Below are 243,793 nucleotides of genomic sequence, written 5' to 3' on the forward strand. Positions count from 1 at the left end.
GGCGCAAACAGTTTGTGCTTGACTAGTAACCTAAATGTTGGTGGTTCGAACCCATCCAGTGGCACTAAAGAAGAAAGGCCTGGCAATCTGCTTCCATAAAGATTGCAGCCAAGAAAACTCTATGGAGCAGTTCTGCTCTGTAACACATGGGGGTCACCATGAGTCTGAATCAACTTGGCAATAGGTTGATCTTACCGAAGTAGCTCACCAGGCTTTTCTTCTGTGGTGCCACTAGGTGGGTTTGAACCACCAACCTTTTGGTTAGTAATTGAGTGCAAACCATTTGTACCACCCAGGGACCTTGGAAGCTACAGAAGGGGACAGTTAAAGGTTTCTCTTGAAGCCCATCAGCCTTGGGCTCCAATATCCACAGAGTTCTGGGCTTCTTGCCCAAATAGAACCAAGGTGGGCATGGGCTGTGGCCTAGTAGGAGGCTTGTCAACCCTTCTCCTTGGTTTGCTGCAGAAACACTCCTGCCTCAGAGGAATCCTCTGGAGCCTCCTGGAACCACCTGCTCTGGTACCCATTTGTAAGTGTAGACTCAGGAAATATGGGGTTTCCTGAAGTTACCTTGACACCTCCCCTGCTGTGACTGCTGAGGTCACTTCTGATAATTCCCAGCATTCCCACAGGACCTCCTAAATTCCCTCCTGTAAGAAAAGCAGCACACCTCCATGCTCTGGAGGAGATATGACCCAGCGTTTCTGGAACTTTCACAAGCACACTTAGTTTCAAATTCAGGTTCAGGATTCAGCTCATCCCCTCTGCCAGAGAAGGTCAAAGAGCCAAGATGGAGAGGAAATATCCATATGGGCTGTCATGGCTTTGCTTATCTTTATTTATTTTAGGAACAGTTATCTGGGATCCCAGAGCTTACATTTCTCTAGTTGGCTGCAGGGCTCTGGCATGGACCCTGGTGTGTAAATATACTCGGTGGGGAGGTCGCCTACAGAAGTGGGAAGTCGTCTTAAGAGATTTAAGGGAAAGGTAGACCAGAGGCCTTCTGAGACGTTAGTCATCATTTATAGCTGGGACGCTGCCACGTCTGAGAAACAGCAGGGCTACAGCTGCCAAACAAGACCAAATTTATAAGCAAATGGGGCCTTGCTGTGACAGCGTCAAACACCAGACAAATTAAGCATATTGTTAAATACTGAATATCACGTGCCTTAGCCAGGCTTCTTCCTCCTTCTGTCTGCTTCCGGGCCCTGTTCAGTCATTTACGCAATATGCATTCGTTTGAGGAGGAAGCACTCTTAATGCCCACAGGGTCTGAGTATCCATTTTAGCTTCTTGAATTTAGAGTTAACAATGTCATTTGTTTGCTCAGGAATCATCTTTGATGGGAGCGTTTACCTTGTCTGTGAAGTATTTGGAGGTGTAACGTGCCCTCAGAGGTCAACTGGTCCTGTCTCCCTTTCAGGAAAGGAATCCCTTCTGTATCAGTCTGTTCAAGGTCAAGAAAGAGAAAACCCATCTCAACCTGGCTCAAACAATAAAGGGATTTTTTTTATAACTGGAATACCAGAAGCAGGGAGGTGGGCTTCAGGGCTGGTTTCATCCAGTGGCTTAGTGAGAAAATTAAGAACTGGGTTTCTTGCTGTCTCTGTGCTCTGCCTTTATCCTCTGACAGCTTCATCCTAAAGCTGGTGTCTTAGTTTCCTAGTGCTGCTGTAACCAAATATACTACAAAGTGGATGGCTTTAAAGAACAGAAATGTATTTTTTTATAGTTCTGGAGGCCGAAAGTCCAAACCACAGACTTGGCCATAATTCCTTCTGTGGCTGTCTCTCCTAGTTTATGGTGTCTGGTAGTGATTGTTGTCATTCCTTCGGTGCTGATAGATGCAACTGCCTTTGTTGTCACCTGGCCTCTCCTTCTTGTGCGCTGTGTCCTGTTCTTTTTATAGGCTTAGGACCCAGCCTATTCTGGTATGACCCTATTAATAGAACAAAAGAAGGGGTTAGGACTTCAACATAATTGGGGGGAGGGGGGGACACAATTCAATCCATAGCAGCTGGTCTTCCTCAAGGTGACAAAATGGCTTCAGTAGTTCCTGGCTTCACATACGCACATCATGACCTCCAGAATATGGGAGAATATCCATTCCTAGAGTACTCTCAGAAAGGTGAGCAAACCTTTTTTTTCCCCCAGAAACCCCTTACCCTAAGGCTCAGAGATCTGAACCTGGTCACGTGTCCATTGGGGAATACCAAGGCCTGATTGCTTAGGCAACCATTGTGGCAAACGGTTTGGGATTGTCCTGGTTGCCTTAGACCAAAAAGAGCCTACCCTTGGAGCATTCAAATCACATAGCTCCTACACAGTGGGTATGGGTAAGGAGTGGGTGTCGAGGATGTTACCACAAGGTCTACCACACTCTCTCGTATCCTCAGAAGGTGAGTAGCCAGTTTTCAGTCCCAGGGATGGAAAGTGCATCTCCATGGAGGTAGCTCATGCCATTGTAGGTCAGCTGTGACTATGACACGGTCCCTTGTTGTGTGAAATATGGATCAGCTCAAGGATCTGCTCCCATCCCCACCATCTGACATCTCACAGAACAAGTCCAGTTCCTCCTTCAAGAGATGACCCTTACCTCTTCTAAGCAGAGGGAGCAGTGAGATACTGATTTTTTTTTAGGCGCCAGAAGGTAAATGAATTGACTGTTCTTCTCTCCATACGTTCCTCAGGGTTTTGCCTCAGGAAGGCACTCTTGAAGCCTTCTCTTAGACCAGCAACTGTGGCAAGGAGGGAATATTAATGTTACCCTAGAAGAGAGGCTGGGGAATTACAATGATCTTTGTGGCTCCTTGTTCCAGTACAGGGGGCATGCCTTGCTCACACCTAAATTTGGGAAGGAACTTTTCTCCAGAGCCAGTGTAGGGAGCATGGGATTGTGGTGTATTTGAAGATTATAAGTTATCCCTGAAGGTCAGGTCTCACCTAACCTTCCTTGAGAGTAGAAGTTCTTTGTTACATCATAAATACTAAAATTTCAGGGACAAAAGAAGCTACTTCTTGCCCCAAATATCAACCCACTGGCCTAAATGTATGCCTTACACCAAATTCTAATGCCAATCAGTGCAATTAAGACACCTAAACATAATGATATAGTTAAACTTTTATTCCAATTTTCATTCCTTATTTCTTTTTCATGTCTTATTGCATTAGGAGAGACTTTCCAAACTGAGAGCAGTGGTAACTGCTGAACAATAAACTCCTTGAGAGCAGAAATCATTTTCTCTTCCAGAAACTAGCATCTGGGACATAGTAGGTGTGCAATAATTGTTGATGGGAGGAAGAAAAGACTAAAAGAAGGAAATAGAGAGTCTGTTTTGATCTGGTACTTAGAAGGGCTGCTTCTAGCTTTTTGCCATTTAACATAATTTTGACTTTTGTTTTAAAATAGATACTCCTTGGGAATTTTTGCTTAGGGGACACTAAGTTTATGTTAAGGGTGGTGGAATGATTTGGCAAAGGCTGGTGAGGATGGTTGCACAACTTCAAGAATATAGTTAATATCACTGAATTGTACATGTCGAAATCGTTTAGATAAGGTATGTTTTGTTATGTATATTTTCACCATAAAAAACAAAACAAAAAAAAAAACACAAAATAAAGTAGTTATGCCTTAAAGTATTTAAAACTGTTTTTTATCAATGTTTCTTTATTTTTTCTTTATTTTTTTTTTAAAGGTAGTTCCTTGCATTTTGGAGAAATTGACAGAGTAAAGTAACAGTACCTGGTCTTCCTCTTCGTAACCAAAAAACCAAATCCGTTGCTGTCAAGGGGATTCCAACTCATAGAGACCCTATAGGACAGACTAGAACTGCCCATAGGGCTTCCCAGGTTGTAATCGTTATGGAAGCGGACTGCCACATCTTGTCTATTAAATATTTACAAAGAGATGCAAATAGAAAAAAATCTCCCCCAGCCTCAGGAGCTCAAGATAAGAAATAAGCATGTGTCAGAAACTGCGAAGAACTAATACTACATGCAACTCTGATGGGGGCTGTATTAATAGCTAATGCCCTCCAGTCTTTACAGAAATACAACATTGACTAAGTGAGAAACAGCCTTGGCTGATCGCCTACTGATGGCCCCTCATTGGTTGGCCAGCAGGACTAACCAGACTCTCCTAGGAGCATCTTGCCCTCTGGCTTTTCCAGAAGCATATAACTAGCCTCAGAGTTCATCTCTGATGGGGAGCATCACCTGGGACCAGAACTGGGAGGTGGGCAGTGAAGACTGTGTTCTTTTCAATAGAGGATGCCAGGGCTGTCTTAGTTTCCTAGTTGGCTGCTATAACAGAAGTAACACAAGTAGGTGGCTTTAATGAATAGAAATTTGTTTTCTCACAGTTTAGGAGGCTAGAAATTCGAATTCAGGGCATCACCTGTATGGGAAGGCTGTCTCTCTTAGCTTTGGGGGAAGGTCTTTGTCTCTTTTCACTTTCTGTTACTCGGTTCCTTGACAATCTTCATGGGGCATAGCGTCTGTCTTCCTCCATTTGTGCTTCCTTATCTCTGTGCCTAGTCTGCTCTTTTATATGTCAAAAGTAGCTGGTTACCTCCATGAATAACTACCTCCTTTGCCATGAGACCAGAAGAACGGGATGGTTCTGGCCACCATTACTGAACATTTTGATCAAAGATTCTATAGAAGAATCCTGATTGAAAGGGGGAAATGTAGAACAGAATTTCAAATTCTAGTGGAATCCATAACTTCTGAACCCATTGCGGCTGTATGAACCCTTCAAACTATTGCCCTGAGATAATCTTTAAACCCCAAACCAAAACTATCCTCTGATGTCTTCGTTAAACCAAACAGTAGTTTAGCTTAATTAGTAAAGAGTGACTGCCTTGAGCATTGTGCTGTTTTAAAGAACTGTCTATGTGGGATCAAACTGACAACAGCAACTCGAAATGTTAGATAGGAAGCTTAGGGGGCAGTGAGTTTATATTAATGGGGGAGGAACAATTCAGAAAAGGAGGGTGAGAATGGTTGCACAACTTGAAGAATGTAATCAATCTCAATGAATTTTATATGCAGAAATTGTCAAATTGGTGTATGTTCTGCTGTGTATATTTTCAACAGCCACCACAAAAGTAAATTATTTTTTAAAAAAGTAATTGGCTTAAGATATGCCCTACACTAATAAAAAACTTCATTAACATAACAAAGAAAATCTTATTCGCAAATAGGATTCCTTCTACAGGTATGTTGTTGTTAGGTGCCATCAAGTTGGTTATGACTCATAGCGACCCCCTGTACAACAGGATGAAACACTGCCTGGTCCTGCAGTATCCTCACAATCATTGCTATGTTTGAGCCCATCACTGCAGTCACTGCATCAATTCATCTTGTCGAGAGTTTTTCTCTTTTTTGCTGACCCTCTACCAGGCATGATGTCCTTTTCCAGGGACTGTTCCCTTCTGATAACATGTCCAAAGCATGTGAGACAAAGTCTCACCATCCTCGCTTCCGAGGAGCGCTCTGGCTATACTTCTTCAAGGTAGACTTATTCACTCCTCTGGCAGTCTATGGTATATTCAATATTCTTTGACAGCACCCTAATTTGAAGGCATCAATTCTTCTTTGGCCTTCCTTATTCATTTTCCAGCTTTCACATGCATATGAGGCTATTGAAAATACCATGGCTTGAATCAGTGCATCTTAGTCCTCAAAGTAACATCTTTGCTTTTTTAACACTTTAAAGAGATCTATGGCAGCAAATTTGCCCAATGCAGTGTGTTGTTTGATTTCTTGACTGCTGCTTCCATGGGTGTTGATTGTGGATCCAAATAAAATGAAATCCTTGACAACTTCAATCTTTCCTCCATTTATCATGATGTTGCTTATTGGTCCAGTTGTGAGGATTTTTGTTTTCTTTATGTTGAGGTGTAATCCACTGTGAGGGCTGTAGTCTTTGATCTTCATTAGTAAATGCTTCAAGTCCCCTTCACTTTCAGCAAGCAAGGTTGTGTCGTCTGCATATCACAAGTCATTAATGAGTCTTCCTCCAATCCTGATGCTGTGTTCTTCTTCATATAGTCCAGCTTCTCAGATTATTTGTTCAGCATACAGATTGAGTAAGTATGGCAAAAGGATACAACCCTGATGTACACCTTTCCTGACTTTAAACCACACGGTATTCCCTTGTTCTGTTCAAACTACTGCTTCTTGGTCTGTGTACAGGTTCCTCACGAACACAATTAAGTGTTCTGGAATTCCCATTCTTCACAGCTATAGGGGTTAGCATTTATAACACATATTTTTGGGAGACACAATTCAATACATAACCAGGACTACGGTAAAGGAGGCAGCTAAGGTACCTCCTGGAAGCTTCCTCCTGGCTTCATGCACAGACAGGACTTAAAATCCAGAACGGTGTTCTACTTTTCTGCCCTTCTCTGCATCTCTGTACTTGCCAGGGGCATTTCTCCCTGGCTGTGCTGGGCTAGGATTCTTTGAGTTGCCTGGAGAACAGGTGCCTACATAGAACTCGGAACAGCATCAGCTCGGTTTCTGCTAGATAGCAGGCAGGCCTGCGCTCGGCATACTGACCTGCCCTCAGGTGTGAGAGGGAGCCAGAACCAGCACCCACAGCGCATGCAGGAGCTCTTCCAAGGGGCCTGAGGACCATCTGCACACACTGACCGCTCTCCACCCCGTGATACTGTTTGCTAAAGGACAGTATAACAGAAAACAGAGTGGATGTGGGCTCTGGGAAAAAAATTCTCCAGTGCTAGAAAAAAGGAGCTTGACACTGAAGACTGAGCAAAAAGGCTTTCTCTGAAATACATCTGTTGTAGTAGAATTTAAGTTCCAAGGGGCAGGCCTTTTCTCACTCAACTGTTTTATCAGTTTCTAGTATTGGGTTTGATATATACTTGGGATTAGGGTGGTACAAACAGTTAATGCCCTCAGGTGCTAACTGAAAGGTTGGCAGTTCAGGTCCACCCAGAGGCACCTCAGAAGAAAGACCTGGCAATCTACTTCTGAAAAAAACAGCCATTGAAAACCCATGGAGCAAGTTTTATTCTGACACACATGGGGTTGCCATGAATCGGAACTGATTCGATGGCAACTGGTTTTCACCACTTAATAAATGTGTTTTGAGAAATGAGTAAAACACAAATCATCTTACAAAGTACCTGCTTTGTGTTTTCAATAAATTCCAAAATGTTATTCATTTCCTTTATTAAAAAAAGATCACGTCATGAAAAGAAAAGAATGTAATGTCTAAAAATGTCCAGCCTTTGCACCTACAAAGCCAACCCTCCTAAACCACGATGTGGGTTCTGATTCACCAGCTCTGAGGTGGGACCTGAGATTCTGCAATTCTGTGAGCTTCCAGGTGGAGCTGATGCCACAGGGCAACACCACTTTGAGTAGCGAGGACTTAGCAGCCTCAGAAGTGGCTCCATTCGGGGAGCTTTCTTTCCCATCTTGTAGCACCAAGATGGACAACCGACATCTGATAAGATACAGAAAACACAAGTGATGGGTGAGTGTGGAATATTCCAAAACCACTGGAGTTTAAGAGAAAAATACAGAAAACAACGTATATTTTGCTTCAAATACAAAGGAAATGCTGTTCCCTGGAAGCCTTGCTATTCAGAAACAAAAGCTTTTCATCATGCTTTGATTAAAGGTAAAGCACTTTCTTAATCTAGAGCCATCGTTGGAACAGCTGGACAAATCCCAGTTTGGAAAATTATTGCCAAATGTTGTGAAATCTCACTTGCCATGCATGCCATGGTTGGAATCCTGTGCTCAGGACAGATGGATGTTTGGGGAATTACTTTGCTTCCCTGAATGTTGCAGACCCAGGGACTTGTGCGTGATTATTACCAAAACCACCGCTAACGAACACTCTTCCAAATGATGACTCATTCCCCAGAGCTGACTCTTCGCAATGTCTGCTTAGCTATACCCGGCCTGATCACTCCCTTTGTCATCTGACTTGCAGACGGGTGCCTGATCTCCTTTGATATACTGTACATGACATCCTAACAAACCCTTCTCTTTAATCAAAGGAATCAGACATGTGCCATAGTCAGAAGTCGGGGTGGGGCCAGCGTGGAGCAGATGTGTTCCTGCAGGTCAGATGGAAGCGGTGGATTTGAAACATACACTTGGCATCATCTTTAAATTAACCGTACGATGTAATTTTCAAATAAAATCCCACATTTTTCACAGGGCAGAGACATAGTAGCAAACAGCTTTTCCAAGCGGTAAGAAAGCAAAAGTCCCGAAATAACTTTTCGTGGATCTATTTAGAAGTATAGGATTCCATGTGAAAATTCTTGGGCCAGAGGGTCTTACCTTTTTAAATATCTGAAGAAAAAACACGTCCATGTTCAAAACCCCAAAAGGGTACATATCTATGGATTTTAGAACAGCCTTGTGAAAAAACAAATATACTACCTGCCTATACATATTAGGAGCCATGGTGGTGCAGTGGTTAAGAGCCCAGCCGCTAACCAAAAGGCTGGCAGTTTAAATCCACCAGCCACTCCTTGGAAACCCTATGGGGCAGTTGTAATCTGTTCTATAGGATCCCTATGAGCTGGAATCGACTTGATGGCATTGGGTACACATATTAAAATTTAAAAATTATATTGCCAGATGCATGTCCACAGTAGAATGAAAACAAATTAGTGGTCTTTTTCTAATCATTCAGAAGGGCTGTTTTCTTTCGAAAAACAGAAAATGCACTTAAGGGGCTAGCTAGCATGGAATTCTCTGGCACAAGTGAGAGACGAATAAAGGGCCTGTAATGATGAAAAAAAAATTTTTTTTTTTTTTTTTTTTTAATGATGGACATGTTCAAGAAGTGCTGGGATGAGATGTGGCTGGAGAGCAAGAGATTGGATGGACTTATTATCTGGGAAGTGCCCTTTTAAGGCTGAGATGTCTGTGATTCTGTGTTTCACACATTCATTCACCCACTTCCTCCACTCCAGCTCCGGGCTGCTCCATGTGATGGAGGAAGGGCCATGCTGGATGTGGCACCTGAGTCCACTGCCCTCCCACATCTACCTGGTAGCCCTGGGTCCCTGCTATCACACCTGTCCACAGCAGACCCCATCCTACCCTGCAGTGGCTCATCCCCCAGCCCACCTTTCCTGGCAGATGACCACACTGCCTCCTCGGTCCTTCCCTTTTGGCCATCAATGTCTGGGAAGGAAGACAGCAATTGAGTTGCTCCCCTAAAATTTCTCTCCCTCACTCACAAATGGGTTCCTTATCATCATCATTTTCTCCTCTGGGAGGCAGGACGAGGAAATGGAAAGACCCTATTCTTTAGCTTATATAGATTTGAATCCCAATTCTGTCACTTAATATCTATTGACTTTGAGAAAATTGTTTCATCTCTCTGATCCTCTTTGATCCTTATTAACCAAAATCCATTGCTGTTGAGTCAGTTCTGACTCATAGTGACCCTATAGGACAGAGTAGAACTGCCCCGTAGGGTTTCCAAGGCTGTAACCTTTATGGAAACAGACTGCTATATCTTTCTCCCATGGAGCAGCTGGTGGGTTCAAATCGCCAACCTTTCAGTTAGTAGCCAAGTGCTTTAACCACTGCGCCACCAGGGTCCCTTTGGTAACCTTATTATGTATGCATTTATTCAATGTGTATTGAAATTTCACTGCATGTCAAACACTGTGCTAGGTTTGCGGAATGTGACAATGAATATGACACACCCCTGCCCTCAAGGAGCTTATAATCTAGAGGGAGAGATGGAAGTAAACAGGAAACAACAATGCAAGATGGTAGGTGACATAAGATACAATGAAAACACACAGGAGAAGCACCTACCCAGACTCATTTTCTCAGAGGAGGCAACTCAGACGTGATGAGAATGAAGCAGTAAGGTTAGTCAGGTGATGGATGGGGTGCAGCAGACAGAAAGAGTATGTTGAGTCCAGGGACCTGCACATTAGTCATTATGGCTACAGCTTGGAACTGAGCAGGGGGCGTAGAAGGGGAAATGGGAAGTGGTGAGAAATGAGGCTTGCGAGGCAGAGACCAGAGCACAAAGGCCCTGTAAGCTGGGGAATTTGGACTAAATGATCTTGAGGGAAATGAGAGGCTGTGATTTCCCCTTCCTGCCTCACCCGCTTCCTTAGCAAGTCCTAGTGCTCTGCTTCCAAAATATATCCCAGGTCCTCCTCTGCCTGTCCAAACCCACTGCCATCTTCCTTTAGTGGATTCAAATCTAAACAAGCCAGAGCCTGGTTTCTTTGGTTCAAGTGAGAAGCGAAGCTGGACTGCACCAAGGCAATGGCAGTGGGTATGGAGAAAAGTGGCTCTATCTGAGTGTTATTAAGAAAATAGAACCTTCCATACCTGAGGTAGGCACTGGGGATACAGAGGTGAGTAAAAGCAGACATAGTCTCTGCTCTCATGAAAGCTACCGTCTTCTAGAAAAACAAACCCATTGCCACGGAGTCAATTTCTACTCATAGCAACCCTATAGGACAAAGTAGAATTGCCCCATAATGTTTCCAAGGCTGTAACCTTTATGGAAACAGACTGCTATATCTTTTTCCCATGGAGCGGCTGGTGGGTTTGAACTGCTGACCTTTCGGTTAGCAGCCAAGCGCTTAACCACTGTGTCACCTGGGCTCCTTTACCGTTCTCTGGGGAAGACAGAAATCAATCAAAGAATCACACCAGTAAATGTAAAGTTGTAACAGTGACAAGTGCTGTGATGGACAGACATGTGGCATGGTATGTGGTACAATTAGAGCCTTTGATAGGAGGGTATGTCCTTGAGCTTTGCTTGAGCTGAAACCTAAGAATGAGAAGCAGTTAACTTAGCTTAAAGGTGAATAACAAACAAACAAAAACAAATTACATCAAGTCGATTCCAACTCGTGGCGACCCCATGTGCGTAGAGTAGACTGCTCCATAGGGTTTTCAAGGCTGTGACCTTTTGGAATCACATCACCGGACCTTTCTTCTTTCTGCCTCAAAAGGGGAAGGGGTGCAGATTCCAGGCTGAGGGAACAGGAGGTGAAAGCTTGGTGGGTACAAAGGACTTAAAGTTGATCAGGGAGAGAAAAGCAGAGAGTGAGGGGCTGCGTAGTGTGAGAGCTGGAGAGGAAGGTAGGGGCAAGATTATCAGGCTTCATGGGCTATGTGAAGAGGTTTCAAGTCCTGAAGGGTGCTGAAGTAGGCGATGTGGTAGAGGTGGGTTTGTATTTTAAAAGGCATGCTTTGCTTTTGCGTGGAGACTAAGTGAGGGTTGGGAGGTGGGGCAGAGGGGTTGCAGTGAGGAAGCTGTTGATGGAGTTCAGGGGGAAAATTATGGGGGCTTGGAACAGAGTTATAATGGTAGAGTTGTAGAAAGTGGATAGATTTGAGAGAAACTCAGGAGGTAAAATCAACAGGACTTGGTGTTAAAAAAAGAGGTGTCCAAGATGACTCCTGGAAATTGCACACATCAATTCTCAGACCCCACTGTCTGGAACTTAATCACACGTCTATACCCAGCCACAGGGCAAGCTGGGAAATGCTCTCTAGCTTGGTGGCCAAGTGCTCAGTTAAAACTCAGGAGTTCTATTACTAAAGGAAGAAGGAGAGAATGAATATTAGGGGACAATTAAAATTCTTTGTCATAGAGGTGAACCTGAAGCTGATCAGGAAAACAACTAACTAAACTAAAATAAGCTCCTCTAAAGACCTTCGTGGCCTTCCCTGAAGAGTAGAAGGACCGAAACTCCACTGGTCAGGGCCTGAAGACAGGCTGTTCTACTCATAGAGAAGGTGGCTGGCCTGGGTCTTGAGCATTCCCTCATACCTTCAGTATTCAAACTTACTAGTGGTGGATTTCTCTAATGAGGGTGGGGAGGAAAAGATACCACTGGAGAAGAGAACATTAAAAAGGGTAGGACCCCAGGGGGCATCTTTGATAGCATTCTTCTCGTTCTGTATCCTTCTGTGATGCAATAGCCGGCTGCTAACCCCACTGGTAAGGTGCCAGGAGGTGGAGATGCCCAAATCAGAGTGCGGTAAGGGAGGCAGCTTACCAAGGTTTCCCTTTCTTCTGGGCTTACAGAGTGACGAGCTTTTTACCATAGGAAATTATTCATTAAACAGCATTCAGTGTGACCCTCAACTAAGCAGTAACAGCAGAAGACATTAAATTGTGCCTTAACATTTTGAGGACAGACGATCATAACAACAAATACATCAAAAAAAAAAAAAAACCAAACCCAGTGCCGTCGAGTCAATTCTGACTCATAGCAACCCTATAGGACAGAGCAGAACTAACTGAACCATAGAGTTTCCAAGGAGCGCCTGGCGGATTCAAACTGCCGACCCTTTGGTTAGCAGCTGTAGTGCTTAACCACTATACCACCAGGGTTTCCACAAATACATCAGGACCCCACAAAAGAAAAACAATCCAGACTAAATAGACCATCATTGTATTTAAAGGATACCTTTCGCATGTCGCCCATACTGTTTCCTGCTTTGTGCTTTCGTTATTTGTGTACATACCTTGGTTTTCTTTTTTTCATTAAATGACCTGAATAAATGGCAGAGTAAATGACATATGAGTTGCAGAGTATGGCTGGTTGGTAAGATTAGAACATACATGCCACGGAGTTTTTGGAGAAGAGATGGAGAGAGAAGCAGCTGACTCAGATGACAGGCTTTGGCTAAATTCACTTATTGTCATAGGCAAATGAGCTGCTAAACATACATTCTTTTTTCCTCTCTAAGTAAAATTAAGAGGACCAACTTCTACCACATGGAAGCGTTTCCAGATTGTAAAATCATTCCAAGAAAATAAAAAATTGTTTGCTAATACAGCATGAGGCAATGTAGACTTCCAGATGCTGCTAGATCCACAAACTTTGTCTAAAATTAAGAAGTATCCCGAAGACTTTTTTTTTTTTTTAATTCAGAACGGAAGAGATGAGGCAGAGAAAGGACAATAATCTCCTTCTGTTATTCTCAATCCAGAAATCCACTTCCTGCTGCTGCTTCTGTTAGTGGTGCTGCACCAGGAGGGACTGTCTGGTCAGCATCTTCATGGGGCTAAAATTGCGAACAAGTGAATGCGAACTGTCTAGCTCAGTTATTGGTAGACAAGATGACATCTGAAGATTTGAACTGGAGTGGGGAACCTATGAGTCGGAGTCGACTCAATGGTAATGGGTTTTTTTCTGGGGGGACCCAAACCATGCTCATGCAAAAGCAACATACTTTTTCCAGAAGACCACGGTCAACAGTGGAAAATGTCAGCTGGCAGGAAGCTTTTAAACTACGAAGACCATTAGACAGAGCAGACGTGATTTGAGCAAACATCAGAGTCAAAATATGAATGGATGATGGAATCTATGAAAGGACAGATCAATGAGGCATTGTAATTTATAAATACAGAGAGATGGACAGATGCCTGGAGAGAGAGTTGAATGTTGGAATTACACCTCACCCAGGCTTTTTACAGAAGCCTTGAATTAAGAGCAAACAGACTCACTATAATGTGTCCAAACCACACCCCTTGCCATTGAGTTGATTCCAACTCATAGTGACCCTACAGGACAAAGTAGAACTGCCCCCATATTTTCTGAAGCAGACTGCCACATCTTTCTCCCACAGAGCTGCTGGTGGGCTCTAACTGCCAAACTTTTGGTTAGCAGCCAAGCACTTAACCTCTGTGCCACCAGGGCTCCTGACTATAATGTGTAGCAGTTATAAATTGTTTTAAATCTGTAAAAAATCTGTACGATTTCAGCGGGAGACAGTGATTGCTTCAACTGGGAGTGATTTTGTCCCTGATGGGACATCTGGCAATGTCTGGAGACATTTTTGATTGTCACAACTCTTGGGGACCAAAGGGTGCTACTGTCATCCAGTGGGTAGAAGCCAGGAATGTTGCTAAACATCCTGCAATGGAGAGAACCTGTCCCCTTGTCCCCATGACAAAGAACTACCCAGTCCAAACTGCAACAGTGCCAAGGTTGTGGAATCCTTTTGTAAAAGGAAAACTGCATGAAAAAAAGAAGCAAAAATCTACAACTCCTTGAAACAGGATGTGTGCGCTACAGGGTGACGTTGGATCCTACTAGGGAAGGGAAGAGGAAAGCTTTACTCATGCTATAAAACTTGCCTTCAAGACAAAGCAAGAAGAAGCACCAGAAATCTTAGGCAATCCCTGTGGCTGGGTTATGTAGCTCAACTCTGTCACACGTTTTGTTGCTACCTGGCTCTGATAAAGTCACTTGGTTTTGAGAATTCTGAGCGCATGGTAAAATAATAAGAGAAAAATTTGTTAATGAAACAAAAATGTTGTTGACTGTCCATGTGGGCTGTTACAAATCTCTTGGATCCAAGTTCAAAGGCAAATTCAAAAGTGACATTAGATGGGCTACTGCATTGCCCAGATTCCAAGATAAGTCACACTCTTTCCATATTTGGTACTACATGTGCCCAGCCTGGTCTCATGATAAGCCCACCCTTCCAACAACAGATGTCAGAGGGTCTGCACGGCACCACTTTCGGCTCTTCTTGCTTCTTCCCATGTCTTCTGAAGCATGTAAAAGAAACTCATCTATGTCGGCAAGTCATGCAATATACTAGGATTTGGAACAGCAGAAAATTTTTTCTCAATTCAAATATATTTTGTTTTTAGATGTTCATGAGTAAGCTGTTTGATTTCCTTGCCTGCTATTTAAAAGTGATTCATTTTCACTTTCTTGCTTAGCTCAGAAATGTATCTACATCTTTCTAAGACTATTCTCACTCTCCATTCTGAAATGGGTCTCTGAGGCCTTGTTCTAACAACTATCCTCCCTTCTGTGTCTTTTCTTGTTCCTTTTCTAATGGTTCTTTCCTTCCTGCCTATTTACAAACCTTAAAATCCACCCTAAAAAACAAACACAACAAACACTCCCTTCATCCCGATCAATGGTGTCCTCTGGAGGTATTGTACCTAACGTATGGATTTGATTATTAAGTGATTTAACACATGTAAAGCTCAAAACAGTTCTTGGCACATGATAAGTGGTCAATGAGTTTTAACGAGGTATTATTATTTAAACGACTTCAATACTCTCCATAAATTCTTTCAACTTAGTTTTCTATTCCTGAGTTGCTTATCTCCTGGGTGCTATAATTCCTAAGTTCTTGTTTGCATGCTTGAGAACGTTGCTTTGTTTTTGTATTTGGAAGACATCTTGACTGGTTACAAAACTATCAAGTTATATTATGTTTTCCCTACAATTCTCTAGACATTTCTCACAAAGGGTTGATTTGGAGGAAAAGTTGGAGGTCAGGCTGATTCCCTGCACCATCCATATTTCTGATGGGTTTTTCCAGTCTGGATTCCTATAGGATTCTTTCTTTATCTTCAAAGTTTGGAAGATATGTCTTTACCAGGATATGTCTTGGTGTCGGTTGTTCTGTATCATTTCCTCCCTTTGGGGATTTTGATTGCTTAGGGTCAAAAAAGTCTTCAAGTCTTTAATTCAGGCAAGATATTTTCTTTAATATATTGAGCTTTTTTTCTGTTCTTTTCTTTAGGAACACCAACTTAGTTATATGTTTGCTCTTTGTTTTCTGCATCTATATTTCCTCAATAATTTCAAATACCCTTATTTTTAAGTCTTAGGTTGAGCGATTTCTTTACACTTATCCACATGAATCTGACCATATTTTTAGCCGTGTTTTACATGGCTCTGTGATAGTTTTTTCTGCCATTCCTTTCATAAGGTCAGCCAACTAGATTTTCAACTCCTTCTGTTGTCTTTTCTGTTGTCTTATCTCATCCATGAACACTTCCATCTCTTGTATCTGTTCTTTTGAGTCTCTTTTAGGGTAAATTATGTTGTTTTATGATTTTATTGGGATGATGGAGGATTATTTGTCTAAACTATTCCTATTTGTCTTTGGATAATTTCTCTTGTGATTTACTTTACATTTCTCATGCAAAGATCCAGTTTATGTTTCACCTTTTTCTTTGAATAGGGTTGTCTAACTACAGGTACTCCTCGACTTGAGACAAGGTTCCATTTCATGGACTCTGTTGTAAGTTGGTTCTGACTTAATTTGAATACCTCATTTTTTTAAGTTTTCATTATTATTGCCTTTTGTTATCAGTATCTTTATAAATCTGATCTTTATTTGTCTTTGGGAGTTGAAAACATTACATATAAACTTACAGATACATTTTAACATTATATGTAGTACATATTACTAATGACTAATGATAAGATGTACAAAAAAAAAAAAAAAACCCGACTATCCTAAGTGTGGCGCATCGTAACTTGAATATGTCGTAAATTGGGGACTACCTCTACTAACCCTGGTGGTGTAGCGGTTAAGTGCTATGGCTGCTAACCAAAAGGTCAGCAGTTCAAATCCACCAGGCACTCCTTGGAAACTCTGTGGGGCAGCTCTACTCTGTCCTGTAGGGTCGCTCTGAGTTGGAATTGGACACGATGGCAATGGGTTTTGTTTTGTTTTTGTACTAACACTGAGTAGAAAGGATTAGAGCCTTCAACTTTCTCTCACTTAATGGTATTTTCTTTGCCCTGGGGGAAATTCTCCCCTCAGCTGTCAGAGTTCAGGAGTTTGGCATAGTTTACTCCAGAAACCCTTACAGACAGCCCTTTAAATCCCAGGTGCCCTCTGTTGTAATCTGACTATCATTGTCCCCCCTCCCCCCCATTCTCCATTCACCTTGTTTTCCTCTGGAATCTTCCCCTTGTAGTTGGCTAAGTTGTGGACTTAGGGCATAGGGATGATACATGGTATTGAACTATGCTCCTCTGGGCCTCCAAACAGATCTCAAAGGATCTTTTTACAACAATGATACTTACTTTTGGGGAAACATGTGCCCTGCTCTTTCAGAGGTTCTAAGAGTTACGTTGTAATAGATGTGCTGCCCAAATGCCATTTGACTCAAGGACTTATTTGACCAATTGCTGGGAGTGCTGCTAGCGGGCAACCTTGAGCTGTAAGCATTCTTTGGAATTGCCTAGTTTGAAAAGGTCATGGGCCCTTCCTAGGGGAGTCCGCATCCAGTGACTGAGGGGATAAAATGTCAACCCCCTCATCCCAACTTGGGGCATCTCTGAAGGGGCATCTCAGCTCCAGAGATCCCTGGGTAGGGACTGAGACCTTTGTTGAGATAACATTATAGTTCAATTTCTTTCCCTGCCAATCCTGCTTTCTTTCCCTCCCTTCCACAGGTGTTGATCTCAAGAGCACTCCCTAATAAAGGTCCTGCGTTTTCATCTCTGTCTCAGATTCTGCTTCCTGGGAAACCCAACTTGGAGCACATGTGTTGGCCGTCAGCATGCTCCCTTGTCTCTGTCCAGATCTAACAGATCTGGACAGCTTTGACTCACTGAAGATGACATATTTTCTCTATTTTTTCCATGAGTTTTCAGGTATGAAAGACTGCAGAGTCAAAATAACTAATTTCAAAAACTGTTTAATTTCATGCTTTCAGAAATATTACAGTAATAGTATAAAGAACTTCAATATACTCTTTATCTAGATTCACCAACCCCACGTGTCTGTCAGTTTGTTGTACTGTGGGGGCTTGCGTGTTGCTGTGATGCTGGAAGCTATGCCACCGGTATTCAGATACCAGCAGGGTCACCCATGGAGGACAGGTTTCAGCTGAGTTTCCAGACTAAGACAGACTAGGAAGAAGGACCCGGCAGTCTACTTCTGAAAAGCATTAGCCAGTGAAAACCTTATGAATAGCAGCGGAACATTGTCTGATATGGTGCTGGAAGATGAGCCCCCCAGGTTGGAAGGCACGCAAAAGATGACTGAAGAATAGCTGCCTCCTTAAAGTAGAGTCGACCTTAATGACGTGGATGGAGTCAAGCTTTCGAGACCTTCATGTGCTGATGTGGCACAACTCAAAATGAGAAGAAACAGCTGCAAACATCCATTAATATTAGGAATGTGGAATGTATAAAGTACGAATCTAGGAAAATTGGAAATCATCAAAACGGAAATGGAATGCACAAAGATCGATATCCTAGGTATTAATGACCTGAAATGCACTGGTATTGGCCATTTTGAATCTGTTTCTGTAAAGACTACAGCCTAAGAAACCCTGTGGGGCAGTTCTACTGTATCACATGTGATCACTAAAAGTCGGAATCGACTCAATGGCACCCAACACATTCAATATTGTCAACTGTCCCAATCAGGTCCTTTATGACTGTTATTTTCTGGTGCAGAATTCAATCCAGGATCATGTTTTGCATTTAGTTATGGATTTTTCATTTTTTAAATCTAGAATGATTTCTCGTTTTTTTTTGTTGTTGTTGTTGATTATTTATATATTTATTTTGCCTTTCATGACTTTGACGTTTTTTAAGAGGACAGGTCAATTATTCTGTAGATGGTCCTTTAATTTGGGCTTGTGTACTATTTCCTCATAATTATATAAGCTTTTGCACTTTTGGCAGAAATGCTATGGAAGTAATGTTGTGTTATTCTCTGTGTATCATCATGAGGGACATGATGCTGATTTGTTCCAATATTAACGATCTTAACTTTGGTCACTTGATTAAGAAGTTGTCCACCAAGCTTCTTCTCTGCAAAGTAACTATTTTTCCCTTTGTAACTAATAAGTAATTTGTGGGAGATATTTTGAGATTATGTAAATATTATGTTATCATCAAACTTTCACCCACTAGCTTTAGCATCCTTTGAAAATTCTTAAAATTCTATTATTTCTTCTATATGCAAGGAAGAACTGCTCCAAGGGAGAAAGACCTGGTGATCTACTTCTATAAAAATTACCACCTAGGAAACCCTATAAAACAAAAAACAGGGCAGTTCTATTCTGTCACATATGGTCATTAGATTTGGCCAGTGGGAGCCTCTTTAGGCAGTCTTTTGACATGTTCCCATAATTTTTTCTTTTAGCACATCTTTATTTTCTGGTACAACAAAATGTTCCAGGCTTATATTGTACTTTCCCTGACCAAACCCTAGAATTAGCCATTTCTCCAAGGAGCCATGGATCCCTTTAGTGAAGGATGATATTTAGAAACCAAAATCTGGGCACTAGGTATGTTTGTTGCTACAGGAGTCTTTGCTTCTAAGCACTCACAGCTGACAGGGCTAGGAAATTATACATGAACACACTATATATATATATATATATATATGTTTAGATCTATCAATCATTTATTTATAAATTAAAAATCTCACATTAAAACGGATTTATACTGATACTTCTATTCCAGTCCAACACTACAGGCTTTATTTTAGGCTTGCCCTTTCCATATTTGTAACTCCCTTTCCTAACAGCGAGAAATTTTGCTTCCATCATCTTCAATAAATCTACTCATTTCCTCCAACCTAGAATACCCAGAAGGTAATTTCTGAATTGCTAACTGTCATGGATTGAATTGTGCTCCCCAAAATTTGTCATCTTGGCTAGATCATGATTCCCAGTATTGTGTGATTGTCTAACATTTTGTCATCTGATATTTCCCTGTGTGTTGTAAATCCTATCACTATGATGTTAATGAGATGGATTAGTGGCAATTACTTTGATGAGATCTACAAGATTAGATAGTATCTTAAGCCAATCTCTTTTGAGACATAAAAGAGAGAAGTGAGCAGAGAGACTTGGGGGAATGCATACCACCAAGAAAGCACGGAGAGCAGAGCGCATCCTTTGGACCTGAGGTGCCTGCGCTGAGATGCTCCCAGACCAAGGGAAGATTGATGGCAAGGACCTTCCTCCAGAGACAACAGAGAGAGAAAGGCTTCTCCTTGAGCTGACACCCTGAATTTGGACTTGTAGTCAACTAGACTGTGAGAGAATAAATTTTTCTTTGTTAAAGCCATCCACTTGTGCTATTTCTGTTATAGCAGCAGTAGATAACTAACATACTAACATAGCCTACCATGAAAAAGCATAACTGGAGTTAAATATTTTTAAAGATCTTTTACATTTTAGGTAAAATGTATATACAGCAAAATGCATAGATCTCAAGTGTACAATTTGGTGAGGTTTGTGAAGACAAACTATTTCCATCAGTTCAGAAAGTTCTTTCATGCCCCTTTTTAACCAACCCCTGTGCCCCAAGGGCAACTAGTATTCTGAATTCTATCATCACAGATTAATTTTGTCTGTTCTTGAATATCATTAAAAAAAAAAAACCAAACCCAGTGCCATCGAGTCAATTCCGACTTATAGCGACCCTATAGGACAGAGTAGAACTGCCCCATAGAGTTTCCAAGGAGCACCTGGAAGATTTGAAATGCCGATCCTGTAGTTAGCAGCCGTGGCACTTAACCAGTACACCACCGGGGTTTCCTTGAATATCATATAAATGGAAAATACAGTATGTACTGTTTTGTATCTGGCTTCTTTTATGCAATAATATTATTGAGAGTCATCCACGTTGTTGCATGTATCAGTTGTTATACTCATTTTTATTACTGGGAAGTAGTCCATTGTGTGAATATGTTACAATCTGTTTATCTAGTCTCCTATTGATGTACATTTGGTTGGTTTTGGCTCTTATTAATAAAAGTTGCTATAAACATTCATATACAAGTCTCTTTATGGACAAATGTTTTCATTTTTCTTGGGTAAATACCTGTCATGTAATAGGGTGCTTGTACGTTTGACTCTGTAAGAAATAACCAAACTGTTTTTCAAATTAGTTGTTTGATCATACATTCCTATCAGTGGTATAGAAGAGTTCCAGTTGCTCCACATTCTTGCCAACAACTGGTATAAATCTTTTTAATTGTAGCCGTTCTAGTGGATGCGAGAAGGTATCTCATTATGGTTTTAACTTGCATTTTCCTGATGACAAATGATGCTAAGCATTTATTTATGTGCTTATTGGTCATTCGTATATCTTTTTTTATGAAGTGTCTGTTCCAGTCTTTTGCCAGTTTCTAATTGGACTATTCTTTCATTATAGATTTGTAGTTTCTTTGCATAATTTGAATACAAATCTTTTGCCAGATACATGTTTTGTGAATATTTACTCACAGCCTGTGGCTCTTTTTATTTTCTCTGTGGTGTCTTTTGATAAACAGAAGATTTTGATTTTGATGCCTCCCGGTTTATCAAGGTTTTCTTTTATGTTTGTTGCTTTATGTGTCCTTTCCAAGAAATCTTTGCCTATTCTGTTTTTTCCCTAGAATTTTTATAGTCTTAGCTTTTATGTTTAGATCTCTACTCCATCCCAAATTAATTTTGTGTGTGGTTTGCGATAGGGGTCATAGTTCATTTTTTCTACATGTTTATCCGCTTGTTCCAGCTCCATTTGTTGAAAGCCTTTCTTTATCCCGTTGAAGGACCTTGGTGCCTTGGTTGAAAATAAATTTTCTTTATATGTGTGGTCCTATTTATGGACTCTTTTTTTCTCTTCCATTAATCTATTCTTATACTAGTACCACATTCTGTTGATTATTGTAACTTTATAGTAAATTTTGAAATCAGATAGTATGTGTCTTTAAGTTTTGTTCTTCTTTTTCAAGATTGCTTTGACTATTTTAGGGCGTTTGCATTTCCACATACCTTACATTTTATGACTAATTCCTCTATTGGTATACACACACACAGAGAAAAGTCTTTTGGAAATTTGACTGGGATTATGCTGAATCTATAGTTTAATTTTGGGAAGAATTGAAATCTTAACAGTAATACCTTCTAATCTATGAATTTGGTATACATGAGTTAGGCTTTGACCCTTTGACTTTCTCTCAGAGAATGTATGTGTGCATGTATGTATACATATATGTTTGATAGCTCTAGTCAATAGAATGTTCTTTGCTCTTCTTCCATTGAGCTGAACACTGTAACCCCAATCTCTAGCACCTGCCTCCCTGGCTCATGTTATACATGATAACAGCGATATCATGTATATAAGCCCATTCTGGGAAGAGTTGGCACTAAGGTTGATTAAGAGAGTGGTATGACTCCCTCCCTACTTGTGGGCAGCACAGGTCGTGGCTTCCCAGTCTGATGGTCCAAGGTGGCTCACAGTACAGGTGGGAAGGGAATGGTTAGAAATGGGAACAAGCATCCAGGGCTAATATGGAATAGTAGGGGAGAGATAAATTGCATAAGCTCTGACTGAAATGGCTGGTTATTTGGCTAAGTGGATGGAAAAAATGGCCACCCTAGGCAGATACCTCACATGTAAAAATATCTTTCCCAAAGGAGCATATGTCCCATTCAAGGCTGAACTGAGTCTTTGGGACTGAAAGATAAATAGGCCAGCACTAGTCAACTGCATAGATAATTTACTGTAGCAGAAAATATCAACAAAAATAACATACTATAAATATAAATAGCCACCAATTATTGGTCACTCATTCTGTGCCAGGCCCAATACTGCCATTTTTACATTCATTTAATTTTAAGATAGGTCATATTAGCCATATTTTATAGATGAAAAAATTGAGGATTAGAACAGTGAAGTCACAACATGCCAGCAAATGGAGGAGCCGTTGCTGTAATCCCATATATCCTCATCTCTCTGTATGGCATTGATTTAGATTCAGTTTAAGTTTCACAGTCTTATTGCCCCTGAGACCTCATCATCCTGGGGGAAGCCTTGTTGATATCTAATTTACCTTCTTGGCAACTTTTCTACCCCATAAATCTAGACCAAGGCCGGGGTGAGCTTCTCTGTCAGATTCTGTCTCCACTGTGCCTTAAGTAGCCCAATGGAGATGGAACAACATGGCCATCAGGCCTAGAAATTAGACTTGGCAAATCCCTGGTGGTGTTTAGGCCATTAGTACTCAGCCTGGGCTTGCTTCTGGGCTTTTAAGTGCATTAGAGCACTCTGCATAGACTTGACTGGCTACTCCGGGCTAGCTGACTTGTCAAATTACTTCTCATTTGTGCAGCTCACCTGATGTGGTTGAGGCACTTTTCTGCCATTGGAAGCTGCTGGTCATCCTGAGTGATCTGGAGATGGGGCCTAGTTTTACAGATAGAGAAGCTGGACCTGGCTGTACTGAGTGTGTATTTGGTCTCCTTCAAACGCTTCATGTTTTAACTAGAGGGATTTTTTTTCATGTGGATTGATCTAAAGTTTCAATCGGACAGCTTATTGAGCCTTCGAGTGAGGTTACATTTGGGGTATTAAAGTGAAGTGAGAGGGGACCGATTCATTACTGAATATATTATTAAATTTGGGTCCTGCAGATGAGCCAAAGGAATATCTTTAGGGTTGACAGTCACTGTCTCAGTTATCTGGATTCATGGGCTACTGGTCTAAAGTTACACAGCTGTCCATGTTACTTTAATGGAGATGGTTTACTGGAGGCTTCCCAAGGGTGACAGCAGAACCAAGAGAGATCTGTGGTTTCGTGACTTCACCCTGATCAATGCCACTTCCCTACTTGGAGGGGCAAGAAATTAGATGAAAGACAAGGACAACACAATCATTCACTCACTAATCTACCTATCCATTCATTCATCCATTCCCACATTCATCCCTTCTACACATTTTGGTTGAGCACCTACTATGTGCTATGTTTGGCACTAGATATTCAGACAGGTGGTGGTTGGAGGCTGGCTGATGTAGAGTGTGAAAAGAATGTGTAGTTAGATACAGTCTCCGGAAAGGGCTTTGGCAAGAAGTATTCCAACCGGCAGCAATTAGGTCAGGGCTTCAGTCCCACAAGGCACTAGTGGAGACTTATACACTAAAAATGGGAGTCAAAAAAGCCCATTCTATGACCTGGATCTCAGGTGGGAGGAAGAACTCTAGTTGGCAGGAAAATGCCTTTTCCTGGGCCAATCTTCCAGGATGAGTGACCTTACTCTAAGTCTCTACCCAGTTGGGGGAGGGGAGCCTGAGAACTTCCTACCTCAAGTCTGCCATCCTGCGCTCTAGGAAATAGGCTGAGCCCCTGGGTAGGGACACCAGGAGACCAAAAATGGGTGCTTGGAAGGGCCAAGTTTTGGGCATGAAACAAGGGGTCATGGGCAAGGCTTTTCAGAGGTACTAACTTGGAAAAATATTGCTTTTGGCTGTTCTGATGCTAAGAATCCCCCTCCATCCAGGTGCACTGACTCACCTCTCTCCAAAAGTTCAAGACTTTAGCCCAGTAAAATTCTAAAAACGTACATAAGAATCATCATGGGGACTGTTAAAGTGCTTATTCTTGAGCCTGGCCCTACAGATTCAGACCACTGGGTCTAGTTGGATCGGAGGAGGGGTGGCATCCCAGGAATCTGTATTTTTAACAAGCCAACCAGGAGATCCAAAGGCAGACAGGTGATCCATACAGACATTTTTAGAAATACTACCAAATCCCATTGGAACTCAACTCTGGCCTTGGGCAGATGTAGAAAGGAGTCCCTGGCATAGAAGCCTTGATTCAGGATCTTCAGTCTTGCTGCTGTTGCCCCAGGCCTCTTGCTTAGATACTGACCCAGCCTTATGATCCAGATTCATAGTTTATGTTCCTGCCGTTTGTTCCTCAAATTCTTAGTCCTGATTCCTTTGACCCATCTCCTTGCCCTCTCCCCCAACCCTCCTGGACCATCACCTGCCCTAGTAGATCTCCTGGGATTTAACCAGTTCTTGTCCAGATCTGTTCTCAGTCTTCTTCCCACAACTTCATCCTAGAACATGACTAGGCCATCTGAAGGTTGGCTGCTTCCTGTTAAGAGTAAAACCTTGAAATCAAGAAACTTCTAAAAGCTCATGATCTGGGGAGACAGGGTTCTTGTTTTTTGTTTTAACCCAGTTTTAAATTGGTAGAACATGGAGGCCAAAAGATGTTTTACTGACTTTTTCTTTTGGAGTTAAATTATGATGCCAAGAAAGACAGTTACAAAAAACTTGTGAATTTTGTTTCAGAAACCTAGGAATACATTGGGGCTCCTAGTTTAGTCATTTAAATGAGAAGTCCACATATTTGATTCTATGATTCACAGGCAGAGTTCCTTTCCTGGAACTCAAAAGCAGAGGCAGCCTCAGTAAAAGTTTTAAGTTCAAGGAAGAAGACAAGGATGCCCTTTATCACCGCTCCTATTTAACATTGTGATGTAAGTCCTAGCTACAGCAATAAGGCAAAAAAAAAAAAAAAAGAAATAAGGGCATTCAAATTGGTAAGGAGGAAGTAAAGCTATCCTTATTTATGGATGATATGATATGATATATATAGGGAACCCAAAGGACTCCAGAAGAAAACTACTGGAACTAATAGAAAGATTCAGCAGAGTAGTAGGAGACAAGATAAACATAAAAATCCATTGGATTCCTATACACCAATAAAGAGATCTATGAAAAGGAAATCAAGAAAGCAATGCCATTTATAATAGTCTCTAAAAAAAATAAAATACTTAGGAATAAATCTAACCAGGGATGTAAAAGATCTATACAAAGAAAACTATAAAACACTACTGCAAGAAACCAAACAGAACATAAATGGAAAAACATACCATGCTCATGGATAGGAAGGCTCAACTTTGTGAAAATGTCAATTCTATCAAAAGCAATCTACAAATACAATGCAATCCCGGCCCAAATACCAACAACATTCTTTAATGGGGTGGAAAAACTAATCATTAAATTTATATGGAAAGGAAAGAAGTCCAGGATAAGTAAAGAACTATTGAAGAAAAGAATAAAATAGGAGGCCTCACACTACCTGACCTCAGAACCTACTATACAGCCATGGTAGTCAAAACAGCCTGGTACTGGTACGACAACAGACACGTTGACCAATGGAACAGAATCAGGAACCCAAACATAAATCCATCCACCTACAGACATTTGATCTTTGACAAAGGCTCAAAGTCCCTTAAATGTGGAAAAGACAGACTTTTTAACAAATGGTGCTGGCAGAGCTGTATGTCCATCTGTAAAAAAATGAAACAGGATCCATACCTCACACTATACACAAAAACTATTTCAAAATGGATCAAAGACCTAAATATAAAACCAAAAACTATAAAGATCATAGAAGAAAACATAGGGTCAATGCTAGAGGCCCTAATACACAGCATAAATAGCATACAAATCATAACTAGCAATACACAAACACCAGAAGATAAGCTAGATAACTGGGATCTTCTAAAAATTAAACACTTATTCTCATCAAAAGACTTCACCAAATGGGTAAAAAGAGAATCTACAGACTGGCAAAAAATTTTAGGCTATAACAAATCCAACTAAGTTCTAATCTCTAAAGTCTACAGGAAAATCTAACACCTCTACAACAAAGAGACAAATAATCCAATTTAAAAAATGGGCAAAGGATATGAACAGACACTTTACCAAAGAAGACATTCAGGCAGCTAACAGACATATAAGGAAATGCTTGAGATCACTATCCATTAGAGAAATACAAATCAAAACTACAATGAGATATGATCTCACCCTGACATTACTGGCACAAATTAAAAAAAAAATAACAGAAAATAACAAATGTTGGAAAGGCTGTGGGGAGACTGAAACTCTTATGCACTGTTGGTGGAAATGTAAAATAGTCCAACTATTTTAGAAAACAATGTGGTGCTTCCTAAAGAAGCTAGAAATAGAAATATCATATGATCCACCAATCCCACTCCTAGAAATATATCCTAGAGAAAAAAGAGTGGTCACACGAATAGATACATGCACACCCATGCTCATTGCAGCATTATTCACAATAGCAAAAAGATGGAAACAGCCTAAGTGCCCATCAACACATGAATGAATAAACAAACTATGGTACATACACACAATGGAATACTATACAACAATAAAGAACCATGATGAATCTATGAAACATCTCAAAACATGGATGAATCTGGACAGCATTATGCTGAGTGAAATAAGTCAATCACAAAAGGACAAATGAGACCACTATTATAAAAACTCATGAAAAGGTTCATACACAGAAAGAAACAATCTTCGATGGTTACAAGCAAGGGGAGGGGTGGGAAGGGAAAACACTAACTAGACAATTGATACGTAGTAACTTAGGTGAAGGGAAAGACAGTACAAAATACTGGAGAAGCCAGCACAACTTGTACAAGGCAAGGTCATGGAAGCTACAGATATACATCCAAACTCTCTGAGGAGCTGAATTACTGGGCTGAGGACTGAGGACCATGGTCCTGGGGACATTTAGCTCAATTGGCATAACATAGTTTATAAAGAAAATGTTCTACATCCTACTTTGGTGATTAGTGTCTGGGGTCTTAAAGCTTGTGAGTGGCCATCTAAGATACTCCACTGGTCCCACCCCATCTGGAACAAGGTGAAGAAAACCAAAGATACAAGAGAAAGATCAGTCCAAAGCATTAACGGACCACAACGACCACAGCCTCTACCTGACTGAGTCCAGCACAACTACTTGGTGCCTGGCTACCACCACCGACTGCTCTGACGGGGATCACAATAGAAGGTCCAGGACGGACCTGGAGAAAAATGGAGAACAAAATTCTAACTCACCAAAAAATATCAGACACTGGCCTAACAGAGACTGGAGAAACCTGAGAGTATGGTCCCTGGACACCCTTTTAACTCACTATTGAGGTCACTTCTGAAGTTCACCCTTTGACCAAAGATTAGACAGGCCCATAAAACAAAACGAGACTAAGTGGGCACACCAGCTAAGGGGAAGGACGAAAATGCAGGAGGGGACAGGAAAGCTGGTAACGAGGAACCCAGGGTCCAGAAGGGGAGTGTGTTGACCTGTCGTGGAGTTGGCAACCAATGTCACAAAACAATATGTTTATTAATTGTTTAATGAGAAACTAATTTGTTTTGTAAACATTCATCTAAATGTACAATAAAAAAAGTTTTCAGTTTGTGAAGCTCTTTTCTTGCCCCTCACTTCCCTCTCTCAGAACTATTACTTAGACATTTCCACAATCTCTAGTGCTCTTTGCTTGATTCTCCTATAAAGACAAAAAGGAAGCAACCGGGAAATTAATATCATAGCAACAATTGTTGTTTCTAGCTGCCAGCAAGCAGGCCCCTGATTCATGGCAACAGAAGGAAACGCTGCTTGTTCCTGCGCCATCCCCATGAACGACTGCACATTGGACTATTGTAATCCATAGGGTATTCATTGGCTGATTTTCAGAATACGATTACCAGGCCTTTCTTCCTAGTTCATCTTAGTCTGAAAGCTCCGCTGAAACCTGTTCAGCATCATAGCAACATTGGTGATGGGTGGTGGCAGTGAATGAGGTGCACTGGCCTGGAATCAAATCCAGGTCTCTCAAGTGGAAGGGGAAAATTCTACCACTGAACCACCACATAACAACAATTAGCTCCACGTGTAACCTCTACCAGGCGTGTGTATATGTGTGTGTGTTTAAAGGGCCAGTCATCTAAGGAGAAGCTCCAAAAAGCAATATGCCAAGGATTTAATTTGAGACATAGTGGCCTATGGTTGAGGAGGATATTTTGGGACCACGTATGGCCTCCTGAATTTTCAGAGTCTTCCCGTCAGGGACTGCCTCACCTGGCTATGCATGTGCCTCTGTTCATGGGGGCGCCTTGGGAAAATCAGGAAGCGGCTTCCTCCGTGTGACAACTCCAGCTTGCTTTAAGTTAGCAAGACTGGTGTTGGCCTCACGTGATTGGTCCAGTGACGGGAGTCGACCCATGTTGGACCAATCAGGACTGTCCCCTGGGGTCAGAGGAAAAAAAGTCTCTGGTAAAATGTTGTGCTAGGTGGCGGATGAAGGGAAGGCGAGCTGCCCACGGCCGTGTTTCCAGCCCTATGGGAAGCTGGGCTGAGAGAAGGAAGCTGATGGTTGGGAGAATCATGAAGAGAGAAGGTGAGAAAGAGTCCCAACAGTCATTTGTGAGTCTCGGAGCACAAGCAGAGCCGCTTCAGGATCTCGTAACAAAACACAGCACACAGATTTCCTCCACCTCTGCCTAGACCCCAACCTTTCTCTGGCACTGCAAGGGACTGGTGGCTGCTGCAAATGGTGGCACTTTTTGAAAAGCATGTTTCTACTTGAGTATTGTCAATATATAGGGTCCTGATGTATGTAGGATGGTGATACATTAGAGATAGAAACCCTTTGTGATATGTTACAAATATCCCAATTTGTTATTTGTTTTTACTTTGTATTGTTTTTTAACCATACAGTTATAAAATATTTTGTATAGTTGATTTTATCTGTTTTTTTTTCTTTTTGCTTCTGAATTTTGAGTGATGGTGGGTTCTGTCTTGTGATAGACATAAACGTAAATAAGATGGCAGAGAATGTAGGGAGATTGGGGTAGGTGGAGTCCTAGAATACTGGGTGGAGGGGAGAGACATGGCTCATTTCTAAGGCCTTATTTCTCAGTGGTAGCTGAGGAAACAGGGTTTCCCTTCTCAGTGATAGATGCTTTTCCCCCACCCACCTTCCTGTTTCCAAGCCCACACCAAGACCAACCTTTGAAAATAATAGCCCTAAACTTTCCAATGTCTGTTTGTGCTGTTTTTCTACCCAGGAACCTATAGGAAAGCTGGGGGAAGACAGGGGAAATTAACATATAGTTAACAATGTGTCAGACTTCTCTAGTTTTCCATCGAAGTGTGATCCAGAATATAGAGCCTTCAACTGGGAGAGGATGGAGACTGGAAAATCATCAGTTGTTCTCCGCATGCTGTCTGTAATTGTTAGATGTGAGCAAAACTGGCCAAGACACACTGTTCCCTCAAGTAGGTTCAGCTCAGGGAGAAATAGTGATTCTTACCACAGCTATCCCTGTTTCAAAAGTTATTTCATTATTGAAAGAAGCAATGTAGTTGATGAAAGAAGTTAAAAGTATCTCTACATGATGTGACTTAGTATTCATGAGATCTTGTCCTAACAAAATAGCAGGCCAGGGTTTCTGTGACTGCCCTTGCCTCTAAAATAGTCCCTTGGGAGGGGTCCAGACATTTACTCCAAAAAAAAAAAAAAAAAAAATCCCATTGCCATCAAGTCCATTCCAACTCATAGTGACCATGTAGGACAGAGTAGAACTGCCCCATAGGGCTTCCAAGGCTGTAAATCTTTATGGAAGCAGTCTGCCACATCTTTCTCCTGCAGAGCGGCAGGTGGGTTCATACTGCCAACCTTTTGGTTAGTAGCTGAGCTCTTAACCACTATGCTAGGGCTCCTCTAGCCCAATGAGGTTGCCTCATTTCTAAAACTTCTTAAGAGTCTTAAGAGTAGTGTCCTTTAAATAATTTCCTCACCTTTCAAAGTTCAAGCAGAATTTCAGAAGCTGTCAAAAGGCCTTGAGAGACAGGAAGTAAGTCAGCTTTGCTGTTCTCTAGTGACAAAGGAGCATGGGTGGTGAAACAGTTAGGTGCCCAACTGCTAACCGAAAGGTTGGTGGTTTGAACTCACCGAGCAGCTCCACAGGAGAAAGACCTGGTGATCTGCTCCTGTAAAGACTACAGCCTAGGAAACCCTATGAGGCAGTTCTGTTCTGTCACATGGGATCGCTATGAGTCAGCATGGATTTGATGGCACCCAGCAACAACAGTGGCATAGGTGGACTGATGGTCAAGTTAATGAAGCTTAAGCTTCAAAGCCTGTCACTTGCCAGGGCCCCTTCCTTGGATCAGCGCACTCTCCTGTAGGAATGAGGGGAGGAAGCAGTGCCCCAGGCCACCTAAGACTTAGTGCACTGCTTGAGCCTGGAGGTCTCTCCTCTACTTGTGTTGTGTCCCTAGTGACAACCTGCTTTCTTGCTTGGAAGCCACCCCCTTGTCCCTCACCTCACACCCAGCAACACCCCCAAGCCCTCACTCCAAGCTGTTGAGAAAACTGGGGATGAAGTTGCAAAGGTCACACCAACAAGAAGCTTTGAAACTGAAAGAAACTATTTCTAAACTATCAACACGAAAAACCCACGTTGCCATCAACCATACTAGAAGACTGAATTTTTTTAATTCTCTTTGTAGAAAATGATATCAAAAAATCATTGTCATATGAAGAGGTGGTCAAAGAGAAGCAAAAGTTGTTTTGGGAGTTAATGAAAAATGATGATGATATAATATTTAGTCTTTCTAGATATTATCAGTATTGTTGTTATTAATTGCCAAGGAGCTGGTGCCAACTCACAGCAACCTTACGTATAACAGAATGAAACTTTGTCAGATCCTGCCCCATCTTCATGATCATTGATTTGCTTGAGTTCCTTGTGTGGCTGTTGTGTCAATCCATCTCACGGAGGGTTTTCCTCATTTTCGTTGGCGGTCTACCAAACATGATGTCCTTTTCTAGTGATTGGTCTTTTCTGATGACATGTCCAAAGTGAGTCGAAAGCTCACCATTCTTGCTGCTAACAAACATTCTGGTTGTATTTCTTCTAAGACTGATTTGTTCATTCTTTTGACAGTCCATGGTGTATATTCAATGTTATTTTTTGATACCACAGTTCAAATGCATCAGTCCTTCTTTTGTCTTCCTTTTGCATTATCCAGCTTTCACATGCATATGAAGCTATCAAAAAGACCTGCATTGCCATCAGCCATGCTAGAAGAAAGACTGAATTATTTTTTAATTCTTTTTGTAGAAAATGATATCACAAAATCATTGTCATATGAAGAGGAAGTCAAAGTCAAAGAGAAGCAAAAGTTGTGTTGGAAGTTAATGAAAATGGCTTGGGTCAGATGCACCTTAGTCATCAAAGTGATGTTTTTGCTTTTTAACTCCTTAAAGAGGGCTTTTGCAGCACATTTGCCCAAGACATGTTTGATTTCTTGACTGCTGCTTCCATGGACTGCCTCCAGCCAGTTCTCAATTTATTGTCTCTCAGTTCCAACCCACCCTTCTTTGTTCTGCTTTATGATACCAGAGCTGGACCCTGTAAACACTGCTCCTTTGCCAGCTGGCATGATGTCAGGTTTTGTCAGAGGAGGATGCTGGAAGGACACTGGAAGAAAAAAGGGCTTGTAGTCTCTGTGCTTGCCTCTCTTCTTGCTTCTGGGCATTTGGCCACATCCAGTGGGGTTTACTCAAGCAACTTTCAGGGGGACCACAGTGGGTGGCTTTCTGGTGAATCATTACAGTACCCCATCTACTTCCAGGCAAGTTTTCCAGGTACCCACTGGAGGTCCCCCCGAGCAAGTCTTGCTGGTGCCTCAACGGGCAACTTCCCAGTGACTTTCAAAGTACCCCTGTTGGTAGCCTCCCAGCAAGTCTTGTCGATACCCCAACAGACCATCTTACTGCTTGCCAGATCTGGCTTGTGACACCTCAGCAAACTTCTCCACCTCTAGGAGTCAGGAGACCCAAGTTCTAGCCCAGGCTCTACCACTGACTTTCTCTATAAGCGTGGACATGTCCCTTCCCCACTCTGGGCCCCAGTTTTTTGAGCCAGGGTAGTTCTGGGAGGAGAGAGAAGTCAGTGGATTCCAGAGATATCCTCAGGTAAAAGTGATAGAATTGGGTGACAGATTGCATGAGGGAAAGATTGCATGAGGTGTCATCAATGATCCCCCAGCCCTTGAGGCTGCCAAGAGCTTAGCTCAGCTTCACTCCTTCTCAACTGCCTCTTCTGGAATTGGCAGATTCCCCAAGGGGAAAAGTAGCATGAAATGCCAGGCTCACATTTCAAGTTTTCCTTTGCCTCCCAGATCTTGGCACTGTCATTTTCCACTGCCTCTTTGGATCTCCAATGCCTTGAAGAAGACTATATTTCATGGGCCACAGCCACATCCTTGCAACTAGGTCTGGTTCTCAGCCTTGGGAGGGGGTGCTCTTCCAAATTTGTTCCTTCCTTGGTTACTCTCAGCCCTAGAGATAGTGGTAGGTTAGCAGCTGATTGCAAATTGCCTGTGCCACCCAGGGACCTTAGTAGTAAGTTTAAATATAAAACCAAATGTTAAACTCCTTTATCAAAATACTGGTGCAATGCATAAAATCCAACTTTGTGCTGTTGAGAAGAGAAAACTTAGGGGATAATGTGATTTGAAAAAAATAATAGGAGGACAAGATAATGTCTATCAGGCATTTAAAAGTAAGGATTTGGACTATGAGTATCAGAAAAGTAGAATTAATCAGAAAAAGCATTAAATGGAACCAAGAACATAATTTTATATAATGGTGGTATCGTAATAGAGACGTAAATCATGACACTCTATACATTAAATAATCGTTTGACAAAATATATAAATTTAAAAAACGGTTATAAATCCAAAATGGTAACTTCTGGTTTGAAACTATTATCTGGCCTGGCAATTTCCAGTGCATTCTTTCACAGTTTCTCATTAAAATATCCATAAAAACATTTTGAAGAAGGAAAAAGGAAAATTTACCACGTTATCAAGAAATAATAGTGCAGACCATTTAGTAAAGGATTCAAAGAAAAAAAATAACACTAGTTAGAGGGCAGACAGGGCTGGATTAAGAAGTGTATGAATCCTGTATAATTGGAGTTCCAGAGATGGGGAAGGCAATAAAAAATATCTGAAGAAGGAATAGCCAAAAATTTTCCAAATTTATTAAAAAGGAGTTTCTCTGGTCCGGCTTCTCTGGAAAATAAACCTTCTGTCTTCTGCAAAACATGTCCCTGGCCGGCACAATTAGTTTGCACTCAACTACTAAACTAAAAGTTGGTGGTTCAAACTGACCCAATAGCACCTCCGAAGAAAGGTGTGGCGATCTAATTCCATAAAGATTACAGCCAAGAAAACCCAATACTCTGTAACACGTGGGGCCGCCATGAGTCTAACTGACTAAATGGCAACAGGTTTGGTTTTTGGCTTCTGCAAAAAGAGGAGGAGTCATTTTCCTGGCTGTGTGTGTTGGGCATGAGAATCTGGGGGACCCAACAGCTCCTAATTCAGGCTTTAAAGCAATTCTGCTTTCAGCCCCACTCTACCTAACCCACCCCATCCTCCTCCTTTGGAGATAACTGTGCCTTCGATTCTGGAAACTTCCCAGACTTATGGGTTGGGACTTGTTTTTCTTTTTAACCAGTTTCTCTTCCCCTGCAGTCAACATTTCTGCCTTCACAGCTCAGCTGAATCAGTGCCACACATCCAACTGCTTTCTATTTTCCAAAAACCGGTTGCCATCTCTCTGTCCTTCTCTTTGCCGTCAAGAGTTGTACCTTATTCTTTTAGAGTCCTCTATGCAGTTTTGGGAAGAAGTAGAGATAAATGTGTGTGTTCTGTCTGCCTTGTTTAACTGAGAACCTCCTCGCTCAGTTCTTAACTTCATGTTCAAGTAATATAATCAAATCTGTTGTGAGTAAAAATGGCGAAGGGGGAGGATTCGTCTACCCAGTTCATCCCATGTACCGTTTATGAATACTAGGCTCATTCCTAGAGTTTTGAGGCACTCGGTATGGATGATCATGTTTGTTCGTCTTCTCAGTATCTTTTTCATGCCCGTCTTCTTTCCATAATAACCCTGCTCAGTGCATAGGCAGAAACAGCTCTCCTTGGAACTCTTCCATTCTTCCCTCCTGGTCCTTTTACTCCTCATCTTTTTCTTGAAACGGCTCCTCTCTGGCCATGGCCTTGGGTGTGCATTTTCCATCTGTAGATTAGGCCACTGGGGTGGACTTCTCTCTTCTGCCCAAACCCACTGCTGGAGCCACAGTTAGGGAAGCTTCAGACCCTGTGGGTGGAATGCAAAAAGGCCATTATGGTCATCTGGTCTCCAGGTGGACTATCTGAAATATATCAGATATCTTGTGATGTTGGCGTATCTCCTGTATTTTATTATCCTGAAGAGTATCTGTCTTCTTCCCAGACTTGGGTTATGTCATGAGCATCCCTTTCAATTATCTTAGCCTTGGAAGGTATGGGCTCCAAGAAGAGAATGGAGGAGAGAAAAACCTGTCTCGTTACAAAAATATTCTTAAAATTCAAGCAAATAAGGTTGGATGTATCAATTAGTATTTTGTGATCCTTAAGGTATTTATCCATCCATCCTTTTATATATTTTTAAAAGCAAAGGACCAGTGTACTAATATTATAGTTATTGTCTCTTTTCATTCTTAACATCTGGGCAGACCTTACCAATTGAGCATAAACACTCTGTATGCAATTATTTGCTTACCAAATCCCTATGGTGTACAAGTTCTATAAAATCCATTATTAAAGTACAACAAAGTGAAAGTAAGGGATTTCAAAGAGATAAATCTGATACCTTGGTTATACCAAACCCATACCAAACTCGTTGTCATCCAGTCCATTCAGACTCATGGCGGCCCTATAGGACAGAGTAAGAACTGTCCCATAAGGTTTCCAAAGAGCAGCTGGTGGGTTCGAACTGCCCATCTTTTGGCTAGCAGCTGAGCTTTTAACCACTGCACCACCAGGGCTCTTACTTTGGTTGTAAATTCTTGGAGTTTGTTGCATAAGTGCTAGAAACATGAAAATAAGGTATAAGTATCCTTAGAAGGATCGGCAGCAGAAAGACATCAAAAGTAGAGGAAGCAAAAGTTACACCAAAAGAATGAACAGGAGTGCTATGGATAGTTGTGTAGGTTGTGCCCCGAACAAAGTGCCCAGCCAAGGAAGCAAGATCACACCTAACATGGGTTATGTGTCCACGGGACTGTGTCCTCCCGAAGAGGGCACTTTCTCCTAATTTGCACAGATGCTGTAGGGGTTGGGGCAGCCATCTTCATATGTGAACTAGAGTAGATCATCCAACTATCTATGCATTTTAGGAAAATGTATCATTAAAGGAATTGATGCTTTGGCTTATAGGCAAATTGAGCTTCTCTAGGGCCCTCCAGCAGGTTGGGACCCAGACCAGGTAGTCCCTGGTGCTTCCCTGCCAGCCACTTTATCAGGGATCATGTAGGACAGAGAAACAAGGCCTGGGCCTCAGCCTCTCAGAGTGCACAGCCGAAGCACACAGTTCAGACAGCTAAGAAAGTTCTAGGTATGCACCAAACTCTAGTATTTCAGTCCATTCAATTAAATTATTTGCAAGAGCCTGGACATCTAAACTGTCAAAGTCAGTCAAAACTAGACCCCCATATAGGCCTGGAAAGGAGCCATGGTGGCATAGCAGTTAAGCTCTCAGCTAACTAACTGAAAGGTTAATGGTTCAAACCTGTCTAGCTGCTCTGAGGGAGAAAGACCTGGCTATCTGCTTCTGTAAAGATTACAGTCTAGAAAACCCTCTGGGGCAGTTCATCTCTGTCACATGGGGTCACTATGAGTTGAAATCGACTAGGCAGCACCTAGAAACAACATAGACCTGGAAATTAAGGAAATGTAAGACAAAAACCAAAGGGTCAAGTCTGTATAAAGGTGAACTCACAGATCTTAGGTGAGAACCCTTCCAGCCTCCCTGAGGGGTAGGGAAGAGGCTCGAGTTCGTTTCCTAAAATTGGGACCGGATCTGGAACATTCGGTACTTGCTGCCTGTGGGGAGGGGTGTCCCCACTCCTGGGGCAAATCTTAAGGCCAGGGGAGTTAGCTGCTGAGACAAGAAGAGATGGGATCCCTTTTCTCACAGTCAGAGGAAATATGGGAGGAAAACGTGGGTTCCCAGGATCATATTCAAGTGGAGATGAGGAGCTGGAGGGAGCTAATACCAGATGGACTCAATTTTCTGTATAAAAATCAGGTGAGTCATCCAACGGGTGGGGGGGTGGGGTGGGGTGGGGTGGGCAAGAGCAGAATGGAAAACAGAGGGCTAGGCTGTTTTTGAAGTTTTTAACCTAAAATGTATTGCATGGGGGTGGCCAGGATTAGGTAACTGGTGATTTGTTTTGTTTTTAAACAGAAGTGACGGACCTGCAAAGGAGAATCCTCAGGGTGTATGTTCATTGGCGCTGATTTCAGCATTAGAACTTAATTCCTGTTTTTAAAATTGCTGCTGTATGTAGTTAAAATCTTTGAAAGCTATGAACTTTCAAAAAAATTTTTTGTATATGTAGGAAAGTACACGTATTATAAGAGTCCAACTGGATGAATTTTCACCAAGTGAAAACCTGCACCCAAAGTGTAACCTGCACCCAGATAGGAGATAGAACATTACCAGCACCCAGAAGCCCCACTGACCCCTCCCAGTCACAACTACACCCGCCAAGGGTACTGGTGTCCTGATTTCCAACAGCTTAGATCAGTTTTGCCTAAAATGAAATGAACTTTAAAGTCCACTCCTGTGCCAAAAACCTACGAGTAAGATCTTAAGTCATTCATTTAATTCTCAAATTGTGTGGAATGACAGTGTCAGACCCAGTACTAGTCGGTGTGTGTGTGTGTGTGTGTGTGTGTGTGTGTGTGTGGGCATTCAGAGGAGGACAAGAGAAGCTCATAGACCATGAGGGGGGCAGGAGACAGAGCATGCATGTCAGCACCTGTCATGGATTGAATTGTGTCCCCCCAAAATCTGTGTCAACCTGGTTAGGCCATAATTCCTAGTATTGTGTGGTTGTCCTCCATTTTATGATTGTAATTTTATGTTAAAGAGGATCAGGGTGGGATTGTAGCACTCTTACTAAAGTCACACCCCTGATCCAATGTAAAGGGAGTTTTCCTAGCGTGTGGCCTGCACCACCTTTTATCTTACAAGAGATGAAAAGAAAGGGAAGCAAGCAGAGAGTGGGGACCTCATACCACCAGGAAGGCAGTGCCAGGAACAGAGCACATCCTTTGGACCCTGGGTTCCTGTGTGGAGAATCTCCTAGTCCAGGGGAAGATTGATGACGAGTACCTTCCTCCAGAACCAACAGAGAGAGAAAGCCTTCCCCTAGAGCTGATGCCCTAAATTTGGACTTTTAGCCAACTAGACTGTGAGAAAATAAATTTCTCTCTGTTAAAGCCATCAATTTGTGGTATTTCTGTTATAGCAGCACTAGATAACAAAGACAGCACCCCAGAACGTCCCCCACCACCTCAGCTGCACTGGGTTTGTTGTTTCCCTTTATGAATGGGCAGAGGATGCGAACATGCAGGAAGGGTCCAGGAGTCAGGCAAAGTCACAAAATGGGACTGTGTCAATAAATTCAACAGAGGCTTACTAAACCACTTCTTCCAGCTCACAGTTTAGTAGGGAGGAGAGTCAGAGCCACAGTTAATTCCGATGAAGTAACGGTCACATTAGGGAGCAAAGCAATCCAGTCTCCAAACATACACTCTGTCATCCCAAAGGAGTAGTCCTGCATTACCTGGTCAGGGTACGCCACCTCAAGGGCACTGTGGAAGGGACAGATACCTGCCCTCACGAGACTCCAGCTTTTTTTTAAGACCTCTATTTTTTTTTTTTAGGGGCACTCCACGGAAGTCTGTCTACATTTTTCATATGTCACCTCCAGGGGCAGAGTATGTATGGTATGTTCCAGTTTATAGTAAGCAAGGTACCCATGGGCTTAATTGGATTTACTTACTAATCTGCAGTGCACAATTTTACCTTGTGCACTACAGATGAGTAAGTAAACCCAATTAAGCCCGTGCATACCTTGCTTGTTGGGTAATCCACCCCTGGCTCAGCTCCTACAGGACAAACTCTGATTCAGCCCCCAACACAAGGTCAGGCACAGAGTAGGTGCTCACTAAATGCATGTTAAATGAATGAGTAAATCAGTGAACCCTGGTGTGCTTTAGAGCAAGAGATACTCAACTGCATCTAAGCCCCGATTCTCTCCAGGCAGATGCATGGGCTTCTGAGGCCAGAGGCCTGAGGGGTGGGTCTATGGATTCTTCTTTCTGAGCTTGGTTTCCTTGTCCCTGAAATGGAGGTCATACATGCCTCACAGGTGCTATGTAACTGCAGGTGCTGGTGGCATGCCCTGTGCACACTCTGAATTCTTTCCCTTTGCATACCCAGCGGCCTCCTCTGGCCTGGGCCCTGAGTCCATGCTTTAGGGGTGAGGGCACATTCTTCTCTTTAGCCAAAATCTCGCAAAATCAGGAACAGGATCTTATACTCACCTGGGCCAAAAAAAAAAAAAAAAAAAAACAACAAGGGGATGAAAAATAAGGTTTACCAGATCTACTAACTAGATAGTAGACAAGGGTCAACTTTGGTGAAGGGAAGGACAACACACAATACAGCGGAAGTTAGGACAACTGGACCAAAGCAGTTTCCTAGACACATCCAGACACTTTGAAGGACAGAGTAGCTGGGGCTGGGGCCTGGGAACCTTAGTTCTGGGGGACATCTAATTCAATTGGCATAACATAGTTTATTAAAAAAATGTTCTATATCCCACTTTAGTGAGTAGTGTCTGGGGTCTTAAAAGCTTGCGAGCGGACATCTAAGATACATCTATTGGTCCCATCCTACTTGGACAAAGGAGAATGAAGAAAACCAAAGATACAAGGAAAATACTAGCCCAAAGGACTAAAGGACCAAATGAAACAGAGACTTCACCAGCCTAAGACCAGAAGAACTAGATGGTGCCTAGCTACCACCAATGTCGGCCCTGACAGGGAGCACAACAGAGAGTCCCAAACAGTGCAGGAGAAAAATGTAGAACAGAATTCAAATTCGTGTAAAAAGATCAGACTCAATGGTCTGACAGAGACTGGAGGAACCCCCGAAACTATGGCCCCCGGTGCTGTGTTAACCCAGAACTGAAACTATTCCCGAAGCCCACTCCTCAGACAAAGATTAGACAGGACTATAAAACAAAAAACAATACATGTGAGAAATGTGCTTCTTTGTTCAATCAGATATACAAGACCAAATGGGCAGCTCCTGTCCAAAAGTAGGATGAGAGGGCAGAAAGGGACAGGAACTGGTTGAATGGACACAGGGAACCTGGGGTGGAAAGGGGGAGTGTGCTGTCACGTTGTGGGGATTGCAACCAATGTCACAAAACAATATGTGTACGAAGTTTTGCATGAGAAATTAAGCTGAGCTGTAAACTTTCACCTAAAGCACAATAAAAATGAAATAAAAAGTTTACCAGATCCCTGGTGGCACAGTGGTTAAACGCTCGGCTGCTAACAGAAAGGTCAGCAGTTGGAACCCACCAGCCACTCTGCGGGAGTAAGATGTGGCAGTCTGCTTCTGTAAAGCTTACAGCTTTGGAAACCCTATGGGGCAGCTCTACTCTGCTCTACAAGGTCGCTAGGAGTCGGAATCGGCTTGATGGCAGTGGTTTTAAAGTTGACCAGCAGAGTTGCTGAGCCACAAGAAGAGAAAATGACACTCCCACAGTCAAGGGAAAGACAGGCCTGAAATGCGGCTGTTTCCCCATCCAGCTGGTTCCTCCAAAATGCAGGAGCTGTTGGCTGTGCATGTTCACTATTTAGATCATTAGAAAGCGGCATCCTGGGTCTATGTGAAACCGCAGAGGAATTGTCATTTACAGCCTTACTCAAAGTCTGGTCCCCAGACTAGCAGAGTCAGCATCACCTGGGAGCTTGCTGGAAATACAACAGCTCAGCCCGACTGCAGACCCGCGGACTCAGAATCTGTATTCTAAGCAGGTCTTCAGGTATTCACGTGCACGTTACAGATTGAGCAGCACTAATTTAGAGAGCTATGCAACCACACATTCCACTGCACATTTTAAAGTTCTGCCGTTTCATTTTGAGATCCTCTGCTGCCCCCTATAGGCCGGAATTACAGCAGCTGTTGTTGTTACATGCCTGCAAGTGGATTCCTATAGGACAGAGTGGAACTGCCCCTTAAATTTCCTAGGCTGCAATCTTTACGGGAGAGCTGCTGCTGAGTCCCACCTGTCTACCTTTTGGTTATCAGCCGAGTGCTTAACCATTGTACCACCAGGGCTCCTTATAGCAGCTATTAACTAACTTTAAAACACAATTTAGGTATAAACACGTTGCTGACAAGATTTATAGCCCTTAATCCAACCTCTGGCTGTAGAGCTAACTCCCACCACTCCATGGAAGCATCTTTGTGAATCAGTCTGAACTAATAGGACCGTTGCTCACATCACCTTGAATATGCATCACAATGACGCCTCACATTTCCTTGGACCTTCAAATCTATCTATTTTTTCGTAATCCTCCTTATCGTCACCCCCAACTTCTTGCTAAATCTAACAGGTTAGCTTAGGTCTTCATCTGACCTCCTCACAGCCATTTATTTATTCATTAAATGGTTATGTTTATTGGGCAGTTACGGGATTCCAGCAGCTCTTCCAGGTATTGGGGAATGCTGCCGTAAACAAAACAGTAATCCCTTGCCCTCTAGAGCTGTGCTCTGCCAATACGGTAGCTGCGAGCCAGGTGTGGCCATTTACATTTTAATTAATTACCAAACCAAAACCAAACCCGCTGCCATCGAGTCGATTCCGACTCATTACAGTTAATACAATTAAACATTTAGGTGTTCAGTTGTTACATTTTAAGTGACCAATAGCCACAGCTGGTGTTGTGGATTAAGTTGTGTCCCCTCAGAATGTGTATCAACTTGGCTAGGCCATGACTCCCAGTATTGTGATTGTCCATCATTTTGTGATCTGATGTGATTTTCCGTGTGTTGTAAATCCTAACCTCTATGATGTTAATGAGGCAGGGTTAGAGGTAGTTATGTTAATGAGCCAGGACTCAATCTACTAGATTAGGTTGTATCTTGAGTCAATTTCTTTTGAGATATAAAAGAGAGAAGCCAGCAGAGAGGAGAGAGACCTCATACCATCAAGAAAGTAGTGCCAGGAGCAGAGCATGTCCTTTGGACCCAGGGTCCCTGTGCTGAGAAGCTCCCAGGCCAAAGGAAGGTTGATAACAAGACCTTCCCCCAGAGCAAATAAGAGAAAGCCTTCTCCTGGAACTGGTGCCCTGAATTCAGACTTCCAGCCTCCTAGACTGTGAGTGAATAGATTTCTCTTTGTTAAAGCCATCTGCTTGTGGTACTTCTGTTATAGCAGCACTAGATAACTAAGATAGTTGGCTAGTGGTTACCAGTATTGGACAGCACAGATACAGAACATTTTCTTCACTGTAGAAAGTTCTATTGGACAGCATTATCATAGAGCTCTTATTCATTCAGGTAGTTCAAGTTAGAGGATAAACACTATTAAAAATATATGTTTATAAAATTACATATAAAGCTATATATAATATTTATATATAAATATATTATTCAATTATATGGGTCCCTGGTGTCACAGTGGTTGAGAGCTATAGCTGCTAACCAAAAGGTCGACAGTTCAAATCCACCAGCCACGCCTTGGAAACCCTGTGGGGCAGTTCCACCTAGTCCTATAGGGTGGCTATGAGTTGGAATTGACTCGACGGCTACAGGTTTTGTTTGGTTATTCAATTATCTATATGTCTATATAATCTTGATACATAAAGTGCAGTGGAGGAAAATCTAATGAGTAAAAAGGATATAGACAGTAATGGAGTGGGGTGCTGGGGATTGCTGTTGTAACAATTGGCTCTAGTGGCCACTTCCTTTTTCTTGAAATTCCTCCCTTGGCACGGAGACACCATTCTATCTTTGTTCCTCTCTTATCTCCCTGGATAATGCCATAGTGGTGGAACAGCCCTTCTCAAGATTCTTGGAATAAGAACTGCAAGAGGACCTCTGATTAGCTAAAGTCCCAGATGTGGTCCAGGATCTCAATGTACGCACACTGTAGCAACATTTTGTCACACCATTTATATGAGCTTCTGTTTCAGGACTGAAAGTGCTGGCGTGCTCTTAAAAAAAAGACTGAAATATGTATAAGTAAATGAAATGACACGGAACGAAACACTGGCATGCTTATGGTTCAGAAAGGTTTACTACTGCCATTTCTCGGTCAAACCACAAGGTGGCAGCAGTAGCTTACAAAAGTCATTTCCACGTCACTAATTCCTCATCTCCAGCAAACATTGTACGTCTGTTCACTAAAAAAAAAAAAATTTTTTTTTGTTTGTTCATTAGCAGTGAAAAAATAAATCCTCTGGGGTAAAGTATGGAAATGTAAAATTGCACCTATGTAACTAACAAAGGCTAACTAGAATTACACTGTGACCAGATTTCTAACTGAATGTTTAGAGTTCAGAATAATGAAGTCTTGCACTACAGATAACTCTAACCCATAACTCTAAAAAAAAATAACTCTGACACCCATTAATTCACTAGTTAATTACATTTGCCTTCACTGTCGTTACCCTTCATCCAGTCTTCATTTTCAGATAAAAGGACATGCTTCAGTTTTTTTGTTCTTTGCATTTCAAAATAAAAAAATTTCTCTGGCCTTTTCTTGAGCTGATCAATTGATTTTCCATCAGCTTCATGCAAAACAATGAGTGAAGAAAATCCATACATTTGTTCCCCAGTTGTGATCTTGGAAGCTCAAGGCAAATTTCCATGTTCAACATCTGGGATTCATCATGTCTGCTCTGTTACCTCATCGATGGGCACACATCTTTCCCAGATGTGCAAACATGGGAACCCGAAAGGCCTATGAAGTTACAAGGAAAGCAAACCATAGCCACACTCCCAGCTTTCTGCTGCAGCCAGGTATGCAAGGATATTAAGTGGAGGGAAAGAATTCTTCCACGTCTGGTTTATCAGAATATTTGGCACAGTGCACACGTAGCTGTATAGGGGGCTGCTGCTCTGCTGTTTCCTGCACAAGCAACCCAGAAAAGGGTCTGGGTCAGAGCTTTTATTGGGGAAAAAAAGAGAAACAAAGCTGGAAATTGAGAGGTCATGGTTAAGTTACCATCTTAGGGTTCATGTCAGTTGTCAGTCTATGAACTCAATTCTCCAAGGAATGCCAGGAACTGCGATCTAGAGCTTGTGTCCGGCACAGGTTGATGAGCTTTTTAATGACGTGGAATTCAAAGCAAATAGAAGATGCAAATCTGTGTTTCTTTGCCCTTCTGTCCTTTTTTCTATAAGACACTTCTCTAATGACCATGTATTACGGGAGCAATTATAACTATGCTATTTGTATATCAATTTGCACATGGAATTGCTCAAATCCTTTGATGCACTAATATTGTATCTGGGAATTCACCTAAAGAGCAATTCCTAAATACAGGGGGAAAAAAAAAAAAAAAGACCCGAATATGGAAACTGATGAATAATGCAGTATTATTTAAATCATGAAAAATTTGGGGAAACCCCCCTTTAAATGTATAATAATGGAAAATGATCAAATATAATTTGTCAAGTCTACATGGTTGATTATTAAGTCGTCGTTAAAATGATGTGTGTGAAGATTAGACAATATAGAAAAATGCTCGTATCATGAAGAGAACAAAGAAAAAAATGAAACAATGCATAGTCATGCACGGCTGTGTTTAAATCTTGCGTACGAAAAGAACTATAGAAGAAAAAATATGCCAAGGTATTAAGAGCGATTGTTTGAATGGTGATCCCAAAGGTAATTTCCTGTTACTTTTTACTTTTCAGTAGTTTCCAAATTTTCTTTAAGTATTATTGTGTAATGGAAAACATCTATGTACTTAGGAAAGTCTCTATTTTGGATTTAAAACAACTTCACTATTCTTTCATGTCAAAATTTCTGTTTAAATTGTTATTACTCCATCGTGGCCTCCCTGCCTTCAAAACACTGTGCACCTGAGTCTCAAACTGATTCCTTTACAGTTTCAGAGAAAGGAAATTGGCTTACCCTGGGTTCTGCCGGAGACACCACAGATTGCTGGGGCCAGAACAGGAGGTGGTCTGAGCAGGAGAGTGTGGCCAGGCAGCCCTGCTCCATGCGTCCCTTCCCAGGACTCATTATATTTCTGCTGTGGCTTCAATTTTACAGTGTTTAATTAAATTTTTAAAAAATGGTCTGGGTTTTTAATTTATTTTACTTTTATTATTTTTGTTGAGAACATACGCAGCAGAGCGTACGCCAGTTTGACAATTTCTACACGTCCAATTCAGTGACATTGATTACATTCCTCAAGTCATGCAACCATTCTCACTCTCCTTTTCTGAGTTGTTCCTTCCCCATTAACATAAAGTCACTGCCCCCTAAATTTTCTATCTATTGTGTCAAGTTGCTGCTGTCAGTTTGATCCTGTTGCGATTGTTCTTTAAAAGAGCACAATGCTCAAGGCACAGTGTGTAGCTATTGATGTTGGTAGAGAATATAAGTTCGCATATTTCATAGACCAATAGTAACCACTGGTTGAATAAAAATGGCGCGTGTAGTTTTAAAAAACAAAAGGGAAGAAAAGCAATAAAAACCTTGACTAGTAAAATGGATAATTGTGGGGAAAGAAGGAATTATTTAAAGGAAAAGAAAACAGCATCTAATAAAATGACAAAACTAAACCAAAATATATCCTTTTTATAATAACTGTGAATGCTTTCAATCTTTCTAGACAAGACAGAGACACATTTTGGTCCATAAACAAAATTTATTTATTTTTTCCTGTTTATTTAAGAGCACACGTCTAAACCAAAATGAAAAGTCAAAAATAAAGAACCAATGAAGACTACAAAACATATACAAAAAGAAGAGATACAGTTATTGCTATGTGATTGTTATGGATTGAATTATGTCCTGCGAAAAATGTGTGTTGTAAATCCTAACCTCTCTGCCTATGATTGGGGCCCTGGTGGTGCAGTGGTTAAGAGGTCAGGCTGCTAACCAAAATGTCGGCAGTTTGAATCCACCGGCCTCTCCTTGGAAACCCAATGGGGCAGTTCTACACTGTTCTGTAGGGTCACTATGAGTTGGAATCCACTCAACTGGCAATAGAGCTTTTTTTTTCTGCCTGTGGTTATAATCCGATTTGGAATGGAATGTCTTTATTATATTAATTAGGTGGGATTGGTATAGGGTGTGTCTTGAGTCAATCTCTTTTGAGATGTAAAAAGCGATTAAACAAGCTTGAAGGAGGAAAGATGAGGGAAGAGAGATGCCAAGCCACATGAAGATTGCCCAGGAGCAGAAGCTCAAAGAGACAAGGACCTTCCTCCAGAGCCAGCAGAGAGAGAAAGCCTTTCCCTAGAGCTGGCACCCTTACTTCAGACTTCTAGCCTCCTACAACCATGAGAAAACAAATTTCTGTTTGTTAAAGCCATCCATTCACTTGTGTTATTTCTGTTTTAGCAGGACTATCTAGATAACTAAGACAGAATTTGGTACCAGAAGAATGGGGGCTGCTCAAACAGATAACCTAAATTATGGATGTGGTTTTGGAACTGGGTAATGGGTAGAGGCTGGAAGAGTTTTAAGGTGCCTTTTTTTTTTTGAACAGTAAAAGCCTAGATTGACTTGAAGGCACTGTTGGTAGAATTATAGACATCAAAGGCAATTCTGGTGAGGGCTCAGAAGGAAATGAGAAGAGCTATAGGGAAAATATTGTCTTAGAGAGTACATATGGCATCAGCAACAGAACGTTGCTAGAAATGTGGACATTAACTGTGCTTCTGTTTTTTTTTTTTTTTTTTTTCTGGTGAGGCTTTAAAAGAAAATGATACTTAGAAGATAACTAAGACGGTGATAAAGTAAAATAGGAGACAAAAAGCCATAAATACAACAAAATATGTCATTTCCTATGGATAAAAGGTCCAATCCACAGGAAATGACAGTCATATGCATCTATAGGCAGATAACCTAACACTGAAATATTTAAGCTACACTCCCAAATACAAGTTACAATTGACACAATCACGATTTTAACAAGAGGGTGTAAAACACCTCTCAGTCTTTGACAGGTGAAGTAGAAAAAACTTGGGACACAGTATTTGAATGATAAACTCCAAAGACTTGATTTATGAGCTAAATGATAATACTTTGAAACATTAACCAGTGTACTTCCCTCCCCCCCATGATCCAAGAAAATTTCTTCTACTCCCCATTCTCACAGGTGGATCTGAGTCGCTCACTATAGCAGCAGGTACATGGATTGCAGCTATTCACTAGATTCAAAAGCTGGCCCAAGCACAAGACAGAGAGATGTCAGTGCAGGCCAGCATAAAACTGTACCAGGGGAGGGGTAGGGGAGGTAACAGCCAAGGACCACAAGAAAAGGAACGTTGGAAATTGGCAACATTCAAGCCTTTGCCAGAATATGGACCATCTGTCTAGAGTGTCCAGGACAACCAAGGTGTCCCTCTTGTCACTGACATGCGAAGACCACCAAATGCCCAAAAACCGTTCAATTTGGAGTGATGCTTATCTACGCCTCTAGACTCTGCCTAGTCCCCAGTGGTTTCATCCCATGTGGACAACTCTTTGCCAAATAGCCCAGGACGTTTGTACGTCCTTTCCCTAAACCGGAGCCCTGGTGGCACAGTGGTTGAGAGATTGACTGCTAACCAAAGGTCGGCAGTTTGAATCCACCAGCCGCTCCTTGGAAACCCTGTTTGGCCATTCTAGTCTGTCATATGGGGTAGCTACAAGTTAGAATCAACTTGAAGGCAATGGGTTTGGTTTGGTTTCCCTAAACAGAGACACAAAAGCTATAGGCTCTTGGGTGGTTGGAGAGGTGATGGTATTATGAAGAGAAAGCCTTGAATTGGCAAAGGTGGCACCAGCTAGCATGAACTTGAAATCACCCTTGAGCTAGGAGCTGCAATAGAACACACGTCCCCTGTTACAGATAAATTAAAATTGTGCACTCTGGAAACTGAGAAAGCATATTATTTCAAATCTCCATGGTACATTTATGAAATTTAACACAATAGGTTATGCAGAAAAACGTCAAGACACTTAATTTGACAGTAGTACTATAAGTTTGGAATTTAATGTACAGTGAAGGAAAGAAATTAAGCCACCTAGAAAAAACTTTTTAAATTGTTCTGAATAACATTTGGATCAAAGAGGAAATAAAAAAAATGCAATTATGAGTTTAATTTAGAAAATAGTAATAAGGACAATATTACTTATGAAAATAAAATGTAAAACCAAAGGCATACTCAGAAGGAAAATTCATAGCTTTACATTATAAAACAAGAAAGAATAAACATAAACAAAACACATATCAAAGAGTACTCAAATAAACTTGAGTATAGTGGGCATTTGTTGTTGCCTTTTTTTGTTTGTTAAAATTTTTGGCTGCCTGGCATCTGAACCTTCTTCCTGTATTAAATCCACCATCGCAGACACAGGGCCTGAGCACATAACCTAAACTTGGCTACTCAAATGCTGCCCTTGGAACTTTGAACCTGGAGTGTGTGCCTGAAAGAAGCAGGGAACAGCTCAGCCCCCATTTCAGAGGAAGAACACCATCAACCTTTCCACACCTTCCCAGCAAAGGTGAAAAAACTGAGGCACAGGGAGGTGTAGTTACCAGCCCAGTCCTCGCTGGGATGAAGTCAGGGCTAAGGATGCAGACACAGCTGGGAGCTGGGAGCTAATGGGGGGGTGGCAGTGGGGGGAGAAGCTTTGTGACCTTTGCCAGAAACGAATGCCATACTGGAGTGGATGCCAGGTCACAGGTGTAGAACAGAACGGTCCCAGGCAAATGGGGGTTCTTGGTCACTCCAGATGGGGCCTGATGCGGGCCCAAGCAGCGGATCTTTTTTCTTTCAGGTGGAGAGGGAAGGATGAAGATGTTTGTTTCTTCCCGTATTAAGTATTGCAAAGAGTGGGTTCTAGTTCTTGGGACCCCTCAGGCCCTTTGGAAATCAGATTCAGGCAGACGCTGACCTGCTGGGGGCAGCTCTGACGCGAAGGTCAACAACTTCTAACTGGGCCTGGGCTGCAGGCGCCTTGACCTCTGTACCCTGTGCAAAATGACGCGTTGTAGCTAATACACCTGGTAGTGGTTACCGGCGGACCCTGGTCCCAGTCTTGGTGAATTCCCTGGGGTACTGAGTGTGGTGTTCCCAGCACTTTAGAGATAATTGCTCTTAATGCAGTTGACAGTATGCTCAGCGTTCCTGGGAGGTGAGCGTCGTATTTTTTTCTTAGTAAATTACCCCATCAGTTCTCGGGTTCCTAGAGGACCGAAATCATTTGGGCTGCTTCCACCCAGAGCACAAAGGGAAATAGCCCTGCCGCCCAGACCAATTTTCTATCTGCAGCTCCCCACTCCTGTTGCATTTCTCTCTCCCTAGGCATATTTCGGCAATGGCTAATGGCTATGCATATTTCAGAGCGACCCTTTCTCAAAATGTGCCAGAGGGAGGCGATGTTGCCTGTGAGCAAAAGGTTCCATACCAAGTTCTAAAAGCACAGAGAGGTGATCCCTCTCCCCTACAGGCGACAGTCGCAAAGTCAGATGCATCCCGTCCTGTGCCCAGCAAGAAACCCTGTGTAACCCTGCTCCCCTGCTCCCCACCCCCACCCCAAGACAACCCCACGCCTAGCTTGCGGGGCCCATCTTCCCCGCCCCGCAAGTCTTCCCGGTCTCCACGCAACAATGAAGCGTGGGCGGCCCCAGCAGCTTCATTTGCATACTGCCGCGGCGTGGCCAATGGGCTGCGCAGGGGCTTTGGAACGCAGTGTTGCCATCTGCGTGCGCGCGTGTGTGCTAGTGTGACAGCGGCTGTGGCTGTGGCCGTGGCGGTGGCCGTGGGAGGCGGGCCCGGCGGAGCCCAGGCGCGCGGGGACCGGCCCGGGCGCCCGCCCCCCAGAGCGTCGCGACCGCGTGGCCGGGCCGAGCCCAGAGACCATCTAGCCCCCGCGGGGCGCAATCGCGATGTCGATAACCGGGCTGAAGAAGCAGTTCCACAAAGCCAGCCAGGTAGGGAGGCAAAGCGGAGGGAAGGAGGGCAACAGGGCTGCGGTCCCCCGAGGCTCCCCGGCCTTTGGGGTCCGCCTTTCTGAGGGACCTCTCCCAGGGTTCGGTTTCTTCCCGCCCAAGAGGGCGCGCGGCTGGGGAGGGGGACCGCCTGCCCTCCTCTCAGCTCCTTGGCGCCTCCTGCTTTCCAGGCCCCCGCCTCCGGCTCTACCCCAGCTCCTGTAAATAGGAGAGGTTTGGCAGAGGTGGCTGCAGGGTCTGGGGCGCGGGAGAGATAGTAGGCGTCCCAAGGCCTGGAGGCTCCGCTCGGTGTCTCTCCCCGAGCCGCGCTGGGAGGTGCGCCGTCCCGGCTGGTCCTTCCTCGAATTCCCCCGCCTTCTGGCTGAGGCCAGGAGCGCGCGGGGCACGTCCTACCGTTTCGGGGCGGCCAGCGGGCACTGGCGGTTTCGGGGATGCACCGTACTTGGCGCCTGGCTGGGCCCCATGGCGCTCCCAGCGCGCGCCCCGAAATGGACCTCGCTAGACTGCGCCTGACTCCCGGGCTGGGGCGCTCCGCTGCCGTCCTTTCCCTCCTCGTCGCCTTTCCTGTGGTGACCCGGGGCTCTGCACCAGGCTCCTGCTCTCAAAGAACTGACAGTCTGGTGGGGAGACACGGAAGCAGACACGTAAAGAAACAGTGCTAGACACACCTCCGCGCACAGAGGATGGCAGATAACACAGTGGGGGCGTCAGAGAAAGCTTCCCGGAGGAGGAGATACGTCATTTGAGAATTAAATATGAGTAGGAATCTTGCTTGAGGGTCTGGGAGGAAAGGAGGGAGAGCCTTCTGAGCAGAGGGAAACAGGCAGAGAGGCATGAAATTGCCGTGTGTGTGTGTGTATTCACAGCAAGCAATTTAAAGATTGCAGGCTCTTCCAGCCACGGCAGAGTTCACATTGTAAAACCTGCGCCCACACTTACTTCTGGATCTGTTGCTGTACCCAACACCAGCTCCGCCCTCCTCCTCCAAATCGGCTGGAACCATGGTGGACAGATTTCATTCAGAATCCCCATTTATGATTCTGTGTCTCCCACAAATTGGCCCTAAAAGGCAGCTGAAATTAGAGGATTCTCTTCTAACCTCAGTACCATGCTGAAAGTCCCTGCTGTCCCTTCTCCCACGGCCTTCCAGAGGAAACTGGGTGGTGCCATTTCCAGCTGTGAACACTGGGTGGACCCTGGTGCTAGTCAGGCTGATAAGGAGTGTTGGAGGTGGGGCCAGTTGGACCAGGGGGGAGGTGTTGGTTTCACTGCTGGACCCCAGCACTTTGAGGGGTCTGTGGGACATTCAGATGTCAATGACCTGGGAAAGGTGCATATCCTAACCAGGAGGCAAGGCCAACACTGGAGCTAAAGATTGGGGGGGGGGGGGCTTCCAGCCCCCAAAGACTTAAAAATAAAAGTGTGGATGAAAGTGAGAAATACAGAGACCTGAGGGAGCGCTCATATTTAGGGACAGTGTTTACCCTGGTACTTGGTGAGCAGCGACCACTCAATATTTATTGAATGAATGATTTTTGGGGGAGGGGGAGGATGGAGGATCACAGGAAGGAAGGAACCCTGGGAGAGAGAAGAGTGTCACGAAACCCTGAGAGAGGGCACCTTTGAAGACAGGAGCAGTCAACAAGTGCTACTATGAGCCAAGAACTGAGAAGTGTACTCTCCGCTTGTGTAGCCAGGAGGCCTGGTGCCACTGTGGTCAGGGTAGTGCCCAGAGTAGTCCCTGGCTGAACTTGTCACACTGGCTTCCTTAGCATTGGCAGGGAACTAGCCTCCCCTTTGAAAAAATTCTGTGTTATTGGGTACCTGTTGCCGTCCATTCGATTCTGGCTCATAGAGACCCTAGGACGGAGTAGAACTGCCCCACAGGGTTTTCAAGGAGCGGCTAGTGGATTCAAAGCCACTTTATAGGGTGCAGACTTCCTAAATCTCTGAGATAAGCCAGATGTAAGCCCTTGGATGATTCAGGCTGGTTTCTGACTACTAACCAGAGTGAGTGGTTGAAATCCTAGGAAGATATTCGCACTGGAGAAAGACTGTGCAAGTGATGAGGTAAACTTAGTTTAACTACACATAATCAGATCATTAAAAACAAAATGAGCAGAGTCTAATTTAGCCTTTTTTTTTTTTTTTTTGCATGAGCTGAAATAGTTTGTGACTTTATCTGAAAAGAAAGACATCATGGATTTTTTTCTGAACTTGCAAACCACATTTTGTGGTTGAAATGCCCAATAGATACTTAAAAAAAAATCTGTTCTAGTAGTCTTTCTAAGAAATTTTGCAATGCAACAGACTTGGTGGGGGAATTGGACAGGATTAGTGTGATAAGACTGAGCACAGTAATGAAAAATGCCAGACCTTCCTCTCAGACAACATTTTAACAGAGGGTTTTAATTCATGTGGAATTTTTCCCAGAGGCAGGGGAGATTGAGTCCTGTATGATGTCAGTGGCTAAATTATTCCCTGGGATCTAGGCTGGGCTCTGCTACTGACCAGCTCTGTGACCTGGGGAACGTGACTTAACCCTTTTGGACCTTGACTTTCTGTCTGTGTAATGAATTACAGGGTTTAAAAGGTATGCCCCTATTCTAAAATTATGGTGATGGCTGCACAGCTCTTTGACTATATTAAATACCATTGAATTCTGTATTATCCCAGTTCTGAAATTCTTAAGTTAGTCACTTAAAGCATTTCAGAGAAAGACAAAGATGATAAAGTAGATCTTTTACAGATAAAGGTACTGGGGTCATGACAAATTGGAGATTTTTCTCAGCGATAAAAAAAAAAAATTTTTTTTAGCGATAGGCAAGGTAAAATTACTTATAACCTCCTGGTTAACTGGTCCTTCTTTCTTAATGCTTTAGCTATCTCTGAGAAAAACCCCTTTCTTTACAGAGAATGAAGGCCTGTAAACCCAGGGTGGGGGTGGGGGAATAGTGCATTATTTTGGCAGCACATGGAAACTAATAGGGAGAGGAAGAAATAAAATAATCTTTACTTCTTTGCTTCAGCAGTTGGGACTAGAACCCTAGTTTTCCAAGTTCATAATTAAATGCTTTTTTTCTCTTGCCAAGAATTTTTTAAATAGTGCTGTTTACTCTTCTCCTGGTAGGGATGCAGCCTGAGCTATTAGAAATAAATACAAAGAACTTCTTGATAGCGTTGTGGTTTCTTATTAACATGTGCCTGACCCATAGCAATATAACTTAGAGTAATTACATGCATGCTGCCTCTCATTGATTTGTACTCATGATGCTTATTTCATATTAATTATATGTGACAGCGGAGCCCTGGTAGTACAGTGGATAAGAGCTCAGCTGCTAACCAAAACGTCAGCAGTTGAAATCCACCAGCCACTCCTTGGAAACCCTATGGGACAATTCTGCTCTTCCCTGTAGGGTCGCTATGAGTTGAAAGTTGACTGGACGACAATGGGTTTGGTTTTTTGGTTTGGTGTACGTTATAGCAGTTATTGGTGGTGCAGGACACTCAGGCCACACTCGTGCTTGCTCTGACCTGGGCATTCACTGTGCCACATTCTTTCCCTTTGTGGACATGCTTGCCTTCCCGAGGCCTTGTTCCCCATCCCATAAAAGGCTAGGGAACAGTTTCATCTTTCCTCTTTTTTTTCTTCTCTCCTGAGATTAACCATTTAGTGATGAAACTCTTGTGAGTTACAGCTAGATGTTAAATTTACTTCTTTTTGCACTTATATAGCAGTGCCCTTTAACCTCCGTCACATGACTCAGCAACACAATAGGGAATGGGGAACTCCTAACACAGCCATTAAAAAAAAAAAAAAAAAAAGCCTTCCCCCCTTTCTCTTGTAATGCATTAACCAGAAAAATGATGCGAGCCCATCAGGGGCCCAGACATATTCCTCGTGATGACAGACTGCACAGCCTGGCCGTCTATGGGTAAACACCTCAGAGAAGGATGTTCTTGGTAAATGATGAGATTCTCCAGGGAGGCAGTGAATGTCTCTTGTTACACTTTCTCATTAGAGAGAAAGATAAAAAATGCATTTTACAGAATCCATAATGATTTATTTTCTGTCTTAGACACATCAGAAAATATATTTCAGCTAAAGCATTCTTGTTCCTTTCCACATAGATTGCTTGATTAATTCATCTATAAATCCCTGTGGCGGTTCTGTGAGCCAGGGTGCCAGGGTTGATGTTCAAACCAAATTGATTTTGATTTTTTAATATCCAAAGATATAATAGAACCCAAACATTTCTTACCACCAGTGACTTTTTGTTCTATAAAGTAGATGTAACTCAGGGTATCCTTTGGAATTTGATTAAATAATGCATTTGAAAGAAAGGATTTTTTTTTTTTTGCCATTGTTTCAGATCGATTTTTCAGCTTATTAACAAATTGAATCCAAATTATACTTCCTAACTTTAACGTCAACGGGGGTAAAGTCTTTGAGGGGTGAACCAGGTCCATCCTGCATACTTGGGGCAGATATTATTGTCATGAAGAGCCCTGGTAGCACAAATGGTTAAGTGCTCAGCTGCTAACTGAAAAATTGGCGGTTCAAACCTACCCAGGAGCTCCACGGGCGAAAGACCTGGAGAGGTGCTCCTGGAAAGATTACAGCCTCGAAAACCCTGGAGGCAGCTCTATTGTCTGTCACGTGGAGTTGCTGTGAGCCAGAATTGACTCGACAGCACCCAACAACGTTATTGGCATGCTTTACGTACAGAATGGAACCCTGGTGTGCAGTGTTTAAGAGCTCAGGCTGCTAACCAAAAGGTCAGCAGTCCAAATCCACCAGCAGCTTCTTGGAAACCCTATGGGGCAGTTCTGCTCTGTTCTGTAGGGTCGCTATGAGTCGGAATTGACTGGATGGCAGCTAGCAACAACCTAGAGAAAAAAACTGCCAGTAAACAAAACTGACACACATTACTTTCCTTGGCTATATGATAGGTGAATGTGTTCAGGAAAACTTAAATCAGCAAAATGTGTGTAGTTAGATTTTTGCATTTCAGTTTGGACCTGGGGGTGGGGGGTGGGGGATGGGGAAGCATCTGGGGGAAGCACTAGAGAAGGGGTCAAGGAGGCATTGTTGCAGTTTGAACTATTCTAATTCTCCTTTGAAATCCCTTCCTTCCCAGTGAGCCCTTCCTTTGCAATTTCCAGAATCATTCCCACTTGTTTTACTGCAGCAGCACCAGCAGCCAGTGACCTTCCTGAGCCCGGTGTTGTTTTTCTGACGATGGTGTGTTTCCCCTGGCATTGAACATGTTGTAGGACACTGAAGCCACCAAGTCCTTGGCCTGCTCATATCATCCATCAGTGGTGGAGGCTCCTGCTATGTCAGGCTGGATGACTTGGGTACTCCATAATGAAGCTGATATCTGAGTCATGTCTTGTCATTTGGGTCAGAGTTATTTCCTCCTTATGGGTCACAAATTCAAAAGTCTGGAGGGACTCGTCAGCTAATATACAGGTGCGCCTCTGCTTCTCCTACTGGAACAGCAGATGAAGCACACATGGTTGGTTCCTCTTGTGTTTCAAACTCCATCTTCTCTCATTTTTTCAGGGACTTTGGACCTGTGGTTGCACTTCTCTTCTGTACTACGTTTCCTTCTGGGCCATTTCCATGCCGTACAACAGATATGTTGTCTACTAGCTCCTATCTTGAAAAAAGAAATGAAGAAGCCCTCCCTTGACCTCAGATCCCCCTCCACTCTTGTCCTATTTCCCTTCTGTTTTTCCCAACAAAATGAATTAAGAAAGTTGTTTGCTGCCCCTTTCTTTGCTTTCTCATCATCCATTCTCTCCTCAACCCATTCCACCCCTCAACCTATTCCAGTTGGCTTTCTTCTCCACTGCTCTGAGACCATGCTTGTGTAGGTCTTGAGTGACCTTCAGGTTGTCAAATCAGATGATGACATACCCATCTGAACTCTCAGCAGCATTGGACCTGTGGACCATTCTCTTCTTAAAATACCTTCTACATATTTGCTCGGTTTTCCTCGGAACTCAGCGGCTGCTCCTGCAGATCTCCTTTATTGGCTCCTCCTGTCCCCTTGGTGTCTAAGTCCCGGGGTTCCCAGGGCTCTGGCCTGGGCCCTTCCTCTTTTCTAGCCTGACACTACCGCAAGGTGGCTTATCCAGCCCCACAAATTTCCATACAATCTATGCATTGATTACCGTCTTAGTCATCTAGTACTGCTATAAAGGAAATGCCGTTAATGGGGCTTTAAGAAACAGAAATTTATTCTCTCACAGTCTAGTAGCCTGCAAGTCCGAATTCAGGGTGTCAGCTCCAGTGGGAGGCTATTTCTCTCTGTTGGCTCTGGAGGAAGGTCCTTATCATCAATCCTCCTCCAGTCGAAGAGCTTCTCAGGTGCAGGGACACCGGGTCCAAAGGACACCTTCTGCTCCAGGTGCTGCTTTCTTGGTGGTATGAGGTCCCCATCTCTCTGCTTGCTTCTTTCTTATATTTCAAAAGAGGTTGGCTTAAGGCACAATCTAATCTTGTAGATCTCATTAACATAACTTCCACTAATCCATCCCATTAACATCACAGTGATAGGATTTATAATACATAGGAAAAAAATCAGGTGACAAAATAGTGGACAATCACACAATACTGGGAATCATGGACTAGCCAAATTGATCATGTATTTTTGGGGACACAACAATCCATGACAATTACTCTCTAAATTATATGTCTAACCCAGATGCTTCTCCTTAATAACCAAAATCAAACCAAACCCATTGCCGGCAAGTTGATTCTGACTCATAGTGACCCTATAGTGACCCTATAGGACAGAGTAGAGCTGCCCCGTGGGGTTTCCAAGGCCGTAATCTTTATGGAAGCAGACTGCCACATCTTTCTCCTGTGGAATGGCTGGTGGGTTCTGACTGCTGACCTTTTCATTAGTAGCCGAGCACTTCACCATTGTGCACCAGGACTTCTGTAATTTCTCATAAATCTAACTGCCTACATCACCCCTCCCTTAGATATTTAAGCGGTTTCTCAAACTTGAGATGTCTAGTCCTGAACTCTAAATTCTCTCCACCCCAACCTTGGTATTCCTCTGTTGGTCTCAGTCTGAGTAAACTGTACAGCCATCTGCTGAGCTGCTCAAGTAAACAAAACAAAATAAAAACCAATCCTCGTTCGTGATTCCTTTCTTTCCCTCATCCCCAATTCATCAGCAAATCTTTCTCTTGGTTCCGGTTTCAAAATGTTTTCTTAACCCTTTCACGTTTCTGCATCTCGGTACTACTGTCCTGGTCCTGGCCACCACCAACTCCGGCCTGCATGGCTGCAGTAGCCTCCTAACCAGTTTTTAGACCTTCCCTCCTACCCAGCTACAATCCATTTCCCCACAGGGGCCAGGGTGCTTGCTTTAAAAAGCATCTCAGAGCATGTCATTCTTCTGCTTGCAGGTCTTCAGTGGCTTCCAGTTGCATTTAGAACAAACCCAAACTCCCTCCTCTGGTGGTGGAACTCACATGACTTGGCCTCTCCCATTACTGTCCCGCTGATGTTCGGCCACACTGGCCTCTCTGTGTTGTTTAACGTGCTGAGGTCTTTCCATCTTGGGGCCTTTGTGGGTAGCTGTTCCTCAGCCTGGCACACCTTTCCTCTTGATCTTTGTAAAGTGGCTCTGTCTTGTCGTTTCCATCACAGCACAGATGAAAGTTCGCCTCTTTGGAGAAGTCTTCCCTGGCCACCTGATTAAAATAGATACATGGCCCCTCTATTGTGTTATTCAGTTGTTGTTGTTTTTTATTATAATCTCACAAAAATTTTTAATATTTTGATAACTGTATTTCAACATAATTAGTTTCCTTTACAATCTCATGTATTTTTAAATTTGATTTTTTATTTTGAGATGATTGTAGATTCACATGCCGTTGTAAAAAATTAGAGATCCCCTGTACCCTTTACCTAGTTTCCACCAATGATAAGATCTTGCAAAACTATAGTACAGTATCACAACCAGGATATTGGCATCGATACTGTCAAGTTACAGAATATTTGTTATCACAAGTATTCCTAATGTTGCCTGTATGTAGCCATACCTACTTCTCTTCCATCCCCTCCTTAATCGCTGGCAACCACTAATCTGTTCTCCATTTCTATAATTTTGTCATTATGAGAATGTTATATAAGTGAAATCATATAGTATGTGGCCTTTTGGGATTGCCTTTTTTCCCTCAGCATAATTCTCTGGTTGTTGGGTGTATCAGCTGTACATTCCTTTTTATTGCTGAGTGGTATTAATTGTATGGCTGTGTCACAGTTTGTTTAGCCATTCGTCCTTTGAAGGACATCTGGGTTGTTTCCAGTTTGGGGCTATTGTGAATAAAGTTGCTATAAACATTTGTGTAAAGGCTTTTTGTGTGAACATAAGTTTTAATTTCTCTGGGATAAATGCCCAGGAGTATAATTGCTGGGTCGTATGGTAGTTGCAAGGAGGCCTGGTGGTTCAGTGGTTAAAGTGCTCAGCTGCTAACTGAAAGGTCGGTGATTTGAACTCACAAGCTGCTCCATGGGGAAAGATGTGGCAGTCTGCTTCCATAAAGATTTACAGTCTTGGAAACTCTATGGGGCAGTTCTACTCTGTCCTGTAGGGTCACTATGAGTCAGAATCGACTTGATGACAATGGATATTTAAGGTGGTTAGTTTTTAAAGAAACTTCCAAACTGTTTTCTAGAGTGGCTGAACCACTCATTGTGCATTTGCACCAGCAATGTGTGAGTGACCCAGTTTTTCTGCATCCTCATCAGCATTTGGTTTTGTCACCTTTTTTTTTTTAGCCATTCTGATAGATGTGCTATGGTTTTAATTTGTATTTCCGTAATTGTTAATGGGAAGCCCTGGTGGCATAGTGGTTAAGTGCTACAGCTGCTAACCAAAGGGTCAGCAGTTCAAATCCACCAGGCACTCCTTGGAAACTCTATGCGGCAGTTCTACTCTGTCCTACAGGGTCGCTATGAGTCGGAATCGACTTGATGGCACTGGGTTTTAATTGTTAATGATGTTGAACAGCTTTTCATATGCTTCTTTGTTATCTGTATATCCTCTTAGATAAATTGTATTTTGTTTTAGTTATCTAGTGCTGCTATAACAGAAATACCACAAGTGGATGGCTTTAACAAACTGAAATTTATTTTCTCATAGTTTAAGAGGCTAGGAGTCCAAATTCAGAGCCCCAGCTCTAGGGGAAGGCATTCTGTCTCTGTGGGATCAGGAGGATAGTCCTTTCCTGGGAGATCTCCATGTGTCTTCGCATCTGTTTTATCCCCCCCTCCCACTTGTCTAATCTCTTTTATGTCTTAAAAAAAGATTGACTCAAGATACACCCTATACTAATCCTGCCTCATTAACATAGCAAAGAAAACCCATTCCCAAATGGAATTATAACCACAGGCATAGAGTTTAGAATTTACAACATATACTTTTGGGCACACAATTCAATCCATAGCATTCCACCTTTTGGCCCCCCAAAATTCATTTCCTTGTCGTATGTAAAACACATTCACCCCATCACATCATCCCAAAAGTCTTAAATCAATTCCATTTCCAAAATGCCATCTTCTGATTCACCTAAATCAAATATGGGTGAGATTTTAGGTGTATTCCATCATGGGGCAAAATTTCTTTTCCTCTGTGAACCTGTGAAATCTAGACTACAAGTTATGTTTCCAAAGTACAATGGTGGAATAGTCACAAGGTAGATATTTCTATTACAAATGAGAGAAATTGGAGGAAAAGAAGGGCTAACAGGCACCGAGCAAGTCCAAAACCCAGCAGAACACGTTACATTAGCTCTCAAGGCTTGAAAATAATCTTCTCTTCTCTGAGGCCATCTGGGCAATGGTCTGCCCTCCAGACTCTGGATCTTGGCCATGCCCTCTGGATTCTGGGTGGATACTCCTTATCCCTGGGCTTCAACTCCACCTTCCAGGCCCCCTGGTATGGCAGTCTCTGCTCCTTTGATGTTAGGTAGCCCCATTCTCTGCTAGCAACCCCACCCTCTCATCCCCAGCAGGCCCCATTCTTCTACCCCTTGGGCATGGAAGCCCCACCCGCTCGGCTTTGAGCGACAGCCCCATTCCCCTGGCACACTTTAATGGCAGCCCTACACTCTGGAACCAAGTTGGTTGGCAATGATCTCACTCTTTTGAAACCTAGGAAGCTGTGGGCCTACCCTTTGAGATCTAGGGTCCGTGGCCCCACGCTTTGAAACCGAAAAGGCCCTGCTTCCCGTGTTCCTTCCAACAATTCTGCTGATCTCTGACCTGCTCCAGGGAATGTCCTTTTCTTTTCTTGGAGGACAACAGATGTAGGTCCTTTGGCTTGTTTCCTGCCTGTAGAATTCCAAGAGGCAGATGGTGTTCTTTCCTTTTGTAATTTTTCTGTCCCCTTCAGTCTGAGCTGATGGGTTTCCTGCTGTGGTAATTGTTGGATCCATCAGTCACAGGCTTAATCTCTTTAACCAAAGATTGTTTAGTCGAGTCCTTGGTGAACATTCTAGGACATGTGTGCTTAGTTTCTATAACAGGATTTTCCAAATCTTTAAGTTCTGTTTTCATTTTGCACAGTTCATTTTTAAGTCTATCTCTTTCCTCTCACATTTTACTACAAGCAGCAAGGAGAAACCACACAGCACCTTTAAGATCTTGCTTAGAAATCTCCTCAGCCAGATATCCAAATTCATCACTTACAAGTTCTACCTTCCACTAAACATTTGAACATAATTCAGACAAGTTCTTTGTCACTGCATAAAAAGCATCACCCTCCCTCCATTGTCCAGTCACATGTTCCTCGTTTTCTTTTAAAACCTCACCAGAAGCACAGTTCATGGCCACATTTCTAGCAACATTCTGTTGCTGGCACCATATATGTATTCTCTAAGACAATAGAGACTTTCTCTATAGCTCGTCTCGCTTGCTCCTGAGTCCTCACCAGAATTGCCTTTGATGTCCATAATTCTACCAACAGTCTCTCCAGGACAAACTAGGCTTTCACTATTTAGGCATTTTAAAACTCTTCTTTCCTCTACCCATTACTCAATTCTAAAACCACTTCCACATTTTAGGTATCTGTTAGAACAGCACCTTACTCTTCTGGTACCAAATTCTGTCTTAGTTACCTAGTGATGCTATAACAGAAGTACCACAAGTGGATGACTTTAAAGAACAGAAATTTCTTTTCTCCCAGTTTAGGAGGCTAAAAGCCCTAATTCGGGGTGCTGGATCTAGGGGAAGGCTTTCTTTCTCTGTTGGGTCTGGAGAAAGGACCTTGTCTCTTCAGCCTCTGATTCCTGGTTTCTTGGAGATCTCTATATGTCTTGGCATCTATCTTACCCAATCTGTCCTTGGTAGCTTGAGTTTAATCAAGAGATTAAACTTATATCTTGAAAGAGATTGACTCAAGATACACCTGTCATAGATTACATTATGTCCCCTGAAAAAAATGTATCAATTGGGCTGGGCTATGACTCACATCTGTTGTAAATCCTGCCTCTGTGGTGTTAATAAGGAAGGATGGGTGGCAAATGTGTTAGTGAGGCAGGCCTTAGCCTGCAGAATCAGACTGTGTCTTGAGGCATTCTCTTGAGATATAAAAGATAGAAGCAAGCAAAGAGACAGGGGGACCTCATACCACCAAGAAAGCAGCACCAGGAATAGAACGTGTCCTTTGGACACGGGGTCCCTGCACCTGAGAAGCTCCTCAACCAGGGGCAGATTGAGGGCAAGGACTTTCCTCCAAAGCTGACAGAGAGAGAAAGCCTTTCCCTGGAGTCAACGCCCTGAATTTGGACTTGTAACCTACTAGACCGTGAGAAAATAAATTTTTCTTTGTTAAAGCCATCCACTTGTGGCATTTCTGTTATGGCAGCACTAGATGATTAAAACAACACCCTACACTAATCTTGCCTCATTAACATAACAAAGGCAACCCATTTCCAGGTGAGATTATAACCACAGGCATACCCAAAACCCATTGCCATCAGGTTGATTCCACTCATAGAGACCCCATGACCAAAAAACCAAACCCAGTGCCGTCAAGTTGATTCCGACTCATAGTGACCCTATTAGAGGTTAGGATTTACAACACCTATTTTTGGGGGAACTCAATGCAATCCATTTTTTTTTTTCCATTTTCTAATTGGATTGCATGTTTTTTTTTTTTTAACTGTTAATTTGTGTGTTTTTTTTTTTTTTAATATTCTAGATACAAATCCTTTGTTGAACCTGTGGTTTGCAAATATTTTCTTCCAGTTTGTAGCTAGCCTTTTCATCCTCTTAACCAGGGCTTTCACAGAGAAAATGTTTTTGATTTTGACTAAGCTCAGTTTATGAAATTTTCCTGTTATGGATTATGCTTTTGGTGTTTAGCCTAAGAGTTCTTCGCCTGGCTCTAGATCATGAAGATTTTCTTATTTTTTTTTCCAGAAGTTTTATAGTTTTATTTTTTACTTTAAGTCTGTGTGCTTTTGAGTTAGTTTTTGTCTGAGGTATGAGACTTGGGTTGAAGTTCATTTTTTGCCTGTGGATATCTACTTGCTCCAGCACCATTTATTGAAAAGACTACCTGTCCTCCACTGAATTGCTTTTGGGCATATTTGTGTCTGTTCCTAGGTTCTTTATTCTGTTCCATTCATCTGTGTGTCTGTCCCTCTGCCAATACCACCTATTCTTGATGGCTGTAACTATGTAGTAAGTTTTGAAATTAGGTAGACTGATTTCTTACTTTATTCTTCTTTTTAAAAGTGTTTTAGTGGTTAAGCGCTGTGGCTGCTAACCAAAAGGTTGGCAGTTTGAATCCACCAGGCACTCCTTGGAAACTCTACTCTGTCCTGTAGGGTTGCTATGAATAGGAATCGACTTGACGGCAGTGGGTTTTGGGTAGCACCCCCATCTTTTCATTTACATTTTAGAATGATCTTGCCATTCTCTCTTGCTGATGTCAAGATTTTTTTCTTTTTAGAAATTTAACTATAATGTATATTGCTATGGATTTCTTTTGCTTTATTCTGCTTAGGGTTTGCTCAGCTTCTTGAGTCTGTAAATTTACATCTTTTGCTAAATTTAGAAAGTTTTAAGCCATTACTTCGTTGAGTACTTTTTTACCCCTGTTGTCTTTCTCCTGTCCTTAGGTCTTCAATGACATGAGTGTCATATCTTTTGTTATAGTCCCTCATGTCCCTGTTAATTCTTTTTCTGTTCTGCTTTTTTTTTTTTTTAGTTTAGACAATTGTTGTGCAGATTGGGTAATTTCTATTATTCTATCTTCCAGTTCACTGCTTCTTTTCTCTGTCTTCTGCATTCTGCTGATGAACCCATCTATTGAGGTTTTTTTTTTTTTAATTTCAGTTTCTGTATTTATCATTTCTTTGGCTCTTCTTTATGCTTTCTGTTTCTTTGCTGAGACTTTCTATTTTTTTCATTTGTTTCACGCATGTTCATAATTGCTTCTTGAAGCATTTTTATGATGCCTTCTTTAAAATTTTTGTCAGATAATTTTAATGATTCATCTTGGCATCTATTGATTGTCTTTTCTCATTCAGTTTGAGATCTTCCTGGTTCTTGGTATGATGAGTAATTTTTTTATTGAAATTTGGACATTGTGAGTATTATGCTATGACATTCTGGATCTTATTTAAAGCTTTTGATTGTGCTGGCTTTTTGGACACTGCTTTGGTAGGGGGAGGGATAATGTTGCATTTTATTTCCTGGTGGGGGTAGAAGTCCTGGTTTCCCACTCAGACTCCATTGACACCCAAGTGGGGGAGGGGTGCCCTGTTACTGCTGATTGGGAGTGGGAGTTCTGACTCACCCCTGGGCCTCCACTGGTACCTCCCTGCCTGGGAGGGATAGGAGGACCCCATGTGGTATTAACTGACACCACATGAGGAGGTGGCCTTGTTGCCACCGAGTAGTTGTAAAAGTCCTAACTCTCCGCTAAACCTCCTCTAATACCACACTAGTGGGAAGGGGTAGGTATACTTTGGAACTTCTTGGTGGGGATGGAAGTCCAGGCTTACCTTATGGTCTCTACTGACACCAAAGGTGGGGATGGGGTGGGGGTTGTTACCACCTGGTGAGGATGAATTCCTGGTTCCCTACTCAGCCTTCTCTGACACCACTCTCTGGTGCTGGAATTGGGGTCCCTCATTACAGTCTGTGAGCTCATTCAATCTTTGCTATATAGGTGAAGGTGGGGCCACGGACTTTTTTCTGTGGTGTTTAACTGGAGTAGACTGCCTCTTTTCTGGTTTTTTGGCTAAAGAAAGCAAGCTTTTGTTGGGATTTCTTTGGTCTGTGCCCCGGGCATTTTCCAGGTTGCTGACTTCTTTAGCTTCAGATCTGAGATGTATGAGAGAGAAAGAAAACCCAGGGAACTCACCCTGAGTAATTTTTTGGGTCTGGAGGTACCTAGCTGGTCTGCCTTCTTCTCTCCACTTTGTTCTTTTTTGTTATGTATATAGGGTTTTTAGTAGTAGTTAGTGGAAGGAATAGGCAAATCTTCACAGAAGTGGAAGTCCTCTGTTTTACCCAATTTAAAATCACTTCTTAGCTGGTATTACCATCTGGTAATTTATTTGTTGATTTGCTTATTATTTTTCTTCCCCCATGAGATCAGGAACCTTGTCATATTTATTTTTTATGGTATCCAATCCCTTCAGACACTGCTTGGCACATACTAGGTGCTCAATAATATCTGCTAATGTTGAGCAAATGCTTAACAGGTAGTGATAATGGTGCATTTAATGGCCTGCTTCTGTTTATTGCCAGCCTATTGCTGCCTACATTTTCTTGAGTTTTGGGGGAAGGAGATGTTTGAAATCCAGGTTTTTTGGTGAAATATCCTGGTTTTGAAATATTATCAATTAATTTAAATTGCTTTAAAAAAAACTATGCAGGTCAAAAGAAACGTGTGATGAATGAATATGGTCCGCTGCCAAGTGGTTGGCAACTTTTTCCTTAAAAGCCTTTGATGAGCATATGTTGCTTGAATGGTTCATCTGCAAGTCGAATTTTTCTCAGGTTTGAATAATAGAAAGATGATTACTGGTCACCCATGATATTGCCCATAGTTGTTCAGGAGCTAAATGTGATCTCTGTAGAGACAGCTCCTGACTTTTTGCTGGATGTTCCTGGAAATATTGTTGGAAGGCAGATTGGATGAAACTGAATTGAGCATTTGTCCATGTGCTGTTCTGTTCATCTCTTTGAAGGAGCTTGGCTGACATAATGTGGGAGCTGTGACATGATCAGCTGTAAGGACAGAGAGCCGTCCAGTCATGATACAAATGTGACAGTGCCGAGTGGGCAGAGCAGCAGCAGCAGGCAGGCTTTGAAATGAGTGGACAGCTTGACACGATGTGGCAAATGCCGGCAAGAAATGAGGTAGAGCCATGCTTTGCTTACTGTGACCTATTTAGGAATATTTTGAGAAGAGGATGTAAGAACGAGTAGTTTCTAAAATGTCAAGTTGATTCTGACTCATAGCAACCCTATAGGACAGAATAGAACTGCCCCATAGGGTTTCCAATGAGAAGTTGGTGGATTCCAAAACTGCCGACCCTTTGGTTAGCAGCCGAGCTCTTAATTACTGCACTTCTTGGTGGTTCCACTGAGCTTTAGCATCTCTTAAATAAAGATTTGTATCTTAACAAAACAGATTTTAATAATTTTATAAAACTCTTAACGTTTGTTTAAAAAACATTAACCAACATCTTTGAATTTTATCCACCCTGGATCCCTACTAGAGTCGCTGGGTGATGCAAACAGTTAAATGCTCGACTACTAGCTTGCAGTGCAATGGGTATTTCTTATATACGGCATTTCTGGCCCTGGTTTTATAATTCTGCCAAAAATGATTGGCTGGACCACAATCTTACAAGGGATTGGTTAGTCTACTATATAAAAAAAAAAAAAAATGCAGATAGGGTGTGTAAAACCACCCAATAAGATTAAGTGACCTTTTGGAAATTGGTTAATTTCTACGCAAGTTAAGTGACTATGGCCCATACCAAGGAGATTGGTCAGTTCATGGTCTGGTGGGAGGGCCATAAGTTGAAATTGACAAGAAATAGGCTTACATAAGGGCCAGCTGCACACAGGTTGAGGGGGACCGCACTGCCATCAAGAAAAAGGGCCTGGAGCAGAGTACATCCTTTGGATTCAGGTTCCCTGCACTGAGAACTTCCTAGACACAGGAGAAAGTGAGCTGGAACACTGGAAGATTGCGCGAGATGGTGAGAAATAGTGTCAACCACAGCAGAGAAAGGGTGTCAGCAGTATGAGTGAGAGGAAGCAGACCAGCCTGAGGTGCCTGCAGTGGACTTGGCAAATCACAGAGAGAGAGAGAGCTGAGTGCCTTCAGCAGAACGCTTGCTGGCAGAGTAGGGTGCTTCCAGGGACTTGTCGGTGGAACTAAAGAGCTGTGACACAGCCTTGGGCATGGCTGAGGAAAGGGTTGCCTGTCTGAAGACACATTGTGAAGAGGCCGAGCACTTGTCTTGGTTGGAAGCTGCCCTAATTGAAGAACCATATGCTGTCTCCTGAGTTGAATCCTGTTATCTCCAAGTTGATCCTAATCCTGAGTTGTAGCCTGTTAACTTCCCTACCAAACCACATACTTGTGAGTATGGTCTATGAGTTCAGTGCAGCCATTGCAATGGATTATCAAACCCAGCAGAGAAGTAGAGAGTGTTGGGGATGGTAGAGGGGGCACTGGTGTCGGAAATGGTGAAAAATTTGGAGAGTGGCGGTATGTCTGACATTCACCTCACAGGAATCAGCTTTGGGCTGATCCTGATTCTCATCTCCCTTCCTGAGTGTAGACAGGCTCAGATGCTACTAGATTACATAGCTGACAGGTTCGCAGTTTGAACCCACCCAGCTGTATCTCAGAACAAAGGCCTGGCTTCTGAAAGTTCACAGGCTTGAAAACCCTATGGAGCTACAGTTCTACTGCACAACATATGGGGTCACCATGAGTCAGAATTGACTCAACAGCAGCTGGTTTGGTTTTGGTTTTTGGATCCCTGATATTCAAATTGGTACCTTGAGCCCAAGTGCTTTTTTCAAGGAGTGGAAGAGTCATTGTCTCAAACACACAATCACGTCTCTCTAAGGGCTGGTTTCTCACAATGATGTGGAGTGGTGTGTCTTGGCTTAGGAGTCGAGTTCTAAGGCCAGCATGTAATGCAGAAATTTCGTGGAGTGAAAATTACCCACATTGTTGGGTGCGGTCGAATTGATTCCAACTGGTAGCGACCCCATGTGACTGCCCCATGGGGTTTTCTAGGCTTAATGTTTATGGGAGCAGATTTCCAGATCTTTTGCGCATGGAGCTGCTGAGTGGATTCGGACTGTCAGTCTTTCATTTAGCAGCTGAGGGCTTAACCATTTGCTCTGCCAGGGTTCCTTAAGATTACCTGTAAAACCCCATAATTTGCCCATTAATCGTGAGGATTTGAGCTCTTGGAAGCTCAAAGGCCAAGAATTAACTTCTTTTATTTCTCTTGCATTTCAGCGGTGGGTTCCTTTCCCAGGGACAGTGGGTGGAGGCCCAGGTCCATTTTGAAGGAGTAGAAGTGGGAGTGGGAGGAACTGGACAAATAAAGGAATTTCTTTTTTCTGGTCTTTTTTTTTTTTTTACCCCTTGGTTTGACATTGTTAAATCAAGCATATTAAATGCACCTTTCATTCAGCTCCACTTTACAGTGTTTTAAAGCCAAACTTCCAGGAATTGAACCTCTACTGATGCTGATAGAAAGAGCTTTAGACTGCAGAGGTCAGAGACCTGCATTTGAATACTGATCATGCCATTGAATTTATCTGCAAGTTGGTTTGCTTATCTGGAAAATGGATGAGCCAACAGTCTCATCAGATGGCTGTGAGGACTAAATGAGGTGATGCTGGGCAAAAGGGCTTTGGAAACTGACATTCATTGCCAGGAGAGGTTTCATAGAATACCGGAATATCAGTGGGATTTGGGGTTAGGAAAACTAGGTTTCCCAGATTTGCTCAGAGTGTGTGACTGGGAACAGTAACTTAAGCCTCCTTGGCATTTGGCTTCCTCATCTGTAAGTGGAGGTAATGAGGCCCATTCAGAGGTTGTTCATGGGAGTTTCCATTTTCTGAGTGATTTTTATTTGCTGTAGTAGGTTGTTACCATGGCTTTGAACTGGTTCATTCTTCACATATACTGCATCAGAATCTACAGTTTAACAAGATCCCCAGGTGATTCTTATGTATAATACATTTTGAGAACCACTGCTGTACTGTTGGTTCTCAGAATTGGTCCTTAATCAGCACCATTAGCCTTGCCTGGGAGCTTGTTAAAAATGCAAATTCTCAGCAGGGGTTCTAATGGTTGGAAGCACGCACACACACGCACACGCGCACACACACACGATCTTCACAGCAACCAGCTGAAGTAGTTACTATTTTTGGCATTTTAACCAAGGAGAAAACTTAAGATGAACAGCCTTGAGAAGTACTGACACCTGTCTAATTCCTCCCCTGTCTCAGTTTTTGACCTGAGGCCCTACCCGCAAATGAGTGAAGAGGCCCAGAGAGGTACAGGGACTTTCCCAAGAACACAGAACTTTCACATTTTAGAGTGAGGGCTTGAGCTCAGCAATTCTGAAGACCTCCATGTCCATTGTTCTTTCCTTTATAATTCACGTGATTTCTTTTTTTTTTTTTAAATTTTTATTAAGCTTCAAGTGAACATTTACCATTCCAATCAGTTTGTCACATGTAGGTTTACATACATCTTACTCCCTTCTCCCACTTGCTCTCCCCCTATTGAGTCAGCCCTTACAGTCTCTCGTTTCGTGCCAATTTTACCTTCTTCCCTCTCTCTCTATCTTCCCATCCCCCCTCCAGTCAAGAGTTGCCAACACACTCTCCTGTGTCCACCTGATTTAATTAGCTCACTCTTCATCAGTATCTCTCTCCCCCCCACTGACCAGTCCTTTTCATGCCTGATGATTTGTCTTCGGGGATGGTTCCTGTCCTGTGCCATCAGAAGTTCTGGGGAGCATTGTCTCTGGGATTCCTCTAGTCACAATCATACCATTAGGTGTGGTCTTTTAATGAGAATTTGGGGTCTGCATCCCATTGGTCTCCTGCTCCCTCAGGAGTTGTCTGTTGTGTTCCCTGACAGGGCAGACATCGATTGTGGCCGGGCACCAACTAGTTCTTCTGGTCTCAGGATATTGTAGGTCTCTGGTTCAAGTGGCCCTTTCTGTCTCTTGGGTTCTTAGTTGTCGTGTGACCTTGGTGTTCTTCCTTTGCCTTTGCTCCCGATGGGTTGAGACCAATTAATGTATTTTAGATGGCTGCTTGTTGGCATTTAGGACCCCAGGTGCCACAATTCAAAGTGGGATGCAGAGTGTTTTCATAATAGAATTGTTTTGCCCATTGATTTAGAAGTCCTCTCAAACCAAGTTCCCCAGACCCCAGCCCCTGCTTCGCTATCCTTTGAAGCTTTCATTTTATCTCGGTAACCTCTTTACTTTTAATCCAGTCCAATTAGGCTGACCTTCCATGTTTTGAGTGTTGTCTTTCCCTTCACCCAAAACAGTTCCCATCTACAGATTGATCAATAAAAAGCCCTCTCCCTCCCTCCCTCCCTCCCTCCCCCCTTTGTAACCACAAAAGTATGTGTTCTTTTCCGTTTTTTCTATTTCTCAAGATCTTATAATAGTGGTCTTATACAATATTTGTCCTTTTGCAACTGACTCATTTCGCTCAGCATAATGCCTTCCAGATTCCTCCATGTTATGAAATGTTTCAGAGATTCGTCACTGTTCTTTATCGATGCGTAGTATTCCATTGTGTGAATATACCACAATTTATTTACCCATTCGTCCGTTGATGGACATCTTGTTTGCTTCCAGCTTTTTGCTATTGTAAACAGAGCTGCAATAAACATGGGTGTGCATATATCTGTTTGTGTGAAGGGTCTTGTATTTTTAGGGTATATTCCGAGGAGTGGGATTTCTGGGTTGTATGGTAGTTCTATTTCTAACTGTTTAAGATAACGCCAGATGGATTTCCAAAGTGGTTGTACCATTTTACAACCCCACCAGCAGTGTATGAGAGTTCCAGTCTCTCCGCAGCCTCTCCAACATTTATTATTTTGTGTTTTTTGAATTAATGCCAGTCTAGTTGGTGTCAGATGGAATCTCATCGTAGTTTTAATTTGCATTTCTCTAATGACTAATGATCGAGAGCATTTTCTCATGTATCTGTTGGCTGCCTGAATATCTTCCTTAGTGAAATGTGTGTTCATATCCTTTGCCCACTTCTTGATTGGGTTGTTTGTCTTTTTGTGGTTGAGTTTTGACAGAATCATGTAGATTTTAGAGATCAGGCGCTGGTCTGAGATGTCATAGCTGAATATTCTTTCCCAGTCTGTAGGTGGTCTTTTTACTCTTTTGGTGAAGTCTTTAGATGAGCATAGGTGTTTGATTTTTAGGAGCTCCCAGTTATCTGGTTTCTCTTCATCATTTTTGGCAATGTTTTGTATTCTGTTTATGCCCTGTATTAGGGCTCCTAGGGTAGATCCTATTTTTTCTTCCATGATTTTTATCGTTTTAGTCTTTATGTTTAGGTCTTTGATCCACTTGGAGTTAGTTTTTGTGCATGGTGTGAGGTATGGGTCCTGTTTCATTCTTTTGCAAATGGATATCCAGGTATGCCAGCACCATTTGTTAAAAAGACTATTATTTCCCCAATTGACTGACACTGGTCCTTTGTCAAATATCAGCTGCTCATAAATGGATGGATTTATATCTGGATTCTCAATTCTGTTCCATTGGTCTATGTGCCTGTTGTTGTACCAGTACCAGGCTGTTTTGACTACTGTAGCTACATAATAGGTTCTGAAATCAGGTAGGGTGAGGCCTCCCACTTTCTTCTTCTTTTTCAGTAATGTTTTGCTTATCCGGGGGTTCTTTCCTTTCCATATGAAATTAGTGATTTGTTTCTCTATTCCCTTAAAGTATGACATTGGTATTTGGATTGGAAGTGCGTTGAATGTATAAATGGCTTTTGGTAGAATAGACATTTTTACTATGTTAAGTCTTCCTATCCATGAGCAGGGTATGTTTTTCCATTTAAGTGTGTCCTTTTGAATTTCTTGTAGCAGAGTTTTATAGTTTTCTTTGTATAGGTCTTTTACATCCTTGGTAAGATTTATTCCTAAGTATTTTATCTTCTTGGGGGCTACTGTGAATGGTATTGATTTGGTTATTTCCTCTTCGGTGTTCTTTTTGTTGATGTAGAGGAATCCAAGTGATTTTTGTATGTTTATTTTATATCCTGAGACTCTTCCAAACTCTTCTATTAGTTTCAGTAGTTTTCTGGAGGATTTCTTAGGGTTTTCCATGTATATGATCATGTCATCTGCAAATAGTGATAGCTTTACTTCCTCCTTACCAATCTGGATACCCTTTATTTCTTTGTCTAGCCTAATTGCTCTGGCTAGGACTTCAAGTACGATGTTGAATAAGAGTGGTGATAAAGGGCATCCTTGTCTGGTTCCCGTTCTCAAGGGAAATGCTTTCAGGTTCTCTCCATTTAGAGTGATATTGGCCGTCGGCTTTGCATATATGCCCTTTATTATGTTGAGGAATTTTCCTTCAATTCCTATTTTGGTGAGAGTTTTTATCATAAATGGGTGTTGGACTTTGTCAAATGCCTTTTCTGCATCAATTGATAAGATCATGTGGTTTTTGTCTTTTGTTTTATTTATGTGATGGATTACATTAATGGTTTTTCTGATATTAAACCAGCCTTGCATACCTGGTATAAATCCCACTTGATCAGGGTGAATTATTTTTTTGATGTGTTGTTGGATTCTATTGGCTAGAATTTTATTAAGGATTTTTGCATCTATGTTCATGAGGGATATAGGTCTAAAATTTTCTTTTTTTGTAATGTCTTTACCTGGTTTTGGTATCAGGGAGATGGTAGCTTCATAGAATGAGTTGGGTAGTATTCCGTCTTTTTCTATACTTTGAAATACCTTCAATAGTAATGGTGTTAAGTCTTCCCTGAAGGTTTGGTAGAACTCTGCAGTGAAGCCATCTGGGCCAGGACTTTTTTTTGTTGGGAGTTTTTTGATTACCGTTTCAATCTCTTTTTTTGTTATGGGACTATTAAGTTGTTCTACTTCTGAATGTGTTAGTTTAGGTAAGTAGTATTGTTCCAAGAATTTATCGATTTCTTCTAGGTTTTCAAATTTGTTAGAGTACAATTTTATGTAGTAATCTGATATGATTCTTTTGATTTCATTTGGTTCTGTTGTGATGTGGTCCTTCTCGTTTCTTATTCGGGTTATTTGTTTCCTTTCCTGTTTTTCTTTAGTCAGTCTAGCCAATGGTTTATCAATTTTGTTAATTTTTTCAAAGAACCAGCTTTTGGCTTTGTTAATTCTTTCAATTGTTTTTCTGTTCTCTAATTCATTTAGTTCAGCTCTAATTTTTATTATTTGTTTTCTTCGGGTGCCTGATGGATTCTTTTGTTGCTCACTTTCTATTTGCTCAAGTTGTCGGGACAGTTCTCTGATTTTGTCTCTTTCTTCTTTTTGTATGTGTGCATTTATCGATATAAATTGGCCTCTGAGCACTGCTTTTGCTGTGTCCCAGAGGTTTTGATAGGAAGTATTTTCATTCTCGTTGCTTTCTAAGAATTTCCTTATTCCCTCCTTGATGTCTTCTATAACCCAGTCTTTTTTCAGGAGGGTATTGTTCATTTTCCAAGTATTTGATTTCTTTTCCCTAGTTTTTCTGTTATTGATTTCTAGCTTCATTGCCTTGTGGTCTGAGAAGATGCTTTGTAATATTTCGATGTTTTGGATTCTGGAAAGATTTGTTTTATGCCCTAATATGTGGTCTATTCTAGAGAATGTTCCATGTGCGCTAGAAAAAAAAGTATATTTTGCAGCAGTTGGGTGGAGAGTTCTGTATAAGTCAATGAGGTCAAGTTGGTTGATTGTTGTAAGTAGGTCTTCCGTGTCTCTATTGAGCTTCTTACTGGATGTCCTGTCCTTCTCCGAAAGTTGTGTGTTGAAGTCTCCTACTATATATGTGGAGGTGTCTATCTCACTTTTCAATTCTGTTAAAATTTGATTTATGTATCTTGCAGCCCTGTCATTAGGTGCGTAAATATTTAATATGGTTATGTCTTCCTGATCAATTGTCCCTTTTATCATTATATAGTGTCCTTCTTTATCCTTTGTGGCGGATTTAAGTCTGAAGTCTATTTTGTCAGAAATTAATATTGCTACTCCTCTTCTTTTTTGCTTATTGTTTGCTTGATATATTTTTTTCCATCCTTTGAGTTTTAGTTTGTTTGTGTCTCTAAGTCTAAGGTGTGTCTCTTGTAGGCAGCATATAGATGGATCGTGTTTTTTTATCCAGTCCGTGACTCTCTGTCTCTTTATTGGTGCATTTAGTCCATTTACATTCAGCGTAATTATAGATAAGTAAGTTTTTAGTGCTGTCATTTTGATGCCTTTTCATGTGTGTTGTTGGCCATTTCATTTTTCCACATGTTTTTTTGTGCTGAGACGTTTTTCTTAGTAGCTTGTGAGATCCTCATTTTCATAATGTTTAACTTTGTGTTTATTGAGTCGTTGCGTTTTTCTTGGCTTTTTTCTTGAGTTATGGGATTGATATTCCTTTTTGTGGTTACCTTTTTATTTACCCCTATTTTTCTAAGTAAAAACCTAACTTGTATCCTTCTATTTCGCCTTGTATCACTCTCCATCTGGCAGTTCAATGCCTCCTATATTTAGTCCCTCTTTTTGATTATTTTGATCATTTATCTATCGATTTCCATGATTTCCTGTTGTGTGTATTATTTTGTTTATTTATTTATTTTTTAGAATTAGTCTTAATTTGTTTGTTTTTGTGCTTTCCCTGTTTGAGTTGCGTTGATATCAGGACGTTCTGTTTTGTGACCTTGTATTGTGCTGGTACCTGATATTATTGGTCATCCGGCCAAACAATCTCCTTTAGCATTTCTTGCAGTCTTGGTTTAGTTTTTGCAAATTCTCTAAACTTGTGTTTATCTGTAAATATCTTAATTTCTCCTTCATATTTCAGAGAGAGTTTTGCTGGATATATGATCCTTGGTTGGCAGTTTTTCTCGTTTAGTGCTCTGTATATGTCGTCCCATTCCCTTCTTGCCTGCATGGTTTCTGCTGAGTAGTCTGAACTTATTCTTATTGATTCTCCCTTGAAGGAAACCTTTCTTTTCTCCCTGGCTGCTTTTAAAATTTTCTGTTTGTCTTTGGTTTTGGCAAGTTTGATGATGATATGTCTTGGTGTTTTTCTTTTTGGATCAATCTTAAATGGGGTTCGATGAGCATCTTGGATAGATATCCTTTCTTCTTTCATGATGTCAGGGAAGTTTTGTGTCAGGAGTTCTTCAACTATTTTCTCTGTGTTTTCTGTCCCCCCTCCCTGTTCTGGGACTCCAATTACTCGCAAGTTATCCTTCTTGATAGAGTCCCACATGATTCTTAGGGTTTCTTCATTTTTTTTAGTTCTTTTATCTGATTTTTTTTCAGCTATGTTGGTGTTGTTTCCCTGGTCCTCCAGAAGTCCCAGTCTACATTCTAATTGCTCGAGTCTGCTCCTCTGACTTTCTATTGCGTTGTCAAATTCTGTAATTTTATTGTTAATCTTTTGGATTTCTACATGCTGTCTCTCTATGGATTCTTGCAACTTGTTAATTTTTCCACTATGTTCTTGAATAATCTTTTTGAGTTCTTCAACAGTTTTATCAGTGTGTTCCTTGGCTTTTTCTGCATTTATCCTAATTTCATTTGTGATATCTTTAAGCATTCTGTAAATTAGTTTTTTATATTCTGTATCTGATAATTCCAGGATTGTATCTTCATTTGGGAAAGATTTTGATTCTTTTGTTTGGGGGGTTGGAGAAGCTGTCATGGTCTGTTTCTTTATGTGGTTTGATATGGACTGCTGTCTCCGAGCCATCACTGGGAAACTAGATTTTCCAAGTAGTCAGCTGGTACGCTGGCTCCTAGTTCTGAAAACAGTCGCTGTCTGCCCGTATTTGTTCGTTTTCCGTCTCTAAGTCTGTGCTTGTTGTTCAGAGTTCGTAGATTGTTATGTGATCGATTCCCTTGTTTTTCCGAGTCTTTGTTGCAAGAGGGATCCGCGGTAGCGTCCACCTAGTCCGCCATCTTGGCCCCCGCCTCACGTGATTTCTTAAGGTCGAATAAATTAATATACAGGCCGATAAACTAATTCATCTGCTCCCTGGCTCTTCTTGACTTTGAAACCGGCAACTGTTGCCAACCCAGGATTATTGTAGACCTGCAGACCACACCATCTGTCTCTTCTGGAATCTACTGTATTCTGTTCTTCTTGGCTATTTTTGTGGCTTCTTATTTTAATTTCTCCCCTCTTGTATTTCTCCCAGTCTCAACATCCAGTCCACCAAGTTCTGTGTAGATTCTACCAGTTACCAGTTGCCACTGAGCTGACCCTGACTCATGGTGACCCCATGTGAATCAGAGTAGAACTGTGCTCCACAGGATTTTTTGGAAGTAGATTTCCAGGCCTTTCTTCTGAGGTGCCTCTGGGTGGGCTCCGAGGGCATTAACCATTTGCATCACCCAGGGATTATGGCTTCTGTCCAACTGAATTCTGTACCTTTTGTCACCAGAGTAAACTTGACTTTGTCTTTCTCCCTCTGGGGCTTGCCATGAAGTCCCTAGAGGCATAGTTATTGTTGTTAGGTGCTGTCGAGTAGATGTTGACTTACAGTGACCCCATGTGACAGAGCAGAACTGCCCCATAGGGTTCTCTAGGCTGTAGTTTTTACGGGAGTAGATCTCCAGGCCTTTCTCCCATGGAACCACTGGGTGGATTTGAACCCCCAACCTTTTGGTTACCAGCAGAACATTTAATCATTGCGCCACCAGGGCTCCTTTATAGGGTAGACTCTAAATTCCTTAACTTGGTGTGTGGGACCTTTTCCTGCTGTCTCGCCCCTATCCAGCACCCTTCTGGCATGCTCCCCTCCCCCCAGCACTATTTGCTCGTTCACTCCTTTGCGTGAGCTTTTACTCCTGCCTGAAATTCTCTCATCTTCAGAGCCTGGTGAACTTCAGCTCATCCAGAGTAAATGCGAGTAAACCTTGTGCTCTTCCTCCTTCTCCCCATGGCTGTTGCTCCCCCTTCACTGCTTCCTGAGCCCTGGGCATACACGCATCAGTACAGTTTGGTTGTGCTGAAATTATTTTTGTTACACCCTGGACCCTCCTACTAGACATTGCAAACTGCATTTCACACAGAAATCCTCAGAAATGCTTGTTGAGTGAATGAATGTTCATGCTTGCATTATTTTTCATGATTCTGAGCTCACAACTCGACTTAGAGAAATCTGAGGTTTCCAGACACCTAAGGCATAGTGGTTAAGAGCTATGGCTGGTAACCAAAATGTCAGCAGTTTGAATCCACCAGGTGCTTCTTGGAAATTCTGTGGGGCAGCTCTACTTTGGCCTAGAGGGTCACTATGAGCTGGAATTGACTGGACAGCAACGGGTTTGGGGTTTTTTTTTGAAGAGTTGAACAATGGGGATTTTACACTAAAATTAAAATTTTCTTTTATTGTGGTTTTTTTTTTTTTAATTCTGGCATCTACCCGGTTTAGAGTAATGGTTTTTATAAGTTAGGGGTCAGGATTTCTAAAAATTTTATCTTAATACCCAGGAAAAATGTTTTGTAGTCAGTCAATCAACCGTAACGTACTCATTATTGATCGTAATGCCAATTAGCTTTAACTCTGCGGAGGTGCTGTGTGCTGTGCAAAGGTTTCTAGAGGCAGGGTCTCGTTTAGTCCTCATAATGCTAATGAGGCGGGACTATCTTTGTCTCTCTTTTTACAGAGGAAGGAATTAAAGTTTGGCAACAACCCTTTTGTGCCCGGCAGTACCTACAGTGACCATGAACTTTTTCAGTCTTTACGATTTATTGAGAAACTGCTGTACTACTACTGATAGCAAGAAGGGGCCTTAATGACTTTGAAGCTGAAGAAATGGGGCAGCGGCGGGGGCGGGGGGGGGCTGCTGTGAGCCTCAAATTACTGCTTTTATGGGGTATTGTATCAGGTGTCTGAGTTTTTGGTAGAAAAAATAGAAATTTAGAAAATTTTTATTTGTTATGTGTATGTACAAATAGACCCCTGTGGGGATTTTGGAATATAATTAGTGGTATGTACCACTGTAAAAATGGCTTGGGGACAGTGTCTGTCCTCCCCCAGCCCCACAAGGGGAACGGGGAATCAAGCTTAATAGCCCAAGGCTGATTTCCATGAGGCAAAGGTCAGACGTGCCTTTTCTTTCCACTATCTTTACCAATTCTGACTCCAACCATCCCTCCCACGGCACTCTACTTTTCTGCTGGGTTCGATTATTCATTGCAATGTCCACACAGAACTCAGAGACCATACTCACCATTGTGGGATTTATTATAGAGGAAGTTAGAGTTACAATTCAAGCTCAGGAACACTCGGGATACAATTCTTTCATCAGGACAGCCTCTCCCCAGCTGTGCTCACAGGCATGCCTCTCTTTGCCCAAAGGCACTCAGCTTTCTCTTTCCGTGGGCTGGGAAGCCCACCACGCCATTTTCTGCAGCTGGTATCTGCTGCTGGGTCTTTCCTGCTGGTCTCTCCTTCCTTGGTGGTGGTTGTGGTGTAGCCGTGGTCATGGTCCCCTCTCCTATGCTGTGAAACTGGCTTTCTTTTAAGACAGAACTGATCAACTCCCTTGGACTACCCTATCACACAGTCCCTCCCTGTCACCTGGGTGGGACTTAAAAGACCATGGCTAGAAAGGCCACATAAAAATAATCAATCAGTAGTCAACTGCACCGCAGGACCACTGAACACTTAGGGTAGGCTTGTGGGAAGGGGCAAGAAAGAAAGTCCATACCACCTACCAAAAATTCAGACACACTCAATGATTCAGCATGCTTCCATTACTGAAAACACATGGATCAACAAAAATTCAAAGCAGAAAATAACTGGGTCACCAGAGAGTTAAGTAAGAGTCCCTGAGTGGTACAAACAATAAATGCCCTTGGCTGCGAACCAAAAGGTGGGAGGTTTAAGTCCACCCAGAGGTGCCGCAGAAGAAAGGCCTGGTGATTTACTTCTGAAAAATCAGCCACTGAAACCCCATGGAGGACAGTTCTACTCTGACACGCGGGGTCACCATGAGTCAGAGTTGACACAAAGGCAACTGGTTTTTACTTGTCACCATTACGTGAGATGTTTTTACTTGTCACCATTACGTGAGATTAATACATTGCTATCCTCCAGCTTCTTCATGATTCTGAATTCTTATGTAGTTTCCAAGTACTTTCATTACTCATTTGAGCCAGATGTTGCCTGTTTAGATTCCGTATTATATGGACGATTCTAAACCAGGGTGACAAACTATGGCCCATGGGCCAAATCTGGACTGCCACCTGTTTTTTATATGGTCTGTAAGCTAAGAATGGTTTTTAATCTTTTTAATGGTTGGAAAAAAATCAAAAGAAAAATATTTCATAACATATGATAATTATATGAAATTCAGATTTCCATGTCCATAAGTAAAGTTTTATTGGGACACAGCCATGCTTATTCATTGACACTACGTGTGTGACTGCTTTTGCAATACAAGGGCAGAGTCGAGTAGTTGTGATGAGAGACAATATGGCCCCCAAAGCCTGAAATTTTTACTTCTTAGCACTTTACTGGAAAAGTTTGCCGACTCCTGCTCTGAACTGTGTTGTTCTTAGCTGTCATCAAGTTAACCTCTGGCTCATGGCGACTGCATGCATAATAGATCAAAACACTGCCTGGTCCTGTGCCATCCTCATGCTTGCTTATGGATTGGACCATTATGGTCCACAGCATTTTCACTGGCTGATTTTTGGAAGTAGGTCACCATGCCTTTCTTCGAAGTCCATCTTAGTCTGGAAGCTTCAATGAAACCTCTTCAGCATCATAGCAACATGCTAGCCTCCACTGACAGATGGGTGGTGGCTCTGCATGAGGGGCCTTGGGTGGGAATCAATACTGGATTTCAGGACTGGAAGGCAAGATTTCTACTACGGAACTACCACTGCCCCTCCTGGCTGTCCCACCCTATCAGTCTGGGGAATTTAGGTATGGTGGTATGCACGTTTCTGAAGCCTCGTACAAAATGCTAAAAAAGCTTTGTCTGAGTATTCAGTTTGGTTGTGTGTTTTTTGGAGGGGCTCCAATAACTTGATCATTCTGATTCATCCTGGTGACCTTGGAAGGCCTCATTCTGGAATACGTTCTTAATTTGTAGTTCAGGAGACTTAAACATCCAAAAATTACCTGTGCTAACGTATCACCCGGCTGCCACGCACAGAACACCTCTAACTGGTGAACTTATTGCTGTCCTGGAGAAGAATGAACTATATGTTTACTTGAATGAGGAAATAGGGAACTCCAGAAGGGCTTTCTGCCTACAGGCTGGTTGATGTTTGGTTTGCGCCTCATTCTAATTCCTTGCCAGGGAAACAGTGCTTGTTCCCCTGGCTGGGTTCGCCCCACTTCATCATCTTTCCCTTCTTATTTTAATTATTCTGACTTCATTTCGCCTTCTCCTTTTCTGCATTTTGAGAGAGTCCCAATTTGCTTTTCTTGCCAGATCTCTACTTTCCCCAGAGCTCAAAAATGATTCTTGGGGGTGATGTCATTTTTGTGTTTACCTTTGCTCTCTAGCCTGACTTTGATAAAATATGTATATTTTAATTTGTGAGCTGTGATTTTTGTATCTCCTTGAAAGTGCTGTGACCAGTGTTAGCCTCAGTTAACCTGAATCAGTTTGTACAACAGCCGTGGAATGTTTGGCCCCTATTGGAGAGGAGGAGATCGTATATGTTCTACAGGCTTCTCAGAAACTTCATGCAGAAATTATGTGAACCAGATGGTACTCTTTTGAGTTGCCAGACATGCATATTTTAAGGAAATATGGTGTATTTATTCTTCTTGAGAGACTCAGAGGAGTTTCTTTGGGAATGGAAACAGCTGAAATCGCCATAATTGAAACATTCTTTGGAGCATGTCTTCGAAATAGGAGTGTGATATCAGAAGATCAGCATCGGTTGTTAGAGCAAATGATATTGGGTTATTTAATTGGTTTCTTTGAGAATGAAAAGTCCCATAGACTTAGGTAAGAGACGGTATAATCCGTCATATACTTTTCCTTTGCTAAGGCTATTGATTTGCTCACTTAGGATGCTTTGGGGGTTGTTATGGATTGAATTTTGGCCCCCCCGCCATTATCCTGGAATCCTAACCCCTGTACCTATACAGATGACCGTGTTTGGAAATAGGGGTTTTCTTTTGTTATGTTAATGATGTCGTACTGGAGTAGGGTGAATCCTAATCCCTTCTGAGTGGTGTCTTATGAAACAGTATAGAATAGACATACACACACATACAGAAGGGGAGAGACCATGGATGGAGAGACCATGTCAGGACCTGTCTACAAGCCAAGGGGTGCCAAGGAGTGCCTGGGGCTACAGAGAAGGAAGCGCCCTGCCCTGGACTGATGCCTGATTTGTACTTCTAGCCTCCTCAAGTGTGAGAAGATAAATTTCTGTCCTTCAAAGCTACCCACTTGTGGTAATTTTGTTAAGCCAGCACTAGGAATTAAGACAGTGGCATTTTGGACAATGAGAATAGGTGGGTCTGAGGGGGGTGAGTGAGACCAAGTCATTAAACCAAAAGGGAATGGCACGGAGTTGAGTCACTCTGAGAAGACAAGACTTGAGGAACTTGTGGATCGTGGAAGGAACAGAGTAGCATAGTCGGTTGGGGTTTCCGAGGCTGTAATCCTCACAGAAGCAGACTGCCACATCTTTCTCTCAAAGAGCGGCTGGTGGGTTTGAACCACTGGCCTTTTGGTTAGCAGCTGAGTGCTTAACCACTGCACCACCAGGGCTTCTCTGAGATTTAGATCAGATGTAGTTAACTCTCTGTGGAGAGATTTGGGAGACAGAGGGGTTTGCAGAGGAGGAGATTGGGTCTGCGCAGATAATATGAAGAAGATAATGGAATTCAGAGTCCCAGCCCTGTAGGGAGAGTCAGCCTGCTCGGCTCTCTACACTGGCACTGGCTGGGGACTTTGGACCTCAGGTTTCTTACCTGTAAAATGGAGTTAATACCTCATGGGGTATGTATTTATGTATTCATGAAGCTTATGTATTTATTGAGCTTATCTGACTCAATTCTAACTTGTAGAGTTGTGGCAACGATGAGAAATTGAGTGCTTTGCACTTAATGTATAGTTCAGTAGATGGTGGTTTTTATTATAATAATCATTTAGCTATTTATGGTACATCAGTTAAGAGTTTGGATTCAGAGTCAGAGAGACCTGGTTGGAGACCCAGCTCCCAGCTGTCTAGTAGCTGTGTGACCTTAGGTAAGCCACTTCCCTTCTGTAAGCCTCAGGCTTCTCTCTGTAAAATGGGGTAGTGAGAGAATCATATGAGCTAATGGATTATGTTTATTATGTGCTTAGCACAGGGCTCGGCACATAATAAACCCACAATAAATGCTAGCTTTTTCATTTCACCTCCTGCCTGAGACAGAAAACTAAATTATGCTCCCTAAAGCAAAAATTTGCCAAGCTTCATCGTCACAAGCCAGCTGCCCTCAAAAATGCCCTTTTCATACCCTTTGAGGACGCTCTTCTATGTCCCTGGGGAGCAGAAGACCTGCTTGAGTGATAGCTTATGTCTCTCAAATGCTTTTTCCCGTTCCAGGAAGCCACATGTCTCTATATTACATACATTAAGACTGGCACTTACTAGTTTATGGCTTAAGGACTTGGTGCAGGTATTTAGGACCCTTCAAAGGTGAGCACAATTTGAGATTGACATGGGAAGAGACTTGCCGTGTTGTTTCATTCATATTATTAGGTAATATTGTCTAGTGGTTAGAGGTGAGCTCAGGAGCTGGACTGCCTAGATTGTTTCTTGGTGTGGGTTCCCCAGGAAGCAGACGCTGAGACATGAATTTGTGCAGAGGTCATTTTTTTTTTTTTTTTTCTGAAGTGATATGAAAACCAGTGGGGGCAGGAGGGGTGAGGAAGAGAGAGAGGAGACAGGGAAGAGCAGATGCCAAAAAAGGGTACACTATCGAGTTAGTTAGGAGCCCTGGTGGTGCAGTGGCTAGAGCACTTGGCTGCTAACTGAAAGGTTAGTGGTTCAAATCCATCAGCGCTACATGGGAGAAAGATGTGACACTCTGCTTCCATAAAGAACTACAGCCTTGGAAACCCTATGGGGGAGTTTTGTTCTGTACTACAGGATTGCTCTGAGTTAGAATTGGCTTGACGACAGTGAGTTTGGCTTGGTTGGGTATTGAGTTAGTTATGGGGGCTGTGGTGGCTCAGTGGTATAATTCTTGCCTTCCATGTAGAAGACTATCAAAAATCTAAATATTTAGAGAGACACCAAAAATGAGTGTAACAGAATATATTTATGGTGAGTAAATACATTTGAATCTGGCAGTGTCAAAACCAAAGTATTGGGAAAGGCCTTCTGAAGAGGGGACCTTGAAGGTGGGTTACAGAGGCCACTCTCATGTTAATTTCTCAGGAGATAATATCAGAACACGTGCAGGGCTCCAGCGCAGAGTTCCATGTGGTTGGAGAAGCAGAGTCACTAAAGATGTGCCACACATTTTCCAGTCAGACCCTGGCGCTCTGATCCTGGCAAAATGGACTCCCCTAAACTGTTTACCAGGCTATTGTTTGACTTCAAGGTGATTTAAAGGCTCAAGGTTCAAAGGGACACCTAAGGGCAGATGGCCTGGGTGAGCGGTCCCAGTTCCATGAACCTGGACATCTGGATTCTAGGAGAATGAAAATGGTTTTGTCAAGACCCAGGTTCAATTCCTGGCCCATGCACCTCAGGTGCAGCTGGGAGGTGGCTTGTATGTTGCTATGATGCTGAACATGTTTTTCAGCAGAGCTTCCAGACTAAGATGGACTAGGAAGAAAGGCCTGGTGAACTACATCCAAAAATCAGCCAGTAAAAACCCTATGGATCACAATTCAATCTGCAGCCGATCATAGGGATGGCCCAGGACTGCACAGCGTTTTGAGTCAGGCTGATTTGATGGCAGCTGACAACAACCACAGCAATCAAGTCAGTTACTTCTGTGGGCAACTGGAGCTCAGTCCTCTGGGAACTCTCAGAGATGGCATAGAAGCCAGCTGAGCGTTATCCCAGTAGAGTAGGATATCCCAGGAAGCAGGAGACTGGGCATTTACCTACCACCTGCCTGGCTGTAATTGGCTGAGGACTGCTGCTGGGAACATTAACTGTTGACATTTCCAGCTTGCCCAGCACAGGGGCTGATGTTCCTGTGGAGAAGAAAAGCTGTCAGGCTGAAAGTTGCAGGTGTTTATCACGCTGGGGCACTGACAGCATCTGCTATCCTTGTCTAGGGTGGAAGGCTGCCTCTGCCACATACCAGCTCTGTGATCTTGGGCAAGCTACTTATTGTGCCTTAGTTTTCTCATCTGTGAAATGAAGATAATAGTAGTACCTCCTTTCTAGACTTGCGGTGGGGATTGATTGAGTTGATATGTGGAAGGCACTTGGTAGAATGCTTGACACATAATAATTGCTGAATAAATACTTGCTTTTAGTATTATGTGATTACTTATTTTCTTCAGGTTCTCTGTCAGTGAAATTAAATTTACCATATTCGTTGTGATATAAGGTGAAAGTGCTTTGAATGAAAGCCAATTTTTAGTTGTTTCTTTGGCCATTAAAACCATTTTACCGATTTTTATTTATTTTAAAAGTATTACAAAATAGATGAAATTTTTAAGGGAAAAAATTCCCTTTAATTCTGCCACCCTTAAACAGTTATTTTTATCTTTCCATTCCTTTGGAATCTGTCAATACAAATTCATATTTCTACACTACACTATTGTAATGATTAATGACTGACTCCATTTTTATCACTATTTGGTCTAATAATAAAATGACAACCATATTCCAGACCCAAGTTTCATGTTTTATCTCATTTTATTCTCACAATATTATGAAGAAGATGTCATTATCCCCATTTTACAGATGAGAAAAGTGAGACACATGGAGAATATGCAAGTTTTCCCAACTGATACATAGAACTTTGTGAACTCGGGATGACCCCGGTGCTTAGGCTTCTCCTCTGCTTGCTGCCTTACACAGTGGCTGAAATGGAATCTGACTTGGAAATACTTTCATTGGGACTTGCTGTCTTTCCTGGTGCCCATTTGTTTTTGGTGCTTCTTTGTAGAGTAAGGGAAATAATTCCTGTTGCAGAGATGGAAACACGCTGAACTGATTTTTCAACGAATGACTCTGGGACCCAGGGGTGATGTGACAGTAGGTGGTCAGGTGGACGTTGGATTTCTCAGTAATTTGTCAGCTTTGTTTTACTGAGGTGGAGCTGCATTTAAACTACTTTCTCACTGTTCCCCCTTCTCCCCTTTTGGTATCATTCACTTCAGCAATGGCTTCATATATTTGTTTTTAAATTGAGCAACACAATGATGTTGAACAAGTTTCAGAAGAGCTTCCAGACTGTTATGGATTGAATGATGTCCCCCCAAAATATTGTTTTAAATCCTAACCTCTATGACTTTGGTTATAATCCCATTTTGGAATTGATTGTCTTTGTTATGTTAATGAGACAGGATTAGTGTAAGGTGTGTTTTGAGTCAATTTCTTTTGAGATATGGAAAAAACAAACCAGCAGAGGAAAGAAGGGATAAGATAGAAGCCAAGACACATGGAGATCTCCAAGGAACCAGGAAACAAGCTGAAGAGATAAGGACATTGCTCCAGAGCCAACAGAGAAAGCCTTCCTCTAGAGCCAGCACTCTGAATTCGGACTTCTGGCCTCCTAAACTGTGAAAAAATAAATTTCTGTTTGTTAAAGGCATCCACTTGTGGTATTTCTGAAATAGCAGCACAAGATAACTAAGATGCAGGTGAAGAGACTAGGAAGAAAGGCCTGGCAATCTAGTTCTTAAAATCAGTCAATGAAAACCCTATGGATCACAACAGAGCATGGTCTGCAACTGATCAGGAGGAGTACCAGGCAACGTTTCCTTCAATCGTGCATGGGGTCACCATGAATTGGGCCAACTTGGCAGCAGGAACACCAAAAACAGTACAAGCCAGGGGAAAATATTTTCCAAGAATTGCAATTTCTGGTTGACAAAAGGAAACAATGCCATGTTTTTCTTTTTTAAATCATGGATTTGAAAGAATGCACTAGTGAAGTATAATGGCAGAGCTTCATTCCCTAGCAGTGCTCCAGGGTTTTTGGTGACCAAAGGACCGATAATTTTCTTTGAAGAAAACATTTCCTTTGCCTCGTGTAGAGACATAGCTGGGTCTGGGCTGCATTGAAACAGAGCTGCTCTGGCAGTTTCTGCCTCTCAGAGACTGTACTCTTCATCCTGGTATTTTCTAATTGATACAGTTCTACTTGAGAGACAAATATTGCAAAAAGCCACTCGAGGAGCGTTGAAATCTGTTGTAGGGAAAGGAGTTCTGTTATATGCTCATTAGAAGAAGATAACATTAAGAGGAGGTAGTCATTTCCAGTTTGTTACCTGAGAAAAAGATTATTCCAAACATCTAATCCAAAGATTATTCCAAATACCAACAATGTTTGAGAGTGCCTTGCCAACACGGGGCATTGCCATTCTTTAGGAGTATTTGCTATTGGGATAAGGAGCCCTGGTGGCATGGTGGCTAAGAGCTGCGGCTGCTAACCAAAAGGTGGGTGGTTCGAATCCACCAGCCAGTCCTTGAAAACCCTATGGGGCAGTTCCTCCTCTTCTCCTATAAGGTTGCTATCAGTTGGAATCGACTCGACAGCAGTGGATTTTTTTTTTTTAATTGTGGTAAATGAAAAAACATGTTGTTTTGATTTTCACATATCAATTTCATATATGTGCTGGTCATTTGCATTTCTTCTTTTTGAATTGCCTTTTGATAATTTCTAATTTTTTTCTATTTCGTTGCCATGTTCAAATCTATCCTTATATGTTAAGCATATTAATCCATCATCGTGTATCTTATATTGATTTATTTAGCGAATTCTTTGTGGTTAGATATTTGGGATGTTTTTCTGTTTGTAATTCTTATCACAAATCATATCCAAATTTTTTTGGACATAAAATAGCCTTTGTTTTTTCTGTATTCTGTTCTTTTTTATTCCTACGGAATTCTCGTTATTATGTGTATTGGCCCTCCTAATCTCTTTTGTTTCTATAAACATTAATCTGTTGAAAAATTTTCTTTAAATTCCGAGGCAATTTTTTCAAGCTTATTTTCTAAGTCTCTGCTTTGGTTTTCTTGGACATATAATCTTTTTTTCTTTTTCCAGTGCTATCCTCCTTTTAAAGGAATCACTGCTTGGCACAAATGGTTAAGTGCTTGACAACTAGCCAAAAGGTTGCGGTTCGAACCCACCCAGAGGTGCCTCGGAAGACAGGCCTGGCCATCTGCTTCTGAAAGGTCACAGCCTTCAAAACCCTGTGGAGCAGTTCTACTCTGCATGCCTGGGGTTGCCGTAATTGCGATCAGCTTGAGGGCAACTAACAACAACAAATATCTTGCTTTTAATCTGACAGTTATGTTTTTCATTGTATAAAAATCTTGATCTCAATGTGTCCCTTTTTCAGAGAAGCAACGTCATCGAGAATCCCACCTGGGAATAGGAGTAAGTGAATTGTTTTCACATTTTCTTCCATCGCTTTCTCTAAGTCTGTTCCTTACGTGTGCACCTACTCTCTCAGATTGGTTATTTTGGACCACTGACTTTATTCCTATGTCAGGTGATTTTTTCCTTTGCTCTCAGAGAGGGTAGTCTTGGTGTGTTTAGTTTCAACAGTTGAGATGTGTTGTGCCTGTCAGCCCAGAAGGGGGGAGAAGGGAAGGGTTTAGACAGTTTAGCTTTCTCAAAGGAAGGTTGTATTTACCTTCAGGGAGAAGGCAGGGACTTGCTTTAAATCAGCACTCTCCAACAGAACATACACTGATGATGGATATGTTCTAGGACCTGGGCTGGTAGATAAGGTCAGCAGTTCGAATCCACCAGCTGCTCCTTGGAAACTCTGTGGGGCAGTTCTGCTTTGTCCTATAGGGTTGCCATGAGTTGGAATTGACTCAACAGCAATGGGTAGCCCTGGTTAGCTCTAACGCAATGGTTAAGCGTTTGGCTGCTACCCAACGATTGGCAGTTGGAACCCATTTACTGGCTCTCCAGGAAGAAGACCTAGCGATCTGCTTTGTTGAAGATTTCAGCCACGATTCCAACTATGGGGTTGTTCTACTCCGACGGCAGCCAACACTACCAGCAACAGTTGGCCGCCGAGTGCTTGGAATGTGGCTAGTGCAACTAAGCAGTGGAATTTTAAATTTTATTTAATTTTAATTAGTTAAAATGTAAATAGCCACATGTGGCTAGCAGCAGCGTATTAGATAGCACAGCTGTCTCTGAAGTAAGGGATTCTGTGTATTTTGTTTACTACTGTCTTCAGCCCCCATGACTGTCATATAGTGGGCATTTTATAACATCTGCTGAAATACTGTATTCAGCCTGAGGAAATCTCAGACAGGAGTTTCTTTCACTGCTGTGCCTACAGTTGCTTTTCTCCTTGTGTGTCTGCCCAGAGTTAGGTGAGGCACCCTACACCCAGCAGTACCTGCCAGGTGTGCTATTTTCAGGAGCATCTGTGGGACTCCCACCCTGTTTCCTTTATTTATCCCATCGTGTATGCCATTCTGATCAGGGAGCGATCCATCCTTGCCACAGGCCTTCCTGCTTGCTTTATGTCTTTATCTCAAAGCCTCTGCCAGGTGGATAGGAGTTCCCCAGGTTCCCAAAGTTGACCCATATATTTCCCAATTTTACAGTCCTTTGGTCGAGAGTTTAGCTGCTAACCAAACAGTTTCAATCTACCAGCTGCTTTTTGGAAATCCTATGGGGTGGTTCTACTCTGTCCTATAAGGTCACTATGAGTCAGAATTGAGTCAATGGCAATGAGCTTCTCAGCTCAGGGACGCTAGGTCCAAAGGACACACTCCCCTCCTGGTTCTTCATTCTTGCTGGTAGAAAGTCCCACTGTCTCTCTGCTCACTTTTCTCTTGGAGCCCTGGTGGTGCAGTGGTTAAGAGCTATAGTGCCCCGCAGCTGCTAACCACAAGGTTGGCAGTTCGAATCCACCAGATGCTCCTTGAAAACCCTATGGGGCTGTCCTACCCTCTCCTGTAGGGTTGTTGTGAGTCGGAATCAACTTGATGGCAACGTGTTTGCTGTTTGGTTTTTGATTATTTCAGGGAGACTATTGGTGCCAAAGAGGGAAGGACTTATTTATGTTTTTAGTCAGGAGCCCATAGTCGTATTTCTCTTTGTTTTAATGGTTTAAAGCTTTAGTTTTACCAAACTCTTCACTACTGAGTGTATCTTTCAGCAATATAAAGTGACCCCTTTCTATCCCATGTTCTGCCCTCGGCTTTCTATTCTACTCCAATAGATGTAAATGTTGCCCCCTGGTATATTTTTTTTCCCTCCCATTCATTCTCATCTTTCAGTGTAACCCTATGGTATAATTTTAATGGGTTTCCAAAAAGCAGGTAATTTTTTTTTTTTATGTTTGAACCAATTTTGATTGTATTTGCCTATTACTTAATGAGAGAATTTAAACCATATACATCACTGACATAGTGTTATTTGTCATGATCCAGTATGACTGGTATCCTCATAAAAGACGTAAAGAGACACAGAGACATACAGAGGGAAGACAGCCATGTGGAGACAGAGGCAGAGGTGGGAGGGAAGCTTCTGCAAGCCAAAGAATGCCAGAGATTGCCAGGCACCACTAAAAGAACCACTCTGTGAAGTAAACACTCGTTTTTTTTCCAGTTGCACCTATTCATGGCGAGCCCATGTGTGTCAGAGTAAAACTATACTCCACAGGGTTTTCAATGGTTGTGATCCCTTGAAAGTAGATTGCCAAGTCTTTGTGCCAAGGTGCCTCTGGGTGGATTTAAACCGCCAATCTTTCGGTTAGTAGCTGAGTGCTTAACCGTTTGTGCCCCCCGCCCCCCCCAAAAAACACTAAACCCATTGCCATCAAGTCAGTTCCGACTCACAGTGACCCTATAGGATGGAGTAGAACCCCCATAGGGTTCCCAGGGAGCACCTGGTGGATTAGAACTGCTGACCTTTTGGTTAGCAGCCGAGCTCTTAACCACCACCCGGGGTTCATTAAAACAATTGGCTCATACCAGAAATGGGAGAATTGTTTTTTCTGCCTAAGAGGTACAAAAGAGTTATAGAAGAGCACATAAACGCCAAGAAAGACAAGGAAAGACTGAGGAAATGCTCAAGGCCTGAGGGGACTAAGAGGAAGTAACAGGGGGAATGTGGCCTCCTCCCCTGAAGCAGTGCCTGCCAGCAGTGTACGTTCTCTAGGTGTGGAAGATTGGACCAGACGTGGCCTCAGGCCCTGCGGGATGGACGTTCTTTTTTCCTTGCTCCTTGCTTTCAGTTCTGTCTTTACCCTATCAACTGTTTTGCCTTTTATCTTCATTTGGATCATAGCTTTGCCATTTCTAATTCTAGCAGTGGGTTCTATTAAGCTTTTTGAAAGCCTTATTCATAATATCTATAATTACAAACTTACTGAAATAAAGAAAAAAATAGGTTTTTTTTTAACTCTCCCTGATAACCAAAACCCACTGCTGTTGAGCTGATTCTGACTCATAGTGACTGTAAAGGACAGAGTAGAACTGCTACACAGAGTTCCCAAAGAGCATCTGGTGGAATGGAACTGCTGACCTTTTGGTTAGCAGCTGTAGCACTTAACCGCTACGCCACCAGGGTTTCCTATCTCTGATAGAATATCTCAAATTTCTTTCTTTTTTTAAATTTCTTTTTGTTTTGTTTTCCTGTCTCTCTTTTCTTTTCCGCCATTCCCTGAGAGTTTTGGCAGTTTAATCTGGAGCTGTTAAAGTATAACTTAAAAATAACCTATTTTAATTATTTTCTTTTGTCTTTTATATTAATTTTTTGTAAAGCTGCTATAAATTATGCTTACATTTATGTTAAGCTTGTTTGATCGCACTTTGCCATTTTTGAGTTCTTAGTGTTTTCAGCTCTCTCTGACATGGAGCACATTTTCCAGTACAGGCTGTTGTTAGGTGCCATCCAGTCCATTCCGACTCATAGCAACCCTATGTACGACAGAACAAAACGCTGCCCACTCTAGCGCCATCCTCATGATCGTTGTTATACTTGAGTCCATTGTTGCAGCCACTGGGTCAATCCATCTCTTGAAGGTGTTCCTCTTTTTTGGGACCCTCTACTTGACCAAGCATGATGCCCTTCTCCAGGGACTGATCCCTTCTGTTAACATGTCTAAAGTATTGAGATGAATTTTCGCCATCCTTGCTTCTAAGGAGCACTCTGGCTGTACTTCTTCTAAGACAGATTTGTTTGTTCTTTTGGCAGCCCATGGTATAGTCAATATTCTTTGCCGACACCATAACTCAAAGGCGTCAGTTCTTCGGTCTTCCTTATTCATTGTCCAGCTTTCGCATGCATATGAGGTGATTGAAAACATCATGGCTTGGGTCAGGTGCATCTTAGTCCTCAAAGTGACATCTTTGCTTTTTAAGACTTTAAAGAAGTTTTGCGGCATATTTGCCCAATGCGATGCATGCTTTGATTTCCTGACTGCCGCTTCCATGGATGTTGCTTGTGGATCCAAGTAAAAAGAAATCTTTGACAACTTCAATCTTTTCTCTGTTTTATCCCGATGTTGCTCATTGGTCCAGTTGTGAGGACTTTTGTTTTCTTTATGTAGAGGTGTAATCCATAGTGAAGGCTGTGGTCTTTGATCTTCATCAGTAAGTGCTTCAAGTCCTCTTCACTTTCAGCTAGAAAAGTTGTGTCATCTGCATAACACAGGTTGTTAATGAGCTTTCCTCAGTCCTGATGCCCCTTCTTTGTATAGTCCAGCTTCCAGATTATTTGCTAAGCATGCAGATTGAATAGGTATGGTGAAAGGGTACAACCCTGATGCACACCTTTCCTGACTTTAAACCACGCAGTATCCCCTTGTTCTGTGCAAATGGCTCCCTCTTGATCTATGTACAGGTTCCTTATGAGCACAATTAAGTCTTCTGGAATTCTCATTCTTTGCAGTGTTATCTATATTTTGTTATGATCCACACAGTTGAATGCCTTTGCATAATCAATAAAACACAGGTAAACATCTTTCTGGTATTCTCTGCTTTCAGTCACGATCCATCTGACATCAGCAATGATATCCCTGGTTCCATGTCCTCTTCTGAATCTGGCTTGAATTTCTGGCAGTTCTCTGTCAATGTACTGCTACAACCTCTTTTGAATGATCTTCAGCAAAATTTTACTTGTGTGTGATATTAATGATATTGTTTGATATTTTCCACATCCTTTTTTTATTGGATCACCTTTCTTTGGAATAGGCGTAAATATGGATTGTTTCCAGTTGGTTGACCAGGTAGCTGTCTTCCAATAGCTGAGTGAGCACTTCCAGTGCTGCATCCGTCTGTTGAAACATCTCAGTTGGTATTCCGTCAATTCCCGGAACCTTGTTTTTCACCAATGCCTTCAGCGCAGCTTGATTGTGATGAACCGCACATAGGACTGTCTGTTTTTTTTTTTTCTTACATCTCATTTTTGCTGCAGCCTGTAATTTGCTCATGTTATCATTCTCAGATGTTCACTCTCAGATGTTCGATTTTATGATTTACTGTTCAAAACACTGCTGTATAGATTTAGTTTTCTAAACTATATCAGGGGCTTCAGTTGCTTCAAAACATGGACCTTAACACGGGTCACTTTGCTAAAGTCGATAGGGTAAGCAGTAAGGTGTTACCACGAAATATATGAAGAAAAAAAGGAAAGAACTATATAGACAACTCTCACTAATTTTCTGACTAGAAACACTATCCCCATTCCCAGGGACAATCAAGATAATCCAGAACCTTCCACAGTGGAGTTATTACCACAACCAAAAAAAATGCCATTGTCGTAGAACACTTCATCATCGGAGTAAATTTTTATTATTTGTGTATTATTATTATTATTGTGTTTTTAGTGAAGGTTTACACAATTTCTACACAAGTTGTTCAGTGACGTTGGTTACATTCTTCACAGTGTGTAAACATTCTCATTATTTCTGTTCTGGTTTTCCATTTCCATTAATCTAGTTTCCCTGCCCCCTTACATTCTCATCTTTGTTTTAATTGTTGACAGTTTGGTTTCATATAGATGATTTTCTTATTTTTTTATTGCACTTTAGGTGAAGGTTTACAGAGCAAACTAGTTTCACATGAAACAATATACATACTGTTTTGTGACATTGGTTTCCAGTCCCACAATGTGTCAACACTCTCCCCTTCTTCACCTTGGGTTTGTTCGCATTACCAGCCTTCCTGTTCCCTTCTGCCTTCTCATCCTTGTCCCTGGGCCAGTGTACCCATTTAGTCTCATTGTGTTCTATGGACCTGTCTAATCTTTGACCGAAGGGTGAACCTCAGGAGTGACTTCAGTACTGAGTTAAAAGAGCGTCTGGGGGCCATACTCTTGGTTTTTCTCTAGTATCTTTCAGTCTGGTAAGCCTGATCTTTTTTTTGTGAGTTAGAATTTTGTTCTACATTTTTTTCCAGCTCTGTCTGGGACCTCTAATGAGATCTCTGTCAGAGCAGTCAGTAGTGGTAGCTGGGCACCATCTAGTTGTGCTGGACTCAGTCTGGTGGAGGCTGTGGTAGTTGTGATCCTTTGGACTAATCTTTCCCTTGTGTCTTTCGTTTTCTTCGTTCTCCCTTGCTCCAGATGGGGTGGGACCAGTGGAGTATCTTAGATGGCCGCTCACAAGTTTTTGAGACCCCAGATGCTACTCACCAAAGTAGGATGTAGAATATTTTCTTTTTAAACTGTCATGCCAATTGAGCTAGATGTCCCCAGAGACCACCCCAGCCCTTAGCCCAGCAATTCTGCCCCTCAGGGAGTTTGGATATGTTTATGAAACTTCCATGACCTTGCCTCCGTCAAGCTGTATTGACTTCTTCAGTATTTGTGTCCTGGGGAGGGAAAAACACTAACTAGATGATAGAAAAGTGATAACTTTGGTGAAGGGCAAGATAGTACACAGATACTGATTTGTGTTTTATTTTATGTATGTATGTAGGTATTAAAATATATCTGTAAGTTTATATGTAATGTTTCCAACCCCAAAGACAAAGTTCGAATTTATGAAGATAACTGATAATAAAAGGCAATAATAATGAAAACTAGAAAAAAAAAAAAAAAGAGGTATTCAACTCACATCAGAGCCAACTCTCAACTGAATTGTTAGAATAGAGCCCCATTGTAAATTGGGGACTACCTGTGCATTTTTCAAGAGGGGTACATCATCTGTTTTCTGAGACCTTGAGTATTCGAAACTTTTTTTTTCTGTTGCCTTCTGCCATGAATGTGTCTGAAAATACTATTTTTCTGTCACAAGCTTTTCCTCTGAAAATGTAGATATTGCTATATTATCTTCTGATGCCTGCTGTTGGGGGAAAATATTGAGGTCATTCTGATTTTTTCCACGTGCAGATAATCAGTCTCAATTTCAACCTTTCTCTCTCCAGTTTGGATTCTTTAGGTTTCCTTATTTATCCTTGACATTAGAAATGTCCCCAGGACATGTTCAGTGATGAACCTCATTTCACAAATATTGCTTGCTGTATGGTGAGACTCTCCAAACTGAAGTTTGTTTTTATCTGAGGAAAGTTTTTCTGCTAGGTGCTTGTTTCTTGTTTCTGTACCATTTGGGTTTCTTTTGAGGGGAGTAGTTATCCCTTAGGATTCTTGGGAGGTGCACAAAATTAAGTGCTAGGCTTCTAATTGAAAGATTGGCAGTTTGAACCCACCCAGAAGAGCCTCCGAAGAACAGCCTGGTGATCTACTTCTGAAAGATCACAGCCATTGAAAACTCTGTGGAGCGCTGTTCTACTCTGACACACATGAGGTTGCCATGACTTGGAATCGACTCGATGGCCACTGGTTGGTTGGTTAGTTATGTCTTGGTTAGATGTTTGTTCTTTGTCCTTTTATCTCTGTGTAGGAATACTTCAAACGGAGACGCCTGGCTTGAACAGGATAGCTGTCCCCAGTTTGAATTAAACTCCATATTGTTTACCAGACTCCGTTTTGAATCAGACTTTAGCTTGACCAAAGCTTCTGCCTCTGCATTCCTGAGAATGTAGCCTGAGACTTCCCTATACCTTAAATGCTCTTAGCAGATAAGGGTGGGGTGAGAATGCGTTTGTTCCTGGAAGGGTTTGCTGATGATAAGTGAGATTATGGTGTTGGTGGTTTCTGTCTACTCCTCCCCATTTTACTCTTAGTCATTTATCTTACCGTACAGAAGCCTCATCTCTCCCAAGGTGGAAGCACTTGGTAGATTGCTCTCTGCCCTGTGTTTCCCCAATTTGTGACTTCTATCACCCTCAATAAATCTCTTTGCTTTTACTTTCACAGAAGTGAGTATTCTTACTCTTAGACATCTGTTAACTGCCCAAAAAACCAAACCCATTGCCATCAAGTCAAATCAATCCTTATTCATAGCGACCCTATAGGACAGAAGAGAACTGCCCAATAGGGTTTCCAAGGCTGTAAGTCTTTACGGAAGCAGACTGCCACATTTTTCTCCTGCAAAGCAGCTGGTGGGTTTGAACTGCTGACCTTTCGGTTAGCAGTAGAGCGCTTAACCACTGTGCACCAGGGTTCCTTTCTGTTAACTTAGTTGTCTTAAAAACTTTGGGGAAGAATTCAAGTCATCAGAAAAATGGCATCTTCTTTGTAATAATTCTCATTTTTGCTCTATTTTTGAAGTGTTTCTCCTCTTTACCATTGATTAATTTTTTTTTTTTTTGCATTTTAGCACCTTTAAAGTCTGCTTCTTACTGCCAATCCTGTGGATTTATTGCTTTTTATTATGAAAAATTCCAAACATATAGAAAACTAAAGAGGAAAATATGATGAATGCCTCTACCCATCACATACATCTAACAATTGTTAACAGTTGGCCATCTTTCCTTCATCTTTTTTCACCTAAGTATTTCAACGAATGTTACCCTCATACTTCAGTATGGGTATCTGAAAAATAGGGACATTTTTCTCCTTAACCACACTCCCATGATCATACTTGACGATGGTTCTTTGTATCATTCAATGCCCAGCCTATATTCAAATTTCCCTAGTCGTCCCCAAATACATTTTATAACTGGCCTGTTCAATCCAGGATCGAATCAAGGACCACACGTTCCATTTGGTAGTTATGGTTCTTAAATCTCTTTTAATCCAGAAATGTCCCCTGACCTGTTTTATTTTTTTTTTTTAATTTTCTTTCTTTTGTCCCCATAACATCAGCTGATTGAAATGACCAGGCTAGTTGTCCCACCTTTTTTTGTCCTTGTCCTGCTGTTTCTTCATACAGTTTATCAGCATGTTTCTCTATGCCCAGCCTTTCCATAATTTGGCCACAGTCTTTTTATTTTCTCTGCAGTCTGTTCTTGCCTCAGTTTATTCTGTTTGATGTATTTGCCTCTTCTCCTTTGTACGTGGCCTGTTCTTGGGGACCGTGCCCTCACTGCCTGTTGTGAGCCAAAGCAGTTTCTTCTCTTTCCTACAGTAAATCTTTGTGCAAGAAGGTTTTCTGTGGAACTATTTTTGTTTTCTTACGCTTCAAATTCTAGTCTTAGGTCTCAGACTGTTGTTTACTTACTTATCCATGGTGGTGCAGTGGTTAAAAGCTCGGCTGCTAACCAAAAGGTCAGCAGTTCAAATCCACCAGCTGCTTCTTGGAAACGCTATGGGGCAGTTCTACTCTGTCCTATGGGGTGATTTAGGAGGTAATATTGAGGCCATTATTCTCTGTCCTAAAATGTGACCAGCTGGAGCTGGACTCACAAGGACTCACAAGAACACATCAGCTGGGCTCTGAGGTATAAAGACAATAGCCAGGACAATTTTGGAAAACATCTTTTAGGGAAGCTTTCACCAAAACCCCCCCCAAAAAAACCAAACCCAGTGCTGTTGAGTTGATTCCAACTTATAGCGCTACCCCATAGGACAGAGTAGAACTGCCCCATAGAGTTTCCAAGGAGCGCCTGGCAGATTCGAACTGCCGACCCTTTGGTTAGCAGCTGTAGCACTTAACCACTACACCACACATAAAAAAATCATGAATCACAGCACAAAAGACCCACAGACTTTCCACTCTTATCTTTTTCTGTTAGCATTTAATGAATAGTGAGATTTGTTGGACCAATGAAGACCCTCCCGACTGTTGTTACTGAAACCTGTACCAGTGGTTGTTAAGACAATTCAAACTGTAGGATCACAGTTTCTAGCCAAACTGTGAAAAGGTGAAGCTTTCAATGGTTTTGCCCATTTGTAATGTTAATGTATACTGATGACTCTGTACTGTAATGCTCTTTGGCAGCGTGCTTGTCTGTTTTCCCACTTTTGTCTGTTCTGTAATATTCCTTGGATTTGGGCAGACATGGCTGTGGCAGCATGCTTGCTTATTTCCTGATTTTACCTCTTTGAATGTATGCTGAATAAAACCTTTGTTTTTGCTTTATTAGATTTTGTGATATTTTCCCCTTCAACAGGGGTCGCTATGAGTTGATGACAACAGGTTTGGTTTTTATCTGTGAATAGACCTAGTGATGGCACATGGACATGGCACACTGATTGCTCACAGTACCCTCTCTGTCCTCACTGGGGCTAGCGAGCTTCCTTCTTGTGTCTGATGGCACCTTCGACAGCACTGTCCTAGTCTGCTGCCCCTCTCAGACAGCTGTTTTTAGCTGACATAGTTTTTCAGTTCAGCTCTGCACCACCACCACCAGTGCCGCTGGGTCGACTCAGGGCATCTTCTTGCGTGTCAGAGTAGAGCTGTGCTCCATAGGGTTTACAGTGGCTGATTTTTCAGAAGTAGATCACCAGGCCTTTCTTCTGAAGTGCCTCTGGGTAGACTTGAACTGCCAACCTTTCAGTTAGCACGGGAGCACATTAATGGTGCCACTGCCACCTGGAGGCTGCCTTCTGTCCTCCCATCATCACAGAAGTGATAAAATGCATGTCAGTCTTGCAGGGCCTGAGGCTGTGTCTGGTCAGTCTTCCAGGGCAGGAGAGAGTACACCTGCCTGCAGGCACTGCTCCCAGGTGAGGCAGCCACACATCCATGAATGTGATTAGTCTGGTCCTCTCTGCACCAAGATGGGTTGCTCCCTGGTTGTTGTAGATTCAGGGTGGATGAAGAATGAAGTCAACAATGGGACATAGGAACTTGACCTCTTCAGAAAGGGATTCCCTGCAGTGTTGGGGTGGTTATGTGGTATGGATTGACCCCCTCCGGAGGCTTTTGTGTAGGAGCAGTCGCTGGGGGCAGGATGTCTGCCAGCCCTTATGGTGCTCTTTGCATGAGCTATAAAAAGGAGCCTCTTCCTCAAGACACTTTGTTCCCATGTACGGGAAAATCATCGTGATATACTAGATTTGTTAGGACACTTGACTGTCACCCGCTGGAAAACTATATGATGAGCATACAGCATTAGACCAGGGCTGTGATGGGAAGGGTATCCTTTCCATGTGGCGCAATTGTCACTGCACCACCTGGCCAGTAGCACGCTGCAGTCCCTCTGGATTTTGTGAGCTGAGTTCTCACTGGTCACCAACTAAACACCTAGATTCCTTCCCATCTATAGACGATCCTTCTGATTTTGGTGTATGGTCAATTCTCATCCTTATTTTTCAGACATATCACTACCCTCCTCCACCCTTACCATGAAGCCCTGGTGACTCAGTGGTTAAGTGCTTGGATGCTAATGGAAAGGTTGGCGGTTTGAAACCACCAGTGGCTCCGTAGGAGAAAGATATGGCTGTCTGCTTCTGTAAAGTTTACAGCCTTGGAAACCCTATGGGGCAGTTCTACTCTGTCCTATGGGGTCACTATGAGTCAGAATCGACTTGAAGGCAATGAGTTTTGCATCCTTATCACATACACACTTTTACTAGTTTTCATGGAGACTTGAACATTTAGGTACTATTAGTCACCTGCGTCTTCTAACCCAGAAGACCTGTGTTGTCTCTTTGACCAAGATCCTGGCCAGTTCTGAAGCCGTGCTGCTGTCTGCCAGGGTGGAATGGGGTCCAGCATGGCTTCCTTGGCTCAGCTGATGCTGGCGGTACAGGTGCCTTGTAAACCACTGGTCCGTTTGGTGGTGTGTGGACTGCTTCGTTTCTTCTGGCTGCATTCTCCAGCAGATATTATGTGTGACTTCCAGGAAATGAGGCTGGTTCCCAGGTGTGACTCTGGGAATCAGGCTTATTATTCTACCTTTTCTAATTTTTTCGACAAATACCCACACCTGAAGAAAACTCAGGTCGCACAGTAAAGCTAAAAGAAAAAGGGAAAGATCACCCCAAATATCTGTTGCCTGTTACCTCCAGTTCCTTATCCTTGGCCCATTCCCTCTTCCTGCCCTCATCCAATTTAATGGAGACCAAGAGAAAAACAAAAACAAAAAACCTGTTCCTCTCAAGCCAATTCCGACTCCTGGCATCCCCATGTGTTTACAGAGTAGAACTGCTCCATAGGGTTTTCTTGGCTATTATCTTTATTCATTTATTTATTTATTTTTTGGTGAGAGTTTACAAATCAAGTCAGTCTCATACAAAAAGTTATACACACCTTGCTATGTACTTCTAGCTGTTCTTCTAGTGAGACAACACATTCCTCCTCTCTACCCTGTATTCCCCTTGTGCATTCAATCAGCTACTGTCCCTCTCTTCTTTCTCATCTCACTACCAGACAGGAGTCGCCCACATAGTCTTCATATGTCTACCTGAGCCAAGAAGCTCGCTCCTCACCAGTATCATTGCCTATCTTATAGTCCAGTCCAGTCCTTGTCTGGAGAGTTAATTTTGGGAATGGTTCCAATCCTAGGCTAACAAAGGGTCCAGGGACCATGACCATCAGGGTCCCTCCAGTTTCAGTCAGGCCATTAAGCCTGGTCTGTTTACAAGAATTTGAGATCTGCATTCCACTGTTCTCCTGCTCCATCAGGGATATTCTCTTGGTACCCTGTCAGGGCCATCATCTGTTGTAGCCAGGCACCATCTAGTTCTTCTGGTTTCAGGCTTACGGAGTCTCTGGTTTATGTGGCCCTTTCTGTCTCTTGGGCTCATCTTTACCATATGTCTTTGGTGTTCTTCATTCTTTGCTCCAGGTAGGTTGAGACCAATTGATGCATCTTAGATGGCTGCTTGCTAGTGTTTAAGACCCCAGGTGCCTCTCACCAAAGTGGGATGCAGAATGTTTTCTTAATACATTTTGTTATGCTAATTGACCTAGGTGTCCCCTGAAACCATGGCCCCCAGGCCCCCATCGCTGCTACTCTGGCCTTCGAAGCGTTTGGTTGTATTCAGGAAACTTCTTTGCTTTCGGTTTAATCAGTGTGCTGACTTCACCTGTGTTGTGTGTTGCCCTCTCCTTCACCTAAAATCTTGTCTACTATCTAGTTAGTGAATATCCCTCTTCCTCCTTCCCCCCATTGTAACCATCAAAGAGCATTTTCTTCTGTATTTAAACTTTATCTGGAGTTCTTATAATGGTCTCATACAATATTTGTCCTTTTGCAACTAATTTCACTCAGCATAATGCCTTCCAGATTCCTCCACTTTATGAGATGTTTCACAGATTCGTTGTTGCTCTTAATGGTTGTGTAGTGTTCCATTGTGTGAATATACCATAATTTATTTATCCATTCATCCGTTGATGGGCACCTTGGTTGCTTCCATCTTTTTGCTATTGTAAACAGTGCTGCAGTGAACATGGGTGTGCAAATATCTGTTTGTGTGAAGACTTTTATATCTGTGTATAGTCCAAGGAGTGGAATTGCTGGATTGTAGGGTAGTTCAATTTTTGGCTTTTTAAGGAAACGCCAAATTGATTTAGCTTGCAATGATCCATTGCTGTGTAATCTTGAGAAAATCGCTTAACCCCTCTGGGCCTCTACTTCTATCTTGCTTAAAATGAAGAGCCTGAATCAAAATGACCTTCCAGGTGAAATCAAGCAGGGGGATTAGGCCTGTTTGGGAAATTGAGAACGGCCTTTGGGGCAGACTTGTGCCTGTTAATGACTACAAGCAGGGATTGTCTGGAGGGGATAATAAGGGAGCTGCGCCCTGTCTCTGTGGCCTGGGCATTTTTTGCCAGGAAGAGAGAATACATTTATTGAGGACAGAATCGCATAGCCCACAGGGATCTGCTAAGAATTTGGGAAGAGACTGATTACGTGTGGGAACCCTCATGGTAAGGGTTGGGGCCGTCAAGGGTGCACCTGTGTATTTGGCTCCCCTTCTTCTATAAGATCCCTGGGTGGTACAGATGGTTTGCACTCAACTACTTACCTAAAGGTTAGCAGTTCGAACCCACCCAGCAGTACTGTGAAAGAGGCCTTGTGATCTGCTTCTGTTAAGATGACAGCCAAAAAAACCCTATGGAGAAGGTCTATTCTATAACACATGGGGTTGCCATGAGTTCAAATTGACTTGACAGCAACGGGCACCTCTGTGGATCTAGGCTGCCTGTTTTCCTTGTGCTGTATGCAGTTAATATTGCCCCTTTTGTGAATGCTTTGTGCCTGCTTTTGTTGTTTTCAGCTGACCGTAATTAGCAGAGATTTTGCTCTACACACTGCATTGTCTGAAGCGACTCTTACATGTGATCATTGATGGGTAAAGGCCAGAAGGACAATGGGGAGTCATAGAATGACTTAGCCTCCACGTGGAAAAGAAGCTAAGGCTGCCATTCAGGGGCATCTTCTGGGGATAACGCTTTGTTTTTTTTCCAGTAAATGTAGTGGGCAGAAAATGTTATCGACAGGCTTTGCCACCTCTGCCAGGGGTTTAAGTGAGGGAGAGGAGGGCACTGTGAAGACATACAGGAAGCTTGCTCCATCCTTGGGCCAAAAGTGACTGCTGCCTCTATGATGCATGGGAGGATTAACCAGGAGGCAAGGTACGAACGGGCTTATTTGCTAATCTGTAGTGCACAGTTTCACATGGGTTCCACCACATCTTTGCTCTTTGACGTGGTGAAAAACAGGTGGAATTGTGCACTACAAATTGGTAAGTAAGCACATGTAAGCCCTGTGTACCTAGCTTATTGGGTCATCTGTCCCTGCTATGATGTCACAAAGTCAGCTGCACTCCATAGCCTAGTTCAGCATAACATAGCCATATGTAAAAACTGCCACTGGTTTTCTGCCTGGGCGGGATAGCATGTAAACATCAGGAAAAATAGACCAGGCTTGCACAAGAGCAGTATCATCCCCTGAAATTCCTTCACTTTTAATTGCATACTAAAAAAACCAAAACCAAACCCTTTGCCCTTGGGTCGATTCCAAATCATACGGACCCTATAGGACAGCATAGAATTGCCCCATAGTGTTTTCAGGGAGCGGCTGGTAGATCTGAACTGTAAGCATCTTGGTTAGTGGCCTGAACTCTTAACCACTATGCCACCAGCGCTGCAATTGCCAGGCATTTTTGAATTCCTAAGACCATTTCCCCAATGAGCGGTGTTATCAACATTGAGGGCTCTCTTCAATCAGAATATGAATGAATGGATGGCATTATTGCTGGGATAATATGTAAATCAGCTTACTTGGTCTTACTTGTCTTACCTGGACCTACAGGTAATGAATAGACAAATGTTGGGAGGGAGGAAGGGTGTTGGAGAACAATAAACTTTGTAAAACCATTTTCATCAGTACAGAAGTATTGAGAGAACAGACAGTTGAGGACTTTCCTGGCAAAAGGTGGGAAGCCCTACCTAAGCAGGAGATGATGATTAACTAAGGGTGTACTGTGTGTTGGGCAATTGTCCTAGACCCTGAGGATACAGAGAATTAGGACATGGTACGTTCCCTTGAGAAGTCCCAGTGTATGTATGGGGGGACAAAACTATAAACGGATAATTACACTGTGAGCTCAGAAGTGCTTTGAAAGATGAAAAGGACTGCAGCCCTTGGCCACAAGGAATCAAGCTCCACATATCACTGGGCTCTGTTTGCATCAGGAGTCCCTGGGTGGTGAAAATGGTTAACATACTTGGCTGCTAACCAAAAGATTCTAGTCCATCCAGAGGTGCCTTGGAAGAAAGGCCTGGCAATCTACTTCTGAAAATCAGCCACTGAAAATCCTATGGAGCACAAATTTGCTCTGACACACTTGGGATTACCATGAGTTGGAGTCCACTTGACAGGAAGTTTTTTTTTTTTTTTTTTTGGATGTTTGCATCTCAGGGCTTCTTCATGACATTGTGTAGTTGGATACTCTATTAGAAGACAAGCAATGCCCATAGTGTCTTTGATGGCTTTAAGAAGAGGTGCAGGCTGGAATATTGTTAGTCTGGAATGATGTTAAGGAGGAGCAGATCAAGACAAGCTTATTCTCACCAGTAGCCAGTATAGTTACCGAGCTCACACAGTAAGCATTTCTCAAATTAGTGAATTGCACAACATGGACTCAAGTTTGGAGAAAGTGGAAATGACCTTGGAGAATTAACCAAAATATAATAAAGCTGTTTCCTGAACACCAGTGACTGAATATCTTCAACCTACAGGTCTTGTATGAAACACTGCATTCTGCATTGGACTAGATTGTTCTCTGAATTTAACTTCAGCTTTTCTTTAAGAGCCTTGGCCTGCTTCTTTAGCATGCACCCTGGATGCATCCCAATGCGTGAAGAGTGCCTTTTCTTATGATATGGTGTAGATAAGATTTCCAGGGTCCCAGGGTTTCTCTGCTTTGAAATTTATTGAAGCTCTAATGTAAACAACTCGTCTGGTCTTTGGTCACTAGTGTTCAATGCGTCAAATACATTTTTCAGATGCTCTCTAAATTCAGGTGGGATATACTCAAGGTCATATTTTGGCTCTCGTGGACTTGCTCTGATTTTCTTCAGTTTCAGCTTGAACTTGCATATGAGCAATTGATGGTCTGTTCCACAGTCGGCCCCGGTCTTGTTCTGACTGATGATATTGAGCTTTTCCATCGTTGTCAGTTTGATTTCTGTGTGTTCCATCTGGCGAGGTCCATGTGTATAGTCGCCGTTTATGTTGGTGAAAGAAGGTATTTGCAATGAAGAAGTCGTTGGTCTTGCAAAATTCTATCATTCGATCTCCGGCATTGTTTCTATCACCAAGGCCATATTTTCCAACTACTGATCCTTCTTCTTTGTTTCACTGAAAAGACAGGAAAGAAAGAAAAGACCAAGATGGATGTCAGAGGAGACTCAGAAACTTGCTCTTGAGTGTCAAGCAGCTAAAGCAAAAGGAAGAATTGATGAAGTAAAAGAACTGAACAGAAGATTTCAAAGGGCCTCTCAAGAAGACAAAGTATTATAATGACATGTGCAAAGAGCTGGAGATGGAAAGCCAGAAGGGAAGAACATGCTCAGCGTTTCTCAAGCTGAAAGAACTGAGGAAAAAATTCAAGCCTCGAGTTGCAGTAGTGAAGGATTCCATGGGGAAAATATTAAACGACACAGGGAGCATCCAAAGAAGATGGAAGGAGTACACGGAGTCGTTATACCAAAAAGAATTAGTTGATATTCAACCATTTCAAGAGGTGGCATATGATCAGGAACCAATGATATTGAAGGAAGAAGTCCAAGCTGCTCTGAAGGCATTAGCAAAAAACTGGTCTGAAGGCATTAGCAAAAAACAAGGCTGCAGGAATTGATGGAATATCAATTGAGATGTTTCAACAAACATTTGCAGCGCTAGAGGTACTCACTTGTTTATGCCAAGAAGTATGGAAGACAGCTTCCTGGTCAACTGACTGGAAGAGATCCATATTTATGCCTACTGCCAAGAAAGGTGATGCAACTGAATGTGGAAATTATAGAACAATATCATTAATATCACATGCTAGCAAAATTTTGCTGAAGATCATTCAAAAATGGCTGCAGCAGTATATCAACAGGGAGCTGCCAGAAATTCAGGCCGGTTTCAGAAGAGGACGTGGAACCAGGGATATCATTGCTGATATCAGATGAATCCTGGCTGAAAGCAGAGAATACCGGAAGGATGTTTACCTGTGCTTTATTGACTATGCAAAGGCATTTGACTGTGTGGATCATAACAAACTATGGATAACACTGCAAAGAATGGGAATTCCAGAACACTTAATTGTGCGCATGAGGCACCTTTACATAGATCAAGAAGTAGTTGTTGGGACAGAACGAGGGGATACTGATTGGTTGAAAGTCAGGAAAGGTGTGTGTCAGGGTTGTTTTATTTCACCATACCTATATAATCTGTATGCTGAACAAATAATACGAGAAGCTGGACTACATGAAGAAGAACGGGGCATCAGGATTGGAGGAAGACTCATTAACAACCTGCATTATGCAGATGACACAACCTTGCTTGCTGAAAGTGAAGAGGACTTGAAGCACTTACTAATGAAGATCGAAGACCACAGCCTTCAGTATGGATTACAGCTCAACATAAAGAAAACAAAAATCCTCACAAGTCGACCAATGAGTAACATCATGATAAGTGGAGAAAAGACTGAAGTTGTCAAGGATTTCATTTTACTTGGATCCACAATCAACAGCCATGGAAGCAAAAAATCAAAAGACTCATTGCACTGGGCAAATCTTCTGCAAAGGAACTCTTCAAAGTGTTGAAGAGCAAAGATGTCACCCTGAAGACTAAGGTGTGCCTGACCCAAGCCATGGTATTTTCAATCACATCGTATGCATGTGAAAGCTGGACAATGAATAAGGAAGACCGAAGAAGAGTTGACGCCTTTGAATTGTGGTGTTGGGGAAGAATATTGAATATACCATGGACTGCCAAAAGAACAAACAAATCTGTCTTGGAAGAAGTGGGGCCAGAATGCTCCTTAGAGGCAAGGATGGCGAGACTGCGTCTTACATACTTTGGACATGTTGTCAGGAGGGATCAGTCCCTGGAGAAGGACATCATGCTTGGCAGAGTACAGGGTCAGCAGAAAAGAGGAAGACCCTGCAACAATGGGCTCAAGCATAACAACGATTGTAAGGATGGCGCAGGACCGGGCATTGTTTCATTCTGTTGTGCACAGGGTTGCTATGAGTCGGAATCGACTCGACGGCACCTAACAACAACAACCACCAATGTAAACAGATTCAGACATAGCCAGTTTTCACAGTTGGAAAGACATGTGGTCCTTGCGTTGTGTGGAACGGTGAATTGGTTTGAAAAGCAGCTTGATGTTTGAAAGGTACTCTCAGGAGTGGGAATAAATGTCACTTCCAGGGATTTGTTCCAAGTCACAAGCAAACTGTGCTTGAAATCCTCCAGCAAGGCCTTTGAATGCCATAAAGCCTGCCTTGTCCACTTCATATTTGCCCAGCTTCCACAGCATATGGATGAAGTTGGTCTGTTTGGAAATATACTGAATTAAGCAGCATAACCAACCAATGAAAGGGGAGAAGCTTGTTTGAAGCTAGCCAAACCTTTAGTTGTGAAAGCCCATACCTCCTGGTGGGATGGATACAGCCTAACCTTAGGCATTTGAGAACCTGTATCTGATCAGTCTTCCTTAGCTTGCAGTAAATATAAAAGATAAGGGAACAACTAAATGGGCAGGAGGGGACAGGAAGGCTGGTAATAGGGAACCCGAGGTCAAGAAGGAGAGAGTGTTGACATGTCCTGCGCTTGGCAACCAATGTCATAAAACAATATGTGTATTCATTGTTTAATGAGAAACTAGTTTGCTCTGTAAACCTTCATCTAAAATACAATAAAAATAATAAAAAAAAAAGATAGGGAAACATTACACAACACCATGGGGATGCAGTCTGACAAATCTAGAATGTGGGATCCTATAGGACAAATGCCATATTTCTTTAATAAAACAGGGAGGGAAAACTGCTGTAGATTAAAAGAGACTTTTAAGAGACTGTGGCTGTTGATTCCCCGCCCATGTCCTCTCTGCATCTACCTGTACAACTTGCTGGATGGAGGTTGTGTGCTGGGAAAGCCTGAGACTCTACTTGAGGGCTTATATCTGCCCACAGGATTATGCTTGGCAAGCCGAGCAGAGCGCCAGGGAATTAATGGCCAAGAGTTAAAGCCCTGAAAGCAGTTCTTAGCCAAAGATGAATGGGGAGTTGGTGAATATATACCCCAGCTTCTTTCCCCCTTATGTTGGGATAACTCAAGTGTGTCCCATGCTGTTTCCCAGAGTTGCCCAGAGATCGGCCTTCCATTTGCCCCAGTGGTAATGCACCAACAGTTGGCTTCTTCCCTGTCTCACTTCCCTACTCCATTGTCCTACCAGATTTCCTGGGATCACCTTCCAAATAAACTCTTTGCCCTTGAATCATTGCCTTAGGGCCTGTTTCTGGAAGCAATTAAGACAGACAAATCAATCCAATGCAATGTGTGAACTTTACTTGGATCTTGATTCCAACAGGCTACCTGTAAAAAGGCATTTGTTAGGCCCCAGATGAATAAGGCATTACTGAAAAAGAAGAACAAAGTGGGAGGCCTTACTTTACCTGATTTTAGAACCTATCATACCTCCACAGTAGTCAAAACAGCCTGGAACAGAATTGAGAATCCAGACACAAATCCATCCACATATGAGCAGTTGATATTTGACAAAGGCCCCAGAACAGTTAAATGGAGAAAAGACAGTCTTTTTAACAAATGGTGCTGGCATAACTGGGTATCCATCTGCAAAAAAATGAAACAAGACCCATACCTCACTCCATGCACAAAAACTAACTCAAAATGGATCGAAGACCTAAATATAAAATCTAAAACGATGAAGATCATGGAAGAAAAACTAGGGACAACATTAGAGCCCTAATACATGGCATAACAGTGTACAAAATATTATAAAGAACGTAGAAGAAAAACTAGATAACTGGGAGCTCCGAAAAATCATAAACACCTATGCTCATCCAAAGACTTTACCAAGAGTAAAAAGACTACCTATAGACTGGGAAAAAGTTTTTAGCTATGACATTTCTGATCAGCTCCTGATCTCTAAAATCTACATGATACTGCAAAAACTCAACTGCAAAAAGACAAATAACCCAATTAAAAAATGGGCAAAAGATATGAATAGACACTTCACTAAAGAAGACATTCAGGTAGCTAACAGATACATGAGGAAATGTTCACGATCATTAGCCATTAGAGAAATGCAGATCAAAACTATAATGAAATTTCATCTCACTCCAACGAGGCTGGCATTAATCCAAAAAACACAAAATAATCAATGTTGGAGAGGGTGTGGAGAGATTGGAACACTTCTACACTGCCGGTGGGAATGTCAAATGGTGCAACCGCTTTGGAAATTGATTTGGCGCTTCCTTAAAAAGCTAGAAATAGAACTACCATACAATCCAGCAATCCCACTCCTTCAATATATGCTAGAGAAATAAGAGCCTTTATACGAACAGATATATGCACACCCATGTTTATTGCAGCACTGTTTACAGTAGCAAAAAGATGGAAGCAAACAAGGTGCCCATCAATGGATGAATGAATAAATAAATTATGGTATATTCACACAATGGAATACTACGCATTGATAAAGAACAGTGAGGAATCTGTGAAACATTTCATAATGTGGAGGAACCGGAAAGGCATTATGCTGAGTGAAATTGGTCAGTTGCAAAAGGACAAATATTGTATAAGACCACTATTATAAGAGCTTGAGAAATAGTTTAAACTGAGAAGAAAACATTCTTTTGTGGTTACGAGATGGGGGAGGGAGGTATGATGCGAGGGGGCATTCACTAATTAGATAGTAGATAAGAACTACTTTAGGTGAAGGGAAAGACAGCACACAATACAGGGGCGGTCAGCACAATTGGACTAAACCAAAAGCAAAGAAGTTTCCTGAATATACTGAATGCTTCGAAGGCCAGCATAGCAGGGGAGGGGTCTGGGGACCATGGTTTCAGGGGATGTCTAAGTCAATTGGCATAATAAAATATATTAAGAAAACATGCTGCATCCCACTTTGAAGAGTGGTGTCTGGGGTCTTAAACGCTAGCAAACAGCCATCTAAGATGCATCAGTTGGTCTCAACCCACCTGGATCAAAGGAGAATGAAGAACACGAAGAACAAAAGGTGATTAAGAGCCCAAGAGACGGAAAGAGCCACATGAACCAGAGACTACATCATTCTGAGACCAGAAGGACTCGATGGTGCCCGGCTACAACCGATGACTACCCTGACAGGGAACACAACAGAGAACCCCTGAGGGAGCAGGACAGCAGTGGGATGCAGACCCCAAATTCTCATAAGACCAGACTTAATGGTCTGACTAAGACTAGAAGGACCCCGGTGGTCATGGCCCCCAGACCTTCTGTTGCCCCAAGACAGGAACCATTCCCGAAGCCAACTCTTTAGACATGGATTGGACTGGACAATGGGTTGGAGAGGGATGCTGGTGAGGAGTGAGCTTCTTGGATCAGGTGGACACTTGAGACTATGTTGGATCTCCTGCCTAGAGGGGTGATGAGAGTGTGGAGGGGGTTAGAAGCTGGCGAAATGGACATGAAAAGAGAGAGTGGAGGGAGAGAGCGGACTGTCTCATTAGGGGGAGAGTAATTGGGAGTGTGTAGCAAGGTGTATATGGGTTTTTGTGTGAGAGACTGACTTGATTTGTAAAACTTTCACTTAAAACACAATAAAAATTATTAAAAAAAAAATTAAATAGCCACACGTGGCTAGTGGGTACCATATTAGATAACACAACTTTAGACAAAAGGTTGGAAAACTAAGCCCCCCCCCAATGCCAAATCCAGCCTGCCACTTGGTTTTGTAAATAAAGTTTTATTGGCACACACACACACACACACACACACACACACACACACACAAAAGGCATATGTTAGTCTTTTGGGGAAATATGAGCATTGACTAAATGAGAGATATTATGAAATTTTTTTAAGGTGTGATAATTGTTTCTTGGTTATGTTAAAAAAAGTACTGAAGAATTTACAAGTGAAATGATATGATGCCTGGTATTTGCTTTAAAGATATCCTATGGGTTAGGGCCCCAGGGGTAGAGAGGAAACAGATGAAATAAGATTAGCAGAATGGTGACAGTTGTTAAAGCTGGGCAATGGGTACATGGGGTTCATTACACTGTTCTGTCTACTTTTGTGATATGCGTAAAAATTTTCATAATAGAATGTTAAAAAGAAGCACATGAACACCCTCCTGGTTCCTCCTCCTCTGGAGAGAGATGAAATTATCCTCTTTCTGGCCTTAGCATTATGACAGCCAGCCTCATCTGGGCTAGGTCAGCAGCTGTGCAGATGAGTTCCTGGCTCCTCAATTCATGGCCCTTCTCCACACTGGTAGCCTTCACCTCCCCGTTGCATCTACCCATTCCCATAGCCAGACTATAGACTTTGGCATCACTGAGATCTGCTTTACTGCTGAAATCCTCTTGCACCTGCTCTCTGATCTATAGCCCCCCCGGTGCAGCCAAAACCTACGTGGTCTTGACTGTTAAGTACCAGGACTGCTGGGGTAGGTGGGTGGGAAGGGGTGGGCCTGGGACCTGGAGGACAGGCCAGGTTATGGGGCAGTGGTGAGCAACGGTAGTAGGATGTCTAAGAGGCTGTGATGACTTTGGGCTTGGTAGTGCCCAGGGGGTGTTATGGTGGGGGCCAGCAGAGGGGGAGGTACTTTGATGGTTCCAAGAGGGGGAATGGAAACCCGAACGAGGGGAGGGACCAACAGGAAAGAGTTCAGTCTTCAGAGTGAGAGGATTAGGGTTTTTGTCAGGGCATTCACCAGATGACCTGGACTTTGCCAGAGGGAAACTGGAATATAATGAGGAAACTGAGCAGAAGCCCAATCCTGCATAGCGGGCACATGAAACGGGATTTGTTATTGATTGTTAGGTGCTTTTGAGTCAGTTCTGACTATAGCGACCCTTTGTACAACAGAACAAAACACTGCCCGGTCCAGTGCCATCCTCACAATTGTTGCCGTATTTGAGCCCATTGTTGTAGCCACTATGTCAGTCCATCTCCTTGAGGGTCTTCCTCTTTTTTGCTGACCTGCGACTTTACCAAGCATGATGTTCTTCTCTGGGGACTGGTCCCTCCTAATAACATGTCCAAAGTACGTGAGACAAAGTCTCACCATCCTCACTTCTAAGGAGCATTCTGGCTGTACTTCTTCCGAAACAGATTTGTTCGTTGTTTCGGCAGTCCATGGTATATTCAGTATTCTTAGCCAACACCATAATTCAAAGGCGTCCATTCTTCTTCGGTCTTCTTTATTCATTGTCCAGCTTTCGCATGCATATGAGGTGATTGAAAACACCATGGCTTCGGTCAGGTGCACTTTATTCCTCAAAGTGACAGCTTTGCTTTTTAACACCTTAAAGAGGTCTTTTGCAGCACGTTTGCCCAGTGCAATACCTTGTTTGATTTCTTGACTGCTGCTTTCATGGGCATTCATTATGGATCCACGTAAAATGAAATCCTTGAAAGCTCCAATATTTTCTCCATTTATCACAATTTTGCTTATTAGGGTTAGGGTTGTTTTACTGCCCCAGGCTTACCAACTGCATTCCAGGCTTCAGTCAGCCTGATGATAAGCTTGGTCACTGGAGCAGATGGGGGAAAGGTGGCCATGGAGAACCTGTGGTTTGAAGGTCTTTTATATTTAAGTTTTTTATTGTGAGGTCTTAACTCATAACACATAAACCAGGACTGTTTTTGTTTTTGTCAGTCATTGCTTTCTACTGTACGGATGATGTAGATTTTTCTTTCTTTTTGCAGAGTAGGACCGTTCAGATACCTTAACCAGAGTCCATAGCTCTCCTGCCAGACTCAATTTTTAAAACACTTTCCCTTTCTGCAATTATGGCTTAATCATGTTTGTTTTTAAAACATCAGTTTCCAACCTGATTACAAGCTTGCCTCCTTCAGCATCGCTAGAGGCAGGATCTGGGCTGCTAGCCAGGGAGGAGGGGCTGTGGTCTGGCTCTGAGGCCCTCGGCCCTCTCTCCTCTAGGGGCTCCTTTCCCTGGTGCTGGGGCAGGGAGGACCGCTGGCAGGGCCGAGTGCTTCCGTGTCTCTCCCTGCGGATGATGTGAGGGGTCCCTGACCTTGCTCTGGTTTTCCAGTTCTGGCTGATGCTGGTGGCCTTTCTGCTGTGGTGGATGCCTTGCATGTGATGTGGAGGAGACTTTGGGTTATGAGCAGCTTCACCCCAGTGCCTCAGTTGCTGAGCCTCCTTCCCCCACAGGAGCAGCTGTGTCTCCCTCTGACCCTAACAAACTAACCCCATTGCCGTTGAGTCGATTCCAACTCATTGTGACCCTATAAGACAGAGAGAACTGCCCCACAGGGTTACCAAAGCTATAATCTTTACGGAAGCAGGCTGCCACATCTTTCTCTGGCAGTGTGGCTGGTGGGTTTGAACTCTCAGCCTTTCGGTTAGCAGCTGAGCGTTTAACCACTGTGCCATCAAGGCTCCTTTTAACCTCATTTCTTTTTTTTTTTTAATCTCATTAGTGGTGTATAATTCCATCTGCTTCTCTGGTGCTTTGCCCCGTTACTTACCCCAGAAGTTGCCTGGATGGCCCCGTGGCTGTTCTCCTGCTGCTCACCACCCTGCTTATTCTTGTAGGGCCGGGGGAACGATAAGGGTCTTCATTCATATCCTCCGAGGGCCTTGGAGTCCAGTATTCCTTCCTTGGAGATACCTCCAATCTTTACAAGTGATTTTCTTTTTTAAATAATTTATTTTCTTGTCGTTGTTGAACATATACACAGCAAAACATACCAATTCAACGCTTTCTACATGTACAATTCAGTGATATTGATTATATTCTTCAAGTTGTACTTTCTCACCCTCCTTTACTGAATTATTCTTCCACCATTAGCATAAACTCACTTCCCCTAAGACTCCTAACTAACCTTTTAAGGTGCTGTTGTCAATTTGATCCCATGTAGATCTTAAAAAGGGCACAATGCTCAAGGCAGATCAAGAAATTTTCTTGAAATCTCTTTGTATTAACTTTGGGAAGAGGAAATCACCCCCATCAATTCCCATGAGAAGTTGGAGGAATAAGAAAAATAACTGATAGTTACATAGTACAGTTCTACACACTTACATACTTTAATTCATTTAATTCTTGTGACAACCATATTAAGTAGGTATTATCTTCCCCATTTGATAGATGAGGAAACTAAGGTCCAGAGAGGATATGTATTGCCAAGGTTGCGCAGCTTATGAGTGGAAGAAGTAGAATTTGAACCCAGACTACCTGACTGAGGTGCTGTAGGTAGCCTCCTCTTAACCTTAGAGGCCCTTCTCTCAACAGGCCAGCCATCACTATTTTAGTCATCTAGTGCTGTTGTAGCAGAAATACCACAAGTGGTTGGCTTTAACAAAGAGAAGTTTATTCTCTTACGGTCCAGTAGGCTGGAAGTCTGAATTCAGGGTGCTGGCTCCAGGGGAAGTCTTTCTCTCTCTGTGGGCTCTGGAGGAAGGTCCTTGTCAGCAGTCTTCCCTTGGTCTGGGAGCACCTCAGCACTGGAACCTCAGGTCCAAAGGACGTCCCAGCACAGCTTTCTTGGTGGTACGAGGTCCCCACTCTCTGCTAGCTTCCCTTTCCTTTTATCTCTTGAGAGATAAATGGGGTGCAGTCCACACCCCAGAGAAACTCCCTTTACATTGGATCAGGGATGTGTCCTGGTAAGGGTGTTACAATCCCACCCTCATCCTCTTTAATGTAAAATTACAATCACAAAATGGAGGACAACCATAGAATACTGGGAATCATGGCCTAACTAAGTTAACACACCCATTTTTGGGGGGACATAATTCAATCCATGACAATCACTTCTCTCTTCTTATATTGACTTGGGAGCTTGGTAGAAAAGGAGAGGTGTTGGTGGGGACAAGGCCAGTTCTGGCCTCTCTTGGCCAGTGCAATGGAACAGTGACTGGCTTCAACAGGTGAAATATTGTCGGGGACTGTCTGAATTTAGAATGTGGGATATTGCAAGCTTTTGGTCTTCAGCTTTTGACCTTAGCTGTGATTCCAGGTCAGGAGGAAAGTTCCACTCAGCTTGCTTCTGATCTAGCTCAGCACTGTTGACAGATCCTGCTCTTTTCCCAAAGCTGGGTGTCCGTGGCTTTTCTTCCTTTCCTGCCTACCCAGATCCCATGCAGGGCAACCTTTTTCTCATGACCCCATCAAACCCCTCACTCCCTTGTCTTTCGTATTTTTTTTCCTGCACATCCCAAGCCCAGGATCAGCCTGACGTCTCTTCTTCCCGGGAGCTTCCAAGAGCTGCTGGAGACAATCTTGTAATTGTGCTATTGTTACAAATGGATGGCTTCAGCTTCAGGTCAACTTTGAACCAAACGTGGTGCCATCAAGTCCATTCCAACTCAAAGCAACCCTGTAGGACAGGGAACTGCCCCACAGGGCTTTCAAAGCTGTAATCTTTACAGAAGCAGACTGCCACATATTTCTCTCGTGAAGCTGCTGGTGGATTCAAACCTCAGACCTTTTGGTTAGCAGCTGAGCGTTTAACCACTGCACCACCAGGCCTCCTTCACCACCAGTATAGGGGTTAAATGGATTTACAACATTTTTGGGGGTGCACAATTGAATCCATAGCAGCCACTTTGCTTTATTGTGCAATTTGACTACCTCTTTCTTGAAACACCTTTGCTGTGTAGGATTTTTTCTTGGAAAATTAGCAGAGAGATACTCAGGTTTATCATACATAAACTGAAACCCTGGTGGCGTAGTGGCTAAGTGCTACACCTGCTAACTAAAAACGTCTGCAGTTTGAATCCACCAGGCGCTCCTCGGAAACTCTATGGGGGCAGTTCTACTCTGTCCTATAGGGTCGCTATGAGTTGGAATCGACTTGATGGGCAACAGGTTTTTTTTTTTTTTTAAAAAACTTGTTTAGTTTGTTGTAAGGTAATCATGACAATACACACAAGTAAGACCTCACAATGTTCATTCAGAACCAGAGAATCAGAATTAACAATCTCAATTACAATGTTAGTTCAATGGTTAGAATCCAAATCTTTAGACTTCAGATTTTACCTTTAATGAGAGGTCTCCGGAGGAAGGCTTAACCACGGCTCAGACTTGGTAGGGATCCCTCGCAGCTGGGGTCTGAGGTTGGCGATGGCAGGCAGTCTCAGCAGGCTATTAGTGTTTGTCTCTGCTTGCTTTCCGTGAGTGAGGAGAAATTCAGAGTTTACATGTGAAATTCTCACCTTGTCCTCACACAATAAGGGCTAATGTGACATGAACGACTAGTATATTATGTCATTTCTCCAAGGTTAGAAATTAGCCAAATGTCACATTTTTCTTCAAGGTTAGAGATTAGAGCAGTTGTATAGACTTATGTCTCAAGGATAGTTTACAAAGATGAACTATGCTATGTCTTTTTGTATCTCAGCATATAAAGTCAAAGTCAACTTAGAGTCTGTCTACCATATTCTTCACATACTTCACATGTTTCTATGTCTAAATTCAGAAATTTTCTAAATAACTTTCTCATGGCTTATAGTTAATATCAGAGAGCCTCACAAAGGTACACATATTTCTAAGTTCATGTTATGAGCGCTTAGACATATGTATTATGAAAGCATAGTAGTGACTTATACCTCATGGGATTTGAGATCATCATAAAAACATACAGAACTGTGGTTCCCACCATACCACTCCGCTGGTTAAACTTCTTTTAGCTCTCTGTCCACTATATCTTTTCCCAGGCTTTTCTTTCTTGGTTAATCTCTTCAAAATCAGAATTACTAGTTTGCTCCTGGTCCTCTTGTCTTTTACTGGGTTCATACTTGGTGGGTGGTCCCATGCACCCATGCCATCTCCCATTGATAACTCCCAGATCTATATTTCTGCTTCCTGACATTGCTCTAACCTTTAGATGCTTTTCTGGACATTTCTACTTGGAAGCCCCACATGTGTCTCAAACTCAATTTGTCCAAAATTGTGCTTTTCTTTTCCTTTAAAAAAAAAAAATTCACTCTAACCTTTCCATCACTGTAATTGTCTATGTTAGAAACTATAAAACCATCCTTTAACTTTGGGCAAAGAGCTCTGGAGCTATATTACCCAGGTTGCAGAACTGGCTACTCTCCCAAGTGACTAGGTTAGCTTGGGAAGTAATTTAACTTGATGCCTTAGTTTTCTTATTTGCAGAGTATTATGGATTGAATTGTGTCCCCACCCCGCCTCCAAATATTTGTTAAAATCCTAATCTCTTTACCTGTAAATATGACCGGTTTGGAAATAGAGATTTTCTTGTGTTAGATTCATGAGATTATACTGCAGTAGGGTTGGTCCTAAATCTAATCACTTCTGAGTTATAAAAAGAGCAGAATAGGCACAGAGACACACTGGGAGAAGACAGATGCCAAGGAATACCAAGGAACTCTGGGGTTACCAACAAAGAGCACCTTCCCCAGAAGCCACACTCTGACTTTGGACCTCTAGCCCCTGAACTGTGGAAAAATAAATTCCTGTCCTTTAATGCCACCCACCGCTGTTATTTTTGGTTACAGCAGCATTAAAGGATTGATATGAAGATGAAATTGGAGAATAAAGGCAAAGCTCTTGGCAAAGGGGTCAGCACATAGTAATGTCCACTCAGTAACATGTTTTGTTATTGTTGTTGTTACTGCATTCATCATTCATTCAACATTTATTGAGTGTCCTTAGTTATTTCATGGCAACCCCACATGTTTCAGAATAGAATTGCTCCATAGCGTTTTCTTGGCTGTAATCTTTAGAGAAACAAATTGCCATGCCTTTCTTCCATGGTGCCACTGGGTGAGTTCCAACTGCCAACCTTTAGGTTAGTAGTTGAGTGCAAACCATTTGTGCTACGCAAGGACCTCGCCATGAGTTGGAATCGACTTGATAGCAATGGATTTGTTTTTAATCAGTTATTTACTTGGCACTGTGCTAGGCACTCACTCTGTACTCACATCTCTCCAGGGTTCACATCCTGTAGATTTTATCTCCTAAGCGCTCTCAGATTGGTGAACTCCATCACTGCCTAGGGCAGGGCTTCCTACACGTCATTTCCCTCATTGTTTTTTCCCCCTCCGGGCCATCTTCCACACTGCTGCCAGAGACATCTTCCTAAAACATATATCTGATTATGTTATGCCCTGCTAAAAATTCTTCAGTGGCCCCTTGGGATAAATTCATACTGCTTACCATGGCTGCCCTTTTCTGCCTGTGTTTGCTGATGCAGTTCCATGTGACCTGAGCCACTTGCAGTTTCCACATTGCTGTACTGGGTTACCCCATTGGACTTGTGCTCATATCCTCTCTCTGCTGAAATATGCTTCTCTCATCGAGCCTTGGTGCACAGTGGTTAAGTGCTCAACTGCTAACCCAAAGGCCGGAGGTTTGAACCCACCAGCCGCTCCAAGGGAGAAAGATGGGGCAGTCTGCTTCTGTAAAGATTTACAGCCTTGGAAACCCTGTGGGGGCGGTTCTACTCTGTCCCATAGGGTTGCTATGAGTTGGACTTGACATCAGTGGGTTTTTTTTTCTTTTTTAAATCCTGTATCCACTGTCCACCTAGTGTTTTCCTTTTCTTCCCTCAAGAATTTGTTGAAACATCACCTCTGCTAGGAATTTTTGCTTCTGTTTCCTTCCTGCTCCAAGGGAAAGTTGGTTGGTCCATCCCCTGTGTTCTTCTAGCGTTTTATACGTACCTTGCCTCTCATGACCCAGGATTCTGTCCTTCTTGTTTGTTGGTTTTCAATGACTGAGGACTCAGAAAGGTAGATTCATGATTATCAGTGTTTTAATCAATACTTAATTCCTTCAAGTAATAAATATAAAAAGTGATTCTTCCTAAAGAGCCAAAATCAGAGAACTGTCCCTACAACTTGAACAAATAGGAGGCGAGCAACAAAAGAATCCATCAGGCACCAGAAGAAAACAAATAATAAAAATTAGAGCTGAGCTAAATGAATTAAAAAAAAATTTTTTTATTTTATTATTATTTTTTTTAGAGAATAGAAAAACAATTGAAAGAATTAACAAAGCCAAAAGCTGGTTCTTTGAAAAAATTAACAAAATTGATAAACATTGGCCAGACTGACTAAAGAAATACAGGAAAGGAAACAAATAACACGAATAAAAAATGAGATGGGCCATATCACAACAGACCCAACTGAAATTAAAAGAATCATATCAGATTATTACGAACAATTGTACTCTAACAAATTTGCAAACCCAGAAGAAATGGATGAATTCCTAGAAAAACACCACCTACCTAAACTAACACAATCAGAAGTAGAACAACTAAATAGACCCATAACAAAAAAAGAGATTGAAAAGGTAATCAAAAAACTCCCAACGAAAAAAAGCCCTGGCCCGGACGGCTTCACTGCAGAGTTCTACCAAACTTTCAGAGAGGAGTTAACACCGCTACTACTAAAGGTATTTCAAAGCATAGAAAATGATGGAATACTACCTAACTCATTCTAGGAAGCCACCATCTCCCTGATACCAAAATCGAGTAAAGACACCACAAAAAAAGAAAATTACAGACCTATATCCCTCATGCACATAGATGCAAAAATCCTCAACAAAATTCTAGCCAATAGAATTCAACAACATATCAAAAAAATAATCCACCATGACCAAGTGGGATTTATACCAGGTATGCAAGGTTGGTTTAATATTAGAAAAGTCATTAATGTAATCCACCATATAAATAAAACAAAAGACAAAAACCACATGATCTTATCAATTGATACAGAAAAGGCATTTGACAAAGTCCAACACCCATTCATGATAAAAACTCTCAGCAAAATAGGAATTGAAGGAAAATTCCTCAACATAATAAAGGGCATCTATAAAAAAAAAAAAATTTTTTTTTTTAATACAAAGCCAAAAGCCAACATCATTCTAAATGGAGAGAGCCTGAAAGCATTTCCCTTGAGAACGGGAACCAGACAAGGATGCCCTTTATCACCGCTCTTATTCAACATTGTGCTAGAGGTCCTAGCCAGAGCAATTAGGCTAGACAAAGAAATAAAGGGCATTTGGATCGGCAAGGAAGAAGTAAAATTATTTCTATTTGCAGATGACATGATCTTATACACAGAAAACCCTAAGGAATCCTCCAGAAAACTACTGAAACTAATAGAAGAGTTCGGCAGAGTCTCAGGTTATAAGATAAACATATAAAAATCACTTGTATTCCTCTACATCAACAAAAAGAACATTGAAGAGGAAATAACCAAATCAATACCATTCACAGTAGCCCCCAAGAAGATAAAACACTTAGGAATAAATCTTACCAAAGATGTAAAATACCTATACAAAGAAAACTACAAAGTACTAGTGCAAGAAACTAAAAGGAAACTACATAAGTGGAAAAACATACCTTGCTCGTGGATAGGAAGACCTAACGTAGTAAAAATGTCTGTTCTACCAAAAGCCATCTATACATACAATGCATTTCTGATCCAAATTCCAATGACATTTTTTAATGTGATGGAGAAACAAATCACCAACTTCATATGGAAGGGAAAGAAGCCCTGGAAAAGTAAAGCATTACTGAAAAAGAAGAAGAAAGTGGGAGGCCTCCCTCCACCTGATTTCAGAACCTATTATACAGCCACAGTAGTCAAAACAGCCTGGTACTGGTACAACAACAGGCACATAGACCAATGGAACAGAATTGAGAACCCAGATATAAATCCATCCGCATATGAGCAGCTGATATTTGACAAAGGCCCAGTGTCAGTTAATTGGGGAAAAGATAGTCTTTTTAACAAATGGTGCTGGCATAACTGGATATCCATTTACAAAAAAATGAAACAGGACCCATACCTCACACCATGCACAAAAACTAACTCCAAGTGGATCAAAGACCTAAACATAAAGTCTAAAACGATAAAGATCATGGAAGAAAAAATAGGGACAATGTTAGGAGCCTTAATACAAGGCATAAACAGAATACAAAACATTACTAAAAATGACGAAGAGAAACCAGATAACTGGGAGCTCCTAAAAATCATAAAAAAAAACAAAAAAATTTTTTTTGATTTTTTTTTTTATGCTCATCTAAAGACTTCACCAAAAGAGTAAAAACACCACCTACAGATTGGGAAAAAATTTTCAGCTATGACGTCTCCGACCAGTGCCTGATCTCTAAAATCTATATGATTCTGTTAAAACTCAACCACAAAAAGACAAACAGCCCAATCAAAAAGTGGGCAAAGGATATGAACACACACCTCACTAAAGAAGATATTCAGGCAACTAACAGATACATGAGAAAATGCTCTCAATCATTAGCCATTAGAGAAATGCAAATTAAAACTGCGATGAGATTCCATCCCACTCCAACTAGGCTGGCATTAATCCAAAAAAAACACAAAATAATAAATGTTGGAGAGGTTGAGGAGATTGGAACTCTTATACACTGCTGGTGGGAATGTAAAATGGTACAACCACTTTGGAAATCTATCTGGCGTTTTCTTAAAAAGTTAGAACTACCATACAGCCCAGAAATCCCACTCCTCGGAATATACCCTAGAGAAATAAGAGCCTTTACACGAACAGATATATGCACACCCATGTTTACTGCAGCACTGTTTACAATAGCAAAAAGCTGGAAGCAACCAAGGTGTCCATCAACGGATGAATGGATAAATAAATTGTGGTATATTCACATAATGGAATACTACGTATCAATAAAGAACAGTGACGAATCTGTGAAACATTTCATAGCATGGAGGAACCTGGAAGGCATTATGCTGAGTGAAATTAGTCAGATGCAAAAGGACAAATATTGTATAAGACCACTATTATAAGATCTTGAGAAATAGTATAAACTGAGAAGAACACATTCTTTTGTGGTTACTAGATGGAGGAGGGAGGGCGGGAGGGAGAGGGTTATTTACTGCTTAATTAGTAGATAAGACCTACTTTAGGTGAAGGGAAGGACAATACTCAATACAGGGAAGGTCAGCTCAACTGAACTGGACCAAAAGCAAAGAAGTTTCTGGGATAAACTGAATGCTTCGAAGGTCAGCGGAGCAAGGGCGGGGGTTTGGGGACTATGGCTTAAGGGGACTTCGAAGTCAATTGGCAAAATAAATTCTATTATGAAAACATTCTGCATCCCACTTTGAAGTGTGGCGTCTGGGGTCTGAAATGCTAACAAGTGGGCATCTAAGATGCACCAGTTGGTCTCAGCTCACCTGGATCAAAGGAGAATGAAGAACACCAAGGTCACACGATAACTATGAGCCCAAGAGACAGAAAGCGCCACATGAACTAGAGACTTACATCATCCTGAGACCAGAAGAACTAGATGGTGCCCGGCCACAACTGATGACTGCCCTGACAGGGAGCACAACAGAGAACCCTTGAGGGAGCAGGAGAACAGTGGGATGCAGACCCCAAATTCTCATAAAAAGACCAGACTTAATGGTCTGACTGAGACTAGAGGAATCCCAGCAGTCATGGTCCCCAAACCTTCTGTTGGCCCAGGACAGGAACCGTTCCTGAAGGCAACTCATCAGACATGGATTAGACTGGACAATGGGTTAGAGAGAGATGCTGATGAAGAGTGAGCTACTTGTTTGAGGTGGACACTTGAGACTGTGTTGGCATCTCCTGTCAGGAGGGGAGATAGGAGGATAGAGAGGGTTAGCAACTGGCAAAACGGTCACGAAAGGAGAGACTGGAAGGAGGGAGTGGGCTGACTCATTAGGGGGAGAGTAAGTGGGAGTATGGAGTAAGGTGTATATAAGCTTATATGTGACAGACTGACTTGATTTGTAAACTTTCACTTAAAGCACAATAAAAATTATTTAAAAAAAAAAGTGATTCTTCCTTAAACTTCAACTTATAAATCTTACAAATCTAGTAGTATTTGTGTGAGAATGAACTCATTCTACTTTGTGTTGGTAATGTTCAGTTTATAAACTTAACTAAATTCATCAAGCAGTTTATACCATTTATAAATTAATTAATTTCTCTTAAGCATTTGAAAGTGTAATCATAAGTTCAATGTGTATGATTTTCCTAAAACCTGTTGCCTTCGAGTTGATTCCGACTCATAGCGACCCTATAGGACAGAGTAGAACTGCCACATTGAGTTTCCAAGGAGAGCCTGGTGGATTTGAACGGCTGGCCTTTTGGCTAAAAGCCATTGCACTTAATCGCTACACCACCAGGGTTTTCATGATTTTCCTAAGCACTTAAAATTCCATAAAAAGTAGACAAGACACACACATATTATAAAAATGCCTGCAAAGCTTATTACTATCATTATATCCAATACAGAAGCATTACCGTCAGGGATTTGATTTATTTCTTTATCTTAAAGTTACAAATGACTCACCCAACCACGGGGAGGAACACAGTCACCATCTAGACAAGTTCCAAGTTGTTGGTTGGAGCCTGGAACCTGAATTCAGAATGGCTCTACCTGACCTGGCATTTATTCAGCAGGCCTCTCATGATAATCAGCTGTTGCCATGTCAACAATCCATATGACTTCCCTACGCTGAGCCTTTCCATTGGTTCTCACCCAATTTCATGTGTTAATTTTTCAGCAGACTGATTGGTTCCTTTTACTGAAATAACCCATCTTGTAAATTAGCAGGGACTTGCTAGATGCTTGGGTTCTAGTTCCATTTTCCAGAGTTTTATTCAGATCTCCCAGGTCCTGTGCCCAGGTCCTGTTATATAATTGTTTATGTTTGTTCTAAACACCTGTATACTGATGGAATTTTATGTACTTTACTCAGGTTGCAGTAGCACTAGTTAAAATACTAGTAATCATTTACTCAGTGTTTAATCATTTGTATATATTTTCATTGTTTACTATTCTGTGGTCATTTTATTGATCCCATTAATCACTAAGTCTCCAGCCTTCGCTTCCATTTTTCTCACCCTTCTGGGCTTGTACCTTTCAAATAAATTATTAGCACTTTAATCCTTACCTCAGGCTCTACTTTCTAGAAGACACAGGCTAAGAAATGTCCTTTTTTAAGAGTTATATTTATCAATTTTGAAATACTTTTCCTTGTTCTCTCCCTACTCTTGAAATTTTGTACTTCTTATGACTAGTCCATGCTGTCAGTGACCTTAAGATCAGAAAATATTACTTTTTTTTTTTGCTGTTTGCACCTGAAAAAAAATTGTTTTTAATGTTCCAAAGTTGTATGTTTATCTTAAATAGGCAGGAACTAAGCAATTCTTTGAAGTCCACAAGCTCATTACCCTGTTTATAGCATAATTAGCAATTTTATGAAGTTTATGAGAATACATTGATTAAATTTATAATTACTGTCTAAAAAAAAGCCTATATTTTTCCATCTTATGAAGCATAACAGTATAAACAACCCAAGTTATGAAGGGTATGTCTGCTATGCTAAGCAAAAAATTAACTTGGAATTTCATTAAGTGCGTCATAAAAGTACTTTTTGCTTCCATTTTTTTTTTTCTCCTCCTGACTTACAAATTTAAAAGAATTTTTTCTTTTTTTTCTTGTCATGGTCCTGTTTAATATTTTTGGGAAAGTTAGGAGTGGAATTCAGAGTGGGATTATTGGTTTCAAATGTAATAGGCATTGAAAGGTCACTTTACTCATTTTCTTGTTTGGGACCAAGACCTGTTACTCATCCCAGACACTGGAGAATTTCGATTGCATTTTAAGACTGACAAGCCTCTTTTAGGACAGGAGAGCCAAGAAATCCAATGGCTTGTTTAGGAAAGTAGGCATTTTATAAATAATGTTAATTGCATTTATTTCACAGTCAGACACATCTAACAGAGACTAAGCTTCTCTTTAGGAATAGTACCAACTTCATATCTGGACAATGATTTAAAGGCATTGGAAGATGGGGTTATGCTTTTAGAGCAAGCGACAAGTATGTGTCTAAATCACAGTGGCCTTCCCTTTGAGGGGCTAATTTACTGGCCAGGAATGACCTCTTGGGTCCGGTGCGTTCTCTCTGCCTGGCGTGTGGAAAGGGAAAGCAGAGCTGAATCACAGAGCTGAGGGTGCTCAGCTGTGCATTCACAGGGCATGGTGATCACAGTCAAAACCTTCAGCACCTTCCTGGGGGTTGCCTCAGAACTGAGAATTCAGGTGTTTTGAGGTGCCCCAGAATGACGGACCCACTGCTGCTGAGCTGATCCTGACTCCTGGCAACCCTATGTGTTACAGAGTAGAACTGCTCCGTAGGATTTTCTAGGTGGCAGTCTTTACAGAAGCAGATTGTCAGGCCTTCCTTCTGCAGAGCCCCTGGTGGGTTTGAACTGCCAAACCAGTGCAAAGCATTTGCACCACCCAGAGATGCTTCACTCACTGGGTTCCTTGGTCTTCGGGTGGCTCAAACTTATGCCTGTATCTCCTGGAGCACAGGGCTCTGCACACTGGCGGTGACCCATATATGCTTGTGTGAATGAGCGAATGAATGAATAAACGTGAGTGAGGAATGGGCCTGAGGTTTTCTCCTGGGTTTACTAATTGTATTTCTCCTATGGTGACTTGTTCACACTCTATCCATTTCAGTAATTAGCATTTTTCTTATGAATTTGGATGAGCTCCTGATATATAATACAGGCAGTGGCTCTTTGTCATATATTTGGGGTGCATAGTTTTCTTGATATCATTTTGTCCTTTTATTTAAAATTTATTAATTGTATATTACATTTCTCTTTGGTGGTTTCTTCAGATGGTTCAGAGCTGAGAAAGTTATCAGTTCTTCCACAGATCTTATAGCTATCAGTTTTTAAAAATTTGATCTTTTTGGAAAATTCTATAAAGAGCTAATGAAAGAGGTGTCATGAAGCAGGTCATGATTTAAAACTAAAAGTAGAAAACCAGAAGCAGCTAAAACAATGCACGAATTGGCCAGTGATTGTATTTAAGTGTAACTAACTTTTTTTTAACTTTGTTCACAATAACAACTCTACTGAGCACTTGGTTTGTGTTAGGCCCTTTGGGATCTCAGCTGATTTAAATTCGATAGATGTGTTCCATTGTTTCATTATAAGCCTTTCATCTATTCATTTGGGTCTTTATTTCAAGGGCTGTGAGAGATCCAAGATGGACTGAGGTAACAACTGCTGTACTCAGGGAGCTTAAGTTAAATACATGTCCTTTAAAAAATTTAATCCTCTCTAAAATGTGATAAAACAAACAATGTGTGTCAGAGTAGAACTGTGCTCCATAAGGTTTTCCGTGGCTGATTCTTCAGAAGTAGATCGCCAGGCCTTTCTTCTGAGGCATCTCTGGGTGGACCTGAACCTCCAGTGTTTCAACTAGCAGCCCAGCACATTAACTCTTTCCACCATCCAGGGACTCCTCTACAATGTGATACCCAAAGTGTTTGCTGTCGAGTCAGTTCTCACTCTTAGCAACCCTATAAGACAGAGTAGAACTGCCCCACAGGGTTTCCAAGGCTGTAGTCTTTACCGAAGCAGGCTGCCACAGGTGTCTCTCACGGAGCAGCTAGTGGGTTTGAACCACTGACCTTTTGGTTAGCAGTTGAGTGCTTCATCACTACGTCATGTGATCACCAAAAACCAAACCCACTGCCGCTAAGTCGATTCCAACTCATAGCGACCCTATAGGACAGAGTAGAACTGCCCGATAGAGTTTCCAAGGAGCGCCTGGCGGATTCAAACTGCCGACTTCTTGGTTAGCAGCCATAGCACCTAACCACTAATCCACCAGGGTTTCCTGCCATGTGATAGGGCACTAAAATTTACAAACCTACAGGTGAGAACTCATAACTATGGCAACAGGTTTGGTTTGGTATAGGTGAGAACTTTTAAATCTCGAGTTTTCTATGCTTAATGCTGTGTATTGTTCTATTTTTAAATTAATACCTATTTCACACATTATCTATGGTCATTGCAGAAAAATTATAAAATACAAAGAAAAAAACTCATTCACAATCTCATTACCATCATTTTATTACTCTTAATATTTGGTGTATTTTCAATATTATTACATTTATATATGCTTATAAATTTTTTTTTTTTAATAAAAATACAAAAACAGTATGTAGTGGTTTCTAACCTGCCTTTCTCACTTAACAATATTGTGTAACTGTTACTGAAATAAGGTTCTTGCCTCTCATTGGTCAAGAATGAACAAGTAAGGCCCGTAGTTTTCCACACAAGCAAAGCTTTATTGAGAGGTTTGCAAGCAGAGACAGGAGGGCCTAGAGCAACGCTGACCCTCATCTCCCAGAACAAAAGAGGGCCTGAGTTTTTAGAAGTTCTTCAGCAGGAAAAGATTCATGTTTATTCATAGGCACAGGTGGGGATATGTTAACTACGGTGCACACGCTGCAGCTTTCCAAGATGGCTCCTGTCTCAGAGGCCTCTGGGATTCGTAGCAGGATTTATTATAGGGTGTTGCGCCTGCGCAGTCTCTCGCTCCCCGGGTTCAATTCGCTGGCTGGGGCTGCAGTCCCTCACTGCCCCTGGTGGAAGGTCACACAGCGGTCATGGGTGGATGTTCTGTGCATGTCCCTCGGCCTGGTTTTCTCCAGCTGCTTCTGAAAGTCAACTTTAAAGCAGTTTGCAGACTATTTTTAGATACCCTGCCCCATCATTCTGGGGAATGGATTTCTGTGCCCTGGCCCATTTCTGTTACTTTGTTTGCAGATTTGGGTGCCCCTCTGCTCTCTGTCTTACTCTCTAGGTTCCACACTCAGCCCCCTATTACCTCCCTGATACTATAGTCTATTTCTCTTTTACTTGCTTCTCCTCCCACCACAGCAGTCTCTTCGCTGTTTTCAGACAGGCACCCTTCGATCTCAGGGACTTTGCTGTCTGTCTTATAACCATGCGTTTGTGTTAATAAATATAGATCCATGTTGTAATTTTTAGTGGCTGCATAAAATGAGTGTATTACAATTTATTTAACCAGATTCTTAATTTTTTAATGTTGAAATTATTTCCAGTTTTTCAGTAATAATAATGAGTAGAACTTATTGAATGCTTGGAGGGGGAATGGCGGTTCAGTGGTAAAATTTTTGCTTTCCACGTGGGAGACCCAGGTTTAATTCCCAGCCAATGCACCTAAAGCATATCCACACCAGTCTGCCCGCGGAAGTTTGTGTGTGGCGATGATGCTGAACAGGTTTCAGCAGGGCTTGCAGACTACGAAGGACTAAGAAGAAAGGTCTCGTGATCTGAAAGATAAGCCAGTGAAAGCACCATGGATCACAAGGGTCCAATCAGTTGTGTATGGGGTCCCCATGTGTCAGGGGCCAACTTGACAGCAGCTAACAGCAACCTTAACATTTTGATTCTTTTTTCTAGAAGTTGTATCTTTCTTTTGGTTTTCTTTAGCATGTTTAGACTTATGGTAAACAATTGGTAGTGTTTCACTTATAAGAATTAAGCTTATAAAATGTTAAAATATTAAATTTGCTAGATTTGCTTTGAGTTATGTTTGTTTATTGTTACTTTTGTAAGTTTTTAAGGAACCATAGGCAATGAGAAGGAGCCCTGGTGGCACAGCGGTTAAGCTCTCGGCTGCCAACCGAAAGGTTGGTGGTTCAAACCCACCTGCCTTTCCGCGGGAGAAAGGAGTGGTAGTTGCTTCCATGAAGATTACAGCCTTGGAAACCCTATGGGGATAGTTCTACTCTGTTCTGTAGGGTCGCTATGAGTTACACTAGATTTGACGGTAGTGGGTTTGGTTTTTGGTTTATAGGCAATGACATGGTGCCAGCAGGGTGGGAAGGAGGGTATGTAGCCCACTGTCAAAACAACTTCCCGTCATCTGGAAGGGATTGCTCCCTTCCTTCTCTGACCTCCCCTGAAGATAAAACAACAACCAACAACCATTCGTACAGTGCCTATCTGCCCATCTGTATGGCACGACGTATCTCTTCAACAGGCCTAAGAGTTGACTCTGGACTATTCATTTTTATAGGGCAGCCATTTCTTTATGCCTAACTAAATTGTGGGCTCCAAAGACGTTCACCCAGAATTTTACCATAGACGAAGCACTTGGTGAACCTTTATGGAATGAATGGTTTTTCAGTATTAAAAAATACACATTTTTCTTGACAAGGGGGTGGAACAGAGGAGTGAGGGCTGTGGAAATACTGTGTTTTACAGGCCATTTTTCTCAAGCCTTGCCCTGGGTGAGGAAGATGGGAGAATGAAGGTTGACCTTCCTTGGCGGCTAGGAATGGGGAGGCATGTCCGCATATACTGAGGAGAGGCAAGTCCTGCATATAATGAGATTGGACTCCTGGGAGCACATTATTGGGGTGAAATAACTCCCACCAACATCCAGAGTGCCAGATGAATGGCAAGGATGATTATGATGAAGGAAGCTTGTGTTTTGCTTCCAAATGATTACTGTGGATTTATGCTTTAAAATGGCTTATATTTTCTACTGTCTCACTTCTTACTAGCTATTATGGATTGAATTGTGTCCCCGCATGAAGATAAGTGGAAGTCCTAACCTCGAAACCAGTGAACATGACCTTGTTTGGAAATAGGGTCTTTGAAGGTGTTATCGGTTAACATGAAGTCATACTGGAGTAGGGTGGGTCCTAACCTGAGTGATGTCCTTAGAATACAGAAGAGACACAGAGGGCAGATGGCCATGTGAAGCTGGAGGCATCTACAAGCTAAGGAACACCAAGGATTTCTGGCTGTCACTAGAAGCTAGGAGAAAGGCGTGGGGCAGATTCTCCCTCAGAGCCCTCAGAAGGAATCAACATGGCTGACACTTTGATTTCAGACATCTAGCCTCCAGAACTGTGAGAGAATACATTTTTGTTCTTGTAAGACACTCAGCGTATGGTACTTTGTATGGCAGCCCTAGGAAACTAGTACACTAGCTCTTCATCCCAGAGACTAGATCATTTCTGTAATTTGTTGCATGATAATGCGTGTGAAGAACTTTGTTTTTAGGTTAAGATTTCATATTTCAAGTCCAATGTTTTGGCCTGATAAATGGTCACTGTTGGTTCCTGTTAAATGTAAAACTTGCACTTTTGGAGTCCCTGGGTGATGCAAATGACTAATGAACTTGGCTGCTAACCCAAAATGTTGGAAGTGCTTTGGAAGACAGGGCTGACAATCTACTTCTGAAAAATCAGCCATTGAAAACCCTGTGGAGCACAGTTCTACTCTGACACATGTAGGGTCGCCATGAGTTGGAGTCAACTCAATGGCAACTGGTTATTGTACTTTGAAAAAGATGATTTAAACTTCTGGAGAAGGTAAAGAGTATACCGTTCTTTAAAGAATATGATATTTTTACGATAAAAACCAAACCCATTGCCGTGCAGTCAACCACGACTCATAGCAACCCTATAGGACAGAGTAGAACTGCTCCATAGAGTTTCCGAGGAGCACCTGGTGGATTCAGACTGCCGACCTTTTGGTTAGCAGCCGACTTCTTAACCACTGCTCCACCAGGGTTTCCCCTAATTATACAGATACATGAATAATTCAGGGATCTAACTCTAGAATACCAAAAAACAAAACCCCAAACCCACTGCCATCAAGTGGATTTTGACTCATAAGTGTAAATTATCCTTTTGCTGACTTGAAGGGGCTTGTGATCACTTGGGAGACCTTCCCCTCCCCCTCTACGATTTAACAAAACTTAATTTAAATTTCACCCTTGGAAATAAATTCAACCAAAAGCAGTGTTCAACACTGTTTGAGGTGGAGTTTCATGTTTCTCTAATTTGGCCCTTTCACTTTCGACCCACAGAGTTCTGCCATCGTATGGAGCATGCCCAGTGCTAGACTCGAAGTGAATACATTAATGTATGTTTGCTCATCAATGCCCTGTGTTGAGGGAAAAACAGGAGTGTCATAGAAGGCTTGAGAATTTTTTAATACAAAGTGCTGGTTGTTACTCGATGCATGTGCTGTCATCAGACAACTTCATCCAGAATGCACGGCAGCTCTGTAATAGGGCTCTGCCTGGTGCAGAATACCTCATTTTGTATAGAAATGCAGAATTGCTTCATGTAGATAGAATAGAATCTTTGCTTTATTCACATATGAATAAAACCTCTTTGTTCATGGAAGAGAAAAGTGCCTTTTATTGTTTGGAAGCTGCATGAATTTTAAATCAAGCCCATGGCCCACTATATTATATGTTTCAGGGGAAAGTTAGCTTTGCTTATACAAGTTCGGAACTTTTACGCCTAATCTGGTGGCGTGATTTTTGCTTTGAAGTTTGGTTATTAACATAAAAGACATTGTATTTGCCATGGCCATTGCCTATCAATGAAATTGCTTTAGCAACATTTTATCATTTTAACTTGACAATTCCTCCCACCTGCTTAGTCTCCAGGATCCCAATCAAACACGGAGTTCTTCTCTGTCCCAGTACTCTATACCCATGCTCTTTGTCCAGATCCCAACACACCTAAGCTCCTAAGAAGCCACACTCTTTTTTTTTTTTTTGCGCATTTATCACTTTTTTTTTAATTGAACTTTAGATGAAGGTTTACAGAACTAGTTTCTCATCAAACAATTAGTACACACATTGTTGTACGACATTGGTTAACAACCCCATGACATGTCAATACTCTCCCTTCTCAACCCTGGGTTCTCTATTACCATCTTTCCTGTTCCCTCCAGTTCCCTTCCAGTCCCTGTCCCAGGGCTGGTGTACCCCTTTAGTCTTGTTTTGTTCCATGGGCCTGTTCAATCTTTGGCTGAAGGGTGAACCTCAGGAGTGGCCTCATTACTGAGCCGAAAGGGTGTCTGGGGGCCATACTCTCAGGCTTTTTCCAGTCTCTGCCAGGCCAGCAAGTCTGATCTTTCTTTTTGCGTTAGAATTTTGTTCTACATTTTTCTCCAGCTCTGTCTGGGGATCCCTGTCAGAGCAGTCAGTGGTGGTAGCCGAGCACCATCTAGTTGTACTGGACTCAGTCTGGTGGAGGCTGTGGTAGATGTGGTCCTTTAGTCCTTTGGATTAATCTTTTCCTTTTGTCTTTAGGTTTCTTCATTCTTCCTTGCTCCCAAAGGGGTGAGACCAGTGGAGCATCCTAGATGGCTGCTCACCGGCTTTTAAGACCTCAGACGCTACTCACCAAAGTAGAATGTAGAATATTCTCTTTATAAACTCTATTATGCCACTTGGGCTAGATGTTCCCTGAGACCATGGTCCCCACAGCTCTCAGCGCAGCAATTTGGTCCCTCAGGGAGTTTGGATGTGTCTACAGAGCTACCACAGCCTTGCCTTGTACAGGTTGTGCTGGCTTCCCCAGTATTGTGTACTCTCTTACCCTTCACCAAAGTTACCACTTATCTTTGTCTATTAAGTGTTTTTCCATTCCCACCCCTCCCCCCCTCATAATCAGCAAATAGTTTATTTTTGAATGTAAACCTTTTCATGAGTTTTTACAGTAATGATATTTGTCCTTTCGTGATTGACTTATTTCACTCAGCATAACGTACTGTGCTGAGCTCCTTTTGTTTGTAGATTTTGTTTTTATTGAGACTTTATGTTTTTCTTCTTTATTTTGATGAGTAGGTTTGTTAACTTTCTTTGTGGTTACCTTGAAATTTACCCTTATCTTCCTAGGTTTGAACCAGTCTATTATTACTTGGTATCGCCTTGCCTTCCTCTCCATTAGAAAGTTCTATACCTATACCATTTATTCCTTCTTTTACTGTTCTGTCGTTGTTGTCATTTACAGAGTAACCTCTCTGCTTCCCTGTTGCAATTGTTTTGGTTTTGGATAGTCCTGGAGAGTTCATTTCCTAGGTTCACATCTGGCTGATACAATCTTGCATCCTAGATTCAGGCTGTGGTCTGATGTTGTTGTTCTCAGGCTGAAGGACTCCCTTTAGTAATTCTTGTAAGTTTGGTTTGGTTTGGTTTTTATATATTCCCTTAATTTCTGTTTATCTGGAAATGTCCTATTTGAATGAAAGTTTTGCAGGATATATTATTCTTGGTTGGCAATTTTTTTCCTTTAAGGTTTATATGTCATCCCATTGCCTTCTTGCCTGCATGGTTTCTGCCAAATAATCAGAGTTTAGTCTTACTGTTTCTCCTGTGTATGTGGCTTTTTGTTTTTCTTGAGCTGCTCACAAGATTTTTTCTTTGTCTTTGGTTTTATCAAGTGTAATTACGATATGCCTTGGTGTTTTTCTTTTGGGGTCTATCCTATATGGGGTTCATTGAGCTTCTTGGATGGTCAGGTTTTCATCATTCATGATATTAGGGAAGTTTTCTGTCAGCAATTCTTCAATGATCTTCTCTGTGTTTTCCGTTTTCTCTCCCTGTTCTGGAACTCCAGTCACTCACAAAGTTTTGCTTTTGATTATATCCCACATAATTCTCAGGGTTTCTTCATTTTTTTAATTCTTTTTTCTGATTTTTCATCAGAGTTGTATCTAGTGTTTGTCTTCAGTTTCACTGATTCTGTCTTCCATCATTTCAAACCTGCTTCTCAGCCCTTCTATGACACTGTCCATTTGTGAAATCTTGTTGTTTATCTTTTAGATTTCTAATTATTTTTGTATGATTTCCAGTTGTGAATTTATTTTGGCATTTTGTGCCTGTATTACTTCCCTGAATTGTTCCATTTTTTTGTCTGTATTTTCCATGAAATTTGTCTGCCTTTTCCAAAAATTTGTCTGTTTTTTCCTCATTTTTGTCTGCTTTTTCCTTCAACTCTTGGATTGCTCTGAATATTAGAGATTTGAATTCCCTGATCAGGTAGTTGTAGTGCCTTTTCTTCTACTGGAAGGTCATTTGATGTTTTATTTTGGATGCCTACCGGACCCATCCTGTCCTGTGTTTAAGTATGTTTTGATATTGTCTGCTGTCTTTGGGACATTCATTATTTATTTTCATCATTTCTTGATTGTAGATCTGTTTGTGTTGTCCTGCTTTTTTGTTTTATTTGGTTATGTCTGAGCATTTTGCTCATCTGTAGTCACGATACTTTTCACCTCCTTATCCAATGGGCAGGGCTGGTCATTCAGCTATGGTGCAGCAGCACAGGTCCAGGTGCAGGGGAGAGGCTGGCATGGGTTGTTTGAGGCATGTACTAGGGTCGACAGGGTGGGCCAGGAATCGGTGCTGGGGAGGTTCCAGTAGGCCGTGCCTGTGCTGCTCGGGGGTGTGATATTTAGTGCATGGTGCAGGTATGCAGGAAAGAGGGGGGAGGTTGTGATGTGTGGTGCAAATAGGGGTATGGGAAGAGGAGAGAGAGGAGAGAAAAATAGGAGCCAAAAACAAACAAGCAAACAAAGAGAAAAAAAAGAAAAAAAAAGAGTGGTAATGGAGCTTGCCATTGGGGTGTAGCAACAAGAAACTGAGAAATGGAGAAAGCCAAACAGAAAAAAATGGGGGCGGGGGGGGGAGTGGAGAGAAAATACCTAGATAAAAAACTGGAAAAGAAAAAAAGAAAAGCCCCCAGGAGTCCCAGAGTCCCACCTGTGGGGCTGCTAAGACCAGGGAAGTGGCTCCCAGGCTGTGCAGTATAGCCTGGTTAGAAGGGGTATAGATGTCACACAGCACCAGGTATTCAGGAGCTAGGAAAAGAAGATAAGTGTAGAGAGAGGAGACCTGAGAAATGAAGACAGACAGAAAGGGGAAAAGAGAGAGTGAAGAAAAAAGGAAATGCCCCCAGGGATCCCACCTAACGCAGCTGCACAGATTGGGGGTGTGGCTCCTAAGCCATGCAGTGCAGCCCTGCTAGAAGGGGCTCCCAAGCTGCGAAAAGAAAAAGAAAAACAAACAAAAGAAGGGAAAAAAAAAAAAAGCCCTAGGTATCCCACCAGCGTGGTGTTGTAGGCCGGGGGAGTGGTTCCCCAGTCGAGTGTGGCTTCACAGCCTTTCAAGAAGAAGCAAAGATGGCACAGAGAGCCAGGTGTTCCAGAGAAAGGAGGGGAAGGTGGTAGGAGGCACAGAAGAAACCAAAAGAGACGGAAAGAACCAACACCAGCTCAAGGGCCTGGCCAGTGTGGGCAGAGTGAATCCAAACAGCTTGAGGCCAAAGCAGTTGCCTCCCAGCCAAGAGACTGCTGCTGGGGGTTAGCAGAGGAGGCAGAAGGGCGGGGGGGCAGGGGAGGGTAGGAAAGCATATATCACTCGTTACCGGGTGCTCTGTCTCCTGTTGGGAACTTCGTGAAGCTGCTTTACCGTATTCCCTGTCCGGCGGCCTTGGACATGGGTGGGGTGAATCCAAGCAGCACGCAGGCTGCACTTCCCGGGCGGAGCCACCGCAGCCATCCAGGAAGCTTGGAGATAGAGCAGTGGGGAGAGAATGGGGGGGTGGGGTAGGAAAGTGTGTATCGCTGGTTACCGGGTGCTCTGTCTCCTGCTGAGGGTTCCTAGAAGCTGTTTTCCTGTGCTCCCTGTCTGCGGATTCCCAACAGGAGTCCAAGATGGCGGATCCGTGTTGCGTTAGCTGATTGGGCCCTCCTCACGTATCTCTTCTCGCTCTCCGTTCTCTGTCAGTTTCTTATTCCTTTTGGTGCTTGACTGAGCTCTCTCTCTTCATTTGGCACGTCAGGTTCCAGGAATGACGTTTGTCTCTGTTTTACTTAGTTTTTCAGGTCTTTGCTTTCTAAGCCACATTCTTGACCTTTCCCATCCCTGCTGGGATTTCCCTCCTTGCAGCCCCCACCCTGACGGTTGGTGTGGTACCACGCCCCAGTGTTGCACAGCTGTAAGCTTGCAGGGGCCCGGGGTAAGTGAGGAGTTCGTCCCTTGGGGCATTACTGGACCTCTAGGGAGCCAGGTATCTGGATGGAGTTGGGGCAGTTACCTGTCATGAGTTTCTGCCTAGTGTCAGCAGGACAGACTCACTGTTGTAGAAGTCTCACATGAAAAAGCACATGGTACAGGATTTTCAGGCCTGCTTCACCTGAAGAGGACTGGAGTGGTCCTGACAGGTCCCCTCAAGGGGCATAAGTGACTCCTGCTGCTTAAGGGGACTTGGAACATCCTTGCTCCATTCCATTAACAGGGCAGGGGCTCTTATTGTCAAGATCTTGGTGAAAGTGTGGATCAAGTTGCCCTTCTGTAATCAACATGTAGTGATGTTGTTGTTGTTAGTTGCTGTCAAGTCAGTTCTACCTCATGGCGATCCCATGTGCACAGAGTAGAACTGCTCCGTAGGGTTTTCAAGGCTGTGACTTTTGTGAGCAGATTGCCAGGCTGTCTTTCGAGGTGCCTCTGGGCGGGTTGGAACCACCAATCTTTCAGCTGGTAGTCAAGTGCTTAACTATTTGTGCCACCCAGGCACCTTAGCAACTTAGTATTACAACAGACGGAAATATATATTTAAGTTAACTGAAGGAAAAAAAGCCCTTTGAGTAAAATCTGTCTGATATTGTTTTCGTCTGTCTCAACTCTACATTGATTTAATATTGATCTAATTCTCTTTGCTTCTCCGAGCTCAGTAGTTTTCATTTTGAAACTACTCCCAGGGTCAGAAGTCTTCGTGGTACTGATGTTCTGAAGAACCTACTTTTGAGCAGCAGCCACAGCATAAAAGCTGTCCTTGTACTGGTGTCAGAAGAGCTGCTCCTGGAACTGACGGAGGCTGCTCAGGTGTGGCTTTCGTGCAGATCAAAACTGAAAAGCTTGTTTATCTTCCAGTCCCTGAGAGCACAGCCAAACAAAAGGGCCCACACAGTGTTGTCATGTGCTAGTCTCATCTTTCCCTGACCTCCTCCCCACCCACACAACACACACACACACACGCATGCACACAGTCTCAGTGCAATTAGCACCTTGTTTCCCCACTTTTGCCTCTTAGTCATTCTCGCTTTATGCCATTTTTCTCCCCCCAGTTCCCTCCAGATGAAGTGTTATTCTGCATACATGTCAAGAATGCCCATTAACTAGATGAATATGCTATCAGCAATGTTTTTCCTGCATTTCCGTATTTTAAAAAGGCGGTACTTTTTTTTTTTCCTTCTTAACTTTAAAGCAATTTGAAAATATTTTTAAAACATGTCTACATAGCATAGGTCTTTATGGCAAATCTAGATGGTCCTTTTCAGACAGGTTTCAACTACCGTCTAATGAGATGCTCAGAGTCAAAGTTACACAAAAGTTGTACTTTTCCTGTTGTGAGTGTGTTTCTCTGCCAGCTGTATTTGTAATGTCTTCCCTGTTCTATCTTCCACTAACCCAAAAACCAAACCAAACATGTTGCCATTGAGTACATTCCGACTCATAAGTGGTCCATTTATCACAACATAGAATGTGTAGTCATGGGGTTGGAAGGGTCTTTGAGAAATTGTTTAATGAGATAGAACTAGGTCAAGGTTTTGAACTTGTGGGATATTAATTACTTGGCAATGAAAAGGAAACTCGTTTTCTGGCAGACCAACCATGGCTACGAATCAAAGACAGCAGAATAATATAACATGGGGCCAAGAGCTTTCACAATCTTATTCACCTTCCGTCTCAGGCCAATCTCCAGCCAAAGTCTCTACTGTTGAGCCACATTGGACATGTCACCTACCGTCCCTGGACATGCATGACATCTGCATCCTTTGGTGCCTTGGCTCAGGCTTTTCCTACATCCGGGAACACTCTTTCCCCTCCTTTTAACCAACCATTTGCTGTCCAGTCAACTCTGACTCGTGGCAACCCCACGTGTGTCAGAGTGGAACTCTGCTCCAAAGGGTTTTCGGTGGCTGATTTTTTGGAAGTAGGTTGCTAGGCCTTTTTCTGAGGCTCTTCTGGGTGGGCCTGAGCCTCCAACCCTTTGGTTAGCAGCTGAGTGCATTAACTGGTTGTGCCACCCAGGAACAACCCTCCTCTTTTTAGCCACTTCAAATGCTGCTCATTTCCCAGGGCACAATTCCTACCGAGGTTCCTTTTCTACCTGCCTAGAGCAGTTTCCTTGTGCCCCACTGTAGACTTTGCTTCACATCGCTTTGCATCTTGTTTGTGATTTACCCATCTATGTCTCCCACTGTATGGTGATCCTGTGTCTACTTCTGCTTCCCAACCAGCCCAGGGCATAGTAGGTGCTCCATAAGCCTTTGCTGAATGAAATTTTTCCCTCTAACCCTAAGAGCAACCCAAGCAGAAATCCACAAATAAATAAGGATCATGAATAAATGATCGTCATAAATGAATGACTACGGGATGTACACCAAGTACAGAGCACTGGTAGATGTGGGGTAGCGCTTATTAGAGGGAGTTTCGGTTTACTTTAGGTTAGGATACAGAGAAGGCAAAGCAAAACAGTCACCCACCAGGATTACTTCCCATCTGGGCTGTCCAGCAGCCAGCTTCTCTGAATTTCCTTGGTAGTGAGTAGAGAGTGTGTAAGGAGCCCTGGTGGTGCAGTGGTTAAACGCTAGGCTGCTAACTGAGAGGTCAGCGGTTGGTGGGAGAACGATGTGTCAGTCTTCTGTAAAGACTACAGCCTTGGAAACCCTATGGGGCAGTTCTACTCTGTCCTACAGGGTTGCCATGAGTCGGAATCGACTCTATGGCAGTGGGTTAGAGAGCGTGTACTACAGGTACCTATCCATAAGAGACGGAGCAAATATCTCAGTGCCCAGAGTTGGAATAATATTATGTGAAAAACAACTTTTTGGGACATGATGAGATGTGACACCTCCACTTTTCAGAACAAGGGCTTGTTTTCTTTGAATTTTGCAACCTGAATTTAGAAGAAATCTCCCTTGGGAAGATTTTGCCACTGAAATTTCAGCCCTCTGCTTTCCAAACCCTTTGGAAACGCACACTGATGTCTTAGGGGTAAAACTACTTGCCACCGAGTCGACTCTGACTCACGGCGGCCCCATGGGTGTCAGAGTAGAACTGTCCTTAGAGGGATTTCAGTGACTGTCATCTTTAGGATGTAGGTCACCAGGCCTTTCTTCTCAGACACTTCTGGGTGAACTCAAACCTCCGTCCTTTCAGTTAGCAACAGAATGTGCTGTTTGCCCACACAGAGACTCCAAAAGGGGCGAAGGGGGAATCATATCTGCAATTTTTTCTCAAAACATTTTAGGGAAGAAAGAGAGAGATAAAAGCATGTGAGATAAAATTTAGGGAATCTGGTGAAAAGTATTGGAGATTTCTTTGTAGGGTTGGGGAATTCTTTGCAATATTCTTGTAATTCTAAAATTATTTCAAAATAAAAAGTAGAAAAAAAAAGGAAAAGCACATTCTTTGAATTTTTATCTAGTTAAAAATAACAAGATGACTACCAAAAAGTTTGTGTTTTTCTATCTGTAGGCAGAAATAAGTAGTATTTTACAATTTAGGATCAATTTGCATAGAAACAAATCACATATTGGGCAGAGCTTTTGTGCCCCCTTTGATCCTTGACATTTAAGCGAAGGAGAAGTGGGTTCAGCTTCTTCACAGCTATCGTACGTCAGACTCTGCTACCTGGGTGTGTTAGGCTGAATAATGTTCCCCCAAGATGCCCATGTCCTAGTCACTGGAATTTGTGAATGTTACCTTATATGGCAAAGGACACTTTGCTTGTGTGATTAAGTTACGGATCTTGAGATGGGGAGATGATGCCGGATTACCTGCGTGGGCTCCATGTAATCACCAAACCAAAAAACCAAACCGTTTGTCATCGAGTCAGTTCTAACTCATAGTGACTCTATAGGTCAGAGTACTGCCCTCTAGGGTTTCCAAGGCTACTCTGTCCTATAGGGTTGCCATGAGTTGGAATCGACTCGACGGCAGTGGGTTTTGGTTTGGAATCGTTACAGAAGCAGACTGCCCCATCTTTCTCCCGCGGAGTGACTGGTGGCCTCAAACCACCAGCCTTTCGGGTAGCAGCCAAGTTCTTAACCACTGCACCACCAGGGCCCTTCCATGTAATCACAGGGGTCCTTATAAGAGGGAGGCAGGACAGAAGAGGAGAAAGCAACGTGACAATGGAAGCAAGAGGCTGGCATGTTGTGAGATCAGGGGCCTGGAATGCAGTATAAAGGCAAGGAAACAGGTTCCCCCCTAGAGCCCTGGGCAGGAACCAGCCCTGCCAACCCTAGATTTTAGCTCTGTAACACTGATTTTGGAAACCCTGGTGGCATAGTGGTTAAGTGCTGCAGCTACTAACCAAAAGGTCTGCAGTTTGAATCCACCAGGCGTTCCTTGGAAACTCTATGGGAAACTTCTGCTCTGTCCTATAGGGTCGCTATGAGTTGGAAACGACTTGATGACAGTGGGTTTGGTTTGGCTTTTTTTTAAAACACTGATTTTAGACTTCTGACCTCCAGAAATGCAAGAGAATAAATTTGTGTTGCTTTAAGCTGCTAAGGTTTGGAAGTTTTTTACAGCAGCCATTAGAAATAAACATACTGCGTGAGTGTTTTGTACGCCTTAGTTCGTAATTACACAGCAGTGATGCCAAAGCATGACCTATGGATAGTTGTCTTTAGCATTTCAAAGAGCTGTCGCCTGGCCCCACTGAACCGTTTTCACACTTTGCTTGTGCCTTATTTGGTGTCAGCTTTGATCACCTGTATGACAAGTGGAATAGAAATGAATTGCAGAGCTAAGAGGTAGAGTGCTAGACATCACTTCACAAAGATGTCACGGATGCTTTGGAAGGTGTTTTGCTTGAAAGTGCCTGGCTATAGGTAGCAAGTTGTGGTTTTGTCTTGGGGTGTGTGTGGGAGGGTGCAGTTGAAGAGACGGGAGCTAATTTCTAGACAAACGAAAACAAAAACCCGTTGCTGTGGAGTCAACTCATAGCAAACCTATAGGACAGAGTAGAACTGCCCCGCAGGGTTTCCAAGGAGCTCCTGGTGGATTCGAACTGCTGACCTCTTGGTTAGCAGCAGTAGCTCTCAACCACAGGGTTTCTCAAAGTTGTGTGCAGTAAGAATCCCCCACCCTCATTTTTTTGGCTGTTGAGTCAATTCCAACTCATGGCAACTCTAAGTGTGTCAGAGTAGAGCTGTGCTCCACAGGGTTTTTGTTTTTCTTTTTAAATAATTTATTTTGTTTTATACAGCAAGACATATACCACTTCAACAGTGCTACATGTAAAATTCAGTGATATTGATTACATTCTTTGAGTTGTGCAACCAGTCTCACCCTTCTGTTCTGAGTTGTTCCTCCCCCGTTGACATAGACTCATTGCCCCCTAAGATTTCTAATTTTTTCATTGCTGTTGTCAATTTGATCCCATGTAGATAGATCTTAAAGGAGTGTAATGCTCAAGGCAGAAATTCTTTATTATTTAAGCTAAACTGTTGTTTGGTTTTAAGAAGACTTCAGGGAATATTTTTGGTTTAGAGTTTAAAGATGATTGCAGGGCAATAGTTTTGGAGGTTCATCTAGCATCCATGGCTCCAGAAAGGCTGGATTCCATGGGAGTTTGAAATTCTGTTCTGCATTTGAGTAAGGACCTCGTTTTTTGAGGAACTCCTTGTACTGACTTAAATTTAGTTTAGTTACATTGTTACTTAGATATGAATAAACATAAAACTGTTAACTCAGCTTATAGCTTTAAGAAAACGATAAACCCCAAGCTTATTTCAAATTAAATGCAAATAAAACTACAAACCCAATAAAATTAAAATTATCACCTTTGAGTTAATGTCATGGATAATGTTTTGCTAAGTCTAAATTGGTGTTCTCATTGTGATTTCACACACAGTTGTAAAATTCAAGCACCTTATCTTTGTTTCATGTGAAGTATATTTAATTCACTACAAAGATATTTTTATGTTGAAAGAAGCATGTACATAGCAGTAATTAGTTGATCTATCAAGAACAGTTTTCAGACTCAGTTACAAATATTCAGTTGATTTCATATACTGTATGTAAATTTTTTTTTTTTTTTTTTTTTATGTAAAAGGCAAAAAGAGACCAAAGTAAACCATAGTATGTAGTGATGCACACTTAGAGGAGAAAGCTCAGGATAGTGATTACCTGGGGGAGGAAGATGGAAGCAGTGAAGGTTCAGTAGAGTTCTCACCTTCCTTTTGAGAGACCTGGTTTGACTCATGAGCAATCACTACCATCTGTCAGTGGAGGCTTGTGTGTTGCTATGATGCTGAAGAGGTTTCAGCAGAGCTTGTAGACTACGATGGACTAGGTAGAAAGGCCTGGTGTTCTGCTTCCAAAAACCAGCCGATGAAAACCCTGTGGATAACAAGTGTCCGAGCTGCAGCCCGTCATCAGAATGGCAAAGGATCGCGCATTGTTGTGTTTCATTGTGTAGGGGGTCAACATGAGTCTGGGGACAACTCCACAGGAGCTGACAACAGCGAGGGGAGGGAGGAGGTTGTATTAGAACACGTACGGGGAGGGGGTGCTGGGCTACTGGCAATGTTCAATTTCAGGACCTCAGTATTTTTTTCTTCAGTCTTCTCCCCTTCCCCTGTACCCGTGGTAATATTTGGGCGTAAGACATAAGTGCACAGCTTGTTGGATTATTATAAAGCGAACATGAAACATTAGCCTGACTCTTTCAAAAACAAGAAATAGCGCATAACCTATACCCAGAAGCCTCCCATGTAGCCCTTCATAATTACAGCCTCCTCTGTCCCCCTAAAAGTAACTACCATCCCACTGTTGTTAACAAACACATATTGCTTTTATGTATAGTTTTCCAACCTAAGTATGCACCCCTAAATACCATGGTTTACTTTTACTTATTTTTAAACTTTATAAAATAGGGCCACATTGTGTCTTTTCCTTTATGTTTGACTTCTTTTCACTGGACATTTCTTTTTTCAGATCCATTCATGTTGTTCTGTATAGCTGTAGTTTATTTTTTATTGCAGTGTATAATACCATTGTGTAACTATATCATAATTTCTTTATCCATTCTCCCATTGATGGGCGTCTGGGTTGTTTATAGTTTTTGGCTATTACAAATATGCTGCTGTGAGCATTCTCTTACATGTCTCCTGGGGTATATATCTAGGAATAGAATTGTTGGGTTCTATGATGTGTGCAACTAGATAACGCCAAACTGTTTTCCAAAATGGTTTTTCATGATGGCTTTCATTTTCATTTCCTTGATTTTGAATGATGTTGAGCACCTTTCCATTTGTTTATTCACCATCTGGAGTTCCTCTTTTGTGAAGGGTCTGCTCAACTCTTTTGCCCATTTTTCTATTGAATTGTCTGTCTTTTTCTTATTTATTTATTGGGTATGTATTCATCCTGGATATAAGTCTTTCTCAGATGTATGTTGCTATTATACTATTACTGCAGACATTTTCTCCCACTCTCTTAATGGTGTCTGCTGATGAATAGTTCTTAATTTTAATGTACTCGAGTTTATCCATTTTTTTTAAAATACAGTTTTCTGCTTAAGATAGCTTTCCCAGTTCCAGGTTATGGAGCTGTTCTTCATTTCATCTCCTAAAGCTTTATGGTTTTGGTTTCACAGTTCGTAGTGTATGTCAAGAACTGTGAAGGGCCTTCAGTTTCATGGGTGAAGAAGACACAAAACTCCTGGGTCAGAGACAAAGGACTTCTGTTACTCACAGGGATAGCATTTTCTTGGGACAGTTCCCCGAGCCCATTGTGAAGAGGGCCAGGTGACTCCTGAACTTGTAGTGGATTGTGTAATAGGAGAGGAACCCCGAATTTGGGGAACCCAAATCTCTTATAATAGGCAGTAAGCTTGCCCAACCTTTGCCTACCCCCCCAACCAAAACAAACCTGTTACCACCGAGTTGATTCTGACTCACAGTGACCCTATAGGATGGAGTAGAACTGCCCCATAGGGTTTCCAAGGAGCAGCTGGTGGATTCAAACTGCCGACCTTTTGGTTAGCAGCTGAGCTCTTAACCACCGTGCCAACCTTTATCATGCTGGATGCTAAACAAATCTGTCCTTTTCTGTGGACAGACATTGTGTCTTTTAAGACTGTTTGCCATGCAAACACCCTTGAAAAAATAGTCTGGAACAAAGGGAGTAGTGCCTCTGCTTAGAAGACCTGTGGAAATGTGAGAGACACAGGGAGAATTATCTCCCAACAGTGTAACCCACCTGTTTGTGGTGAGAGGTAAATTTTGTAAGTTTCCGTGTTGATAATTAACCCAGCATCCTTTGTTGGAAAAGTGAGAGATCAGAGAGTGCTGTGTTCCATGTGGCAGGTGAATTTGACAGGGGTTGCTGCAAGTGGGGAGTCCTTGGGCAGTGCAAATGGGTAACATGTTCAGCTGCTAAACAAAAGATTGGAGGTTTGAGTCCCCCCAGAGATACCTCAGAAAGAAAGGTCTGGCAATCTACTTCTGAAAAATCAGCCATTAAAAAGAAAACCCTATGGCACACAGTTCTACTCTTAACACACGTGGGATTACCATGAGTTGGAATCAATGCAATGGCAGCTGGTTTTGGTTATTGCTGCAGTGGAGATGAGGAGTGCTGACAGGCTGTCTTATATTCTTTAGAGATAGAATTGACAGGACCTAATGGGTTGGTGGGTTGTTGGGGAAGGGACCAAGGGAGGAAGAGGTGTCAAGAATAAGTATTCTTCTTCATCAGCTTTAAAAGTGTGTATGTATCCAGAGAGGAAAAAAAATTACAATAGACTCATATTTCTGTTATTATTTATTTGTTTTTATTGTGCCTCAGGTGAAAGTTTACAGAGAAAATTAGTTTCTTGTTAAACAGTTAATACACAAGTTGTTTTGTGACATTGGTTGCCAACCCTGTGATGTCTCAACACTCTCCCCTTCTCCACCCTGGGTTCCCTGTTTCCATTCGTCCAGTTTTCCTGTCCCGTCCTGTCTTCTCATATACATGAATTGAACTGCGAAGCACATTACTCACATGTTTTATTGTTGGTCTTATAGACCTGTCTAATCTTTGGCTGAAGGGTGAACCTCAGGAGTGACTTCAGTACTGAGTTAAAAGGGTGTCCAGGGGCCATACTCTCAGGGTTTCTCCAGTCTCTGTCAGATCAGCAAGCCTGGTCTTTTTCTTTCCTTTTTTTGTAAATTCGAATTCTGTTGTACATTTTTATTCTGCTCTGTCCAGGACCCTCTATTGTGATCCTTGTCAGAGTAGTTGGTGGTGGTAGCCGGGCACCATCTAGTTGTTTCGGGCTCAGTCCGGTGGAGGTTGTAGTAGTTGTGGTCTATTAGTCTTTTGGATTAATCTTTCCCTTGTGTCTTTTGTTTTCTTCTTTCTCCTTTGTTCCAGCTTGAATGAGACCAGTAGATTTATCTTAGATGGCTGCTCACAGGCTTTTAAGACCCCAGACGCTACTCACTATAGTCAGATGTAGAACATTTTCTTTATAAACGATGTTATGCTAATTGAGCTGGATGTCCCCGAGATCATGGTCTCTAGGCCTCAGGCCAGTAGCTCCGTCCCTCAGGGTGTCTGGATGTGTCTGTGAAACTTCTATGACTTTGCTCTGGTCCATATTTCTTTTAACATTCTAAATATTCTGTACAAAATTGAGTTTAGTAACTGAAAATTCAGTTATATGGATCATAGACCCAGAATTATCTGAGTGTCAGAATGGTCTTTTCATGATTAAAATATCAAATAAAAACACCAGTGTGCTGCGGAAAATGCCTGTGTGGGCTAGAGAAAGTACGGCTTAAAAACTGTTTTTAAAAAACGCTTGGGAGGCGGAGCCAAGATGGCGGAATAGACAGATGCTTCCATCGAGCCCGCTTTACAACAAAGACCTGAAAAAACAAGTGAAACGAGTATATTTGTGACAAACTGGGAGCCCTTAGCATCAAAGGCAGGCTTAGACAATGAACGAGGGGCAGGGAGAGGAAGAGGCCATTCAGAAGCGGAGAGGAGTTACCGGACCTGAATCACGGGGAGCCCTCAGGCACCATTCCCGGAGCTGCGGCTGTGGTGGCGGCGGCCTGGCACTAGCCTTCGGCCGCAGTTTCCTCAGGGAGAAGCAGCAGCCACACAGCCCACTCACACCTCCGGGACCTGAGGAGAATGCAGTTTCCTCAGGGAGGAGCAGCAGCCACACAGCCCACTCACACCTCCGGGACCTGAGGAGAACGCGGTTTCCTCAGGGAGTAGCAGCCAGCCACACAGCCCACTCACACCTCCGGGACCTGCGGAGAACAGCGCTCTCGGCAAAAGCTAAGTACTCGCATATATTTTACCGCGCCCCCCCACCCCCAAGCCAGCCTCAGCGGCTGAGTCCCTGGCCCTGAGATAGACCCTGGTGAGCACCTAGAGCCATCCCCCCGGCCTTGGGGAAGGAAAAAATTTGCAACTGGGGGGAAAAGATAATTTGCTAGCTCCATTAACTGGGGGAGCTCAGGACAGAAGTGGCTCCTGTCCAGGCATAAACCGTCTGTGGACCCTGAGCACCTTCCCATTCTGCATGGACCTCTGTGGGCCTATTTCAGGAGAATAGGTCCTTGTTGGCAAACTCCAACCATTTCAGTTGTGTGGTGGAGAGGTGGGTGTTTGATGTTTAATTTTGCTATTAAACAAGGCCCTCTCCTACCCACAACAGGAACCTAAGGACTGGTAGCTTGACTCAGGTCACCCAGCTACCCATGACGGGTCCAAAGATAACTGGTACAGTCCTTACAACCAAAAAGTTTGGGTGCCCATGGTTCCTCTGCAGTACCCACCCACCAGCACTCTCTGGGGAACAGAGTCATGTTTTCCTCATAGACACTTGGGGGTCAGTTCTCAGCCCCCTGCCTTGTTCAGAACGTAACCCCCTGCTGTAATCAGATACCAGTATATATGCCAATCACCCCTGCCCCTCTAAGACTGTAGGACAGAGCCTGTACCATACACTTGATATCAGCTACCTGGAAACCTGAGCTGAATTCATACAAGAAAACTGAATGGACTCCTAGACTGATATACCTGATAACAGCTCTAGCCAGCTGGGGACAGGACACCAGAGCTCTGAAGGTGAAAATAATCAAGCTAGCTCACTCAAGCAACCCACAGGGGTATACCAAAACAAAACAAAGCAAGCAGCTACGACACAGTAAGCAAGCATAAACTAATACAATAACTTCTAGTTGGATCGGAGACAACAGTCAATATCAAGTCACATACGGAAACAGGCCATGATCACCTCAACAGCCTCTCAAAACAAAGAATCCAGGGATCTTCTAGATGAAAGTGCATTCCTGGAATTACCAGATGCAGAATACAAAAGTTGAATATACAGAACCCTTTAAGACTTCAGGAAGGAAATGAGGCAATACACAGAACAAACCAAGGAACACACAGATAAAGCAACTGAAGAAATTAGATTATTCAGGAACATAATGAAAAGTTTAATAAGCTGGAAAAATCCATAGACAGACAGCAATCAGAAATTCAGAAGATTAACAATAAAATTACAGAATTAAATAACTCAATAGAAAGTCAGAGAAGCAGAATTGAGCAAGTAGAAGCTAGAATTTCTGAACTTGAAGGTAAATCACTTGGCACTAATATATTTGAAGAAAAATCAGATAAAAGAATTAAAAAAAATGAAGAAACCTTAAAAATCATGTGGGACTCTATCAAGAGAAATAACCTACGAGTGATTGGAGTACCAGAACAGGGAGGGATAACAGGAAATACAGAGAAAATTGTTGAAGATTTGTTGGCAGAAAACTTCCCTGAAATTGTGAAAGATGGGAAGGTGGCTATCCAAGATGCTCATCGAACTCCACATAAGGTAGATCTGAAAAGAAAGTCACCAAGACATATTATAATCAAGCTTGTCAAAACCAAAGATAAAGAGAGAATTATAAGAGCAGTGAGGGATAAAAGAAAAGTCACCTATGAAGGAGAGCCAATAAGAATAAGCTTGGACTACTTGGCAGAAACCATGCAGGCAAGAAGGCAATGGGATGACATATTCAAAAAACTGAAGGAAAAAAATTGCCTTCCAAGAATCATGTATCCATCAAAACTGTCTTTTAAATATGAAGGTAAAATTAAGACATTTCCAGATAAACACAAGTTGAGGGAATTTGTAAAAACCAAACAAAAACTACAAGAAATACTAAAGGGAGTTCTTTGTTTAGAAAATCAATCATATCAGGTATCAACCCAAGACTAGAACACTGGACAGAGCAACCAGAAGTCAACCCAGAGAGGGAAATCCAAAAAAAAACAAAGCAAGATTAAAAAAAAAAAAAAAGCCCAACACAGGGTAATGGTGATGTTATTATATAAAAGAAGACAACATTAAAATAATAAAAAGGGACTAAGAAATGTAATCATACACCTTCCATATGGAGAGGAAGATACAGCGATACAAAGAAATAAAAGATAGTTTTAAAGTTAGAAAAATGGGGTAAATAATAAGGTAACCACAAAGGAGACAAGCTATCCTACTCATCAAAATAAAATACAAGGGAAAAATACAGACAGCAGAAACAAAATCAATAACAACAAATATGAGGAAAGGACAACATATAAAGAAAATCTACTCAGCACATAAAATCAAGTGGGAAAAAGAAACTGTCAACAGCACACAAAAAAAGACATCAAAATGATAGCACTAAATTCATACCTATCCATAATTACCCTGAATGTAAAAGGACTAAATGCACCAATAAAGAGACAGAGAGTGGCAGAATGGATTAAAAAACAAGATCCATCTATATGCTGCCTACAGGAGACACACCTTAGACTTAGAGACACAAACAAACTAAAACTCAAAGGATGGAAAAGAATATATCAAGCAAACAACAATCAAAAAAGAGCAGGAGTGGCAATATTAATTTCTGACAAAATAGACTTTAAAGTTAAATCCATCAGAAAGGATAAGGAAGGACACTATATAATGATTAAAGGGACAATACATCAAGAAGATGTAACCATATTAAATATTTATGCACCCAATGACAGGGCTGCAAGATACATGAAACAAACTCTAACAGCATTGAAAAGTGAGATAGAGAGCTCCACAATAATAGTAGGAGACTTCAACACACTACTTTCAGTGAAGGACAGGACATCCAGAAAGAAGCTCAATAAAGACACGGAAGATCCAAATGCCACAATTAACCAACTTGACCTCTAGACATATACAGAACACTCCACCCAACAGCAACCAAGTATACTTTCTTTTCTAGTGCACATGGAACATTCTCTAGAATAGACCACATATTAGGTCATAAAGCAAGCTTTAGCAGAATCCAAAACATTGAAATATTACAAAACATCTTCTCTGACCATAAGGCCATAAAAGTGAAAATCAATAACAGGAAAAGCAGGGAAAAGAAATCAAACACTTGGCAACTAAACAATACCCTGCTCAAAAAAGACTAGATTGTAGACGACATTAAGAATGGAATAAAGGAAGTCAGAAAATCCAATGAGAATGAAAACACTTCCTATCAGAACCTTTGGGACACAACAAAAGCAATGCTCAGAGGCCAATTTATATCAATAAATGTACACATCCAGCAGGCACCAGAATAAAACAAATAATAAAATTTAGAGATGAACTAAATGAAATAGAAAACAGAAAAACATTTGAAATAATTAACAAGACCAAAAGCTGTTTTTTTGAAAATATCAACAAAATTGATAAACTGTTGGCCAAACTAGCAAAAGAAAAATGGGGGAGGAAGCAAATAACCCGAAGAAGAAATGAGATAGGCGATATTACAACAGACCCAACTGAAATTAAAAGAATCATATCAAATTACTATGAAAAACTACACTCAAACAAATTTGAAAACCTAGAAGAAATGGATGAATTCCTAGAAACACACTACCTACCTAAACTAACACAAACAGAGGTAGAACAACTAAGTAGACCCATAACAAAAGAAGAGATTGAAAAGGTCATCAAAAAACTCCCAACAAAAAAAAAGCCCTGGTCCGGATGGAATCACTGCAGAGTTCCACCAAACTTTCAGAGAAGAGTTAACACCACTACTACTAAAGGTATTTCAGAACATAGCAAAGGACAGAATACTACCAAACTCATTCTATGAAGCCACCGTATCCCTGTTACCAAAACCAGGTAAAGACACCACAAGAAAAGAAAATTATAGACCTATATCCCTCATGCACATAGATGCAAAAATCCTCAACAAAATTCTAGCCAATAGAATTCAACAACATCAAAAAAATAATTCACCAGAACCAAGTGGGGTTCATACCAGGTATGCAGGGATGGTTCAACATTAGAAAAACAAATAATGTAATCCACCACATAAATAAAACAAAAGATAAGAATCACATGATTTTATCAGTGGATGCAGAAAAGGCATATGACAAAGTTCAACACACATTCATGATAAAAACTCTCAGCAAAATAGGAGTAGAAGGAAAATTCCTCAACATAATAAAGGGCATTTCTACAAAGCCAACAGCCAACATCACCCTAAATGGAGAGAGCCTGAAAGCATTCCCATTGAGATCAGAAGCCAGACAAGGATGCCCTTTACCACCGCTCTTATTCGACATCGTGTTGGAGGTCCTAGCCAGAGCGCTTAGGCTAGATAAAGAAATAAAGGGCATCCAGATTGGCAAGGAAGAAGTAAAAGTATCTCTGTTTGCAGATGACATGATCTCATACAGAGAAAACCCGAAGGAATCCTCCAGAAAACTACTGAAACTAATAGAAGAGTTTGGCAGAGTATTGGGATACAAGATAAACATACAAAAATCAGTTGGATTCCTCTATACCAACAAAAAGAACATCGAAGAGGAAATCACCAAATCAATGCCATTTGCAGTAGCCCCCAAGAAGAAAAATAGTTAGGAATAAATCTTACCAGAGGTATAAAAGACTTATACAAGAAAAACTACAGTACAGTTTCATAAGAAACCAAAAGAGACTTAAATAAGTGGAAGAACATACCTTGCTCGTGGAAAGGAAAACTTAACATTATAAAAATGTCAATTCTACCAAAAGCGATCTATACGTTTAATGCAATTCCAATCCAAATCCCAAGGACATTCTTTAATGAGATGGAGAAACAAATCACCAGTTTCATGTGGAAGGGAAAGAGGCCCCAGATAAATAAGGCATTACTGAAAAAGAAGAACAAAGTGGGAGGCCTTACTTTACCTGATTTTAGAACCTATTATACGGCCAGAGTAGTCAAAACAGCCTGGTACTGCTACAACAACAGATACATGGACCAGTGGAACAGAATTGAGAATCCAGACATAAATCCATCCACATATGATATTTGACAAAGTCCCCAAAACAGTGAAATGGGGAAAAGACAGTCTTTTTAACAAATGGTGCTGGCATAACTGGATATCCATCTGCAAAAAAAATGAAACAAGACCCATACCTCACTCCATGCACAAAAACAAGCCCCAAATGGATCAAAGACCTAAATATAAAATCTAAAATGATAAAGATCATGGAAGAAAAACTAGGGACAACATTAGGAGCCCTAATACCTGGCATAAACAGTATAGAAAACACTATAAAGAACGTAGAAGAAAAACTAGATAACTGGGAGCTCCTAAAAATGAAGCACCTATGCTCATCCGAAGACTTCACCAAAAGAGTAAAAAGACTACCTACAGACTGGGAAAAAGTTTTTAGCTATGACATTTCTGATCAGTGCCTGATCTCTAAAATCTACATGATACTGCAGAAACTCAACTGCAAAAAGACAAATAACCCGATTAAAAAAATGGGCAAAAGACAGGAATAGACACTTCACTAAAGAAGACATTCAGGTAGCTAACAGATATATGAGGAAATGTTCGTGATCATTATCCATTTAGAGAAATGCAGATCAAAACTACAATGAGATTTCATCTCACTCCAACAAGGCAGGCATTAATCCAAAAAACACAAAATAATCAATGTTGGAGAGGGTGTGGAGAGATTGGAACACTTCTACACTGCTGGTGGGAATGTCAAATGGTACAACCACTTTGGAAATCGATTTGGCACTTCCTAAAAACCTAGAAATAGAACTACCATACAATCCAGCAACCCAACTCCTTGGAATATATCCTAGAGAAATAAGAGCCTTCACACAAACAGATATATGCACACCCATGTTTATTGCAGCACTGTTTACAGTAGCAAAAAGATGGAAGCAACCAAGGTGCCCATCAACGGATGAATGAATAAATAAATTATGGTATATTCACTCAATGGAGTACTACGCATCGATAAAGAACAGTGAGGAATCTGTGAAACATTTCATAACATGGAGGAACCTGGAAGGCATTATGCTGAGTGAAATTAGATGCAAAAGGACAAATATTGTATAAGACCACTATTATAAGAACTTGAGAAATAGTTTAAACTGAGAAGAAAACATTCTTTTGTGGTTATAAGAGGGTGGAGGGAGGTATGGTGGGAGGGGGCATTCACCAATTAGATAGTAGATAAGAACTACTTTAGGTGAAGGGAAGGACAGCAAACAATACAGGGGAGGTCAGTACAATTGGACTAAACCAAAAGCAGTTTCCTAAATAAACTGAATGCCTCAAAGGCCAGCATAGCAGGGCAGGGGTCTGGGGACCATGGTTTCAGGGGACATCTAAGTCAATTGGCATAAGAAAATCTATTAAGAAAACATTCTGCATCCCATTTTGAAGAGTGGTGTCTGGGGTCTTAGACGCTAGCAATCAGCCATCTAAGATGCATCAATTGGTCTCAATCCACCTGGATCAAAGGAGAATGAAGAACACCAAGGACACAAGGCGATTACTAGTCCAAGAGACAGAAAGGGCCACATGAACCAGCGACTACGTCATCCTGAGAACAGAAGAACTAGATGGTGCCCGGCTACAACCGATGACTGCCCTGACAGGGAACACAACAGAGAACCCCTGAGGGAACAGGAGAGCAGTGGGATGCAGACCACAAATTCTCATAAGACCAGACTTAATCATCTGACTGAGACTAGAAGGACCCTGGTGGTCATGGTCCCCAGACCTTCTATTAGCCCAGGACAGGAACCATTCCCAAAGCCAACTCTTCAGACCTGGATTGGACTGGACAATGGGAATGGGATAGAAAAAGATGCTGGTAAAGAATGAGCTTCTTGGATGAAGTAGACACTTGAGACTATGTTGGCATGTCCTGCCTGGAGGGGAGATGAGAGGGTGGAGGGGGTTAGAAGCTGGCAAAATGGACACAAAAAGAGAGAGTGGATGGAGAGAGCAGGCTGTCTCATCAGGGGGAGAGTAATTGGGAGCGTGTAGCAAGGTATATATGGGTTTTCGTGTGAGAGACTGACTTGATTTGTAAACTTTCACTTAAAGCAGAATAAAAATTATTAAGAAAAAGAAAGCTTAAATCATTGCCTTTTCCCCTAAATGCTAGAGTTGTTCAGCATTTTAAGAGAAGCTTTTATACCTAGTTCTGAATTTATATGACAGACAGATCTAAGGGTGGTTTCTGCATCGTTAATACCATTTCATTTGACCAAAAGTTTCTTTGGTGATCCCTTTAAATGAACTTCTCAAGTGAATTTAAACTATATTTTGAGTTCGGAAAAACAGATTTACGCGTAGCTTTTCAGGGACACGTCATATAAAGGAAGTACAGTTGTGACGTATTGAGCAAGGCCATGGAAGTTGTCATGGGATAAAAAGAACGTAACATTTGTTTCTGCCTTTTCTTTTTCCTTTATCAGGGTCTCAAAAGAGACCAATGGTACATTTTATGATTACTGTTTATTTGCTACGATATCAGCGACTTCTCGCTTGACTTTAGTCCTTTAGCCTTGAGCTGAAATGACCCATGGAAACAAATGGGTACTGTAAAGGCTCCTGCCCGTTTGAAGATTTTGAGTTGTGTGAGTGAGTTTGCTGAGGAAGTGGTGCTGGGTGGGGGTTTACAGGGACTGCCCAGCCACCAAACTACCCTGGTGATGTAGTGGTTAAGTGCTACGGCTGCTAACCAAAGAGGTGGCAGTTCGAATCTGCCAGGCGCTCCTTGGAAACCCTATGGGGCAGTTCTACTCTGTCCTATAGGGTCTCTATGAGTCGGAATCGACTTGATGCACTGTTTTTTTTTTTTTTTTACTGGGTGCAGGCAGGGAGCAGAGGCCTTTAAAGAAGAGGCTGGCAGGGGCCTGAATTGTATCTCCCAGGAACCTTCCCAAGACTGGCTTTTCTTATATGAGGGCGCCACAGCAGCAAAAACAAAAAAACAAACAAAAAGCCATTCCAAGCAGCAGTGAGGCTTTCTAAGGTTAACTGCTGAGTTGTGAATTAGTTCACGTTAGCAGTTTTTGGCTCCCTCTTGCTGAGCTTGGGGAGCTTTCAGGAAGTCTTGGAAGTGTTCTGATCCTCATCTCTAGATGGAGACCTAACTTTAGTTTGTACATCTTGATGTGGCCTAAACTACTTGTGGGGGGTTTGTTATATTTATTTATTTATTTTACATTATCATGAACTTTTCTCGGTGGTCTGAAGTCTCCCAAAATAGCTCAATGTGAAGCCAGTTAGAATTCTTCTCCCTGATAAATGGGACCCATGTGTTGGCAAAAGCAGCAACTGTCCCAGCAATCACCAAAACCTGCCAAGAGAGTGAATGGGAAGACCATCTTTGGTGTTCAGCAATGTTAAAAATAACCATACAGCAAAGGGCCAGAGGAAGTGAGGAAAGCTAGAGAAATTGATAATATTATAAAGATGTTTTCTTGTCTTCCTGTTTTGAAGTTTCCTTAAGTCTGTCTTTTCTTGGAGTATTTGGAAGTGAGCATGGCTCAGCATGAGAGAAAGCAGCAGTGGATAATGTGCACAGTTGTTGTTGTGTGCTGTTGAATCGATTTCGACTCACAGTGACCTGATACGACAGGGAAGAGCTGTCCCATAGGGTTTCCAATGTTGTAATCTTTGTGAAGAATATTGAATCTACTGCTGACAGCCAGGAGAACAAACACATCTGTCTTGGAAAAAACACAGCCAGAATGCTCCTTAGAAAGGAGTATGGCAAGACTTCGTCTCACGTATTTCGGACATGTTATCAGGAGGGACCAGTCCCTGGAGAAGGACATCGTGCTTGGTAAAGTAGAGGGTCAGCAAAAAAGCCAGATGGATTGACACAGTGGCTGCAACAATGGGCTCAAACATAGCAACGATTGTGAGGATGGCGCAGGACCAGGCAGTGTTTCGTTCTGTTGTGCATAGAATTGCTATGAGTTGGAACTGACTCAATGACACGTAACAACAACAATCTCTGTGGGAGCAGATCACTAGGTCTTTTCTCCTGTGGAGGTGCTGGGTGGGTTCAAACTACCAACCTTTCGGTTAGCAACCCAGTGCTTAACAGTTTGTGCCACTAGGGCTCCTTAATGTGCGCAGTTAGAGAGCTCTGTCCAGGCTTTGTGAGCCTGAAGGTTTTTATTTGCAGGGTGTTGGCCGAGCCAGCCTTTCCTCCCCAAAAGCTTCCATGCTTACAAGTTGCTGGCCTATTGCTGCCCTTATTTTAATTAAATTCTGTATTCTTTGTTGTTTTGTCACAAAGGATGTAACTTCTCATTTCCAAAGAGAAATCAAATAGATTCATGCTTTTCATTTGTAACTTTTTGTTCAGCTGTTTCATTTTTATAGAATTTTTTTTAACTTTCTGACATCATGTCCAATATAATGCTTGTATAGTGATCTAGACAAAATCATAAGTCACTAATTTTGTGCTTTTTTCTTATATGAAACTATTAAAATGACACATTTCCTTTTCTTGAATTAAGCATTAGGCTTTTCCATTATTTGTCATCCAGCAACTGTACGATGAGAGTTATTTTCTACCTTCTTAACACCTGCGCAAATGGTTAATGCACTGGGCTGCCAACTGAAAGGTTGGAAGTTTGAGTCCAGCCAGAGGGGTCTCTGAAGAAAGTCCTGTGATCTATTTCTGAAAAATCAGTCTTTGAAAACCCTAGAGAGCACAGTTCTCCTCTGACACACCTGGGGTCACCGTGAGTCAGAGCTGACTCGATGGCAGCTGGTGGTTCCACTGAAGGGCTCTAGGCCAGGAGATCGCATGTTTAGAGACATTATGGGTGTTTCCTTTCAACTCAAAGGAACATAGAAAATGGTAGCCAACCCCATCACACCTGTACCAAGCAAGAAACAGTTTTACTATCGTGTTTCCTATCATCCAGGACCCAGTTGTCCTGGATGTTTATTGGAGAAAAGTACCACTGCTAGAAATTCAAACAATATCCTCCACATGCAAACAGGTTATTTCAGGGATGCTTCAGTTCTTTCAGGAGACCTGGTGGTGTAGCAGTTAAGTGCTTGGCTGCTGACTGAAAGATTGATGGTTCGAACCCACTAGCTGCTCTGTGGGAAAAAGATGTGACAGTCTGCTTCCATAAAGATTACAGCCTTGGAAGCCCTATGGGGCAGTTCTGCTCCATCCTATAGGATCATTGTAAATTGGAATCCACTTGATGGCAATGTTTGGTTTTTCATTTCTTTCAGTTGACAGAATTGAAATCCTGTCAACAGCTGGTCAGAGGGCCTGCTCTTTGCTGTGCACTATTCTTAGTGCTGAGGTTACCATGGTGAGTGAGGCAGACAAAATCCTGCCCCCCAGAATCCCACAGGGTGCTGGATGAGGCTGACATGTAAATAAATAAATTGCAGTGCAGGGTAATTAAGTGCTGGGTTAGTGTATACAGAGGGCTTTAAGGGAGCCATAGGAGAGGCAACAAGCTGGGTCTAGGGCGTCAGGAAAAGAAATCCCAGTGACACTCAAGCTGAACCTTAAAGGCCATATTGGAGTTACTGAGGTGCAAAAAGCCTTCTAGGCAATGGCAAAGAAATAACAGGATGCTTCTGAGGGATTGTAAGAGTTTAGAAACTGGGAGTGGCAGGGAATGAGGCCAGAGGAGACGTAAATGGCAGCCAGGTGATGCAGGTGCAGATGCTGTGTTAAGGAGTGTTGATTTTATTTGAAAGCAACAGGGAACCATTGATTCTGTTTTAGCAGGGGAATGACGTTACCCAGTTGGTGTTTTGGATAGCTCACTGGCAGCAGTGTGGAGGAAGAACTTGGGGAGCCCAGTTAGGAGGCTGTTAGAGTGGTTCAGGGATGAGATGATGGTGGCCTGAATTGAGGGGATGCTAATGGGAATGGAGAGAAGGAAATGGAAGCAAGAGATGTTTGGGATATAGAATGGACAGGCTTTGGTGAGTGGTTAAGTGGGGGAGGGGAGGAGCCGTGGGATAAGTGAAGGAGGACTAATTGGTAACATTTTCATCAGTTCCTCTTTTTTACGTGATAACACACGTACATATATGTGTATATGTTGTTGTTGTCAGGTGCCATTGAGTCAGTTCCAACTCATAGTGACTCTTTGTACAACAGAATGAAACGCTGTTCAGTACTGTGCCATCCTCACAATCGTTGCTATGTTTGAGCCCATTGTTGCAGCCGTTGTGTCAGTGCACCTTGTTGAGGGTCTTTCTTTTTTTCACTGACCCTCTACTTTCCCAAGCATGATGTCCTTCTCCAGAGACTGGTCCTTCCTGATAACGTGTCCAAAGTATATGAGATAAAGTCTTGCTATCCTTGCTTCTAAGGAGCATTCTGACTATACTTCTTCTGAGATAGATTTGTTCGTTCTTCTGGCAGTCCATAGTATATTCAGTATTCTTTGCCAACATCATAATTCAAATGCATTGATTCTTCTTTGGTCTTCCTTACTCATTATCCAATGTATGTATGAATATATATATTCATGAATATATAGAGCCCTGGTGGCATAGCAGTGAAGTTCTTGGCTGCTTACTAAAAGGTCTGCATCTTCTTGGAAATGCTGTGGTGTGGAGACCCTGCCCTGTAGGGTCTCTATGAGTCAGAATCGACTCAATGGCAGTGGATTTTATATATTAATTAATTAATCGATTTATTTATTTATTTTTTCCTTTCATTTTCTGGAATTTAGTCCCTTAAAATTTCTGTAAAGTCCAGGGCAGCTTTCAGATTCCAGACTTGATCAGCTGTGTGGGTGGTGATTTCTATGAATTGAAAAAGGGAATATGGGCAGAGAAGCAGATTTGAGGAGTGGAATGATGAGTTTATTTATTTCCAAATTTTGCAGTTGAGGTGTCTTTGGAGAACCAAACAAAATTTCCAGTAGGCAATTTGGATGTGAAACAAATTGAAGTTTAGGAGAGAAGCTTGGGCTGGAGTTAGAGATTTTTCAGGTCAGCATCATATATAGGTAATTGATAAATTCATCAGAATAGATGAGATTGGCCAGGGAAAGTATGTAGGGCAAAAGGGATAGAGGGCCAAGGATGTTACCTGGTAAAAGAAAAGGAACTTATGAAACTGATTGAGGAGTGTTTAGAGAGGAAGTTAATGAAACTTTGGTCACAGAGGCCAAGAAAAGTGTAGTTTTGAGAAGGAAATGATCAACAGAGTTAGACTGCCTCAGAGAGGCCATTTAAGCTAAGAGATGAAATTTATTTCGTGGATTTAGAGATGAAAAGATCATTGATGAGAACATTTTAAATGGAGCCAGATTATAAGGTGTATCAATTGGAAATGAGTTTGGCTGCAAGTAACAGAAAGCTCTACCACAGTTGCTTACAGATCTGAGCTCATTTTTCTCATATAACAAGAAGTCTAATGATGGAAGGCAGCCAGTGTTTGTTCAGCAGCGTAATGATATCAGAGCCTGCATCTCTGTGGTTCCTCAGGCCTTTTCCATATGGTCTCAAGTTGGCTTCTACAGCCTCAGACACCATGTCCATGTTCAAGGTGGTTGGTATTTGTCTGACTCATGCAATGCATTTTTTTTTTCTTGTGGCAGCGACCTTGGGTCCCACTTGTAGTCCGCAGGGTTTATTGACCTTGGATCTGCCTTGAAGTTGGGGGTGTAGTTACTTCCCAGTGCATGAGTGTCTGTCTGTCTGTCTGTCTCTCCCCCTCCTGTTGGCTTCATCCAATAGCCTCTGGACCTTTGTGTCCACCTATAGATTTATAAACATTTGCAGACTCTTTGACCTGATTTTACAGCTCAAAGGGGCTGCCTGCAGACCAAGCATAATTAATGGGCAAAAACACTTGATTTTATAAAATGGAAAGTTTTAAAATTTCTAAGATGAATAAAAAATCGTAAAAAAAAAAAGACAATTACCTACAAATCTTGCCTCAGGCTTGTTCTTAGCAACATTCAATGCCAGAAAACCATAGAGCTTGCAATGTCCCCAGAGTACCGAGAGGAAATAGAGTGGTGCCCAAATACTACACTTAGCTTGGTGCATAGAGAACGTCCAGGTTTTGCTGAATGAACACCAGAATGCAAAGGTCCCTTCTCTGTGGGGTGGTAGCAGGTAAATGCGTTTCACGTACTTTCTCCTTTATAAACAGAAACGTGTGGCTGGACACACAAACAAGTTTAGGGAGGAGGTGGGAAAAATTACGACAGACTCTAAACAGTAATTATACCAGGGAGCAGGGGGACTTTTGCTCCGTAATTCTTATAATTAAGTCACAATTTTAACAAGATTTGATAATATTTTATGTTTTGTGTTTTTCATTTTATTTAAAGTTAGGAAATAACATTTGCATAAAAATACGTAAAAGCTGTCATGGGTCAAGGCTTAGTTATACAATTATAAAATAAGGGGTTCTTGTTTATTCTTTAAAAAACCAGGTGGGGTTCTCTTTTTACTGATATTTGTTGGTAAGCGAAAGAAGTAAAACATTGTCAGGTTCAAATTTCTCACTCCGTTTGAAGGTGATGAAATCTCCTTAGGTTGAATGGGATAGCTTGAGGAAAATGAAATACATGTTTTCAGCCTATTTCACGATATTAAAAAAACTCATTCTGTCATTCTATCATCTGATCTTTTAAGCTAACCTGAAGAGCTACTCGGTACTGTCCCTTACTGGTTATCAGTTATGGAATGGATACATTACAGAAAAAAATCCCACAAAGAAAGAAAGGAAAATCCCATTGAAACCCTGGTTTCCCAGGTGGACCTGTCTGTGGTCTGGTCCTCATGAGTGAGTGGGTTCTGACAATACAGGGTCCCAGTAAGGGAGGGGCCTTCGTGATAAATTCCACTCCTGAAGACTCTGGCTTAACCATGCAGGGTATTCTACAAAGACAATTTTGAATGACCACATTTTGCTATTAAAGAGATCAAACACAAAAATACCCATTAGAATCAAACTTTTAATATAAAAGTCAGAATCCTAGAGACCTACAGCTAATGCTTACTGGCTTAGGTACATGTTGGCAAACTTTTAAAGAAACATAAAGAGATTTATGGTAAAGATGTCAACCTCATCCATCAATCCCAACAGAAAAGGGCCAAAGAAATATAGCAGTGGTTGAGAACCTGCAGCACTGCTGGCAACTAGAGAAGGGCATCATCCACCTGCCACTGACTTTGAGAAAGTTCTGCCAAATACACTGTAAAATGCAAGAAGCCACTTAGCCCAAATCATAAACATCTTTTCTGAGAAAAGACTAGAATGTGCAGAGCAAGAGTCCCTGGGTGGTACAAAAAGTTAATGTGCTTGGCTACTAACCTAAAGGTTGGAGGTTCAGGTTCACCCAGAGGCACCTCAGAAGAAAGGGCTGGCAATCTACTTCCAAAAAAATCAGCTGCTGAAAACCCTATGGAGCACAGTTCTACTCTGACAGCATACATTGCCACGAGTTGGAATTGACTTGATGGGAACTGGTTGGTTGGTTGGTAAAGAGTAAGTAGAAAAGATCCTACCAGACTGGACCTTCATTAAGAGCCACTAATTCCTAGGTGTTAAGATCCAAGAAGGGATCAGCCTCTGAATAGACTGGGAGCACAGTCCAGTTGGAACCTCTTTTTCCACAGTGGATCCACAATTTGGAATTATCCTCTGAGAGAAGCACAAAGGTAAGCTGGTATGAGGACAGCAGGCCTTCTTCCTGATACGATGACCAGATCATCCGGAGGTGGGCGGTGCTGGGCACATTTAGCCAAAAGAGGGTTGGGCCACACTTCTGTTTCCCTTCTCTGCATCTTTTTGCTCTAGATTCTGGGAACGTTTCCTTGACTCTGTCTTTCAGAGGGAGTTTCTTGGTGGTGCAAGTGGCTACCACATTCAGCTGCTAACCAAAAGGTTGATGGTTCACATTCACCCAGAAGCTCCTTGGAAGAAAGGCCTGGCAATCCATTTCTGAAAAATCAGCCATTAAAAATCCTATGGAGCACAGTTCTACTGTGACACACATGAGATCACCATGAGTCGGAGTCTACAGTATGGAACTTTTTTTTTTTAATATCTTCCAGATAAGCAATTTAGACTTCAGCTTTGTCAATTTTTTGCTTATGCTTTTTTTATTGTGCTCCCCCTCCCCCACTGCTTCTTTTGCATAGTAGCCTTTTCATGTTTTATGCATACAGTATCTTCTCTGATTTCTCTGTGGCTACTGAGAACTTTTAGAACTTCCCTTCTAGACCAGAGTGGGGAGGAGGGATGGGGGACGAATGGGAGGGCAGTGGGCATGGCTATAAAAGGGCAATATGAGGGATTCTTGTGGTGTTGGTAATAGTTTTGTATCTTGACTGTATCAGCATTCTGGTTGTGATATTGTACTATAGTTTTGCAAGATGTTACCTCAAAGGGCAACTGGGTAAAGGATACATGGGCCCTCACTGGATTATTTCTTAACAGTTGCATGTTGTCTTAGTCATCTAGTGGTGCTATAACAGAATACCACAAGTGGATGACTTTAACAAAGAGAAGTTTATTCTCTCACAGTCGAGCAGGCTACAAGTTCAAATTCAGGGCGTCAGCTCCAGGGGAAGGCTTTCTCTGTCAGCCCTGGAGGAAGGTCCTTGCGATACATCAGTCTTCCCTTGGTCTGGGAGCATCTCAGCACAGGAACCTCAGGTCCAAAGGATGCACTCTGCTCCCGGCACTGCTTTCTTGGTAGTATGAGGCCCCCTTGTCTCTGCTCGCTTGCTTTTCTCTTTTATATCTCAAAAGAGGTGGCTTAAGACACTGTCTAATCTTTTAGACCTAATCAGTATAACTCATCAGTATAATGGCCACTAATCCATTATTACATCATCGTGATAGGATTTACAACACATAGGGAAATCACATCAGAAGATAAAATGGTAGACAATCATACAAGGGAATCACGGCCTAGCCGAGTTGACAGATATTTTTGGGAGACACGATTCAATCCATGACACATGTGAATCCACAATTGTCTCAAAATAAAAAGTTTAATAAAATCTCCCCTCAATACCGTGACTCGTTCTGTTTACCCTGAATCACTTTAAAGTTTTCTCTTTGACAACTGCTCTCGTGCTCCTGGTTTTCTTCAGATTTCTGTGATTACTGGTTGTGTGTATTTAAGAATGAAAGACTAAGTGGATCAGTGTAGGAAGCTAGCCTAGGTTTTGTCCGTTTCCCACCTTACTGGAACGCTGAGTATACGGGTATGGCAGCTGGTGGGCTTTTCCCTAGTCAGTGTCCTGGGGAATCAGACTGGAAGGCTGGACACAAGAGTTTTACCCTGGGAGTGGAGAGCTTTTACTCCTGAATGTTTCTCAAAGTATCTGTTGGAAATGTTTGGAAGGATCTATTGCTTCTCTAGGGTCTTCAGGCCCACTTTGGGGCCCACCCCATCAGAGTAGTCCACTCTTCTAAATAGAGCGTGACTCAGGCTTTCATTCTGTAGACAAACACCTCAGCTGCCTGTTGCTCAGTTGATAATAGTAATGATAAATATTTAATGAGACTTAATAACAGCAATAAAAAAAAGCAAAGATGTCACTTTGATGACTAACGCATGCCTGACACAAGCCATGATGTTTTCAGTCACCTCATATGCTTGTGAAAGCTGGACAACCAATGAATAAGGAAGAACGAAGAAGAATTGATGCCTTTGAATTATGGTGTTGGTGAAGAATATTGGATATACACCATAGACTGTCAAAAGAAGGAGCAAATCTGTCTTGGAAGAAGTATAGTCAGAATACTCCTTAAAAGCAAGAATGGTGAGACTTCATCTCATGTATTTTGGACATGTTATCAGTGGGGATCAGTTCCTGGAGAAGGACATCATGCTTCGTAAAAGAGAGGGTCAGCCAAAGAGAGGAAGACCACCAGTCAGATGGGCTGACACAATGGCTGCAATGATGCGCTCAAACATAGCAAGTATTGTGAGGATGGCGCAGGACCAGACAGTGTTTTGTTCTGTTGTACGTGGGGTTGCTATGTGTCAGAACCAACTGGACGGCACCTAGCAACAACAACAGTGTCAGATAGTGTTGTAAATAGTTTCTATACACTAACCCTTATGAAGCAGGTCCTATCATTATTATTATTATTGGACATAAGGAATTTGGGGCCCAGAGAGCTTTAGTAATTTCCCCAAAGTTACCCCTCTAGTTAGTGGTGGATGGATCAGGAATTCGAACAAAAATAGTGTAACTGTAGAATTTGCCCTTAGTTTTAGAAGTGGGGTTGTGGTGAATGGGTAAGGAGGAGGTGGAGGGACCCCGTTGAGCCTTATTGCTTTCCATACAGCTCTGATGACCCCTGGGGCCCACTCCTATCCTTTTTATGTTTACTTTATTTAGACTTGGTGTTTCTCTGTATCAGTTTTTATCTTGGGAGGGACTTTCTACCATGTATATATTGGTCTTCAGTTTTCTTAGCTTTCTGATCCCATCTGCTGTCTGTCTTCTAGGAATTTCTCACTGTTTCTAATTTGCCGCTGGTACCATTTGTTGTTTTTCAGCCCTGTTATGGATTTGTCATATGCATCTGTATATTTACCTGTTTATTTAAAGGTATTTGGCACAGTAAAAAGAAGATGTATGCATTTGGCCCACTATCTTGATCCAATTTCTGATATATATGTATTTTTCTTTTAAAAAAAATCTGTATTATCTGTTTACTTTCTCATGGTGGAATTAAGTAATTTCTTTATCATGCTGCTATAATGATTAAACCTAAAGTGCCATTTAGGGCACAGGGGACATAGCCACAATGCAATAGCCTTTAGGTCTTTACCTGGGAAAGTTGGCACCTGTGTAAGGTAGAAACCTGTTAGAAAAGAAAAACTCAAATATGTTCCACTAATAAAAAAACAAAAAAACCCAAATCCATCGCTGTCGAGTCGATTCTGACTCATTAAAAGTGATAAAAAAGTGCTTGAGACTACACACTATCAAAGGTGGAAAACTTGCAAAACCCAAAGAACACAGCAGTCCCATGGAGCTCCAGGCCTCTCAGTTTTCACTGTAATTATTAGACTGTGACTGGTTTAGTTGTCATTCTGCTGAACAGAGGCTTCCAGATGTGAATAAATAATCAGACGTGAGCATTATTTCTGCTATTCAAACAGAGGAGGAAGAAGCGGGCCCCAGTGTTTGCTAAACTTCTTTATAGACAAATAAATCGTGACAAATACAGTGTATACAAACATAGAAGGCATTGTATACAGGGTTCAATAAAATATACAGAGAAGCCACGGACAGTAAGTATACAGCTCATGAATTTTAACTAAGTAAATACATCCATGTAACCATAAGCCAATTCGAGATAGAACATTACTGTCACCCCAGAAGGCTTCTTGTTGTTGTTAGGTGCTGTTGAGTCAGTTCTGACTCATAGGGACTTTGTGTACAATAGATCAAAACACTGCCCAGTCTTGCACCATCCTAACAGTCATTGCTATGCTTGAGCCCATCGTTGCAGCCACTGTGTTAGTCCATCTCATTGATGGTCTTCCTCTCTTTCGTTGATCCTCAACTTCACCAAGCATGATGTCCTTCTCCCAGGGACTACTCCCTCCTGATAACACGTCCAAAGTATGTGAGACAAAGTCTTGCCATCCTTGCTTCTGAGGAGCACTCTGGTTTACTTCTTCCAAGACAGATTTGTTCATTCTTCTGGTGGTCCATAGTATAGTCAATATTCTTTACCAACACCATAATTCAAAGGCATCAACCCTTTGGTCTTCCTTATTCATTGTCCAGCTTTCGCATGCATATAAGGTGATTGAAAATACCATGGTTTGGGGCAAGTGCACTTTAGTCCTCAACAGTGACATCATTGCTCTGGAACAATTTATAAAGTTTTTTTTTTTTTTCAGCAGGTTTGCCTAATGCAATAAGTCATTTGATTTCTTGACTGAAGCTTCCATGGATGTTGATTGTGGATCCAAGTAAAATGAAATCCTTGACAACTTCAATCTCTTCTCCGCTTATCTTGATGTTGCTTATTGGTCCAGTTGTGAGTTTTTTCGTTTTCTTTATGCTGGGGTGTAATCCATTCTGAAGGCTGTAGTCTTTGATCTTTGTTAGTAAGTGCTTCAAGTCCCCTTCACTTTCAGCAATCAAGGTTATGTCATCTGCATATTGCAGGTTGTTAGCGAGTCTTCCCCCAATCCTGATACTGCATTCTTCTTCATTTAGTCCAGCTTCTCAGAATATTTGCTCAGCACACAGATTGAACAAGTATGGTGAAAGAATACAACCCAGATACACACCTTTCCTGATTTTAAACCATGCAGTATCTGCTTGTTCTGTTTGAATGACTGCCTCTTGGTCTATGTACAGATTCATTAGGAGCACAATTAAGTGTTCTGGAATTTCCATTCTTTACAATGTTATCCATAATTTGTTATGATCCACACAGTTGAAAGCCTTTGCAAAGTCAGTAAAACACGGGTAAACATCTTTCTGGTACTCTCTGCTCTCAGCCAAGATCCATCTGACATCAGCAATGATATCCCTTGTTTCATGTCCTCTTCTAAATCCAGCTTGAATTTCTGGCATTTTCTTGTCCGTGTACTGCTGCAACCATTTTTGAGTTATTTTCAGCAAATTTTATTTGGATGTTATATTAATGATATTGCTTGATAATTTCCACATTCTAGTAACCCTAAATTAGAGGTAATCTCTACACTGACTTCTATCACAAGATTAGTATTTCCTGTTCTCTTTTATTTTTGAATTTAATACAAATAGAATCACACAGCGTAAGCTTCTCTCATTCGATGTTATGTCTGAAATTTATCCATGTTGTTGCATGTGTTAGTAGTTTATTGTTGTATAGTCTTGTGTGTAGCCCTGGTGATGTGTGGTTAAGAGCTCAGCTGCTAACCAAAAGGTCAGTAGTTTGAATCTACCAGCTGCTTCTTGGAAACCCTATGGGGCAGTTCTACTCTGTCGTACAGGGTTGCTATGAGTTGGAAACGACTCGATGGCAACGAGTTTGGTTTTTTTAATATAGTCTTGCATTGTAGCAATTTTTTTTTTTTATTCTAATGGACATTTGGGTTGTTTCCAGTTTTTGGTTATTATGAATAATGCTGCTTGTATGTGAATTTTGGTGTAAATATGCGGGAATTTCTGCTGGGTACATACCTAGGAATGGAATTACTGAGTCATAAAAAAAAAATGAGTCATAGGGCTTGGCTATTCATAAATTCAGCTTTAGCAGGTTCTGTCAAACAGTTTTCCAAAGTCATGTACCGATGTCTACTCCCACCAACAGTGTATAAGTGTTCCAGTTGCTCCATTAATTCTTGGAAACACTTGTGTTATTGTTATAAAACAATTTTAGCCATACTGGTAACTATGTGGTAGTATTTCATTGTGGTTTAATTTTAATGTCCCTGATAATAATGAGGCAGAAATCTTTTCATATACTTATTGGCCATTTTGATGTCCCCTTTTTGTGAAGGCTTATTCTCACTTTTAAAAAATTGAGTTTCTGCTCATTTTCTTAGTGACTTGAAAAAGCTTTTTTAAATATCTAAATATGACTCTGTCAGATAAATGTGTTGAAAATATCTTTTTCCATTGTATGGCTGATTTTCACTCTTAATCTCTTATTTTTAATGAAGTCCAGTGTATCAATCCCTTTCACTATAGTTAGTATTTTGTGAACTGATTGAGATATTTTGTATCCCAAGTTTATGTTATTTTCTAGAATCTTTGGAGTTTTACCTTTCACATTTATTTTGTCATCAGTGAGGAATCATTTTCGATGTATGGTATAAGGTGGTGTTAGGTACCGTTGAGTCATTTCCGACTCATAGCCACCATATATACTACAGAATGAAACGCTGCCTGGTCCGTGCCTTTCTTACAGTCATTGCTATGTTTGAGCCCATTGTTGAAGCCAGTGTGTCAGTCCATCTCTTTGAGGCTCTTCCTCTTTTTCATTGACCCTCTACTTTCCCAAGCACGATGTCCTTCTCTAGGGACTGTTCCCTTCTGATAACATGTCCAAGGTATGTGAGACAAAGTCTTGCCATCCTCACTTCTAAGGAGCATACTGGCTGTACTCCTTTCAAGACAGATTTGTTCATTCTTCTGGCAGCCCGTGGTGTATCTTATATTCTTTATCAGCACCATAATTCAATTTAGACATGTTTTTTCTAGGACTTCTAATACAATATTGAATAGAAATGGTGAGAATGGGCACCCTTTGTCTTGTTCCCAATTTCAAAGTGAAAGCTTTCAGTCTTTCTCTAGTATTAGTTGCTGGCTTTTCATATATGCCCTGTATCATATTGAGGAATTTCCCTTCTATTCCAATCTTCTTTAGGTTTTTCATTAAGGAAAGGTGTTGGATTTTACCAAATGCTTTTTCTACAGACATAGAGATGATCACGTGGTCCTTTTCCTTTGTTCTATTGATGTGGTGTATTACGTTGATTGATTTTCAAATGTTGAACTATCCCTGAATTCCTGGAATAAATCCCACTTGGTCATGGTGTATGACTCTTAATATGCTGTTGAATTCTGTTCTCTAGTATTTTGTTGGGATTTTGCATCTATGTTCATAAGAGATATTGGCCTGTAGATTTCTTTTCTTGTGGCATCTTTATCTAGTTTAGGTATCAGGGTTATGTTTGCGAGTATTCCTTCCTTCTGTATCTTTTGGAAGAGTTTAAACAGTATTGGTATCAGTTTTTCTCCAAATGTTTGATAGAACTCGCCAATGAACCCATCTGGTCCAGGATTTTTCTTTTATTGGGAGTTTTTTGATCACTGATTCGATCTCTTCGCTTGTTACAGGTCTGTTGAGACTTTCTACTTCCCCTTGAGGCAGTTTGTGTAGGTAGTGTGCTTCTAGAAATTGGCCATTTCATCTAGGTTATCTGGTTTATTGCCATGAAGTTGTTCAATATTCTATCATAATTTTCTTTATTTCTATTGAGCCAGTTGTAATGTTCTTTCATTTTTTATTTTGGTTATTTGCATCTTTTCTTTGTCAGTCTAGCTAACAGTTATAGTTATTTTAAAGACCATTTTTGATAGCTTGAGCGTTGGAATTACCTGTTGGTTTGTTGTTATTATCTTTTTTTTTTTTTTCTTGGCCTGATATGCCTGGTGATTTTTTATGTTAATGGCAGACATAGTGTGTGAAAATTGTAGTAGTTCTGGGTATGGCTTCTTCCTCCACAGAGGATTTAGTTCTGTTCTGACAATTAATGAGGGTAAAGCCTGATAACCTTGATACAGACAGGGGTTGAAATGATTCAGAGTTGCCTTACAGGCTTTATAAGGGCATGTCTGTGTCTAGCTTGCTGTTATTGCTAATCTTTAGCCCTTAAGGGCTTCAATTAAAAACCCAAGGTATTTACCAAAGTATCTCTTTATTGGTCAGCACTGAACCCCAATTTTTGTCTCTTGATCACTATGATACTGTAAAAATATCTCTTTTTTGCTCGTTTCTTAGCATCTTGCTTTGTGTATGCTCAGTTTAGGAATTGTCAAAAGCCCTGAGAGGAAATTGCACGTAGCCTGTAACGTTTACTTCTCTGTGTTTCCTTTTTTCCCGCAATTTTGGCCTCTTTCATCCTGGTTTCCTTGGTTACAGTGCACTCGATTTTCCTCTCTCCAGCCCAGTGAGACTAGTTTCAGGCTGGTGCTTTCTGTGTAGCATTTCCATCCTGTGTTGTAAGTCAGAAATTGTCCAAAAGGGAAACGCAGCTCACCTCAGTGCGTTTTCCTTCTTCCTGATTCTGGCCCCTCAAATCCCAACTGCCTTGGTTGCTCTCTGGTGTCCTCAGATTTTTTTTTTTTTTTTTTAATTTTGATTAGACTTAGGGAAAAGTTGTAAAACTAGTGCAGAGAGTTCACATGTACGTTTCACTCATCTTCTCTAATGTTAACAACTTAATTATTTGTACTTAAAGTTGAATATTGGCATAGTGTTCAAGCTAATAATAGCAGAACATGGTGGCTAACTGGTTGGGCAAAAAAACAAAGGAGCCCAGTAACCAGAAAATAAATAAATAAATAAAACCAAACCTGTTGCCGCCGAGTCGATTCCAACTCATAGCAACCCTATAGGACAGAGTAGAGCTGCCCCATAGTTTCCAAGAAGTGCCTGGTGGATTTGAACTGCTGACCTTTTGGTTAGCAGCCATAGCTCTTAACTCCTATGCCACCAGGGTTTCCGAAGAAGTCTGGTAGGGAGGGTGAAAGTTTTGTGCGGGGCTTCTCAAAGTGTGTTCCTCAGAACGCTGCTCCTGTGAGATCTCCCCTCACTTTAGAAATCTCCCATGGCCAAATAAGTATGGGAAAGGCTACATCGTATATGCACCCCCTGGGAAATCCGTAATGTCCGTTACCATTTCAAAGCCTCTGAAAAGCCTTTTAGTAAAGAAATCTGCTAAATTTTGTTTATCCCACTGTTTCCAAACTTAGTTGGTCAAGGAGCTGTTCTTTTCCCTGACCTGTATTCTCAGGTCTTAGAGCTAGTGTTTTGTAACACACGTATTAGAAAATGTGGTTCTGGAGAAATTTCTCAAATCCTGAGGTATAAATTTTGTTCTTTTACCATTTCTCCTAGGTTCTGGCTTTCTTGCTGTTTAATTTCTTTCTTCATAAAAGGGAAGAAGATGGAGAAGCCAAGGTTTCTTTGAAAACAGATATTTGCACAAGAAGAAGGCCAAGTCTGTGTTAACATTTACCATTAAGTATATCACACATCTAGATGAAAAACCAAATGCAAAAGCTTCCTGTTCCCCAAATAAATTTCTTTTACAACTTGTTGATGTTCTGTTGTAGTCTTTGAAAATATTATTTATTTTTTTTATTATTGAGGAAATTGGAGTCAGCCAATCCATGGGCAAGCAAGGATTTTATCTCTGACTGTAGCACTAGGACATCTTGAGATAGGTTCAATTTTTGGCATAAATCTTCTTTTCCACTGGGGGAAAGATCACAGTAGTCCCGTTGACATAGTCACATGTTTGTAGTTTGGATTTGCAACTTTGATCTAGGGAACCCAGGTCAGATGCAATATTTATGATGGGGAAGCTGAACAGATAAGAGTCAGCTTGTGCAGAAGCTCAAGAAGATAGGTTGAAGAATTTTTGAGTGAAAATTTGACACACTCTTCCCCAGTCTGCCTCGTCAAATAGTGCATATGCCCCTTATTATTTCCTAATGGATCTCCCTGTTCATCTCCTAGTTTCTTCCAGCATATTCTCACCTTCGCTGCCTGAATGATCTTTCTGACGTGCAGATCTGACCCTATAACTTACCTCCTTAAAAGTCTTGATTGCCAACAGGATCAGGTTCAGCCTCATGACCTGGCTCCTGCATGTTTGTTCATTTTCCCTGGGGTCAGTTTCATATCAGTTACCCTTATTGAATTATGATGTTTCCTGAACACCCCTTATATATGCAGTTTAATCAATCATGTCTTTGCTTATGCTATTCTTTCTGCCAGAAATGTTCTTATCTTTCTGATGAACTCCATTCATCCTTCTAGGCTCCATTCTGGAATTTTCCTGGCACCTTCTCTTCCATATAACTTACTTCCTTCCACCTGGATTCTAATAGCAAGTTCTCATCTCTCTATTATGGAATTGTACTTGTTTCATTGTGTTCTGGCTATTTGTTTATGTCTCTGTTTTTTCATTGGGCTGTGAGTGGCTGGAGTATAGCATGAACTTTTATCTCTAGCATATTGGCACAGCTGGGGACTCAAAGTAGACTTTCAGATATGTTTTTTGGGTTAGACCGAATGACATTTTGTCAGTTTGAAACTTTAAGTTGTTCTTTGTGTCTTTAATATATTTAAGGTTATACAATGATTTCTAAATACTTCTTTTGCTGAATGCCACAGGTTTTGGTGTGTAGTATTTTCAGTATTGTTAAGTTTAAAATTTTGGTAATTTATATTGGGACTTCCTTTTTATAATTTATTTTTGTGCTTGTTGTTGAGAATATACAAAGCAGAACATACACCAATTCAAAAATTTCTGCATGTACAACTTAGTGACATTAATTACATTCTTTGAGTTGTACAACCATTCTCATTCTCCCTTTCTGAGTTGTTCCTCTCCCATTAACATAAACTTACTGCCCCCCAAGTTTCCTATGTAATCTTTCGAGTTGCTGTTATCAATTTGATCCCATACAGATAAATTTTAAAGGTCAGTGTTCAAGGTGGATACTCTTTATTAGCTAAGCTAAACTATTGTTTGGTTTTAAGAAGACTTCAGGGATATTTTTGGTTTAAGGTTTAAAGATTATCTCAGGACAGTTGTTTCAGGGGTTCATCTACCCTCCATGGCTCCACTCAGTCCATGAGAATTTGAAATTCTATTCTGCGTTTTCCTCCTTTTGATCAGAATTCTTCTATGGAATCTTTGATCAAAATGTTCAGTAGTGGTAGCTGGGCACCATCCAGTTCTTCTGGTTTCATGGCAACGGGGGCAGTTGTTCATGGAGGCAATAAGCCTCAAATTTCATTTCTTCCTCGTATTCCTGACTCCTTCTTCCTCTGTTGCTCCAGGTGAATAGAAACCAACGTTGTGCCTTGGGTGGCTGCTTGTAAGCTTTTAAGACCCCGGACAATACACAGTGAACTACACAACAACAAAAGAAGCAGTAAACACTATATTAGGCCAGTTAACTGGGATGTCCCATCAAACCATGACCCTAAACCTCCAAACCAAGGAACCAAATCTCATGAGGTATTTGGTTGTTCATAAGCACCCTCAGCAGCTACTCTTATTTATTTACTGATTTTTGGTTATTGTTATAAATATATTTATCACACAACTTTTGCCAGTTCAACTTTTTACAGATGTACAACTTATGGACAGCAATTACATTAATTGACTGTGCAATCCTACCCTTAGTGAATGTGATTTTTCCATCACTTCAAACCAAAACTCAGTACTCCATAAACAATAACCACTCCTTCCCCACCTCCCTTCTGCCCCTGGTAACCGCTACTAAACTTTGATCTCTGTACATATGCCTACTCTTTCGTTTTAAATAATACATTGGGGCTTCCTTTTTTAACCCATTGTTATTTAGGACCAAATACTGAAATTTTGAGCTTATGTATTTATTTTTATTGTTGATTTCTAATTTAATTGCATTATGGCCAAAGAACATGTTCAACATGATTTTATGACTTAGTACATCATCAGATTTTTTAATGTTCTAGACATTTTCTATTCATTGGATAGTGGCATACATATGTATATGTGTGTATTTGATCAAACCAAAAACTGAACCCATTGCCATTGAGTCAATTCTGAGTCATAGTGGCCCTATAGGACAGAGTAGAACTGCCCCGTAGGGTTTCCAAGGAGCAGTTGGTGGATTCAGACTGCTGACCTTTTGGTTAGCAGCTGAACTCTTAACCACCATGCCACCAGGGCTCCATATTTGATTAAGGTGTTACTAATTTGGTCATTTAAATAATCTATATCCTTTCTAAGATTTTTTTGTGTGTGTGTCAGTTTCTGATAAAGTTGTATTAGAAACTCCTACTACAGTTATGAATTTGTCAGTTCCAGTGTTTCTTTTAGTTGTTGCTCTACGTATTTTGAGGTTATACTGTTAGGTGGATACAACATCATTATTATAATGCCTTTTTGGTGAATTGCTCCTTTCATTTCTTTATTGAATCTCTATACCTACTAATGCTTTGTTTTAAAGTCTTTTTTTGTCTGATATTATTGCTACAAGCATCATTTGATTAGTATTTCCCTGTATGTATATTTTGTCCATTTAGTTTCAATCTCTCTGTATGGTTTTGTTTTAGGTGTATCTCTTAGAAACAGCATATAGTTGGATTTAAAAAATCTGCTCTATTTATTCTTTAATATTTTCAGTTTAATCCATTTATGTATATGACTACTGATCTATTTAGACCTATTATTGCTATTTTTAGTAGTCCCGGTGGCACAGTGATATGGTGCTCATCTGCTAACTGAAAGGTCAGCAGTTCAAACCCACCCAGCATTACCTTGGGAGAAAAGACCTGATTATCTGCTCCCATAGAGATTATATATAGCCTAGGAAACTCTTTGGGACAGTTCTGCTCTATGATGTAGGGGTGCTAGGAGTTGGAAATGAGTCGGTGGCACACAACGACAACAACAAAAAATTGCTATCTTATTTTGTGGTTTCTGTTTGCCATCCTTTATGCCCCCTCCCCTCTTTTTTTTTGTTTTCTTTTGGATTGGAAAACATTGGTTTTTCACCAGTGTGCCAATATGGGTATTATTGCTATAATATATGTAATATTATATTTATAATATAGTTTTGTGTTTTTAGTAAAATAAAAAAAATTTTTTAATTTATTTTTATTTATTTATTTTTACACAAACAATGCTTAAAGTTGTATTTCTTACCTCCTTCTGAACTCAAATGAACCTTTAAAAAAACAAATCTAACCTGTTGCCGTGGAGTCAATTCTAACTCCCAGTGACCCTATAGGTCAGAGTAGAACTGCCCCAGAGTAGTTTCCAAGGATGTAATCTTTATGGAAGCACACTGCCACATTTTTTCTCAAGGAGGAGGTGGTGGGTTCGAACCACCAACCTTTTGATTAGCAGTCGAGCACTGAACTACCTCACCACCAGGGCTTCTTACCTTAGCACAAAATATACACTGAATTCCCTTCCCCCTCCCTATCTTGTTGTTATTGCTTAAGGTTTTAGTTTTACCTTTTTGTAAACTCAGACATATTAGTTTATGCTTGTTCCTTTGTTTGTAGTTGTTAAATTTACCACCATAGTTTATCAATGTTTGTCCTCACCGTTGTTTCTTATGGTGCATGCATTTCCTCTTGGTTCAATTTGTATTTCCTTGATGAAACTTCCATGCACATCACTTTTATTAGAGACTGTGGGTGGTCTTGATATGTCTTTGTTTATTTTTGTTTCTTAAACAATAATTTAGGGAGGTATAATTCTAGATTTTCACCTATTTTGTTCTCAGCACTTAGATGTTATTAAGCCATTGTCTCCAAGCATCAACTGTTGCTAATGAGAAATATGCTATCAGTCTTACGGTTGCTTTGGTTGTTCCCCCCTCCCCCTTATGATTGTGTTAGTATATCTTATTCTTGATGTCTTGATGCATCTAGGGATGAATTAATATCTATTTTGTATAGTACTTGAGTGTGCTTTCAATCTGTGGTCTCATACCTCCAATTTTAAGGAAAAAAAGAACTATTGTCTCTTAAAATATCCCTTATCCTACATTTTACCCCCTTTTTTTCCTCAAGTGTCTATCAGATATATGTTGGCACCTCTCAATTATCCTCGATATTTCTTAGCTGATATTTAATGTTTTTGAGAAAAATGCTTTGCCCTTTTTTATTATTTTGTTCTTTGGGTAAGTTTCTTAGTGATACTTTCCAATTTACCAGTTTTCTCCCTGATTGGATAGGATAACCTGGAGTTTATCCTATTTATTTTTTCATTTGTCATGACTATTTTATTCCCAAGATTTGAATTTTTTTATATCTGTCTTTTCAATTTTTGCCCTTTTCTGTAACTGCTTAATTGTTTGCTATTTATTAGTAAAAGTTATTCCTTCATTTATCATTTTAATAATTTTATATATCTATATCTTTGTCAGATTGTTTCATAAAATTATTTTCACCAGAAGTGAATTCATGCTCTAATCAGTGATTATATTGGTGCTCTTTCTTGGTGTTGTAGTTATTTATGTGCCTTAGAATTTAGATTTCTAGGCTCAATTTTAACCTGGTGGAGGTTCTTTTTTCACTATTAACCCCTCTGTGCTCACTTCTATCCTGCAATTGCGGTTTCTTCCATCTGGCTCCCCAAGGCGCTGGTGTAGGACAGAGGCTTCTGTTCTGTAGTGATATTGAAGCTATCTCGATCTAGCCACAGAGCTGAGGGGTAACTTGGTTGATTCTTTGCTTTCCTATCTCCCTGCGCCTGCAGATTGCCAGATACTGTAGCATCCAACAGTGGTATGCATCTGGATTTTCCTCCAGCATCCTTTTCCTTTCCATCTTCTGGCTTCAAGTAGAGCTTAACTTTAAACTCTTATCTCATGGAGCACTTTTAGATCCTTTTTTATCCAACAGGAACCAGACTACTGGTTGCCATTACCAGTTTCCAGACAAGAAGCCCGTCAGGATTTAACTCTGCTCGCAGTGTTTTATATTTCTGGTGCACAAAAATATTTATTCTCTTTTCGAGCATTGCTTATCTTTCTTGTTTTCTGTTTTTGATATTTAATCCATCATTGCTGTATATTCAGAGCAGAGGGGATGTGTCAAGTTTGAACTTATGTAGTCCTCTTCACCAGAAGTCGAAGCTTGAGTATTTATATTTAGATTCCAGTGATTTAAAGAAATGAGACTGAAGTTACTATAAACCTGGGACCAGGATCTGTGGAGCAAGGCTAGGGGCCTAAAGTGTCTATGTGTATGTGTCTTCTCTTCTGACACACACTCTAAATACCCTCTATGACACCAACTGCACGTGTAGTTCTTCTTCTGACCCTAAGTACCTGGAGCTAGGTCAGATCTGAGAAATTAAAGGATACTGTCCTCCAGACAGCCAAGCCTTTCCCAGACTTCAGACACCAGCCATGAGCTTTGGGGTTCCCAGGGTGCCCTCACTTCTGATGCGCTGGCTACAAATTCAGGAATCCCCACTATCCCCTTAGGAGACCAGCCTCAAGGTTGGGGGTCCCTAGGTCCCCCTCACTTCTGACCACATGGCTACAAATTTGGGGGTTCCCCCCCACTCAGTTTACATAATCCACTAAAGTAACTCACAGAACTTAAGAAAGCACTATAATTATGATGAAAGTTTTATTATAGGAAAAGGATACAAATGAAGAGATGCATTGGGTGAGATCTGGGAAGGTCTCTGATGAAGAGCTTCCATGTCCCAGGGGGCACATCACCCTCCTGAGCATTGATGTCTTTCACCAATCAGGGAGCTCTTTGAGTTTCAGTGCCCAGAGTTTTTATATGAGTTTCATTACATAGGCATGATTGATTGAATCATTGCTTGTGTGGTTGAACTCAATCTCCAGCCCATTCCCAGAGGTAGGGCTGATATCGTGTATTTCTGGCATGGGCAGCCGCCACCCAAGAGTCAGAACCTGTCAGTATAATCTGTCAGATCTGATCTGTCAACTATGAATAACGAAGACTCCAGTCACTGGGGAAATTACAAGGGCTTAGAGATCACCTCCCAGAATCCAAGGACAAACAGCAGATTGTTTGGGTAAAATTAATTGTACATACCACAGGCCCTGCAGGGTTCATACCTTTATTTTTTATCTTTATATTCCATGTCCCTATCAAGGTACCTTGACATTGTAGATGCTCAACAATATTTGTTGAATGATGAATTATCATGTATGGTCAGGTGGTCTGAATAGATAACGTCATATGTACATTTGCACTGTGTATTTGATACTGTATTTGTTTTGGAACAGCTGGACTCACTGGGGAATTCAGGAAAAACAGAAGAATGGTCATGACGCTTATCTGTGAATCCTGTTGAGAATAAGATTTCATACTGTTACCTCTTTCTGAACAAGAAAAGAATATTAATCTCACCAGTTTCCATTCTTCAAAGAGAAAACAGCCCTTTTTTTACTAGACATTTCCCTTTCTGAAACTCGAACCAGTGGAAATCATTCAGAGTAAGGAGGATTCAGATCTGACTATCAATGCTAAAGGGATTTTCAAATAGATATTTTAAAAGTGATTTATGTTTTGGCTTCAGGGCTTCCAGCAAACCTCTGAAATTAGAGGCAACTGTATTAGTTAGTGTTTGTTGTATTAAAAACCACTCCAAAACATAGTGGCTGAAAATAAAAGCCATTTATTTAGTTCACAATTCTTTGGGTCAACAATTTGGTCAGGGCTCGCCATTTGGGTCTGGTGACCTGGCAGATCTAGGCTGGGCTCATCACGTGTTAGTGGTCAGCTGCCAGATGAGCTGGGCTTTGGTGGCCTAACGTGGCTCAACCGGGATGACTTATCCCTGCTCTAAGTGGTCTTTCAGGAGCCCCTGAGTGGGATAAACAGTTAAGCACTCAGCAACTAACTGAAAGGTTGATGGTTTAAACACACCCAGAGGTGTCTTAGAAGAAAGGCCTGGTGATTTACTTCTAAAAGGTCACAGCCATGAAAACCCTGTGGAAGGCAGTTCTATTCTGCAACACCTGGGGTCACCGTGAGTCAGAATTGACTTGATGGCAATGGACTTGGTCTTTTTTGGTAAGTGGTCTTTCATTCTGCAACAGGCAATTGTTAGCTGCCATCTTGTAGGCACCGAATTCATGGTGACCCCATGCACAATGGAATGAAATACTTCCCAGTCCTGTGCCATCCCCATGATTGGTTGTGAATTGGACTGTTATGATCTGTAGTATTTTCACTGGCTGATTTTTGGAAGTAGATCCTCAGGCCTTTCCTCCTAGTCCATCTTAGGCTGGAAGCTCTGCTGAAACCTGTTCGGCATCATAGCAGTACACAAGCCTCCAACGACTAATGGGTGGTGGCTACACGTGAGGTGCATTGGCCAGAAATTGAACCTGGGTCTCCGACATGGAAGGGGAGAATTCTACTACCAAAACACTAATGCTCCTTCCAGCAGGCTAGCTGATTCATGTGGCTGTGGCTACAGCGGACCTCAGAGTGAGCAGAAGTTTCTATAAAGCCTCTTTATAACTGTATGTATCTATAAAGTACACACTCAGTATCCACATAGTGTTGCTCACACTATTTTCTACTGGTGAAAGCAAGTCACGGGGTGGAGAAACAAGCTCCAGTTCTTTTTTAGTTTTGGTGAAAGTATACACAGTCATACACCATTACAATTTGTGCATGTACAACTCAGTGATCTATTGGTTACATTCTTCAAGTTGTGCAAACAGTCTCACCATCATTCTCTGAATTGTTCTACCACCATTGACTTAGACTTACTACCCCCTAAGCTTCTCACCCAGCCTTTTGAATTGCTGTTGTCAATTTGATCTCACAACCCAGAAACCCAGTGCCGTTGAGTTGATTCCGACTTTAAAAGAATTAAATTGATCTCGGATAATTCTTTTAAAGAGCACAGTGCTCAAGGTAGACATAATTTACTTAAGATAAACTACGTTTTGGTTCAAAGAATACTTCGGGGATAGTTTTGGTTTAAGGTTTAAAATGTAAAAATTATCTCAGGGCAATAGTTCCTGGGGTTCATACAGCTTCAATGGCTCCAGACAGTCCGGCTTCCATTGAGAATTTGAAGTTCTGTTCCACATTCTTCCCCATTTTGATCAGGATTAATTCTTCTGTAGAATCTTTGCTCAAAACGATTGGTAATGGTTTGGAACCACCTCTTGAGGGGAGGAACTGCAAAGCATTGTGGTCAGTTTTGCATTTTTCCAAGACAACAAAATACAGAATTCTTTTTTGGAGAGAGGCTTTGTAACTTTCATTAGATTCTCATATGTTGCCCCAAAAGAACCAATATTTTAAACAATTTCACTACTGAACAAAAAAATGTTTGGAGGGCTTGATTGATGGAGAAATGTGTCTAAAAGACTGTTTGCTGTGGGGCAATGGGATTCTTGATTGTTCCTGTTGAAGGTTATACCTCGTATCAAGTCATTAGAGTAATCCTCTCTTGACTTTGATGGCAACACCAAGCCTGAAAAATAAGAACTCAAGTTGTCTACTGTATTAGTTAGCTTCTACTGAGTAAAAAACCATCCCAAAGTTTAGTGTTTTAAAACAACAACCGTTTATTGGGCTCCTGTTTATTTGGCTCAAAATTTAGGCTGGTCTCAGCTGGGCTGTCATGTATCTGTAGCCAGTGCAGGTCAGCTAAGTGGCTCTGATTGTGGGGTTGGCTGGGTGTCAGAATGAGGGTGACTGGGCCACTTGTCTCTCACCATGCAGTAAGCTAGCTTTAGCTTGTTCACATGGTGCTAGCAGGGTTTCAAGAGAATAAGTGGAAGCATACAAGAGATCTTAAGACCTAGAGTTGTTTCTGTCGTTCAAAACAAGTCACAAGCCCAGTGCAGATTCAAAGGATGGAGGTATAGACTCCAGCTCTTAATGGGAGAAACTACAAACCATATTATAAAGGGGAAGGGTAGAGAATTGTGACCATTCTCAGAATCTACCATTTTTCTCTCTGGCCACAATTATTCACTTTCCCCCTACATGCAAAATATACATACATTTAGGACCCCCGAAATGCTCAACCATTTATATTGCTCATACTTCTGCACGTTATTCAAGTAGGCTGGCATCAGCTGGGAGTTTTTCCGATTTTATTTGGGTTTCCTCATGCATCTGGTCATCTAGTTGGCTCTGATTCTGGGGGTTGGATGGCCACATCTCTCCAATCATCCTACAGGCTAGTCTGGGCTTGCTCACATGGTGGCATCGGGGTTCCAAGGGAGGGATTAGAAGCATGCAAGGCTCAGGCCTGGAATGAAGGCACTTCTGCCACCCTCTAGTGGCCCAAACAATCGCAAGCCCAGTCCAATCTCAAGGGGTAGGGAGGTAGACTCCAAATTTTGAGTGTGGAATTGCAAAGTAAAGAGGGAGAATTGTGGCCATTTTTAAAAAAAATTTTATTTTGCTTTAAGTGGAAGTTTACAAATCAAGTCAGTCTCTCATGCAAAAATTTATATACACCTTGCTATATACCCCTAATTGCACTGCCCCTAGTGAGACAGCCTGCTCCTTACCTCCACTCTCTCTTTTCGTATCCATTCCACCAGCTCCTGACCCCTTCTGCCCTGTCATCTCCCCTCCAGATAGGAGATGCCAACATAGTCTCAAATGTCTACTTGATCCAAGAAGCTCACTCTTCACCAGCATCCCTCTCCATCCCATTGTCCAGTCCAATCCCTGTCTGAAGAGTTGGCTTTGGGAATGGTTCCTGTATTGGGCTAAGAGAAGGTCTGGGGGCCATGACCACTGGGGTCCTTCTAGTCAGAGTCGGACCATTAAGTCTGGCCTTTTTACGAGAATTTGGGGTCTGAATCCCACTGCTCTCCTGCTCCCTCAGGGGTTCTCTGTTGTGTTCCCTGTCATGGCAGTCATTGGTTGTAGCCAGGCACTATCTAGTTCTTCTGGTCTCAGGCTGATGTAGTCTCTGGTTTCTGTGGCCCTTTCTGTCTCTTGGGGTTGTCCTTGGTGTTCTTCATTCTCCTTTGATCCAGATGGATTGAGACCAATTGATGCATCTTAGATGGCCGCTTGCTAGCGTTTAAGACCCCAGACGCCCCTCTCCAAAGTTGGATGTAGAATGTTTTATTAATAGATCTTATTATGCCAATTGACTTAGATGTCCCCTGAAACCATGGTCCCCAAACCGCCGCCCCTGCTACGCGGGCCTTCAAAGTGTTCAATTTATTCAGGAAACTTCCTTGCTTTTGGTTTAGTCCAGTTGTGCAGACCTCGCCTGTATTGTGTGTTATTTTTCCCATCACCTGAAGTAGTTCTTATCTACTATCTAGTTAGTGAATACCCCTCTTCCACCGTCCCTCCCTCCCCCCTCTCTAACCATCAAAGAATATTTTCTTCTCTGTTTAAACTATTTCTCAAGTTCTTGTAACAGTGGTCTTATACAATATTTGTCCTTTTGCAACTGACTAATTTCACTCAGCATAATGCCTTCCAGATTCCTCCATGTTATGAAACGTTTCACAGATTCATCACCATTCTTTATTGATGCATAGTATTCCATTGTGTGAATATATCATAATTTATCCATTCATCCGTTGATGGGCACCTTGGTTGCTTCCATCTTTTTGCTATTGTAGACAGTGCTGCAGTGAACATGGGTGTGCATGTATCAGTTCAGGTAAAGGCTCTTATTTCTCTAGGATATATTCTAAGGAGTGTGATTGCTGGATCGTCTGGTAGTTCTATTTCTAGCTTTTTAAGGAAGTGCCAAATCGATTTCCAAGTTGGTTGTGCCATTTGACATTCCCATCAGCAATATATAAGTGTTCCAATCTCTCCACAGCATCTCCAACATTTATTATTTTGTGTTTTTTGGATTAATGCCTGCTTTGTTGGAGTGAGATTAAATCTCATTGTAGTTTTGATCTGCATTTCTCTAATGGCTAATGATCATTAGCATTTCCTCATATATCTGTTAGCGACCTGAATGTCTTCTTTAGTGAAGTGTCTATTCATTTCTTTTGCCCATTTTTTAATTGGGTTATTTGTCTTTTTGTAATTGAGTTTTTGCAGTATCATGTTTTAGAGATCAGGTGCTGATCGGAAATGTCATAGCTAAAATTTGGATTCTTCATCTTTTTTTTAATCTTGATTTATTTTTGTGATTTCCGGGTCTGGGTCGACATCTGATTGCTCTGTCCAGTGTTCTAGTCTTGGGTCGATACCTGATATTATTGATTTTCTAACCAAAGAACTCCCTTTAGTATTTCTTGTAGTTTGGTTTGGGGTTTGTGTATCCCCTAAACTTATGTTTATCTGGAAGTGTCCTAATTTCACCTTCATATCTGAGAGACAATTTTGCTGAATATATGATTCTTGGCTGGCAATTTTTTTCCATCAATGCTTTATATAAGTCATCCCATTGCCTTCTTGCCTGTGTGGTTTCTGCCAAGTAGTCTGAGTTTATTATTATTGACTCTCCTTTGTAGGTGACTTTTTGTTTATCCTTGGCTGCTCTTAACATTCTGTCTTTATCTTTGGTTTTGGCAAGTTTGATTATGTCTTGGTGACTTTCTTTTAAAATCTACCTCATGTTGAGTTCAATGAGCATCTTGGATAGATATCTTCTCATCTTTTGTGATATCAGGAAAGTTTCCTGCCAATAAATCTTCAACAATTCTCTCTGTATTTTCAGTTATCCCTCCCTGTTCTGGTATTCCGATCACTCGTAGTTTATTTCTCTTGATAGAGTCCCATGTGATTCTTAAGGTTTCTTCATTTTTTTAAATTCTTTATCTGATTTTTCTTCAAATATATTGGTGTCAAGTGCTTTATCGTCAAGTTCAGAAATTCTGCCTTCCACTTGCTCAATGCTGCTCTTCTGACTTTCTATTGAGGTGTCTAATTCTGTAATTTTATTGTTAATCTTATGAATTTCTGATTGCTGTCTCTCTGTGGCTCATAGCGACCCTATGGCTTATAGACAGCAATGAGTCGGAATTGACTTGACAGCAATGGATTTGGCTTTTTTTTTGGTCTCTGGACTTGTCCAGCTAATTAAATTTTTCATTATGTTCCTGAATAACCTTTTTAATTTCTTCAGCTGCTTTATCTGTGTGTTCCTTGGCTTGTTCTGCATATTGCCTGGTTTCCTTCCTGATGTCCTTCAAGGTTCTGTATATTAATCTTTTTGTATTCTGCATCTGGTAATTCCAGGAAGGCACTTTCATCTAGAAAATCCCTTGATTCTTGTTTTGAGAGCTTGTTGAGGCGATCATGGTCTGTTTCTTTACATGACTTATTATTGACTGTTGTCTCCATCTATAAGTTATTGTATTAGTTTATTTTTTGTTTGCTTACCGTATCATAGCTTCTTGCTTTGTTTTGTTTTGATATTCCAAAATGGGTTCCTTGAGTGAGCTAGCTTGATTATTTTCACCTTTGGAGCTCTGATGTCCTGTCCCCAGATGGCTAGAGCTGTTATCAGGTATATCAGTCTAGGAGTCTTCAGTTTTCTTGTATGAATTCAGCTCAGGTGTCTAGGTAGCTGATCATCAAGTGTGTGGTACAGGCTCCGTTCTACAGTCCTAGAGGGGCAGGGGTGATTGGTGTAAGTACCGGTATCTGGTTGCAGCAGGGGGTCACACTCTGAACAAGGCAGGGGGCTGAGAATTATTCCCCAAGTGTCTCTGAGGAAAGTGTGTCCCTCTTCCCTAAAGTGTACAGGTGGGTGGGTTCTGCAGACGGACCATGGGCACCCAAAGTTTTTGGTTGTAAGGACTGGGAGGTACCAGCTATCCTTGGACCCCTGTCACAGGTGGCTGGGTGACCTGAGTGGAGCCACCAGTCCTTAGGTCCCTGATGTGGGTAGGTGAGGACCCTGTTTAATATGCAAAGCAGTCTGAAACATCAAATACTCACCTCTCCACTGCACAGCTGAAACAGTTGTAGCCAACTAACAAGGGCCTATTCTCCTGAAATAGGCCCACACAGGTCCATGCAGTGGGGAAAGGTGTTCAAAGTCCATGGACCATTTATGCCTGGACAGGAGCCACTTCTGTCCTGAAATTCCCTGGTTAGTGGAGCTAGCATATTATCCTTTCCCCCAATTGCAAATTTATTCCTTCTCCAAGGCTGCAAGAATGGCTGTAGGCACTCAACAGGGCCTATCTCAGGCCCAGGGAGATCAACAGCCATTGAAGCAGGCTTGGGGGCGCAGTAAAACGTTCGCAAGTACTTAGGTTTTGCTGAAAGTGCCATTCTTCTCTGGTTCCAGAGGTGTGGCCATTTTTGTAATCTTCTGCATCCATTCGGTACAAGTAATTCCTTTTCACATTTCAACTTAAGTTAAATACTGTCTTTCTTCACTTATTTCTCTCCTATTGATGCTAATATAGTGTATGTGCAATATATGACCCAAATACTAGCAGAAAACCACACTTGGATTTAAGGCAGTTCACAACCCTTTTACCATTAATTGATGGTACCCACTTTACTACTGATTTTTATATTCATATAAATATATATATTTTTAATAATTTTTATTGTGCTTTAAGTGAAAATTTACAAATCAAGTCAGTCTCTCATATAAAAACTTGTATACACCTTGCTACACACTCCCAATTAAAAAAAACAAAAAACAAAAATTACTCTCCCCTAATGAGACAGCCCACTCTCTCCCTCCACTCTCTCTTTTCGTGTCCATTCTGCCAGCTTCTAACCCCCCTACCCTCTCATCTCCCCTCCAGGGAGGAGATGCCAACTCAGTCTCAAGTGTCCACCTGATCCAAGAAGCTCACTCCTCACCAGCATCCTTCTCTAACCCATTGTCCAGTCCAATCCATGTCTGAAGAGTTGGCTTTGGGAATGGTTCCTGTCCTGGGCCAACAGAAGGTCTGGGGGCCATGACCACCGGGGTCCTTCCAGTCTCAGTCAGACCATTAAGTCTGGTCTTTCTATGAGAATTTGGGGTCTGCATTCCGCCGTTCTCATGCTCCCTCAGGGGTTCTCTGTTGTGTTCCCTGTCAGGGCAGTCATCGGTTGTAGCCGGGTACCATCTAGTTCTTCTGGTCTCAGGATGATGTAGTCTCTGGTTCACATGGCCCTTTCTGTCTCTTGGGCTCGTAATTACCTTGTGTCCTTGGTGTTCTTCATTCTCCTTTGATCCAGGTAGTTTGAGACCAATTGATGCATCTTAGATGGCTGCTTGCTAGTGTTTAAGCCCCCAGACACACTCTTCAAAGTGGGATGCAGATTGTTTTGTTAGTAGATTTTATTATGCCAATTGACTTAGATGTCCCCTGAAACCATGGTCCCCAGGCCCCTGCCCCTGCTACACTGGCCTTCAAAGCATTCAGTTTATTCAGGAAACTTCTTTGCTTTTCGTTTAGTCCAGTTGTGCTGACCTCCCTTGTATTGTGTGCTGTCTTTCCCTTCACCTAAAGTAGTTCTTATCTACCACCTAATTAGTGAATACCCCTTTCACCCTGTCTCCCTCCCTCCTCTCATAACCACAAAAGAATGTTTTCTTCTCAGTTTAATTTCTCAAGTTCTTAAAATAGTGGTCTTATACAATATTTGTCCTTTTGCAACTGACTAATTTCACTCATCATAATGCCTTCCAGGTTCCTCTATGTTATGAAATGTTTCACAGATTCCTCACTGTTCTTTATCGATGTGTAGTATTCCATTGTGTGAATATACCATAGTTTATTTATCCATTCATCCATTGATGGGCACCTTGGTTGCTTCCAACTTTTTGCTGTTGTAAACAGTGCTGAAATAAACATGGGTGTGCATGTTTTGTGCATGTATCTGTTTGTATAAAGGCTCTTATTTCTCTAGGATATATTCCAAGGAGTGGGATTGCTGGATCGTATGGTAGTTCTATTTCTAGCTTTTTAAGGAAGTGCCAAATAGATTTCCAAAGTGGTTGTACCATTTTAAATTCCCACCAGCAGTGTATAAGTGTTCCAGTCTCTCCACAGCATCTCCAACATTTATTATTTTGTGTTTTTTGGATTAATGCCAACCTTGTTGGAGTGAGATGAAATCTCATTGTCATTTTGATCTGCATTTCTGTAATGGCTAATGATTGTGAACATTTCCTCATGTATCTGTTAGCTACCTGAATGTCTTCTTTAGTGACATATCCATTCATATCTTTGGCCCATTTTTTAATTGGGGTTATTTGTCTTTTTGTAGTTGAGCTTTTGCAGCAGCATGTAGATTTTAGAGATCAGGTGCTGATCGGAAATGTCATAGCTAAAAACAGTTTCCCAGTCTGTAGGTAGTCTTTTTACTCTTGGTGAAGTCTTTGGATGAGCATAGGTGTTTGATTTTTAGGAGCTCCCAGTTATCTAGTTTTTCTTCTCCATTCTTAATAATGTTTTGTATACTGTTTATGCCATGTATTAGGGCTTCTAACATTATCCCTAATTTTTCTTCCATGATTGTTATCATTTTAGGTTTTATATTTAGGTCTTTGACCCAGTTTAGGCTCGTTTTTGTGCATGGAGTGAGGTATGGGTCTAGTTTCTTTTTCTTTGCAGATGGATATCCAGTTATGCCAGCACCATTTGTAATAAAGACTGTCTTTTCCCCATTTAACTGTTCTGGGGCCTTTGTCAAATATCAACTGCTCATATGTGGATGGATTTATGTCTGGATTCTCAATTCTGTTCCATTGGGGCCTTTGTCAAATATCAACTGCTCATATGTGGATGGATTTATGTCTGGATTCTCAATTTTGTTCCATTGGTCCAAGTATCTGTTGTTGCACCAGTACCAGGCTCTTTTGACTACTGTGGCTGTATAATAGGTTCTAAAATCAGGTAAAGTAAAGCCTCCCACTTTTGTTCTTCTTTTTCAGTAATGCCTTATATATACTGGGCCTCTTTCCCTTCCATATGAAATTGGTGATTTGTTTCTCCACCTCATTGAAGAATGTCGTTGGGATTTGGATTGGAATTGCATTAAATGTATAGATCGCTTTTGGTAGAATTGACATTTTTATAATGTTAAGTCTTCCTATCCACAAGCCAGGTATGTTCTTCCACTTAATGTAAGTCTCTTTTGGTTTCTTGTAGAAGCGTACTGTAGTTTTCTTTGTATAAGTCTTTTATATCTCTGGTAAGATTTATTTCTAAGTATTTTACCTTCTTGGGGGCTACTGTAAATGGCATTGATTTGGTGATTTCCTCTTCAATGTTCTTTTTGTTGGTATAGAGGAATCCAACTGATTTTTGTATGTTTATCTTGTATCCCGATACTCTGCTGAACTCTTCTATTAGTTTCAGTAGTTTTCTGGAGGATTCCTTCGGGTTTTCTCTGTATGAGATCATGTCATCTGCAAACAGAGATACTTTTACTTCTTCCTTGCCAATCTGGATGCCCTTTATTTCTTTATCTAGCCTAATTGCTCTGGCTAGGACCTCCAACACGATGTCGAATAAGAGTGGTGGTAAAGGGCATCCTTGTCTGGCTTCTGATCTCAATGGGAATGCTTTCAGGCTCTCTCCATTTAGGGTGATGTTGGCTGTTGGCTTTGTAGAAATGCCCTTTATTATGCTGATTCCTTCTATTCCTATTTTGCTGAGAGATTTTATCATGAATGGATGTTGAACTTTGTCAAATGCCTTTTCTGCATCCATTGATAAAATCATGTGATTCTTGTCTGTTGTTTTATTTATGTGGTAAAAAAAGAAGTAGATTACATTAATTGTTTTTCTAATGTTGAACCATCCCTGCATACCTGGTATGAATCCCACTTGGTCCTGGTGAATTATTTTTTTGATGTTGTTGAATTCTATTGGCTAGAATTTTGTTGAGGATTTTTGCATCTATGTGCATGAGGGATATAGGTCTATAATTTTCTTTTCTTGTGGTGTCTTTACCTGGTTTTGGTATCAGGGATACGGTAGCTTCATAGAATGAGTTTGGTAGTATCCCGTCCTTTGCTATGCTCTGAAATGCCTTTAATACTAGTGGTGTTAACTCTTCTCTGAAAGCTTGGTAGAACTCTGCCTGAAGCCGTCCAGACCAGGGCTTTTTTTTTGTTGGGAGTTTTTTGATGACCTTTTCAATCTCTTCTTTTTTTATGGGTCTATTCTTTTTTTTTTTTTTATTCAGTTGTTCTACCTCTGTTTGTGTTAGTTTAGGTAGGTAGTGTGTTTCTAGGAATTCATCCATTTCTTCTAGGTTTTCAAATTTGCTTGAGTATAGTTTTTCATAGTAATCTGATATGATTCTTTTACTTTCAGTTGGGTCTGTTGTAATATCGCCTATCTCATTTCTTATTCAGGTTATTTGCTTCCTCTCCTGTTTTCCTTTTGTCAGTTTGGTCAGTGGTTTATCAATTCTGTTGATTTTTTCAAAAAACCATCTTTTGGTCTTGTTAATTCTTTTAATTGTTTTTCTGTTTTCTGTTTCATTTAGTTCAGCTCTAATTTTTACGATTTGTTTTCTTCTGGTGCCTGTGGGTTTCTTTTGTTGCTCTCTATTTTTTCAAGTTATAGGGATAATTCTTTGATTTTGGCCTTTTCTTCTTTTTGGATGTGTGCATTTATTGATATAATTTGGCCTCTGAGTACCGCTTTTGCTGTGTCCTAGAGGTTCTGATAGGAATTGTTTTCATTCTTATTGGATTTTCTGAATTTCTTTATTCCATCCTCAATGTCTTTTATAATCCAGTCTTTTTTGAGCAGGGTATTGTTCAGTTTCCAAGTGTTTGATTTCTTTTCTGTGCTTTTCCTGTGATTGATTTCCACTTTTGTGGCCTTATGGTCAGAGAAGATGATTTGTAATATTTCAGTGTTTTTAGATTCTGCTAAGGCTTGCTTTATGACCTAATATGTGGTCTATTCTAGAGAATGTTCCATGTGCACTAGAAAAGAAAGTATACTTGGTTGCTGTTAGGTGGAGTGTTCTGTACATGTCTATGAGGTCAAGTTGTTTGACTGTGGCATTTAGATCTTCCGTATCTTTATGGAGCTTCTTTCTGGATGTCTTGTCCTTCACCGAAAGTCGTGTGTTGAAGTCTCCTATTATTATTGTGGAGCCATCTATCTCACTTTTCAATGCTGATAGAGTTTGTTTTATGTATCTTGCAGCCCTGTCATTGGGTGCATAAATATTTTATATGGTTATATCTTCTTGGTGTATTGTCCCTTTAATCATTATTTAGTGTCCTTCCTTATCCTTTCTGATGGATTTAACTTTAAAGTCTATTTTCTCAGAAATTAATATTGCCACTCCTGCTCTTTTTTGATTGTTGTTTGCTTGATATATTTTTTCCAACCCTTGAGTTTTAGTTTGTTTGTGTCTCTAAGTCTAAGGTGTGTCTCTTGTAGGGAGCATATAGATGGATCTTGTTTTTTAATCCATTTTACCACTCTCTGTCTCTTTATTGGTGCATTTAGTCCATTTACATGTAGGGTAATTATGGATAGGTATGAATTTAGTGCTATCATTCTGATGTCTTCTTTTGTGTGTTGTTGACAGTTTCTTTTTCCCACTTGATTTTATGTGCTGAGTAGATTTTCTTTATATGTTGTCCTTTCCTCATGTTTGTTGTTATTGATTTTGTTTCTGCTGAGTCTCTATTTTTTTCTTAAATTTTATTTTGATGAGTAGGATAGTTTGTCTCCTTTGTGGTTACCTTATTATTTACCTGTATTTTTCTAAATTTAAACCTAGCTTTTATTTCTTTGTATCACCACATTTTCTTCTCCATATGGAAGGTATATGATTACATTTCTTAGTCCCTCTTTATTTTTCTAATGTTGTCTTCTTTGATATAATAACGTTGCTGTTACCCTGTTTTGAGCCTTTTTTTTTAATAATCTTGCTTTGTTTTTTTTTTTTATTTCCCTGTCTGGGTTGACTTCTGGTTGCTCTGCCCAGTGTTCTAGCCTTGGGTTGATACCTGATATTATTGATTTTCTAACCAAAGAACTCCCTTTAGTGTTTCTTGTAGTTTTGGTTTGGTTTTTACAAATTCCCTCAACTTGTGTTTATCTTGAAATGTCTTAATTTCACCTTCATATTTAAGAGACAGTTTTGATGGATATATGATTCTTGGCAGGCAATTTTTTTTCCTTCAATTTTTTAAATATGTCATCCCATTGCCTTCTTGTCTGCTTGGTTCCTGCTGAGTAGTCTAAGTTTATTCTTATTGGCTCTCCTTTGTAGGTGATTTTTCGTTTATCCCTAGCTGCTCTTATAATTTTCTCTTTATCTTTGGTTTTGACAAGTTTGGTTATAATATGTCTTGGGGACTTTCTTTTCAGTTCTACCTTATGTGGAGTTCGATGAGCATCTTGGATAGATATCTTCTCATCTTTCATGATATCAGGGAAGTTTTCTGCCAACAAATCTTCAACAATTTTCTTTGTATTTTCTGTTATCCCTCCCTGTTCTGGTACTCCAGTCACTTGTAGGTTATTTCTCTTGATAGAGTCCCATGTGATTCTTAAGGTTTCTTCATTTTTTTTAATTCTTTTATCGGATTTTTCTTCAGATATATTAGTGCCAAGTGATTTATCTTTGAGCTCAGAAATTCTAGCTTCTACTTGCTCAATTCTGCTTCTCTGACTTTCTATTGAGTTGTCGACTTGTGTAATTTTATTGTTAATCTTCTGAATTTCTGATTGCTTCCTGTCTATGGATTTTTCCAGATTAAACTTTTCATTATGTTCCTCAATAATCTTTCAAATTTCTTCAATTGCTTTATCTGTGTGTTCCTTGCCTTGTTCTGTGTATTGCCTCATTTCCTTCCTGATGTCTTGAAGGGTTCTGTATATTCAACTTTTGTATCCTGCATCTGGTAATTCCAGGAATGCACTTTCATCTAGGAGATCTCTGGAATGTTTTTTCTGAGAGCCTGTTGAGGTGATCATGGTCTGTTTCTTTATGTGACTTGATATTGACTGTTGTCTGCGAGCCATCAATAAGTTATTGTATTAGTTTATGCTTGCTTACTGTGTCGTAACTTCTTGCTTTGTTTTGTTTTATTATACCCCTATGGGTTGCTTGAATGAGCTAGCTTGATTATTTTTGCCTTTGGAGCTCTGGTGTCCTGTCCCCAGCTGGCTAGAGCTGTTATCAGGTATATCAGTCTAGGAGTCCATTCAGTTTTCTTGTATGAATTCAGCTCAGGTTTCCAGGTAGCTGATCATTAAGTGTGTGGTACAGGCTCTGTCCTATAGTCTTAGAGGGGCAGGGGTGATTGGCATATACACTGGTATCTGATTGCAGCAGGGGGTTACGCTCTGAACAAAGCAGGGGGCTGAGAACTGACCCCCGAGTGTCTCTGAGGAAATCGTGTCCCTGTTCCCTAGAGCGTGCAGGTGGGTGGGTTCTGCAAACGGACCATGGGCACCCAAAGTTTTTGGTTGTAAGCACTGGGAGGTACGAGTTATCTTGGACCCCTGTTGTGGGTGGCTGGGTTACCTGAGTGGAGCTACCAGTCGTTAGGTCCTTGATGTGGGTAGGTGAGGACCTTGTTTAATAGGCAAAGCAATGTCAAACATCAAACACCCACCTCTCCACCGCACAACTGAAATGGTTGTAGTCTGCCAACAAGGGCCTATTCTCCCGAAATAGGCTCACACAGGTCCATGCAGAAGGGAAAGGTGCTCAAAGTCCACGGATAGTTTATGCCTGGACAGGAGCTGCTTCTGTCCTGAGCTCCCCTGGTTAGTGGAGCTAGCAAATTATCTTTTCCCCCAAATGAAAATATTTTCCTTCCCCAAGGCTGGGAGAATGGGTTTAGGTGCTCAACAGTGCCTGTCTCAGGCCCAGCGAATTCAGCCGCTGAAGCTGTTTTGCGGGTAGGGGGGCCAAGTTAAAATATATGCAAGTGTTTAGCTTTTGCCGTGAGTGCCGTTCTCCTCAGGTTCCAGAGGTGTGAGTAGGCTGTGTGGCTGCTGCTTCTCCCTGAGGAAACCATGGCTGAACACTAATACCAGCCCACTGCCGCCGCAGCTCTGGGAATGGTGCGTGAGGACTCCTCGCGATTCAGGTCCGGTAACTCCTCTCCACTTCTGAACGGTCTCTTCCTCCTCCTGCCCCTCAGTTTGTTTTCTAAACTTGCCTTTGAAACTCAGGGCTCCCAGCTTGTCACAAATATACTCGTTTCACTTGTTTTTTCAGGTCTTTTTTGTAAAGAGGGCTTGCCGGAACTCTCTGTCTATTCCGCCATCTTGGCTTCACCTCCCATATAAATATTTTAAATGTATAAACAATTATATTGATGTACTTTCCTAAAGAAAGTGATTTAATAGATTTTCTTTTTCCAATCCAGCCTCCTTGTTCTCGAATCCAACACACACTGGTTCCAGAGTTGGTTTTCTAAAAGGTTCCTGACTGCATCTTGTTCCACTAAGAACCTTTTGGGACTTCTCAATCACACTCTTTAGCTTGGCATTCAGGAATCTGGCCCCTACCTACCTTTCAGATTTTATTTTCTTTCATTTTCCCTTGAGTGCTATTCATTAGAGCTTAAACCAAATTCCTTGATGTTTCTTGAGTGCATTTGCCCTATACCCGTCGTTCTCAACCAGAAAAAATTTTGTCCCCCAGGAGACATATGGCAATGTCTGAAGATGTTTTTGGTTATAACAACTGGGGGTGGTGTTCGTGCTACTGGCATCTAATGGGTAGAGGGCAGAGGTGCTGCTGAACATCCTAAAATGCACGGGAGAGTCCCTCACAACAAAGATTAATAATCTAAATGTTAATAGTACCGAGGTTGAGAAACCCTGCCCTATACATTTTGGCTCTGGGTCTTTGTTTTATCCTGCTTCATCCTGGAAGGTTTTTCCTTCAATGCTTCCTGTTGAAATGCCGTCTATTTTTAAAAGCTTGCTCAAATGCCATGTCTTTTAGGAAACAGGTCCTGGGTGACCCTCACCCCTACCCCCACGCTGGGAGCTATTGGCATCCTTTCTATGCATCATTGAAGTACCTACCACTTAGCATGTTTATAACATTTTCAGTATTTATACTAGTTTAGTACTATTTTTTTTTTATTTTTATTGTGCTTTAAGTGAAAATTTACAAATCAAGTCAGTCCCTCATACAAAAACTCGTATACACCTTGCTACACACTCCCGATTGCTCTCCCCCTAATGAGACAGCCCACTCCCTCCCTCCACTGTCTGTTTTCCTGTCCATTTCGCCAGTTTCTAAGCCCCTCTACCCTCTCATCTCCCCTCCAGGGAGGAGATGACAACATAGTCTCAAGTGTCCACCTGATCCAAGAAGCTCACTCCTCACCAGCATCCCTTTCCATCCCATTGTCCAGTCCAATCTCTGTCTGAAGAGCTGGCTTTGGGAATGGTTCCTGTCCTGGGCCAACCGAAGGTCTGGGGACCATGACCACCAGGGTCCTTCTAGTCTCAGACAATTAAGTCTGGTCTTTTTATGAGAATTTGGGGCCTGCATCCCACGACTTTCCTGTTCCCTCAGGAATTCTCTGTTGTGTTCCCTGTCAGGGCAGTCATCAGTTGTAGCCAGATACCATCTAGCTCTTCTGGTCTCAGACTGATGTAGTCTCTGGTTTATGTGGCCCTTTCTGTTTCTTGGGCTCATAATTACCTTGTGTCCTTGGTGTTCTTCATTCTCCTTTGATCCAGGTGGGTTGAGACCAATTGATGTATCTTAGATGGCCACTTGCTAGCATTTTAAGACCCCAGACGCCTCTCTCCAAGGTGGGATACAGAATATTTTCTTAATAGATTTTATTATGCCAATTGACTTACATGTTCCCTGAAACCATGGTCCCCAAACCCCCACCGCTGCTATGCTGGGCTTCGAAGCATTCAATTTTTTCCTTCTCCAAGGCCGGGAGGATGGCTGTAGGTATTCAACAGTGCCTATCTCAGGCCCAGGGAATTGAGCCGCTGAAGCCAACTTGGGGGTGGGGGGGTGGGGGGCATGGTAAAATATACGCAAGTGTTTAGCTTTTGCCGAGAGCGCTGTTTTCCTCAGGTTCTGGAGGTGTGAGTAGGCTGAATGGCTGGCTGCTTCTCCCTGAGGAAATTGCGGTCGAACGCTAGTACCAGCCCGCTGCCGCTGCCGCTCCAGGAATGGTGCCTTTGGGCTTCCTGCGATTCAGGGCCGGTAACTCCTCTCAGCTTCTGAACCATCTCTTCCTCCCACTGGGTTTGTTTCTGAGCTTGCCTTTGATGCTCAGAGCTCCTAGCTTGTCATAAATATACTCGTTTCACTTGTTTTTCGGGTCTTTGTTGTAAAGAGGGCTTGATGGAAGCGTCTGTCTATTCTGCCATCTTGGCTCCGCCTCAGTACTATTGTTTTAATTTTCTTTTATTGTTCCTCTCTCATCTTTTAGTTGAGTGTTTAGTTATTAACACTTTTGCTGGACTGTGTGCTTCTGGGCAACAAGGATCCTATCTTATTTCTCTGAGTTACTAGCAGAGCACCTACCACATGCCTTACACATATTTAAAAAATTAAAAAACAAACAAAAAAAAACACATATTAGGTACATAATAATATCTGCTGAGAGTTTGAGAAGTGTATGTTTTCCCCCATCCTTAAATATGCTTACTCCTCCCAACAATTATCTTTTCTTAAAGGATTTAGCCCCCCGCCCCCAAAAGCAACAAGTTAAATCTGTTTTTTAAAAATATTTTAAGTAAAAAACTGTGATAAGAAATAATAGTACAATGCAATTGTTTGTTTTATTTTTGCAGCTCTTTAGTGAAAAAATAAGTGGTGTTGAAGGAACAAAATTAGATGATGAATTTCTGGACATGGCAAAGGTAAGATAAGTTTTTTTTTCTTTTTTTTAAATTGTACTTTAGATGAAAGTTTACGGAGCAAATTAGTTTCTCATTAAACAGTAAATACACATATTGTTTTGTGACATTGGTTTGCAACCCCACGACATGTCAGCACTCCCCCCTTCTTGACCTTGGGTTCCCCATTACCAGCTTTCCTGTCCCCTCCTGCCTTTTAGTCCTTGCCCCTGGTCTGGTGTGCCCATTAAGCCTTGTTTTGTTTTATGGGCCTGTCTAATCTTTGGCTGAAAGGTGAACCTCAGGAGTGACTTCATTACTGAGCTAAAAAGGTATCTGAGAGCCATACTCTCAGGGTTTCTCTAGTCTCTGTCAGGCCAGTAAGCCTGGTCTTTTTTTGTTAGTTAGAATTTTGTTCTACATTTTTCTCCAGCTCTGTCTGGTACCCTCTATTGTTAACCCTGTCAGAGCAGTATCTTAGAGGGCCACTCATAAGCATTTAAGACCCCAGGTGCTACTCACAAAAGTAGGGTATAGAACATTTTCTTTATAAAACTATGTTATGCCAGTTGAGCTAGTTGTCCCTTGAGACCATGGTCCCCACAGCCCTCAGCCCAGTAATTCAATCTCTCAGGGAGTTTGGATGTGTCTATGAAGGCTGCATGACTTTGCCTTGATCAAGTTGTGCTGACTTCCTCAGTAGAGAAAATTTTAATATGTAAATTTTATTCCAAATTGACTTTTGTAGTAAAATGAGCTATACTGATACTGTAAAGTATATTAGAGTGAGAATCTAGGATGGTTAAACACGGGCATGAATATGGAATTCAAAAGGCAATTCGTTCACAATTCCAAGCTGAAATAAAACCCTCAGTATAATTCCACATCCAGTCTAGGCAGGTTCATGAAGATGGGAAGTGACTGTCTTGGACCCTGTTTCCCTCTAGTGGAAAGAAGTTGAAATGCTCAAAAGATGAGCAGTCTTAGCAGTTGCTGCAAGAAAAAGGCCATAGTATTTTGTGGTCATATGTCTTGGAGAACTAAAATATATTTCTGGGATAAGACCTTTCAGAGTTATACAGATTGACTCACTGTGTGGCTTATTCTGAGTCTGTTCCCCATGTGTTGGCCGAAGTGCACGACAAATGACTTTTATGCTGGTTCTGCTGCTAGAACTAGCAGTGTGAACTTGGACAAGCTATTTCACCTTTTCAGAATTGTAACACAAGGATAATGATATGTGCCCTGCTTGCCTCACATGGACGTTGTGAGAATTATGCAAAAATGAATGTAATCAAAGCCTTTAGAAAAACAGGACGAGCTTGATACAGAAATGATTGCAACATACTCCAAAGAATGTTTCCTGGTCAGCTGTATGGATTAGCTTAGGTGGAGGGAGAACTGGGACCACTAGTATTTACCAGCTTCATCAGTTTACTTTCCGTTTGTCTTGGACCCTTTAAATATAGCCTTGCTTTAATAATTAGGTGCCACAGGTGAGAGAGGGAGGAGATAAAGCAAAACATCTGCCCTCAGGTTTAACACTGAGGCCACGTGATATAGCAGAGACATTAGCAGATGCTGGGGAAGGAAGGTGATCTCCAGGCTGTGGCTTGAGGAGTACTCTCTCCAGGCTACCTTGGCCCTAGCCAGCCTGTTCTCCCTGTTTTCTGAAAGAGCTATTGCATTTCTAGAAATATTAATGACTTGAGGGGAAAAGATTACCTCGTTTTTGCTTTTCAAAAAAGCTAATTCTGGAAATTGAAGAACATGAAAACATTTTAATATCATTAACATTTCTGAATTTTAAAAATCTCCTGATGTCTCAAGATATTATGTTTATTACTCATAAAATGATTCCATTAAAATGTTAAATTTAAAAGCATATTTCAGGAGTTATAATTTCAGTTGATGGACTGAGATCTATCTTGTTTACCTTCTCTGTCTTTAAATCCCAGTGAATAACCAGAGAAATATAAATTCTATTGATGAAACAGGGAAAATCATGGAAATATACATACAGCAGAAAGCTTAAGGACTTTATGGGAAGAGATGAATTAGGTGGAATGTGACCCTCCTAAAACATGACACAGAAATGACAAAATGATGGAGACAAACATCCCATGGCAAATAATCACCACACAAAAGTGGAGGAGCAATGGTAACGTCAAGTAAAATTTGATGCAAAAAACAACTAAGTGGAAAAGGAGGTTTTTAAAATATATATATATATATATATAAAAGGATGCAGTCATATAGTCTATTAGAACATTGTAACAGTTATGAATCACTGTGCACCACATAATATAGCATGTAAATATGTAAGGTAAAAGCTGTCAGAAATACATGGAGAATTGACAAAAACCAGAGCAGAAGATTTCACATACCTCTCATAAGAGAATAATTAATTTGATAAATACTAGACAGATTCTTGGAGGATTTGCATAAATATGATTAACAACTTTGACTATAAATAGGTGTAGACATCTGCATTCCCTGAATAGAGAATGCACATTCTTTTCAAATACTTTTGTGACAGTTACAATCGCCAGTCATGTACTAGGCCACAGGGAAAAATACAGTTACAGATTATTTAGTCATTAATGACAGAATCTGTATATCAAAACCCATGATATATGGCTAAATCTTAAATACATTTAATAGAAAATAAACTTTGGGAGAAATTGAATCATTCAAGCCAAGAAGCTAGGAAGAGAACAGCAAATTGAGTAACGCTAAGTAGAAGGAGGAAATCAATACAGATAAAAGGAGAGATTAATGAAATAGAAAGCAATAACAAAAAGGTAGAAGCAATAAATGAACCCAAGAGCTGTTATTTTTGAAAAGCCATAAAATTATAAACCTCTACCAAGACTGACCAAGAAAGAGAAAGGGGAAAAACATTAATAAATTACATAAGGAAGAGAATATAAATACAGAATCATATTCTCCTTTTTCTCCTCTCCCCCCCTTTATTCACCTCTCCCTCTTCTTCCTCCTCCTCCATCTTCTAATAAACAGACATTGGAAACCAGGAATGCTAGTGTCTCTCTAACATAGGTCTGAGGCCTGCTTGCCCTCCTAAGAGAGCCAGTAGCACAGGCCTCCAGACACCCCATGGGCAGGGTGCCAACCAAAAAAAAAAAACCAAACCCAGTGCCGTCGAGTTGATTCCGACTCATAGTGACCCTATAGGACAGAGTAGAACTGCCCCATAGAGTTTCCGAGGAGTGCCTGGGGGATTCAAACTGCCGACCCTTTGGTTAGCAACCGTAGCACTTAACCACTACGCCACCAGGGTTTCTAGGATGCCAACATTAGGTGTAAACTCTAGATTTAATCAACTGGCAAAGATGCAATGTCTTCACACCAGGTAGATTTTACAAAATTTATTTTCATTTCTCTACTTTCTCTATTTTTCTGATTGTTTGTAAGCTATTCACATGGCATTTTTATAAACATACAGATGTACACACATGTACACAGACACATCATAGTATCCCCTTTCTTTCTGGGAGGGAGGTTTTGTTTTTGTTTTAAAACTGCATTAGTTATTATTATTATTTTGGCTAAAAACAACACCCGTTTATTATATCACAGTTTCCATGGGTCAGGAATCCAAGCATGGTCCTCTGCTCAGAGTCTCACAAGGCCGCTGTCAGGGTGTTCGGGCTGTATTTTCATCTGGAGCTCAGTGTCTTCTTCCAAGCTCATTCAGATTGTTGACAGAATCTATTCCTTTCAGTTGTAAAATCGAGGCCCTAAGCTCTTCTCCATAAGCAGCTTCCAGCATGGCTACCTGCTTCTTCAAGGCCAGCAGAAGATCATGTCTTCTGCTTTGAATTACTTCTTTCAGGAAAGACCTGGACTCTCTCTCTCTTTTTTAAAAAATTAAATACACTTTATTTTTTAGAGTAGTTTTAGGTTTACAGAAATATTGCCCAGATTATTTCTCCTGTTAACATATTACCTTCATGTGGTACATTTGTTATAATTGATGAACTAATGTTGATACATTGTTATTGACTAGAGTCCATAGCTCACACTGGAGTTCACACTTTGTGTTGTAGAGTTCTATGGGTTTTCAAAAATATATAATATCATGTGTCCATCATTGTAGTATCATACAGAATAGTTTCACTGCCCTAAAAATGCTCTGTGCCTTCCCTATTCACCTCTCTTCCTTCCCCTGGGAACCACTGAACTTTCATTGTCCCTATGTTGTTGTTGTTAGGTGCCATGGAGTCTATTCTGATGCATAGTGACCCCATATGACAGGGTATAACTGCCCTATAGGGTTTCCTAGGTTGTAATCTTTATATCGGCTTTGCTAAGAATGCACACAGCAAAACATATACCAATTAAACAGTTTCTACATGTATAATTTAGTGATATTGATTATATTCTTTGAGTTGTGCAACCATTCTCACCCTTCTTCTCTGAGTTGTTCCTCCCTCATTAACATAAACTCACTGCCCCCTAAGATACTATCTAATCTTCTGACTTGCTGTTGTCAGTTTGATTCCATATAGATAGCTCTTAAAAGCGCATAATGCTCAAGGCAGACTTTTTTTTTTTTACTAATTAAGCCAAACAGTTGTTTGTTTTTAAGAAGACTTCCAGGGAATATTTTTTGTTTTAGGTTTAACGATTATCTCAGGGCAGTAGTTTCAGGGGTTCATCCACCCTCCATGGCTCCATAAAGCCTGGAGTCTGTGAAAATTTGAATTATGTTGTGCATTTTCCCCCTTTTGATCAAGATTCTATGGAATGTATCAGTTATTTTTTGACTTTCATATTGACGGCCTATATTTTGCAACACTTTTAGAGGACAACCTGTGTAATTTATAAAAGATTTATTTCCAGTTTTGATCCCTGGGCTGGCCTGGAAGCAGCTCCAATGCATACCTGTCAAGATCTGCTGGGCACTTGTGAGTCTCTGGGCCATTTGTTTCTTGGTGTCTATCATGCCAGTAATGAACAATGACAGCATGTAGAACCACCACTAGCCAGCATTTCATGCATAACAGAGACAACGCCTTTTGAATTAATTTTTATATTGGAAAGGAAAGCATAACCCATTCCAACTTTTTTGTTTAATTTGTTTAAGTTTAATTCATTTCTTCATTTCTTGTGGTAAAATATATATAACAGAACATTTGCCATTTCAGCCATTTTTAAGTGAACAATTCACTGACAATAATTACATTTACTATGTTGTACAGCCATCACCGCTAATTATTTCCAAATGCTTTTCATCATCCTAAACAGAAACTCTGTACCCCTTAAGAAACAAACCACCTATTGTCCCCTCCAATAGGGTCACTGTGAGTCAGAATCAACTCAATGGCAACGGGTTTGGTTTTTGGTTTTCGGACCAGCCCCTGGCAACCACTACCTTTGCCTCTAGGAATTTGCCTGTTCTCGATATCGCAGATGAGTGGGACCATACAGTATTTATCCTTTAGTAACTGACTTATTTCACTCAGCATAATGGTCTCAAGGTTCGTCTGTGTTGTAGTGTGTATCAGCACTTCATTACTCTTTATGGCTGAACAGTATTCCATTGCGTGGATAGACCACAGTTTATTTCTCCATTCCTCTGTTGATGGACAAAATTGAGCATGTCTTCATTTCTACACTGACTTTTTAAACCTTCCTGGGACCCTAAATGTAGGCCTTCACCTAAGGGGAACAATTACAATTTCAGGCTCGATGAGAGTGCTTGGTTGAAAAATCTCGACCCTGACCTGGGCTACTATACAAGGAAATTCAGATATTTTTATTAAAATGGTAAAAACGTTTTTCTGTATAAACCACTCTGCAGCTTGCTCTTTTCATTAGCAATGATTGCACTACAGTGGACATCATCCCAGTACGTACAGATCTACCTATTTTTTTTTTTTCCTCATGACTAAAGAGCATTCCTTTATTTGGATGTTTCACAATTTATCCAATCAGTCTCCTATCCATTATAATTTAGGAGATTTTCAATTCTACATCAAGTGCTCTAATAAATGTTTTTTTATACCACTGCAATTTGCTGGTGTGAGTCTGTATGATAAACCTCTAGAAGTATCATAGTTGGCTTAAAATGTGTGCCCACTGACAGGTAGTTCCCCTTCATTCTCCAAAAGGTTGTATCATTTTACACTTCCATTGTATATGAAAGGACCAGTCACTCCAGTTCTTATAAAACCTAATACCGGGCATAATCAATGTTTTAAAATTTTTATGTCAATCTGGTGAGTGGGAATTCTCTTTTTAACTTACAATTCTTTTGAATATTTTAAAAAACGGTTATAGGCAAGTTGTGTTTTTTATCTGTTTTGTTTTATCGATTTCTGCTCTTTCCTTCTGTCTTTTTCTTTTTCATTTATGAGGGTTCCCAGTGTTATGAATATTAAAATTCTGTCTCTTACAAATTTTTCTTTCTGTTTGTCACTTTTGTTAAACTTTGTGTATTGCAACTTTCACAGTTCAGTTTTTACTTTTTATGGAGTCAGATTTATTGATCTTTTCCTTTATGACGTTTGGGTATCAAGTCATGCTTGGAAAGCTTCTTTCTATCCCTGTATTTGACGATAGTCTCTATAATTGAGGTATTTTTATAAGTTGTTTTTGATCTATATTTTTATCCTGTATGTCGTGTGAAATATGAATTACCAATTGTTGAAATTTTTAAAAAAGAAAAAATTGAAATTGTATGGATATTTGAATTAATTTTACTTGTTAATTTGACAAGGACTTACATCTTTCCAAAACTCAGTTTTCCTACCCTGGAGAATGGTATATAAGTATTGTGTACTTTTTGTAATATTCATTCTTGCTATTGCATATATTTTATTGCTTTTATGAATAGGCCCTTTTTCTTTACATTTTCTTCCAGAATTGATGGTATATAATAAAGATATTGACATTTGCATGTTTAACTTTATTGAATATTCTCATATGAATTCTCTGGTTAACAAACAGAAAGCCCAGGGATGGTTTTGTGTAGGAAAGATTCAGTCTTAACCTGTCAGCGAAACCTTGATGTTAACTTCTTCTGAACACAGAACAAGGGAGCATTTCTATTTTATAATAGTGGTGGCGATCATTCTTTTGTTACTGATTTACTGAGGTAGTTTCTATCTGGGATCATTATTATGGCAGCCTTATATGAGTATGTAAATTCAAGTTCAGCCAGCAGGTAAGGAAATTTTGGCTCGGTAATGCCTAGTCCTGGTTTTGAGAGACCTTGAGGTGTATCCAGTAATCTAGTGGAGCATAATAACTTTTCCAAGTTCTCTAAAGACAGGTTAATATTCATTTTAATGTTAAAAAGAAAAAGAAATGACTGTTCTCCAGCATCGTTGGGAGATGATGGCACAAAATTTGCAGAGAATATTGCCTGTCTCAAAAACGTTGAAAGCGTTCATTTGTTTTAAAACCATCATAATAGTTTTATAAGTATTAAATTAATGGAAATTACTGCTGTTTTTCTTTGTCATTTGCTAACGTTTTCATGTGTTTTTTGTTGTTGTTCTTGTTTCTAAGAAAATAGATATTACCAATAAAGCTGTTGCAGAAATTCTTTCAAAAGCTACAGAGTATCTTCAGCCAAATCCAGGTAACGTTAGAAAATGTCTTGAAATATTCTATTTTTCATTCTTTCACTGTCACGGACTCTAATAACCCATGTTTACTTGGCGGCACAGTGGTTAAGTGCTCAGCTGCTAACTGAAAGATCAGCAGTTCGAACCCACCAGCCACCTCACAGGAGAAAGATGTGACAGTCTGCTTCCATAAAGATTTAATTGCCTTGGAAACCCTGTGGGGCAGTTCTGCTCTGTCCTGTAGGGTGGCTATGAGTCAGAATTGACTCAATGGCAATTTTTTTTTTTTTTAAACTTAGCACAGGGTTGACACAATCTAGAACAATATCTTCTATGTCCATCGAAATAATGAAATTCAGTGTTTTAAAGCTGAGTCTCCAATAATCAAAGGTAGCCCCAATGCATCCTAGCTTATGAGAAACAGAGCGGATACCCTGGGGAACTGTGGCAACATGGTCTGGATGAAGTCTTAGTCCTAAAACCAAGGTATCGCTAAGCAAAGACACTTTATGAGATACTTCAGAAGCTCATTGAAACTTTCTGTAGACATTTTCTTAGTCTTCTGTCATCCCGTTCTGAAGGTATATATTAATTTGAAAGGGCTTTCACTTCCTGGCTCAGACCCTGAAAACATGAGGCATGATGAATATGAAAAACAGCATGAGAAAGCCCGGTGCTACATCAGCTTCTCATCAGGAGCTCTTTAACTCCTGTGTCTTCAAGCAACATCCTTGATGAGGTTTTGCTGGGTTGTAAATTATAAAAACCAATAGAGGGCACCCCAGGCCTTCTGTTCTGCGGATTTCCAAAGCTGCCTTTACTTCTTAGGAATTTATTATTTGCAAATAAAAAGCACCACTTGCTCTTGAGTAGACTCATGGGGACCCCACACAATTTACCTATAAACCCGAAAACCAAACCCGTTGCCACTGAGTCAATTTCAACTCATAGCAACCTTCTAGGATAGAGTAGAACTGTCCCACAGGGTTTCCAAGGCTGTAATCTTTACAGAGTGGACTGCCACATCTTTCTCCTGTGGAGCAGCTAGTGGGTTTGAACTGCCGACCTTTTGGTGAACAACGGAGCACTTAACTGCTGCGCCAGGAATCAGCACAGACCTAAACACCTGAAAATCTAGACAGTAAAAGTTTGTTGAAACATTCATTTAATAAAATATATCCAGAGAGGGTGGCTGGTGTAGAATTCTGCAGGATTGTAAAGATGATTACGGCATTAAAAATCATAATGTATCACTTCCCTAATCTCATCAATGATTGAGGTGAACCACTCAAGCTCCTTTCCTGATAATTAATCAGCAGATATTGGATAAGTGCAACCTTTATGCTAGGAGCTTCCTGGGTGCTGGGATACAGTGTTAAGTTGGACATAGACCCTGCCCTCAAAGAGCTGACATTGGAATGGGATAAGGAGGCGTTGGCCAAGAATGAAAGTGTCCCCTTGGCTGGAGGCCTCCAGTTATGCCTGGAGAAGAGGAAGGGAGTCCCGTTGTTGTGTGCCATTGAGTCAGTTCCAACTTGTAGTGACCCTATATAACAGGGTAGAGCTGCCCCATAGGGTTTCCAAGGCTGTAATCTTTACAGGAGCAGACTGCCATGTTTTCAAACCACAGACCTTTTCGTTAGCGGCCGAGTGCTTAACCACTGCGCCAGCAGGGATGCCTGGCAGCCTCTGATCCAGTTTAATGGCGTGTACTCAGCCCTGTTACATCCCACGTCCCACTCTGACAGTGGCAAAGAGGGGGCGGAGTGTGTGCATGTCTTCGGTGGGCGGGTAGAGGAGCATGAACCTGCATGGCTGAGGGAAGGAGGATCAGCACTTCGAGGCTGAGGGCAGCAAGGTTCAAAAAGGCTGGCACTGTGAGCATCAATACTCAATGCTCAGAGTGTGGTCCATGGATCCGTAGTCTCCCCTGAGAGGCTTCTAGAAATGCACAATCTTAGGTTCACCCCAGAGCGACTTAATCAGACTCTGCATTTTAACAGAATTCTTGGGTGATTTGTCTACACATTAAAGTTTATCCCTTTGCTACCTAAAATTATCTCAAATACCACAAGCTAGTATGTGACTCGCTTTCTGCGTTATAGAATAAAATGCCAAATCCTTAGCTTCATGTTCAGTTTGAAGTCCCATTTCCCCATAGCTGTCTCCTGTTTCGTCCTGTCTTAATTTCTTGTGCACCGATTACATCATGAGCATTCTCACTTCTACACTTTTACTCACACCATTTCTGCCGCTTTAGAGGCACCCTTCCATCTTTTTCCTGTATCTTGCTATCTATTCCTTTCCCTACTCCACTCCAAACTGCATTTTCATAATTACATCACCTGCATTCTGTCTTTCCAGTAACTAGACTGAGCTCTTTGAGAGAGCGCAGAGCTGGCTTAGGTTTCTCTGCACACTTACTTTGGAGTCCCTGGGTAATGTAAATGGTTAATACTCTAGCCTGCTAACCACAAGGTTGGTAGTTCGCATCCACCTAGAGGTGCCTCCAAATAAAGGCCTGGCAAGTGACTTCTGAAAGATCAGCCATTGAAAATCCAGTGGAGCAGTTCTACTCTGACACACATGGGACTGCCATGAGTTGGACTTGACAGCAATTGGTGTGTTTAGCCCTGGTGGCACAATAGTTATGCCCTTGGCTGCTAACAGAAAGATTGCTGGTTCAAACCCACCCAGTGGCTCTGTGGGAGAAACGGGGCTCTGAGGGAAGAGCTTTGTCATCAATCTTCCTCTGGTCTAGAAGCTTTTCAGTGCAGGGACTCTGGGTCCAAAGGATGCGCTCTGCTCCTGGCTCTTCTTGCTTGGTGGTAATGAGGTCCCTCTCTCCTCTGCTTGAATCTCTCCTTATATCTCAAAAAACGTTGATTCAAGATACGACCTAATCCTGTAGACTGAGTCCTGCCTCATTAACATCATAGAAGTTAGGATTTACAACACATAGGATCATCACATCAGATCATAAAATGGTGGACAACTACACAATACTGGGAATCATGGCCTAGCCAAGTTGACACACATTTTTGAGGGGACACAATTCAATCCATAACAGAAGGCAAGAAGCAGCAACTGCCCATCATTTCCTTATGGACTAGGAATACAGGTTGGTGAATCCAACTATGGGTGAATCTACCTCCTCCTATTGATTCTGCTTCCTAAATGTGTGAAGCAGACATCAGTCACAATGTCGAATTCCTGGGGGCAAGAAGGGGAGTGGTAATGACGAGTTGATGATCTGAAGCACACCGGTCAGCAATAATTTTATTATTTTATCGTGGTAAAATATATATAACAAAAAAAATCCATTTAAACCATATTTAAGTGTACCATTTAGAGATGTGAATTGCAATCATCACCATTATCAAGTTCCATAAGTTTTTCATCACCCCAAACAGAAACTCTACCCATTAAACGTTAACTCTCTATTCCTCTCCTTTCAGCCCCTGGCAATCGCCAATAAATTTTTGTTGCTATTCATTTGCCTATTGTGGACATTTCATAAGAGTAGGATCATGTGATATTTGCCCTTATGCGTCTGACTTATTTCACTCAGCATAATGTTTTCAAGGTTCATCCATGTTGTAGCGTGCATGAATCAAGACCTCATTTCTCTTTATGACTGAATAATATTCCATTGTATGGATAGACCACATTTTGCTTATCCATCCATCTGTTCACGGACACTTTGGTTGTTTCCACCTTTTGGCTATTGTAAATAATGCCGCAGTGAACATTGGTGTACACGTTATCTGAGTCTGTGCTAACCTGTTGCCGTGAAGTCAATTCCAAATCACAGTGACCCTATAGGACAGGGTAGAACTGCCCCATAGGGTTTCCAAGGCAGAAATCTTTACGGAGGCAGACCGCCACAGCTTTCTCCCTCGGAGCAGCTGGTGGATTCGAACCACCAACTTTTCAGTTAGCGGCCGAGTGCTTTAACCACTGTGCCGCTAGGGCTACCACAGCAATACTATTCTTAGTTTTCAGTCGGTTCCTGGGAAAAACTGTCTTTGCAGGTGTGTGTGCCTGGCTTAATGTATTAGTAGGTTTAAGCATTCCTCAGTGTCTCACTCTCTGGGTGATGCTTGTTAACAGCTCCAGTTACTATTATTTGGAGTCAACATGTGCTACAATTCCTATTTTCCATTATGACTGTGCAGTCAACTTAGCACCAACCTTGGTAAAGAATCTAGAAAATCAAGAGAAAATGAAATAGGGTACACAGAATCCTTTCATGCCTCAGACCTGGCATTTAGTCCAAGGTGACCTCGATTTTGGCAGTTGCATTGGTTACATGCTGTCACTCCACCTTGTAACTGGAAGGAATTACAAATGACAATGTTTTTAAGCATACAGAGCTAAACTGGGAATGCTGAACACTGTGTCGAAGATCCGAGGGCAGGTGAAAACCACTGGGTACCCACAGACGGAAGGCCTGCTGGGCGATTGTATGCTGAAATACGGGAAGGAGCTCGGGGAGCAGTCCGCATTTGGTGAGCACTCACACATCGCCTGAGGATACTTCCCTCGTTGGTTTTAGGTTATGCACAAAACCATCATTTTGATAACCTTTATTATTTTTCATATTACCAAAGCATGCATGTTCATTGCAGAGAATTTAGAAAACAGACAAGTAGAATAAAGAAAAATGTTAACAACACTCTTAATTCCATAACCCAGTGATGTTAGCTGCCGTCGAGTTGGCCGCTAACTCATGGTGTCCCCACGCACAACACGACTGTTGTGTGTGCCAACCCTGGGTGGCACAGACCATCCAGTGCTTGACTACGAGCCACAAGGTTGGTGCCTCAAACCCACCCAGAGGTGCCTCGGCAGACAGGCCTGGCCATCTGCTTCAGAAAGGTCACAGCCTTGAAAACCCGGTGGAGCAGTTCTACTTTGCACACGTGGGGTCGCCATGAGTCCATGTCGACTCGACAGCAACTAGCAACAACAAAAGTGTACGTATCCTTTTGTAACCTGTTTAATTCCCCAGTATGTGGTGATCCAGTCATAAAGTAATCTTCTAAAACACTGTTTTTAAAGGCTGCAAAATATTTCATGTTTGCTCAACCAATCTCACTTAGTGAGTATTTAGATTTTTTTATCTTTATGTAAAAAAATGTTGCATAGCATTTCTGCTGACCCTCTTCATAAATAAGCCTTTGGGGATGGCTAAGATTATGTCCTTAGATGACGTTCTGAGACGTGAACTTGCTGGGTCCAGAGTATGCCTGTTTTTCAGGTTTTTGAAACATATTTCCAAATGACCCTCTAGAAAGGCTGTACCAATTTGACATTCCTGCCAGGAGCGGGAGTATGGGAGTATATTTCCTTACACGATTACTAACCTGGGAATTGTCTTTTTAGTTTACATTTAAATCACTTATAATTTGGTATGTAATATATGAAAACGATATCTCAGTGCTATTTTAACTTCTCTCTCTCTTTTTTTTACTGTGTATAGCTATGGTCGCTATGAGTCAGAATCGACTCAACGGCCGTGGGTTTTTTTTTTAAGTTTGAGATTGCATTTTTTCATGTTTGTTGACACTTTTGTGAATTGTAGTTTTGTATCTTTGCCTGTTTTCCCATTAAACCAACCAAAAACCAAACCCGTTGCCTTTAGCTTATTCCGACTCATAACGACCCTACAGGACAGAGTAGAACTGTGCCATGGAGTTTCCAAGGAGCAGCCTGGTGGATTCGAACTGTCAGCCTTTTGGTTAGCAGCCGTCACACTTACCCACCACACCACCAGGGTTTCTGTTTTCCTTACCAATTTATGAACTCTTTAAATGGCAAGGATATTTGCCTTTTGTCTGTCTTATACATAGAGAATGTTTTGTCACAGGCAGGCATTTGCCTTCTGACCTCCTATATGGCATTTTAATGGAGAAAGATTTTTGCTTTTTATATAGTGGAGCTCATTTTCCTTTACGGTTTCTGGCTTTGGCAAGATGTTGAGAAAGAGTTTTTCCATACCGCCTTACGCCTCCACATGCAAGAATTATATAAGTATTAACTTAAACATTTTTTTAATACATTATATTCCTTGTCTTTCCTTTAAATTTTCAGGCCCCTGAATTTATCGGATGTACACTGTATAATTACTCTGTTATTTTTTTTTTTATAGGGTCGCTATGAGTCGGAATTGACTCGACAGCGCTGGGTTTGGTTTTTGGTTTTGGTTAACACTGTACAATAGGGTTGTAACTTTGTTCTGTAGCAAATAATTAGCCAGTTGTCCTTTATTATAAAGTTCAACCTTTCCTCCCTGATTTGAAATCACCCTTTTATTATATACTAAATTTTTATATCTTAAGTTTGTTTCTGGTCTTTTTCTGTTGTTTTCTTAGTGTATGTATATATATATATATATATATATATATATATATATATATCTGTTTTGCTCCAGTGTATATTGTTCTAAGCATTCTAGTTTTAAAATATATTCTAATATAAAAAAAAACCAAACCCAGTGCCATCGAGTCGATTCCAACTCATAGCAACCCTATATTTCACTAAAATCTCCCCTACTTATTTTATTGAAAAGATTTCGTGAATATACTTTTCTCTTTTTCCAGATGAAACTTAGTCACTTTAAGTTCCCCCTATTTAAAAAAACAAAACAAAACAAAACTAAGTTTTGAATGATGTTGCTTTCCATTTATAAATTAAATTGGGGCGAATTGACGTCAATGTATTAAGTCTTCCTGAAGCATTTGACATGTTTGCTATTTACGTGGTGGTAATAAGACAGGACAGTAACTTTTTTGTTTGTTTTTAACAAGACAGGGTGTGGAAATGGAGAATTCAAATATTTGGCCACTGTAATTAATCTAGGAAATTAGGAAACAGTTTTGTGAAAAGTTTCTTTAAATCCCAAATATTAAAACATTAATAAGTGATAGAGGGTCACAGTGTCCTTTGGATCAGTGTAATGTGGATTTTATTTTATTCCATGGGTGAATGGGTAGTCGATGGCCTATTTCTTACCCTGAAGGCAAATGTTTTGAGGGAACAAAATGAGACAGCCAGGCAAGCCCTGGAATCCAAGGACATTCCTGCCACATACCTGGCCACAATGACCAGGCAGGGGACTTTGAGAGCCAGACAATTTGGTAACTTCACAGGAGCCCAGCAACTCACAGGCATGTGGGTTAAGGATGAGAGCTGATGTCAGGAGGGCAGGAAGCAACCAAACGTTTGCTGTTCTGAGGAAGAGGCTGTGCTGTTAGGTGTTTCTTCTTGGTGCCTTATCAGGGCGTCTTTCTGAAATGCACAAGCCTCAGTGGGCGGAGGTGGAGCCCCACGCCCCCGTGGAATTTGACATGGCTATTTCTGGTCAGTGGACCTCATACACAGCCACCACCTGTGTGTTGTGTGTTGCTATGATGCTGAACAGGTTTCAGTGGAGATTCCAGACTAAGATGGACTAGGAAGAAAGACCTGGCAATCTACCTCTGAAAATCAGCCACTGAAAGCCTTATGGACCACAGCAATCTGATCTGCAACTGATTATAGGGGTGGCACAGGACCAGGCAGAGTTTTGTTCTGTTGTGCACGGGGTCTCCATCAGTCGGGGCCCAACTCAATGGCAGCCAACAACAACAACATTTGGGGGCAAGCGGAGGCAATGCCCATTCCAGGGAGGCGATGACCAGTGTTCAAAATGTAATGTTTGGAGTTTTCAAAGAAACGCATTTGAAAATGTTTCTGTCAAGGGTAAACTGACAGTCTGAGGTGTGGGTCCTGTCGGCAGAGTCAGAGGTCGGGACAGGTACAGTTCCCCCATATCTGACAAGCTGAGCAGGAAGGAGTCCCCAGGCTAGGCAAGACATAACGTCTCCATCTAGGAAAGATTTAGAACCAGACTCAGGAAACTTGGGTTAAGGAAATTTAGTTTCCCAGAAAGAATGAAGCTACCAGTAGGTCAAAATGGAGTCCCAGACAGCTTTAGTTGAGAGTAACAGTTTCTTTTATGTTTTGTGAGGTTCTGTAACACCCTGGTGGTATAGTGGTTAAGTGCTACAGCTGCTAACCAAAACGTTGGCAGTTCAAATCCACCAGGTGATCCTTGGAAACTCTATGGGGCAGTTCTACTCTGTCCTATAGGGTCACTGTGGGTCGGAATTGACTCTACGGCAATGAGTTTTTTTTTTTTTTTAAATAACACACTGTTTAGTTTATTTCTTATAAACAAAAACAAAAAGAAACAAACACACACGTGAGATGAGGCAGCTATTGGGAAGAAAAGTGAGGCGAAGCCAATGTTGTTATCCCTGTTTCACAGGTGAATAAACTCCGCTTGCCCTACTGGTGGGTGAAATAACTTGAAGGTCAGACTTGGGCTGGGCCTTAAAGTCTTTCAGTCTGGGAGGTGAAACACTCGAAGCTCCATCTACCTTTTTACAAGATTAGCTTGAAAACCCCAAATAAAAGAAAACTGTTAAGCCTAGGGTGGCATTTCCAAGGCTGTCTTCTAGAGAACTATGCTATCTTTATCATGCACAGCAGCCAGGACGCCTGCTTGCAAATGACTGCAGATTAGCTGCGACTGAGAGAAACCGAAAAACCAAACCAGTTGCCCTCAGTGATTACGACTCACGGTGACTCCATGTGTGTCAGAGTAGAACTGTGCTCCACAGGGTTTTTAATGGCTATGCTCTTTCCAGGGTGCCTCTGGGTGGACTCAAACTGCCAACCTTTTGATTAGTACAACAAAAAAATTTTTTAATTCCTGGCCAATGCACCTCAATCACAGCCCCCACCTGTCTTGTCAGTAGAGCCTTGTCAGGTGTTGTTATGACGTTAGGGGAGCCTCCAGATTAAGACAGATTAGAAAGAAAGGTATGGCAATCTACTTCTGAAAAATTCAGCCAGTGAAAACCCCATGGATTGCAGTGGTCCCATCCTGTTGTGCATGGGATGGTTATAAGTTGGGGACCAACTCAAACAACAGCTGACAACAATCTGGCAGAAGCTGCCCATTGCTGTCCAGGAAGGCTGGCCTGGGCCTCACTGCAAGAGCAGGCCCTGCCCATCCTGCTGAAAGGATGTTCCGTGTGACACCCTCAGGCTTTCTTGGACATCAGGGAAGGTGGGGAGCCCTAGAACTAGTCTAAAGGACACAAGGAGCTGCCTCAAGATCTGATAGCTAGAAGCTGAAATGAGGTTTTGTTTGCTTATTTCTGTTGTAATCATTATTAATTCATACTTATCCCCTGATGAATGAATCCTTTTTCTTTGTTAAGAAGGATTTAATTCTTGAGCTTCTATGGAACCCTTGGTGCCAGGAGTTCACAAAAGCACGTTTTTTTTAAGTAGCTTTATCGCCATCTAGTGGCCAAAGTCGTAGGTGTCTTGGTCTGTCAGCCTCGGAATGTCTTATTTTACGTGGTGGTGAAAGTGCTGAAGGTCTTAGAGAGCAAAATGTAGAAAACAGGAAGGCTTTTCTTTCTTTCTTTTTTTCTGGGCCAGAGATTCCAAGGTCCCAGAAGCGAGGACCTTCTTACACTGTCATCCTCGAACTTTGGAGAAAGAATTAACTGTCTCTGCTTTCCTGGCACGGTCTCCTGAAGCAGCTTTTTTGTTTTTTTTCTGTTCCAGGCAGTGCACTGATAGAAGTTGGCGAAGCCATGAAGCTGATGGCTGAAGTGAAAGATTCCCTTGACATTAATGTAAAGCAGACTTTTATTGATCCGCTTCAGTTATTACAGGACAAAGATTTAAAAGAGATTGGGGTAAGTCTTCCAGGCTATAAATATACCTCTTGTTACATAAAATGTTTCTATTTAAAACCATTAAAACATTTCTGTAGGGACTTGGTGAAAGCATCCTCTTATGTGGGGTGGTGAAAGAATAACTCAGCTATGTTTATCTGGGCTCAGTGGAGGGAAAGTCCCAGAATCAATTAGCCCTATCTGTGTGGATGTGAGGGTGTGGCAATGGGTGGATGTGAGCCAAGTCCCTTTTAGCTTTAAAATTCTGTATCTTATTGAAGGCAGCATAGAGCCCCGGTGGTGCAACGATGAAGTGCTTGGCTGCTAACTGAAAGGTTGGCCGATCAAACCCACCCACTCAATGGCTACATGGGAGAAAAACGTGGTGATCTGCTTTTGTAAAGAGAACAGTAGGAAAACCCTATGGAACACAGTTCTGCTCTGTCTGTGGGGTCATCATGAGTCAGGGTCCACTGGACAGCAACTGGAGCTCATTCCTTCTCCCTGCAGCCTTCTTGCTCACGCACCCCAATGTGAACTCTGTCCAGCTGCACTGAATGACTCGCCATTCCCTGGAGACATTTTGCTTTTGCTGTCTCTATATCATTGTCCCTCTGCTTTTGCCACTTCTCCTGGCTAAGTCAGCCCACCTCTCAGATCTCAGCCCAGAGGTTCTTTTCCCTAGGGAGTTCTCTTATCTCTCCCCAGACTTAACTAGGTGCTCCTTCTGTGAGCCCTGGGAGCACCCTGTGGTATGTGCTTTGCCGCACCTATCAGAATGTAAGTTCCTTGGGGCAAGAAAGCGTGCTTTGTTCACTCTTGTAGCCATAGTGCATGGCGCATGGCTTCTGCTCACACATTACTGTTGAACGAATGATTCTAGAATGGAAGTGACATTCTGGGGTGGGGGATGCCAAAACATCTTTCCCAAATGCAGGCACAAACATCTCCTTTGGTGAAATATATAACCTGTCCTTTCATCTGGTAAAGTTATCCTTGAGGAAGGCCACACAAAAGGGTGCTTGTACTCTTCCACTGCGCTTGAAGCTGTAGGATGGATAGCCAGGGACACGTGTGTGCGTTCTGTGTAGCCAGTCAGAGAAATTGTGTGAAATATACTCATTTTTAAATGTTGCAGTTCCCTGTGCAGCAAAATAATTTTCTAAATGGCATCTCTTGGTACTCAGCTTGTTTGAGATACACACACACACACACACACACACACACACACATATATATATACATATATATATGTTGTATGCTGTCAAGTCAATTCTCACTCGTAGCCACGGTATATTATAGAGTAGAACTGCCCCATAGGGTTTCCTAGGCTGTAATCTTTATGGGAGCAGAATGCCAGGTTGTTTCTTCTATGGAGCTGCTGGTGATTTTGAACCACCAAGCTTTTGGTTAGCAGCCAAGTGCTAACCGCTGTACCACCAAGGCTCTATATATATGTATAAAAAATCCAAAAACCAAACCCACTGCTGTCTAGTCAGTTCTGACTCATAGCGACCATACAGCAACCCTATAGGACAGAGTAGAACTTCCCCATAGGGTTTCCAAGGAGCAGCTGGTAGATTTGAACTGTTGACTTTTTGGTTAATGGCTATAGCTGTTAACTACTGTGCCACCAGGGCTCCATATGTATATAGGGTGGCTGTGAGAACTGACTCGATGGCACCTAACAACAACAACATATATATGGAAGCAGCAGTCAAGAAATTAATGTTTTGCATTGGGCAAATCTGTTGCAAAAAACCTCTTTCAAGTGTTAAAAAGCAAAGATGTGACTTTGAGGATTAAGGTGCGCCTGACCCAAGCCATGGTATTTTCAGTTGCCTTTTCATGTGCATGTGAAAGGTAAGCAATGAATAAGGAAGACTGGAGAAGAATTGATGCCTTTGAATTATGGGTTTGGTGAAGACTATTGAATATACCATGGACTGCCAGAAGAACGAACAAATTTGTCTTGGAAGAAGTGCAGCCAGAATGTTCCTTAGGAGCAAGGATGGTGAGACTTCATCTCATGTACTTTGGACGTGTTACCAAGAGGGACCAGTCCCTGGAGAAGAACATCAGGCTTGGTAAAGTAGAGGGTCAGCAAAAGGGAGGAAGACCCTCAAGGAGATGAATTGATACAGTGACCACAACAATAGGTTCAAACATTGCAACGATTGTGAGGATAGCGTAGGACTAGACAGTGTTTCGTTCTGTTGTACGTAGGGCCACTGTGAGCTGGAATCGACTGCACAGCACCTAAGAGCAACAACAGTTGTCATCAAGCTGACTCCGATGCATGAAGACCCCATGTATGTCAGAGTAGAACTGTGCTCCATACGGCTTTCAATGGCTGATTTTTTGGGAAGTAGATTGCCAGGCCTTTCTTCCAAGGTGTTTCTGGGTGGACTTGAACCTCCAACCTTTCGGTTAGCAGCCAAGCATGTTAACTGTTTGCACCACCCAGGGACTCCTGGTGTTTGATATAGGGACCCTATAAATTAAAACTTAAATCATATAAATGATCAAGAGTTAAGAGTCTAAGGTTCAGAAGGCTTTTCCTAGTCTCAGCTAGCCTGTATGTATCTCAGCAGTTAGGACTGGAGAGCCAATTCATTTAACATACAACTGACTTACATCTAACAGGATTTTATGGCTTTAAAAGACTTTTACAAACATGTCTTCATCCACGGGTGACCAGACGAGCCATCCTTGTCCCCATTTTACAGACACACATTGGAGGTGCAGAGGGGTTTAGGGGCTTGCTCAAAGTCACAGAACATAAAAGAGGGATGCTGCTGACTTTTAGTCCCTTATACTCTCCTCACCTCATCATCACAAAAGTTAGAGTTGGTGCTACCCGCTAAAATGAATAGCGCAAGTTACCTGTGTGCTCCAGCAGAACAGTCAGTTTTCATGTGCACTTTAGGTACCAAATAGCTGTTTTCCATGGATGACAATCCTAAACTATTAAAGGCACCACCCCTGCTCTGTACAGTATCCCCTCTACAGTGTTTCCGATGAGGGATTTCCTCTGCTTTCATACCAACTGTGTTGGGGAACTTACTACCACATAAGCAGCTCATTCCATGAATAGACAGCTCTAGTTGTTAAAGGGATTTTAATATTTTCCAGAAATGTCACCATTTTAGAGGTTGCCTATGAAGTTTCTCCTCTGCACATGTCACATTCATTAACAGCATTTTATTCTACGTATGTTCTAATTGTTTGGGAACTTTATGGAAGGTTCATAAATATTTGAGGGAATACTAGAAATTTGTGTTTTTATATGCTGCTTCTTAGCATCTGTCAAGAATGTACAAGAGAAATGTCCCTGTTTTTGTTAAAGGTAATTTGGTTAGAAATTATCTTGACATTAACAGAGTTGAAATGAGGGATCCTACAAAGAACTTTGGAAAATGCAATCTGAGTGCTGATACTGCATCCTTATGTTCCATATGGACACTCATCCATCCATCCACCCATCCAGTCGTCCATCCATCCATCCAGCCATCCATCCATCCCTCCATCCATCCATCTATCCACATCCCTCCATCCGTCCATCCATGCATCCAGTCATCCATCCAGCCATCCCTCCATCCATCCATCTATCCACATCCCTCCATCCGTCCATCCATGCATCCAGTCATCCATCCATCCATCCAGTCATCCATCCATCCATCCATTCATTCAGCACAAATATTTCTTGAGTACCTGTAGTGAGGGATACGAAAGACATGAAAAATGTGTTCCTGCCCACTAGGATTTTAGCCAAGAAAAATCAATGACTATTTTTTTAGAAATAATGAAGATTTCTTTGTGTCACCTTTTGAGTGTAACAGTTCTCTGAGAGACTCCTTTTTCCCTTTTTAGCACCACCTGAAAAAGCTGGAAGGCCGCCGCCTGGATTACGATTATAAAAAGAAGCGAGTAGGTAAGATACCAGATGAAGAAGTCAGACAAGCGGTAGAAAAATTTGAAGAGTCAAAGGAGTTGGCTGAAAGAAGCATGTTTAATTTTTTAGAAAATGATGTAAGTATTTAAACCAAACAGGAGACTTTCGTGTAAACAAAACATTGAATGTATGACGGGAATCAACATATTGAGAAACTCTAGGGCCTTACTTGTTACAAAAGCTTCCAGAATTTTCTGTAGCCATAATCTCTTGCCTCAGAGATGGTCTCAGACAGCCAGGAGGACTCAACTCAAATCCGTTGGGTTTATCACAGGATTGTTTCAGAGATGTGTTGGAATCGACTCTGGAGGAGGTGGGGTTGCCTTAGGGGAATTGTATAGTAGATCTTCACATTTGAGGCTATGGCGTTTGTGATTTCACAGCAGAATGGAAATCCGTGTCATGTGGTAATTTCTAACTTTGCTCATGGGAAGCATTCTGTGAGGCAGATGTTTGTTAGGGGACAGGGGGCCAGCCTCTTAACATGTAGTAGGCTCTGTCTTATCACTGCGCTCCCTGATGCCTCCACTAGTCATAGCTGAACTTTCGGAATACAAAAACATGCCTTAAATTTTCCAGCTGTGCTATAGTGGTGCTTGTGAACTTGGGGGTTGTGAAGGTCTTGGGACATATCCCTCAGAAATGCCAATAGTCTACTGTATTGTGATTCTCAGTAGCCAGCTTTGATTTTATGTGTCAGGCGAAGTCAGATTACATGGAACTAAAGGGGATAGTAGAGTCCCTGAGTGGTGCAAATGGTTAACATGCTCTGCTGAGCACCAAAAGGTTGGAGGTTTGAGTCTACCCAGAGGTGCCTGGAAGAAAGGCCTGGCAATCTACTTCTGAAAAATCACTGCCATTGAAAACCTTGTGGGGCACAATTCTACTCTGACACACATGGGGTCGCCATGAGTTGGAATTGACTCGATGACAACTGTTTTTTTGAAAGGGATAAAACCAGTTGCCATCGAGTGAGTTCTGACTCACAGTGACCTTGTAAAGGCGTAATAACCCCCGACTGATGACATGGTGGCTGAGGGCCACCCTCTTTTGCCTTGGTGACAAGGAGCCATTGATGTTTTTCACTGCCTGAGTGCAAGAGGTTCAGCCACCTGCCTCCCTTTCAAGTCCCTGTCCTGAGCCTAGCCTTGGTGATGGCACGAGCCATCTTACCATGGTGTTAGGTCTGGACCTATTTGTTATACTTTCAAACATGTGGGACAAGTTAGGGGATTTAGTTATTCTCAGAACCATCTTGTACTTATAGTACTTTATTAAAACATATACACACCAAGGTCTTGCATCTACTGATTCAAGTCAAACAACATGTACTGAATATCTTTTATGTCCCATGATGACGTGTATAAGGATTATATCCACTGTTGACAAAGCACTAATCCTAGAGGACCCATTTGAAATTTCTCATACCCATAAAACCCTCAAGTGCTGAAAAGTATACTATGTGATGTCTCTTCTTTTTAATTTTTCTGTGTTTTTTACATTTTTGGGGAAACAGGAAGAGGTGGAACAGTTTGCTCTGTTTTTCTTTTTTGTTTGTATGTTTGTTTTCCCTTAAAAATATAAATTTTCTCCTGAGATTGTCTCTAAGCAATTTGGTTTTGTTTTGTCTCAGACTGCATTATTTGAAATCTCCCCTGGTGACTAGGCAAGATAGAGACAGTCTTCTCCAGTTCACCTATTCCACCCGAGATGCTCACGCTGAAATTGCCTGGTACTTGTGGAGAAGCAGTACACAGGACTTGGGGAAAAGAGAACACCAATACGTGGTGGCTGGGTCAGACTTTGAACCTTCGGCCCCATCGTTTGCCCTTCTCTAGAGATCAGGCCAGGGCCAGTGGCTCTGCAGCCCACAGGACCCTGGCTTCGTGCTCCCTCTGGGTCACCAACCACATGTCCAACGTGTGTCACTCCCCCTCTTGTCTGCATCATCTGTATCCTTTCCTGGTGGGGAAGTCCTGAATGAAGAGCTGTGCTGCCAGGTGACCAGTGATCACTAAGTTTTCTTCCAGGAACTGATCCTGGAACTAAAGGTGGCTGGAGCCTGGGGTAATTTCCAGGTTAAACACGGTGGGTCTGCAGCCCCTTCCATTGCCCAGTGGATTGGACAGCACTTCCACCTGAACTAGCACCTGCTGGAGATAAGTGCCCTCCTACTTCCTGCAGATAGATAAACACTGTCAAACACATGCCCTCGGGGGGAACAGGTAACAGGCAGCCGAGGCCCTGACATTTCCTCCAAACACAAGTGGGAGATGCTTATATTAAAAAACCAGTTGCCATCAAGTCAGTTCCATCCCGTGGCAACCCCATGTGTGTCAGAGTAGAACTCTGCTCCCAGGGCTGTCAGTGGCTGATTTTTCAGAGATTACCAAGCCTTTCTTCTGAGGCACCTCTGAGGGGTCTTAAACCACCAAGCTTTCGGTAAACAGCCGAGTGCTTAACTGCTTGCACCACCCTATTATTCTGCTTCTGTTGTGAGTTAGAGGTTTTGGGGGTATCGGTCATGGTCATCCTCCCCTTCAGGTTCAGACCAATTGAAGAATTGACATGAAAAGCCAGATGGGAATCAAAGGACACCTCTTTTAGAACTGCTGTGAATACCCAATAATTGTAAAATACAGGCCTTCAGGTAAACTATGTCAGAGGAGATGGCTTGGACCCAAAGTCAAGACAGAGCTTTTTATTCCTTGGGACCTTGATTGACAGAAGCAAACCCCAGCAGAGCCCACCTTACTCACCCAACCAGACACAATCTGGGAAGCTGAAACTGAGGAGCAGGCCTCACATGGTCGCACGGACTGGGGGAGCTGTTTTTTGAGGCAGAGTAACCCTCCTACTAACTAAGTCCCACCCCCCAGTCTCAGCCCCGGGAAGAGGAGTGAAGAGGGGATGAAGAGGGCCTGGAAGCAGAAAGAGAAAGGAAATATGGAAAGGAATATGGAGAACAAAGGGAAACAATTTGAGGTGGCGTGCTTGGTGCTCCGGGACCACCTGCCCATCTTGGTCTGGCATGAACAATTCAGAGGCCCAGATGTCATTCTCCAGGGACCAGCTGGCACGTTCTCCAGCCCTCATGTCCTACACTTCTGCTAAGGCACGGCAAAAGCTCCATCAGATAATGCCTCAAAAAGCTTGCTGGCCAAAGCTCTGCCTGATTTGGAGAGAGCCCTGGAGGTAAAATGCATCAGCAGTAACACATGGGCTCTTGTGCAGTGTAGGTGGCCGGCCGTGGGAGATAAAGCAGGTCTACGTATGCTGTGGGGAGCCCTGGTGGCACAAATGCTTAAGTGCTCAGGTGCTAATTGAAAGGTTGGCAGTTTGAAGCCACCCAGTGGCCTACATGGGAGAAAGACCTAGTGATCTGCTCCTGTAAAGATTACAGCCTAGAAAACACTATGGGGCAGTTCTACTCTGTCACATGGGTTTGCCATGAGTCAAAAATCTACTCGACTGCACCTAACAACAGTAGCACCTATGCTATGGTGTCTCCCCTGATAACAGAGGGAGGCGCCATAGGATGGGGCTGAATCAACAATGAAGTCCCCAGGCCCAGTCAGTGTGTTTAATTACCTCTGTGAGTTTGGTTCACAGGAATCTCAAATCAATAAGCTACATCCCCCATAAACAGGGGTCCCTGACCGGGGATAATTTTATTGTTAGATTTTACTTGGTTTGAGACTGGGCCGAAGTAGCCTGGTATCAGTTTTCTGTTGCTGCTGTAACAAATTACCACAAACAGGGCAGCTTCAGACAACATGGCTATATTATCTTACAGTTCAAGGGGTTGGTGTTCCATCCAGAGACTCTACGGAAGATGCCATTTCCTCGGTTTTTCCACTTTCTAGAAGTCACCTGCATTCCTTGTCTCATGGCATCTTCCTCCATCTTCAAAGCCAGCACCATAGCCTTTTCAAATACCTTTCTCTGATCTCTGCTATTATTGTCACATCTCCTTCTCTGACTCTTACCCTTATAGCTTCATGGTCCTCTTCCTACCCATGTCATCTTCCATTGCCTGTGTCTGGCCTGTGCCTCCTTGACCTCTAGCCTACAGGGCAGTCTGTTTGCATTTGAATTTCTTACTTCCAGCATCTGAGCTGGGTATGAACCCACCTCCAACAGCTAGTGTACTTTACTTCAGAGAGGGGAGCTAGTTCTCTGGTAATTCTGTTCCTGTGTGTGTGGAGTGAACCTTTCCAGAGGGGTAGGTCACATGTTGCTCTCAAGATGGCACCCAGCAAAGTGGCAGCCCAGGTCTCAGCCTGGAAGTGGAAGTAAGCCTTTCTTCCTCATCCCAGATAACCTTCCGTGATTTGACAGATAGATTTGCCCAGTTGGGAGATATGGCAGGTAGAAAAAATGTTTCCTTTCTAGACAAGCTTCAACTAATGCAAGGCCTGGGTTTATTGCTCTTTGGGTTTTTCTGTCCAGGTATTTAATTCTGATTATGGTTTGGGAAGCAGAGGCCACTTGTGCTGATTCCCAGTATGTAGCTCATTGCTCCTGGCCTGAGAGACAGCTAGATGCTTCTCTTTTTTGGCATGGAGAGGAAAATAACTCACTTGGGGCACCATGTGTCTTCACTGTCAACAAGAGTGGCTCACAGCTTAGTAGCCCCCCTTCAGGACTTACACAGAGACCCTACTATGTACAGCACTGTGCAGAACTACTGTTGCCCCTTTCCCCAAGCTTTGAGGGACTCTCAGGACTCCTGTCCTTCCAAAAGTCAGCCATCAAGTGGAAAAGTTGGGAATGAGTCTCTAGGTTATATAATCTTCTATTTTAACTACATCAGAGAAGATAGCTGGTAAACCCCTCCATTCCATACACATTTCAAGGAATATTCATTTAGTGATTTTTCACTGTTTCTTAAAAATTATAAAATGTCAACCATCTTTCAAAGCAACTATTAAAATAGGGGAAACTATAGTGAAGACAGATTTTACCAATGTTAGCACAGATTTTACCAAACACACAACTCTAACATCATAAGGATAAAAAATTCTTCCTGTAGCAAATTCTACTGTGATCACGTTAGGCCGTGGAGCTGCTGGGTGTGTTTAAAAGTCTGTGAAAAAGCCAAAGAGGTGAAACTTTAGAAATCCTTATGATTTCGTAGGGGCCAGGCTGTCTTTGTTTTGTTTATTGGGTCTTTGGAAATTTAAGGCTAGGCTTGTTGGCCTGTTTTTCCAGCCACAGAGCTGGTAAAGTAAACGTAACATGATGGGATTTCATTGTTCAGACGCTCATTCCAGTTTGGCATAAGTGGAATGCCATGTATATCTTAAACACACGCTGAGCCCATGTTTAAAGTAGTATAAATAAGTAAAAAAAGTATAAATAGGTAAGGCAAATGAAAGTAGAGGCAACTAAAGAATGGTTTGCAACACTAAATGAAAACAACTTAGATCTTTGAAGGCAAACAAACCCATGGTTGGTGATGCAGGGTAAGACTGTATGAGTGAACAAGCAGGACAGATTTTTTTCCTAAAGCTGATTAAAAAAATGAAATATGGAAAAGATATATAGGCATTGGGAAACCTGGAAAGAGCAGGGGTTGATTTTGACGTGAGTCTCTGTCCAGATCTGGAATTCACAGAGTGAATTGCTCGTGGGCAGCCTGTCACCTCTCCACAGTGGTCCTGCCTCTGGAGTTTTGAGAAATAAGTTTAATTAATCCCTCTTTTTTAGGGCATACCCCTAGACACATGGAGGAAGCACTCAGCTTCTCCTGGAGGCTTTTCCTCATATTATATATCCTCAGGTCTTCTAGTTTTTCCTCACATGACATAACCAGTAACCCGTTGCCATCTAGTTGACTTTCACTAATGGAGACCCCCATGTGTGTCAGAGTAGATCTGTACTCCACAGCATTTTCTTGTTCAGAGTAGATTGCCAGGCCTTTCTTTTGAGGTGCCTCTGGGTGGACTTGAACCTCCAGCCTTTCAGTTAGCAACCGAGCACGTTAACTGTTTGCACTACCCAGGGACTGCTACGTGACATAGCTTCTTTTTTTTTTTTTTTTTTTACATTCACTGTAAATCAGTCCCTAATTTAGCGAATGTCTTGATTTATTGGAAACGGAGATGCCAGAGTCTTTATAGTTCATTCCTTTCAGCTCTGTGTTTCAGATATTTTGTGTCTCTGGCAATGAAAATATATAGGGCATTGGTGAAGCTTTGTCCTGGGGCACGTGTTGCTCCCCGATTCCCTTTCCTCATCTGAGAATGGCATAATTTACTTTGTTTCTTGACTTGGCTTACACTAGAAAATGCTTATGAAGACACTTCAATAAGTAATCAGTTAATTTACAAAATATTGGCTGTACTTGTAACTGGAAAAGCTTCATCTCTCCGCTTTTGGATAAAAATCTCCTGAGAATATCATCTAATTGGAAAAACAGGCTTTTTATTGAGTTAAATCAAATTCCGAATCACAAATAAACGTGAACACGTTCTTCCAGCACACGCAGCCCTATACCATGCCCTGTAGTTCCTTATGCAGAGCTGCGAGATGAAACGGAATGAGTGGCCCAGAGCCGGGGCCGACACGGGCTTCCCTGCAAAGCTGGGTCTTGGTTACTGGTCTCCTCTCTCTCTGAACGTGACGCAGGCTGTGGCCTCCATGCAGTAATTTTCCACTTCTGCTGCAGGTAGAACAAGTCAGCCAGTTGGCCGTGTTTATAGAGGCAGCTTTAGACTATCACAGGCAGTCCACAGAGATTCTGCAGGAGCTGCAGAGCAAGCTACAGACGCGGTAAGAGCCTTCATGTTCGTGTTTATTACAAGCCAAGGGCGCACAGTTAAAGTGAGTCCATGAACCTCCTTTCCGCCTTCCCTCCTTGCTCTCTCACTTCCCTCCCTCCTTGTTTCTCTCCTCCTCCCTCCCTCCCTTCCTTTTCTCCCTTCCCCTTCCCTCCCTTCTTCCTTTCTTTCCCCTTCCACCCTCCCCCTTCCCTAGTCTGTTTTGAATTTTCCTTAGCTGGCTTTCATGGCTGGGTGTGGGATAGGACTGAGATAATACATGGTTTTGGCCAATAAGACGGAACTGGGAAAAGGGATCTGGCGATTTTTTCCTTCCTTTTCTTTTTACCTTATCATTAAAGCCCTTTTTCTTGACCTGTGTTCGGCCACTGCAGTGTGCTTCTGGCTTCCCTGCTGACTCAGTGAGAGTTTAGCTCCCCATTTTCAAGCTGAGGGTGGTGGTAGTCTATAACCTGCCTCTCCCAACTCCTTGGGGTGTGGAGAAGGAAGAGACAATATTCAGGAAGTATGTAAATATCTGGAAAAGATGCTTTCCCAGTACAAATACCAGGTCATGTTCATAATGTTGATTCTAAGAGGTACTGGAAGAGTCAAAATTATTTTCTGACAGTCGAAGAAAAGTTGCTGCATTCCTTGTGGCTTTAATGGTAAATGCTTTCTATATTTTTCTGAAAACCAGTAATCTCATATGTGGAATGTATGGCAAACCTATTTAAATATTGGGTTAAAAATATCCCTGTATTGTAGTGGTGATAGTTGCATAACATAATGAACATAACCAATGCCACTGAATTGTACATGTAAAAAAAATGTTGAACTGGCAAATATTTTGTTATGTATATATTTTTATTACAATAAAACAATTTAAAGATCCCCACTTTATGACCAGGTTTGGTAACAGAGAATTGGTTTTATTCGGGATTATTCTAATGAATAAAATTGGGAGGATTGTCACTGGAGTCAATGTCATCATTATAGAGGGCAGATAAAAGGTGTGTCCAGTCTCTGAAGCATATACTTCTGTAGGCAGGTAGTTCATTAGTATTCACATGAGTGTGCTTTCTTCTTCATAATGATCTCTATAAGAGGGGAAAGCTACCACCCGTCTGTCAGTTTGTCATACAGTCGTCGCTTGGGTGCCCCCAGCATTTCAGATACCAGCGGGGTCACCCATGGTGAATAGGTTTCAGAGGTGCTTCCAGACTAAGATAGACTAGGAAAAAAAAGGCCTGGTAATCTACTTCCGAAAATTAGCCAATGAAAACCCAATGGAGCACAACAGAGTATAGTCCAATATAGTGCTGGAAGATGAGCCCCTTAGGTTGGAAGCCACTCAAAATACACAAGAGGGGTAATGTTCCATTCTCTTGTGCATGGGGGTTGCCATGAGTTGGAGCCAACTTAATGGCAACAAAAATGAGAGAGCAAAAAGAGGGAGAAGGTGGCTAACACTGCTGAGTGCCTGCTGTGTCCCAGGCACTTGCTGTATGCCTCAGAGACTATGAGAGGCAAACATTCTTCATCAAATAAATAGTTGAAAAAATACATTTGAGATATCACATTTATCAGTTTGGGCTATTTAAGAATAAATGTATAAAAATCATCCCTTTCATAACTACTGCCTATGACCCAAGTCTGCGCGTGGAGCAGAGTGCTTGTCTGTTTAGAGGCTTTGCTTTCTTCCTCAGATGTCTGTCTGACTCGTCCTAAAACGTGTGTTACAGAATATCAGCTGCCTCCGACATCCCCAAGCGAGAATACCAGCCAAGGCCCATAAAAAGGGGTTCTAGTGAGCTCAGTGGGATTTCTGCCGCCTCCTCGGCGAAGGCAGCAGGTGAGATGACTGTCCCATGTGCCCTTCGTGTGCCCTTGCTTACCTGTTGTTGCTGGGTCTTCCTGTGTGAATGTGCTGGGACTCTGACTTTCTTTCTTTGGTTGTTCAGTCAATCTTTTTTTCCCAATGATGCTCCTTTTCCCTGCTTCCTGGTTTCAGATACTTAAGTCAATTTTGGAAAATCGGAAAGAATTCCATAACTTCGTGCCTTCTCATGTGTTTAACCTTGGCCATAGAACCTGCTACATTATCCTTTGTCTTTAAAATCTTAACTCTTTCAAAATATTTTATTATCTTATTTTTCAAAAGGGGGAATTAGCGTTTGTTGAGCACCTGCTATGTGGCAGATACTGTCTTAAGGGCCGTATCATTATTTTTAAGTATACAAATGACACGTGAAAATGTTCTTGAGTAAAATCAACAATTGGAAAAAAAATAGCACCTTCAAATGATGTATATCTTACTATAGTGTCCTGTGGTCAACCACTCCATCCCAATCTCCTTCCTGCAGGCAGCCACTGTTAACAACTTGGTGTGAATACTGTCATGTGCGTATGTATGTGTATACCAAACCGGTTGCCATCGAGTCGATTCCGACTCATAGTAACCCTATAGGACAGACTAGAACTGCCCCATAGAGTTTCCAAGGAGCGCCTGGTGGATTTGAACTGCCGCCCTCTTGGTTAGCAGCCGTAGCACTTAATCACTACACCACCAGGGTTATATATAGTATATATACAAAAAAAATTTTAGATTTTTAAAATGCAGGATCATACTAGTTATATTGTTCTGCAGCTCGCTTTTTATTTTTATTTTTTAAAATGTATCACTATTTCTGGGCAGTCTTTCCATGCCATGCATATAGATCTAGCCCACTATTTCTAAGTTTCGTAGTTTTCGTATGTATGTATATATATACACACACACACTCACATATATATATATACATATATGTATATATGAAAAGATACACATCTACATACATAGACCAATAAAAACTCTTTGCCATTGAGTGTGTACAGTGGCAAACTTTTTTCTGTAAAGGGCCAGATAATAAATATTTTAGTCTTTGTGGGCCATATGGACTCTGTTGTAACTACTCATCCCTGCCATTATAGCACAAAAGCAGTCATAGGCAAGATATAAACGAATGGCTGTGTTTCAATAAGACTTTATTTGGCCCACAGGCTGTAATGTGTCAATACCTGGGATAGCCCACTGGGAAAGCAACTTACCAGTGTCTGTCAAAATTAATAAACATGCTTGTATACTCTAAGTGACTTCACTCTTGCAAATGTATCCAAAAGAAGTAATTTAACAAATGCATAGTGCTTTATCTGTTACAGTACTAGCTGCAGAAACAAAAGGTTATAAGGAGGAATAACTTAATGACCAATAGTAGAATAATGGTTAAGTAAATTATGATATATCAAATGGGATATTATGTAGCTATTCAAAATTATTACTGTGGAGATTATGTTGAAAAATAAATATTTATAGTATAATGTTAAGTGAAAAAGAAAAACACAAAATTATAAGTATACTAGTTATAAATATACTATGTGTTACGGATTGAATTGTATCCCCCAAAAATGTGTGTCAACTTGGCTAGGCCATGATTCCCAGTATTGTGTGATTGTCTACCATTTTGTCATCTGATATGATTCTTCTGTATTATAAATCCTAACCTCTGTGATGTTAATGAGGTGGGATCATGAGCAGTTATGTTAATGAGGCAGGAGGCAATCTACAAGATTAAGTTGTACTTTAAGTCAATCTCTTTTGACATATAAAAGAGAGAAGTGAGAAGGCAGACAGGGAGACTTCATATCAAGAAGGCAGTGCCAGGAGAAGAGTGTATCCTTTGGACCCAGGGTCCCCATGCTGAGAAGCTCCTAGGCCAGGGGAAGATTGATGACCAGGACCTTCCTCCAGAGCTGACAGAGAAGAGAAAGCCTTCCCCTGGAGCTGATGCCCTGAATTTGGACTTTTAGCCTACTAGACTGTGAGAGAATAACTTTCTCTTTGTAAAAGCCATCCACTTGTGGTATTTCAGTTGTAGCAGCACTCAGTAACCAAGACACTATGATTACAACTTTGTAAATTTATATCTACGTGCAGACCAGGTTAAATGGTAGGATTATGGGCAATATTTTTCTTTTTTTCTTAAGATATTCTTTAAATTGTATTTTCAACAAGAATGTTTGAATAAAGAAAAAAATATATCTACTGATGAGAAAAAGTTGATGGTATTTGAAGAACAGGTGTGCTTTGGATGAGCGTGACTGAGAGCCCCAGCTTGCTTGGGACATTCCCAGTGTATGTCTGTTGCTCAAGTGTAATTTTTGATAGTGCCTATTACTCTGAAAAGTTCTTTCGTTTGTGTCTTAGTCGTCTAGTACTGATATAACAGAAATACCACAAGTAGTTGGCTTTAACAAAGAGAAATTTATTTTCTCACAGTCTAGTAGGCTTTTGTTTTGTTTTGTTTTGTGTTTAGTAGGTTACAAGTCCAAATTCAGGGTGTTAGCTCCAGGGGAAGGCTTTCTCTCTCTTTTTTGGCACTGGAGGAAGATCCTTGTCCTCAATCTTCCCCTGGTCGAGGAGCTTCTCAGGCTCAGGGACCTTTTGTTGAAAGGACACGCTCTGCTCCGGGTGCTGCATTCTTGGTGGTATGAGGTCCCTAACTCATACCTTTCCTTTCCTTTTATCTCTTTAGAGATAAAAGGTGGTGCAGGCCACACCCCAGGGAAACACACGGGGAGGTGACCTGAGTGAGGGTGGTGTTACAATCTCACCCTAACCCTCTCAACATAAAATTACAATCACAAAATGGAGGACAGCCATACAATACTGGGAATCATGGCCTAACCAAGTTGATACACACATTTTTGGGGGAACATAATTCAATCCATGACAGTTTAGATGATACATTATATTGTTTCTCTACTTTTTACGTCTTTCTATTATGGCACTGGTTATTTCTGGTTTCTAACAAAATATTTGGAAGATGTATTTTATTGTAAGCCACTTCAAAATTTCTTTGTAGAAAGAAACTGGATATAAACAAAAAACTCTGAAAGTGAGTCCACCCCCCCTCACTGGCCCACCGCCCCCCGCCCCCCACACACAATAGTATCTCTGAATGAAGCAGAACTCGGGATGCCACGGTTCATTCCCTACCCTGCTGTCCCTACCCTTCCAGCCTTTACCCCACATTAGAGGACTTCTTGGTGACAGGACTTGGGTCAAGCTTCCACAACACCATGCTCTCATTTGCCACGAGAGAGGACTCAGCTTTCCTTTGGTAAAGCTGTCTCCATCTACCAATAAAATCAAAACCAAACAAACTCATTGTCATTGAGTCGATTCCGACTCATAGCGACCCTACAGAACAGAGTAGGACTGCCCCATAGAATTTCCAAGGAGTACCTGGTGGATTTGAACTGCCCACCTTTTGGTTAGCAGCTGTAGTTCTTAACCACTACACCACCAGGGTTTCCGCCATCTAAATCTGACCACCCAGATTGGCAGTGTGGAGATAGTTGAAAAAATCAGCTGTTGTCGAGTTGACACTGACTCATGGTGTGTCAGAGTAGAACTGTGCTCCATAAAGTTTTCACTGGCTGATTTTTCAGAAGGAGGTGGCCAGGCCATTCTTCTGAGATGCCTCTGGGTAGACTTGAACTTCCAACTCTTCGGTTAACAGCTGAGTGCATTAACTGGTTTGCACCGTCCTGGAGCTCTGTAAAAATGAAAAGGAATTTTAATGAAGCTATTGCTCAGGGCATAGGGACCTAACAGTTGAGCATCTACAACATGCCAGGTGTTATTATTTGATGTTTACATACATAACTCATTTCATCCTCATAATAATACTAACAGGAAAAGCAATATAATAATAACAGCTGTGCTTATTGAGTACCTTTTATGGGTTAGATAGTATACCAAATGCTTTATACACATTTCTAGTAGTTATTAATCTCCATTGTACAGATGAGTAAGTGGAGGCTCAGGGAGGTTAAGGGAGAAATTCTCAAGGTCACAGAGCCAGTAAGTAACAGAGCTGGGCACTTTCCCTTATAGCTATTTCATTTTATATTGTTAAGAAGGAATATTGGGGAATGCTATAAAATGTTCAGATTCATAGGGAATGATTTATTTCTAAGATTTTTGATCACAGGGGTTCTGACATTTCAATCAGTAAGTCGTCGCAAAGGTGGTTTATCCTATGCATCTGAGTTGGGGAAAAAAAATTACACTGATTGGAAAATGAGTTGTTTGGCATCCTCATTCAGATTGTGTGTGTCAGTGCCTTTGTGCCCACCTCCTTGGCCAGTAGCTCAGTCCCTGGGGAGAGTAAATTGTGAGAAGGGCAATGTGTAGCCAGAGATCACAGTTGTGCGAAAGATGGTTTTTAAGGCGGCTTGGGGCCCAGTACCAGGACTCTCTACTGCTGCGGGCTGTGCTGTGTGCCGCCATTTGACTTTTGCCTGTGCCTTTCATAGGCTGCCTCTCCTAAGTTTCCTTTGGCCGTGGCTTTAGTCCCCCACTCACACATCCAGCCTCAGGCTCCGTTGATTTGTGGGTGGAATTTGCGAGTGTAAAGGGGTCCAGTACTATTTGTTTTTAAGGCACAGTTTCAAAAGAAAACGGCATTTTATGGTCTGCATTAATGGGAAGTTACTTTCCATTAGGATTCTGAATGATTTGCACATAGTGTTTATAAAGTGAAGGAAAAATGTCAAGCATTTCACTAACAATTTAAAGCAAAGCTCGCAAGACGCTGCCAGAAATGAATTCCAAGAACATTTTCTTCATCATTTCTTCTTTCTACAGGAACAAAAGGAGGGAAAAAGGACTTAGGTTGAGTAGGCAGAATCCATCCTCAGACGGAGATGGAATCTTTGATAATATCAGGGAGTAGTTAAGAGAGTGAACCAAAGTGAGCCAAAAAGGGGCGGGGAGTGTCACATCTTGACATGATGGATTGCAGACAAAATTCGTGTTTAGGCCTGTCTAGGAGAAAGGACTGTCTGTCCAAGCAAGCCCGTGAGAGTGGGGTCATGCTGCTTTGTCAGCACATGCTGGCTCTCTGTCCCCAAAGAGAAAAGGAGGCCAAGAAAAGTCCTTGAGCTGAAATGGTGCGTGTCATTTTCAGGAAAAGAGTGTTGGAACTTGTGACCTGTGCTCGAATATCTTCCCCACCCCGTGCCATTTTTATCAGCCCTCAAGTTGTCCCACTGCTGCCAGGCTGATTCTGACTCATGGTGACCCCATGTGTTACAAAGTAGAGCTGAGCTCTATAGGATTTTCTTGGCTGTAATCGTAATGGCAACAGATTGCCAGACCTTTCTTCTGCAGTGTTGCTGGGTTCAAATAACCATGCTTTAAGTTAGTGGACAAGCACAAACCATTTGCACCACTCAGAGGCCCTAAGTTGTCACTTGTTGAATGTCATGGATTGAATTATGTCCCCCCAAAAATGTGTGTATCAGTTTGGCTGGGCCATGATTCCCAGTATTTTGTGGTTCTCCTCCATTTTATGATTGTAATTTTATGTTACAGAGGATTAAGTTGGAACTGTAACACCCTTACCAGATCACATCCCTGATCAAGTATAGTGGGAGTTTCCCTGGGGTGTGGCCTGTACCACCTTTTATCTTACAAGAGATAAAAGGAAAGGGAAGCTAGCAGAGAGGGTGGGACTTCATACCACCAAGAAAAAAGCACCAGGAGCAGAGTGAGTCCTTTGGACCTGGGATTCCTGTGCAGAGAAGCTCCTAGTCTAGGGGAAGATTGACGAGAAGGACCTTCCTCCAGAGCCGACAGAGAGAGAAAGTCTTCCCCTGGAGCTGACACCCTGAATTTGGACTTCTGGCCTACTAGACTGTGAGAAAATAAATTTCTCTTTGTTAAAGCTATCCACTTGTGGTATTTCTGTTATAGCAGCACTAGATGACTAAGACACTGAATTATAAATTTAATGATTTGAGGACAAAGGATATTTTACCTTTGGTATCAACCTATTCATATATAAAGTTTTTTTTTTTTTTTTGTCCCACTGAAATTCTTAAAGAGGGTACCACTTTCTGTCATCACAACTAAGGGTTAATATACTCCAATCTGGAATTTACTTTAAAAATGTAGAAGGCTGAGATTAGTTAACAAATGTGCATTCCAAATGTGTCCTGCTGGCATTTCAGAGTGAGGAGAAATAAATCTTTCAAATGGTTTATATTAAGACATTCTAACTCCCCTTAGGTATAAAAGAGACTTTTATAAATTTCTTGACACTTCTAAGGAGCCTCAAAATAATTTCTAGATTCTAAGTCACTCCTCTCATAGCAGCAGAGTCTCTAGAATTACTTTAGAAAATAAATATTTATTCAAAAGTAAAATGTGAACTTTGAAAATTAAAGAAGGTAATCACTTTACAAATATAACGTATATGTATGTATATACCCATATATATATATATATTTGGAGCCCTGGTGGAGCAGTGGTTAAGAGCTACAGTGAGCTACGGCTACTAACCAAAAGGTCGGCAGTTCAAATCCCCCAGCCACTCCAAGGGAGAAAGATTTGAGAGTCTGCTTCCATAAAGATTAAAGCCTGTATTACAGAAGGGAACAGGAAAGCTGGTAATAGGGAACCCAAGGTTGAGAAGGGAGACTGTTGACATATCGTGGGGTTGTTAACCAGTGTCATAAAACACTATGTGTACTATTTAATGAGAAACTAGTTTGTTTCGTAAACCTTCATCTAAAGTACTGTTAAAAAAAAAAAAGAGAGAGAGAGAGAGAAAGATTACAGCCTTGGAAACCCTTTGGGGCAGTTCTACTCTGTCTTGCAGAGTAGCTATGAGTGAGAATTGACTCAATCAGCAATGGTTTTTTTTTTTTTTTTTTTAATATGTGTATTTACCTAAATTTCCAAAGAGGAAATTAAAATTTCAGAGTGGTGACAATGGTGATGGCATACTCCTCAGGTTATTTCTCACCACTTTTCTTTTCTTCTTCTTCTTTTTTTTTTTTGCCACCAACCCTCCCTGCACATCCATGACTATATATTATCAGCAGTGGCTCAGAGGCAGAATTCATTGACAGGGGAGGAATGAACAAGGAAACGGAAGTCCTAACTTGTAGTTCAGGCCTTTATTAGCTGTGTGACTTTGGCTGAATTTCCTAACATCTCTGGGCTGCTTTGACATTATCCTTAAATAAAGTGATTGGACTTGAGACTTTCCAAGATTCTTTCTAGCTCTAAAGTCTGTGGCTATAATCTATATCTTTTATGAATACTTAGCATGCTTAAAAATCTGAAAAGTGATCAGGCTGAGCGTTTTATACTTTCTATGTTTTAGAATTATTATTTAAAGCAAATGAAAACTCAACCTGTGATTTTCATTGTTAATCAGTAGCCATTGATGTGGGAAAGGAGAAGAATCCCTTCTCTTATATTAAAATCCGAAGGAAGCGTTGGAGGGAAGCACAGGTGTTCTCACCACGGGGAATGGTTTCCTGTAATTCTTTTAAATAGTCTGTAAAAAGCGTTTTTGAAAAGCCTGTAAGACTTGTAACTTAGTTGTGGAAATTTTAGGACTACTTGGCTGAAATGCTTATATGTTTATATTATCCAAATACTACCTATTTTAGAATCTTAGTATATATTCTACAGCAATAACTTTGATCTGTATATTTTAAGATACCATCATCTAAATATTAATATATGGGCTTCTGTTTAAAAAAAAAATATTGTAGAAGTCCATTGTCTCCAGGGATTACAAACAGGGCCTCTATGTAGCATAACTCCAGAAAAGTCTATGCTTGGATCTACCTGAATAATGCCTCCTGGAATTGTCCAATGGGTGGTCCCAGTTTCATACTCTAACACCAGATTATAAGAATGAAAGACATAGGGAAAGTGTGAGAAAACGGTGCAAGGCTAATGACAAATGGCAACCGACACCAACCCTGCGTGTCAGGAGCACGACAGAGGGGGTGTGTCTGGAGCCACCCAGAGGGGCAGCTGATGGTCAATAGCAAATGCCGGTTACCCAGGAATGTGGGCCCAGGATAGCCAGTCTTTCTGATTTTTCAAGAGAAGCCAGAAGACACATGTTTATGTGAAAACTCCTGATTTTCAAATATTGGCAACTAATCCACACTATAAAAAGCAAGGAGCAGGCCAAACAAAATAGTCTGCAGGCGATTCCTATGCCAGCAGTCAGAAGGTCACCTCTGATAAAGGTCATTTCTCTTCCCTTTTCCCCTAACTCAGAGTGGCAAAAATAACCCACAAAAATAGGACCTGGTTGTATTAGATGGTTCACCTCTCAGGAAGCATAGATATGGCACAGCTTCTAAGATAGCTGCAAAAGTTATCTCGATAGACAGATCAGGGTTTTATAAAGTAAGGGGTACAAGCCGTATCAGTTAAACATCCATAGAATATAACCCGTTTAAATTGTGGAGGATTGATATTCAGGGTAAAACAAGTCCCGCATGCTTAATTTTATAGATCATAATGATTAAGCTTGAATTTCGTTGACAAGTAATTTTAATAAATCACGTCTCCTGTGGATAAATATAGGGCTGTTATTTCAAGGAAGACATTCATAGATGTGAAAACTATTACTAGACTTTACTCAGTAATTCACTACTTAACCATCATATACATTAACACTTGAAATTGGCTGATAAGGACCCAGATGTGACCAAGGTCGAACAGTTGGTTACTGTGAAAGCTAGAGCTAGAACCCAGGGGTCTGAAGTTTCTGTCCAATGGGCAAAACTACTGTTGTAGAGATGTTGAGGAAAATAGGTTTTCTGGTATTTATCAAAATTGTCCAACAAATGCTATGTCTGGGTCAGCTAAAGAGAAAGTGTTAGCTTCAAAAGAATTTTGCTACAAGAGCCTGAGATTTTAGGTTGGGAGAAAAAAAATATATATATATATATATTTTTTTTTATAGCGTTTGAAAGGAGCTTGAACCACATATGCTGATTCTAATTCAAAAGAGATGGTATCTAGTAGGTCAAACACGGTGCCTGGCCCAGAGAATGAATCTGGGCCAAAACTAACTTGAAAGTTCCAAATCAGATTTTTTTTTACCCTAAAATGTTAAGAGATGAATTGCCCAGCCAGGCGGTACAGATACAAATCAAATCTCAGGGTGATTTTGGTTCTATTCCTGATTGGGCTGCTGACTCACCTCATTAACAGGCACCTTCCTCTCTGCTTCTTAATGGCCTGTTGGCAAAGAAACCAAAGCCAAACTAGTTGCCCTGGAGTTGGTTCCAACTCATGGCAAATGCATGTGTGTTCAGAGTGGAACTGTGCTCCATAGAATTTTCAATGGCAGTGATCTTTTGTAAGTAGATTTCCAGGCCTTTCTTCCAAGGCAGCTCTGGGTGGTAGCAAAGCACTTAAACCGTTTGCACCAATCAGGGACTTGGTAGCATAAGGATAATAAGGAAACACTTCTGAACTTCTTTACTTCAGAACCAGAAAATGAGGAGAAAATGATCCCCCAGCAAAACTGGTGTCACCTGTACATCTCATTGTTAACGACTTTGGAGTTAGAAAAACCAGAACCAGTTGCCCTCAAGTTGATTCTGACTCATGGTGACGCCATGTGTTCCAGAGTGGAACTGTGCTTCACAGGGTTTTCAATGGCTGATTTTCCAGAAGTACTTGCCAGGCCTTTCTTCCAAGGTGTCTCTGGGTAGACTTGAACCTCCAACCTTTCAGTTAGCAGCCAAGTGTATTAACCATTTACAGAAAAACCAAACCAAACCCACTGTCGTCGAGTTGATTCCAACTCGTAGCGACCCTATAGGACAGAGTAGAACTGCCCGATAGAGTTTCCAAGGAGCGCCTGGCAGATTCGAATTGCCGACCTCTTGGTTAGCAGCTGTAGCACTTAACTACTATGCCAGCCATTGCAAATCCAATCCCTGTCACTTCATTCCTCGGGGCCTCAATTTCCTCATTGAAAGCACAGGAATTACCGTATTTTACTCAAATAACGTACACATTCTGCATTTGTTTGCCAGCCACGCCCCCACCCCTGCCAGCGAGGCACCCTCACAAGCGCCACCATGCCAATCCTCTTCCACGTGTTGCTATATATGTTTTTAAAAATTAGCATACCATGCTTACAAAAATACCTCATGGTTGGAGGGCAAAGTCTGCAAACAAATGCAGAAAAAAAAAAAAAAAGAAGGCATGCGTTATTTGCATAAAAATATGGTGTCACCCCTAGGGCATAGGATTATTCTAAGGATGAGATAAATTAGATAATGTATGTGAGGTGGTACTTGCTACACAGTAAGAGCCCAAAATACACGGCTGTTGATGTTATATAATTGGTTATCTGATTTCCAGCCTACAGCAGACTGGAAGCAGCAGAGTAGAAGGGCCTGAGGGACTGCTTCGGAAAGGCCCACTGGCAGCAGGAAAAAGTGACAGGTCGCAGCCTGACTACAAGGGAGGAAAGAGAAAAACTATAAAAAGCAGGAACAAAAACTCAAAAGGCACAGCAGTCTTGGGCATTTACTAAAAGAACAAAGAGCCCTCTCAGGTCAGTAGCCTCCGAGAGACTCCTTACCCTACAGCCCCCATGGGGACTCATGTCTACAGCAGTAAGGTGAATGATTTCTCTCCCCACCTCCTCCCCATCAAAAAAAAGGGTTTGCGGGGGGTCATAGTTTGCCTTTCCCATTAGTGGGGACATTGACCAAATGCTCACAGGTATGAAATCTTCAAAGTCAGGGTCAGCAGAGAAGAAACCCCAGTAGGCTCCTTTGGTGGTCTAAAAGTAAACCAAGTTCAAGTGCAACAAAAGAGCTGTGATTTTTAATAGTACAGAGAGAAGGCTGACCCCCCTGCCCCACTGTCCACATCTTCCAACCTGCACTTCCCGCAGAGTCAGAGTTAGAAACAGGACCCTTGGGAGCAGGCTTCCAGATCCTGGAATACAGCTGAGGGAGAGTGAATGCCAGGCTGCAAATGGCCATCCCACTCCAAGCCATCTCCACTCTGATGTCTAATCCACCACCTGGAGTAGAGGCCAGAGTTGATTTTTTTTAAATCGAAGCCTTGAACTGCTGACTTGGAAGCTAGAGCCCAGGCTGAAGAAAGCAGGACAGAGACGGAGTACATGAAGGACATTCCTTAAGCATGGCTCCCAAGGCTAGGTGGGATCTGGGCAGACCTTCCTGAGACCTTCGTAGGATCCGGGCAGAAAATGCTCTTCTAGAGGATTCCAAGCCCTGGGAGCTCCTGGGCACACATTAAGCTGAGAACCCAAAGTCTCATTCTAAGCCTGACCAGCTGGTGGAGATGGCCCAGCTGATGGACCACCCCTTGGCTGGAGTTGACTCAGAAATTAAGTGGGAATGAACTCCCTAGCTAACGTCAGATCTCAGCACCACCACTTACTAATGGTGTAGAAAACTGAAGAGATTCCAGCATAAGAGTTTTAAGGTGGCCAGTCAGGAAGTACTGTAGAACCAACACATAGTAGGTAGATAGGGAAACCATGTTTTCCCTAAAATAATGTTCACTCCCCTCTTAGGAATACTATGGTTGGTCTTATTTCTGTCAACATTGGGACCCTTGTTATTTTAACAGCATGAAAATTTGGTGTTGAAAGTGCCCACCTCCATCCCTGCCATATTTTTTTTTCCCCTAAGTCCTTGCTGCAAAGGGCTGTATTCGAATATCCAGAAATACTGAGTGCGTTTTATTCTGGTAATGGTAGTCCCACAATTCCTCAGCCCTGTCCAGCCACAGGCATTAAATAATAGCTCTCAGGTTTTAGTGTTTACCATGTGCCAGGACAATATTCTCAGTGTCTCAGAGATATTAATGGATTTAATTCTCACACCTAATGGTGTAGAATGGAGCCCGTGTTGTAAAGTACTTGGCTGCTAACTGAAAGGTTGGAGGTTTGAACCCACCAGCCGCTCTGTGGGTGAAAGATGTGGCAGCCTGCTTCCCTAAAGATTACACCTTGGAGACCCTATGGGGCAGTTCTCTTCTATCCTATAGGGTCACTATGAGTCAGAATCGACTCGACGGCAATGAGTTTTTTGGTTTAATGGTGTGGAACAGACCTTGAATAATAAATATTTAACAGGCACACTCCCATTTCTCTGTTAAAATAATCTTTGTTTCAGTACTTTAACAAGGAAGACTGTGTTTTCCACTTCTACTCTCATGTTACGGTAAGCCAGTTCTCAGGAGTAAGAGAAAATAAACACAGCCCACTCAGCAAGGGCAGGAGGAGGCTGAGCCTCAGTGCTGGACAGCACAGGCAGGGGTGGGTTATCCAATAGGCAGGGTAAGCACAGTGCTTACCTTGCTTACCAGATCATCTGTAGTGAACAATTTCACATGGGTTTCACCACATCAAAGATGTGGAATTGTTCACTACAGATTAGTAAGTAAGCACGAGTAAGCCCATGCTTACTTGCTTACTGGGTCATTTGAAAAGAGGCTTTGATGCTGTAGGAAGATGCTATGAGGTTGGGAGAGAGACAGATGCCAGCCATACCTAGAAGCAGAATCTTTGATGTGGTGAAAAAATGTGAAATTTTCACTACAAACAATCTGGTAAGCAAGGTAAGCATGGTGCTTACCTTGCCTATTGGGTAATCTGCTCTTGAGCACAAGGTTGGGGCTTGTAGCTGCCTGCATGTCAGCCAGCGAGGAGCCTGGGTTCACTGCTTCTCGGTGCTTTCAGATGCCAATGACTGAACACGAGAAAGCATGGAGGTGTGAGTTGACAAGAGCAGCAGTGGCAAGACCACAGTGGAAAAAGGAGTGGGACGTCAGCAAAGACAGGGCGCTGGGTAGGACTCATCTTTTCTTAAGAGAAGATCTTGGCAGAGGTGCTGTCTTCTGATCATGGGAAGCTCAACTACTGAGGTACCTTGGTGATGCCTGTTTCTAGTATGGTTTGAAGGATTCCACTGAGAAAATGTAGCTTGTTCTGCCTGGACTTTTGGTTTCCATCCATGGTGATGTTGACTTGTCTTTGGTGTAGAAGGAAAATTCACACACGACCACTCAGGTGAGCAGAAATTGTTTCTGTTAACTGAGCTGAACTTGCTTATGAGCCTCCGTTTAGACCAATTGCGGAAACAACTTAATCTTTTTTCCATTTCTACTTTTGGCCCCCAAAATATTTTTTTAAATCATTTTTCCATTTCTTCTTATGATGGAAAAACCCGTAATCTTGCCATTTCAAGGTAACTCAGTCTCTTCCAACAGAAAGTGTAGCCTATCCATTTATTACTTAGTCAAGTCAGGATTTAAACAGTCAATTCAATGTTGAAATTCCCTGTCAGAGCTGTTGATTTTCCTCAAAGGTTCTCTTCTCCTTCCAAGATATTGCCTGAGTGCAAGCAGCACACTCAGAGAGTTTGGGGAACTCATGGTGGCAGGTGAAGAGGGTTGTTCAGGTCCTGACTGCTGTCCACGGCTGAGGTAACTTGACACACCTGGCTTGGGACCTGGGTTGTCATTCACTGATGCCTATAACCTAGGTCTCTGCATTCTGAGCTCTGTATGCCCTCCCCCAGACCTCCCCTGGGCTAAATGCCCCCTCAGCACTTCCTCACCACCTGCTGGGACTTGAGGGTGTCTGTGGTTCTTCCCCAGCATTCACAGTTCACATCCCCTCTCCGCTTAATTACACCACACCAGCCATTTACACTCTGTGCCAGCCCCTCTCCGCCATGTTGGCCCAGGGCACTTTGGGAACCCACCTTCTTCCCCAGCTTCAGTAGGAAGTGGGGCCAAAGATTCTAGCCCAGAGTGGAATCTAGGGAGCATTTCAACCTTCTCTGTCCTCTTCTCTCTCTAGGGCCCTTCCCCGCCTCCAAGAAGGCTTGTATCTCTTCCCCGTGTGGCAGGAAACAGCCCTTTCCTCTCCATGCTTGTAATAAAATCTCTAAGCTCTAAAAAAAAAAAAAAAAAGCTCTGGTTCCTTGGAATTCAGAGGTCTCTCTCATTCTGGTCTCAGAACCACTTAGCTGGCACAAAAGCCCAAAAACCTTGGCTTTCACAACCTTTCACAACTGAAATGGCAGTATTTTGGAAATCAAAAGCTAAACATTGACTGCTTTGTTCGAGTCTGGGTTCTGCCCTCCCCCTAAGGTAAGGAAGGCCATAGCTACTTGGATTGAGTGTCCTGGGCAGCAAGAATGACCCAGAATAAAAAATGCATGAATACTATTTCAGAATATCACACTTCAGCATTTGTAATTCAGGAGGTCTGAGCTCTGGTGGCTGTGGATTTATCAGGAGAACTGCCTTGGTGGTGCTCTGCACAACACAGGTGTGGGCAGAAAGCCAGGTGTACACACACTTAGCTGAATCACGGAGCTCTTGCACAGGCTCTGTCCACCTCAGGGGTCTCAGGAGAGACGCCTGATTTGGGGTGTCTTGGCTGATGGAGTGTGACATGAGGGATGGCCCCCTTCCACCTCTCAGAAAATCAAAGTGGGCATCGTGGCAGTGGTCCCTTGCCTGGAATAAACGAAGTAATGAGTGATGTGTCTTTCCCCAGATGTGTTCAGTATATGTGTGTGCAGAGAGTGTACATGCGTGCACACACAGGTGGTGAGCTCAGATAGGTGCGTGCCTGCCATTTAGTATTTATGCTGGTCGCTGCAGGTAGCTTATAGAGTAAATGGGAGAGAAAAAGAAATAGCCTATTAGTCAGTGTGATAGCCCACAAAATGGTTTGGCAACCCTTAACCACATCATAGATCATATCAGAGGTCATGGGGCACAGGGCAGGTCACGTTCTGGGGGCTGGAGGCCTGGTGTCTCATTCTGGCTTGGCTGTTACCCCTGGGCAAGGCCATTGTGACCTCTGTGGAGCATTACTGCCTCCTTTTCAAGAAGAGGAGGGTGCATGGACAATCGCCAAATTCCCTCCCAGGATTAATGCTTTGTGTTCAAGGAGATGCTTCCCAAGGCTACCACGTGATTCGGTACCTGCCTGCCTCTGTAAAAACTGGTTGTGAGAGAGATGCTAAAAGAATACGAATCATTTTTAGAGACCACATTAAAACAGTTACACATTAATAACATTTACTTTGACTTAAGGCTCAAGTTTCCATGTATTTTCAGTGTCCCCTCCCCACTACCACCAATATGCAGTAAATTTCCAAAGGAAAATGGAAAAGATCTGTTACTGTAAACACTCAATTCCTCTATGCTTTGAAGTCACTGAATGTTATTCTTTTCAAATTCAAGATAGGGAACTGAGCCCAAGTATTTGAATCTTTCCCCTCCCAGTTCCCATCATTATGACAAAAGGAGTATACAGACTTGGGGGAGGGGGCAGGGCTCTGTCATAGAAGGAGCCATCCAAATGTCAGAAACTTCATGTAAATTCTACAGAGCAGAGTACAGGTGGGGCCAGATTAAAGGGCCGACCTACCTGTAAGTCACCATGTGGGAAAGAGCTGCCTACCTGGAGATGAAGAAGAGCCTCCCTCCCCACCCTCCCTTCCTCCACCAGCTGAAACTCCTTAACACTTTCCAAAACCAAACCAAACCTGTTGCTGTGGAGTTGATTCCGACCCACTACAACCCTATAGGACAGGGTGGAATTGCTCTGTAGTGTTTCCAAGGAGCGCCTGGTGGATTTGAACTGCCAACCCTTTGGTTAGCAGCCGAGCTCTCTAACCACTGTACCACCAGGGCTCCATACTTCCAAGTTCTGGTAAAAGAAAAGGGAGGAAAGAGAGGGCTGTTAGACTGGTGGTTCTCAACCTCGGCTGGACGTTGGGGGGAAAAGAAAGACAGTTGCTGATGAATTGATTCTGACTCGTGGAGAAGGCATGTGTGTTGGACGAGAACTGTGATCCATATGATTTTCAATGGGTGATTTTTCAGAAGTAAATCACCAGGCCTTCAAAGGTGCCTCTCGGTGAATTTGAACTTCCAGCCTTTCGGTTAACAGCCTAGTGTGTTAACCAGAGTCCCCGGGTGCTATAAATAGTTAATGTGCTAGGCTGCTAAACTGAAAGAAGTTCAAGTTCTCGGAAGAAAGGCCTGGTGATCTACTTCCAAAAAAAAAAAAAAAAACAGCCACTGAAAACCCAATAGAGCACAGTTCTACTCTGACACACACGGGGTTGCCATGAATTGGAACTGACTCGACAGCAACTGGACATTGGAAATATCTGGGAAATTTAAATAGTACTGATGCCTAAGGCCCAGAAAATTCTGAGATTTCTGAGTTGGTTTGGGGTGCAGACTAGGCAGCAGGAATTTTAATGTATGGCCACGCTGAGAACCACTGCACGAAGGAAGCCATGGGGAGCCGTCTCAGTGCAGCCTGCCTGTTTGGGGAAGGCAGCTGATAGAAGGTCCCTGGGCGAGGGGAGGTGTGATGCTCGCTCCCACTGGCATGGACAAAGACCTGAAAAAGTTAGGCATGGGGCAGCATTAAGGAGGACTGCCCTGTCAGAGAAGTGGGCACTGCTCAGTGACTTTCTTCTGACAGCAGGAACATTCCTCTGCTCCAGGCCCTCCCTCCCTCTCCTCACATTATTGCCACCTCCCTCCGCCTCTCCAGGACAAGGGCCTTCTCATTTGACCAACCACAGAAATACCAACATTTACTTTCTGTCTTTTCTTGGATCCAAAAGATTCAGTGAGGAAAGAACATAATCTCTAGTCAACCCAAAAAAACTCCATTGCTGTTGAGTTGATTCCGACTCATAGTCCCTAATAGAGATTATGAGTTCTCAATTGAAGTCTGATGTTGCTAGTTGCCGTCGAGTTGATTTCAACTCATGTGCAGAGCAGAACTGCTCCACAGAGCTTTCAAGGCTGTGACCTTTTGGAAGCAGATTTTCAGGCCTGTCTTTCGAGGTACCTCTAAAACCTAGTGCCATCGAGTCGATTCCGACTCATAGCCACCCTCTAGGACAGAGTAGAACTGCCCCATAGAGTTTCCAAGGAGCGCCTGGTGGATTTGAACTGCCGACCCTTTGGCTAGCAGCCGTAGCACTTAACCACTACGCCACCAGGGTTTCCAATTGAAGTCTAGAGGGAGGAAAAACAGTAGCTCATAATAATAGAAAAAGGAAATAGAAATGGAAAGCATAAAATAGGATGACAGAAGTTAGATAAAATAGATATTTCAATCATATGACACAATTAAACTCTCTTCTTAAAGGACAGAAGCTGTAAAGTTGGTATGGTCTTACCCTGGGATACTGTCTTCCCTTTCCTTTTCCAGATCTTACTCTGCTGGCATTGGGAGCTGAATGGGGAGTAGGAGAGCCATTCACATAATGAGTCAGTTATTGAAGGTGGGGGAGGCTTCCCTGGCCTCCTTTTGGATGGACTGGTTCTATCTGCTGGTGGTGGCCTCTGTCCGTGTTGTGGCCTCCGTGTAGATGAGAGTGTGGTTTACTTGGATTGGGGTTTAGCCTCCTTCTGGTCCCCTCTTCACCATTTCCCTTTGGTCTCACCAGTGGTCCATTCCCCCAAGCTCTCCAGACAGAGCATCCTCTTACTTAACTAGGTGGCCCCTCAATTCCTGCCCCTCCTCTCACCTTCAGCTCCTTTCTGTAGAAGCACAGGAACTGCTGAGATCCTCACAGGCCCCCTTTAAGTGCTACGGAGGACTGAAGTGGGTGACTTCATCTTCTTCCCAGACACACTAAGCCACCATGACGGGCTATCCTAGAAAGCACCTTGTGTTCAGAAATCCAAAAGTCCAGATCACTTGGGGGAAAATTCTTTCATATCTTCAAGGTTTGAATATTTTACACAATAGAAAAAGAAGAAAAATTTAATCTTATAAAACTAACATAACTCTGATACCAAATCCAGACACACACCATGAAAAGGAAAACTATAGCCTACTTTCACTTTTCAAGTCAGCTGCAAAAACACTAAATACTGTAGTAACAAACTCAGTCTAATCATAGAATAAAAGTATAATACATGAATAAGTGGAGTTTGTTCAAGGTATGTGGTGGTCATTTGTTTAAAAAAAAAAATTCTCCTAAAATTAATCTTTAAAGCCCAAAGGGGGTAGGGAGACAATTAAAAGGAAAATTTTTTTTTGGTGGCGGGGGGGGACTTGATACCTTGACACTAAAGTTAGTCTGGTTGAATGATTTCATAAGAATATAGGAAATTTTGAAATAGAAGAGTAATTATAAGGAATTTGCTTTGCCAAATATTAAAATTTCTTTCAAAGTTACAGTATTTAAAATGGTATGGTAAACCAGTTGTCATCAAGTCAATTCTGACTCATACCAAAATTGATCAGTGGAATAAAATAGAAAATCCTAAAATAGAGACAGGTGCACATGATAGTTAAATATATGATAAAGATAAAGGATAGTAAAGTAGTATTTGAAATCAGTGGCAAAAGAATGGATTATATAATAAACTGTGCTGGGGATAACTGCTTAAGCCTTAGCATTAAAAAACAAACAAAAAAAGACCTTAACCTTATACTATTTGCCAAAATCCAAATGGATTAAAAGTAAAAATTTTCACATAAAAAATTAAATAAAAAATACTGGAATAAAATTTAGTTGAATATCTAAATGTAACTGTGGAGACCAAAGGCACCTTGGTTGCACAGTGGTTAAAGCGCTTGGCTGCTAACCGAAAGGTTGCCGGTTCAAACCCACCAGCCGGTCTCAAGGAGAAAGATGTGGCAGTCTGCTTATGTAAAGATTACAGCTTTGGAAACCCCATGGGGCAGTTCTGCTCTGTCCTGTAGGGTTGCCGTGATTGGGAATCAACTCGGTGGCAACAGGTTTGGCTTGGTTTTGGGTAGTGGATAAACCATGAATGAAAAGTGTGGTCAATTTGCTTATGTTGTTGTTATGTGTTATCCAGTCATTTCTGACTCACAGCGGCCCTATGTACGACAGAATGAAACACGGTGCGGTCCTGCACCATCCTCACAATCATTGTTATGCTTGAGCCCATTGTTGCAGCTACTGGGTCAGTCCATCTCATTGAGGGTCTTCCTCTTTTTCACTCGACCTCTGCTTTACCAAGCATGATTAAAATTTCTATATACATGCCAATTTCTTTTTCTATATATATGCCAACTCCCATGTGTCTGTCAGTTTGTCATACTGTGGGGGCTTGCGTGTTGCTGTGATGCTGGAAGCTATGCCACTGGTATTCAGATACCAGCAGGGTCACCCATGGAGGACAGGTTTCAGCTGAGCTTCCAGACTAAGACAGACTAGGAAGAAGGACCTGGCAGTCCACTTCCGAAAAGAATCAGCCACTGAAAACCTTATGAATAGCACTGGAACATTGTCTGATATAGTGCTGGAAGATGAGCCCCCCAGGTTGGAAGGCACTCAAAAGATGACTGGGGAAGAGCTGCCTCCTTAAAGTAGAGTCGACCTTAATGACGTGGATGGAGTAAAGCTTTCGGGACCTTCATTTGTGACAATGAGCTCAAGCATAACAACGATTGTAAGGGTGGCTCAGGACCGGGCAGTGTTTCGTTCTGTTGTGCATAGGGTCGCTATGAGTTGGAACCGACTCGATGATACCTAAACAACAACAACAACATATACATGCCAAAACAAAACAGAAACCTTCTTTTCAGTTCCATCCCCATACACATTCCAAAAACAGAATCAAAAACCAGATAATAAACTGGATGTACTATTTGGATCAGACATGACATACAAAGGGTTAAAATTTGTAGGATAAAAGAGGGCTCTTCAAATTTATAAGAATGATAGAAAATTAAATTGACAGCAAATGTCAAAAGTCTCAGAAAAATTCACATCCTATGACCAGCAAATACCCTTCTAGGAATTTATTCTAAGGAATTAATTGTACATGTTTGTAAATATATGTGTTAGAGTATTTTTCAAAGAGTTGCCTATGAAAGCCAAGAGAGAATGGAAAGAAAAAAAAAAAGAAGAAGGAAGGGAGGGAGTGAAGAAGGACCTTAAATGTCCTCAAATAGGAAATTGGTCAAAGAAATTATAATACAGTTGGCAACTGATAGTAATTGAAAAAAATCTGGAAAGATGCTCATAATGATATGTACAGGGAGTTTTTTTTATGGAAACAACTATATTTAAATACATACACAAATATATTCATAAGGAAATCTGGAAGCTTCTATGCCAAAATGTTAATTTATCATTGGTTATCTCTGGGTTAATGGGTTATTGCTGACTTTTCTCAGTTTTGTATACGTGTAATTTCTTCTTATAATGACTATGGTTTAGTATGAAATAAAAAAAAAGTATTTAAAAAATGTTATTCTGAGAACTTCAGGCTAGGTACAATAACTTCAAGACATTAATTAGGCTGGTCTGTAAATATGTGCTCATTCCTATCCTGGTTCGTCTCCTCCGCTCCTGTATCCTGCCCGCCAGCTCTAGGAAGAGCTCCTGGACCTCCTAGGCCCTCCATCTCCTCCAAGCTTCCGAGCCATGTGTGATACACCACCTCATACTTGTTCTTTCAGTGTTTCACATGTCTTTGTCCAGTCTCCACAGCTGCAGGGTTGGGCCTTGTGATTCTTCTGTACCTCCCTCAGGGCTCCAAGCAGAGCTGAGTAGCTGCTTCAGGGAGAAGGGCTGGGCCTGAATTCTCTGGCAGGGAGAACTGATGAGAAAGTCAGTGGACCCAGGAGATCAGCTGAGGCATTATCTGGCCGGGGCAGCTGAGGAGGCCAAAGACCACGACACAGCATCCGTGAGCTGAGTGGAGCCCACCTTGTAGTGGGAAGGCAGGCAGAGACCTACTGTTAACAGCTTTCCCAAACTCTTCAAATTTCCATGAATCATTTGTCGTGTTAATCTGTACTTTTTTTTGTCTCCATGTGACGTGAACAGGTTCTAATGTTCCCATGGACCAACCCTGCTGTCGTGGTCTCTATGACTTTGAGCCAGAAAACCAAGGAGAACTAGGATTTAAAGAAGGGGACATCATTACACTGACCAATCAAATAGATGAAAACTGGTATGAAGGAATGATACGTGGGGAATCTGGATTCTTCCCCATTAATTATGTGGAAGTGGTTGTGCCTTTACCTCAGTAAATGTGTCACTCGAACTTTGGACGTACTTTCAGAACTGAAATGAATTCACACCAATGCTCTCAGTGTGGTGTTCTGTGACATCCTCGCTCTTTGACCAGCTTAACGACTTTTGTATGTGTGTTCTCTTTTTCATATATTTTGTATCACTTTAATTTGTATAAATGACCTTGTCTTAGCTACATAAAAATATACAGTTTTCTTTTTTGCTTATTGTTTTGAAAGTCATTGGTTAAATGTATGTGCTTCTTGTTGCTAAAAACAAATGACACCCATTGGAGTTATGTCAATGGATTGCCTATCTTCCTCAGCTGCAGTGGTTTTAAAACTCAACATTTGAAACTAAGAAATGCTAGATATTTTGTTTCTTGACTTTACTGATGGCCTCCGTTTTTTTCCCTTCAACGTGTTTTAGCTTACCTGTGACTAGCCCAATAAATATGACACACTGCACTGCCAAAAGACGTTGGTTATTCTGAATGTTGAGTTGATTTTTAAGCACAGTCTTCCAGCTGCAAACTCCACCTGCCCCATGGCTAACTAGGGGGTCACAGCACATAGATGTCTAGATCCTGGCTCCTGACCAAGGTCAGGATGCCAGAGAGTGGCCTTTAATTCCTGTCTTAAACACGGCACACCCTTCTTTCTAGTTTGGGGATGGAAAACCCTTCCATGTAATATTTAAGTTTATTTTTTAAAAGAGCCTAACTCAGCTACTGCTGCTGGCAAATACTGCATAGGTTTTTAAAGCAAGCCCTGTTATAGATGCTTAGTAAATAGCATGATCATGTAGGCTCGATGAGCCAGCCTTGGGCCTTAACCCAGCGAAACCCACAATAACCCTGTTAGATAATGGGAAGGTATCGTTTTCCCTTTTGTAGAGGAGACTCATTGAATGACTTGCCCAATATCAAAGAGCCAAGAGGTGGCAGAGTCAAAGTTTGAACTCGGATTGTACACTGCA

At 41.8% G+C, this 243,793-nt stretch overlaps 1 protein-coding gene across 2 annotated transcripts; it reads left to right on the top strand.

The window, feature by feature from the left end:
- The first annotated feature begins 49,361 nt into the window (after nucleotides 1–49,361).
- SH3GL3 (SH3 domain containing GRB2 like 3, endophilin A3) lies at nucleotides 49,362–243,291 on the top strand. Of its 2 annotated transcripts, XM_023552988.2 has the most exons (9): nucleotides 49,362–49,485; nucleotides 191,782–191,850; nucleotides 199,366–199,438; nucleotides 203,792–203,935; nucleotides 209,055–209,188; nucleotides 213,041–213,199; nucleotides 219,796–219,899; nucleotides 221,632–221,741; nucleotides 242,627–243,291. In XM_023552988.2, exons 1-9 carry the CDS (start codon nucleotides 49,441–49,443, stop codon nucleotides 242,830–242,832), a joined length of 1,044 nt encoding a protein of 347 aa, XP_023408756.1. In that variant the 5' UTR covers nucleotides 49,362–49,440; the 3' UTR covers nucleotides 242,833–243,291. The 2 variants fall into 2 exon arrangements, with proteins under 2 accessions (XP_023408756.1, XP_064123263.1); XM_064267193.1 differs by lacking the exons at nucleotides 49,362–49,485; nucleotides 191,782–191,850 and having other exon boundaries at nucleotides 199,377–199,438; nucleotides 203,799–203,935.
- The last annotated feature ends 502 nt before the right edge of the window (nucleotides 243,292–243,793 follow it).

Source organism: Loxodonta africana, chromosome 13 (genome assembly GCF_030014295.1).
Source record: "Loxodonta africana isolate mLoxAfr1 chromosome 13, mLoxAfr1.hap2, whole genome shotgun sequence".
Classification (NCBI taxonomy): domain Eukaryota; kingdom Metazoa; phylum Chordata; class Mammalia; order Proboscidea; family Elephantidae; genus Loxodonta; species Loxodonta africana.

What these genes read in the sequence shown, in the direction of transcription:
- SH3GL3 (XM_023552988.2), top strand. Translation starts at nt 49,441, where the DNA reads ATGTCGATAACCGGGCTGAAGAAGCAGTTCCACAAAGCCAGCCAG. An exon ending in AGTTCCACAAAGCCAGCCAG is followed by an intron (nt 49,486 to 191,781) that starts GTAGGGAGGCAA and finishes TTATTTTTGCAG; the next exon opens with CTCTTTAGTGAAAAAATAAG. An exon ending in AAGATTTAAAAGAGATTGGG is followed by an intron (nt 209,189 to 213,040) that starts GTAAGTCTTCCA and finishes TTCCCTTTTTAG; the next exon opens with CACCACCTGAAAAAGCTGGA.